General features: G+C 46.0%; 5 protein-coding genes across 6 annotated transcripts in view; 3 read left to right on the forward strand and 2 right to left on the reverse strand.

The window, feature by feature from the left end:
• LOC137561059 (fibroblast growth factor receptor 1-like) overlaps nucleotides 1-8880 on the forward strand; it is an 87328-nt gene extending 78448 nt beyond the window's left edge. The window contains exon 6 of the mRNA XM_068272286.1: nucleotides 8640-8880. Coding sequence (XP_068128387.1) covers nucleotides 8640-8848 — 209 coding nt within the window. The 3' untranslated portion in view covers nucleotides 8849-8880. The remainder of the gene's footprint in view (nucleotides 1-8639) is intronic.
• Nucleotides 8881-20395: 11515 nt separating this feature from the next.
• On the forward strand, nucleotides 20396-26310 carry LOC137562189 (nodal homolog 2-A-like). The gene is made up of 3 exons (XM_068273521.1): nucleotides 20396-20666; nucleotides 23885-24606; nucleotides 26123-26310. Exons 1-3 carry the CDS (start codon nucleotides 20396-20398, stop codon nucleotides 26273-26275), a joined length of 1146 nt encoding a protein of 381 aa, XP_068129622.1. The 3' UTR covers nucleotides 26276-26310.
• A 23837-nt stretch (nucleotides 26311-50147) lies between these two features.
• LOC137562858 (zinc finger protein 271-like) lies at nucleotides 50148-69711 on the reverse strand. Of its 2 annotated transcripts, none has more exons than XM_068274625.1 (4): nucleotides 69664-69711; nucleotides 63871-63953; nucleotides 60248-60338; nucleotides 50148-53094 (listed from the first exon to the last, which is right to left on the reverse strand). In XM_068274625.1, the coding sequence occupies exons 2-4, from the start codon at nucleotides 63934-63936 to the stop codon at nucleotides 51506-51508; spliced, it is 1746 nt and encodes a 581-aa protein (XP_068130726.1). In that variant the 5' UTR covers nucleotides 63937-63953; nucleotides 69664-69711; the 3' UTR covers nucleotides 50148-51505. The 2 variants fall into 2 exon arrangements, with proteins under 2 accessions (XP_068130726.1, XP_068130727.1); XM_068274626.1 differs by lacking the exon at nucleotides 69664-69711 and adding an exon at nucleotides 69577-69621.
• A 246-nt stretch (nucleotides 69712-69957) lies between these two features.
• Nucleotides 69958-81848, forward strand: LOC137562859 (zinc finger protein 436-like). Its single transcript, XM_068274627.1, has 5 exons — nucleotides 69958-70150; nucleotides 72395-72469; nucleotides 74601-74727; nucleotides 77321-77398; nucleotides 80523-81848. Exons 2-5 carry the CDS (start codon nucleotides 72395-72397, stop codon nucleotides 81794-81796), a joined length of 1554 nt encoding a protein of 517 aa, XP_068130728.1. The 5' UTR covers nucleotides 69958-70150; the 3' UTR covers nucleotides 81797-81848.
• Nucleotides 81849-85835: 3987 nt separating this feature from the next.
• On the reverse strand, nucleotides 85836-203544 carry LOC137562860 (RING finger protein 112-like). Its single transcript, XM_068274628.1, has 14 exons — nucleotides 203493-203544; nucleotides 175375-175432; nucleotides 166539-166710; nucleotides 164308-164493; nucleotides 163059-163196; nucleotides 156554-156658; nucleotides 152909-152959; nucleotides 143701-143769; nucleotides 138871-138957; nucleotides 123241-123358; nucleotides 119181-119317; nucleotides 114480-114530; nucleotides 109950-110042; nucleotides 85836-92712 (listed from the first exon to the last, which is right to left on the reverse strand). Coding segments are annotated over exons 2-14 (1656 nt in total). The 5' UTR covers nucleotides 175377-175432; nucleotides 203493-203544; the 3' UTR covers nucleotides 85836-92265.
• Between the last annotated feature and the right edge of the window lie 59962 nt (nucleotides 203545-263506).

The raw sequence follows: 263506 nt of genomic DNA on the forward strand, positions 1-263506 counted from the left end.
GTACAAATGGGGAGTGATGACGCTTGTCCACAAGCCAATCTGTGCCTTGAGAAAGCCCCTAGGCGGGGCGAAACGTCGGTAGGCGTGGCTTAACATGACGCGCAGCTCTACACCACCGCTACACATGAATGCAGAGCGCTGGGTAGGAATTGTTGGTCCAGATCCTTCACTTCCTCTCTGTATCTGGGCACAACAGGAAGTTATACAGGGGGGTCCAGAAACAGAGTGAGACCCTTTTAAATGCAAAACGTAACCTCTGTCTCATTAATGCTGAACTAATATTTAACAGAAAAGTAGTAATAAAAAGAGGGAGTGCATAGGGATGGGCACTGTGGTATTATCATGGTTTTCTTGGCACAAGAGTGTGCAAGACCCTACAGCGGCATCCACACCTGGAGACCTCTGGCATACTCCCCTGAGTAAACGGATATACTGGAAAATACCCCGGGAGATGGCGAACCCCTCCCTCCCGGTAAAGGCTGCGGATGTGAAGGCTCAGCAGGTGCAACTCTAAGCATAGGAGTCACTCGGACAGCCCATATGGAACTATAAGGAATGTGGTGGTAAGATCATCTGTTGGAAAAAGAAAAAAGTATTGCCTGCAAGTTTTCTTAAAGCGGACATTACCCTATTTTGGGTCCAAGCTGAGAAGTATATACAGAGCGGATAAAGACTGCATAGAAACTTTGAGGCTTGTTGAAGGGAAATTGCCCCTATGGATAGAGGAGGGAAAGTTGCATACCACAGTGTGGGGTGTACGTTTAAGGTGGTGGGCAACCCATAAGCTATTTTGGCAGTGGTGTGGGCGGTTTGCATAGGCTTTTGCCGGGCGATCGCAACACATAGTAACTGCTAAAGCTTTTAGTATTTATTGAGCGCGCTAAGCCAAAAAAGGCGATTTTTAATTGTTTTTAAAATAGTGATGTAATACCCTGCTATGCAATATTAAAGTGGTCTAATTTTGTATGTGCAAAGGAGACAGTTGTGAGATTTTTGCTTTTTGCTACTTCTTAATAGTACATCACAATCTAGCTCCCACTAAATAGGGGGGTTTGCACTATAAATGCAAATGATGGCTCTCCATAGGCTTTTTTAAAGGAATACTATCGATTCACATATTTTTTTCAATTGACACAGGAATTGTTTGGGAAGTGCTGCTAAGTACTGGTGTATACATTTTAGTAGCAACTTCTTTGTTTACTGTTAGCAAAATACATTCAAACTTTGCTGACTGAGCCATGTGGAAAGGGGAAATTCCCCTCACACTTTATCAGTTAACTCTATGTGTAACTCTATGTGTGACAGAGAGAGACAGGACACAGGAGCTACAGCTGTTGGGAGCTCTGTATCTGACTGAAGTGTCTGAAGGGAGCAGAGGAAATGTAACTAATGGTCACAGATTTTTCATACTGTTTTTGCTTTCAGAGTTTGATATGTTTGATATTTGCTTTCTGTAGTCTGATATGCAACTCTGGCTGTGCATTGAAGCAGACACCCCTTCTGCAATTGATTTGTCCCAATATAGCTAAATCGTACCCTCAATAAATTACAGCTTTTGCCTCTGATATTTAACATGAAAAGTAGGACAATGTTTACACAGCTACTTAGACATTATTTGCACACTGTCATTTTAGAACACTTGGGTATCGATAGTATTCCTTTAAGTAACTTAGAATTATGCAGTATACTGTGTACCTCAGACCCTCCCCACCATCCCCTTCTAGAAACTCCTAACCCCAGGCATTTAACTGTTTTGCCTACCCATGGAAACAGGTTTGTGTGTCACCATGGGTGTAAATCACTAACTTTCTGATGTGCCTCTGACAGCAGGAACAGAAGGTGATTTCTCCAGTAGTGTTGGGCCGAACGGTTCGCCTGCGAACGGTTCCATGCGAACTTCCGTGGTTCGCGTTCGCATCCCGCAGGCGAACGTTTGCGGAAGTTCGGTTCGCCCCATAATGCACCATGGAGGGTCAACTTTGACCCTCTACATCACAGTCAGCAGGCCCAGTGTAGCCAATTAGGCTACACTAGCCCCTGGAGCCACTCCCCCCCCTAATAAAAGGCAGGCAGCGGCGGCCATTACGGTCACTCGTGTGCCACTGCCTGCATTAGTGAGAGTAGGGCGAGCTGCTGCACTGTCTCTCATAGGGAAAGATTAGTTAGGCTTAGCTTGTTCCTAGCTGCATACCTGTTCTGTGAACCCACCACTGCATACCTGTTCTGTGAACCCACCACTGCATACCTGTTCTGTGAACCCACCACTGCATACCTGTTCTGTGAACCCACCACTGCATACCTGTTCTGTGAACCCACCACTGCATACCTGTTCTGTGAACCCACCACTGCATACCTGTTCAGTGAACCCACCACTGCATACCTGTTCAGTGAACCCACCACTGCATACCTGTTCAGTGAACCCACCACTGCATACCTGTTCAGTGAACCCACCACTGCATACCTGTTCTGTTCAGTGAACCTGCCACTGCATACCTGTTCTGTTCAGTGAACCCGCCACTGTATACCTGTTCTGTTCAGTGAACCCGCCACTGTATACCTGTTCTGTTCAGTGAACCCGCCACTGTATACCTGTTCTGTTCAGTGAACCCGCCACTGCATACCTGTTCTGTTCAGTGAACCCGCCACTGTATACCTGTTCAGTGAACCCACCACTGCATACCTGTTCTGTTCAGTGAACCTGCCACTGCATACCTGTTCTGTTCAGTGAACCCGCCACTGTATACCTGTTCTGTTCAGTGAACCCGCCACTGTATACCTGTTCTGTTCAGTGAACCCGCCACTGTATACCTGTTCTGTTCAGTGAACCCGCCACTGTATACCTGTTCTGTTCAGTGAACCCGCCACTGTATACCTGTTCTGTTCAGTGAACCCGCCACTGCATACCTGTTCTGTTCAGAGAACCCGCCACTGTATACCTGTTCTGTTCAGTGAACCCGCCACTGTATACCTGTTCTGTTCAGTGAACCCGCCACTGTATACCTGTTCTGTTCAGTGAACCCGCCACTGTATACCTGTTCTGTTCAGTGAACCCGCCACTGCATACCTGTTCTGTTCAGAGAACCCGCCACTGTATACCTGTTCAGTGAACCCACCACTGCATACCTGTTCTGTTCAGTGAACCTGCCACTGCATACCTGTTCTGTTCAGTGAACCCGCCACTGTATACCTGTTCTGTTCAGTGAACAGTTTGGTGTGTCAGTGTGAATTTACCTTAATTACACTACCTGATTGATGTATACACATGCAAGATGTTTTAAAGCACTTTAGGCCTGTCATTTAGCATTCAATGTGATTTCTGCCCTTAAAACGCTGCTTTGCGTCAAATCCAGATTTTTCCCGGGGACTTTTGGCATGTATCCTACTCCGCCATGCCCCCCTCCAGGTGTTAGACCCCTTGAAACATCTTTTCCATCACTTTTGTGGCCAGCATAATTTTTTTTTTCCAAAGTTCGCCTCCCCATTGAAGTCTATTGCGGTTCGCGAACTTTTCCGCGAACCGAACGTTCCACGGAAGTTCGCGAACCCGGTTCAGGAACCTAAAATCGAAGGTTCGGCCCAACTCTATTCTCCAGTAGTGGTATAGATAAAGAACTGTGTTAATAGGAGTTATAAACTTTACCCACTTTGTCAGAAATTAAAAAAAATATATTCTAATATTCTATGTTTCCATAATGTTGAAAATCTCAAGACAATTATACGTATGGGAAGAATTGTCTAGACACATCCATTTTGGCTTTCCTCCTTATCCTTTGCTCTGTGTATCAGTCACCTGGCTCACAGACTGACAGACATTATAACTGTGTGTGGTTATACATGATGAACTGTGAGGAGACATTATCTGATTGTGCCCCTAGACCTAGTATGTTGTTGTTCCACTTTCATGTGCAGCAGCGCCCCTCCCATTCCATGTGTAGCCCCCTCTTCCATGTGTTTCACCCATATACTCAGTGGCGTAGCTACAGATCTCTGGGCCCCCATGAGGAATCTGGATGTGGGCACCTCACACGCGCCAACACCCACCCCTCACACCAATTTACTAGCAACTGAGGGAGTTGAAGCACTATTCACTGTTTGTGTGCATTAGTGCTGTGCTCTACGTGTAGCTACTAATAAGCAGCTACTTATAATCAAAAATTAAATTAGGCTACCGTTTTTGCTCTGCACCCACCACCGCCACCCTCCGATATGGTAGGACATCTATCTTTTGCAGTAATATTGACTGTGTCATCTTAGCACAAGTTGTTTGCTTATGACTAATGCACCTGCCTATGAATACAAGGAATTCACATACTGTGATTCACATACTGTGATTCACATCACGTTTGAAATTCAAATAAATACAAATCAACTGCAGTGCCTGATGGAACTTGTTTCTTCTCTTCAATGATCCATGTTATATACATCTGTCAATAGCATCATGAGCACACAGTTTTCCTAATCAAGGTGGTGTCTGGATGTTTGATACCTCCCGCCTCTAGTGACAGGACTGCATATCTTATAGTGCCGGTAGAACTTACACTCTCCGAATTGATCAAAAATTAAATTAGACAGTGCTGCCCACGGCAGAGGAGGAGGGGTTAACTTACATTTGCAGCCATCTTAGCTACGGTGACCATACGACCCGCTTTACCCGGGACGCTGTGCTAGTTCATTCCCCGCAGCCCCGGAGGCGGAGCCCTGTACTGGAGACTATTTGTGTCTCCAGTACAGGGCTCCGCCTCCGGACGCCATCTTGCCGTAGCCCCGCTCTGCCTGTGAGAGGAGAGCGGGAGACTGAAGGAGGATCGTCCGGAGGAGCTGCACACACACCAGAGGCCGGCTGTGTGAGGGGACTTCTGTCAGGTGAGTACATGCTTTTTTTTTTTCCAGGTGAAATGTGCCCCCATTGCGTTTTTGTGCTGACATGTTTGCCCCCATTGCGTTTTTGTGCTGACATGGTTGCCCCCATTGCGTTTTTGTGCTGACATGTTTGCCCCCATTGCGTTTATTTTGTGCTGACATGTTTGCCCCCATTGCATTTATTTTGTGCTGACATGTTTGCCCCCATTGCGTTTATTTTGTGCTGACATGTTTGCCCCCATTGCGTTCATTTTGTGCTGACATGTTTGCCCCATTGCGTTTATTTTGTGCTGACATGTTTGCCCGCAATGCGTTTATTTTGTACTGACATGTTTGCCCGCAATGCGTTTATTTTGTACTGACATGTTTGCCCGCAATGCGTTTATTTTGTACTGACATGTTTGCCCGCAATGCGTTTATTTTGTGCTGACATGTTGCCCGCATTGCGTTTATTTTGTGCTGACATGTTTGCCCCCATTGCGTTCATTTTGTGCTGAAATGTTGCCCGCAATGCGTTTATTTTGTGCTGACATGTTTGCCCCTATTGCGTTCATTTTGTGCTGATATATTGCCCGCAATGCGTTTATTTTGTGCTGAATTAAATGTTGCCCGCAATGCGTTTATTTTGTGCTGACATATTGCCTGCGTAAACACTGCTTTCTTATGCCTCGCTGTTACATCATTAGGTTAGCTCCGCCCATAGAATGTCATGGCCACGCCCATTTTCAGCGCGGCGCAGGCACCACGTTAGTTGGCGCAGCAGTCCCCCATTTTTTGGCGCGCAGCCCCCCCGTTCAACTCCACGTTTCATGTCACTTCTCTGCTTCCTCCTTTAACTCAGAAGTAGGAAGCATGGGAGTGATGTGGAACGCAAGGCGAGTGCAGCGGTTAAGGCAGCAGCACGGGTAAGTTAACGCCCCCTCTGCCGCGGGCTGTGCTGTCTAATTTAAATTTCTATTACGAATAGCTACCTACTCGTTGTTACATGTAGTGCACAATACTAGTGTGTGTTTTGGGCTATTATCTGTGCGGTGGGGGTAGCAATAATCCCAAACCCACAAACAGTGAATAGTGGTTCTATTCCCTGGGGCCCCTGTAACAGGCGTAGGGCACGCAGTTGAAGCAGTCACTTGCGACCAGGCCTGTGTGCTGGAGGGGCCCATGTGTGTTCCAGACGGCTGTGGCGGGTACTTACACTCACGAGGTGGCAGCATGCCAGAGTTATGTTGTACCTGGAACACACACAGGCCCTTACAGCTCATGGGACTAGTCGTGACTGCAGCCCTCACCCCTGTTGCAGGGGCCTTAGCGAGTAGAAACACTACTAGTGTGTGCGTGTGTGCGCGTGGCGTGCGGCGTGTGTGCGTGTGTATGTTTGTGTGGTTGGGGCTATCATCTGTGTGGTGGGGTTGGCAGAGAAACAGTTCACAAACAGTAGGTGAGAGTCAGGCAGCAACTCACAGAAGGATTGTCTGTTTCTCTCTACACAAGTCAGTCCACAGCACTGGAGGGGGCAGGCGAGCCAGAGAGACCACACTGACAGCAGGCCAGGGGCAGGCTAAGAAATCCACCTCGTCTAATCCACCACCCTGCAGGCCAGGTATATCACATGGGCGGCATGCACTGACTATCTCTGGCTGCGCTGTGGCTCACTTGAGGAAGAGGGGAGTGGCAGGACAGCCAAAGACGATTGCAGTGCCAACTGGAGGGGGTGGCGAAGATAAGTGACACGGCCTTGGAGGAGGACAGTAACGTGGCCGCGGAGAAGAGCAGTGACGTGGCCAAGGCGCAATCGGATGCCTGGCGTGAGTACCTGCCAGCAGCCTGGAACACGCATGGCCCAGGCCCCTCCCACCTGCAGGACTGGTCTCCAGTGAAACCTCTGCAACCGCGGGTCCTACACCCCTGCCTGTACTGTAGCCCTGTCTTTCATTAACAGCTCCCTTGGGCATCAGTTTCCCATTTTCAGCCTCCTCTTTCATTCGCAGCAACCCCTCTTTCATTTTCAGGTACCCCTTAGGCTGCAGCTGCCCATGGCCCTGGCCTTTGTGGCCGTTCCAGAAATTCAGCCATGGAGATGGCTGTGATCCTCCAGCAATATGCCAGTGAGCTTGACAAAGGAAATGAGTCCTGAATCACCATGCGTCACTCTACACCAGCATACATATTTATGAAAGCTCCATAATTCTTTTTGTGGACTTTTTAGCACCATATCAAACTTTGTAATGAATCCTTGATGTTAGATGGTACTGGTCATGTTGGAAGACGTTGGCCACAGGTGTCGAACTCCAGTCCTCGAAGGCCATATATATATGCCAGTGTTTACGGATGGATAAGATGGCGATGCACCTTTGTAAAAACACAGAAACAGCAGGAGCCGAAAATGGTGCAGTATGTCACAGCAAAGTTAATATATTGGATAAAATTGGGTATTCTTAGGTGTTACTAGGTGTGACCTCTTTCTGAAAGGATAATAACTGGAGCCAGGTGCATGCAGGCAAGCTGAGGACCAGGTGCCCTCCAATGAAGGGTAGAAGCATAAGAGGATAAGAGGTGCCCAATGAACAATAAACTGCATTAAAAACAGCTACAAATGAAAATGGGAAGAGGTGGCATACTTCTATTCTTGTCATCGATGGTGACACGTTTTGTGGGTCTCTGTCCACTCCCTGAGGTTAATAAGTGGCAACTATCAATAAAGCCAAAGCTACGAGTGCCAGTGTTTAGGATGGACTGAGAAATGTGTTCTACTTGGTGAATCACACCTTTCCTGAATCAGTCCCATCAGTTATTTTGAGCTGTGCCAAAATAGTGTGAGGTCCTCGGCCCTTGAGGACTGGTGTTCGAAATCCCTGATGTATGCAGTAGCCCATAGTCCCATGGGAAGACCCAACACATCCTAACTATAAAAAAAAACATTGGTGCATCTTTTCTTATGAATCTTTACTTACAAGGCCCGCATCTGTACCTCCAGGCATTGGATATATATACAAATTGTATGTATGTATGTATATATATATATATATATATATATATATATATATATATATACACACAAAATAAACATAAAAGGCGCCCTCCATTGAGCAGTAAATTTCAATAAATAAAGACACCTATACTTATGAAGACTTGCAAATCTCTACTAGATGCATGAACATGCCCTGGGCAATCTCTCTCTAGCTCACTGGTGTAGAAATCAAATACAAAGTGGGCTGAAATTGAACACTGGGACCAAGTTTTGGGCCAATCTCAATGTCTAGTGGCCACTTTCCACCCTTATATAGTTCCCTGGTGTCTAATGGCCCCTGTCCCTCCGCTATACCGTTCCTGGGTGTCTAATGCCAGTTCCCTGCTGTCTAGTGGTCCTCCCTCCAATATACAGTCACCTGGTGTCTAGTGGTCCTCCCTCCCCTATAGTTTTTTTTTATAGCGAACGTCCACTTACTGATAGAAGCCCCCATTCTACAAAAAAAAACCTGTATAGCCTTTGGAGCTGAACTTGCAGCCTCAATAATCTCTGTCCAGTGGTGACCCCAGTTACAGGAACTCTTGGAACACTGGAGGTTATCTTTTTGCTTTATATCCTTTGTTATATTTTGGGGCTCTTTTCATTATCAGCATTTTTATGTCTAACACATTTTGGACTAATCTTTGAGAATACAGAATGATAAGTTAGCGTTCTGTGCTTATCTGTCAAATTTTAAAATGGAAGACAATACATTTTTGTGGTTACATTATATTTATTTAATTTTTTTTTCCATCATTATAATGTGATTCAGGAAAAGATGTGATGTATCAAATGCCGAAAGCCCAATGTGACCTCCAGGAAGAAGATGCACTGCAAGTTCCAGGAAGCTTTGAACGCATGCGCCAGGAAATCTGTGAACTAAAGCAAAAGTTGAATGATTTGGAGAACAAGTATAAGAACTGCCAGAATGCTATGGAGTCGCATGATTCCCAGACTTCCAAAGCAAGCAGCCTTCACTGATCAAGTTGTAAATTAAAAAAATGTCAATGTTTTGTTTTTTTCATAACTATGTTTATTTTTATGTTTTCAGAGTTATCTAGCATACATATTCAGCATATGAAATGTAATATTTGTATTATTTTCTAATATTTTGTTTGCAGTATAGCAAGAATAAGGGCTCTTTGACACTTACCACGTTGCGTTGCATTGGCCTCTCCTACCGCACCTTGCCGCAGTGGCCATTAAAGCCAGTGGTATATGACACACTTCCTGCAGTGCAATGGAAGTGCTACAGCTGACGCAGAAGCTGCAAGGCAATTAATATCAATGGTAACGTGCGGTGCGATATTCAGATGATGTACTCCCTGCCCAGCGTTGTGCACGTGACTGAAGAGTGCGACTTTTTAAAAAGCAAGTTGCCTCTAATTTCCCTGTCAATGCAATCTGCCGCTTATATTCTAAAGTGTGAGTAATGGTGCCAGGGCTGAGGCAGAGGCGAGAGAGGCTCCAGCCTCAGGGCGCAGTGTAGGAGGGGGCGCACAACTCACTCAGCTATCATTCCCCTATTGTGTTTGAAGCAGAGAGAAATAGGAAAAGGGGATACATGGCAGTGACTGCAAGCCAGATAACTAGAGATTAAGGTGTTTGGGGCCCTGGGGCTCCTCTTAGTCTAATAGCCATCAGTGTGTGAAGGCTGTGGTGGGAGGGATGGAGGGGTGCACTTTGGTGTCTCAGCCTTGGGTGCTGGAGGACCTTGTCCCGGCTCTGAATGGTGCAGTGCGATGGGTTGCGGTAGCCTTATTTGCCGTGTGCAAATTGCACTGCAGCTATGTAAAAGGACCCTAAATGGAGTCAGAGTCGATGATTTTTGGATCCACTCCATAGCTCTGCGAGGACCGTGGAGTCGGAACTGGAGCAACTTTGTGTATCTGGAGTCAGTCAGAGTTGAAGGTTTCAAAAACTTGGAGTTGGATGATTTTTGTACCGACTCCACAGCCCTGAGACTTATATTCCTTTTCCTCATATGTTTTTCAGACAGATATTGATCATTTACCTCTTGAACAGTGACATATTAGGCAACATTTAGCAAAAATCTTGTCTAATTTCAATCTCACAGCTGCAGCCTGTAGCTTTTTACTGCCCCATGCAGTAAGAAGTGATCCAAAACCTTTATTGCATGCTCCTTCTGCCCTCCCACCACATCCAGAGCCGGGTTTAGGACAAGGCCATCCTAGGCCATGGCCTAGGGCACCACAGGAGCAAGGGCACCAAAGCAGCAGGCTAAACTGGTGCAGCATTTGCAAGCTTGCAAATGCTGCAATGCAGGGAGATCAGGCGAGCACCTGACCGCGGTACTCTGCTGCTAGCCGCCACCTTGCTCTCTGTGCACATTTGTATTGTGGCCAGCGGCTATGGACTTGGGCAGCATTGGAGCCGGAAAGGAAGAGGAAGATTCTGCACAGGAGATGAGTGGAGAAATGAGTAACACTGATGGCTTGTGGTGTGAAGGTGAGCTGGCTACCTATACTGAAAGGGGGGTGGGAAATGGAGGGATTAAGGGAGCCATTTGGCTACCTATACTGAAGGAAAGGAGTGAGGGGGACAGGGGTCATCTGGCTACCTATACTGAAGGGGGGGGGGAGGTGGCTGGTGACAGTGGCATTGGGTGGTAAAGAGTACAAATCCGGCCCTGCCCACATTACTGTCAAGAAAGCCTCAGGATCGCTCGCGCAAACATATTATCTTTCTAATCTACCTTCAATCGTAATATCGGATCAAAAATATCATCTCAATAGATTTTCATGACATTTAAACGGTTAAAGGGAACTTAGGGCTTGATCCATTAATGTGAGGGAGCGCTCATTAAACAGAAGAGCAGCTGCTATGCACACCTTTCATAGCAGCTCTCGCTGTAAGGAGCGTGCCTTCCTTAGTTACGCACATTGCTTACATAGCAACCAGCGTAACTTTAAAGAGGAAGTGTCACGAAAATCTTAAAATTTAAAACACATAGAAATAAGAAGTACATTTCTCCCAGAGTAAAATGAGCCATAAATTACTTTTCTCCTATGTTACTGTCACTTACAGTAGGTAGTAGAAATCTGACATTACCGACAGGTTTTAGCTAAGTCCATCTCTTTATGGAAGATTCTCAGCATGGCCTTTATTCTTTATAAAGACATTCCTTGAAAAAGATTTATACAAATATGCTGGCCAGCCTCCCTGCTCACCGTACACTTCTTTGGCAGTTGGATGGAGCAGCTGCCATTCACTAAGTGCTTTTAAAAATAAAGAAAACCCTGAGAACCCCCTCATGAGAAGATAGGCTAGTCCAAAATCTGTCGGTAATGTCAGATTTCTACTACTTGCTGTAAGTGACAGCAACATAGGAGAAAAGTAATTTATGGCTCATTTTACTCTGGAAGAAACTTACTTCTTATTTGCATATGTTTACATGCATTTTAAATTTCAACATTTTCGTGACAGAGGTCCTTTAAATGCGTGTGGTCCTGTGAAATATCGGGACCACGATACTTCACTAGCGGATGCTACTATGTTAATTAACATAGTGGTGGCCGCAAGTGAAGCATTGCGATTGCGATACTTCACAGGACCATAGCGTTGCTATGTAAGCAGTGTGCATAACTAAGGAGGGCAGAAGAACGGCCTCTATGCTCGTTTTACATAGTGCGCATAATGGCCACTCTTCTGTTTAACGAGCGCTCTATGTTATTAGGCTGCGCTGCTTTAACAGCACAGCTTAAAGTGACCCAGAGATGAAAAAAAACAAAAGATTTGATACTTACCCAGGGCTTCCTCCAGTCCAGCCCCATAAGCTCACCTGAGTCCCGTGCCATCCTCCCGCGGTCTGCCGCTCAGCCACGATCAGCCCCGGTAACAGCTCAGTCGCGTCCAGTCTGGGTCTTATGTGCATGCATGAACCTCCCACACATGCGCAGAAGACCCAGACTGGACGTGACAGCTGTGACCGGGGATGATCGCGACCGGCATACGATCGATGAACGGCATACCGCGGGGGATGACAAAGGACTCAGACGAGCTTATGGGGCTACAGGAAGCCCCAGGTAAGTATCAAATCTTTCATTTTTTTCATCTCTGGAACACTGTAATGAATCAAGCCCAAAAAAATCTGATCTTATGACAATGTAGAATTATGTATAATGGTTTATGTATTAGAATTATAGGTACCCATAAGCTCATCTATTTTCTCATTGGATTCCCTGCAGAATTGATTTATCTGCTGGGAATCAATTCCCACAAAATGTCCAGTCTATCAAATTTTTATTTATTTTTACCAAAATTGGGCCTAATGTTCAAAAAAATTCCACACAAGTGTTCTCTAACCTCTTTTTCACTTTGTTTATTTAACTTTATTTCTCTCCTAGCAAGAGAAATGTACTATGTACTTTAGTACTTAATGAGGTGAGAATGAGTCATTCCAGGTCAATTAATTATGGGTCTCTTTTGTTTACTGGGTGCTAAAAGGGTATTGTGCAAACAAGGTGAGATAAGGAGTCCAGACATTTAGGCTTCTACACAAGTCCAACAACACCACAATCCACATAACCTGATGAAGCACATGACCTGTATGTCCACATGCCTAGACGCCTAAACAACCAACTCAATTATCATACTGCACACGCAAGAGGAATGACGGATTACACATTCAAAACAATTACAAGTCTTGTACACAGTCACCAACTGCATGATATCGGACCAACATAAATCCGACAGTTGGATTAGGGAAACCACCTGTTATCAGTTGCTCATCAAGGCACGCGTACACGTGCCGTATTATCGTCCAAAAGACTAAACTCAGATGATAATCAGGCTGCAGATTGGTACGTGTGTACTTAGCTTGACAAAAGTTGAACCCTTCAGGGCTATAGCCACACATGATAAAGACTTAACAGGAATCTTATTATTGTACTCTGAGATTTCAGCAGATGTGATCCCACATTATTGATTGGTATAAAGGTATTACGGTATGTGATAACTTTCTATCGTGTCTGTTTGTTTTTGCTTATTCTGCTTTGAAATTTAATAAAAATGATAATCAATTAAAAAAAAAATCACCTCTTTAGGCCTTTATCTCACCTAATGCTGGGGATACACGGTACGTTTCTGTACCGTGTATCGACCAGCTGATCCGGCCAGCTGATAATATTCAGCTGGCCCGATCAAGCCGATTGACCCCCGCCCGCTCGATTGCCGCCTGCGGACAATGGCAGGGAATCGAGCGCTGATAAGGAAGCGCCGGCGGGGGCGAGCGGTAATCGATCCGCGCGGACGAGCGGGGACGCGGCTGGGGTCGATCCGGCGGCTAATCGAGCCGCCGGTCGACCCGTGTATCCCCGGCTTAAGATATTAAACTTGTGCCCAACCACCACCATACCAGCTTGTACACAGCTGCCTCCTCCTATTGTTCTACCCCTTATGCTGGGCATACACAGCGCGATAGTTGCTATCAATCGAGCCGCTGATGGCTCGATTGCTAATATTCAACCTGTCCGATTCCGTGCTCGATCCCCGCGGGCGGACAATGGAAGAAACGAGCGGCTGATAAGGAGCTGCCCTCGGGGACGAGCAGGAATCGATCCACGCGCCCACGCGGACGAATGGGGACGCGTCGTCATCAAGCGCAGAATTGCACCGTGTATGCCCAGCATTAGGGCCTTTACACACTGCTCCATTTGCACTGTGTTTCGCATACATTTTTTAAATTTCAAGGTCTTTTGAAAAATCATGAAAACCATGATGACCTGTACACACTGGTGCAATGCATTTTTTAAAAAACGCAACCGCATTGACTGCATCGCTTTTTAAATGCTGCATTTGAAAAAATGCAATGCATGCGATTTTGATTGCGTTTTTTAGGTAAACAATCAGGAAACCAGGAGTAGATAGTCTCAGCAAAATCGCAAGCACACAAAAATCGCATTAGAAATTTAATTAAAAAACGCAATTGCATCACACTGCTTTTCCAATTTTCAATGTGTACAGGCCCCTAACCCTTTAGACTGTAACTGTCCGTGTTGTATACTGTATTGTACAGCGCACTATATAAAACCAAAATAATATTAATATGCTATGTTTGGGTGTCCATGTGTCACCTCCACTAGCCAAGCTGCATGTGTGCTTGTTTCTTAACAGTCTGTACAATGTTACAACTGACCTTGTTGTTGGTGCTGCAGCATGTACAAAATAATTTCTCATCATTCGCAGATGGAAAATGTTTGTTGGGAAACATTAACCACTTAAGGACCAGGGTTTTTTCTAACGATCGGTGCTGCGTGGGCTCTACAGCCCGCAGCACCGATCAGGATTGTGGCCGGGCGATCAGACTTCCCCCCTTTTTTCCCCACTAGGGGGATGTCCTGCTGGGGGGGTCTGATCGCCGCCGGCTATTACGGAGTAGCGGGGGGGAGGGGGCTCCTCAAAGCCCCCCTCCGCAGCCATTTCCGCCCTCCCTCCGCTTACCTCCCTCTCCCTCTTCAGCAGTAATGCGCAGGACGGAAGTCCGTCCTGCGCCTGATAGGATAGGCTTCTGCCTATCAGATGCCGGCGATCCCTGGCCAATCAGAGGCCGGGGATCGCCGATCTACGTCACGGCGCTGCTGTGCAGCAGCGCCGTGTGATGTAAACAGCGGGGATTTCTTCCCCGCATGTTTACATTATGCGTGCGAGCCGCGATCGGCGGCTCGCACACTGTTCACGGAGACAGTCTCCGTGAACTAGCATGAATAGGCCGCTCCATGCTATACCACTAACGACCCGCCGACGCCTATCGGCGTTAGGCGGTCATTAAGTGGTTAATACAGAATGACTTCAATCTACTGTGCATACTCACTGTAGCTTCACTTATGCATACCTCCCAACTTTTTGAGATGAGAAAGAGGGACACTTAAGCCACGCCCCTGTCACACCCAAGATCACGCCCCCGTCACACCCCTAGTCAGTCACACATACCATAAAGATTTCATAAGAAAAATTTTGTTTTATAATTCAAACCACACTGGTCCTTTCTATCTTGGTTCATTTTTCTTCATATTAACATTTTAAAATTAGCAATGTATCAATCGGTAAATCAAACACATTTTTAGCAGAGAAATATATATATATTTACATAGAAAGAAGGACAAAGTCCTGAAACTGAAATAGGGACAAATTAGGAAGAAAGAGGGACAGGGCTCCCAAAGAGGGACTGTCGGCAGTTATGCTTATGTTCAACATCTGGACTAATCCATTGTTGGGCAGCAAACCTGGAGAATCCTATATACCATTTCTCTAATGCTAGGTACACATCATACAATTTTCTGGCAGATTTGCCTGTCAGATCGACTATTTCCAACATGTCCGATCTAATTTACGATCGATTTTCCATGAAGCGAGTGTAAAATCAGATCGGACATGTTGGAAATAGTTGATCTGGCAGGTAAATCTGCCAGAAAATTAATCATGTGTACCTAGCATGAATCTGTATTGTTAAAATCACACAAAAGTAAACATACCAGTGCGTTAGGGGATATCGCCTATTACCCTCTGTCACAATTTCGCCGCTCCTCGCCGCATTAAAAGTGGTTAAAAACAGTTTTAAAAAGTTTGTTTATAAACAAACAAAATGGCCACCAAAACAGGGAGTAGGTTGATGTACAGTATGTCCACACATAGAAAATACATCCATACACAAGCAGGCTGTATACACCCTTCCTTTTGAATCTCAAGAGATCATTTGTGTGTTTCTTTTCCCCTGTTCTCATGCACTGAAGTTTCAGGCTGCTTGTTTCTTCCTGCAAACAGCTTTGCCCTTGTCTGTAATTCTTCAGTATGTGAAAGCCCAGCCAGCTCAGAGGACGATTTATCCAGCTTGTAAAAGATAAGAGAGAAGAGAGAAGCTGCTCTAATCCTAAATAACACACAGGCAGTGTGCACAGAGGGGCCTGGAAGGAGGAGTTTATAGCAGAACCACAACACTGAAGAACTTGGCAGCCTTCCAGACACAGGCTGACAAGTCTGACAAGAGAGAGATAAGTTGATGTATTACAGAGATGGTGATAGTAGAACGTGCTGCAGTAAGCCAGAACACATTAGAATAGCTTTTTGAACTTGTAGGATGATAAAAAACAGGATGCAATTTTTGTTACGGAGTCTCTTTAAAGTCAGAAACACCTGATCTGCTGCATGCTTGTTTAGGGGCTATGGCTAATAGTATTAGAGGCAGAGTATCAGCAGGGCTGCCAGGCAACTGGTATTGCTTAAAAGTAAATAAACATGGCAGCCTCCATATACCTCTCTCTTCAGTTGTCCTTTAAAGCCTAAATATGGTTAAGGACTTTTTTTGAATTTTAACTTTTACTGGTAGATCAACTTTCATCAAAATCAGATTCTGCTTGGAAGAACGCCAAGTGGTGGTGTGCAGCAGATCATAGCTTATTATTCTTTATATTTCTTTAGCAATATGTTATTTCAACAGATAAAACAAGGTTATTTTTATTGGGGGGGGGGGGGGGGGTGCTACTTCCTCCTTAAGAAGCTAGGCAGGGAAATAAATGGAAGAGGAAGAATATAGTATAGATAAAAAGAACTCTCAGCATCCAACTCTTTGGCACTGTTTGGCACTAGGGTCAGTGCTTCTAAAGTATGTGATAACTACAAACCATAACAGCAGAAAAAGTTTTACAAGTTGTTAATGCAGCATTAGCATCTTTATCACTTAATACACTCAAACAAACACAAACACAGAACATTTATATCGCGCTTTTCTCCTAGCGGACTCCAGGCGCCAAAGCACTCAGACCAGTTGCTGTTGAAATTTGATTTTTATGGTGACAATACCGCTTTAAAGAGACTCTGTAACGACAAAAAGATCCCCTGGGGGGTACTCACCTCGGGTGGGGGAAGCCTCAGGATCCTAATGAGGCTTCCCACGCCGTCCTCTGTCCCACGGAGGTCTCGCTGCAGCCCTCCGAACAGCCGGCGACTGTGCCGACTGTTCAATTCAATATTTACCTTTGCAGGCTCCAGCGGGGGCGCTGTGGCTGCTTTCGCTCCGAAGGAGGCGGAAATACCCGATCTCAGTCGGGTCCGCTCTACTGCGCAGGCGCCGGAGACTTGCGCCTGCGCAGTAGAGCGGACCCGACTGAGATCGGGTATTTCCGCCTCCTTCGGAGCGAAAGCAGCCAGAGCGCCTGCGCAGGAGCCTGCAAAGGTAAATATTACGTCACCGCTGTACGGAGGGCTACAGCGAGACCCCCGAGGGACGGCAGACGGCGTGGGAAGCCTCATTAGGATCCTGAGGCTTCCCCCATCCGAGGTGAGTACCCCCCAGGGGACGTTTTAACGTTACAGTTCCTCTTTAAGGTTCATACACACTTTGGATTTTTCCAAGCGACCAGTCGTTTGGACGTTTGAACGTCCGGTCGTTTGGATGTCAAATCGGGCGTCTGTACGGTCGGTCGTTCTCCTGATAGGGCTGGATTCGAACGATCATCCAAGTGGATCATTCAAAACCAGTCTTATCAGGTGAACGACCGACCGTACACACGCCCGATTTGACGTCCAAACCACCGGATGTTCAAATGTCCAAACGACCGGTCGTTTGGAAAATCCGACGTGTGTATGCACCTTTAGTCCTGATAGCCCAATCTCCTCTGCAGTCTTCACTCTATGTGGCGAGTCTCCACTCAGCGAAGGGATGACAATTACGCTGTCCCAGCACTCGGTTAAACCCAAGTCTTTAATTGCGGAAGGTATCAAGACTTAGGCAGAGAAGGTAAAAGAACCACAGAAGTACCACACTAGACACACACAGGCAGGAAGATATAACAGTCCGGGTCAGCAACAGGTGATCAGAATATCAAGGTACAGAATGTCAAAATGTTAGGCAACCCAGTATCAATCTAGGGGTCATACATGATAGATCAGATAATTATGGCACAAAAGGATAAGGCAATCTCAGGTCAGGTTCAGTTCCAAAGGTCAAAGGCAGCAATCCAATAAACAAGGTCAAAAGGCAAAGTAAGGTCGTACGCAGATAATCTACAATATTCACATACAGCAGAGTAGCACAAGGTAGCTATTGCTATCAAGGGGCAAAGGCACAATGAACACAGTAGTCTTATATAGGCAGACAGCATCATAGAACCATAAATCCCTGCATCTAATTGGCTGCTACAATGTGATTTAATCTATGCCTACAGCACTCCTTTTTGGTCACCAATAGCACCGTCTGAGTCCATAGGAAGAGGGAAGAGCTGCGGGCCCGATTCTAGAGACACTGTGACCCTTGTACACAGGTGAACATGTACAGCTCTTAGGAACATTGCGACGGCCCGACTCAGAAGCTGGCTGCACGGGCCGGCTCACGGAAGATGCGGATTCACTGTGGGCTCAAGCGGAAGGTAGGTTTCTCACATTCCTTGTTAAAGAAAATCTGAGGTGAGAGACATATGGAGGCTGACATATTTATTTCCTTTTAAACAATGCACATTGCCTGGTTACAAGGCAGAATTTATACATATGTGATATGTGACATGATGAGATACACATGTGTATGTACAGTGCCAAGCACACAAATAACTAGCCTGTGTTCCTTTTTTCCTTTCTCTGCCTGAAAGAGTTAAACATCAGGTATGCAAGTGACAGTTTCTGTCCGGTTCGGGACCGGATCGGACTGGGTCAGACTATAGCATAACCCTCACTGATCAATAATTACAGCCATAAAATACTTTCCTCTCAGTAAATGGCTTCTGAGAGCAGGAAAGAGATAAAAAGGTTCAATAATTCACAGATTTGAGCTCTAGCATACTTCAGTGAAAGTGTCATTGGGCATAGACAATACGACAGTAAGTACTTAAAAACTAGATTTAAATATAAAATAAAACTGTGGGATATCTAAAAAAAAAGTCATTTTTAGGAGAAGGAGGATAGATACAATTGTTTTTCTCATCAGTTTATTTTCACCTGGATGTCCTTTAAAAAGAAACAAATATGGCAGCCTTCATACATCTCTCACCTCGGGTTCCTTTTAAAGCCTAAAAAAAAAAAAAAAAGATTGGGGTGAACAGAAAGCATTGAGTTATAGTAAAATTCTTCCTACACAATAACCTTCATCCTCTTGTTTCCACCAGCCACAATTCTTTTCAAAAGTATACTGTATGCATTTTTACATTATACAGTAAAGTACATGGTATGGAATATTTTTCTATAAATGTTTTTTGTATTGTGGAACGAATCATCAAAGTTTCCATTAATTCTTATAGGGAAATTGTATTTGATATAAGAGTGGTTTGGATTACAAGCATTTTTGAATGCAAAAAATCATGCTTGCAAACCACCAAGGATCCGCTGTATGCTTAAAGGAATCATCAGGCAAATTTACAAAAATCTGCTTTACTCACCTGGGGCTTTCTCCAGCCCCTTGCAGCCGACTGACCCACGCTGTCTCCGCCGCTGCCCGGCTGTCGCCGCACGGTGCAGAGGACGACTGCAAGGTCGCCCTTACTGCGCCTGCGTCAAGCGCCGCTGTCAATCATGGCCACATTGTCCGTGGCTTACTGCGCAGGCGCAGAACTGCGCGGCTTACTGCACAGGCCACTGTCGCCACATGGTGCAGAGAATGACCGCGAGGTTGCCCTTACTGCGCCTGCGTCAAGCGCCGCTGTCAATCATGGCCAAATTGTCCACAGCTTACTGCGCAGGTGCAGAACTGCTGCGCCTGCGCAGTAAGCCGTGGACAACGTGGTCGTGATTGACAGCGGCGCTTGGCGCAGGTGCAGTAAGGGGGACTTCGCAGTCATCCTCTGCACCATGTGGCGACAGTGGGGCAGTGGCGGAGAGATGAGGTGACAGCATGGGACAGTCGGCTGCAAGGGGCTGGAGAAAGCCTCAGGTGAGTATAGCAGATTTTTGTAAAGGTTCGTCTGATGATTCCTTTAAAGGGAACTTGAGGTGAGAGAGATATGGAGACTGACATGTTTGTTTCCTTTTAAAAAATGCAAATTGCCTGGCTGTCCTTTTGATCCTCTGCCTTTAAGCCATAGACCCTGAACAAGCATGTACAGAAGATCAGTCTATGACAAATCTGACAAGATTAGCTGCATGCTTGTTTCAGGTGTGTGATTTAGACCCTACTGACCAGAAAGATCAGCAGGACAGCCAGGCAACTGGTATTGTTTAAAATTAAATAAACATGGAAGTCTCCATAGGTCTCACACCTTGGGTCCCTTTTAAGGTTCAACTCCCTGACTGAAAGAGAGTTCTCTACAACAATCTTAATTATTTAAGTGGATCATTATAACTAAGCTGATAACTATCTACTTATCTGTAGCATTCTATTAACACACAGTATAAACTTGAAAGTCTTGACACCTGCCACTGGCCACTGACAGCCTTTGATGTTTGTTCTTCATAGGAGTGAGGAACAAAGGTGTGAACATGGCTTCTATTCATCCAGGTATATAAATATGAGAGGTTCCAGAGTTGGAGATCCAGTAAGGAATCACTCCAGAGACTGAACATAACTAGAGACAGCAGATCTGAACAGACATGGCCCTTCTCCTCTACCTCACAATCTTCTCCATGGTTCAGGGACTCTTCACCTTGCAAGGCAACCACAACAGAGTCGCCCCACAATCTAATTTTAGATTGAAGAATTCTGCACGTCTTCATAAGGAAACATACAGCCAGAGTAGGAAGTACTCACCATTCATGATGCAGCTCTACCAGACCCTCACCATGGGAAATGGGACCTCTCCGTCCAGTCTTGAGGGTTCTGTTCTCCAGGATTCTGACACCATCTTGAGCCTAAGCGCCAAACGTAAGTTTCTATCTCTTAACGGTATATGGTCTTATATAGTGATTGGTTTTATTTTTGCTATTATGGGCTAGTGCACACCAAAATCGCTACTGCACCCGCGATTTGTGATAGTGATTTTATGAAGCGATTTCAGGGCGGTTTTTGAATGAATGAGCATTTTTGTTCATTCATTCAAGCTGAATCGCTCCAAAAAATGCTACATGCAGCGTGTTTGAGATTTTTAAAAAATCACAACGCTGCTGTGGGAACACCCTCACAGGATTACATTAGCCAAGTGCTTTTCAAAGCGCTGAAAAGCTCTCAGAAGTGCTCTTGGTGTGCACCAGCCCTATGTCTGAGATTCACAAAAATATGTAGTTGTAAGCATTGATCTTCTGCAGCGTTTTACAGAGATAATAGTCATACCATTGACTGCCTCTCAAGAGCTCACAATCTAATGACTATCATAGTCGCAAAAATGCAAAAAGGGCGCAGTGTGGAGCCAAAAAACGGCTCAGCCCTGCTATTGCTATTTTCCAGGCTGTGTAGATTACTATTCTCTCTTCACCTGTCAGCTATTGGTCGCGGCTGAATTACAGTGTTTTTTCAGAATTTGGGCTCCGTCTTTTGCAGCCGCCCGAATTACCCTCAGAGAAACACTATATGCGCTTTGAGTCCTATGGGAGAAAAGCGCTTTACAAAAGTTATTGGCCTCAATTCACTAAGCTTATCTCCTGTCTTTAATAACGTTTGTAGAGTTGTTACCATGGTGATAAGGCATGTAGTATTCAGGAAACATTTTACCTCAGACAAACCTAAAGTTTGGAGGTAACTTAACTACAGAGGAGGTAACTTAAGGAATGAAGAGATAAGATAACTCTCTCACTGTGTGGAGGTAAGTTTTCTCTTGCCTTATTATCTCCAGCATGATCTTAGTGAATTGAGGCCAATGTATTATTATTATTTGTATAGCTGTAATTCACATTGCGGTCTATGGCGGCACACAAATGTTTGCCTGTCTTGACCATAGTCATAGTCTAATGTCTCTATCATTTTCAAGAAACAATTTTAGAGGGCAAACATGTAACCTCTATTAAGAACCGAGGGTTGTTTGATCAGCGAGGAATCTTTTAGATTTTTTTATTGTACAAAAAAAAACCACAGCTGGCCAACTATAAAAACAAGACAAAGAAATGTTACTCGTCATGTTATAGTTGTCAAAATGATACTACTGATGCAAAGATTCTATGTTTAGCCACTTCAGGATTCAGCGTACGCTTAACTACGCCCCTGAATCCTGAAGTGTATTGCATGGAAACGGCCGCTCGTACAAGCGGCCGTTCCATGTCAGTTCACGGAGCGTGTCTCCGTGAACACCCTGCGAGCCGCTGATCGCGGCTCGCAGGGTAAATGTAAACACACAGGGAAGATCTTCCCCGGTGTTTACATATATACGGCGCTGCTGCGCAACAGCGCCGTAGAGGAGATCGTCGATCCCCGGCCTCTGATTGGCCGGGGACCGCCGGCAGCTGATAGGCTGAAGCCTATCCTATCCGGCGCAGGACGGAATTCCGTCCTGCGCCGCTCACAGAGGGAGAGAGAGGGAGGGAAAGGGAAGGAGGCCAGGAAGCACTGCGGAGGGGGGCTTTGAAGAGCCCCCCCCGCAAGCGCAAGCAGCCAGCGGCGATCAGACCCCCCCAGCAGGACATCCCCCTAGTGGGGAAAAAAGGGGGGAAGTCTGATCGCCCTGGCTGCTAGCTGATCGGTGCTGCGGGCTGGAGAGCCCACGCAGCACCGATCAGCAAAACCACCCCCTGGCACAGAAGTGGTTAAAATTGTGATCAGGGTTAAGTTATATAATCTTTGTGTGCATTTATCACCCTTTTATTGGCCCACATAAAGATTAGCCTTGACCACCGTTTATCCCTGGAGTGAGTATATTTACAGTATATAGTTTGATTTCCAGCTGTAGATTTTGCATTGATAGCTTTACTACTGTTCAATTAAATCTTTATACTGGAATGAAAGAAATAAAATAAGGAATATTTTTTTCTTGTTTTCTGTATTTTTTGCAGTGAGGGATTCCCCTTATTGTCATGTGCTTTTCAGAGACTTAAAGGTCCTTGGCTGAAATATACTGTATATATTACTTAAGTTATATGAATGGTCCATGAACTATAACACTGACTAAAACTTTGCATGTTTTATACTTCAAACCATTTGAGCTGCGGTGTACAAACTTTTTTAAATTCTTTTTTGTGGCTTTGCTCCTGCTAAAGCCAGACTATAACTTACAGAGCCAATACCAGTTGCCTGGCAGTCCTGCTGATTTCTTTGGCTGCATTATTGTTTGAATGACATACCTAAAACAAAAGGCAGCTAATCCAGTCAGACTTCAGTCAGAAACACCTGATCTGCATGTTTGTTCAGGATCTATGGCTAAGAGGATTAGAGGCAGAGAATCAGCAGGACAGCCAGGCAATCGGCATTGTTTAAAAGACAATAAATATGTCACTCAAGATATACCTTTCACTTCAGGTGTACTTTAATATTTATACTCTAACCAGAAAGATAATTACATACAGACTAGCCGAACAGTATGCAACATTTTCTTAAAGGAAACCTGAGATGTAAGAATATCAAAGTTTTATACATACCTGGGGCTTCCGCCAGCCCCCTCCGCACCGATCGCTCCCACCACGCTCCCGCTCTCAGTACTACTGGGCTTGTGAAATGCTCTGTATAACGCACCCAGCTGCGGGAGTGAGACGGGGTGTCCGCGGGGGCGCCAACTGCCCCTGACTGGCCAAGCCAACAGGGCTTCAATATGGCAAACGAAGAGGCGGAGGGATCAATTGGTGCGGAGGGGGCTGAAGAAAGACCCAGGTATGTATAAAACTTTTATATCCTTACATCTCAGATACACTTTAAGCAAAGAAAGATAATATAATATTTTTGACCAGTTATGGTAAGTATTTAAATGACACTGGACCATATGCAATTAACGTTTTCTCCTGAGTCTATTCCTAGATGATATTTTCACAACAACAATCAAATGCCTTTTAAACCACCAGCAAGCAAGAAAATACTTAAAATAATTTTGACAGTACTTTTTCGCCTACTTTTTGATTACTTTGGACTTAATGTCCATGTACTTAACATTTTATATCCAAACATTAAAAATTGTAATTGACAAATGTTGTGGTTTTAACGTTAAACTATTCTGACCTCTCCTCCAGGATGCAAGGAAATGGGCAGTCATCGGGCGCTCTACTTTGATATGTCCTCGTTCTCCAACATAAATGACGTCCCTTTGGCCGAGCTACGGATCAACTTTCTTCCTTCCGAGAATTACCAAAATGTAACCCTGGAGATCTACCACTATAAAGAAGGTCACCATCAGATTCTACTGGGATCCTTCTCCACTCATTCCGCTAACACATTGGAAAGTGCCTGGAGAGTCTTCAACCTCACTAAAATGCTGAATTCCTACCTGAATCTCCAACGCTCTACAATTCCTCAAGGCTTCCAAGAAGTCCAAGACACACCACACAGGAGCTATGGGAGGAACTGTAGAGATATACCTACTGACAGGGTCACTTTAGTAGTGTTCACTAAAGACAATCCAGCTTCTAAAATTAATGGATACCCAAACCTCATCCAAACAGTGGAATCTTCTAAGCATGTGACAATGCCAAGTCTAAGCAACGGGAATGGTATTAAGAAGAGAAGGAGTCTCAGGGATGTACCAAACAGCCTTGTAATGAACGCCTTAACCCCCAGAGCCATTGAAACCGGCAGACCGCTGTGCCAAAGGGTTGATATGCATGTGGACTTTGAAAAGTATGGATGGAATGACATCATTATCTACCCCAAGAAATTTAACGCCTACAGATGTGCGGGATCTTGTCCTATTCCTCTAAATGAGATGTTTAAACCAACCAACCACGCCTATATCAGGGTAAGTTTCACTTTTACTTTTGAGTTCCAATTCAGTTAAAATGGCAGTATTCAGGGTCGGACTGGGACACTGGGGGCCCACCAAAGAAATTTCAACCTGGGGCCCACACATCCCATGATTGCGGTGAAAAAAGGGCGTGACCATGCACCGGAAGGTGGGCGTGGTCATGATGTATTATGGACAGGGCCAAATGTACATGATCTTAGCAGCATTGTAATTCAGAGACACTGCTGTCCAGCAAAACTTTGCATAGAGTCCCCTCCTTCAATATAAAGTAATGTCCTACTTTGCAGAGGTTGTGCCCGCAGAGGTTGTAGAGGTTGCGACCACATCGGGGCCCTTGGGCCAAAGGGGCCCCGAAGGGCCCTCCCTTAACTACAATATTACCTCTCTATTGGTCCTTTGCTCATAATAATCACTTCTATAGATGCTTGTGGTAATCATTAACAAGCTATTTCCCATCCCCTTCTTGCACCTCTGACATTGTAGTTGCCATTGGCAGGTTTTGGTGCGTCGTATCAATAGTTATGTATAGAGTGCCTGGGGGGCCCCATTGTAAAATTTGCATCGAGGCCTACAGCTCCTTAGCTACGCCACTGCCCCTCAGCATGAGTGATTACAGCACTGAGAAGAGAATTTTTGTGCTGCAGGCAGCAATTGGAGCTCTGTCAGACAAGGAGAGGGGAGGCCCACCAGAGACCTGGAGGGGGGCCCACCGAGGGAAAAAAACTGTACTACTGTGGCCCAGTCCGACCCTGGCAGTATTAACCAAATGTGGGCATTTATGCTTTATTGAAATTACTCCTAAGACTGGAATTTGGGGCAAATATAACATGCCTAATATATAATTTATATTTTTTATTTTATGAAATTTGAGGAGGGGGGGGGGGGGGTTGACAAGATTTGGTTATGGAGCCAATGGATTTGCAGATTTGTCAGGCTTATTCTCAGCAAATGTTTATGCCTTCTTCAGGTGAACCTAGAATCTTAAGGAGTAAGACTTACGAGTATGACTAATAACTTGTAATGGTAGTTTTACATATCTGCATTAGTGAATTAATTAATGAAGGAAAGTGCAGTTCTCACCTAAAGAGAATACAAAGTGGAAGGTAAAAAAAATATACTTACCTACAAAGAGGCTTCCTGTGTCCTCCTTAAGACCACTACCGCTGCCTAGGACCCACTGTAAGATTGCAACCGCGCTCCTCTTTGTGCACGACCGTGGCCTGCTGTACTTGCGCGAGTATGGCTGTGCCTGCACAGTAGCATGGAGCTGCTCATGGACGAGGGGCTGTGGCTTACTGCACAGGCGTGGTCATACTCCCACAGACGCAGTACAGTGCATATAGCAATAGTGGGGGCGAGGAGGACACGGGAATCCAGAGGCTTCCCTTTTTGTAGGTAAGTATGTATTTTTTTGGTCTCAATCTGCCTTAGGTACTCTTTAAAATCAGAAAATTCTTGGTTAACCAATTTAATGTTTGCATGAAAATGAATATCTCTTCTTGTTTTACAGAGCTTGCTCAACTTCTTCAATGCAGAAAGAGTAGAGTGTCCATTGTGTGCCCCGGTGAAGATGAGACCCATGTCGATGCTGATGTATGAAGAGGGGAAAGTGGTCTTTAAAAACCATGAAGATATGATTATAGAGGAATGTGGATGTCAGTGAGGAACTATGCTCAATGCATAGAGACAATGTCATCAATGGTATTCACATTATAAAGGCCCTCTGCAGTATTTGGTGACAAGTAGACTAAGCTCACCATAGCATACCATAGAATGGAGAGTCTGAGAAAACCAACAAGGCACTTATTTCCTGTTTATTGTGAACAGTATACTGCAATGGACTGAACAGTATAATGTCATGGACTGAACAGTATAATGTTATGGGCTGGACAGTATACTGCCATGGACTGGACAGTATAATGTCATGGACTGGACAGTATAATATTATGAACTGGACTGGACAGTATAATGTCATGGACTGAACAGTATAATGTTATGGGCTGGACAGTATACTGCCATGGACTGGACAGTATAATGCCATGGATGGGACAGTATAATGTCATGGACTGCACAGTATAATGTGATGAACTGGACAGTATAATATTATGAACTGGACAGTACAGTATGTCATTAACTGGACAGTATAATGTCATGGACTGGAAAGTATAATGCCAAGGACTGGACAGTATAATGCCATGGACTGGACAGTATAATGTCATGGACTGGACAGTATAATGTCATGAACTGGACAGTATACTGTCATGAACTGGACAGTATAATGTCATGGACTGAACAGTATAATGTGATGGACTAGACAGTATAATGTCATGAACTGGACAGTATAATGCCATGGACTGGACAGTATAATGTCATGAACTGGACAGTATAATGTCATGGACTGAACAGTATAATGTCATGGACTGAACACTATAATGTCATGAACTGCACAGTATAATGTCATGGACTGGACAGTATAATGTCATGGACTGGACAGTATGTCATGGACTGGGTATAAATTTGTCTTAAAGTTACAAGTCAAAGAAGACGTGTTTTTACTATGTTAAAAGGGACTTTACAATGTATTTAATTATGTTGCATTATTTTATTTTAATTTATTGTATGTTTAATATTAAATAAAATGTAATACTGGTATTAACATCTTTTTTTGTGTTTCTTGACAATTTTTTTTTTGAACACATCTTGGCAATAAGTATTACAAATGTTTCATTTGCTGTATTTATAAAAGTGTCAGAAAAGTGTAAATATGATTTTTTTTTTTTTACTCAGTGTTTGCCAATGATATCTCCATATTTATAAAAAGGTAATTACAACTTCTTTTCTCCAAGGTGAAATGTTCACATTTTTCCAATAAGGCCCCATTCACATCTAAAATTGCAAAACACTAGCGATTACCGCTAGCGTTTTGCGGGAGGGATTATTCCGCGATTAACGCGAAAAAAATCACTGGACACTGTAGCATTTTGGGAGCGATCTCGATTAGCGGTTCTATAAATGCTAATCGCGATCGCTCCGGAATCGCCGCCAAAACACAGCATGTAACACGTTTGCGGTTAACGCTATCCGCAAAACACCGACGCTCGCGGCAGTGAGAACACTGCCATAGGATTACATGGGCTAGCGGTTTTTAAAAACCGCTATCGGTTTGCAGTGAATGGGAATCGCGCAATTCCCGCTCAAGTGTGAACGAGCCCTAAAACACCCTTTAAGCCGCCGGCAAGAAAGAAAATATTCAGAATAATTTTAACAGTACTTTTTCACCTACATTTTGGTACTTTTTTAATTGTAGATTGCTGAAAAGTTCTTTTAATCAAAAGGTGAAAAATGATCTCCAAGGAGAAAACTTTGTTAGTTTTATTAGTTTTACAAATATGTTTATAAAAAATGTCCTCACATTTATAAATAGACTCCCTATAAAAACACAAATCAGGATTACAATACTCTTGACCTACCTGGTGTTCAGTTTCTGCTGGATTTCTGTGCAAACAGTGATCCAATTAATTTTCATAACCTTTCTTCCTGTAACTTACCAATATGTGTCTAGCAAGGGTCTAGTTTACATTTTGAATATAATAAAAGCTTGAAACACAAAATCAAATTAAAACAAAATTTCAAAAATACCCCCTCCGCGCCCCCCCCCCCCCCCCCCAGTAATATATAGCGGCTCAGTATAGGTAGCCAAGTATAGGTGCCTCCAATATACTGTAAGTATCCAGGTATAGGTGCCCTGAGTAAAGATAGCTAGGTATAGGTACTCCCAGTAAAGATAGCTAGGTAGAAACTTGGCTGTACAGCCTTGGCTCTGCAATGCTGTCTGAGGCATCCGGTGCCAATCCCTGCTGGGAAACACGCCTCATACCTTTGTACAAGAATTTAGTTGTGGGTCTCTTTTGTTTAGTAGGTGCTAGAAGGATAAACAAGGTAAACTAAAGATAAGTAGTCCAGACTCAGAACAATAGTTTAGCACCTCAGGCCTTTATTCACACGTGCTATCAACACCTCTGCCACCTCTGACACCCATCGTAACCTAGAAATAAAAAACACACATATATATAAGTAGATAAATACTAGTTCTACTTACATAACAGATGTATTGCACTGTCCATGTTATGATTCCTGTGAATTGCATAAAGGAAAAGCAGAGAATCATATTCTAGACAGTTTCCATATTGGTTACCTTTGACCTCCTGACATAATTTCCTCCCTCACTCTATTTTCTCCTCTTGCTAACTGTGTATTTGTTACCGGTGCCGCCCTCCTCCCAGAGTCTTCAGACACTCCCACTGAGGTCTATACTAGGAAGTGCACTGTCTTATGTTATTAGAAGGAATATATTAAAAAGACCCCCCCCCCCCAGCATGCAACTGTTTGGCAATGGCAATTAAAGGGCCACACCTCCTAAGGTATGTGATAACTCCAAATCATAACAGCAGAAAATGTTTTGAATGCAGCATTAGCATCTTTATCATTTAATAATACATTCAGACCAGTTGCTGTTGAAATTGTATTTTTATGGTGACAATCCCGCTTTCAAAGCACCACCATATTAATATATTCTCTACTTTTGTTGTCATTTATGTTATCATAAAGTATATATATCTATTTAGCTTGCAGCTAGCTATTACATTTCAAAACTGACCAAAGCTCATGTTGTTTGTATAGCCTGGAATCTGTACTCCATTTGTAGAAGAACACAGACTGCCTAGAATTTAGAAACGTTCCATCTGCCATGTGATCAGCTGCAAAAATGTAAAGGGGGCCATACATCTTGGCGGCCTATCGACCATCCAATTCGATAATTATTATCGAATCAGGTGAAAATTGGTGCAACCAAGAGCATGCCCGATCAACAATGTGACCAATTTCAGGCTGGAATTGGTTACATTTATTATTAAGTATTTATATAGCGCCAACATCTTCCGCAGTGATGTACAGAGTATATTGTTTTTTTTTACTTAACTGTTCCTCAGAGGAGCTCACAATCTAATCCCTACCATATATGTCTATGTATGTATGGTGCAGTGTATGTATAGTAGTCTAGGGCCAACTTAGGGAGAAGCCAGTTAACTTTCCTGTACAGTTTTGGGATGTGGGAGGAAATCCGAGTACCCGGAGGAAACCCACACAGACACGGGGAGAACATACAAACTCCTTGCAGATGTTGACTTGGCTGGGATTTGAACCTGGGAGCCAGCGCTGTAAGGGGAGAGCGCTAACCACTACGCCACCGTGCTGCAAGATGTCAGGTCATAATGGTCCACCAAGAGTGCGACAGTAATGGCAGCGATATCGGGCAGGCGATGAACGTGACTTCTGGTGCTGTCCGACCAGTGTAAAATATTACCCACCCCAGTGCAGTATACTTTACCTGTCCGCATGGGCGTCCGCACATATGGCAAAACCGGGCATCTGCCCGAGCCTGGCCGCCCGCTGCCCCCCCCTGGCCGCGTGCCCGTGCAGCCAGCAGGAGGGGAACACGCAGAGAAGAGAGAGAGCGCTATGGGCACAGTGGGGAAGGGCGGACGTCTCCCCCCCCTTCCCTCACCTTAGGGGTCTCTCTCTCCCTCGCTGTCCCCTCCGGAATGAAGTGTGCAGCGGCTGGCAGCGGTGGGCGGAACTTACCTCCTCTCGCTCCTGCGCCGGAAGTTCTGGTGCCGCACTCTGGTCTGGATCAGGCCAGAGTAGCGGCTAATCCATCCGGCGCGTGCGACGAGAGGAGGTAAGTTCCGCCCACCGCTGCCAGCCGCTGCACACTTCATTCCGGACTCCGGAGGGGAGAGCGAGAGAGGGAGGGAGAGCCCCCTAAGGTGAGTGCCCATAGCTCTCCCTCTTCTCTCCGCTGCTCCCCTCCTCCTGCACACATGGCCACTTTTTCTGGGGACATATCCCCCTGGCTACATATACCGGGACATATACCCCTGCCTACATATACTGGGACATATACCCCTGCCTACATATACTGGGACATATACCCCTGCCTACATATACTGTCTGGGACATATACCCCTGCCTACATATACTGTCTGGGACATATACCCCTGCCTACATATACTGTCTGGGACATATACCCCTGCCTACATATACTGGGACATATACCCCTGCCTACATATACCCCTGCCTACATATACTGTCTGGGACATATACCCCTGCCTACATATACTGTCTGGGACATATACCCCTGCCTACATATACTGTCTGGGACATATACCCCTGCCTACATATACTGTCTGGGACATATACCCCTGCCTACATATACTGTCTGGGACATATACCCCTGCCTACATATACCCCTGCCTACATATACTGTCTGGGACATATACCCCTGCCTACATATACTGGGACATATACCCCTGCCTACATATACTGGGACATATACCCCTGCCTACATATACTGGGACATATACACCTGCCTACATATACTGGGACATATACCCCTTGCCTACATATACTGGGACATATACCCCTGCCTACATATACTGGGACATATACCCCCGCCTACATATACTGGGACATATACCCCTGGCTACATATACTGGGACATATACCCCTGCCTACATATACTGGGACATATCCCCCTGGCTACATATACTGGGACATATACCCCCTGCCTACATATACTGGGACATATACCCTTGCCTACATATACTGGGCACATATACCCCTGGCTACCTGTTCTGGGGACATCTCTACCCCTGGCTACCAGTTCTGGGGACATCTATACCGCTGGCCACCTATTCTGGGGACACCTATAGACCTGGGGCTACCTATTTTTGGGGAACCACTGCTGTCAGATTGAGTGTATTTTGGGGAACTGCTGCCAGGTGAGAGGTGTCTACATATTAAGGGGGCATTCTGCCTATTTATGTGAAAAGCTGTCTATTTATGTGCCTCATGACTGCTGAATTTGTCTTGTTGCGGGCCTCATGGTTACTGACTTTGTCTTGTTGGGGGCCTCATGATTTGTTGGGGGCCTCAAGATTGCTGAATTTGTCTTGTTGGGGGCCTCATGATTGCTGAATTTGTCTTGTTGGGGGCCTCATGATTGCTGAATTTGTCTTGTTGGGGGCCTCATGATTGCTGAGTTGGTCATGTTGGGGGCCTCATGATTGCTGAATTTGTCTTGATGGGGGGGCCTCATGATTGCTGAATTTGTCTTGTTGGGGGTCACATGATTGCTAACTGCGAGACTATGGAAAAAGCTGAATCATCATCATATGAGACAATAGCATTAAACCTACTTTTTCTGCTTTTTAAAACAGAAAATGAAACTGGGAGGTTCTAAAAAAAATGAATAATTTTTTTCAGGAGTACGATGGATGAAATTGTTTATCTTCACAGTTTATTTTCAACTTAATTTTCCATAATGTTCATGTATGAGTTAAAACGTTTGTATTTAGTTTAAATTGCTGTTGGCACTTTGTGATAGTAAAGTGACTTTGCAGTTTGGACACTCGACCTCCAAAAGGTTCGCCACCACTGTCCTAATCTAATGTCCCACCATTGCTTAGTTCATGTAAACTTGTCTCCACCCACGACCACACCCACATTCTGGTTCATGACCACACCCATTTTTCGGCGCGGCGCGCTACGCGCGCCGTATGACGTAGCTCCACACCAGCCCAAATTTTTAACTCCCCACTTTTTGCCCCCCCCCTGGAAAATTTTCTGCGGACGCCCATGCCTGTCCGTGTCCGCCACTGCCTTCGGTCTCCAATCTGCATACACGCACCTCACGTGGTTGCAGGAGTAACGTGGGCACGTGAGTGATGTCACACACATTTGGCATATTAACAGACCAATGAGAATCCTCCAGATTTCCATTGGTGTTTCTAGCATGTACGGGAGCTTATAATGCTACATATATTTAATTATTTTGACTCATAATTTTTAATACAATGCATCATTTTGACTCGTAATCGAATTTTAATCAAAAATGCGATTCCATTCAAAATAGCAATTACAGTTGAATTGAAAGCGCACAAAGTCATAAACAAAACCACAAGTCGAAACACGGCCTTAACAGCATCACTATATACCACTATAATGATCCCTCTAATGTAAAGGTGGCCATACAGTTTGCAGCAGATTTGACCATTAGATAGATTTCTGGCAGATGCCTGTCAAGTCGAATCTGACAGGAATCTATCTGATGTGTGTCACACACTAGGAACAGATTTCCAATAGATTTCAGAATGAAATCTATTGTAAATCGATCTAAATGCTTTATTGGACCATTAGATCTATTGCAACTCTATGGGCCATCGATCTGCTGCCAGCAGCAGATCGACCTAGATTTTCCATCCTAGATAGATCAAAATTGGCCGCAAATCGATCTATAGATTTGATAGAATCGATTTCCGATCGATTGCTGAAATCGACCAGTGTATGGGCCCCTTTACTTTATTTAGTGCCACATCCACATTAAAGCAAATGTTTAAATTCTCCTTCCCGATGCCCACACACAGTTCAATACTTATTAAAGTGGGATAAAATTCTGTCACAATATTCAACAAAAATGTGTTTTCCAACTTCTTATTATCCATAAAGTTACCATATTTGCTTTTGTGCACAAGTAATATTGTCTGTTTACAAATCACAAGTTCCCAAAGTACCATTTATCTGCTCTGAAATCTGACATTGCATTTTATTGCATAGCTGCTGTATTTATACATTAAAATCTATCAAGTGATCATTTCTCAGCTGTCTCTGCTTTTACTATGTGTGACAGCTCAGTTGCAGCATGCTGCTAAAGGCCCATACACACGTCGGATTTTTGCGAACGACCCGTCGTTTGAACGTTCCGTCGTTCAGTCGTTCGCACGTCAAATCCGACGTGTGTACAGACTATCGTTCGGGTGATAAGACTGGTTTCCATCCAGCAATCCGCCGGGCGGATTGCTGGAAACCAGTCTTATCACGCGAACGATAGTCCGTACACACGTCTGATTCCGCGTGCGAACGACTGAATGATGGGACGTTCAAACGACCCGTCGTTCAGAAAAATCCGATGTGTGTATGGGCCTTAAAGAGAACCCGAGGTAGGTTTGAAGAATGTTATCTGCATACAGAGGCTGGATCTGCCTATACAGCCCAGCCTCTGTTGCTATCCCAAACCCCACTAAGGTCCCCCTGCACTCTGCAATCCCTCATAAATCACAGCCATGCTGTGAGGCTGTGTTTACATCTGTAGTGTCAGTCTCAGCTGCTCCCCCGCCTCCTGCATAGCTCCAGTCCCTGCCCTCGTCCCTTCCCTCCAATCAGCAGGGAGGGAAGGGATGCAGGCGGGGACTGGAGTTCTGCAGGAGGCGGGGAGAGCAGCAGACTGACACTATAGAGATAAACACAGCCAGCTCTGACAAGCTGTTTGTCAGCAGCGTGGCTGTGATTTATGAGGGATTGCAGAGTGCAGGGGGACCTTAGGGGGGTTTGGGATAGCAACAGAGGCTGGGCTGTATAGGCAGATCCAGCCTCTGTATGCAGATAATATTCTTCAAACCCACCTCGGGTTCTCTTTAATGCTTATATTCCTTTGTGAGCTACAATTAGTAAACAACAGATAAGAAGCCGCCCATTGATAAAAGGAAGGGCTGTGTTAACTGTTTAAATGCTGTTCTGCTACCATTTTTTTTTTGTAGTAATGGGGTTTTATGGTATAAATAATCATTTACAGCAGAGAAGACATGCCGAGTTTCATACCACTTTAACAATTTCAGATGTTCAGTTTTGAGTCTGATGCTTAATTTATTGTGAATGAGAATTAGCATGGTTAAATGCATACAAATTATTATTATTTAGTATTTATACAGCGCCGACATCTTCCGCAGCACTGTACAGAGTATATATAGTCTTGTCACTAACTGTCCCTCAGAGGAGCTCACAATCTAGTCCTTACCATAGTCATATGTATGTATTATGTAGTGTATGCATTGTAGACTAGGGCTAATTTCGGGGGGGGGGGAAGCCAATTAACTTATCTGTATGTTTTTGGGATGTTGGAGGAAACCGGAGTGGCCGGAGGAAACCTGCGCAGACACAGGGAGAACATATAAACTCCTTGCAGATGTTCACCTGGGTGGGATTCGAACCGGGGATCCAGCTCTGCAAGGCAAGAGTGCTAACCACTACGCCACCGTGCTGCCCAAATGCAAACAAACACACAAACATGTGGCCTTACACTAGTCTGTAGGCTTTTCACAGACACAGAAATTACAGTATATACTCGTGTATAAGCAGAATTTTTGAGCACAAAAAGCGCTCCTTCAGCTCTGCCCCCTGCCTCTTGATTGGAGGCATGCTCCTTCCCTCCCTCTCCTCCATCTTGATTGAAGGAGTGCTCCTCCTCCGGCCTGAATAAAACTAATGCTCTCCAGCGCCGCTGCACACCAATACACATTTCGTTCCTCACTTAGCCAATCATGCGGATGCTGCCGGGGGAACAGATGCAGAGGAACTCGCGGCGGCTGATTGTCTATAAGGCAGACATCTGAACCTCACCAGGCACAGGCTAGCTGCAATGCCCCATCACCACTCTGCTGACTGGTCTCTCCCAAGAGGCAAGGGGCAGAGCTGAAAGTGGACCTGAACTCTTGCACAGGACAAAAGGAAAACGGAGAAAAATGCACGCTGTATGTATTTAGAAAGTTTAGTCTGCCTAATGCCTATTCTATGGAAACAGCGCTCAACAACCCACATATTAATACACAAGATTCCACATTTAAAAAGTCCACAACACCCTCAATAGGTGTGATCCACAGGTATCCAGTATACAGTTCATAGCAGTAATGATATATTCTCACCGGATTAGGCCAACCACTAACGAATAGCAATCGCGTTTTTGGACCATGCCAGCACACGAACTCCTCCACTGATTTAGGACTCCTCAGATGTGTGTATACATGTCATATGAAAGAGAGACACAGCAATAGTGTGATACCGTTTACAGAGCATACACTATCCAGCACCACCAGTGCTCCCACTCCACTCACGGGTCACCCTAAAGTGCCTCCACCAGCTATGCACTCAAGCCTCTCACCAGATAATATGGCCGACCCTTCACAGACCAGCAGCTCTAGCTTGTTGTGATGACTTTCTCTTGTGTCAGCAAAGAAATGATCTAGGGCTCAAACAGGTGTACCATAGCGTAATTCCATTTAATAAAATATATTAAAAAGAGCAAGTGCCCTTACAAACATCCAGTTAAAATGCGCATATAAAAAAATCCTCGAGGTGATCCAGCGTCTGACCGGCTCCTACAGCTTTCGTCACTTGGACTCATCAGGAGCTCCTGATGAGTCCAAGTGACGAAACTAGTCGGGCGGCGCTGTAGGAGCCGGTCAGACGCTGGATCACCTCGAGGATTGTTTTATATGCGCATTTTAACTGGATGTTTGTAAGGGCACTTGCTCTTTTTAATATATTTTATTAAATGGAATTACGCTATGGTACACCTGTTTGAGCCCTAGATCATTTCTTTGCTGACACAAGAGAAAGTCATCACAACAAGCTAGAGCTGCTGGTCTGTGAAGGGTCGGCCATATTATCTGGTGAGAGGCTTGAGTGCATAGCTGGTGGAGGCACTTTAGGGTGACCCGTAAGTGGAGTGGGAGCACTGGTGGTGCTGGATAGTGTATGCTCTGCAAACGGTATCACACTATTGCTGTGTCTCTCTTTCATATGACATGTATACACACATCTGAGGAGTCCTATATCAGTGGAGGAGTTCGTGTGCTGGCATGGTCCAAAAACGCGATTGCTAATCGTTAGTGGTTGGCCTATTGTTCCGGTGAGAATATATCATTACTGCTATGAACTGTATATGAAGAATTATTGATTGGACTATTAACTGGATACCTGTGGATCACACCTATTGAGGGTGTTGTGGACTTTTTTAAATGTGGAATCTTGTGTATTAATATGTGGGTTGTTGAGCGCTGTTTCCATAGAATAGGAATTTTGTACGTAGTGTGACACACACAATTGAAAAATAGCGATCCGACCAGACAGAGATTTATTAATATTTAGAATATCTATTGAGGAGCGCACTGATCAAATATAGAATTTTTAGTCTGCCTAATGCCCCTTCATTTATCTAATCACAAGTTGTAATTTGATCTCTCCGCTGTGTCAGCTGACTGCAATGGCAAATAAACTCATTTGAAAGCACAGGATGTTAATAATTTGTCTGCTTCCATGAAAGCAGGAAGAAGAAGCCCTGCAGATTTATTGCATAGTTTGTATCAGCTGTAACAAAGAAATGTTTTTCTTTAAAGTGTACCAGGGACGAAGCACCCTCATGTATTTTACTATATATATATCAGTGGGAACATTAGAGAAAACACGTACTAATCGATGGGGATTTGAGTTTCAGAAACCAAATTTCATTTGTAGTTAAATCTTCCTTCTTTCATCTGAAGAACATTGCAAAGATTAAACATCTGATTCCCCCAGAGGATCTTCCAACCCTAGTTCACGCCTTCATCACATCACGGCTGGACTACTGCAATGCCCTTTATGCTGGCCTCCCCAAAAAGGACCTGCGTCGCCTGCAATTAGTGCAGAATGCTGCTGCCAGATTGCTAACAAACCAGCCTTGCCACTGTCATATTACACCGATCCTTCGCTCACTGCACTGGCTACCAGTAGAATGGAGAAAACTCTTCAAGATTGGACTGCTGACATTCAAATCCCTGCACAATCTGGGCCCTGGATACATGAAGGACTTGCTGAAGCTGCACCACACCTCTCACAACCTCAGATCAGCAAGTTCTATAAACTTGGTCACTCCCAGAGTGCACCTCAAAAAATCTGGAGATAGAGCCTTCTGTCATGCTGCCCCTACTCTTTGGAACTCCCTGCCACACCCAGTAAAGACAGCACCATCCCTGGAGCTATTCAAATCCAGACTGAAAAGTCACCTGTTTAGCCTGGCATTTCCGGACTTATAAAATTCTTCCTCTGTACCACGATAGTCTGAGCCATGCTTATGCGCTTTGAGCCCTTTGGGAGAAAAGCGCTCTACAAATGTTATTTGTTGTTGTTGTAGTACTACCCTGCTCTCTGTTTCCTCCTTCACTGCTCAGTCTGCTTGTTATCAGCTCTGATAAAATCCCTGACTCAACATTCAGTCTGACTGCTCAGGAATCATTATAGTTGAGTCTGTCTTCTCTGATGTCTTTTCAAGCCCAAGCCTGCCACCTTCTGACTCTGCTTTCCTGTTCTGTATATTTGCAGCATCACAGAGAGTTGTTATGAGATGAGAGGAGCTGCTAATGTTAGGCCCAGTGCACACCAAAAACCTTTAGCAGATCCGCAAAACGCTAGAGGTTTTTGAAGCAGATTTCAGAGCGATTCTAGGCATGTATAGAGAGGTTTTCTAAACATGCCTAGCGTTGTTTGCAGCGTTTTTGTGTAGCAGATTTCAAATATTGTTACAGTAAAGCTGTTACTGAACAGCTTCTGTAACAAAAACGCCTGCAAAACAGCTCTGATCTAGCGTTTTTCAGAGTAGTTTTCTACTTTCCTATACTTTAACATTGAGGCAGAAACGCCTCAGAAATCTAAAAACTGCTGCAACCCCCAGTTTGCGTTTGTGGAAAATACAAACCGCTCTGGTGTGCACCAGCCCATTCACTTTCATTAGCCAAGCGGTTTTCCCCCTGCAAGCGTTTTAAAAAAACGCTTCAGAACCGCTCTGGTGTGCACCAGCCCTAAGAGTATATTGAAAAATGTTTGTTATCAATATATATTCGTTAGTCATAAGAGGATTTTAGAAATGGTGATTTCATTTTGCACACAGCCCACTAAATAATATGATTTTCTGATGAACTGTGTTTTGCATGGAGTTTTAGTAAAAACAAACAAACAAAAAACAGCACTCCAGAGTGGCAAAAATACTAGGTATAGTATTTATTTTGTAAAATCTATACTATGTGTTTACGGGATATGTTTATTTTGTGCCAAAGTGTTCATCTCTGGTTTCCTTTAACCTCTTGAGGACCGCAGTGTTAAACGCCCCTAAAGACCAGGCCATTTTTTACCTAATTGACCACTGCAGCTTTAAGTGATCCCCCCCCCCCCCCCCTTTTCTTCCCATCAACAGAGCTTCCTGCTGGTGTGGTCTGATCCCCTCCACAGTGTTTATTTATTTTTTATTTTTTTACACAAATACTTACATTGTTTTTTTATTAATACATTTTGCTCGTTTTACTTTTTTTTCTTATTTCTAAAACCCCTCCCTCCTCCCAGCCGGCCAACCCTGGCGATCGGCTGTCATAGGCTTCAGCCTATGAGAGTCGTTCGCTCTCCTGTGTCCCAGGGGGACAGCTGTGTCACACGGCTGTCCCCAGTATAGCACTGCTGCAGATCGCAGCGCTGTACTTAGTCAAAAGAAGGCGGTTTCGCCGTCTACCAGTCTCCGGAGCGGCTCGGAGACTGAAGGTGGGGCGGAGCTCCGCCCCTTTAAGCAGGAGATGCGCGCACAGCCTGCGCGCGGTCTCTTGCAGTAGCCGGCCCCAGGACTTGACGCCAATTGGCGTTAGGCGGTCCTGGGGCTGCTGCCGCGGTCACGCCCATTGGCGTGATGCGGTCATTAGGTAGTTAAAGCGGGAGGATTCGCCATACTATGCCAGGGAAAAAAACACATATATAAGTACATAAATACTTGATCTGCTTACATAACATGTATTGTACTGTCCACGTTTTGATTTCAGTGAATTTTATATAGTAAATGAAGAGAATTCTGTTCCTGGTGGGGGCCATGTCTTTTGCCCACAGTTTGAGGCTAAATCCTGATGTCATTTCTTCCCTTAACTTTTTTTTCTCTTCTCCAATCGCTGGGCCACCTCAGCCTTGCTTGTAAACTCAAGTGAGCAGAGGATAATGTTTCAGCTAGACAGCAGTCTGCTCATCCAATCAGTGAGAAGCAGGAAGGTGGGAGGGTCATTGGCAATGGCACAGAAAAGAGCCTGGGGGGCTGAGAAAAATATAATAACAGCAGAGAGATTCCTGAATAGATTGGAGAGCTTGTACTTGCAGAGAAAGATTGACAGCATTTTAACCTCCTTGGCGGTAAAGGGGTAAGCCTCGCAGGAGGTTTTCTCAGGCCCTGCTGGGCCGATTTCCGTAATTTTTTTTTTTTGCTGGACGCAGCTAGCACTTTGCTAGCTGCGCCAGCACACCGATCGCCGCCGCCCCGCGCTCGATCGCCGCTATCCGCGCCGCCGTAGAGCCCCCCCCCCTAGACCCCTGCGCTGCCTGGCCTATCAGCGCCAGGCAGCGCTAAGGGGTGGATCGGGACTCCCTTAGACGTCACGACGTCCATGACGTCGGTGACGTCATCCCACCCCGTCGCGTCTTTGAACGGGATTTCCTGATCGCCTATCACCGGAGGCGATCGGTGGGGCTGGGGGGATGCCGCTGAGCAGCGGCTATCATGTAGTGAGCCCTGGGCTCGCTACATGATTTAAAAAAAAAAATAAACACAAAAAAACGGCAGCGCTGCCCCCTGGAGGTTTTTAATATACCGCCAGGGAGGTTAAACACACTGCAGTGTTTAAATAGAATTTGGTTTTGTGGCTGACAATCCCAATTTAACCCCCCTGGCAGTAATCCCAAACTGAGCTTGGGCTGAGATATACTGTATGTGCTAGGAGCGGTAAGCCTGAGCTCAGTTCGGGCTGGCCCAAAACCGCCACACGCATTCTTTTCATGGGTCCTGCGCACGTTCGGCGCTGGCCAGGCATCTCCCCCATGGCCGCCGGGATCCCCTTACCTCCATTTTTTTCTCCAGGCTTTCTCCGGAGTACCCCGGCAGCCAATCAGGATGGCCGAGCGTTTAGCCTGTCTAATTCCTCCTCATTTTCTCTAATCACAAGTTGTAATTTGATCTCTCCCCTGTCACCTGACTGCCATGGCAGATAAGCTCATTTGAAAGCACAGGATGTTAACAATATAGCGATTTGGTTACCAAATGCTCCTGAACTAAGTGTTTCTGCCTTACTGTTACAGATTTTTGCCTGGATTTTGATTACTCTCAGCCTGCCGTCTGCACCGACGTCTGCCTGTATTTTGACTACTCTCTGTCTGCCACCTGCACCGACGTCTGCCTGGATTTTCAGTACTCTTTGCCTGCCGCCTGCATCAATGTCTGCCTGGATTTTTAATTACTTTCTGCCTGCCGCCTGCACCGACCTCTGCTGTCATTTTGACTACTTTCTGCCTGCCGCCTGCACTGATGTCTGCCTGGATTTTGACTACTTTCTGCCTGCCACCTGCACCGACCTCTGCTCGGCCTGCCCTATTTCTACAGTTTCCCAATTTTTCATGAATTTAATTTATTCAACAAATTTGTGTTCTAGTCTTTTATTTATATGCAGAATGTCTATCAGGCTTTTATTCTGACATATTTTGGTGAGTTATGACTTAAGAATGGGAGGCCTACAATTCTTGAAAACAAATGTACTGCTTTAGACTCATAATTCCAGACAGAATTGCAATGCCAGGGAGGTTAAAGGTTATTATGCAGTTGCTTATCTTTTAGAGCTAAGATGCAGTACTGAGTTAAGGTCCGCTGCAGCTTCTGAATGGCTGGATTCAGCAATACGTAATATGTCAGCGCTGTGTAATATGTTGGCGCTTTATAAATACCATAAATAAATAATTTAAATAAATACAAATAATTTATCCATCCATCACAGTGAATGCTCATTGGCTGGGCAATGTACGTAGGCTGGACAACTGTACTGTGTGAGCACGGAGGCTCAGGCTGTCCTGTGTACAATGTCATTTTATTGGCATTTACTTTGATTATTGAAACCTCGTAGCCACTGCATTTCCTACCCTTGGCTTATTCACAAGTCAATCACTTTTTACTGATATCTGGGGGAAACGTGGATACCTTGGCTTATAGGCAGTGATGATCACCGGATGAAATCCGAATAGGTTTTATTCGGATTTCATCCAGGTAATTAAAGCACCTGTGTGGGTGGGCAAGGGGGAGGTTGAAGGAGGAAGTGTTTGTAGTCACGTGACGCGCTTGGAACGCAGCGTGGGAGACACAGTGGGACGGATTAACGAAGATGCCTGCTGGGTAAGTCCACCTGCATTAATTACCTAGATGAAATCCGAATAAAACCTATTCGGATTTCATTCGGTGATCATCACTGCTTATAGGTGGGTCGGCCTATACATGAGTATATACGGTAAGCAGATTGCTCACTTATAAATAGGGACGATTTGTCATCACATTGCCACTTCATTATAAATAGGTAAAACAAAATTACGCCTGTATTATAGTAAAAACTCCTGAGGAGTTTTAGACTTTCCAGTTTAAAATACTGCAGCATGTGTGTACTTGGCAGTATGTTTTCATATTCTAAATCTAACTGGTGACAATCTTTGGCCAGTGTAGCAACCTTTATGATGAAGTACACCTTTTGGGCAGCATGGTGGGTAAGTGACTGGCATTCACTTCTTAAAGTAGCAGGATCTCAGGTTAGAGCTCTGGTATGCAGGTATACGCAAAAAGTTTGTATATTTTCCTTGTGTTTCCTTGCATCTCAAAAATATTCTGGTATATTAACCCAAAAACAGTATGTAGACTATGGCATGGATTATATTATGAGCTCCTCTGAGGAACAATTAGTTAAATTAGAATCAAATTTAATTGCCAAGTATGAAGGGTTCATGGAATTGTCGTTGGCAGACAGGCTCAGAAATAGTGCAAGTTGACAGTGCTGGAGTAAAGTGCAGCACACAGGAGTAACTATACAGGAGTACATTACATACATACACACATGGGAAGGCTATTGGGTTTGGGCGACAGCGGGGTCCGAGTTGAGAAGCTTCATGGCTTGGGGGAAGAAAGAGTTTTGTCTGGAGGTCCTGGAGATTAGCATGTAGTGGCAGCGCTAGGGAAGAAGATTGAAGTAAAGGTTGCCGGGTGTGAGGGTGTGTATAAGCAGACAGAGGCGCCAAAAGGATAATATATTCTAAAACGTTCAAAATGAGAGGAAGCAGAGGTGGACTTACCTCCTCCAAGCAGACACACGAGTGTTGTGTATATTCAACACAACAAAAATTTATTTATATACTCCAGAAAGTGCAACACGTTTCGCGGGCATCTCCCGCTTCATCAGGCAATAGAAACGGAGCATAAAACTCAAATAGGTCTGGTGCAAAGCTCAGCGCCTCTCTGCTGTTTGTGAGTATAAATAGATACTTACTTGTCATATCCACATACCAGTACATAATACACTATATTGGGCTCTCGGTGTCTGTATTCTGGGTGGGTTGGGGTCTTTCACTATCCTGATGGCCCTGGAAAGCAGTCTGGAGGAAAGGAGGGGGGAGTCCAGATGATCCTCCCTAGATTTTACTTGTTGCTCACGGAGGCACTCATGTACTATACGATGATGGAGGAGCAGATAACTGACTACACAGTAGCAATGTAGGAGCTTGTCAAGAGGTCTAGCGAAATGCCAATCTTTTTCAGTTGTAGCAGGAAAACCAGCCTTTGTTGGGGTTTTTTATTCCTGGATTTTCGTGGCTTTCTCTGCACACCTTAGGTCCCTGAAAATGGTGGTGCTCAGCAAGCGGGCATTGGGTACCCTGGCGACCTCTTTGCCTTTCATGAGGTCCGGGAGGGTTTTTCCTGAAGTCAATTGTCAGTTCCGTGGTTTTTGCCATGTTGAAGATGAGCTTGTTGGTCTTGAACCATGTTGTTGGTCTTGCACCTCTCCCCTTAGATTGTAAGCCTTTGGCAGCCCCACCCCCTTGTGTATCCTACTTAATCATGTGCCCTCATTATTGCACACCTTTCCAATGTACAGACTTGGACTTGAATTACTGGGTCTCTGAGACAAGCTCCCAAAAAATTCCATGATCATGTGTCTTGTTCTGTTTTCCTTGTATGACCTTGTGCTACATTTCTGTCTGACATACCTTGTTGCATTCTACGTAACCCTATTTATTGTCCAGCGCTGCATAATATGTTGGCATTTGACAATTCAATAAATAATAATAATGTTAAATTAATTGTTTAGTGTATTCAGTGTATTTTTGAACTCAAATTGCCTAATCTCCATGCTCCCGTTCAGTGACTGACTAAGCATTACCTTGTACTCATACTGTGCTGTGTGATCTGGTCTTTCTTGTATTCCTGTACTGTCATATTGCTGTATGTCACCCCTAAATATTGTCTGTAACCTAAACTAATGTGCAGCGCTGCGTAATATGTTGGCGCTTTATAAATACAATAAACAAATATTTAGAAAATGTCAGCACTATGTAAATTCATCATAATAATATGGCAGCTTATAACTGTAAGATGAGTAGGAAGTTTAGACTGGAGACTATAACTGAAGGAACATTTTTGGAAGGATTTTAGTAGATATTATTGCAGCAAAGTACCTCTATATGTGCATAGCATATGGGAAGCTATGAACATGCCTATGCAACAGCTGAAAGACGCAGTGATTGACAGGCACATCTGGCGTGCAACAGTACATATGGTCTGCAAGAGTCGGATTTGACTAAACAAATAAGGAAGATGACCTCCATATGCAGATACTGGCAATATGTTTACCTTACTGTAAATAGCCTTAGAATATTTGAAATATATTATTTTTTAAAACTAGTTCCTGCTATGGGTGCATGGGCCCTGCTGCAACTGGAGAACTGCTAGTTTGAAAACTTTTCAGGAACTCTCCCTATGGTCCAATATGCTCCAAGTAAGGGTCACTACCTAATAGCAGATAACTTCATTAATCTAGACCAGATTTACAAAATGTATGCCCTCCAATGATCGTCAGTTCAGCGATAACTTCATAAATCACACCCTGACATAGATCTTCCAACAAAAGTAAACTATGCATCATTTCATGTTTATTTGACATACAAACAATATAAATTTAACTTCCTAAATTAATGTCACATAACATGATAAACAGACAATCAATTATCATAGACATTTTAGAAGAAGATGGAGACATATACACATCCTTCTGTGACCATTTCTACTTTTACCTTCATACATAGCCTGTTCTGAAATGGCAATGGAAGGGAAAGGGTCAGCACCAGAGCATACAACACACCTCTGAGGGAACCAGGTGCAGCAGACTGTGCCTCCAGAACACTAGACATCAATATAGTATCTGAGGTAAAAAACTCCAGGCACCACACCAAATGCCTTGAAAAGCGCAATGTCACCTTTAATACATCCTCAGTATACAAAACAGGCAGGGAATTGTAGCCTAACAGCCATTTCGCGGGCTATATTTGCTTCGTCAGAGGCTCTGACAAAGCGGGTATAACCCGCGAAACGGCTGTTAGCCTACACTTCCCTGCCTGTCTGTTTTGTATACTGAGGATGTATTAAAGGTGATATTGAACTTTTCAAGCCTTTTGGTCTGGTGCCCGGATTCTTTTCCCTCGGATACTACCTGATCTGATATGTCAGTTAAACTATTTATTTGCCCATGGTATTGTTTCTTGTACTACCAGGGGCTGAGGCAGGGAACACACTTGTCTTTCAGTTTTCTGTGTGCGTTTTTCTGCGTACGTTTTCGGCACACCAAGTGTGTTTTGCACGTTTTTTTCACAGCAGCTAATGTAATTGATACATAAAGCCCCGTCTACACGGGGAGATGTTGGGGAGATGTTGTGGCGATCGGCGGCCTGTTGCGCGTCCCCGCGCGTGCCCGCTCGTGCGCCGCATTCGATTCCCCGCTCGTCCCCGCCGGCGCCGCTTATCTCCCGCACGATTCCCTGCCATTGTCCCCTCGCGGGGATCAAGCAGGGAATCGGCGGTGCGGAGATCCGTCCTGTCGGATCTTATCAATCGAGCCGCATCAGCGGCTCGATTGATAAGGAGCATCGCGGCCGCATCTACGCGTGTAGATGCGGCTTAAAACTGACAAAATGTGCAGAATCATGATGCAGAATGTCAGTTTTTTTTTCTGCATGCGAAGTTTACATTAAGTGTGGACTAGCCCATTGATTAACATGAGTTGTCAGTTTTTTATGTGCAGAAAATGAGTACGAAAACAGTCAAATGTGTTCCCTGCCTGAACAAAAGAAATTCAGTTATTTTTCTAGCGAAAAGGGTTATAAATGTAGAATAACACTGTTAATAAACAAGAGGATTGTTTTTACAGCAAACACTGATTTTTTTTTTTTTTTGGTTTACAGAATGGCATACAATTTTTAGAGTTCATAGCATTGGAGTTTATCAAAACTAATTTGGTTGGGTGGCATAACTTCAAGTAGCCAAATCACTAATGCTGGTTACACGTGATGCAATTTACCGTCCATTCGACGTGTAATCTGACAGGAAGTTGCCTCGTCTGTACATGTCCAAACTGCTCCTGATCAATAACAGGATCGATTTTCCTGTGATCAGGCTTGGTGGAAATAATTGTCCGATTCCAGTTCATCGGACCGGAAATTGCATCGTGTGTAACCAGCATAACAGGAAGGTTTGCTTAGTGCTCCCTCTAAAGATTAGATAGGTCCATAGAGAACATTACTTATTTGTCACTCACTGTGGCTGGATAGCGTGCTGGTTAAGGGCTCTGCCTCTGACACAGGAGAGCAGGGATCAAATCTCAACCTTGGACAAGACTCCTTAGCACTGCTACCACCTATAGAGTGCGCCGTAGTGGCTGCAGCTCTGACGCTTTGAGTCAACCAGGAGAAAAGCGTGATATAAATGTTCTGTGTCATCAAGTTTCAGGACTGTCTTTTTGCAATGTTAGAGGCTTCTTTACTGCAGCAATAAAGCAGCATTCTCTTCTGCTCCCACAGTGTTACGGTGTAAACCTCTCAAAATCTGGATTTCAGTTGAAAGTCAGTATGTGTGCAATGCGTGAGCTACCTAAATGTTCTAGCACTCTCCAGCAAGCCCAGACACATCGGGGCAAAGTGACTGGACTGTGCAGAACAGCAGCACACTGATGAGTCATCACTGTGGTGTCTTTGGTAAGGAGTAAAAGTAAGGACACCTGAAGTGAGATGTGCTTTAACTTTGCATACTGAATAACATACAACCACTTTACTCTAAGCTCATAGTACAGAGGTTCATACAGAATGATGTTTCTTCATTATTGCCCAATTCAAAGTTTAACAATCATATCAGGTGACTGTGTAATGTCTGTACAGCTGTAACTCTACCAGTCCTGCCAATCCTGCTTACGGTAATCAGCAGATTGCACTTTTACTTCCACTTCAAGAAAACTCTGGAATTCTGAGATAACACAGTTTCCCTCATAACATCTCTAGTGCTGAAATAAATCTGTCATTCTGCTAAGCAATCTTTTAGTTAGGTTTTTTTGTAAAGGAAATGTATGGGGACTTACTAAACTTGCAATAATTACTCTGCAACGGTCTAACACAGCATGGCGGCCGCAGGGTGGCTTCCTTGTTCCTCCGTCACGCAATGTGGCGTCATCTCACGAGAGGCGAGATTTGCAGGGAACAAGCAATCGCTCAAGCGTGCGTTTTCTGCAGTAAACACGGGGGGGCCGCCGCAATCAGCCTGCAATTGGAGCTGCCAAGCTGTTATTATCATTTAAAGGAAACCCGAGGCGAAAATAAACTAATGAAGTAAACAATTGTACCTATCTTCTTTCTCTTAAAAATGACTTTAAGATATTCCAAAGTTTAAATCTACTTTTTAAAGGATACCCGAACTGACAATTGACATGATGAGATAGACAAGTGTATGTACAGTGCCTAGCACACAACTAACTATGCTGTGTTCCTTTTTTTCTTTCTCTGCCTGAAAAAGTTAAATATCAGGTATGTAAGTGGCTGACTCAGTCCTGACTCAGACAAAAAGTGACTACAGTGTGACCCTCACTGATTAAAAAAAAAAAATTCCAACTATAAAACACTTTTTATCTCTTTCTTGCTCTCAGAAGCCATTTTCTGATAGGAAAGTGTTTTATTGTTGGAATTTCTTATCAGTGAGGGTCACACTGTAGTCACTTCCTGTCTGAGTCAGCCACTTACATACCTGATATTTAACTCTTTCAGGCAGAGAAAGAAAAAAAGAACACAGCAGTTATTTGTGTGCTAGGCACTGTACATAAACATGTCTGTCTCATCATTTCATCTCGGGTATCCTTTAACCACCTGAGCGGTCTGGACGAGCTCAGCTCGTCCAACACCGCCGGAGGCTGCCGCTCAGGCCCTGCTGGGCCGATTTTAATGAAATAAAAAGCAGCACACGCAGCCGGCACTTTGCCAGCCGCGTGTGCTACCTGATCGCCGCCGCAGCGCGGCGAAAGAGGGTCCCCCCAGCCACCCGAGCCCAGCGTAGCCGGAACACATAGTTCTGGCCAGCGCTAAGGGCTGGATCGGAGGCGGCTGACGTCAGGACGTCGGCTGACGTCCATGACGTCACTCCGCTCGTCGCCATGGCGACGAGGTAAGCGAAACACGGAAGGCCGCTCATTGCGGCCTTCCGTGTTACTTCTGGCCGCCGGAGGCGATCAGAAGAACGCATCCGGAGCGCCCTCTAGTGGGCTTTCATGCAGCCAACTTTCAGTTGGCTGCATGGAATAGGTTTTTTTTTATTTAAAAAAAACCCTCCCGCAGCCGCCTTGGCGATCTTATCAGAACGCCAAGGTGGTTAAAATGCTAAAAAACATGTGTACGTCGCTGCGAACTAGCGCAGCGCTGTGCAAAGAACTGCCTTGTCACTTAAAGGGAACCTGAAGCGAGTAAAATTATTTAAAATAAACACATGACGTAGCTGCAAATTAATATTACATACTAACCTCACTGTCAGTTCCTCTCAGAAGCTCACCATTTTCTTCTTACAGTGATCCCTTCCAGTTCTGACAATATTTTGTCAGAACTGAATTATACCAGTTGCTGTCAGTTATAGATCAGCAGCTGTCAGTTACAACTGAATGTGCAAGGTAATGTCCATGTTTCCCTATGGCTCAAGTGGGTGATATTACAGTTTAACAGTGTGCTGACCAAGAAGCTGTTATGGGGTAATGGCCATTTTTAAAATGGAGGACGGAGAATTCCATTGATCAGAGTGGACAAATGGGACGCAGGAGAGGAGAAGGAGATTGAGGAGTAGACTACTCAGGAGGTAAGTATGACCTGTGTATGGTTATTTTGACGTTTTATTTTCAGTTCAGGTTCTCTTTAACTGTCCCTCCGAGCGGTTAATAATCTAATCCCTTTCATAGACATATGCCTATGTATGTAATGTGTAGTGTATGTAACACGGTCTAGGGCTAATTTAGGGGGGGAGGGAGAAGTGAAGGAGGTAAAATTCATTTTGGTGCTTGGTATGACCGAGCAATAAACCGTTAAAAGTTGCTAAAAGTGCTAAATTGTAAAAAATGACCTAGTCAATGGGGGGTATAAACCTCTGGTCCTAAAGTGGTTAAAATAGGTACAGAGAAAGCCACTCTGTGCTATAAGGACATCAATGTGTAATTTCTATATAATGGTCCTTGAGCAGAGCTGTAAGATTATTCTTATTGTTTACAGCCTGAACTGTTCCCGGCTCCCCCTGCTGTCTGCATGCAGCATGTTAGAAATATCAATAGATAATGTTTTTCCAATTAAAAAAAATTTAAATGTACTTTCAATATGAACTATAATACATATTTAGTAAATACTGCATACATATCCTACAGTGGATGGATAGTGTAATGGTTAAAATAAATGGGAACTGATATAAAAAAAAATAAAAATAAAAAAAAAGGTGCGGGAAGGCTCTATAGGACCCAGAGCTTTCCCTCTCCTAAGGTAAGTATCTGGTTTATTTTTTTTTTTATATTAATTCCTATTGATATTATGCAGCGGCTGTTGGAGAGATACGTAGAGGGCGCACTTCTCTTACGCCAGACTGGCTCAGACTGACGTCAGTGACGGGTCCCGGTTTCAGTGCTGCAGACATCGAAGGACGGCGGCGTGGGAGTGATCCATGCGGATGGGGCTGGAGGAAGCCCCAGGTATGTATAAATCTTTTTCTTTGTCTGAGCTCTGGTACACTTTAAAGAGACTCTGTAACATCAAAAACATCCCCTGGGGGGTACTCACCTCGGGTGGGGGAAGCCTCCGGATCCTAATGAGGCTTCCCACGCCGTCCTCGGTCCCACGGGGGTCTCGCTGCAGCCCTCCGGACAGCCGGTGACAGACCCGATTGTCCAATTCAATATTTACCTTTGCTGGCTCCAGCGGGGGCGCTGTGGCTGCTTTCAGCTCCGAACTACACGGAAATACCCGATCTCAGTCGGGTCCGCTCTACTGCGCAGGCGCCGGAAACTTGCGCCTGCGCAGTAGAGCAGACCCGACGGCGATCGGGTATTTCCGCCTACTTCGGAGCGCCTGCGCAGGAGCCGGGAAGGTAAATAATGACGTCATCTTGTACGGAGGGCCGCAGTGAGACCCCTGAGGGACGGAGGTCGGCGTGGGAAGCCTCATTAGGATCCTGAGGCTTCCCCCACCCGAGGTGAGTACCCCCCAGGGGACGTTTTGACGTTACAGGTTCTCTTTAAATCCTCTTCGAATTTCATTTTTTCGCTGTAATAGGACTTTTCTTTTAGATAAATAATAATTACTTGCTTTCCATATTAAACCTGTAAACCCCCTACTAGACAGAACTATATATAGCAGCATATCAATTCATATAAAAATAGACATTAACACCAATAAACTGCATAATACTTAATATCAACATAATACTTCGGTCTGCCACACTACTTCGGTCTGGATACACACTAAGAGAGGTTTGGCGCTTCCCAGTGTAAAAAGGACTGAACAGTCGCATTTGTGTGAGGAGAAAAGATGGATGCCACTTCACCATGACGTCTGTGGTGGATAATCCATGAATGCAGCAAAAACGACAAATCACAGAAGAGAACATTAATACATGGAGCGTGAGTGATCTGTGGTTCACACGTCCAGAGGCCTCATTCTCACTTCCATGCTGCCGACAACCAACTATGGTATCTTGTAGAGCAGAGTTCCCCAACCCTATCCTCGAGGCCGACCAACAGTGCATGTCATGCAGAAAACCACAAACCTGCACAGGTGACGTAATTAGTGTCTCAGCAGAACTGATTAACTACCTCTGTGGATTTCCACAAAACATGCCCTGTTGGTGGGTCTTGAGGACAGAGTTGGGGAACACTGTAAGGACAACCGGAGTCCCTTGGCACGTAACACACGGTGACCAGAGACCACCACTGAAATGTTTAGCTTCGAGTTCTACCCGATGAAATGTAAGGGGAAAGCTCTATTTATCTCACTGCTGGTCAGTGTGCCCACATTTCCTATTAAATGACAGCAAGTGAAGTCCTGGAAACAAGAAGAGTTGGGGTTCCGGGTTTTCTGTTAGAAGGCAACTGAAGTGAAAACAATTTGGAGGCTGCCATATTTATTTTCTTTTAAACAATACCAGTTGCCTGGCAGCTCTGCTGATCTATTTGGCTGCAGTAGTGTCCGAATCACACCAGAAACAAGCATGCAGCTAAACTGGTCAGATATGACAATAATGTCAGAAACACGTAATCTGCTGCATGCTTGTTCAGGGCTATGGCTAAAAGTATTAGAGGTAGAGGATGAGCAGTGCAGCCAGGCAACTGGTATTGCTTAAAAGGAAATAAATATGACAGCCTCCATACCACTCTCACTTTAGTTGTCCTTTAAGTTTGCACAATATGCAGTATTGATTTGCAAGTTTCTGGTTGTTCTTCAGAAGATTATCTAGTACATATACTGTATTTATGTCAGGGTGGCAAATCCCTAAATTAAAAATGATGACCTCTGCTTTAAAACATTTGTCTCTAGCTTAGTTACGCTATCCTTAATTCACACCTTTACTTCTACTTAATTTTCTATGAAGGACTCAGGCTGTCCAGAGTCCGTCATGATTGCTACCATGGCTGGACACCTGTTCCTCCCTCTGATGGATTCTCTGATGTTTAATGAGAGTGGAGCAGTCAGTAAAGCTCCTCCCACACTCAGTACATGTATAGCGTTTCTCCCCAGTGTGGATTCTTTGGTGTTTCACCAGGGTGGAGCTATCAGTGAAGCACTTTCCACACACTTTGCAGGAGTATGGACGCTCTCCGGTGTGAATTCTTTGGTGTTTGATCAAGGTAGAGTTATCAATGAAGCATTTTCCACAGCAGGTGCATGTGTAGGGCCTTTCCCCAGTGTGGATTCTTTGGTGTTTCACCAGGGTAGAGCTGTCACTGAAACTTTTGCCACATTCTGTGCAGGGGAACGGTTTCTCTCCAGTGTGAAAGCGTTGATGGACCACCAGGTGGGAATTGCACGAGAAGCATTTGCCACATACTAGGCAAGCATAAGGTTTTTCGCCGGTGTGAGTCCTCTGGTGTTTCACCAGGGTGGAACGTGCGGCAAAGTTCCTGCCGCACAAAATGCAGGAAAACGGCTTCTCGCCAGTGTGAGTGCGCTGGTGCTTGACCAGAGATGAGCTGTCAATGAAGCACTTGCCGCACTGAGAACATCCAAATGGCCTTTCACCGGTGTGAGTCCTCTGGTGCTTCACCATGGCCGACTTCTTTGTGTAGCGGTTTCCGCACGTGTGGCACACGAACGGTTTCTCCCCTGTATGAATCCGCTGATGTATCACCAGGGTGGAGCTGTCGGTGAAAGTCTTGCCGCAATCCCGACACATAAACGGCCTCTCACCGGTGTGAGTTCTCTGGTGCACGATGAGGTGTGAGTTGCAGGAATAGGTTTTGCCGCATTCCTTGCAGGCATATGGTTTCTCCCCAGTGTGGCTCCTCCTGTGGACTACGAGGGTGGAGTTCTCGGTGAACCTCTTCCCACAGTCTGTACACTGGAAAGACTTCTCACCACTATGGATCCTCTGGTGTTTGACCAGGTTTGACCGGTCAGTGAAGCTCTTCCCACACTCCAAACAGGTGAAAGATTTTTCTCGGGTGTGTATACGGTAGTGTTTTACCAGATTCGACCGGTCAGTGAAGCTTTTACCACAGACTGTGCAAGAGAATGGCTTTTCTCCAGTGTGGATCCTCTCGTGTTTCACCAAAGAAGGCCGATCGGTGAAACACTTCTCACAATAAGAACAAGCAAAGGGTTTCTCTCCAGCGTGGATTCTCTGGTGGATGACCAGGTGTGAGTTGTAGGAAAAAGCCTTTCCACACACGCCACAGACGTGGGGCTTTCCAACGGTGTGCGTCTTCTGATGCTTCACAAATCGAGCACGATCTGTGAAACTTTTCCCACAGTCGATGCACAGGTAGGTTGTCATCTCCACCACTTTGCTCGTTTTAGTGTCCATGGCGTTGAAGATGCTGTAGCAGTTCTCCACCATTCTCGCATAAGGCACTTCTGAGCGGTCCTGTAAATTGTAGACATACCTTCCTGCTGGTATCTTCTCTATTTCTGTAGGCATTTTGGATGTCGTACAAGGCTCCCCATTTTCAATTATCATCACAAAGCCTGTAGAAAAATAGATAGGCAGCCATTATAGATTTACACTGTACAACATGAAGTGGGGGTTTCACCTTCAGCTGTACGGTATTGGGCAACTTCCCCAGGCTATGGTAGACTCATTACTTCGAAGTCATCTCCAGCAATACCATAGCAGAAAGAGAACGGTTGTCTTCCCTCGGCAACATGCTGCTGTTAGCCACAATCAGCCACCAGGAAGCATCACCTTACAGCTGAAAGCTTAAAGCGGAACTGTAGATTCAAATTAAACACATTGTTTCACTTACCTGGGGCTTCTGCAAGTCCCCAGCAGCTGTCCTGTCCCGTGCCGAGTCTCCACGAGTCTCCGTTCCCCCGCCGCTCCGTTCTGTACCTCGACTTGTAAGTCGATGCCAGCGCAGCCCTGCCAAGCATATCCTTTCTTCGCGTTCCCCTCTGCAATAGCGGGGCACGCGAAGAAAGGATACGCGTGGCCAGAGCCGCGCAGGCGCAGTGGCCCGGCGGCGAAACCGAAAGTAGCTGGCGGTTTTGCCGCATGGAGAACGGAGGCTTGTTGAGGAGTGGCGCGGGACAGAACGGCTGCTGGGGGCTTGGGGAAGCCCCAGGTAAGTGAAACAATGTGTTTAATAGGAATCTACAGTTCCGCTTTAAAAGGACCACTATTGCGAAAAATTTAAAAATCTAAAATACATGTGTACACATACTTGTAAGTAGTACATTTCTCCCAGAGTAAAATGCAATATAAATTACTTTTCTCCTATGTTCCTGTCATTTACAGTAGGCAAAAAGATTTGACAGACCTGAAAGGTTTTGGACTAGTCCATCTCCTCACAGGGATTTCCAGTTATTCTTTACAAAAGCACTCCCCGGAAAAGATCTATGGTTAGATGCCAGCCTGTCTACCTGCTCGGTGCTCGCTTGCACACTACTGTGGCAGTTGGACTGAGCAATTGCTGTTCAGGTGGTGCTCTTGATAATGAAGAAAACCCTGACAATATCTCATGAGGAGATGGACTAGTCCAAAACCTGTCAGATTTTAATAGCTTACTGTAAGAGATAGGCACATAGGAAAAAAATAAATTCACAGTGCATTTTACTTAGGAACAAATGATTATTTCATACATATGTAAACAACAAGTGTCAGCGCCAAGGCAGAAGGCGACCGCAGCCGAGAAGGACAATGTCCAAAAGTTCACACAAGCAATGAATATATAAAGTCAGCGCAGGTATATAGTAATACAGCTTTCGTCATTTTCTGGTATACAGGATCTTCGAACAAAAAGGTAAAGAAGCAAGGCTTACCAGATTCCAACAACCCTCATTATAAGGTTGTAAACGAGTTTGATAGATGGTCCGCAGAACTTTCAAATGGTGTCGTTTCACCAGCGATGTTGCACACCACAGATTCCTCCGGAATATATTAGATATCCTGAGGTCGCAGAGACTCGCCAAAGAGGAGTCGGGGCCCGTGCACTGGGAACCCCGAAAAAGGTTTTCTCCCCTGATGACGCAAGATTGCGAAACCGGTCGGGAAGGCGACAGGCGGCACCATTTTAGTTGAGGTCTTCTATTGACCATTTTATGCGCGCTACTTTTTCGGGGTTCCCAGTGCACGGGCCCCGACTCCTCTTTGGCGAGTACCAACACAGGTAATGATTATCTAGCAAAAATTGAACCCACACATATATGGTACAAATGAATATATACAACTTTATTAGACAATCCAATTAAAAACAGATAAAACTGAATATAAAATCTCCCGATTAAAACCAAGAGTAATTGGTATTCCAGCTAATTGGTATTCCAGCTCAGTCCAATCATATCAGGCATTGGTAGCCTTAACGAGCATTGCAGTCAATTTATTGACTTTTTCTTGCAACCCCATGTAACAGCTTTGTCATCTTATATCAGAGACACAGGAGATTTACTGTGCCGCATTGATAATCTGGAAGTACAGCAGGAAACTCTCCTTGTGACCTGTGATGTGGAATCTTTATATTCTAATATCGACCACACACAGGGTCTTATGGCAGTTAAATATTTTCTTGAGATGGGGAGCACCATGGAACGTGGTCTTCAGGCATTTATATTGGATCTGTTGGATTATGTGATGAGGAACAACTTCTTCTTGTTTGACAGACAGTTTTATCTCCAGAGGAGGGGCGTAGCCATGGGGATCAAGTGTGCCCCATCGGTGGCGAACCTCTTTCTGGGGTGGTGGGAGAGGGAGATTGTGTGGGCGGCGTCGATGGAGCGGTATCACCCCTATATTTTGGGGTGGTATCGCTTCATCGACGACCTGCTCATACTTTGGCATGGACCCAGGGATGACTGTTTGGCATTTTTGGAGGAACTAAATACAAATAATTTGAACATCAAGTTGACACATACCATTTCTGATGAGAGGGTTGACTTTCTGGACGTTAGGATCTATAAAGGTCCAGACTATAGATTACAAACCACTATCTATAGGAAGCCCACTGCGACAAACAGCCTCTTGGAGTATGGATCACACCACACGACAAATCTTAAGAAGAACATTCCGGTTGGGCAGTTCATCAGGCTTAAGAGGAACTGCTCAACAGCTGAAGCCTTTGAGACTGAAAGCCAAGTGTTAAAGAAACGATTCAAGGACCGGGGGTATCCTAGAAAATGTGTGGAGCAGGCTCTCAGGCGAGCCAGAGCAACACCACGTAACAGCCTTCTCTCTGCCAGGCCTAAAAAATGCGATACCCTGACAAGATTGATCACGCAGTATAATACTGCGTGGCCCCACTTGTATGATATACTGGGCAAGCATTGGGGTATCCTTCAGAATGACCCAGTTTTGAGGAATTGTATCACCAATTACCCAAGCATCACAGCCAGGAGAGCTCCCACAATAAAGAACATTGTGAGTAAAAGCCACTTCCGGATGGAGAACTACCAGACCGGTATAAGGGGTAACTACAAATGTGGAAAGTGCTCTATCTGTCCTCTAATGAGAGTCAGTAAGAAATTTTTGAGTAATGTCACTGGACAAGAATTTGACATTAGGCAGTTTATCAACTGCCAGACAAGTGGTGTAATTTATGTACTCCAGTGTCCATGTGGAAAACAGTATGTGGGCCAGACAAAAAATCAACTCAAATCACGGATACAAAAGCACGTGTCCACTGCTAAACTGGCTGAACGGGATAGGGCTGATAATAAAAACTTAACATCAGTAGCAGAACATGCTTTGCTCTTTCATGGTGGTAGTTTGGAGGATTGGACATGTACTGGTATTGAGAGGATTTTTCATAATGAGAGGGGTGGTGATATTGTCTTAAGATTGCTGAGGAGTGAATTAAAGTGGATACATAAATTACGAACCAAACAACCTCGGGGCCTTAATGAAGACACAAATTTTGCGTGTTTTCTAGGAGTTTAATTTATGATCCTATTAACGATATGGCTTTTTTTTGATCTTTCTATTCTAGGTTTTGTGATCTTTGATTTATTGTCGTGGGTGCTTGGCACATTCTTCCAAAAGAGAAGATAGGTAAGTGACATAGGATTTTACATTACCCCCCTTTTTTTCACCCCTATTTTGTACTTTAGGGGAATGGCTTTGTGTGGGGGATTCATCTTTTGGCACAGGCCCTGGTTCTTTTTTCTGGATTTAGGGCCTGCGCAAACGGGTAGATTTTTTGGTCTTTTTCACTGTTCCACTCTTCTCTGTGCATTGATGGGGTTTGGTTTTTTCCATCTCCTGACACACCCCAAGGAGACCCCCTTACAACAATGTTAATTACCCTCTCCCTCCTTTTTCGATCCGATTGAGGTGAGCAATCGGTGACATTTGTGTGTTTTGTTTTTTGTTTTTTGTGTCTGTTCTGATTCCTGACTCCCTCACACTATCTAACCCATTCTGAGGTCCTGATTGGGGTAAGCAATCATGGACATCTGTAGATATGACCTTCTTTCTCCCTTCTGGAACCGTTTTGGTTTTGATTTATCTTTATTCATTTACATGTCATTTGTTTCCTTCCTAGTTTTGTATACGTTTTGGCCTTTTTGGATTTTATATATTTCTAACCACCATGCACTGGATGGGATACAGGATTTTGAACAGATTTTGGATAAAGACGGGATGAAGATTGTAGAATTCCTTTGAAAGATGAAATTCCTGTGTGGTGCTCTTTCTCTTTCAGCCACTAGATGGCAGCATTGTCATGTTTATCTTGTTTATTTACGTATGTGTCGTTCCAGATTATTGTAGTATGAATCATATAATTTTGTGATTACTTGACATATGAATTATGTATTGTACACATATATGGGCAGGTTATATTTACACATTATTTAGCCCTCGGAGCTTCCCTTCTCATAGCGCATGCGTAGTTAAATTATTTTTAGGACCTGGATGCTCACTATCACGTGACCCAGGTCCTTGGTGACACGAGTGGTATGCGCCCATTGGTCTGCATGCCGCTCGGCAGTCACGTGCACGGCCGTGCACGTCATAACGGAGCTCCGTATTTAACTCAGCCAATCCCAGCACTGAGCAGCCTCTTCTGAAGCAGCAGATCAGCTGCGACCGCGTCAGGCGTGTTTCCTCTCCCGGCTTCCAGCCCACACAGCTCCGGTAAGGGCACTCTTTTACACTGGATACACTTGATCTTTTTCTTCCCTCAGGTTTTTTCAGCCGGTTTTGTGACACTCACGGGTTCTGTGTGTGGGGTGATGTGCATGCGCACCCCCAGTTCTCTTATCTGGGGCTGGGTATGCACGCTGCCGCACGCAGGGGACCTTCACTGCACATGTTTGTTTGTGTTTTTGGTTTATATATTCAACACTAGGCACTTTATGGGACACATGTATTTACTTACTAGTCTTTTTGTGATGCTTACAGATATGAATTGTTAGTTGATGGATATCTGATTTTAGTGTATCCCTCTATATGATGCACTTTTTTGCACTCAGCACTTACATGCACTAATGAGTAGTGTCTTTCCGTGAATGTCTATCTACTGTACATTTGTTTCTTATATATTTTTTATAATCAATTGTGCTGAGCTGGAATACCAATTACTCTTGGTTTTAATCGGGAGATTTTATATTCAGTTTTATCTGTTTTTAATTGGATTGTCTAATAAAGTTGTATATATTCATTTGTACCATATATGTGTGGGTTCAATTTTTGCTAGATAATCATTACCTGTGTTGGTACTTTTCTTGAGTATAGTGTTAGTTCTTTTCCAATCAGGTGACTTATTTTGTTGCTGTATATTGGGGTATATAGCCCCTATCGCTCCCTTCTCTTTTTTGTTTCCTCTTTGGCGAGTCTCTGCGACCTCAGGATATCTAATATATTCCGGAGGAATCTGTGGTGTGCAACATCGCTGGTGAAACGACACCATTTGAAAGTTCTGCGGACCATCTATCAAACTCGTTTACAACCTTATAATGTGGGTTGTTGGAATCTGGTAAGCCTTGCTTCTTTACCTTTTTGTTCGAAGATCCTGTATACCAGAAAATGACGAAAGCTGTATTACTATAGACCTGCGCTGACTTTATATATTCATTTCATACATATGCACTTAAAATTATACAAGTTTTCGCAATAGTGGTACTTTAAAACTAAAATGCCTTCAAAGTCTAATTCTAATACGACGTGTCCATCCACCCCTTACCCCAATTAGGAAAAAGATGTGACCAGCAAACCCAATACATCCCGAATACTCGACTACAGAGGTCATGCAGATACTATGCATTCCTTTTAACTGCAATCCAAGTAGATCACAAATACTGCAGCAAGGTGTGGACTGACAACCCTTTTCCCGAATATGCTGGCTTTATAAGTTTAAAGTAAACCTGAAGCGACCCTTCCTGGTCCTCTCTCCTCATTCCAGCCATTTCCTCCCAGTAAAGTTATTTGACCGACAAGATGAATACATCTTTGGCCATCCTGAGGCAGGCTTTGGAAAGACAAGCTGCTCTGTACTGTGCTAGGGCAGATTTGCACGTGCGCAGTACGGAGACATTCTTCTTCAGAAGTACTCAGGGGCTAGAATACTTCTGTCTGTAAACACAGTCGGGTGCAAATATTGAACAGGTGACAGCAATGGAACGACAGGATGGAGAGAGGACCAAGAGGGCTCTATGGGATCCAGAGCTTTCCTCCCACATAGGTAAGTATCTAACTTAAAGCAAAATTCTTCACTTCGTGTTTGCTTTAAATGGACTTAGACTTTTCAAAATATCCTCTTCTTTTCTCTATATCTCTTTTAAAGGCCCAAAAATAAATGTAGTTTTACGCACCTGGTGCTTCTTCCAGCCCCTAGAAGTCATTCGGGTCCCTCGCTGCAGCTTCAGTCCTCTCCAAGGTCCCGCTGGAAGTCTCTAAGGATCGCCAAATCCCCGTTGGGTTGGCATCACCTGCGCATGCGAGCGCTCACGTGTGAACACACTCACGTCATCGGGATCCTTAGAGGCTGCCAGCGGGACCCTGGAGAGGACTAGAGCTGCGGCGAGGGACCCAAATTACTTCTAGGGGCTGTAAGAAGCACCAGGTAAGTAAAACTACTTTTGGCCTCGTTTAAGTCCTTTAAGCTTTGCCTTACATCTGTGCCTTGCCTCTCCTTCTCATTAATGGCCTGAAGACTCCCTCGGATGCTCAGGCCATGGACAATAGGTGCTTTCCCCACGGCCTCTCCTTATTAGATAATAGGTGGATAAGTTGCATCATGTTAAATAATGTTCTTGTACCACAATATTTGTGTAATAATGGATCGCTATTATGTAGTACACATAGGTACTAGAATATAGATCCGCTTATAGTTGTTGTTCCTTCTCGTCATGTTCTCTTTTTCTATCCTATACATATATATGTGTCTGCCAGCACGTATTCCGTAAGGAGTCCTTGGGCAAAACTCTTTATCACTGCCGGGTAACCCTATTGATCGAGCCCTTAGTGGCTGCACCCCTCAAGCATTTGAGTCCAACTGGAGAAAAGCACTAAACAATTGTTGGGAAATATATTACAAAAAAATCCAAAAATGAATAAAATGTTAAAAACTAAAAAGACACAAATTAGTTTTCAGTATGATGGATTGTTTTAGGTGAATACATTGTAAATGCACCATCCCTCTATACACCTGAATGAATACACCCCTCCCAGCGCGTGCCTGCGGTTTACCTTCAGTGGATTCTTCGTCGGACATCGCAGTGTTTAGTTTGCCATTTTCAGACTCTGAAAAAGCGTCATCTTCATAATACATCCCAGGGATCTAAAGAGGAAAGATAGAATGTCTTGGTGGCTGGCTTTTGAGAAAAAGCATTGGGTGGATTGGAAAGCAAGGCACACAGCAAAAATTAGGGGCTAGCTCTCATTTCATAACGGTGGCGTAGTGGTTAGCGCTCTTGCCTTGCAGCGCTGGGTCCCTGGTTCGAATCCCAGCAAGGTCAACATTTGCAAGGAGTTTGTATGTTCTCCCCGTGTCTGCGTGGGTTTCCTCCAGGTACTCTGGTTTCCTCCCACATCCCAAAAACATACTTCCCCCTAAAAATTGGCCCTAGACTACAATACAGGCACTACACAATACATACATAGACATAGTACTATGGTAGGGATTAGATTGTGAGCCCTTCAGAGGGACAGTTAAGTGACAAGACAATATATACTCTGTACAGCGCTGCGGACTATGTCAGCGCTATATAAATACTAAATAATAATGATAATAACTAGCGCTGCAAATGCAGCTGAGACAGCTGATCTCAAAGGACAACGGAAGCGACAGAGGTATGGAGGCTGTCATATTTATTTCCTTTTAAGCAATACCAGTTGTCTGGCTATCTGGATTCACTGCCTCTAATACATTTAGCCATTGACCCTGAACAAGCATGCAGCAGATCAGGTGTTTTTGACAGTCAGGTATGACAAGATTAGCTGCATGCTTGTTCTGGTGTTATTCAGCCACTACTGCAGCCAAATAGATCAGCAGGGCTGCCAGGAAACTGGTATTGTTTAAAAGGTAATAAATATGGCAGCCTCCATATTCTTCTCACTTTCGTTGTCCTTTAACAAAATTTGCACTGATATTTGCTTCAGGTTATACCTACCACATCTGTCAGGTTTATATTGCAGATGTTATACCATTTTTTTTATTTCTAGGGCCTTTTTCTAGTAGCTGCATTTGGATCAGATTTTAAGATCGCACTCGATTTAAGAGCGCACAAGGAAATCGTAGTGCATAAAATCCGGCCCAGCGTCAGCCCCTTCAGATTAGTGTTGGACTAAATCACTTTGATCATCGCAGACCCCAAGCTCTGCCACGCCACATCAGTTCAATATTCCATTGGCGCATTTGGGTTTGTCACCAGGGGCTCTGTTGCCTGAACTATACCGGCATGGCGTCACCCTATGTGGATCAAAGTGTCCGACACTTTAATCCCCTCCAGCACCACACTGCACTGTCTAATTACGCTGGCATGTGTGCAAAGGGAAGGAGCTACAGAACGCAAGCTGGCACTGGCCCCGTCCCCGAAAATGGGTCGCCACCTTGCTTTAGATCGAGGAGGTAGAGGCCCTTTGGATCCATATTGCTGCAGAAAGTTCTGGAAAGGGTCAAATAGAGTTTATACCTGTGAACTGCAAATCTATCTTCTACACAATTACAAGTAGCTGTGTAATTTAGCCATGTGTAAGGCTCAGTCAGAGCGAGTCAGGCAAAAACGGTGCTGGAAATGTTGGCGCACCAGGAGCCACCATAGGCCATAATGTGAATTACAGCTATAGCGGTGCTCAGTCAGGATCTCAAATTCAGGTCAATGTCAAATTAGTATCAGTTTTACTGAAGATCAGCTGTGAGTTGGCAAGTCTGTCATCCATTCAAATTAAGACTGACGTCTAGTCATCCCTAGTTTCCTATTCCCTTGTATGGCCGTGACATGAACTGAATGCCATCAGTCCAAACAATGTGTAGCAAGCACCTATGGTGGACCGAGGAAAAAGTGAGACGTGCTCTCCACTCCAGTCACCTGTGCACTACAGGTATCTTCACAAATAGCCGTTCCAATGAGTCAGCACCGTCTTCAATAAATAAGCTCTTTTATTAGTATCAAAGTATCATTAAAAATCTGAATGCCACCAGAGCATAGCCTGAAGTTAAAGGGAACCTTAACTGAACGGGGGGTAAAGAGTTTCAATTACCTGGGGCTCTGGAATCCTCCTGCCCTCGCTGTCACTTAGTTTCGTTTTTGACGACTCACCAGTCGGCCGGCCATTTGTATTATTGGGCGCATTCCCTACTGCAATTAGCGCTGTTGTGGACCGCAACGCGTACAAAAATACGAGTTGCCGCATATCTACGCGTGCGGAATGCAGCAACGCGTATTTTTGCGGTCCGCAACAGCGCTAATTGTAGTAGGGAATGCGTCCAATAATACGCATGGCGGCCGGCCGACTGGTGAGTCGTCAAAAACGAAACTAAGTGACAGCGGGGGAACGGAGGATTCCAGAGCGGCTCCAATTGCACAGGACTGCTGCAGGGGGGCTGGTAATAGCCCCAGGTAAGTGAAACTCTTTACCCCCCGTTCAGTTAAGGTTCCCTTTAAAGGACAAGTGAAGTGAGAGGGATATGGAGGCTGCCATATTTATTTCCTTTTAAACAATACCTGTTGCTTGACAGCCCTGCTGGTCTATTTGGCTGCAGTAGTGTCTGAATATCACCAGAAACAAGCATGCAGCCAATCCAGTGAGATGTGACAATAATGTCAGAAACATCTGATCTGCTGCATGATCATTCAGGATCTATGGCTAAAAGTATTAGAGGCAGAAAATCAGCAGGGCAGCCAGGCAACTGGTATTGCTTAAAATGAAATAAATATGGGAGCCTCCATATCCCTTTAGCTTCAGTCGTCCTTTAACCACTTCAGGATCACAGGTTTTCTTCCCTTAAAACCAAAACAACTTTTACATTTCAGCGCTCCTCCCATTCATTCACTGATAACTTTATTGCTACTCATCACATGTGAATGATCTATAGGTTGTTTTTTTCGCCACAAATTAGGCTTTTCAAGGGTGATATTTTATTTTAGTAATAATGTTATTCTCTATGCATTTTAAAAAGAAAAAAGAGAAAAAAATGAAAAGATACACTATTTCTATATTTCCAACCATAAAAAAAAAGCAAGGGAGGCTAGGATTAGATCAGGGTTGATCAGGGTTAATCAGGGTTGATCAGGGGTATATAGTCCTGGTATATTTATTTATAAGTCCTGGTATATTTATAAAATCCTCTAGGTGGCAGTCAGAATACAAGAAAAGAAGATCCAGTTACCTTGTAATCCTCTCAGGAGTGATTACAAGGTAACTGTATCTTCTTAAGTGCTGGCAACATTGTTTGTAAACCTCACAAATGAATGAGCACTGCTATTGGCTTATAGCAGTGCTCATTCATGGTTACAGGCATCTGATTGGTGATGGGAGTAATTACTCCCATTCATCAATCCCACCCAGAGATAAATGAAGCTGGTGCACGCGCATGTGCACGCACGGGGGCGCGTGCACGCGCGCGATCGTGTCCGCACAGCACAATAGCGGCAGGGGCGTTTATCAACGCCCCTGATCCGCTCATTAAGTCAATAGGGGCGTAGTTATGCGTCTGGGAAATCCGAAAGTGGTTAAAGTCTATTTAAACTAGCTGTTCATCTCATGCTGATGTTTTTCTGTTGTGTTTTATGTCATTGTATATACTGTATATTTTGCATCCTCCAACCTGGTCCATGTTCTGTGTACTTTACAAAAGATACACTACTCACCTCGCTATTGTCACCTGAGCGATCAGATGCTGGCTCCTCAGCAGGGCTGGGCTCACTATCTGACATCTTTAACTTGTAAAATGCTGCATAATATAAAAAAAAAAATGAAAGACATCAGACATTTCCATTTAACCACAGGCTTACCCCCGTCCCCCTCCCCCCTCCCCCCCAGTGACCAGGCAATTTTTTTTAAATGTTGGGTTTTAAGTAACAAGTGAATCCCCCCTTTTCTCCCCACCAACACAGCTTTCTGTTGGTGGGCTCTGATTACTCCTGCGATGTGTTTCTTTTTTTTTATTATAAATTTGTCTATTTTTATATATAATTTTTTTCCCCCAGCCCTCCTTCCCTCCGCCAGCCAATGACAGCGAAAGGCTGTCATAGGCATCAGCCTATGAGAGCTGATCGCTCCTGAGCCGCTCCAGGGGACAGCCGAGTGACACAATGCCGTAGATCGCAGCGCTGTACACTGCAAATAGATGGCAGTTTCGCCGTCTAACAGTCTCCTAGCGGTGATAGCCACTGAAAGATGACGGAGCTGAGCTCCGTCATTTAAGCGGGGATGCGCATGCTTTGGCGTGCACGATCTCCTGCAAAACCCCGCCCCCAGTCCCTGCCACCCTCCCGACGCCGATCGGCGTTAGGCGGTCGGGAGGGGGTTAAAGTGTACCTGAGAGGTTTCAAACAGAAGCTTGCTCCAGCCCGATGCAGACCATGGTCTCCCTCGCTGTCCTCCCCAATGTCCTGTAGTAAGCTCCTGTATATTGGCCAGTCACGCTCAGTCGTGCATGCGTGCCCCAGCCTCACGTGCACTCGTATTGTGCTCCTGTAGCCAGGAGTGTTCTGCGCCACAAGATGCTTCCGGCCACGGATGCATGGCAGGGTTGCGCGTGTGGCCAGAACGCGCATGCGCAGTGAAGCACAGGCTGGCTACTTAACTATAGTTCACCACAGGACATCAGAGCAGATGGGGAGGACGGCAAGGGAGCATATGGTCTGCATAGGGCTGACGGAAGTTCCAGGTAAGTATAAATGCTTCTGTTTGAAACCTCTCAGGTTTCCTTTCAAATTCCATGTAAAGCTGTCACATGCAAGCTTTGCTCAAGGTGATAAAGCTATGTCTAGCTGTCAAGCTGGTTTCTAAAACCTTGGAATTTGGCTTTGAGGCAGGGAAAACACTAAGCAGAAACGCTAGCGTTGCGGAAAACGCACTTAATGCAAGTCAATGGGCTGCATGTAAAAATGCATATACTTGCATTTTGCAATGTGGGTTTTTAAAAACGCTGGTTTTGTTGCATATTTTTCAAAAAACGCACATAATGAAAGTCAATAGTGACACAGAGGTATTGCGTTTTAGTTTAATGATGTATTTCCGCTTCCTATTGACTTCCTAGTGATTTGCATAAAATGCAAACGCATTAAAATGCATGCAAAATGCAAGAAATATGCATGTCCGGGGGAACAAATGAAAACGCACATGACAGAAAACGCGACCGTGCACACACTGCCAAGTGTGTTCCCAGCCTGAGGTATAAATTTCATGATAACATAAAACCTCACAAATGGTAAAATAGCGGATTTAGGCTCCCAGTAGAGCATTGTGTTGGAAAATATAATCGCAATTATGCTGTTTTGGTATGTGTGCACATAGACACATAAGCAGTGAGGTGCAACAGCATCCATTGCTATTATTATTTAGTATGTATATAGCGCCCACATCTTCTGCAGCACTGTAGAGAATAAATTGCCTTGTCAGTTAACCTCCCTGCCGTTCTAAAAATGTGCTGCGCACGGCAGGGAGGGTGTTTTTTCGCATTTTTTTTTTTAGCATGTAGCTAGCTACATGCTTCCCCCCTCCCTGCGGCGTCCCCCCGTATGCGCCGATCGCGCGCATATGCCCATCCGGAAATCCCATTCTGAATGGGATTTCCATGAGGGCTTCCCCCGTCGCCATGGCGATGGGCGTGATGACGTCAGACGTCGTGACGTCAGAGGGAGTCCCGATCCACCCCTCAGCGCTGCCTGGCACTGATTGGCCAGGCAGCGCACGGGTCTCGCTGGGGGGGGTCACCCTCTGATGCGGCGGTTAGCGGCGAATCGGCGGCGATCGTAAGTGACACGCTGCTAGCATAGTGCTATCTGCGTGTATAAAAAAAATTATGCAAATCAACCCAGCAGGGCCTGAGGAATCCTCCGCGGCAGGTTACCCCGAGCTGAGCTCGGGATAACCGTCAAGGAGGTTAACGTGGCTCGCAATCTAATTCCTACTAGTCAAATGTCTATATTATGTAGTGTATGTATTGTAGTCTAGGGCGAATTTAGGGGGAAGCCAATTAACCTTTCTGTATGTTTTAGGAGGAAACCCAGGTAGACTTGGGGAGAACATCAGAATCAGAATTTATTTCGCCAAGCACGGTTGGACCGTGCCCGGAATTGGATTTGGCACATAATTTGGCACAGAGATAGTAATACAACAGACAAGATGCTACAGAGTAGTACAACAGAACAAAAGCAATGCAACAGAACAGGAGTAATACAACATATGCAGTAGCGCGATTGCAGGTCTAGCAGGAATAGCAGTGTGTGACAGAAGATAATAGTCCTAGTACAACCAGGCAAGGCGGTACACAAGAGCGGCCGCAGCCGAAGTCAGGTATTAGTCCGTAGGCGGCAGCGGGGTGGGGGGGTCAGTGGAATGGGCAGAGTTCAAGAGTCTAAGGGCTGTGGGGAAAAAAAGTGTTCATGCGCCTGGTAGTCTTAGCAGGGATGGACCGGAACCTCCGGCCTAGTTTGAGACGGCTGAAAAAACTGTGACCAGGGTGAGAGGGGTGGCCCACAATTTTCAGTGCTCTATTACGCAGTCTGGTGTTGTAGATGAGATCTAGAGGGGGGAGGGGTTTTCCAATAATCCTCTCCGCTGAGCTGATGACCCTCTGGAGTTTATATCTGTCGCTGGCGGTGCAGCTAGCGAACCAGACCAGAATGGATGAACAGAGGACCGACTCGATTGTAGCAGAGTAGAAGGACCTCAGAAGTTCATGGGCCATACCAAACTTCTTTAGTTGGCGAAGAAAGAAGAGTCTTTGTTGTGCCTTCCTCTGGGTTGCAGTAGTGTTTGCCCTCCAGGTCAGGTCATCAGAGATGGTTGTACCCAGGAGGCGAACGCTGGGAACCCTAGTGACCTCAGTGCCCTCAATATATATTGGGGGAGGAATACTGGCGTGCTTCCTGAAATCAATGACCATCTCCACTGTTTTGGCAGTGTTAAGAACTAGCCCATTCTCATTGCACCAATTGCAGATTCTGTCTACCTCCTTGCGGTAAGCCTGCTCATCGTTCTCACTAACAAGGCCAACAATTGTGGTGTCGTCCGCAAATTTGATGATTTTGACAGAGTCATCTGTGGATATGCAGTTATTCGTGTATAGAGAAAACAGAAATGGTGACAAGACGCAGCCCTGAGGGGCTCCAATGTTGGTCACTCTGGGTCTGGAGAATATGTTGCCCAGCTTAAACCTGGAACCTGTTCGAGAGGAAGTCTATGATCCAGAGGCCAAGGGTTGGATGGACATTTAGCTCTGTGAGATTGTCATGCAGAATCCGGGGACAGATGGTATTAAAGGCCGAGCTGAAGTCCAGGAGAAGAATTCTAGAGTAAGGCCTGGTGCACACCAAAAACCGCTAGCAGATCCGCAAAATGCTAGCAGATTTTGAAACGCTTTTTCTTATTTTTCTGCAGCGTTTCAGCTAGCGTTTTGCGGTTTTGTGTAGCGGTTTTGGTGTAGTAGATTTCATGTATTGTTACAGTAAAGCTGTTACTGAACAGCTACTGTAACAAAAAACGCCTGGCAAACCGCTCTGAAGTGCCGTTTTTCAGAGCGGTTTGCGTTTTTCCTATACTTAACATTGAGGCAGAAACGCATCCGCAATCCAAAATCTGCTGCAGCCCGGGAGTATGCGTTTCTGCAAAACGCCACCCGCTCTGGTGTGCACCACCCCATTGAAATGCATTACCCTAGCAGATCCGCACCCGCAAGCAGATCGCAAACCGCAGCGGAAACGCTCCGGTGTGCACTAGGCCTACGAGTTCGGCCTGTCGAGGTAGTCAGTGATAAACTCCAGGCCGATGTTAATAGCATCGTCAGTGGACCTGTTTGCCCTGTACGCGAACTGGAGAGGGTCCAGTCGGTCCAGGGTAGCGTTCTTGAGCAGCGCCAGGACCACTCTTTCAAAGGTCTTCATGACCACTGATGTTAGCGCCACGGGCCTGAAGTTGTTTAGGTCAGAAGCCCCGGGCTTTTTCGGGACAGGAATGATGATGGATGCCTTGAAGCAAGTAGGGACTTTCCCTTCGGTTAAGGACCTGGCAAAGATGGAGGTCAGGACGGGGGCCAGCTGACGTGAGCAGGACTTCAGACATGCAGGTGACACACCATCAGGGACCGATGCTTTCCTGGCATTCAAGGAAGACAACATACAAACTCCCTGCAGATAGTGCCCTGGCTGGGATACGAACCAGGAAACCAGTGCTGCAAGATGAGAGCTCTAACCACTATGCCACCATCGCGCCATTGCTATAACGCAATGTATGCAGTGCAGTATCACTTAAGGCCCTTTTCGACTAGAGGCGATTGCGATGCTGAATCGCAAAATCGCAAATCGCTAGTGATTTTAATATCGCTAGGGTTTGCTACACAACATAGGAATCGTGGTCTGCAATTTTCACTACCGCGTTTCTTTTTTACTAAAGCGTAATCGCACCGCGGATCGATTTTTGTCGCGATTCTGCTATGCAGTGCATTGCATAGCAAAATCGCAATCGCTGGGAAAAATTAGGACTTTTCTGAATCCCAAACGCTAGCAATTGCTAGTGGAAAAGGGCCCATAAAGTGTATTTTAACAGTTGCAGTGAAGCATACTTTCTATGTACAGTATGCGTCATAATGCGCCATGCAACTTTTCTCTTCCCTTGCAATCCTGTATTTGCCGCATGTATAGTGAAATGCTCCACAGTGAACCTAGCATTATGACCAATGTTTTTAATTGCTTTTCTTAAGACAGCATTCAAGCCTTGTTCACATTGCGTTCCGATCGCGTTAGCGTTGGGCATTTTTGCAATTCCTGGCGCTTTTTGTTAAAAGCACTTTTCTAAGCGCTTTTCCAGAGCGTTTTTTTAATTCACTCCCTGACGCAAGTCAGGAAGTGAACTCTGACCCGGAAAAGAAAAAATACAATGTATTTATTCATAAAAACTCGAAAGCAATCGCTGCACAAAGCGATTTTGTGAGCGTCTTTCCTATACCTTCCATTGAGGCGGAATCGCCCCGAAAATGGTCCATGCAGCGCTTTTCAGATCAGAAAGCGAACGGAATGCCCCAATCTGAACGAAAGCAAAGGAAAGCATGGTGTAAGGCGCTTTCAGGGCAATTTTGAAAAAAACGCCAGCACTTGAAAAAGCGCCTCTATAGTGAACGAGCCCTCACAGATGATTGAAACATAACTGTTCTGGGAAAGCAGAGAAAGTTATTAGCTATGGCTTCCAGACGTAACAGAAGGGGAAAAAGCATCCATAATCTGCCACTGTCCCTGAAAAATCTGGAATTGGCACCTATACATCTTATACATTCTGCATTCAGGGAAAGTCTGTATTTGTTGTAAGTAAAGTATGGGAATATAATAATGCAATTAACTATGTAGAACAATGACCAGGAGAGACTGGAGCGTTATCTCTCCAAATACCAGACAGCACTGATCAGCCATCACCCTCAACAATCCGCTTTATTTATCCCTTACCTGATCCAGCCCGCTGCCTTTGTGTGCAGAGGGGTGATGGGAGTGGCCGGAAACATGCACTGCAATTGGCTGCTGGCTCGCATGTCGTCACCGTGCAAGTGCTTCTCGCGGGATCCGTAGTCCTTTGCCTGGAGCAGAGATTGAAAATCTGGTCTCTCATTGGCAGGATAGCGCCTGCGCGCCCCTGCAGGACTTCATTTCCCAGCGTGCAACACTGCGAGTAGTACTTGGTAACGCCATATCCGATGAGTTTGGGATTATGGGAGTTGTAGTTGTTTTCCTTGTTCTCTGAACCAGTAAGGTGAAGAATAGACTACACGTCCCAGAAACCTTTGCTGCAGGATGGAATGGGTCTGTAAATGGACTGAAGAGGCTTTGGAGATAGGAGTGACAGGTGATGATGGTCGGATCTAGGATGTGATAAGTGATTGCTCCATCTAGCATAGTCCTCTGCCAGGCCTGTCACAGGAGCAGGTCACAGGAGCAGGTAACAGGAGGCCCAGCACTGAGCATACTGCACTGTTAGTCTTTATTCTAGCCATGCTGTGTTAACATTACAGTCCAGTATTTGGTACAGTTTTTTTAACAACTTAATACAATTTGTAAATAAAATAGTTTTCTGAAACTTATGATTATGCCTTAGTAAATCTGACCCAGTGTATAAGTGTGGAACAGTAATTATGATACAGCAAATATATAAATAAAATTGCTTTACTCAACTTGCCTTGCATGTTCATGTTGTATTTTTACGGAATACCCTCTTGATGACTCAGAACCACTAGAATAGTATAAAGCAGTGCTCCTCAAACTACCCCCCCAACACAAAAGGTATAACTTATAGATGTGGCCCACTGCACCTTTAAATGTCAGCGGCCCACATATAGAATAGCGGTGCTGGCACTGCTCATCCACATACTGTAGAAGCCAGCGAGGAGTCATTCGCTGGCTTCCAATACAATTCTGCATCAGGTGACACTGCTGTTTAATTGGAAGGCAAGTTGTCACCTGGGTATGCTTCACTGTCTGATGCACAAAGACCTTCTTCAGCGCCACATGATTGAATGGCTACTGCTGGGAGTTCTCCTCTTTGCATGATTGGGGGGAATCGATACCTAGATTCAATGTAATGTTTTTCAACATTTTATGTATGTTCCGGCCCCCAAGCAGTCTGAAGTATGTTGAACTGGCCCTTGACCGAAAAAGTTTGGGGATCCCTGGTATTAAGAGTTAAAGAGACCAAAGCATCCTCTTACTAAAAAAGAGATGCTAAATATAATTTTGCCTTCTTATAATGGAAGGCATCTGCAATTAGGCCAGGCGGCCATCTACATTTGCAAATTGCTATCTCAATTGCTTAGCATTTTGTACAGCGATTTCCAACGCTTTTAGAAGCATTTTTTTCTAGTGCTTGGGTTTGCACTGCGGTTAGCAATAGCGATTTGCTAATATTTTGTTTAGGTGCTAAAATCGCTGCAAAATTGCTTTACCACAGTGATTGCAAAGTGGTTTTTCAGCATCCTTATCTTTTGTATGGAATGCAATTGCTTCAAAAATGCTGCAGAACCCACATTTGAGATTTTCCTAATCACAATTGCTCCTGTGGGCTCACCGCAATTGACTTACATTAACCTAGCATTTATGGAATCGCCAGCGACTCCAAAGCAGGGATAAAACCTCTCTACTAAGCCATAGCCCTAATAAAGCTTTGAAGGCAACTGAGCACCTGTAACTGAGAATGTATAAAATGGACCCCCCCCCCATAAGGGAGGCTTGTTAGAGAGTGTGCCATGAAGGTTGGGGCGATTGTCAATACTTACCTACTCCTCTGGTCCCCCATGCATATTGGATCCACCATCTTTCAAGAGAGACCGCAGCTGTGCCACATTTTGAGTTTCCAGCAAAGTTGCGCGTCTGCCACAATGCATGCTGGGAGATGTAGTCCATGAATGTGACCACATCTCCTCGCAAAGTAGTATATATATATATCTGTTTGGAGTACTCATCGTGGCCATAGCAGTATTCAGGGAAAGATTTATGGCAAACTGATCAGTTCCATGGATATTGGTTGCTGCAGTAACTGGAGATTTCACTATTTTTCTAGGACAGCCTCAGCCCTAACTTTCCCACTTCCCACGTTTCGCTATTCCCTGGTCTTACTGTGATGAGGGCTTCTCCAAGCAGTAAGAAGCTTTGCAGTGCTACTCACTTTACTTTCATTTTTTTCCCTAGGCATCAATAAATCTGTATCTTGGAAACTTGTAAATGGTTTGACATGCAGTTTTCACAGGAGATAACCACAGGCTGCATACAGTATTTTTTCATCATAAGACTGCCTTCTCTTGTCTCGTGACAGACTTGAAACTTTTGTCTGCCTTTGGCAAGCATTGCTTCCCATAATCTGACACATGCCTTATTGATTCATGTTAAGTGCAGTTTTGGTGCTAGGTAAGTACAAAGTTGCTTAAAAAAAGTAAAGGTGTGTTGTCAATAGCAACCAGTAGGCAAATCGAGGAATCTGTAGAGTAAAAATGCAGACTGACAGCTAATACTATGAGAAGTTACTTGTAAATCGCTTATGTCCTAAAGGGAATTCCAGCTTTCATTGTAAAATTGTCATTAGCCTAGCTCAGCTAAGAGAGTAAGTGATAGAAAATACTTAGCACCTCCGACTCTCTTTGCAGCGCCTCATGTCAGTAGTTTGTTTGTTTTAATATCACTTTTTATTTTACAGATGCCAGATTTACATTTGCACTGCATCCGACCCCACGCCCAGCTGATGATGCAGACTGACACAGCACTGCAAGAGGTAATAAGCAAAGTCATAAGAACATCTGAGTCAGGGGTGTCAAACTCCGTGAGGGCCCATTCAGACTTGAGCGTTTTGCCGGCGATTTCGGCAAAATGCTATCGCTTTTGAAAGCGCTAGTGTAATAAAAGTCTATGGGCAAAACGCAAACGCGTAGCCTGCACCATTTTCAGGCGATTTCCCGGCCATCACGTTTCAGTGCTATAGAAGCGCTAAACGTGATCGTGGAGAAATCGCTGCACTGTCCAGTGATATTTCCGCGTGAAATCGCGCAAAAATCACTCCGGCAAAACGCTGGCAAACCAGCGTTTTGCGTTTCTAAGGGTGAATGGGCCCTAAGGGGCCAAAATCTACAAACCAAGTCCAAGTTGCGGGCCAAATTGTTTATTAAGATGTAATATTTATTGAACAGTCAAAGTGGCATAACTATAGCGGCCATGGGGGCTTGGATCCCCACTCCTCCCTTTCTGCAGTGGAGCAGTTTAATATTTGCCTGCTCCAGTGCTGCTTCTGGTCTCCTCTAATCTTCTTAAAGGGGAACTTCAGCCTAAACAAACATACTGTCATTAAGTTACATTAGTTATGTTAATTAGAATAGATGGGTAATATAATTTTTTACCCACCCTGTTTTAAAAGAACAGGCAAATGTTTGTGATTCATGGGGGCTGCCATCTTTGTCATGGGGGCAGCCATCTTTTTGGTTGAAAGGAGGTGACAAGGAGCAGGAGACACAGTTCCAACTGTCCTGTGTCCTGATAACCCCTCCCAGCTGCACACGCTATGCTTCAAATGTCAAATTCAAAATGTAAAAAAATAAAATGTGCACCAAAACAGCAGAACGAGAGCAACAACATCAGAAATCCCATCATGCTTTGCACAGCATCAGGGGAAAAAAGCCCGGGCAGTTTTCTTCTGTGCAGCTAAAAATGAGGCTTGGATAAGAGAAACAAAGTTCTGATGCTGTGAAACTGTTAAAGAAACAGCCTTTTTAGTGCTGCTGAGTCGATTTTTAGTCCGGAGGTTCACTTTAACAAACACATGCTCTATGTTGCGTACCTCTGGCTCTTGATGTATGTCATGTGATCGAAGCTGAAGGTATGGAAGTATAGAACATGAAGCTGTCAGGAAGAACGGAAGGGACAAGACGCAGCACTGGAGAGGGGAAATATTGCACAGCTTTACTGCGCTAGTCTTGTAGGTATGCACATTCGTCTGGATATGACAGTGATGTGCTCAGCAATTGGATCACCAATCCAGTCGTATCAAAATGAGGCAGCCAGCACCATCAGTATTTGTAGCTTTTAAATTATTTTATCCAAAACCTTCACATATATACGACAACTTCTTTATCAAGTTGGTAAACGTCTGACAAACAATCACAAAATCAAACAGTTTATATACCTCACCCAACGAGTACTCAGCCAATCAGAAAGCTGTATCTATTGCTCAATCACCGCTGTGTATATAAGCGAACCTGATGGGGAATCACTATGCTAAGCCTGGAACCAATCATAATAGTGCCTACTCACCATGTGACTGGAGAGGAGGAGACACCAAGACTGTTTTATGCAATACCTATGAACAGGGGAACGCCCACGCGTCATATGTTCTGCCCCTCCTCCCGGTCAACTGAACCTGAAGGAAGAACTGAGAGAGGGGTGCATCATCAATGGCAACCAGCCAGAGATGTAAGGCGACCAATTGGCGCGCAGCAAGTGTAACGGTGGAACGATTCGCTGCATGGAGGGAAGGTGTGTAGGCGTGTGTGTATTATACCAGCCACATGGGGAGGGGGGTGATTTGGATCCAAGGAGGAGGCCCCAATGCCAATTTCCATGTGTTTTTGCTGCACCCAGGCTCAAAGTTTCAACCAGAAACACTGTCATCCTCTGGATAGGTCCGCAGTGTACTGTTGTTAATTTACTGTTTACAATTATTCACATTTGAAGCTCTCGGGGGCCATATAAGATGGCAAGGAGGGCAACATTCAGCCCGCAGGCTTTGAGTTTGACACCAGTGATCTAAGTAGTCAAATGATTTGGTATGGTGGATGTTAAAGGGCTGAGCAAGATATAGCTGCTCTAGCTATTGGTCATTGTTATGGCCTTGTGATCAGCTTCCTCTGTTTCAGGTTGCTATTACCTTTGATGATGTGGCTGTGTACTTCTCATTAGAAGAATGGGAGATGTTAGAAGTGGAGCAGAGGATGCTGTACATGGAGGTCATGATGGAGAATTACCACACGCTCCTGTCTCTGGGTAAGGCTTGGCATCTGTTACAATGCTTTCCTACAGCTTTCCTATCTCTGCTCCATAAAGGAAAACCTAATTATAGTGTACACTCACATTTCATAAGAAAATGCTTACCAGATCATATACACTTTAGTGTCCTTACACACTTGGTGTGGGGTTTTGCAATTTGGAACAATCGTACCGCAGCCAAAAAGTCACTCCGCACGTTACAGGCACAGTGCGACCCAAGAAATGAAAAAAAAAATGGAACTTCCTGTGCACTTCTGGGATTACCGTGTATATATGCATATATCTCTTTGTATAAATAACAAGCCCTTGCAGTCAAACTAGACCTTGTGGGAAATGTGTGTGGAATTTACTTCCAGCTTTGTGCAGGTTTCTTAAATGACAACTGTAATGGGAGGGATATGGAGGCTGCCATAAAACGTTGCATTCCCGCAGCAGAATGCTGTATTTAAACACCCCCCCCCCAAATACCTGGGCAAATATCCACGACTTTCAAAGTCGTTGATTTTGCTGCCCAGGGAGGCAGAGCTTAGTGCTGTAGCTCTGCCTCCATTTGTGTCAATCCCCGCGGATCTCCACCTTTCCTCCGCCCATCTCAGTGAAAGAAGACTGAAAGGGGCAGGGAGAGGCAAGGATTGACGCGAGTGGAGGCAGGGCTACAGCACAAAGCTCTACCTCTACAAAGAAGCGCTCCCCGCATTTTGCCCCGCAAATTTGAGGGTTTAATTACCTCGTTCTGCCGTGGGAATTCTGCGTTTTAGATACTGATACTGCTTTACATAAATGGTGAATAAAAAGGTGATTTTTTTTATAAGGCTTCAGACTCTCTTTAAAGAGACACTGAAGCGAAAAAAAAATTATGATATTATGATTTGTATGTGTAGCACAGCTAAGAAAAAAAAAATTAAGATCAGATACATCAGTCTAATTGTTTCCAGTACAGGAAGAGTTGAGAAACTCCAGTTGTTATCTCTATGCAAAAAAGCTATTAAGCTCTCTGACTAACTTGGTCCTGGAGAGGGCTGTTATCTGACTTTTATTATCTCAACTGTAATTGAACTGTTTACTTTTCCTCTGGCAGAGGAGATGTCATTACTTCACAGACTGCTCTGAAAGACTCATTTTGAATGCTGAGTGTTGTGTAATCTGCACATATTATAGGATAATGCAATGTTAGAAAAAACACTATATACCTGAAAATAAAAGTATGAGAATATTTTCTTTGCTGCTAATCTTCTAGTAATTAGTCATAGTACACAACCAATTCATTATATCATATTTTTTTTTCCGCTTCAGTGTCTCTTTAAAGCGGTTTAAAACTCTGACAAAATGTTTAACAAAAATGTGTTTTCCTACTTTTTATAACCCATACAATTATCATATTTGCTTTTGTGCACAAGTATTATTATTCATTTAGACATTATAACTTCCCAAAGTTCAGTTAATTTACTTTGAAAGCAGCTGGTGCATTCTGTTTTAAATGCTGGCAGCAGTTATTTCTGATCTGTGTTTCACTTCAGCACTCATCAGCTGAAGTCCTGCACAGCCAGAGAATGTTTACATAAATGTATCAGTAAAGAAGGTGTACACAAGATAAGATTATAAGCAGTTCCGATGTGGCTTCTCCCTGCAGAAGAAAGAGTCAGCCCTGTGATGTAACCCTTTGAATGCCGTTTTACTAAAAAAAAAAAACATTGTGTTAGTATATTATATGCTGTAAATAATCTTTTAGAGCAAAGAAGAGATTCTGGGTTATATTCCGCTTTAATTAACTAAACAAGGAAGAAAGCTGGCACATCCAAAATCAATCTATTAGTTCCATGTAAAAATATGGCCAACATTTCGGAGCCGCGTAGGGCCCCTTAGTCCAGGCAATATTTGCTCTGAGGCAAAGATCTACAGGAATAAAAAAATAATAAAAGAAGTATAAACAAAAAACAAAACAACCATTTGTAATATCTCAAACCGATAGTAAAGTGTATGTGCTATTTTACCAATCGAAAACAATTCCAGAGTGAGAAAAAAAGGGGGATTCCCTAGTAAAACTAAAAGATACCGCAGCCTTGTCACTAGCAACATATTAAAATCATGCAGATGAAAGCATGCAGACGTCCTAAAATGTAGCTTAAGATCGTGTGACCCTGAAAGCCAGATGCAAGAACCAACCAAACAAGCCCAAGGTGTATAAGCTATGTTCCTCATGTCACATGGCAAAAAAATGACAAAGGCCAAAATGCAATTATGTGCAATCTTAGATTGGAAGCCGTGTCTCAGGCTAAAAGGACAGCGTGCATTACATGTGGGACACAAAGATTCTTTTTGATTCTCTTTAATGAGGATACTGAGAAGTATTTTAAACCAAACCATGTACTGTTGCTATGGTTTCTAGCTAAATCTCTAGACAGATATAAGAGCTTCAGGCTGATATTGAATGAAAAAATAATTTTTTAATGACATTCAGTTTTCGAAATTGCTTATGACATGTAGTTACAACATGCAGTATATTCATTTTTGTAAGGTAACCCTATGTTTACATGTCCCAGTTACTGAAGTGAAATCCTTACTTTTTTTTTTTTTTTTTTTTATAAAACAGGGTTTGTCCATGAATATCCAGAGATCATATCTGGAATTGAAAAGGGACAGGAACCGTATGGAGTCACATGCTGTTCAGGTAAGCATCATAGCCTAGGTGGATTTATTTATTTGAATAAAAGTTTAGGTTCCTCCAGAGCAATAGTCAGTTCTGGTTTTTACTTTTGAAGCAAACCTGAGCTAAAAACGAACGTATAATATAAATGTGCAGTATTAATGGTTCTTTCCTGAAGTCTCATATTCTTATTTTTAGTTTAAGGGCTGTTTTTTTTTTTTTTTTACTGAATTCTAAACTGCAGCCATGACGATATTGTCTAAAATAGCATCTGGCTGACCTTTACAGCCCTGTCGTGTTATCATCAGTGTTTTCTTAGCCAGATTATAGTATTTTGTTTTTTATTCACTTTTCAGGAGAGCCAGGGCTGCATTCACTGCATACATGTCAAACTCCAGCACGGGGGCCAGATCTGGCCCTCAGAGCCATTACATTTGGCCCTCAGGTGGCTTCCCCACTTTGCATTATATTTGGCCCACTCTAGACCAGCAGGGAAGCGATATTGGAGGTAAAGCCCTAGAACACCAGGGAAACAATGTGGGGGAGGGAGGGGGAAAGCTGTAGACACCAGGGAACTGTGTATGTGAGGGTGGGGGCATCTAGACACCAGGGACCTGTATGGGGGAGAAAGGAGGACCACTAGACACTTGGGGATCTGTACAGGGGTTGGAAGGGAGCTATTAGACACCATGGAACTGTAAAAGGGCAAAGGTGGCCTGTAGACATTAAGGTTGGCCCGCAACTAGGTTCCAGTGTTCATTTTCGGTCCACTTTGTATTTGAGTTAGACACACCTGTCTTAAGGTAAATTCATATTGCAAACAGCAATATATATTAAAAAAGCACACATGAAGATCCACAAGATTTGTGGAAGGGATGATCCTCCTCCGCATCTCTTGTCCGTCTTCATGTGTCTGAGTATTACTGTGCTTTTTTAATATCTACTGCTGTTTGCAATATGCAATTTACCTTAAGAGGATCTATTAAAGTATTGGAATATATGGCGTGTGCTTCTGAATTCACTATCTTTGTGCCATGCTAAATATATTCCATTTCAGGGCCAATTCTGACGGGCATCCCGCGGTGCTAGATGGCAGGCCGCGGCACTCATCGTTTAAGCCATGTCCATTCAAGTAAATAGACAGCCGGTACAATTGTTTCCCGTTATTTGCACAAACGCTGTACTTCAATCCCATTTTTTTCCGTCGTTTCAGGTGATCCTAGAAGCAGCATTCAGGATCGCTTAGCGACGTGCCTCTGCGTCCCCTTGTGAGGGTTAAAAGCACTGCATGGCGATAGACGCCGAAAGGTGCCAAATGCTTTTCTGCACGCTTGCAGAAAAGCATTTGGGCGGGACCTAATCTTATCATGTCACATGTCAGTTCAGGTACGCTATAACTCCTATTTGCCAGTCCACGGAAATCTGATTATTGGTAACGGTAAGGGCACTATTTAGTACAGAATTTTCATAGGGATACATTGATAAATGGGGCTCAGTAGCTCTGATTTCATTTTCATTGTTTTCGTACGCGCTAGGTATTTGTGATCACTTTGGGTGACAAGTGTGTATACTGGTTGGTCACCCTATTTCTGCAACCCACTATTAATCACTGCATTTACCTGCATAATATAGATTCACTAAAGACTGTGGATACACCTGGCCGGCCCTGATGCATTCTGGCCCAAGCTCAGCAATTGTAGCCTTACACCACCCTCTACATTTGAGTAGAGTCTGACTTGTAGTCAGGTAGACAGAATAACTGCAGCATTGTAGTTCTTGGCATCCCTACCTCTTTTCTTTTCCAGCCTTCTGACTGTAGCCTAACCTCACTATCAGTGGAGTAGCCATTCTTTGGTAAGGTAGTATGGAGAAACAGAGTAGCTACAGTCAGACTTCTATCGACGGAAGCCCAGTAGAACATTTCAAAACTCTATGCAGCGTTGCCTTCCAAAAACAAGCATTTAGTAAACGTTAAAGAGAACCTGAGACGTTAGAAGATGCAGCATTTATAGTTACCTGGGGCTTCCTCTAGCTCAGTGTACTCCATGGTCTCCCTTGCCGTACTCCAGTGCAGCTCTGTTCTTCTACAGTCTTGCCCGATAATATGTCCAGTTGCTCTGCAGTGCGCACACTCCCCTATTGCTGCACCGGCAACAGGAGCGTGATGGGGGGGCGTGCACGGATGGGACGCACATACGCACTGCAGCGCGACTGACAACGGTTTGGCATATTACTGTGCAAGATTGTAGAAGAACAGAGCTGCCTGGAAGGACAGCAAGGGAGACCATGGAGTACATGGGGCAGAAACAAGCCCCAGGTAACTATACATGCTCCATCTTCTGACGTCTCAGGTACAGCACGGTGGCGTAGTGGTTAGCACTGTTGCTTTGCAGCACTGGGTCCCCCCTGGTTTGAATCGCAGCCAGGGTACTATGTGCACCGGGCACTTCGGTCCCAAAAACATACAGATAAGTTAATTGGCTTCCCCCTAAATTGGCTATAGACTACGATGCATACACTACACAAAACATACATAGACATATGGATATAGTAGGAATTCGATTGTGAGCACCTCTGAGGGACAGTTAAGTAACAAGACAATGGCCTCAATTCACTAAGATCATGCTGGAGATAATAAGGCAAGAGAAAACTTACCTCCACACAGTAAGAGAGTTATCTTATCTCTTCATTCCTTAATTTACCTCCTCTGTAGTTAATTTACCTCCTCTGTAGTTAATTTACCTCCTCTGTAGTTAATTTACCTCCTCTGTAGTTATTTTCACACGCAGTTAATAAACAGCCTGTCTTTAACTGTGGAGTTATTTTAAGGATTGAAGAGTTAACTTAAAGACAGAAGAGTTAACTTTAGGTTTGCCTGAGGTAAAATGTTTCCTGAATACGACATGCCTCATCACCATAATGACCACTCTAGAAACGTTATTAAAGACAGGAGATAAGCTTAGTGAATTGAGGCCATTATACTAATGTACAGTGCTGCAGAAGATATCGGTGCTATATCAATGCTACATTATAATAATACACTTTAATACTGTTTTTGTTAAAGAAGAGACCATAACCTGACCCTTCTAAGCACTATATGAACTTGTAAGATCAGTCAACTTGTTGATTGCTGTTTTGTTTTTTTCAGACTGCCAACCAGTCTTGGTTAAGGAAGAGCAGCTGGATGTTCCTGTGTGTTCAGCAGATCAGCAGACCGACGTGTACACCACATACTGGAAGGTGGAATATGCTGGGTTTAATAATCAGCGCTGCCCATTGCACTGCAGTCCAAAGGAGGAAGATCTTAAAACTGCCATTACACCAAGGAAGGAAGATCTTAAAACTGAGATTACACCTGTGCTTGACCATCCTTTCTGTAATGCCAAGAATAATGTCACATCTACCCATAATGCACCTCTTCAGTCTGAAGCTACACGGAACCACCTTGGGAACGTCCGATCTGAACTTGTGACTGGCTGTAAATCTCATTTCACCGAGAAGCATTACACATGCACTGACTGTGGCAAATGCTTCAACCGAAGCTCACACCTTCTCCGGCACCGGAGAATCCACCTTGGTGACAGACCATATTTTTGTGGCAAGTGCGGTAAAAGCTTTATTGACAGCTCCCAGCTTACTATCCATAACAGGACCCACACAGGAGAGAAGCCGTATACATGTGGTGACTGTGAGAAAAGCTTTATTTGTCGGTTGCACTTGGTTCGGCACCAGCGGTCCCATTCGGGCGAGCGCCCATATGTGTGCAGTGACTGTGGGAAAACCTTTGCTCAGAGTTCCAACCTTCTCACTCACGTGAGGACTCATTCTGGAGAGAAGCCATACTGTTGCACTCAGTGTGGGAGAGGCTTCATACGGCGCTCCCACTTGATACGGCATCAGCGCATCCACACTGGACAGGGGCCCTATGCCTGCAACCAGTGTGAGAAGAGCTTCACAGAGAGTTCAGCACTGCTGAAGCACCAGAGAGCTCACAGTGGGGAGAGGCCTTACTCCTGCAGCCAGTGTGCCAAATCCTTCATGGACAAGTCGGGCTTGGCCAACCACCACAGGACCCACACCGGTGAGAGGCCCTATCCCTGTCAGGACTGTGGAAAAACCTTCTCTCACAGCTCGGCGCTGGTCAAACACATCCGTATACACACGGGAGAAAAGCCCTACTCCTGCCGGGACTGTGGCAGGAGCTTCTCTCAGACTTCAGCTCTGGTGAACCATCGACGTACCCACACAGGAGAGAAGCCGTTTTATTGCAGTGATTGTGGGAAGAATTTCACCCAGATGTCTTCTCTGGTCAAACACCAACGTACCCATTCTGGGGAGAGACCCTACACATGTGGCGAGTGTGGCAAAAGCTTCACCTATAGCTCAGTTCTGGTGAAACATGAAAGGATACACAGGAAATAATCCTCTGTAAATATTGAAAATTGCAAGTAAAAGTTTTGTTTTTTTTACGAAAGCTGTTATTTTCATCAATTTCACACCTTGTACCAAAGAGTATTTTTAGAAAAAAGTAGTTATTATAATCCTTATATTTGTATAGCTTTTTTCTCCTGTTGGACTCAAAACACTCGAGCTGCAGCCAGTGAGACGCGCTCAAGAGGCCTCCCTGCAGTGTTAGGAAGTCTTGCCCAAGGACTTCTTACTGAATAGGTTCTGACCCTCCCCAGGATTCGAACCCTGGACTTCCATGTCAAAAGCAAAGGTCTTAAAGTGAATGGGAACCGCATTTAAAAAAAATTAGACAGATACTTACCCAAGGAGAGGGAAGGCTCTGGGTCCTATAGAGCCTTCCCGCTCCTCTCCTAGTCCCCTCGTTCCAGTGCTGGCTCGCCCGGTAGCAGTATTTGACTAATTTAGTCAAATACTGCTTTACCCGGCCAAAGGAGGCTTCAGAAGTCTTCAGGGAGCCCGAGTGCTCCTGAAGAAGGGCGGCCCTGTACTGCACCTGCGCAAGCACGCTCTCTTGCACGCTCACGCCTGTGCAGTATGGAGCCGCACGTCTTCGGGAGGACACAGCTCCCGAAGACTTCCAAATAACCTTTCGGTGGGGGATTTAAACGGGGGGGGGGAGCCAGCACAGGATAGAGGACACCGAGAGAGGAGACAGAAGGCTCTATATGACCCAGAGCCTGCCCTCTCCTTAGGTAAGTATTTGCTTCATTTTTTTAAAAAAAATGCGGTTCCCATTCACTTTAACCAGTACACTAACCAGCTGCTACTCACTCTCCTGCCAGCCATACAGTATCTCTCAGCTCCCTTTGACTTCTCATGCATTGCTTCCTGCTTGTGTGTATAGACTCTTTACATTTGCATACAAGCTATGATGGACCTAGGTTGGTAGGTGGGAGAAAGGAGCTGATTTATAAAACTTCAGAATTAGTTTCTGCAGCAAATTCATGGGTTTTCCCCCCAGAATCCTCCATTCAGATCAAAGCAGAGTTATTAAACCTAGCTTCCGGCACTCATAGCAAATTCTCAGAGTTCACCATTCACACTGCGTTTAGGAGTTTCTGTGCCTGCAGAATGCTTAAAGCACACCTGAAGTGAGAGGTATATGGAGGCTGACATTTACTTTTCTGCTGAGCCTTTGTCTCCAATACTCTTAAAGGGAACCTAAACTGAGAAGAATATGGATTTTTCCTTTTAAAATAATACCAGTTGCCTGACTCTCCTGCTGATCCTGTGTCTCTAATACTTTTAGCCACAGCCCCTCAACAAGCATGCAGATCAGGTGCTCTGACTGAAGTCAGACTGGATTAGCTGCATGCTTGTTTCAGGTGTGTGATTCAGCCATTACTGCAGCCAAAGTGATCAGCAGGCCTGCCAAGCAACTGGTATTGCTTAAAAAGAAACATCCATATCCCTCACCGTTAAGGTAGCCATCTATCTAGCAATGATGGGCAGATTCAACTAAGAGACAAATCTCTCTCTGTAATTGAATCTGATCAGAGAGAGATCTGTTGGCTGCCCATACACTGCAGGCCGAGTCCCGATCAATTTCATACTGAAATGTTTTGGAATCGGCCTTGTGACGCCGCCTTGCGGGCCGTCGCTGTGACCCTAATGTTCAATGTTACACCTCCGTTACCCAACGTACTATACATTACCTTTCCGTGTCCGTTGCTGGCTTCGGAAACCATCCATACATGCGCTCCATGTAGCTGCGGGAGTAACCTGGGTGCGTGTGTGATGTCACAAAGTTATAATCACCTCCCAGGACCGTTTCCTCTAACTCACTCCCCGCTTTTGCCGCTTAGCCCTGCCCCTTTCAAAGACGTGCTGTGGCACTTCCGTGGCACTCTATCCCATCACATGCCCCACCAGGAACCAGAATCCCCAGGATCACTGCTACACAGTCTGGGCTGCCCTGGGCAACTAATCCGACCACTGCCTAATCCAGCTAATCCCCACCTACAAAAGGCAACTTGAGACCACCAAGCCAGTCCTAAGGACTGTGAAAAGGTGGATTGAAGAGCCATGAAACAGATCTCTCTCTTTAATGTCTCTGTCCTCCGCGCCCCCCTTCCCTCTGTGTAATGATCCCCGGCCCTGATCTGTAAATACTTACTGAGCCACTGGAGCCTCTCTGTCCCACAATCGCACCCCATCTCTGCAGCTGCAGCACCAGTCTTCTCTGTTCTGAACACACCAAGGCGTTACCGTGTCCTGAACACAGAAGACTGGAGCTGCAGTGGCAGACATGGGGTGCGATCGTGGGACAGCGTGGCTCAGTAAGTATTTACAGATCAGGGCCAGTGTTCGCTACACAGAGGGAAGGGGGAGAGAGCGGGGGAGAAAGGCCAGGGATCGCTTCACATATGGGAAGAGGAAGGGAGGGCCAGCGCAGCAGGCAGGGGGGAGAAGAAGCAGGGGTCACTAACAGACGGGGAGAAGGGAGGGGGAATGCAGATGTAGATTCTCTGCTCAGCCGGCTCCCAATCACATAAGGGCTTCTCCAGGACGGCTGAATGCCTTCTGGCACACTGTGGGTAGCGTAGATCGCTGCCCACAGTGTGCTGGCAGGCATCCAGCAGTCTTAGGGGTATCCCTTTTAAAGGAGTCATCAGGCAAGTTAATAGAAAATAAGTGGTACTTACCGGGGGCTTCCTCCAGCCCCAAGCTCCCAGGACGTCCCTCGCCGCAGCTCTGCCCGCAGCCGTTCGCCGCAGATCTGTCCTGGTCCCCGGCGATGACGTCAGAGCGACCTCCAGGTCGCTCTGCAATGCGCCTGCGCGAGCAGCGCTGGCAATCACCGTCACGTGGGCCGGAGCGGACTGCGCAGGCGCAGAACTGCAGTCCGCTCCGGCCCACGTGGCGGTGATTGACAGCCCCGCTCGCGCAGGCGCAGTACAGAGCGACCTGGAGGTCGCTCTGACGTCATCGCCGGGGACCAGGACAGATCTGTGGCGAACGGCTGCGGGCAGAGCTGCGGCGAGGGACGTCCTGGGAGTTTGGGGCTGGAGGAAGCCCCCGGTAAGTACCACTTATTTTCTATTAACTTGCCTGATGACTCCTTTAAGTAAAAAAAAAAAAAGTGGAGCCAGCAGAGCAGAGAACTTAGAAATCTCCCTGGCTGCAAGGACGAGTGTAGCTCGTCCTTACCGCTTTCAGCATTTTTATGCTGGACGAGTCACACTCGTCCTTACCGCTAGGGAGGTTAACTAATTAACCCCTTGTGTCACCTATACTTGACAGGGGCAGTATGCCCCAGAACGAAGGACTTTACAGCCGAATTGTGGAGGATCCAGGAGGTGCAGAAGGACGGCAAGGGAGCAATCAGCCTGGAGGAAGCCCCAGGTATGTAGAATTTTTTTTATATCACCCCGTCTCAGGTTCCTTAAAGGGACATTCATGCCAGGGATAAAAAAATCAGTTTTAGTTACCCGGGGCTTCTACCAGCCCCCTGCAGCCCTCACAGTCACTCACGGAGTCTCCTGTCCTCTGCCGCCAGCTTCTGCACCTGCGCAGGCCTGGCCACGCGTATCCTTCATGTTCCCGTCCTCAATAGCAACTTGCACAGGCGCAGAAAGCTATTGCGGAAAAATGTGTGGCCAGGCCTGTCAGCGAAAACTAGCTGGCGGCGGGGGACCGGAGGCTCCATGAGTGACTGAGGATGCGGGACGGCTAGAGGGGGCTGGTAGAAGCCCCAGGAAAGTAAAACTGATTCATGGTCACCTGTAATGGCTGCCATCTGTAGCAATAGGATGAGATCGCTAGGACGACAGTTCGGGGACTCAACACTGTATAGATCCATCTCTAGGCTGCTGCCTAGCAATATATCTGTACAGCATTAGGGTCCACAAACTCTACGCCATGGCAATCACATCCAGCCGCTACAGACACAAAGACTAGCAATAATGCTACGCTACATGCCCAACTAGTGATGAAATATGGCGTATGTAGTATCATTTTAATTGGGACAAGCCAAATAATATAATGTATATACATTTTTTCAAAATCTCTTTTATTTGCAAATGATCACCATACAATAAAAGTGCAAATTTCTCGCTAACAATAGAGATAAATAACAAACATGGTTCAAACATAGTCAGTTGAGCGATATAAGATACATAATTTACAGTTACAGTATTCAGCAACAAAGAACAAACATTTGAAATCGTTCAGGCTCATCGCCCCCTATATATTTGCCAGCTGGCATTTAGGTATTCCCTATCATACCTCGTACAACCCAGCCTCCCAAGCCTCCCAAGAGATCCCATTGCAACCTCATCAAATACCATTTGCTGCTTCTCCCCTAAAAGAGATCACAGGTCTTATGTTTTGTGGAACTCATCACAATGTAAGGCCTGGAACCCACTAATGTCATTGGCATGACATTCTCAGAAGCATGACCTGGGTACATTATGATCTATAAAATGTAGTGTCATGGGGGTGAGATAGCTTCTGTGAGGAAGGCAGAGAGATACTTCTATATGGGTGTTGTATGGGTCCAAGGATTTTTAAAACCTCCCCAATCCTCCCAGTCTGCCTCAAAGCCCAGCTCCTGCTCCCATGTCTGCATGAAAGGGGTTTTGGTTTCCTGTGTAGGCAGGTTTCGTATGGAATATAGTAAGGATACCAACCCCTTCTGCAGCACGTCCCTAGAGCTTATACTTGCAAATTGAGTGAAAATGGAAGCCTCACGTCCTGTTGAGAGCCACCTTAAAGTGGATCCGAGATGAAAAACGAACCATAACAAGTAACTTGTCTATATATCTTATCTAAAGTTTAGATAGTTTACACAGCAAAGCTAGCTGCAAACAGCTTCAACGGTTTCATGTTTATTGATTCCTGTGATACAATGACAGCGGCCATGTTTTGTTTGTCACATTACACACAGGCAAGCTGCAACTGCATCTCCAGCCCTCAGCTCACTCTCCTCTCCTCCCCTCTGCCTCTGAAATCTCTGGCTAGTAACCTCCTCCTGCCCAGACTGAGCTCCCATAAGCCCTTGCTACTTGGAGTGCCAAGGCACCTTGAGCTGTGGGCGAGGCTTGTTTAGTTTATAGGGAATTAGAGTATTAAAACAAAACAAACAAGAATTTGGCTTGAGGAATGCCCTATAAACTATATGTAAGGAACGCGATTATGCAATGAGTAAAAGTTTATCTCGGATCCACTTTAAGTAGGGGAGTAGCTGCAAAGCTCTGTTTAGATCCAGGCGAAAGATACTGGGATACCAGGTGCTGGTGGGTGAGGACCATTCCAGGGGCGTAGCAATAGCCATAGCAGCTGCTGTGGGGCCTGGAGCAGAGGGGTGCCAGGTGGTACTTGATGTATTCACTAATAACTTTCTTGTATTCCTAGATCCTCTCAGTGCCCATGGACTATATGCAATGTGGATTGCAAGATAATTTACATTGCCAATTAACTCATATCCATAGGGTAGGGCAGGTGGCATAGCTAAAGAGTGCCTAGATTAGAGGGCCCCATGAAAGTTTTGCTATGGGTCCCTATAATCTCTAGCTACGCCACTGGACCTTTCCATCTATGAGCATGTCTTTAAAGGACAAACTGAAAGCAGAGGGATATGGAGGCTGCCATATTTATTTCCTTTTAAGCAATACCAGTTGCCTGGCAGCCCTGCTGATCCTCTGCCTCTAATACCTTTAGCCATAGACCCTGAACAAGCATGCAGCAGATCCAGTGTTTCTGACATTATTGTCACATCTGACAAGATTAGCTGCATGCTTGTTTCTGGTGTAATTCAGGCACTCCTGCAACCAAATACATCAGCAGGGCTGCCTGCTAACTGGTATCGTTTAATAGGAAATCCATATGGCAGCTTCCACATCCTTTTCACTTCAGTTGTCCTTTAACCATTTCACCCCCGAGTCGGTTTTCACCTTATGCATCCGAGCAATTTTCACCTTCCATTCATTCGCCAATAACTTTATCACTAATTATCACAATTAATTGAGCTATATCTTGTTTTTTCCGCCACTAATTAGGCTTTCTTTGGGTGGTACATTTTGCTAAGAATTATTTTTTTCTAAATGCATTTTAACAGGAATATTAAGAAAAAAATGGAAAAAAATTCATTACTCAGTTTTCAGCCATTATAGCTTTAAAATAATACATGCTACCATAATTAAAACCTATGTTTAATTTTTCCCATTTATCCCAGTTATTACACCATTTAAATGATGTCCCTATCACAATGTATGACGCCAATACAGTATTTTATTTGGAAATAAAGGTGCATTTTTTCAGTTTTGCGTCCATCACTATTTGCAAGCTTATAATTTAAAAATTATTAGTAATACACCCTCTTCACACGCATATGAAAAAAGTTCAGACCCTTAGGTAACTATTTGTTTTTTATTGTAATTTTTTTTTCATTAAAAAATTTATTTGGGTAATTTTTGGTGCAGGAGGTAAACAGTTAATTTTAAATGTAATATGTGTTCATTTAATAAAAAAATGTATGCAGATGTAGTTTTACTATTTGGCCACAAGATAGCCACAGTCAAAAAAAAATAAAAATTTTTAGTCCTGAAAGTGAACGCTCTCTCTTCCAGGAAGCATAAGGAGGATGAGAAACTTTTTTTTCTCAGAAAGACAGCAGTCTTTCTATCAGGGACTTAGATCAATGAATGCTAACGGGGGGCAACACGGGAGCGTGCAACAGCAGCCGCCAGGCGGCTAAAATGGTTAAAGAGATCCCAAGGCGGATTTTGTAAATCTTAATAGGACACAGAGGCATGATCCCTGCACAATACCGCCGCCAGTCCCCTCTGGGCTCTGCTGTCCCCCCTGAAAATAGTGCCAGGCTAGCAACTATCTGCTTGTCACTAGCCTTCTGTTAACCTTGTATTTGTCAATCACCATGCGCCTCCCCCATTGCATAGCTCCTGCCTCTGTCCCCGCTAAGCCACTCGGAAGTACTTCCTCTGGTTCTCTTTAAGCATACTGAGCCCAGTTATAGACCACCATTGGAAGGTCAGGCTCTCTAGGCCACTAGGAAAATCTGGGTTGTGTAAGAGCTGCATCAAAAGCAGGGTTTGAGATTAGAGCTTATATTTGAATCGTAATCTATCCCATAAAGTGAGGGTATGATGGATAATAGGGGATATTATTCTGAGATTCTTCTTCCCCTTTTTTGAGGCCCACATAGTTCATTTCCAACTGTATAGAGACATTATACACTAGAATAGAATAACCTTTATTTGCCAAGTACGACAGGTGTCGCACCCGGAATTATTTGTGGTACAACTGGATGGTGGTATCATCTGCAAACTTGATGACCTTAACTGTGTCAGCAGATGAGGTGCAGCTGTTTGTATACAGTGAAAAAAGAATCAGGGATAGTACACATCTTTGCGGGGAATCAGGGATAGTACACATCTTTGCGGGGTGCCTGTGTTGGTGGTTCTAACACTGGAGGAGCAGTTGCTAATTCTAACTAGCTGTGTTCTGTTGGTAAGGAGGTCTTTGATCCAGGCGCAAAGAGTGTGGTCAATACCAAGTTGTAATAGGTTGTCATGCAGGATGTTGGGGCAGATGGTATTGAAAAAGTCTAGGAGGATCTTGGCATAGGCGTGAGGTTTGTCCAGGTGATCTGTGATGTGTTCCAGGCTGATGTTAATGGCGTCCTCTACTGACCGGTTTGCCTTGTAAGCAAACTGGAGAGGATCCATTAAAGTGGCGGTGTGGTGCTTCAGATGAGAAAGAACCAGCCTTTCAAAAGTTTTCATGATAATTAGGGTTAAGGCAACAGGTCTGTAGTCGTTTAGATCCGAGATTCCTGGCTTCTTGGGGACTGGTATAATGTCAGATTTTTTTAAAGCAGGAGGGAATTTTGCCCAGCAGTAGGGATTTGTTGAAGATGGAGGTGAGGACCGGGGCTAGATGGCTCGCACAGGTTTTCAAGCAGGTTGTTCCGTCTTTCCTGGAGTTGAGCTTCTGTAGGTGCTGCAGCACGTTGGCCTCCTGTACTGTTACCAGAGCTAGGGGAGCTTGTTCGTGAGGAGGTGAGGAGATAAAAGGCTCGCTGGGTGTAGTAGACAAGATTACCTGGATCACAGGGGGGGTTGGGCGGGTGCTCAAACCTGCAGGAGAATTTGTTGAGCTCCTCAGCAAGTACGGCGCTTGGAAGTATGTGTTGAGGAGGGGGCTTGAAGCTTGTGGCTGCCCTGAGGCCTTTCCAGACCTCCCGGGCATTATTAGACTGTAGGTTAAGCTCAGTTTGTCAGAGTAGTCACTCTTTGCCAACTTCCGCTCTTGGTTTAGTGTATTCCTGGCCTCCCTGAACTCTTCTGGGGCGCAGAAGAGGCATTATGGCATTCTCTATTCTGACCCAGGTGGGCACCTGAGCCCCTGCATTTACCAGAGGCAATTGGGCCAACTTAAGGCATAGTAGTATTTCAATAAATTAGGCACCGCGAGGTCCCCTGAGCTCTTATGCCGGTACAGTGTCTGGGGATTCGTGGATTTTTATAGGCCCAGATAAAGGAGATTACTTTCTTTTGAAGGGTGAGGAAATTATTTTTGATGAGGGGAATTGGAAGCGCCCTAAAATAGTATGTAAGCCTACGTAGAAGGGTCATTTTGACCACAGAAATGCGTCCCGTTTAGGATAAAGCATAGGCATGTCAAGTGTCTAGGTCCCTTATAAGATCAGGCAGCACACGGGTGTAGTTCCACTTGTACATATCATTGGGATTATTGCAAATGTTAATACCCAGATATCTGAGAAAGTGTGGCTTATATTGAAACCCAAAGTATAGAGCAATTTGTTTTGCTTTGGGGAGGGGGGCTTGGGGGAATTGCAAGTTAGGAGCTTGCAACTTGGGAGTCCTTAAAAGATTGGGGATTGTAGGGTATTGTATGGTCATCAATATGTCATCAGTAAACAAACTGAGTTTAGGGTTCAAATTGCCCACTTCATACCCCCATATATTGGGGTCACGTCTGATATGTGAGGCAAGGGGCTCCATAACCAGTGCAAACAAAGCTGGGGATAAGGGGCAGCCCTGCCTCGTCCCTCTGCTGATGGGTATTGTGTGAAGTTTCAGGGGCACGGATGGGTGTGAATTAAGCTGCTGTATAAGGTTGTTGAAGCTACCGGTGATGCCTATAGCTCTCAGGACTGCAGAGAGAAAGGACCAGGTGATGTTATCAAAGGCTTTTTCTATATCTAAACTCAGTGTCAGTGGGGATTTTTTATGTTTGTTAGCAAGCTGTATAAATAGGAGCGTTCTCCAAATATTTTCAGATGCTTGCCTCTTTTCTGGATAACAATACAAACCCGCCCGGTCCTTATCAACAAGTGCGGGGAGAAATATATTGAGGTGATTCGCACTGCACCACAACGCCAAAAAAAAGCATTCCCAGATAACTGCGTGGTAATGGGATTCATGTATGCTGAGACCTTATTGGTTTAGCGTTACCCTGCGGCAAAATAGAGTAACGCAACATGCGGAAACCACGCTAATGTGAAAGGGGCCTAAGGGGATCCTTCCCAGGCTTGGCAATTAGAGAGATCTTTATTGATTTATAAAGTGCCAGCATCTTCCGTGGCGCTGTACAACAGCTTCTTTGCCTCAAGGAAATTCCGCTGGTGGTGGTCAGTTTTAGTTCCCAACTGCTTCTGAGCTACGGTAAGTGTTTCTGCTGATCTGCCCGTTACCGATTTTTGCCTGGATTTTGACTACTCTACCTGCTGCCTGCACCAACCTCTGCCTGGATTGACTACTCTCTGCCTGCCATTTGTACTGACCTCTGCCTGCCACCTGCACTGACCTCTACCTGGATTTTGACTACTCTCTACCTGCACCGACCTCTGCCTGCCCAGACTTTTGTCAGTTTATTGAGTATGTTCCTCCCACTCCAAAAATATGCACCAACCAGGATGTGTGTGGTATGCTGCAGCAAGACTGATAGCAAAGGGAAAAATTCTTGAAAAAATGTACCAAAGCAGCGCAGCTTAATGTAAGGGAGCAATCGCTATGCACTCCTTACATAGCAGCGCTCGTCACTATGTAAAGAGCTGGATCAACCTTATATCACTACAGTTCAGTCTGTCATAATTATCTCCAAATACTGGGTATTATAAACAAATAAGGAGTGTGAGTATGACCATTTATTTACAGATGATTACAGATGAGATTCAACTCTAACTTTCCATGGAAATTGCCAGTGACTTGAAACATGAGTCAATCAAGCCCGATAGCTGCTGGTTGATTGACCAGTTGCCAGCTAAATAACCAGCAGCTCCTGGGCTTGACTGGCTTTGTTGTAAGTCGTTGTAGATGTGCACGAAAAGCCAGAATGAAATCTTATAGCTACTGAAAGCAGAAATTTGTTTGCAATATCCATTCTTGTTGAAACTGGATAATGCTCAATCAATATCTATATCTACCATTTCACAACTATGGCCTTCCAAATCTCCACACATATCCGGCACCTGCTTGCACAACAGCAGCTGCTCCCCAAAACAACCCCACTGCTGCCTCTGTGTACGTTGGTGCTGCAGGTGCAGCAGCAAACCACCCTGGGAACCATCCTGTGAACCATCCTGCAGACCAACCTGCGGCTGCCGCTGGAGCTGCCACTGGCAGGAGAAGTTGGCATGCCACAGCTGTAACTGCAGTTTTAACAGCAAACGTGAATACTGTATATCCTTTATCCTTTAGAGTCTTTTTCTTTTCTTCACAGAACCTTTCTCCTTCATGTAACAGACACTGCAGCAGCTTCTCTGATGTATTTACGCGCTGCTCATGTCTGTTTAGAAGCAGACACTCCTCATATTCTTCCAGGCACTCGGAGGTCTTTTTCTGAATCTGATCTTTAAGGGTGCTTGGCAATCTCAGCAAAGGCTATTAAAATAAAAGGAGAGAAGCGTTCATTAGCAATAGATTTGCAACAGCCTAATGATGGGAACACACAATGCAATTTTTCCCTCCAATCGAGGTTGAACCGTGTGTACATGTCCAAACTGCCCCTGAACGATAAAGGAATCAATTTTTCAATGATGACTTTGCAAAATCAATTCCTTTTTTGATCGGAAACAGATTGGACATGTTGGAAATAATCGCCTGATTCCTGCTGATTAGCTGGGAAATTGCGTTGGGGGGGGTAAAATTCCACATTCTGCATTTATGCTGGCCATATTATACTACTAGATTAACCACAGATAAAGATAATTACTGATACCCATCTGATATTGATCATTTAACTGGCTTTCTGCAGAAGTGCTAGCTTTATACCGCTCGATGCAGCACCAAGCTATGCGGCCGTTGCCCACACAGTCCCTCTTCTACAGTTCCTATGGGTTCGCCACACACTCTATCGTGATAAGAGCAGCCTTTCCCAATCAATGTTTGATCAACAAAACAATGAAATAAGAAATCAAGAACCTTAAGGTGGCCATACATTAGGCGACTTGGCGACCGATCAACAATCCGATTTGATTATTATAATCAAAATCGGATGAAAATCAGTGCCGCCAAGTGCATACCCAACCGACAATGCGACCAATTTCAGGCTGAAATCGGTCGCATTAGTCAATCGAACATGCTGCAAGATGTCAGGCTGACTTGCTCGATTAGGTGCACAGCAGTAATGGCAAGCGATATCTGGACGAGTGACGAAACCCCGGCGCTGTTCGCACAATGTGCAGCAGTGTGTGTAATGTGTAAATGTACTGCAGTGTGCATTTTTTATACATTACCTGTCCTGTGTTGCGGTGGCTGTCATTTGTTCTACCTCTTTTCAATTATCCGCATACACGCTGTTGTTGCCTAGCACGCCGGCACGTGACCTCACACGCACCACGCCGGCAGCATGTCTGCAGATAACCGAAGAGAGGCAGAAGACGGACAGCCACCGGGACACAGGACAGGTAATGTATAAATGCACATATACATTACATACATACACAACGGCAGGACGGAGGATGCGGCAGGCTCCCCCGAATTTCATGCTGAAATTGATCGGGAATCGGATTGGAGTGTGTGGGCAGCCCACAGATCTCTCTCCAATTAGAGAGAGATTTGTCTCTTGGTCGAATCTGCCCATCATTGCTAGATGTATGGCTACCTTTAGACTCGGCTCCCACCTGTAGTCTCTGTTGCTGATCATGTAGGTCCACCATCGGAGCAGATACTACACTGTCTGCTCCGATGGTCCGCTGTGGTCAAGGTGGATCCCGGGGTTCCTGGAGCTCTAGAGGCAGGCAGACCGAGTTACCGCCTGGAGCGCTGTGAGGGAGGGGAGCGCCGTGGCAACACTGGGACACATCCGCAGCAGGGGGGCCCGACTTCTCCCTCCATTGCTCTCCACATGCCCCTCCCCCTCCATGGCAGAGTAAGCTCAGCCGCTTAAAAGGTGTCTTTAAACAGTACAAGATTGGGGGGCCCCCTTATATGAGATTAACATCCAATGATGGCAAAGGACTCCATAATTTCAAAAACACGCCAGCCACCGTATCAGATTCAGCCATAGCGTGTTTTGACTGTCTTTGGATTAATAGAATATTGGCATTAGCTCACCCAAACTTGAATGTTATCAGTTCTCTTTTCCCGTCCTGGTCTCGCTGAACGGACGGACCTAGCCTCCCTGTGCGGGTTGCGGCTCGTCAGTAGCTGACAGACCACTGGAAAGAGATACGATGGTACGCGCGTGGTGAAGAGCGCAGCTTGAGCTGACAGCTGGCCAAGGCTCCGTCCACCGCGTTTCAAACTGCCCAGGTCACATTATCCACACACAGCACCCTCAGCCAGCATCACATTATCTCCACTCAGCATCACATTATTCCCACCTAGCATCACATTATCTGCACCCAGTACACTCAGCCAGCATCACATTAACCCCCATCCAGCAACCCCCACCAAAAATTAGATCGCAGCTTATTGATATTGAAGTGGAGTTACAGGTATTTTAGTTGAAGGTCAGGCCACCTATATAGAAATTGTGAGCTTCACCTCAGGTTTAGCAATCCCACCAATTCTTATTGCTGAAAGTATTTAGGATAATGCACCTTTTTCATTTATTTTATGATTGTTTTTACTATTTTCCTGTTATACAGTACATATGTAATGTGTCACGGATATCTGAATATTTGGTGTGATGTGTCACAACTTCAAAAATGTTGGGAGCCACTGCATTAATATTTCTCTCAAGCTAGTGCCTCTGCCTGCATTAGTTCTGAGTGATATTTTGCATATGTTGTTTACTTTCTATGGCAGTGGAAAGTACGGCATTTATTTATTATTTGTTGTATTTATAAAGCGCCAACATATTACGCAGCGCTGGACATTAGTTTTGGTTACATACAATATTTAGGGGTGACATACAGCAATATGACAATACAAGAATACAAGAAAAAACAGATCACGCAGCACAGTATGAGTACAAAGTAATGCTTAGTCAGTCACTGGATGGGAGCATGGAGATTAGGCAAGTTAGGTTCACTCAAATGCATAGCATGGGTCATGGGTGCACAGTAATGAAGGTGCATGATCAGATAGGACACAAAAGGAGGAGGACCCTGCCCAAAGGCTTACAATCTAGAGGGAGAGGTAGGGACACGAAAGGTAGGGGACCAGAGTTCAGCTGCGGGTTTAGAGCACTTGTGAGGGGTGGTAGGCCAGAGTGAAAAGGTGAGTTTTGAGGGCCTTCTTGAAGATGTTGAAGGAGGGGGCTGCCCTAATGGGTGGAGGTAGAAAGTTCCATAGTGTTGGAGCAGCTCTTGAGAAGTCCTGGAGGCGTGCATGGGACTGGGTGATGCGGGGGGGGGGCAGTCAAGCGAAGTTCATTCAAGGGGCGAAGTGAGAGGCTAGATGTGTACCTCTGAGTAAGATTGGAAATGTAGGTTGGACAGGTTTTGTGGACAGATTTGTAGGTCAGACACAGTATCTTGAATCTGATTCTGAACTGGATAGGAAGCCAGTGGAGGGATTTACGGAGGGGAGCCGCTGTGGTGGAGCGATGGGAGGAGTGGATAATTCTGGCTGCTGCATTCATGATGGACTGCAGTGGGGCTATTTGGGTCATAGGGAGACCAAACAGAAGGGCATTGCTGTAGTCAAGGAGGGAAATTATGAGAGCATGGATGAGGAGTTTGGTGGTGGAGGTCAGGAAAGGGCGGATCTTGCAGATTTTACAAAGGTGGAAGTTGCAGGACTTTGTGAGGTTTTGGATGTGGGGAGTGAAGGAGAGTGCGGAGTCCAGGGTGACACCCAGACAGCGGGCTTGAGAGGTAGGGCGAATGGTAGTGTGGTTAACAGTGACATCTGGGAGGTTCAGGGATGGCCGGGGTGGGAAGATCATAAATTCCGTTTTTGTCTAGATTTCGTTTCAGGAACCTAGCGGACATCCAGGAGGAGATAAGAAAAAGTGGGGGGAAGGCTGCGCATCCCTAAACACATGCTGCAATTGAATGGTTAATCGCATAGGCATACACCGCCTCTATTAGACTGAAAAATGCATGCCCTGCATCCAAAACAAGTGCTAACATTTATTACACTAGGAGGAACTTTATCTTTTGCATATGATTTGCATCTGAATTGAATGCAAAGTGTGCAGAAAGCCTATTAGAGGTGCTGCACACATGAGCTGGTTGTCATTTCAGATGCAGCCTTTGTGGTATGCGCTGGCGCTCTCCTCGCTGTCCAACAAAATGCAAGTTACACATTTTTATTGCTTAGCTGCTCCCAAGGTTTTAAATTTAGGTTAGGTCACTTGGCCGGAGGTTTGCCTCACCGTGGCGCAAGTGTCTAGTACATTATACTTTGCATGCAAACCATATTGGAAGCTAAAGTTCCTCCTAGTGTAATAAATGTTAGCTCTTGTTTTGGATGCAGGGCATGCATTTTTCAGTCTAATAGAGGCGGTGTATGCCTATGCGGTTAACCATTCAATTGCAGCATGTGTTTAGGGATGCGCAGCCTTCCCCCCACTTTTTCTTAACTCTGCAAGTATATAACTATCAGGTTAGCTGCTCCCAGCCCCTCCTCCTGAGTTTCCTGTTTGCATGATAAGCAGTAGCAGTTTTGCATATGATTTGCATCTGAATTGAATGCAAAGTGTGCAGAAAGCCTATTAGAGGTGCTGCACACATGAGCTGGCTGTCATTTCAGATGCAGCCTTAGTGGTATGCGCTGGCGCTCTCCTCGCTATCCAGCCTCCTTGTATAAAGTGTGCAGCCAATCTGCAAACCCCCCTGCAAACCATACACAGTAAGCAACCGCCATTGACCCGATCAAAGGCGTTGGACTGATCCAACGTCAGCAGGTATTTTCCCCAACCATCAGCCCTGCACTGTTCCAGGACTTCCCGGACAGCTAACAGTGCTGAGAGCGTGCTCCTTCCTACAACAGAGCAGTGCTGATGGCGAGAAAGCACATCTGTCACCTGGGACAACCGCCAGAACAAAATTTTCGCCAGGATCTTCCTGTCGACGTTGAGAAGGCTGATGGGACGCCAATTTTCAATCATCTCAGGATCACGACCTTTTGACAACAGGATTACTGCAGATTGCCTCATGGAGGGCGGTAACTGGCCCCCAGCAAGGCAATCGTTGAACGCACCAGCCAATTGAGGGGCCAGGATGGACACAAAGGCCTTGTAAAACTCAGCCGTCAGTCCATCCGGACCCGAGATCTTTTTAGGTGCGAGGCCACCAATGGCTCTCGCTACTTCATCTGTAGTAATCTCCGTAGTCAAGTCTATGGCAGAAATATCAACATCTTCCAGACCCGGCGTGGAAGCCAAGAAGTTTTCCATCCTCGCCTGGTCAAGTGGCTTCTCCCCAAGCAGATCAGCGTAAAACCCTCTAGCGATGGCTAGAATCTCTGCCCTGGACTTTGCCAGAGATCCTGAGCCATCCCTGAGACCGATGACCGTCTTAAGCGCTGCACTTTGTTTAAAACTCTGGTAAGGGTCAGGCGAGCGGTATTTACCATGATCCCTTTCCAGAGCTAAAGAAGCCAGCCGGTCGTACTGCTGCTGCCTAAGTTGAAGTTTGACCTCAGAGATCTCCCCCGGATCTCCGCCCTCAGAGACGAGAACAGTCAACCTCTCCCTTAGACGCTGGTAAGCTAGATTTCTACCAATACTCCTTCGGAATGCTAGACCCTTGAAAAATCTCACAGCACGTTTTTTTTATTTCCTCCCACCACTCACACCTATTGTCAAAGCAGTCCAGGATGGAAACCTGTGCTTGAAAAAACTCCTCAAAGGATTGTCTCACCTCATCTTCCAGTAGCAGGGACGAATTCATCCTCCAAATACCCCGACCTCTGGGAGGAGCATCCGAAGCATTTAAGCCCTCCGACAGAATAAGGTGATCCGAGAACTCCACCGCCAACAACTTAGGAGTTGAAGTGATGAGGCCCTCTGAAACAAAAAATCTATCTATCAATCTATCTATCCTAGACCTAGCACTACCGCTATAAAAGGTGAACCCCGTGAGATCTGGGGAGTGACGAATGTGCACATCCACCAGATCCGCCTCATCAGCTAATCTTGCTAAATACCTACCATCTACGCCTATCTGAACCTGGGCCCTTGCCCTGTCCTTGGCCCTAGTGACGGTGTTGAAATCACCACCCAGGATCACAGGATAGGCTGAAAAAAGGTATGGCCTGATCTGCATAAGAAGGCGCTTTCTCTCCCCCTTAGACTTGGGGTTGGCATAGATGTTGATTAGCCTGAGATCCTGCCCCCTCATGCAGACGTCCAAGACCAGACACCTTCCAAAAGGAAGAAACACCCCTGGGAGGATTTCTCCTCCGAGGCTGCGGAATAGGAGGATTTGTTGGGGGATCTCCTGGAGCAGGGGTAGGGCCCTTAGTCCCACCACCTCTCCTATCCCCACCAGATCTAGTAGACCTGGTTCGCTGCTCCTTGGGAGGAGAGTCCCCGCCACGAGCAGCATCCCGGACATAAGTTGATGACCTGGGTCCAGATTGCCCTACAAGGGCCATGCTGGCTGGAGGAGGAACCGAGGAAGGGGCAACAGAAGAATGGTCAACAGCACAATCCAATAACTCAAGTAGTGACAAATTAGGATCTGGCACTGGGGCGTCCTGTCCCTCCTCCATACGGGCCAACATGGCCTTCTTGAGATCCGAGGGCATCGTGTTCTAGGAGACCGGGCACGCTGTGTACGGATGTCTGTACTCAAAACAGAAATTGCATTTTATGCGTTTGCACGCGGATGCAGAGTGCCCGAACTCCTGGCACCGACTGCACCTCGGATCTGGGCACCCGCTCGCCAGATGGCCCCGCTTACCACATTGGTTACAGGTCCTGGGCTGACCGGGATAGAAGGTAACCACTTTGTCCCACCCTATAAGGGCAGAACGGGGAATATGGGTGACGACCCCCCTCCTTGATGCGGAGTTTGATCGCCACCTCATATTCCCCCCACCAGATTCCCAGGTCATCCAGGACCCTGTGGGGCGGGGACATGAGGTCTGCGTAGTGCTGAACCCAAGTCATCAAGTCACGCACCGGGATACTCTCGTTTTGAACTACTATGTGTGCCTTCCTCTCTAAGGACTGTCTTGAAAGGGGCACCACAGAGAACCCGTGCCATTGCCCGTTCAGGGACTCCCCCAATCTCTTTTCTAAGAAGGCCTCCATTCCCTGCTGCGAAAGGAAGGACACATCATAGTAGGGCGGTGGATCCCCTGGAGCCAGGATCGCGAATAAATCGGCGGGCCTAAAGCCCAGGTCGAACAAATAACCGATAAACTCCCTTTTTGTGGGAATTGCAGAAGGGTGTTCCCACTTAAGGCGAACAACGTTCCGTCGGCCTGGGTGTAGACCTCCTACTCTGTCTCCAGGGGAGCCAGGACCCTCCTCCCTGAAGCAGTACTTCTAACCGCCCTGGAATATGAGACTGGTTTTGCAAAAGGTTTTCCCCCTGGCTGAGGCTGCCATGGAGTTAAGGGCCCCCGGTCTCGCAGCCGGGCCTAACTCTGGGACACCCCCCCCCCCCCCCCTCGTTACATACTCCAATTCTGGAGGCTCTGCCTCTCCACCCTCAATTGTCTCCACACCCACCTCAACCACCCCACCAGACACCTCCTCAGCCACATTAGAGGTGGAAACAGGGGGAGAAGGGGGCTTGTACCTGGGGGCATCAGGGCTTAACCCAAAAATGGTCGCCATAAAGGTCTGTCTACCTTGAAAATCAAAACATTTAAATTTCTCATCTTCCACCACCATTCTCCTCCCACCTGCCCTAAACTCCAACTGGCGACCACAATCGGGGTCACCCATGCCCACCAGATGCAAGCCTGAGTAATCCCCCCCTGGTTCCACCTCCTGAACTACCGTCTCATTAACATGAGCATCAGTAACAACCAACCGCTTCTTCTCCAAGCGTACAATTAAATCCGCCGTCTGAAACTCTGTGATTAGATCATCCTTAACCACAGGAGGCGGTTCTAAATGCTTTTCCTTTCGTTTTCTCTTTTTCTCCCTTTTCTTTCTCCTTTTCTCCCTCTCCCCCTCACTCAGGTCATTATCAGACTCTGAACATGAAATTAAATTTCTCTCAAACAATACAGCCAGCATTGAATTATTTGGTGACCTGATTAAGCCCCCCTTCTGGACTAAGAGTATTTCACCACCCTCCTCCGCTTGTAAAAGGGACCCTATCAGCTTCTGGACACCATCACTATCCTGATCAGTCTCTTCGACCACAACCTGCTCAACATTATCACTTGTGTCACCAAGCGGTAACCTCACACCTTTGCCAATTTTATTTCTCCCTTTCTCACCTTCCAGGACGATTCCGGATTCCATCACCAGGGAGTCTTGGCCTCCCCCATTGTCGCCATCAGGAAAGAGCTCCTGGGCCAATTGTTCCATCCCATCAACAGGGGGAGTCCAGCACCCAAGGGAGTCTATCCTTTCGTTGTCCGCAGAGTTCCCCTTAAGAAAATCCTCCTCGGACATTTCCAGACTTGCTTGCTCGGTCACCTGTACCTTGTTTGTAAGTTTCCCCTCTTTTGGGGTCTCACAAGATCCTTTGGTATCCTCCTCACTTGTCTCCTTGTTTTCAGGGACAATCGGTAACTCCTCCTGTGCATTTGCATGCACCTCCTTTCCTTTTTCCTTGAAATCCGCCTCTGGTTGCGGAACTCCGCTTGGAGCTTGTTTCTCTGCATCCCCTGCATCCATCTCCGCATCTAGCAATAAAAGGCTTCCCTTGCCTTGACTTTCCGCATTGGCAGGCCGAATTCTGCCTACAGCTGTATTGGTGGTAGTGGAGTTTCCGCCGCCATGCGGATTTTCAGCCACAACACCTCCAGAAGTAAGTCCGCTTACCGCTACATTAATGCCAATGGGGTTTCCGCCTCCATGCGGACTTGCAGCCGCATCAGCCTTAGGAAAAAGTCCGCGTTTGGCCTCATTGACGTCTATGGAAATTCCGACTCCAGGCGGAAAAGCAGCCGCGGACGTCACTTCCGCCCGGCGGACCGGAAGCTGGTTTGGCGTTGTCGGGCTGCCGCTCTGCAAGCCGGCGCCATCTTGAAAAGCCTGCATACGATGCGGGGAGCGTTCCCTGCAACTCTGGGCACACGTCCCCACTCCCAGCTTTACCCAAGAACCCACATCAGCCACTACAAGTGACCCTGATGTGGGAACCAAGGCTCCACCAGGAGAGGGATTCATGCGGGCATCCGGGGAGGCCGCTGCAGCTCCAGCCACACCGCCACCTCCAGGTATTTCAGAGGGGGGCATGCCAGCCACAACCACAGCAACAGCAGCACTTGCACCGCCACCCACCACCTCACTGTGGGCCCCAGTAGCACCCACGCCACCAAAACCCTCAGCAGCAGAGGCAGCAGCACCAGTACCACCAGCACTCACCCAAACACCCGCCGCAGAGCCAGGTACTTGCTTCCCCTCACTCACCAGCGTGTCCTCTTCACTCTGTGTCACATCACCCTCACTTTCCTCCTCCATAGGGTCCTCAGCTGGCTCACCTAGCCCAGGTGGGATCTGTGACTGGAACAGTTCTTCCTTCATCCATGGAGGCCTCTCTGGGGGGGGTGCACTCGTCCTCCACAACGACACAATCTTCCTCTGTGTCGCTATCATCCATGTCAGTCTCAGGTTTGAGCATCTTTTCAAAGCGTTTCTTGTGGCCTAGTTGCTCGGCGAAAGGCCCACCGATTCTTATCAAGTCAGCTAACTTTGCTTTTTGAACTTTGATTTTTCTTTTCAGGTCCAGCAGCTCTTCATCCTGCCACAGGTATTCTGGCTTCCACTTCATCCCATACCTGAACTTGGATCTGGAAAAGCTGTACTTTAGCTGTGCTAGTGTCTCCTCACAGGTTTTTGCAGCTTTCACCCAGGCTATCGCGTTCCTAGCGATGTCCTCTCCAGAGTAGTCCCCTTCATCCCCCAAGTAAGTAGAGGTAGCAGGGGGGTATGAGCTGGCCATGGCTGGAGCGGCCAGTTAGCACAGGACAAGCCCCTGCCCGGCAAGGCCCGGAGCAGGGACTTCAGGTAAAGCTGTATCCCAAAAAAAGGCTTCCAAATTCGGATCTGGACCTGCTGGCTGAAGACCCCTCCTGGAAGTCCAGGAGCTCACACGCACACAACCTCTCCACAGTGCAGGGAAAGTCCTGTCCTGCTAGTCATTTCACCCAGTCTGCTTCCTTAGTAAAATAATTCAAATGATTCGGTTCAAAGATCCGGATCTTTTCAATGATCCGATTCAAATGATCCGAATCCTTAAAAAGATCCGGACTTCCTATCACTATCCTGGAGTGGCTGCTTTCAGAGCTGCATAATGCAGCACAATCTGACGTCCAACTTCAACACCACCATGCATTGCGTTAGGGGCACGTTATGCAACCATAACATCCCCTAAAACACAACGTCTTGGTGGTAAAGTAGCCTAAGAGACATAAAACATGAATACTATAAATGCAACAATTATGATTTGTCAGCAGATGAGTATTGTTCCATATTAGTCATCAGCAAGCACTCTATATTAGCAATAATACCATTTATTGCCCAAATAGTGATGATTGTAATTGGCTAATTGCGTTTTATACAAAATGTTGCATACATTTTTGCAATTACACAATACGTAATTACAAATTGTTCATTCAATTGATTTTGTCTAATGATTCATAATTTCACATGAATTTTTGCGTAACTTCGCATAATTTCATGCCGACTTTGGGGGTGACTAGCAATAACCCCCATTCAAGTTATTGTCACCCGAAAGTGCTACATACGTTAAGAAGATTAGTGGGTACAAGTAGAAAAAAAAATACCTTGTAGTTTTAAAAACATTTTTTTAAAAATGCCAAAAAAAATGTTTTTTTAAACTCAGAAAAATTACAGTTTAAAAACCAATTTTCTTTGCATTTTTAAAATCGATTTCCTAAAAAACGACAAGGTCTTTTTGAAAAATTCTTTTTTTGATTTGTACCCACTATTCTCCTTAACCACTTGCCGACCGCACGCTTATACCGTGCGTCGGCAAAGTGGCAGCTGCAGGACCAGCGACGCAGTACTGCGTCGGCAGCTGCAGGCTGATTAATTAGGAAGCTCGCGCGAGCGGCTGCTTCCTGTCAAATCACGGCGGGGGGCTCCGTGAATAGCCTGCGGGCCGCCGATGGCGGCACGCAGGCTAAATGTAAACACAAGCGGAAATAATCCGCTTTGTTTACATTGTACGGCGCTGCTGCGCAGCAGCGCCGTAAGGCAGATCGGCGATCCCCGGCCAATCAGCGGCCGGGGATCGCCGCCATGTGACAGGGGACGTCCCGTCACTGGCTGCACAGGACGGATAGCGTCCTGTGCAGCCTCGATCGCCAGGGGGGGGGGGGGCAGGTAGGAGAGGGAGGGGGAGGATTTCGCCGCGGAGGGGGGCTTTGAGGTGCCCCCCCCCCGCAACACCCAGGCAGGCAGGAGAGATCAGACCCCCCCTGCACATCATCCCCATAGGGGGGAAAAAGGGGGGCAATCTGATCTCTCTGCCTGCAACCTGATCTGTGCTGGGGGCTGCACAGCCCACCCAGCACAGATCACTCAAAACAGCGCTGGTCCTTAAGGGGCGGTAAAGGGTGGGTCATCAAGTGGTTAATATACAGTGGGTTGCAAAAGTATTCAGCCCCCTTGAAGTTTTCCACATTTTGTCACATTACTGCCACAAACATGAATCAATTTTATTGGAATTCCACGTGAAAGACCAATACAAAGTGGTGTACACATGAGAAGTGGAATGAAAATCATATATGATTCCAAACATTTTTTTACAAATCAATAACTGCAAAGTGGGGTGTGCGTAATTATTCAGCCCCCTGAGTCAATACTTTGTAGAACCACCTTTTGCTGCAATTACAGCTGCCAGTCTTTTAGGGTATGTCTCTACCAGCTTTGCACATCTAGAGACTGAAATCCTTGCCCATCCTTCCTTGCAAAACAGCTCCAGCTCAGTCAGATTAAATGGACAGCGTTTGTGAACAGCAGTTTTCAGATCTTGCCACAGATTCTCGACTGGATTTAGATCTGGACTTTGACTGGGCCATTCTAACACATAGATATGTTTTGTTTTAAACCATTTCATTGTTGCCCTGGCTTTATGTTTAGGATCGTTGTCCTGCTGGAAGGTGAACCTCCGCCCCAGTCTCAAGTCTTTTGCAGACTTCAAAAGGTTTTCTTCAAAGATTGCCCTGTATTTGGCTCCAGCCATCTTCCCATCAACTCTGCCCAGCTTCCCTGTCCCTGCTGAAGAGAAGCACCCCCAGAGCATGATGCTGCCACCACCATATTTGACAGTGGGGATGGTGTGTTCAGAGTGATGTGCAGTGTTAGTTTTCCGTTACACATAGCGTTTTGCATTTTGGCAAAAAAGTTCCATTTTGGTCTCATCCGACCAGAGCACCTTCTTCCACGTTTGCTGTGTCCCCCACATGGCTTGTGGCAAACTGCAAACGGGACTACTTATGCTTTTCTGTTAACAATGCCTTTCTTCTTGCCACTCTTCCATAAGAGCCAACTTTGTGCAGTGCACGCAGGGGCGTCTCTAGCCATTTTGTCACTCCAGGCGAGAAATCCTGTGCTCTCCTTGTTCGGCCTGTAAGTTTAGATGGACAGCCTTGTCTTGGTAGGGTTACAGTTGTGCCATACTCCTTTCATTTCTGAATGATCGCTTGAACAGTGCTCTGTGGGATGTTCAAGGCTTTGGAAAGCTTTTTGTAGCCTAATCCTGCTTTACATTTCTCAATAACTTTATCCCTGACCTGTCTGGTTTGTTCTTTGGACTTCATGGTGTTGTTGCTCCCAAGATTCTCTTAGACAACCTCTGAGGCCATCACAGAGCAGCTGTATTTGTACTGACATTAGATTACACACAGGTGCACTCTATTAAGTCATTAGCACTCATCAGGCAATGTCTATGGGCAACTGACTGCACTCAGACCAAAGGGGGCTGAATAATTACGCACACCCCACTTTGCAGTTATTGATTTGTAAAAAATGTTTGGAATCATGTATGATTTTCATTCCACTTCTTACGTGTACACCACTTTGTATTGGTCTTTCATGTGGAATTCCAATAAAATTGATTCATGTTTGTGGCAGTAATGTGACAAAATGTGGAAAACTTCAAGAGGGCTGAATACTTTTGCAACCCACTGTATGTAGCAATGTTGGTGACAATAGCATGCTTGGGGGCTTTGCTATTAACCAGTAAATTCAGCACAGAATTACACAAAATTACCCGAAATTATAAATGATTAGTACCATACAAAATAAACGGGATACAGATGGGGACATCAAACTTGGAGAAGGACTTAGGAGTACTCATCGACAACAAGTTAAGTAATCGTGTTCAATGCCAAGCCGCTGCAGCTAAAGCAAATAACATTTTGGGATGCATTAAAAGGGAAATAAAAACTTGAGATGCTAGCATTATATTGCCTGTTTAACTCTCTAGTAAGGCCACATCTAGAATATGGAATTCAGTTCTGGGCACCACATTACAGGAAAGATATTGCAGTTTTAGAGCAGGTGCAGAGACGAGCAACAAAATTGATACGAGGGATGGAAGGTCTCACTTACCAAGAAAGGTTAGAAAAACTTTCTTTAGTCTTCTTTACAGTAAGAGTGATTAAGATGTGGAATGCATTGCCACAGGAAGTCGTTATGGCAAATTCTATATCTGTATTTAAAGGGGGCTTAGATGCTTTCCTTGCATTGAAAGACATCAATGGCTATAATTACTAGGTAATGCCCAGTGGTGATCCAGGGATTTTATCTGATTGCCAACTGGAGTCGGGAAGGATTTTTTTCCCTTTTGGGGCTAATTGGACCATGCCTTGTAAGTTTTTTTTGCCTTCCTCTGGATCAACAGGGATATGTGAGAGAGCAGGTTGCTGTTGTACTTTTTTTTTTCTGGCGGAACTCGATGGACGTATGTCTTTTTTCAACCCAAATAACTATGTAACTATTACAATTACATACGAAATTAATTACGATTTTCCTCAAAATGTCACATTATGATGCATAATTGTGAATTACGATACGTAATTATACATACAGTAGGTGTAATTTCTGCTAATCACTATGACCAAGTGAGCTTTTTAACCCCCCTGGCGGTAATCCCGAGCATAGCTCCAGCTAAGGATTAGATGCTAGGAGCGGTAAACCCGAGCTATGTTCAAGCTAGCTAAAACAGCAGCTCCTGCTGCTTACCTGGGTTCCGCGCTGCCCAGCGGGACTCCGAGGGTCCCTTCCCGGCCACTGGGATCCCCATCTCCTCTCTGCTTCCTGGATCCCGATGGCCAATCAGTGGCGGTGCAGTGTGACGTCATCGGGGGGGAGGGGGGGTTGTGGCGGCACTGCAATTAAAGTGGATCCAATCTTTTGCACAGGCAGAAGGCAAACAGAGAAATGCAGCCTGCATGTATATAGAGAGTTTAGCCTGTCTAATCCCTGATCTGGATGCAATCTATTGCACAGAATAGAAGGATAACATAAAGAAATGCGCCCAGTATGTATGTAGAGAGTTTAGCCTTTCTAATTCCTCCTGATTTGTCTCTAATCACAAGTTGTAATTTGATCTCCCCCTGTGTCACATGACTGCCATGGCAGATAAGCTCATTTGAAAGCGCAGGATATTAACAATATAGCCATTTGGTTACCAACTGCTTCTGAACTAAGTGCTTTTGCTGATCTGCCTTACTCTCCATACTCCACATCCGACGGGTCATGCGACGTCCCCTCGACAATGGTCATCAGTGACGCCTCTTCCTGCCGGCGGGTATCCGCGACGTCACTCAACATTACAAGTAGTGATCACGGTACTTTGGAGTTGTCAGGGATCTTGGCAATCTGATCCGCCGTGACCGTCGTTATTGCGGTGCAGCGTTCGCATGGTCGTGCGCCTGTATCCACGTCACGATATCGCGGAAATGACCATTCGGTGCTCAAAAATCGTCGGTTATCGGCAAAATCACGACGTGGGTACATAACATTACTGTTGCCACCTCTACCAACCTCTGCCTTGATTTTGACTACTCTCTGCCTGCCATCTAAGACTGATAGCAAAGGGAAAAAAGTCCAAAAGGACTCACGCTTCTACTGCCCCGATTGTGATGTTGCCCTCTGTGCAATTCCCTGTTTCAAAGTATACCACAAGCGGGAGGTGTATCAGGTATATATGTACACACTGTATAGTGTGGTGCCTTATTTGTACAGTTTCACTATTTCTTTTAATTTATTTAATTACAAATCAAATCAAAGATAGCTTTCTTGGCATGACCAAGCTTCAATACAGGCATTGCCAAAGCAATTTGGGGGGGGGAGTTTACAGTTCATTTATGCTCCTCTCAGTCTGTGTAAGGCTGTGACATAATGTGCAGCCATTGTCACTGTGGATTTATCTTCTCCTAGTAGTATGCAGTGTTTTCTCTCATCCTCTAATGTGTGAAAGTCTGGAAATAGTTCCATCAGTTTCTTAACCTCCTTAGCGGTAACCCCGTGCTACACACGGGGTAGCCGCCGCGGAGGATCACATGGCCCCAGGACTTAAAAAAACAAAGAAACTGGTGCAATACGCTTTAGCTAGCGGTTCGCTAGCTAAGCGTATGCACAAAGTTGCTCCGGTCCCCTGCGATCGCCCGCAGTTACTTCCAGAATACGTACCCCCCAGCGTTCCCACGCAAGCGCAGCGCCCAATCGGCTCCAGGCATCACGATGGCGGCAATCGGGATTGTGCTCTTCGTGGGATCGTGGCGAGGTACGTATAGCCGGCGGCGATCGGCGGGCATGGGGGGGACCGGAGCAACCTAAAGCATACGCTTAGCTAGCAAAATGCTAGCTAAAGCGTCAAAAAAAATTGGGGGTCAAAAAACCTCCCGGCGGACGCAGAGTCAGAAACTGCGTACCGCCAAGGGGGTTAAAGGGGCACTACAGCGACAGCACTACAGCGAAAAACTGTAACATTTTAAATATGTGAAAACATATACAAATAAGAAGTACATTTTTTACAGAGCAAAATGAGCCATAAATTACTTTTCTCCTATGTTGATGTCACTTACAGGAGGCAGTAGAAATCTGACAGAAGTGACAGGTTTTGGACTAGTCCATCTCTTCATAGGGGATTCTCAGCCAGGCTTTTATTCTTTATAAAGATATTCCCTAAAAAGAATTTAAACAATGATGCTGGCCAGCTTCCCTGCTCGCTACACAGTTTTTTGGCAGTTAGACAGATCAACTGCCATTCACTAAGTGCTTTTGAAACTAAATAAATCCCTGAGAATCCCCTATGAAGAGATGGACTAGTCCAAAACCTGTCAGATTTCTACTACCTACTGTCCGTGACAGCAACATAGGAGAAAAGTAATTTATGGCTCATTTTACTGTGGAAAAAAACATACTTCTTATTTGTATATGTTTGCACATATTTAAAATGTTACAATTTTTCGCTGTAGTGCCCCTTTAAAGAAGGTTTCCCTGGTAGCGGTATATTTGGGGCAGTGCAGCAGGAAGTGATTTTCGTCCTCGATTGAATTACTTCAACAATTTTGTGTTTTAGTCTTTTATAATACGCAGGATGTCTACAAGACCTTAATTCTGACATATTTTGATGAGTTATAACTTAAGAATTGGATGCCTAAAATTCTTGAAAAAAATGTGCTGATTTTAGACCCATAAATCCAGAAAGAAATGAACCACCAGGGAGGTTAAACCTTTTATGTTTCTTTGTCATGCCTGAACAAGAAACCTACAGACAACTGAAAGGTTTTTTTATTGTTTTGAATTAAACCATTGTACTATCCTCAATCCAAATCCTTTCACATAGTTAAGGTAGCCATACACTGGTCGATTTGCCATTAGATCGACCAGCTGACAGATCCCTATCTGATCGAATCTGATCAGAGAGGGATCGTATGGCTGCCTTTACTGCAAACAGATTGTGAATCGATTTCAGCCTGAAACCGATCACAATCTGTTGAGCTACTCCTGCCGCCTGTCCCGTCCCCCCGTATACATTACCTGAAGCTGGCTCCCGGGCATCTTCTCCGCGCTGCACGGCTCTGTTCCGGCTCCATCCCGGCGCTTCCTGTGTCACTCCGTGACCAGGAAGTTCAAATAGTCCGAACATTTATATAGCGCTTTTCTCCTGTTGGACTCAAAGCGCTCAAGAGCTGCAGCCACTGGGACGCGCTCAGGAGGCCACCCTGCAGTGTTAGGGAGTCTTCTATTTGAACTTCCTGGTCACGGAGTGACACAGAAAGCGCCGGGATGGAGCCGGGAACAGAGCGGTGCAGCGCGGAGAAGATGCCCGGGAGCCAGCTTCAGGTAATGTATACCTGATCGGATCGGCCGCCGCTAGCGACGCGCTCCCTACCCGCGGGCGATCGAGGGTATTTTCCCGCACGGTGCGATCGACGGACCGTTCCGATTTCGGGAGGAAATCGGATCGGCGGGTGCGTTTACCGCGAACGATTGGCAGCAGATTCGATCCCAGGATCGAATCTGCTGTCGAAACGGCCGCGAATCGGGCCAGTGTATGGCCACCTTTAGAGTTATACCCCCCCTTTCGCTGTCTGAAATGTTTTTATACCTGATTATGTAGAAAATCTTTAAACCTTATTATTATGCTTTTCATCTTCTCATCGGTTCCTTTATTCACTTGTACCCGGAGCTTATCACACAGCTGTGGATACACACAAAAAAAGTAAAGCTGTCATAGTATGCAATGTAAAATGTTGATTTTAAATACAACAATAGTTTGTAATAACCTTAAAGTGACCCTGAACAGACCTAAAAAATGTAATACTGAACTTAGCTAGGGCTTCCTCCAGCCCCCCCCCCGTAGCCCTTGCGCACTTCTTTTATACATGAGCACTCCCTTTAACTGGGCATGTGTGGTTCAGAACTCGGGCATGCCCAGTTCAAAAGCTCTTTTCCATGGCCACAGACACTTCTTGGAGAAGGTTTTGACTGGCGAGCCAATTGAATATTACAAAGGCGAGGAATGGGAGGGGCTCTGAAGGCAATCAACAGCAGCAAAACTTTCGAAAAGCCAGGAATTAAACAAAAAAAAGTTTTACTTTCCTGGGGCTTCTACCAGCCCCCCTGCAGCCGTCCCGTGCCCTCGCAGTCATGGAGCCTCCGGTCCCTCGCTGCCAGCTAGTTTCGTTTTCACTGACAGGCCTGGCCACACAAATTTTTCTTTGCGTTCCCGTCCCGTCGCATCCTGCGACTGTGCAGGTCGCTATTGAGGATGGGAACATGAAGAAGGATAAGCGTGGCCGGGCCTGCGCAGGCGCTGAAAGACCGCCGACTCCCTGTCAGCGAAGACGAAACTAGCTGGCGGTGAGGGACCAGAGGCTCCGTGAGTGACTGCGAGGGCACGGGATGGCTGGAGGGGGCTGTAAAACTGATTTTTTATTGCTGGCTTAAGTGTCCCTTTAAAGTTTTAATTTCTCTTCAGGTGTACTTTAAACGTTTATTACTCAGAAGTACAGAAATCTATAGAACATATATTATCAATATACACGTCACTTTGCACCTGAACATGCAGCTGCTGTGCCTGATTGTTAAGCGGAGCTTTTGGCTTTAGCGGTTTTTGAGTCACACACCTGCAACAAGCCTGTAGCCAGTGGAGTTACGCCAGAGTCAAAGCATCTGATCTGCATTCATATTCTGGGCCAGTGACTTATAGGATTAAGGCTCGTACACACGCCTGATCAAAGGCAACAACGGGTCAGTTGTCACCTCCTGCTGGGCGTGTTTTCAGCAGACAGTACAGCGTGAGTACAGTCTGTCGGTGGACTGATAAGGCTGTTTCTGAGCGATCCGCTCCGCATAGAAATCAGGCAACTGGCATTGTTTATTAACCACCTTAGCGGTATGGACGAGCTCAGCTTGTCCATTACCGCCAGAGGGTGCCGCTCAGGCCCAGCTGGGCCGATTTTGATAAAATAAAAAGCAGCACATGCAGCCGGCACTTTGCCAGCCGCGTGTGCTGCCTGATCGCCGCCGCTCTGCGGCGATCCGCCGCGAGCAGCGGCGAAAGAGGGTCCCCCCAGCCGCCCGAGCCCTGCGCAGCCGGAACAAATAGTTCCGGCCAGCGCTAAGGGCTGGATCGGAGGCGGCCTTTCTTGTTACTTATGCTTGCCGGAGGCGATCAGAAGAACGCCTCCGGAGCGCAACTCTAGTGGGCTTTCATGCAGCCAACTTTCAGTAATTAAAAAAAAAAAAACGCCCGCAGCCGCCCTGGCGATCTCAATAGAACGCCAGGGTGGTTCAAAAATTTAACATTTTAAAAAAATCTCATTCTTATTTGAGGTTCACTTTAATATTTGAGTGGCAAATTGTCTCTCTTTGAAGAGAGAAATAGTAGTTACTGTATAAGAGAGAGTAATAGTAGTGATTACAAAGGAATAGCATAAAAGAGTTAACGATAATTTTGCAATAATGGTGCGTGTGTGTTTTATTGGGTCTTTTTCTCCTGGAGATAAATAAGACCTTCTTTGGGTAATGCTTTTTCAAACAGTATTTAATATATTTGCATTAAAAGCGAAAGAGAGGATAATTGGACAAAAACTATACCTATATTGAAATCTTACAATAAGCAGTACTACTATTGCTAAAATCCTTGAATTGTGTTTTGTTATTTATCCCATTTATAACATGTAAATGATGTTGCTGGTACAATGTATGGTGACAATGAGCTTGATACACTAAGAGCCGGTAATACTGCCACACACAAACAGTGTGCGTGGCAATTATACATGTACCACCACCAGCAGAGTACCTTATGGGGCTGGAGGTAGCCCCGGGTAAGTAAAAAATCTTTGCACACTGAAGTCTCTGGTACACGTTAATGAACCCTCCTGGCTGGCTCATAGTGTTTGCTGTTGGTTTGGTCCCAGAATACCTCCCTGAATACCTGGACTCTAGGTTGATACGTTTGTTGAAATCATAACCCTCTTGGTTGGGGACACCCTAGGCCCCTTCACACTGGTGCATTGCATTACCCTGTTTTGCGAAAGGGTAATACTACACCAAAGTCTGTGGGGCGTTTCAAACCTGGCGCAGCGCGATACGCCGGAAGTGGCCGATTTAAAGCAAAAGCATCAGTGCGTTGTTGGGCAACGTGCGGTGACGTGTGGCGACTGAAGTCGTGTAACTCTAGGGCGACGCAGCTTTTTTACAGGGGTTGTGGCACGCATACGCGGAACTATATATTTTCTATACACTTCCACGCAATTCTAATTTTGGCCACTGGAAGTGAGCGCTAAAGAGCCTCTCTTCCTGCATGGCCTGCAGCCAGAAGCATGCATTGCTGCGGTAATCCCCGAAGGCCATTTTTAGCGCTACAATGCGATCATCGCACCGCAGTACTCTTAGAACGCCGGTTAGAAGCGTGAAACTGGCCTTAGAAGTTCTACTTTTTATTCTGTGGCCTCAGAATAAAAAGTGGTTTGAATAGGGACCAACTTGACAAAAACAGGTAATCAAATATGGGCCAAGGTGTTGCAAAGACCCAGTAGAAGTCCAGACTTCAACTTGATCAAAATGCTGTGGCAGAACCTCAAGAGCGCTGTGAATAAATGCATGCTGGCAAACCTCAATGAATTTAAGCAATTTTGTATCAAACAGTGGGCCCAAACTCTTCCACAATGACATGAGAGACTGATAAAGTCATACAGGAAATGATAACTTAGTTATTGCTACTCAAGGTGTATTGAGTTTAAACTGACACTGTAGAATTTGTTGTGTGTTATTACAGCTGTTATTACTCGCTTCAGACCTCATAGATAGCAGGGGCATGTGTGCCCCTGCTAAACCACCGCTATCCCGCGGCTTAACGGGGGTCCCTGATCCCTGGTTGGGGCAGGGCTAACCGCCGCAGCCCTGCCCCAAGCGCGTCTGTCAGCGCGTATCTCCGCCTCTCCCCCGCCCCTCTCAGTCTTCCTTCACTGAGAGGGACGGGGGAGAGGCGGTGATGCACGGCTGATAGACGCGACTGGAGGCAGGGCTGCAGCCATTAGCCCTGCCTCCAGGAGCGACCAAGTCTGCGACCAAGTGTTGCAGTGGGGGGTTTGGGGGTGAAGGGACCCCCGTTTAGCCACGGGATAGCGGCGGTTTAGCAGGGGCACACATGCCCCTGCTAACTATGAGCTCTGAAGCGAGATTTATTATCGCTTCAGAGTCTCTTTAAAGAGGAACTTCAGCCTAAACAAACATACTGTCATTTAGTTATGTTAATTAAAATAGATAGGTAATATGATCATCTCTTACCCACCCTGTTTTAAAGAACAGGGAAATGTTTGTGATTTTTTTCGGGGGCAGCCATCTTTTTGGTTGAAAGGAGGTGACAGGGAGCATTAAACACAGTTCCAACTGTCCTGTGTCCTGATCACCCCCTCCCAGTTGCTAGGCAATGAGAACAACATCATCAGAAATTCCATCATGCTTTGCACAGCATCAGGGGAAAAATGCCCTGGCAGTTTTCTTTGATGGGGCAGAGCTTAGCTTCTGTGCAGCTAAAAATGAGGCTTGGTTAAGAAAAACAAAGTTCTAATGCTGTGAAACTGTTAAAGACACACCAAGCCTTTTCTGTACTGCTGAGTAGATTTTTAGTCTGGAGGTTCACTTTAAAGCACATCTGAACTGAGAGGGATATGGAAGCTGACATATTTATTTTCCTTTAAACAATGTAAATTGCCTGACTGTCCTGCTGATCATCTGCCTCTAATACAGATTCAGCCATAGACCCTGAACAAGCATGCATATCAGATGTCTCTGAGTGAAGTCTGACTGAATTCGCCACATGCTTGTTTCAGGTGTGTGATTCAGACACTACTGATGCCAAAGAGATCAGCAGGGCTGCCAGGCACCTGGTATTGTTTAAAAGGAAATAAATATCACAGCCTTTATATCCCTCTCACGTCAAGTGTACTTTAAATAATTTTAGACTGTAGGACCACTATCAAAAGATGCAGTTACTTCTCTGCTCAGACTTGTGGCTGAATCACTGATTGATCCTTGACACTATAGGTTGTCATAGACAGTTTCTATTTTCCTTACCCTAAAATGAGTATTTTTTGAAGTATAAAGATGTTAGTTATGCAGTTCTCACCTCTGAAGGCCTGGAGCAGTTTTCTATATTTTTCAAATAATCCACACACATCTGAAAGTGAGAACATTAAAGAACACAAGTGATCACAGATGATTAGTGTTTTTTTTTAAACTATAAAACTAAAAAATATATTCAGCCCAATACCTGACTCCCATCACATAAACCAGGGGTGTCAAACGCAAATATAAAGTGTCTCAAAATTGAACGCTGGGACCAAGTAACGGGCCAACCTCAATGTCTAGTGGCCACCTTCCACCCTTCTAAACTTCCTTGGTGTCTAATGGTCCCCCTCCTCTATACAGTTCCCTGGTGTCTAGTGCTTTCCTCCTCCCTCCTTTATACATTTCCCTGGTGTCTAGTGCATTCCCCCTCCCTCCTTTATACATTTCCCTGGAGGCTAATCCCTCCTCTCTCCCCTATACAGTTCCCTGGTGTGAATTTCCCCCCTTTCCTCACCTATACAATGCCCTGGTGTCTAGTGGCTCTCCTCGCTCCCTATACAGTTACCTGGTGTATAGTGTCCCCACCCTCCCCTATACAGTTCCCTGGTGTCTAGTGGCCCCCTCCATCCCCTATACAATTCCCTGGTGTCTAGTGGTCCTCCCTCCCCTATACAGTTCCCCGGTGTGTAGTGGCCCCCTTTCCTCACCTATACAATTCCCTGGTGTCTAATGGCTCTCCTCACCCCCTATACAGTTCCCTGGTATATAGTTGCCCCCACCCTTCCCTATACAGTTCCTTGGTGTCTATTGGCCCCCTCCCTCCACTATACAGTTCCCTGGTGTCTAGTGGCCCCTCTCCCACCCCTAAACCGTGTGCCCCTCCCCTTAACAGTTCCCAGGTGTCTAGTGCTTTTGCACTGCTTTAGTCTAAAAGTGGGAAAACCACATGTGGTTTCCCTACTTAGACTAAAGCAGTGCAAAAGCTGCAAATTGGCCCAGAGTGTTACATGCATGACGTAATATAAAGTAAAGGGAAAAAAGCTAAAGTCATCTCTGTTATGCTTTCCTGTTCCATGACTGTATTTCGGGCATTCCAAACTGAACATTCATATAAGCGGACAATGGAAGGCCATATAAGGGCTGGTTCAGACGGACGCTTGCGGAGCGTTTACCTCAAGCGTTCGGAACGTCGCGGTAAACTCTCCCATTCAAGTGAATGGGAGCATTTACACCGAGCTTTTACGCGCGTTTGCACGATCGCGGCGTTCGGGTCCCGATTTTCGCGAGCGCTCGAGCTGCCCCTGGGAGCAACATGTAGCTTCCAGGGGGCAGCCAACCGCGACAGCTAATGTCCCCCTAGGGGGAACAAAAAACGCGACCGCATCGAAACGCGACGCGAAGGCTACTGAAAGCCTGACCGCGGAGCCGCCGCAACGCCCCCAAACGCGACGCCACGCAGACATCCGTCTGAACCAGCCCTAAACTCTATGGGCAGCCTGTTTCTGCTCTTCTATAAATAGCCTTATCAAGACTAGCACAGCTCTGACTGTTGAAGCACAATGAAGGTAACAGGATTTCAATGTAGCTGTCACAGCTTGTAGCAGTAATAGAGCTCCAAGTTCTCTGATGGCTTCACAGCTGCCCCCAGTCCCTGAGTTGCAGGCTGGTGGGTTATGGACTAGATCAGTGGTGCCCATTATGCTGGATGCACACCATGCGTTTCTGCGTTCGTTGCGTCCGTCGATACGCATCGATTCGATTATTTCCGACATGTCCGATTCACGTTTCGATGGATTGTTAGGTCGATTTGCCATACTTTATATGGCAATCTACCTAAAAATCATCAAAATGCGTTCGGAAATGCTCGGAAATAATCGAATCTACGCGTATCGACAGACGCATTAGACGCAGAAACGCATGGTGTGTATTCAGCATTAGGTAGATCGCGATCTACTGGTAGATCGCGAAGGCCTTCATGGTACATCCCGACCATTCTGTATATACAAGTGTGCTCCTAAAATTGTACATAGGTAGATCACAATTTTTAAAAGTAGCTCACAAGCCGAAAAAGTGTGGGCACCTCTGGACTAGATGATCAAACCCCACACCAGCTTCCTTTTTCCATAACCTCCCTCTTTACCCAAATAAGCAGTCCTATCGCCTCTCAAATAATGATGGTAATAAGGTTAGCACGGAGATATGTTCATGCTGCATCCACATAACACTATGCGTTGTCTGCTTCTCTCTTCATTCCCTCTCGGCACTGTAATCACTCCTTGAAAAGTTTGACTTTTAGCTAAAGTCAAATTTTTAGACAGGAAGAGGAAGGTGTGCTGGGATGTTCCTTCTTATCGTTCTCCTATTCCCATACCTCCCAACTTTTTGAGATAAGAAAGAGGGACACTTAAGCCACGCCCCTGCCACCCGCCCTGAAGAAGCGTCTGATGACATGAAACGCGTAGGTAGGAGGGGCCACCAAGTCCGTGCATTTGCGCACCTAATCCGCTTGGCCAACCACGCTGACACACCGCTAGCCATGCGGCGTTATCGCAGCCTTGTATGCAGAGACAGTGCGAGTGGCGGCGTGGATATTTAAATGCAGAGGTCCTGGATTAATTCAACAAGGGACTACTACTAGGACTACAATCCTCTCGCTGTGGTCTTATATGGATTAATTGCCAAGTGCACAGCCATGACGATCCAAAGTGACCCTGCTAACACGCAAGTATACTGCTGAACTGCAACTGCTTTACATGAGGGCTTGCTTAGCAGCTTCCCCTTGCTTCTGCCTAATACATTGCCTTTTGGACTGGCTACACGGAGGGATAACGTATCTGCTTCACCAGCCAAATTGGACATGCATGTCTATAATCTTTATCCCTGTTAGAGGGAGGCAGCTGATGGGTGAATGACTAAAAGTGTGTGTGTGCATGAGTAATCGGCTAGTGGTTGCTTTACTGCGGGAACGTTTTGAGTTTGCATGACCGATGCTCCTGCAAGCAAGTTTAGCCATGCTAAGCAGTATCTTGTTGGCCCTGGGTTTTTAAAGGCTGATATTCTTTGCGCAGGAATCTCTTTTAGATGTCATGTCTTGTCTCTTTAATAGGAGCAATACGGAGCTGTCTATATTTGTGCAATAAAGCTGTTACTTTTGGATCAAATTAATAAGTTGTGCATAGACCCTTTACTCCAGACTCTTGTACACTTAAGCAACGCCGACTGCCACACCCCTAGTCACGCATACCCTAAAGATATCATAAGAGAAATATGTTGTTTTTGTAATTCAAACCACACTGGTCCTTTCTATCCTGGTCCATTTTCCTTCATATCAACATTTTAAAATTAGTAATATATCAATTTAAAGAATGGGAATAAAGTTTATAGTCAATTAAACACATTTTTTTTAGTAGAGACAGTGGCATAGCAATAGGGGGTGCAGAGGTAGCGACCGCATCGGACCGCATCGGGGCTCTTGGGCCATAGGGGCCCCGAAGAGTCCACCCTCTATCACAGTATTAGCTTTCTATTGGTCCTGTAATGATAATAATCACTTCCATGGATGCTTTGGATAGTAGTAATCCTTAACACACTGTTCCCCATCCCCTTCTTGCACCTCTGACACTGTGGTTGTCCTTGGCAGGTTTTGGTGCACCGTATCAATTGTTATGTATAGAGTGCTTCGGGGACCCCATGTAAAATTTGCACCGGGACCCATAGCTCCTTAGCTACGCCACTGAGTAGAGAAATCTATATATTTACAGAGGGACAGGGCTCCCAAAGAGGGACTGTCCCTCCAAAAGAGGGACAGTTGGGAGCTCTGTATTCCTTCCTGTTAAGAGGTGTAAATGGTGCGGGAAGAGAAGGAGATGGGAGGGTGATAGGAGGAAACATAACAGCAATCCTGCCTCCTCCTGTCTGAAAATGGGACTTCAGCCAAAAGACAAACTATTCAAGGAGTGATTATGGAGACCAAGGGGAACAGACAACACACAGAGGTATGTGGATGCAACGTGTACATATCTGTGCATATCTTAGGTACACTTGCTTGGGTCATCTCTGCTCTTAAAGAACTCACAAGGCCAAAAAAGAAATGTAATTTTACTTTCCTGGGTCTTCTTTAAGCCCCTGGAAGTCAATTAGGTCTCTTGAAGCAGCTCCAGTCCTCTCTGGGGTTCCAGTGGCAGTCTGCAAGGATATCCGACCCTAGATGGGTCGGCGCCCTCTACGCATGCACGCCCATGTCACTGGGAGCATACTGTGGCAGTACGCTCCCAATAATGTGGGTGTGTTCACGCATGGTACTCCCACGAGCCCGCCCAGAAGACTATGAACCATCCGAGGTCGACGGTCCTTACGGGCAGGCCCCAGAGAGGACCGGAGCTGTTGAGAGGGACCTAAATGACTTCAAGGGGCTGGAAGAAACCCCTGGTAATGTTTTATGGCCTTGAGAGTCTTTTAAAGGGAACCTTACTGAGAGGGATATGGATGTTTCCTTTTTAACAATATAAGTTGCTTGTCAGTCCTGCTGATCACTTTGGTTGCAGCAGTGGCTGAATCACACACCTGAAACAAGCGTGCAGCTAATCCAGTCTGACTTCAGTCAGAGCACCTGATCTGCATGCTCGTTCAGGGGCTGTGGCTAAAAGTATTAGAGACACAAGATCAGCAGGAGAGTCAGGCAACTGGTATTATTTTAAAAGGAAAAATCCATATGCTTCTCAGTTTAAGGGACAGTTTCATAAGCTTTTCTGATACCAACCTTGATCTTAGTAACCATTTGATTGCATGTCATAGTAGAGCTGATCTGAGCATCAGCAGATGGGATGCACTCTTTTGCTCTTGCTACTACAGTTGACAAGTATGTGTACAAACTCCTCTGGAAATCTAAATCCATGTCTGAGAAAACAATTCGAACACAGAATACATTGATTATAAAAAAATAAAGAAATTCTTGCATAGTGTTAATAAATGCACTAAAATATTGGCGACCCAAGCAATACTAGTAGGTTGTCCTGGTCTGTCTAGCAAGTTAAAGGAAATCTGAAGTGAAAATGATATATTACTTAGAGGTGAAGCCTCTATCCCCAGGACATACTGCCAAGGCAGGATTGCTGTGCATGCTGGGACAACTACTACACAGGCTTCCAAAATCGCAAACACAAACAAAATTGCAGAAAAATGTCATGCCTTTGCATTTATGTTTTTGGGCTTGATTAACTAAGCTGTGCTGTTAAAGCAGCGCAGCTTAATGTGCAGGAGCGCGTGCTATGCGTGCCTTACTAAGCAGCGCTCGCTGCCATATAAGGAGCAAGCCTTCCTTAGCTATGCAAGCTGCTTCTGTAGCAACGCGCGTAACTTTAAATGTGGGCGGTCCTGTGAAGTATCACTACCACGATACTTCACTAGCGGCCGCTACTATGTCAATTAACATGTTAATTGACATAGTAGCGGCCGCTAGTGAAGTATCGCATTAACCGTTTGTGTTTGCATTTTGCCTTTTTGGCTTTGCGTTGGTAGCCTGGGAGGGGGCCCCCCCAACAGATACCCCGGAGCAAAAATTGGCATTAAGGGACCTTTTTTTGCAGCTGGTATAGTCAGGGTTTGAAGCCCCAATCGGTCGGAGTTCCACATTCTGGCTACCCCAGCCTGCATGGGGGACAAGGGGTTAAAAAGTTTCAGGAGGGGGGACCCCACATAATTTAAAAAAAAAAAAAAAATTCCCACACTCAAAACATACATTTTTTGGGGGGAAAATAGGAAAAAAATGCCAGGGATCTTCATACAGCCATATTGCGGCTGTATAGCGATCCCTGGCCAAAGCGCTGCGGCTGCGTATGGACCCCCTGGAAACCCCATCAGGAAATGTATTGCTCTTTCTTTTGATACATGTAAAATTACACTACCGTTAGGTACTAAAAGTGACATTTACCGCATTTAAACGTATACTTTTTTCTTTAACTTTAAAATCGATTTTCTCAAAAACTATAAGGTCTTTTTGAAAAATTGTTTTTTCCTCTTATTCCCAATGATCTCCTTAACATATCCTGCAAATTTAGGGTTTCTAGAATTTAAGGTGGATTTGCTATTAACCATTGAAGTCGGCTGGTTTTTAAATGTGTATTTTTTTCTTTTGAAACTTTAAAATCGATTTTCTCAAAAACTATAAGGTCGATTTGAAAAAAAAATGTTTTCCTCTTGTAGCCACTGGGGGCCCCTACAAGCTCTGGGGCCCTGGGGCAGCTGCCTCCTTTGCCTCTATGGTAGCGCCGGCCCTGATTAAAGTAACAGTGAATACTCTGATTTGGTTTCACAGAAATGTTTGCTAAAGGGGGGAGCAAGAATTTTCTCATACCCACCATGAGATCTATTTAGCCTAGAAAGTGCCCTGGTTGTACTGTCCATCTTAAAAGACTCTCGAGGCCAAAAAAGAAATGTAGTTTGACTTACCTGGGGCTTCTTCCAGCTCCTAGAAGCCATTTTGTGTCCGTCTGTACAGCTCCGGTCCTCCTCGGGTTCCTGATGGCAACATTTAAAGATCACCAACCCCCAATGGGTTGGTGCTTTCTGCGCATGCATGGGCAGGTGCCCACCACCCCCTGTGAGTACACGCCCGTCACCGTACTGCGCCGACTATGCCCCCGATGACATGGTTTGCGTGCAGGGCACCGACCCATCAGAGGATTGGTGATCCTTACAGGCTGCCAGCAGGAACCCGGGATGGACCGGAGCCGTGCCAAGGGACTCAAATGACTTCTAGGGGCTGGAAAAAGCCCCAGGTAAGTACAACTACTTTTCCTTTTTGGCCCAGTGAGTCCTTTAGCAAACAGATAAGGAGCAGTCACCCACCAAAGGATCTCTTTAAAGGGACTCTGAGCACCTCTCATGGTCATGCCTTTAAAGAGACTCCGTAACAAAAATTGCATCCTGTTTTTTATCATCCTACAAGTTCCAAAAGCTATTCTAATCTGTTCTGGCTTACTGCAGCACTTTATACTATCACTGTCTCTGTAATAAATCAATGTATCTTTCCCCTGTCAGACTTGTCAGCCTGTGTCTGGAAGGCTGCCAAGTTCTTCAGTGTTGTGGTTCTGCTATGAACTCCCCCTTCCAGGCCCCTCTGTGCACACTGCCTGTGTATTATTTAGGATTAGAGCAGCTTCTCTCTTCTCTCTTATCTTTTACAAGCTGGATAAATCGTCCTCTGAGCTGGCTGGGCTTTCACATACTGAGGAGTTATAGACAAGGGCAAAGCTGTTTGCAGGAAGAAAAGAGCAGCCTGAAACTTCAGTGCATGAGAACAGGGGAAAAAACACACAAATGATCTTTTGAGATTCAAAAGGAATGCTGTATACAGCCTGCTTGTGTATGGATGTATTTTTCTATGTGTGGACATGCTGTACATCAACCTACTTCCTGGTTTGGTGGCCATTTTGTTTGTTTACAAACAAACTTTTTAAAACTGTTTTTAACCACTTTTAATGTGGCGAGGAGCGGCGAAATTGTGTCAGAGGGTAATAGGAGATGTCCACTAACGCACTGGTATGTTTACTTTTGAGCGATTTTAACAATACAGATTCTCTTTAAGACAGACTACTTCCAACAAAGTCGTGCAATGACCCCTCTGGAGGAGCCTCTTGCAATGGCCATGCGTGTCACTTCCTCTTCCTGCTTCATTCAGTGATGCACTTCTCTAACAGAGAAGACAGGGGTGACCTGGAAGTTATAACATAGCCAAGATGGCAGACGCGATTTTTAAATTGAAATCGAACGAAAACTATTTGGTGTAGAACAGCGATTCAGGCATCAAATGAAAGAGGAGAGCACAAGCTACAGAACAGTATGCATCTTTAAGTAATTTGCAGTACTGGTCGGAGTCTTATGGCCCATACTCACGGGCTATGAAAGTGGCCTGTCGCCAGCACACGTGAGCGTGTGCGCGACAGGCCGGCGACAGCTCCTCGCCAGGTCCCTCCGCATACACACGGCGGAGGGACCTGGCAAGTAATGCGGCGGAAGCTGTCGCTGCTGTTCCTCCCCCCACCGGAAGTTGAAGGGATTCCCTGGGTGTTGCTGTCGCTAGTCCGCATACTCACGTGGACTAGCGACAGTTGCGGCGGAGATGCGGCGGCAACTGTCGCCAGGCGATTGACCGCGCCAATCGCCTGGCGACAGCAGCGACGGGCGACAGTTCGGGGTGCACGCCCGTGCAACGGTCCATACTCACGTGTTGCGGCGACATTTGTAGCCCGTGAGTATGGGCCATTAAAGGTATGCCCATGAGATGTGCTCGGAGTCCCTTTAAAGGAAACACCCAAGGTACAAATAAAAATGAGATCTATTTACCCGGAGCTTCCTCCAGCCCCCAGCAACCCATATGTTCCTTGCAGCAGCTCCGGAGTCCTGGGATCCCCTCCGTTTCAGATGCCGACCTTGCCAGGTCGGCATCTACTGCTCCTGCGTGAGTGCCGCTGTCAATCACTCTCATGCGGTCTGGAATGTTCTGTACAGGCACAGAACTACTGCACCTGCGCAGAACACTCCAGACCACGTGAGAGTGATTGACAGCGGAAACGGAGGGGATCCCGGGACTGCAACGAGGGACATATCGGTTGCCAGAGCCTGGAGGAAGCCCCAGGTAAGTAGATCTCTTTTTTGTAGCTCAGATGCTTCCTTTAAAAAGGGTAATATCTTCCTTAAAAACTATGCCCATCTGTGGGTCTCACTTTCTCATTCATTAAAGGGAAAAAAAAAACACTTGTATTCAGTGACCAGTGCAGCAGGAGAGAAAATAGATAAAATAAAATAGAAGTCTTGCTTACCATCTAGGCATCCTGATCCTCCTCCAGCTATAGCATCGCTGGGATGTGGCATCAGCACACACCGGACAGTACCTTCTTCTAGAGCAGCTAAAACTCTGTCCCTGTTCCCTTCAGCCTCCTAGTAATAACACAGGTATAGACCGTACATTATTATTATTACACATTCTGCACAAGATGATTCTCTGTGGAAGAGGGGCTGATTTACTAAGACCGGAGAACAAACGGAGGGTACTGGAGAACAAGGGATACAGCAGGGCAGGACTGGATTTGTTTGCCATTAGGTGGCAACCACCTGCAGCCCTCCCATGGGTTATAAGTATTGTTAATGACTAGTAAATTAGATTTTTCTGCTGCTGCAGTCACATTTAGTACCCACAGCAAGAGCTTATCAAATTAAGGGATTTATTAAAGTGGATTATTGTAAAAAAAAAAAAAAAAAAGATCCTGTATTATAGTAGAGGTGTGTAAACACGCACTACGCTGACAGCGCGTACACACACGCTACTGTCGGCTGAACGTCCACCCAGCGGGAGGGTCTGAAGGACTTGTCGTTGCCGGCCGTAGTGCGTGTGTACGCACCTTGTTTGAAACAATATTATAACTTCTAAGAACAGAAACTTGCTTTAAAAAGTTCCTTAAAGAGAACCAGAACCACCCTCATGTATTTTATTACATTTATCAGTGGGAACATGACAGTAAACACCTACCCTGCTTTTAGTTTTATTCTTCTCAGTCTAATCTATCTGTTATCAACTGTTTATGAGTCTCAGACTCTAAAGGAAGCATTTCATTTGTGAATTTGAGACCCACAGTGTGAATAACTTGTTATCAACTGTGATAAGAATCCACCGACTATTCAGTCGAGGTTTGACCTGGAATCATTATAGCTGAGTCACTCTTCTGTGAAGTCTTTTCAAGCCCAAGCCTTCCCCCTCCTGGCTCAAATTTCATGCTTTACATACTGAGAGCTGTGATGATATGGGAGGGGCTGATGCTGCAGGAAAAATCTCTGTCTAACAGACAAGTGTGGCTGTGTGATCTGTGTGCTCTGTCTGTGCAGCGTGTCATTATTATCTACTGTATGCAGTTTCATTACTATGAGAGACACTTCCTACAGGCAGCCACACAGCATACCAGAATAATAAAGTTGAAAGCCTACAGCAGCCCTTCTTGTCTATAGTCTCATATAGCCTATCCAGCACATCCAGAACACCTCATAACCTGGAACAGAAGGAATATGAGCCGGCAGCCATATTGGATATTTCCTGGAGGAATAATGGATAAAAAGCACTCAAAAAGGCACACCAGAGTGGCGAAATTATCTGGTAGAGCATTTATTCTTTACAAGCTATCAACTGATATGTTTATTTTGTGTGAATCGTTCATCTCTGGTTCCCTTTAAATAATGTTTATTTTCACTTTCCCCTAGAGCCTTATTACATGATTACAGAAGCAAGAACAGTTCTCCTCCCTCTGAGATTTCTCTTTAGTATAATTGAGGATCATGTTTTTTACACAGTTGGCATTACTTTGGAACAAAGGCAGACAAAATAAATATATGGGCAATAAGGAGCTGGGAAACAGGTTTCTATTGGATTTTACACCAGACAGTAATCGTGGGGTTGTGGTCAGCCATGAGAGCAAAAGAAAGTTTCTCTTGCAGCTCTCCCAGCCTGCACAGAATCCTGCCAAATCCTTGAGTGCTCCTGCCTCATCTGTCCTGGCCCGAGTGGATTGCACTCACCCCTGATCACGCTCAACATGACCAACTATGTTCTGAACAAAACGGTTAGACCAGCCAAGAAGCTGATATGCTTCAACCATGAAGGAAGACAATCTGGTGTAAAGTCGCGACCTTGAGCCACGTTTTTCAATCACAGCAGCCCTGGTACCTCTAGGAGTGAGCCCTCATCACTATTAGCAGATTCTGCCTCTGGAGCAAAGCAGCTGCTGAATAATCTTGTCAAAGGCCAGAAATGTCCTTAACCTGGAGTTTAATGGAATAAAAGTCCACATGACTTCTGAGATACAAAGATTGAAAGGAACCCGGGGCATAACTACATTGACCCCCCCCCCCCCCCCTTGCAGAGATCTGACGCTGCCTTCCCTAACCTTCATCACAGGGTGGGAGATAGGCCAGTCCGGTCCTGTACATAATTAACAATAAAGAGTGGTAGTGGGGTGAAGTATTACGCATTACCTGCTCCTGTGACAATACAGGTCTTCTCTACTTCCTATTCAGTTTACAAGTGCCATTGAGCCAGATAATCACCATGCGGCTTACGTTCCAGTCACATCAGAATCAGTTTATTTCGCCAAGCATGACTGGGTCATGCCCGGAATTGGGTTTGACACAAAAAACAGAGAACTCAGCGACACAAAAAAAATAAAGATAAAAAAGCAACACAGAAGGCAACAACAAGGACATTGATAACAACCATGACATCTAGCAACCAAAACAAACCAAAAGTAGGTGGATGACGCATTACAGTAAAAAACACAATAGTGCAAGTAAAATGTACACTAAGATAGGTGTAGCTTAGCAGAGTAGGGCACTAATAGGGACACGGGTGGCAGGGGAAAACAGCAAACACAGCCAGTGGATGACCTATCACCCATATCGTTGGAGCTATATGATCTGACTACTGGCCTGACGGAGGGAACCAGTGAATGGAATTCAAGAGTTTAACGGCAGCAGGGAAGAAGGAGTTCATATGCCTAGCTGTCTTGATGGAAATGGTCTGTAGCCTTCTACCGCATGGGAGCACATTAAAGTAACGGTGGCCTGGGTGTGAGCGGTCGTTTGCGATCCTTTGTGCTCTGGAACGCAGTCTGGAGTTGTAGAGGAGGTCAAGCGAAGGGAGTGGTTTCCCAATGATTCTCTCTGCCGACCTGATGACCATCTGGAGCTTGTATTTGTCCCTGTTTGAGGATCCAGCATACCACACCAGGATAGAGGTGCAGATGACAGATTCTATAGTGGCAGAGTAGAAGCTAGACATAAGCTCCTGTGCCATCCCAAACTTCCTCAGCTGGCGAAGGAAGAAGAGCCTTTGTTGGGCCTTCCTCTGTGTGGTGCTTGTGTGAGTCTTCCAGCGCAGGTCCCTGGTGATCTGGGTTCCAAGGAGGCGGACACTAGATACCTTTTCCACCTCCATGCCTTCAATGAAGATTGGGGGTGGGGTGGGGGCCTGCTTCCTGAAGTCAACAACCATCTCAAAGGTTTTGGCTGTGTTGAGGACCAGCCTGTTTTCCTTGCACCAGTGGCAAATTCTGTCGACTTGTTGACGATAGTCTTGCTCATCATTTTTGGACACTAGACTAATGATGGTGGTGTCGTCAGCGAATTTGACGACCTTGACCGATTTCTGCTGTGGATCTGCAGTTGTTGGTGTAGAGGGAAAACAGGATTGGCGACAGGACACAGTCCTGTGGGGCACCTGTGTTAGTAGACCTTACTTAGGAGGAGAACTTGCCCAGCTTGACTACTTGTGATCTGTCGGTCAGGAAGTCTGTGATCCAGTGGCGTAGGGACGAGTGGACGCCAAGTGCCTCCAGGTTGTTCTGGAGGATGCGAGGGCAGATTGTATTAAATGCTGAGCTGAAGTCGAGCAGGAGGATTCTGGCGTATGAATCAGGCTTATCCAGGTGGTCACTGATGAGCTCTAGGCAGATGTTGATGGCGTCATCAGTGGACCTGTTAGCTCTGTACGTGAACTGGAACGGGTCTAGTTGGGGGAGCGTGGAGTTCTTGAGTTCGGACAGGACTGCCTTTTCTAAGGTCTTCATGATGACCGAGGTGAGGGCCACAGGTCTGTAGTTATTTAGGTCGGATATACCCTGCTTTTTGGGGACAGGGATAATTGTAGACCTTTTGAAGCATTTGGGGACTCTGCCCTCTTGTAGGGACTTTGCATAGATGGAGGAGAGGACGGGGGCTAACTGCTGCGAGCAGGATTTAAGGCATGCTGGTGACACACCATCCGGGCCGGCGGCTTTCCTAGGGTTGAGTGAGGCAAGAAGGCGCCTGACCTCGGTCTCGCTTGCCCTCGGCAGAAGTGGGCTGGGATCTGACCCAGCATCTGTGGGGGGGGAGGCGCGGGGTATTGGGGGCCCCGCTGGTTCTGGCTGGTTCTTGAACCTGCAGTAGAAGGCACTGAGCTCTTCGGCTAGCTTGATGCTGGGTGTGGCGTGCTGAGGGGGGGGCTTATAATTGGTGGCAGTCTTGAGCCCCTTCCAAACGGCTCGTGGATCGTTTGAGCTAAGATTGTGCCTCAGCTTCTCGGAGTATTCTTTCTTGGCTGCCCTGAGTTCCCTGTTGAGGTTGTTCCTCGCTGCCCTGTACTCGTCCAGGTTGCCCGACTTGTGTGCCGTTTCCTTTCGTCTCCGCAGTTGCCGTAGTTTGTTGGAGAACCACGGCTTATTGTTTGGGTAGTCCTTGAAAGTCTTGGTTGGGATGCAGGAGTCCTCACAGAATGCGATATATGAGGCGACGTTGTCGGCCCACTCATCCAGGTCTGGTGCTTCCAGCGCCCCCCAGTCGGTGCTGTCAAAGCAGGCCTGAAGTTGGCGCTTCGCCTCGCTTGACCACACTTTAGTTGATCTCAGGACTGGTTTCGCTGTCTCCAGTTTCCGTTTGTAGGTTGGGATCAGGAGGATGAGGCTGTGGTCCGAGGAGCCAAGAGCTGCGAGCGGGACTGCTTTGTATGCGTTTTTCAGGACCGTGTAGCAGTGGTCCAGAGTGTTCAGATTTCTAGTAGGGCAGTCAACATGCTGATGATAGCGCTGGAGCTCTTGGCGGAGGTTGGCCTTGTTGAAGTCGCCCATGACAATGAACAGCGCGTCCGGAAGGGACGCACTGTTCATTTTCATGGGTGACATGGGACTGAAGTTGCATGGTGATTGGCTGGCTAACTGGCAGGGTTGCTCAGCAGGACCCCGAATGCGAAGTTTCCCCGAAAAATTCGGGTGTTTTTTAGGTTTGCCGCATGCGAACCCGAACCCGAATGCTGCGATTCCAAGCCGAACCCGAATACGAAGCATGCCGAATGCGTGCGCTGGAATTCGGCCGGATGGAGCTGTGGGTTAGGTTTCGGCTTCGGGATTCGGGGATGACGTGATTGGGCCAATCAGAAGTCCTCCTGCCGAGGAGCTGGCAACCCTAGCAACCAATCAGAGGAGGGGAGCCTGGCGCTCCCCTCCTCTATATAAGGCGGCGGCCATGTTGCGGAGCCACGCACTTGTGTGACTGCTGCTGGTACTGAGAGATTCTCCAGTGCTGTGCTGTGTCTGAGCAAGTGCTTTTCACTGCTAAACCTAGCGTTTTGCTTCCTAAACACCTCCTAAACACATTTATTGTTGTCTTATATAGTTAGCTAGTATTTTGATTGTTTTTAGCCTTAGCCTACTACTAGCTTAGGTACATTAGGGATTCTAGTTAGTTGTGTACTAGTAGTACTAGTTTAGTTAATTATTACTGCTGTAGTCTGTTACTTTATTAGTTTCAGTACTGTGTTAGTTAGTTACTGACTGTGAGTGACAGGTCACCACCAGCATCCATTGTGAGTGACCTGACCTGTGACTGTCTGTCACCTCACCTGCCCGAGCCTATTGATTGATTGCGTCTGACCGTGTGTGACCGTTTGTAATTGTCACCGATTGTCTGCCACACGACTTACTTGTAGCGTAGTACGCTAGGTGTTTCTTAGTTACCTGCGTGCATACTACTAGTGTCTACTACTATACTACTAGTCTACTAGTCTAGACTAGTACCCGTTCACTAATTTTTTTTTCAATTTTACTGTGTGATTTTATTATCATCTGTAGTGTGTTTAATAAATAAGAGTTACTTACAACACATACAGGCCACCACACCAGCATCCGTAGTGAGTGCCTGTGACTGTCTGTCACCTCACCTGCCCGAGCCTATTGATTGATTGGTTTGAGACACTATAGAATAAAATCATTTTACAATTGTAACACAACTTGGAATATCTATTTACTCATGTGTCCATGTAAAAAGTATTATGTTGGAATGACTACTCGTGCATTTAAGGCACGTTTCTTGGAGCATATGTGTGATATTGTTAGTGGGGAACGTAGATCCTCAATCGCAGAACATTTTCAGGAGGAACACAATGGATCGATAACGGGTTTACGTGGATTGGTGATTGACAATCTTCCTCCCTCTTTTCGTACTACTCGCACTGAAAAGGTGCTTCTACAAAAAGAGGCAATGTGGATGCATCGCCTGGGATCCATTTTCCCTGATGGTCTAAATATTGACTTCTCCCTTAAATGGTTTTTGTGACCAGGTTGGTAGTGCCCCCCCCCCCCCTCCCTCCCTTCCTTCTTTCCCTGCCCCACCTCCCGTCTTTTCTATCCCCCCCTTCTTTCCTTGGGCTCCCCTCCCTGGTCCTTTATGGGCAGTCATTGTGCTAGATATGGGCCCCCTTTAATTTATGCACGTCATGGTTGTATTGCTCTGATGCTCTAGCGCATAGCAAGGGGTCCGCACCTTAGGTGAGCGGTGGTCTGATGTGCGTGTGGACAGTGCGGTATTGAGACTCTTTTACCTTAGTGTGGGGGTTTCTGAACTTTAACTGTCTGCTAGGCAACAGATGTGACTTTCCGCATCCCCCTTTAACCTAATAGATCTGGATTAGCACGGCCTTCCGTGTCTCGAATCACAGCATTGCTGCATCTGAGGAGGTGGGGTCAGAAAGATCCTTTAAGAAGGCGGCCCACTCCTCTAAGCCCCGCCCTGATGAAGCTTGGTGATACCAAGCGAAACTAGTCGGCGATTGGTTGCTGCCACCCAGCCCACCGGCCTCTGATCCACTAGGCGGTGACGCGTTGAGAACTCCGAGAGAAAGCGTGGAGGTTGGCGTTCTGTGCCGGAGCAGTCTGTTCACTCTGAGAGGACCCTGCGCAAAGCGCAAGTGACACCTGCGTTGGTGTATATCCCGGTGACAGCGAAGGACAGGAGCGGCCAACCATATGCGCTAGACGCACACACGCAAACCGGGTCTGCAGCGCCTATAGACCTCACGCCGGACCACACTCCTAGCCGGGGGCCCCCATTGGATTACAGCAATTACAGCCTGCCTGAGCGGCTGGAGCAAGATAGCCAGGTGAAGTGCACCAGCTCTGATGGACTTATGGAGTTCGTGAGTATGAAGTGCAAGGTTACTAGGCGCGTTGGCAGTTCTGAATGAGACTTTCCTGCGTCTGTTCGGGCAATGCTGAACGGCCCTGCTGATGCTTGCTGTTTCTATGCGGCTTCCCCCATTTTTGCTTTTTGCCACTGCTCAAGGCTTCATTGATGGACATCCTTTGCTGCTTATGGGGTACCCCAGCGTATTGGGTTGTGTGAGTGGGGATGTGTGCCGGTGTGGATTGTGTGGCAGCTATGGTTTTTAAATGACAACAGCGCTGTTGCTCTTTTAGCTCAGTTGTCTATGTATAATTGGTCTCGCTTCATGTACAGTCAATAGAGGTTTTCTAATTTTGCATACACCCAGTGGCGGCTCCAGGAAATTTTTTTAGGGGGTGCTATGCAGGTGCTGGACCAATTTCCAGGGGAGCTGACGACCTGCGGCGCGCGAAGCGCGCTGCGCCAAAAATGGGCGTGGCTACAACCTGCGGCGCGCGAAGCGCGCCGCGGCGAAAAAATGGGCGTGGTCATGACTGGATGAGGGCGGGGCTAACTGTAATTTAAAGTGAACCCAGGGTGAGAGTGATATGGTGGCTGCCATATTTATTTCCTTTTAAACAATACTAGTTGCCTGGCAGCCCTGCTGATCTATTTGGCTGTAGTAGTGAACTGAATTACACCAGAAACAAGCCATGCAGCTAATCTTGTCAGTTCTGACAATATTGTCAGAAACCCCTGACCTGCTGCATGCTTGTTCAGGGTCTATGGTTGAAAGAATAAGAGGCAGAGGACCAGCACGGCAGCCAGGCAACTGGTATTGCTTAAAGGGAGATAAATATGGCAGCCTCAATATTATTCTCACCTCGGGTTCCCTTTAAAAGTGCAACGCAAAGACAGAGGGCCCAAGTTTTGGTGACCCTTTTCCCAGAAAATTCACATAATTGTGCAGGTTTTCTCAAGAAAATACACGTAATGTGAGCAGATTTTAACAAAAAACACGTCCAATGACCCCAATATGCACAATCGTTATCAGATATGACCCCAATATGCACAATCGTTATCAGATATGGCCCCAATATGCACAATCGTTATCAGATATGGCCCCAATATGCACAATCGTTATCAGATATGGCCCCAATATGCACAATCGTTATCAGATATGGCCCCAATATGCACAATCGTTATCAGATATGGCCCCAATATGCACAATCGTTATCAGATATGGCCCCAATATGCACAATCGTTATCAGATATGGCCCCAATATGCACAATCGTTATCAGATATGGCCCCAATATGCACAATCGTTATCAGATATGGCCCCAATATGCACAATCGTTATCAGATATGGCCCCAATATGCACAATCGTTATCAGATATGGCCCCAATATGCACAATCGTTATCAGATATGGCCCCAATATGCACAATCGTTATCAGATATGGCCCCAATATGCACAATCGTTATCAGATATGGCCCCAATATGCACAATCGTTATCAGATATGGCCCCAATATGCACAATCGTTATCAGATATGGCCCCAATATGCACAATCGTTATCAGATATGGCCCCAATATGCACAATCGTTATCAGATATGGCCCCAATATGCACAATCGTTATCAGATATGGCCCCAATATGCACAATCGTTATCAGATATGGCCCCAATATGCACAATCGTTATCAGATATGGTCCCAATATGCACAATCGGTAGCAGATATGGTCCCAATATGCACAATCGGTAGCAGATATGGTCCCAATATGCACAATCGGTAGCAGATATGGTCCCAATATGCACAATCGGTAGCAGATATGGTCCCAATATGCACAATCGGTAGCAGATATGGTCCCAATATGCACAATCGGTAGCAGATATGGTCCCAATATGCACAATCGGTGGCAGATATGGTCCCAATATGCACAATCGGTAGCAGATATGGTCCCAATATGCACAATCGGTGGCAGATATGGTCCCAATATGCACAATCGGTGGCAGATATGGTCCCAATATGCACAATCGGTAGCAGATATGGCCCCAATATGCACAATCGGTAGCAGATATGACCCCAATATGCACAATCCGTAGCAGAAATGACCCCAATATGCACAATCGGTAGCAGATATGACCCCAATATGCACAATCGGTAGCAGATATGACCCCAATATGCACAATCGGTAGCAGATATGACCCCAATATGCACAATCGGTAGCAGATATGACCCCAATATGCACAATCGGTAGCAGATATGACCCCAATATGCACAATCGGTAGCAGAAATGACCCCAATATGCACAATCGGTAGCAGAAATGACCCCAATATGCACAATCGGTAGCAGAAATGACCCCAATATGCACAATCGGTAGCAGATATCGCCCCAATATGCACAATCCGTAGCAGATATGACCCCAATATGCACAATCCGTAGCAGATATGACCCCAATATGCACAATCCGTAGCAGATATGACCCCAATATGCACAATCCGCATCACCTGAAAAAGAAAAGAAAAACCCATTTACTCACCTACAGCCAGAAGACCTTCTTTCCCGACCTCCTGTCCCGAGTCCCGACCTCATTGTGGCGCGCAGCGCCCGCGCGCCCACGATCCTCTTCCTTCCCGACGTCACCACGAGACTTCCTGCCTGCATGCAGAGAGCAGGGCTACGGGAAAATGGCCGCCCGAAGTCTGCAGAACAGGGCTCCGGGCGGCCATCTTACCGTAGCCCTGCCTGCTGCTCCGTGCTGCCGGTGTGTGAACTGACTTGGCGTCTTTTAGACGCCTGAAGTCAGTTCACTCCAGGGGGTGCTTTGGGGGTGCTTGGACAATTCTAGGGGGTGCTCGAGCACCCCCAAGCACCCCCCTGGCGCCGCCCCTGCATACACCGGTGTGTCCCTAGGAGCCCTTTGTTTGCAAGGATTTTTGTTGATACAAATAAGGCTCAGGACATTGATCCAAACTCGGATAGGTGATGTTCTTTAATTATCTATGTTCCCAAATTTTCCTTTCCCTGTTCCCCGTTAAGCTATTGATTGATTGCGTCTGACCGTGTGTGACCGTTATTAATTGTCACCGATTGTCTGCCGCACGACTTACTTGTAGCGTAGTACGCTAGGTGTTTCTTAGTTACCTGCGTGCGTGCGTGCGTGCGTGCATACTTCTAGTGTCTACTACTATACTACTAGTCTACTAGTCTAGACTAGTACCCGTTCACTAATTTTTTTTTAAATTTTACTGTGTGATTTTATTATCATCTGTAGTGTGTGTAATAAATAAGAGTTACTTACAACACATACAGGCCACCACACCAGCATCCGTTGTGAGTGACCTGTGACTGTCTGTCACCTCACCTGCCCGAGCCTATTGATTGATTGCGTCTGACCGTGTGTGACCGTTATTAATTGTCACCGATTGTCTGCCGCACGACTTACTTGTAGCCTATTACGCGTAGTTACCTGCGTGCGTGCATACTACTAGTGTCTACTACTGTACTACTAGTCACCACCAAGTCACCACACCAACACAGACTTTATTAAAGTTTACACCCTTTCCCACCCTCTTCTACTTATTTTTTTTTTACTGTATTTGTATAGTGCACTATGACTGGCAGAGGTAGAGGGCGAGGCACCACCAGGAGAGGAAGCGCCATTGCAGGAGCCACTGCCAGCAGCAGCAGGTCTGGGACTGGTGCGCCGCCAGCCACTGACCACAGGGAGGAGGGAGCAGAGGCGCAACAGCAGCGTGTTGCGCCCGTCTTTGAGACGGGTCGTCGCCCACGGCCCATTGGGGAGAGTCAGGTGCAGGCTGTGGTGGAAATGATGGCGGGGCAGGAAGCCACCTTTTCCAGCCAGGCCTCCAGCAGCAGCGAGACTAGTGCCACCAGCACTCCTGTCCGCAGCAGGCCTCCACCAGCGCTTGAGGCCATGGTCACGGTGACCCCATCGACCATCAGCAGTGGAGACTTGCTCCACGTCCCTTGCTTGGCCCACATCCTGAGCCTGGTGGTGCAAAAGTTCATGCGCACCTACCTGGGGATGGAGGAGCTGGTAGAAGCGGCGCGGAAAATTGTGCGCACTTTCTGCCGCTCAGCAGCTGCCGCAGCAAAACTGGCAGACATCCAGCAGCAGGAGGGCCTGCCACGACACCGCCTTATCATAGATGTGCCAACTCGCTGGAATTTCACCCTGGCGATGTTGGAGCGGCTGGTTGAGCAGAGGAGGGCTGTCAACCGGTACATCTATGATGCCACTGTCGCTGGCACCGGCAGCAGAAGCAGCACCACACTCCAGCTCCTCACCAACGCGCAATGGGGGCAGATGCAGCAGGTCTGCTTGGTGTTGGCACCCTTCCTGCAGGGAACCAACCTGGTGAGTGAACAACGGGCATCCCTCTGCCAGTGGGTGCCCTTTGTTTGTCTGCTGGACAGGGCACTTGGCGATTTGGTGGATTTGGGAGAGGAGGCCCTGAAGCAGCTGGAACAGCAGCCGCCTGTGCAGTCCACTGCTCCGCAGGTATTTGAGTCCCTGGAGGAGGAGGAGGAGGAGTTGGAGGTGCTGGACGTTGCTGCTGGGGGGGAACATCGGAGCGCAGCAGCAGTGGTGCGAGGGTGGAGAGAGGAAGAAGAGTCTCAGGGGCAAGAGGAGGAGGACGCTGACCCTGATGTCTCTGTTAGACGGTCCACCCTGTTCCCCATGGCAGCGCACATGCTGCGCTGCCTGCGCACAGACCCCAGGGTCAAGCGGATGCAAGCGAGGGAGGACGCCTGCATCAGCATGATCCTGGACCCACGGCTGAGGGGGAGGTGGGATCAGTTTCTGCCTGCCAGAGACCGTGAGCAGCGAGCAAGGGAGTTGCAGGAGAGTCTTGTTCGGCAACTGGAGGAAGCCTTCCCCCCGCCTTCCACTCCCTCTGTCCCTAGCCAGCAGCACATCAGCAGGTGCCTGCGGCCAGCAGCAGCATCAGGCGCCCAGGAGACCTTCTGTCATTGACGCAGGCGTTCTACATGAAGGTACAGCAGCCGAGAGAGGAGGTGCGGGCAGCAGCCACCTTCGGTGAGAGTCACAGCCAGCACATGATCCGGATGGTGGCCGACTACATGGGGTCCTTCAGTGGGCTTGACACCGGCAGCGTGGACCCCATGGAGTACTGGGTGGAGCGCTTGCACATCTGGAGGGAGCTTGCGCAGTACGCCCTGGAGGTATTGTCTTGCCCCCCTTCCAGCGTGCTGTCTGAGAGGTGCTTCAGTGCGGCCGGTGGCGTAGTCACCGAGAAGCGCTCTCGTCTGTCCACAGAGGGCGTGGACAGACTGACATTTTTGAAGATTAACCAGGCCTGGATAGAAGGCACGTTCCTGGCACCTGTTGTCGGCGAAAGGAGGACATGAGGTGCCTGCCTGGGAATTACAATACATTGCCTGCTGCCTGCCATACGTGACGACTCCTCCTCCTGCTGGCCTGCTGCATTGATTTACCTATGAATTTATTTATGTATTTATTTATTTATTGTATTTCTACCGGACTCCTGCTGCTGCTGCTGGCCTGCTGCATTGATTTACCTATGAATTTATTTATCTATTTATTTATTTATTGTATTTCTACCGGAGTCCTGCTGCTGCTGCTGGCCTGCTGCATTGATTTACCTATGAATTTATTTATCTATTTATTTATTTATTGTATTTCTACCGGACTCCTCCTGCTGCTGCTGGCCTGCTGCATTGATTTACCCATCAATTTATTTATGTATTTATTGTATTTCTAAAGCGGCAACATATTACACTATGCTCATTTTCATCCTGCTGCTGTCAGTGGTCCCACCGCCCACACAATGCATTGCCTGCTGCCAGTGCCACACGTCACTCCACCTCCTCCTGCTGCTGTTGTATTTATCCTGCTGCTGTCAGTGGTCCCACCGCCAGGGTCCATACTATGCATTGCCTGCTGTCAGTGCCACACATCACTCCACCTCCTCCTGCTGCTGTTGTATTTATCCTGCTGCTGTCAGAGTTCCCACCACCAGGGTCCACACTATGCATTGCCTGCTGTCAGTGCCACACGTCACTCCTCCTCCTGCTGCTGTTGTATTTATCCTGCTGCTGTCAGTGGTCCCACAGCCAGGGTCCACACTATGCATTGCCTGCTGTCAGTGCCACACGTCACTCCACCTCCTCCTACTGCTGCTGTTGTATTTATCCTGCTGCTGTCAGTGGTCCCACCGCCAGGGTCCACACTATGCATTGCCTGCTGCCAGTGCCACACGTCACTCCACCTCCTCCTGCTGCTGTTGTATTTATAATGCTGCTGTCAGTGGTCCCACCACCAGGGTCCACACTATGCATTGCCTGCTGTCAGTGCCACACGTCACTCCTCCTCCTACTGCTGCTGTTGTATTTATCCTGCTGCTGTCAGTGGTCCCACCGCCAGGGTCCACACTATGCATTGCCTGCTGTCAGTGCCACACGTCACTCCACCTCCTCCTACTGCTGCTGTTGTATTTATCCTGCTGCTGTCAGTGGTCCCACCGCCAGGGTCCACACTATGCATTGCCTGCTGTCAGTGCCACACGTCACTCCACCTCCTCCTACTGCTGCTGTTGTATTTATCCTGCTGCTGTCAGTGGTCCCACCGCCAGGGTCCACACTATGCATTGCCTGCTGCCAGTGCCACACGTCACTCCACCTCCTCCTGCTGCTGTTGTATTTATAATGCTGCTGTCAGTGGTCCCACCGCCAGGGTCCACACTATGCACTGCCTGCTGTCAGTGCCACACGTCACTCCACCTCCTCCTGCTGCTGTTGTATTTATCCTGCTGCTGTCAGTGGTCCCACCGCCAGGGTCCACACTATGCATTGCCTGCTGTCAGTGCCACACGTCACTCCACCTCCTCCTACTGCTGCTGTTGTATTTATCCTGCTGCTGTCAGTGGTCCCACCGCCAGAGTCCACACTATGCATTGCCTGCTGTCAGTGCCACACGTCACTCCACCTCCTCCTGCTGTTGTATTTATCCTACTGCTGTCAGAGGTCCCACCGCCAGGGTCCACACTATGCATTGCCTGCTGTCAGTGCCACACGTCACTCCTCCTCCTCCTGCTGCTGTTGTATTTATCCTGCTGCTGTCAGTGGTCCCACCACCAGGGTCCACACTATGCATTGCTGCTGCCAGTGCCACACGTCACTCCACCTCCTCCTGCTGCTGCTGTTGTATTTATCCTACTGCTGTCAGAGGTCCCACCGCCAGGGTCCACACTATGCATTGCCTCCTGTCAGTGCCACACGTCACTCCACCTCCTCCTACTGCTGCTGTTGTATTTATCCTGCTGCTATCAGTGGTCCCACGCCAGAGTCCACACTATGCATTGCCTGCTGTCAGTGCCACACGTCACTCCACCTCCTCCTGCTGCTGCTGTTGTATTTATCCTACTGCTGTCAGAGGTCCCACCGCCAGGGTCCACACTATGCATTGCCTGCTGTTAGTGCCACACGTCCCTCCTCCTCCTCCTGCTGCTGTTGCATTTATCCTGCTGCTGTCAGTGGTCCCACCACCAGGGTCCACACTATGCATTGCCTGTTGTCAGTGCCACACGTCACTCCTCCTCCTACTGCTGCTGTTGTATTTATCCTGCTGCTGTCAGTGGTCCCACACTATGCATTGCCTGCTGTCAGTGCCACACGTCACTCCACCTCCTCCTACTGCTGCTGTTGTATTTATCCTGCTGCTGTCAGTGGTCCCACCGCCAGGGTCCACACTATGCATTGCCTGCTGTCAGTGCCACACGTCACTCCACCTCCTCCTACTGCTGCTGTTGTATTTATCCTGCTGCTGTCAGTGGTCCCACCGCCAGGGTCCACACTATGCATTGCCTGCTGCCAGTGCCACACGTCACGTTTTCAGTTTTGTTTTTTTAAGTACACCTATTTCAATGTGAATTCACTTTAAAAAAACACACAAAAAAACCCAGAATTCACGAATACGAATTTTTAACGAATTTTTAGGCGTAACCTCGAACCGAATATGAACTCGAACCGAATTTCGTGGTCGAAGGCGAATTCGAATGTCATGCGGACCCGAATTCAAATGTACCCGAACCGAATTTTGGTACATCTGAGCATGCCTGCTAACTGGAACTTGCAAACTGAGGAAGAAGTGGAGGGGACCTGTATCACGCCAGGAGCAGGTAATGTATAACAGTCCACTGCTCTGCATTAACTATGTACAGGACCGCCTCTCCCAGCTCCCGCTCCCCCTGGGGTGGTAGTGCTATTGTTATGCCCTAGCATGCAACATTTCACGCTATGAAAGGAGGCCTACGGGCCAAGCAAATCCCATATCATTTATGTACCTTCTGAGGCATTGACCTGAACGGGAAAATCAAGGCCTGCGCATATCAGATGCCAGTGCGTCAGCTGAGATGATGACATTTTTACTTGGTTTCTTATTTAATGTGCACATTTTTTAATAAACAGAGATACCATTACAGACCTGTATTTTTTCTCTAATATGGGCTTTACCGACTTCTGGTGTATATCCTTCTGGGTTTTGCCAATCTCTGATCAATACATCAAAGTACTGAAAAAAATAACAAAAATGCATGAGAAGACGTTTAAGAAATTTGCAGCAAAGCTTTCATAACGTGTGCAATACAGCTAGGCCAGGGTAAAAGAGAGAGCTAGTATGGTTGAGGTGAGCTACCGTGAAAAGTCAATATGGAACAGTTCTCCAATCACAGAAACATCTACAACTTAAAGCATTCTACGTGGCTTAATAGTGTGGGCATTTTATTACTATAACCTATCTGAAACCCAGCAGTTTGAAATTGCACTGTCCACCCAATCACATTAGCGTAATTTCCCTATGGACTTTCACAATTTCACGTTGGCTCACCTCAACCATACTAGTGCCTAAAAGAGAGGACTGGTTAAAATGGGCGTAATGAAAATTATAAATAGAAATATCAGAAGAATATGGAGGATTTTGGAGGATTATGGAGGATTTTTCTTTATATTTGTGTGAACAAATTACATTTTGACTATAGCAAATATATGTGCTTTTGACCTTAATGGAAACCTGTAAAGAGTTAAACTTCTACCAGACCCCTGCAGATGTCCTGTGCCTGCACCATCACAGAATGACCCTCCGGTCCCCCGCCGAAGCTCAGTTTCGGTTTCGCAGTCAGCAGGCCACTTGTACTGCGCCTGCGCAGGACGCTTCCAGCAACAGGAGTGTGAGCGTGGATGCGCACGGCCAGGGCCGCGCAGGCCGTTGTAAGTCGGCAAAACTGAAACTGAGCCGGAAGATCGTTTTGTCCTGGCGTGGGCACAGGACAGTAGACGCTCCAGGTAAGTTCAACTCTTTTTTTTATTAATTAATTACAGGTTTCCTTTAACCCTTGAGGCTGGTTTTACACTATAAACCAGCGTTGACAATGCGGTGCTTCACGCCCGACGCACCATCAAAAATAGCCTTCAGGAAACACCGCGCTATTGCGGCTTCGGGTATGGGGAATCGTGTTTAAATTCGCTTCTGCGCATGCGTGCCGCAAAGTCGCATCAGTACATTTTTAAGAAACCATTCATTGCCATAGACTAACATGACTTCTGGGCCGACCCAGATCGCCGCAAGTAAATGCAGAAACCGCGCAGTAGTTTTGGACCCGCGTCGGGGATGCACCGAAAATGTCACTTCCGTCACGCTGTGCCGTAGCATCGCAGCATGAAAGTCTCCATAGACTTTCACTGCACGACGGTGGGGTGCGGTAAAAATACTGCACCGTGTGTGATAGGGCACTGAAGAAGTCACAAACGCAGGCCTTGCTTCCACAGGGGCGAGCAGTGGAGCACTGGTCCTGGGCTCCCCCAATTCTGTGCTGTTCTCCCTCTAAGGGCGGGGTTGGTGACAATGGGCCTTGGGCGGTAAAAGGCCCAAACCCGGCCCTGTTGGTTGGTAATCCAGCGCTGGGACAAATGCATTGTTTTCTTCTCTTACCTGCCCCACCAGAAACCCACCTCTTGTACACAACCCCTTTGTTACTCCACCCCACCCCTTTCTCTTTTAGGTAGTCTCAATAGTAAATACATACCTGCTTTTCTGTACATTTATTTTTTAGGCACGGTGTGTGATTGTTTGTGTTTTTCACGCACATTCTTTCAGAGTAGCTAATGAAAATGTGCATGTGCTGTGTGAATTGAAGCTGTAATATATTATATTCTCTCATGCATACAAAACATGAATGCGATTTTTAAATTTTTAAACAAGATTACGTATCTCCATTAATTTTTTATTGTGCATGCAGCAATTGCATTTACAGTGGGTTGCAAAAGTATTCGGCCCCCTTGAAGTTTTCCACATTTTGTCACATTACTGCCACAAACATGCATCAATTTTATTGGAATTCCACATGAAAGACCAATACAAAGTGGTGTACACGTGAGAAGTGGATGGAAAATCATACATCATTGAAAACATTTTTTACAAATAAATAACTGCAAAGTGTGGTGTGCATAATTATTCGGCCCCCTGAGTCAATCCTTTGTAGAACCACCTTTTGCTGCAATTACAGATGCCAGTCTTTTAGGGTAAGTCTCTACCAGCTTTGCACATCTAGAGGCTGAAATCATTGCCCATTTTTCTTTGCAAAACAGCTCCAGCTCAGTCAGATTAGATGGACAGCGTTTGTGAACAGCAGTTTTCAGATCTTGCCACAGATTCTCGATTGGATTTAGATCTGGACTTTGACTGGGCCATTCTAACACATAGATATGTTTTGTTTTAAACCATTCCATTGTTGCCCTGGCTTTATGTTTAGGGTCATTGTCCTGCTGGAAGGTGAACCTCCGCCCCAGTCTCAAGTCTTTTGCAGTCTCCAAGAGGTTTTTCTCCAAGTTTGCCCTGTATTTGGCTCCATCCATCCTCCCATCAACTCTGACCAGCTTCCCTGTCCCTGCTGAAGAGATGCACCCCCCAAGCATGATGCTGCCACCACCATATTTGACAGTGGGGATGGTGTGTTCAGATTGATGTGCAGTGTTAGTTTTCTGCCACGCATAGCGTTTTGCATTTTGGCCAAAAAGTTCCATTTTGGTCTCATCTGACCAGAGCACCTTCTTACACAAGGTTGCTGTGTCCCCCACATGGCTTGCGGCAAACTGCAAACAGGACTTCTTATGCTTAAAGAGACACTGAAGCGGAAAAAAATATATGATATAATGAATTGGTTGTGTACTATGAATAATTACTAGAAGTTTAGCAGCAATGAAAATATTCTCATATTTTTATTTTCAGGTATATAGTGTTTTTTCTAACATTGCATCATTCTCTAATATGTGCAGATTACACAACACTCAGCATTCAAAATGATTCTTTCAGAGCAGTCTATGAACTAATGACCTCTCCTCTGGCAGAGAAAAAGTAATTAGTTCACTTACAGTTGAGATAATAAAAGTCAGATAACAGCCCTCTCCACGACTTTGAAAGTTGTAGAGATTAATGGCTTTTTTGCATAGAGATAACAACTAGAGTTTCTTAACTCTTCCTGTACTGGAAACAATTAGACTGATATATCTGATCTTAATGTTTTATTTCTTAGCTGTACTACACATACAAATCATAATATCATCATTTTTTTTTCACTTCAGTGTCTCTTTAACAATGGCTTTCTTCTTGCCACTCTTCCATTAAGGCCAACTTTGTACAGTGTATGACTAATAGTTGTCCTATGGACAGAGTCTCCCACCTGAGCTGTAGATCTCTGCAGCTCGTCCAGAGTCACCATGGGCCTCTTGACTGCATTTCTGATCAGCGCTCTCCTTGTTCGGCCTGTGAGTGTAGGTGGATGGCCTTCTCTTGGTAGGTTTACAGTTGTGCCATACTCCTTTCATTTCTGAATGATCGCTTGAACAGTGCTCCGTGGGATGTTTAAGGCTTTGAAAATTTTTTTGTAGCCTAAGCCCGCTTTAAATTTCTCAATAACTTGATCCCTGACCTGTCTTGTGTGTACTTTGGACTTCACAGTGTTGTTGCTCCGAATATTCTCTTAGACAACCTCTGAGGCCCTCACAGAGCAGCTGTATTTGTACTGACATTAGATTACACACAGGTGCACTCTATTTAGTCATTAGCACTCATCAGGCAATGTCTATAGGCAACTGACTGCACTCAGATCAAAGGGGGCCGAATAATTATGCACACACCACTTTGCAGTTATTTATTTGTAAAAAATGTTTGGAATCATGTATGATTTTTGTTCCACTTCTCACGTGTACACCACTTTGTGTTGGTCTTTTACGTGGAATTCCAATAAAATGGATTCATGTTTGTGGCAGTAATATGACAAAATGTGGAAAACTTCAAGGGGGCCGAATACTTTTGCAACCCACTGTATGCAAATTCACACGCAATTTTGTAGAAGTTTAAATGCTCCCTTAACCTCCTTGCCGGTCTAATTAATCCGGCAAGGAGGCAGCGCAGAACTTTTTTTTGTTTTTTATTTTCTTAAATCATGTAGCGAGCCCAGGGCTCGCTACATGATAGCCGCTGAGCAGCGGCATCCCCCCACCCACTCCGATCGCCTTCGGTGATCAGAGTAAGCAGGAAATCCCGTTCAGAACGGGATTTCCTGCAGGGCTTCCCCGGTCGCCAGGGGTCTGGGGCGGGGGGGCGGCTTCGGCACGACGGGTAGCGGCGAATCGGCGGTGAGGAAAAAGGACACCCAAGGTAAAAAGAAACTAATAAAATAAATTATTGTATCTATCTTCCTTCTCCTAAAATGACTTAAGATATTCCACAGTTTTATTTTATGTTTAAATCTACTTTTTAAGTTTTAACAGTTTTATTGTTTTTGCTCAAAGACACATCCATTGAAATATGCCAGAGCTAAAATCTATGAACTATTGGCCCTTTTTATCTCTTTCCTGCTCTCGGAAGCCATTTTCTGCTAGGAAAGTGTGTTATAGTTGGAATTTCTTATCAGTGAGGGTCACACTGAAGTCACTTCCTGTCTGAGTCACGACTGAATCAGCCACTTACATACCTGATATTTAACTCTTTCAGGCAGAGAAAGAATAATAGGAACACAGCATAGTTACTTGTGTGCTAGACACTGTACATACCCATGTCTATCTCATCATGTCACATGTCACCTCGGGCATCCTTTAATGCACTCTGCTTGGCTATAGTGTGTACAACACTTGTGTCCTAAAATGTCATCCTAATCATCAAGCAATGGCCAATATGCATTGTGTGTGTAAAGAGGTCAGGCATTTAAAGACAAACTGTAATCATTTACAATAAATGAAAACATGAATTAGAGCTTACCTTTAGTGCATAGAATTGTTTATTTTCTAAATTATTTTCCGGATCAATTTCCGTTGGGTTACAGTAAATCTGAGGGGAAAAAAAAGAAATTCATATGTATCTATCAGTCTATCTGTCGGAGTATGCACTCTTGGTCCTGTCATCTGCTCTGATTATTGATAGGACATCCAGGCCAGATAATCCAATACTGTGGGACCACCCTGTAAATACAGTAAAAATTCAAAATCGCACATAGTGCTTTAGACCGTATATAAAAGAGGAGTACTGTGGGACAACCCTATAAATATAAATGAAAATTCACAACATTGCACTTGAGATGGTATATAAAAAGGAATGGACTATTGTGAACAGCGGTGGGCCGAAATTTCACATCGAATTTCGCATTTATGCATCGTAATTGTAATGCGAAATTTCAGGGAAAGTCGTAATTAATTTTGTATGTAATAGTAACATTTCATAATTTCGTGTAATTTTCGCCCAATTTCACAAAATTTTGTGCTAACTTTAGGGGTTAATAGCCCCCACACATGCTATTACTACAAAAATTGCTACATATGTTAAGAAGAATATTGGGTACAAGTAAATTAAAAAGATTTTTTGAAAAAGACCTTGTGGTTTTTGAGAAAATCGATTTTAAATATGCAAAGAAAAATGTTTTTTAAACTGTCAATTTTTATTTTTTTTTGAAAAAACATTTTTTCTTTGCATTATTAAAATCTATTTTCTCAAAAACTACAAGGTCTTTTTGGAAAATTATATTTTTGGCTTGTACCCACTATGCTTCTTAACATATGTAATTTTGGTGTCACTACCATGTATGGAGGCTTTGCTATTCATTGCCGTCGGCAAAAAATTACGCAAACAATTTGCAAAATTGTAGGCAAAATGACGAATCACTATTACAAATTAGCAGGAGAGTCAGGCAACTGGTATTGCAGCTCTTTCTAAAAAAAAAATAGCATATTGTGATAAAGTTCATTATTTTCTGTAATGTACCGATAAACATTAGACTTTCATATATTTTAGATTCATTACACATAACTGAAGTAGTTCAAGCCTTTTATAGTTTTAATATTGATGATTTTGGCATACAGCTCATGAAAACCCAAAATTCCTATCTCAAAAAATTAGCATATCATGAAAAGGTTCTCTAAACGAGCTATTAACCTAATCATCTGAATCAACTAATTAACTCTAAACATCTGCAAAAGATTCCTGAGGCTTTTAAAAACTCCCAGCCTGAGGGCGCATGCGCGGAGCGTCATGGGACGGATGTAACTTCCCTGTCCTCCGCACTCGAGCGGCGAGAAGCTACTAAATTAGACTGGAAATTAGACCACGCCAGAGTAGCAATTAACCTTCCCAGCTACGTGATATGCCCGGGAGTAAGCGGAACAAGAAAGGCGACAAATCAGCAAAGAATTCGCCGGATAAATCCTCCAGAAAGTCTAAGGCTCGGGAGACACTGAAAGACAAGATGGCGGAGGAAGAGGCCGCACGAAGTGCGTCATCCACCCCAGAGCGGCAAGCTCCTCACAGCCCAACTTCCAGCCAAGCTTCTGAGGTATCCCCAGCATCCCATACTTCGTTAGAACGAATGGTTGAAGAGATAAAAAGAGTTTTCCGGGCAGAACTGAGGGAAGCGGTTAAGGACTTTACCCAACAACTGCACGACCTAGGCACCAGGGTGGGAGACTTGGAGCGACAGACGGACTCCATTACGGACACCCTTGCAACAGATAAAACCAGGATGGACGATCAATCCACTAAACTAGAGGCCATGGAATATAAACTAGAAGATATGGAGAATCGCCACAGAAGAGCCAACATACGCATACGGGGCCTCCCGGAGTCGGTTGAGGACCTTAAACCAACAGCTCTTAATCTTTTTAGTGCTCTTTTGCCTCAGATTGATCAATCCGATCTACGTATAGTCAGGATACACCGAGCCCTGACCAGGCCTAGGAATCCGGACCTACCCAGAGACGTTGTACTCAAGCTACAACATGAGGAGGTACGTGACATGTTGCTAGAGGCCTCTAGAAACTTAACAGCCCTCCCAGGTGTCCCGGTCTCGGTGAAACTGTTCGCTGACCTTGCACCTACAACTATTCTACGTCGAAGGGCGATGAGACCGATCACTCTGTCCCTCATTAAGGCCTCAATTCGCTATAAATGGGGATTTCCTTTCTCCCTCTCCTTTCAACATAACGGCCAGACCTACACATCACGTTCCCCAGAAGAAGCAAGGCGCCAGCTGGAGCAAGCAGGTATATCACTCGAACCGATGACTCTTCCCCCGCTAACTCAGAGGTCGCCTAGGCCTTCTAGAATCTGGAACGAGGTCGCTCCGCGCCGCTCCCCTCGGCCAGACAACTCTTTGCCTCCACCCTAGTTCTCCCAGGCATAGAATCCATTTGCCGGGTGATACCATACACTAAAAAATAAAAATCCAGGAACTCCAGTTAGGGAGCTGGGTGAGAGACCGGGGAGTCAGCAATCTACAACGCTGATCGCAGGTAAAGATCTCTTTGCATACTTATGACAATTAATGCCTAATCTGGATTTGCTTCGGAATAGACTTTGGTCTCCCAAGGATTTGACTATACACCTAAGCAAGAATACCTACTCCCTTGCCCGATAGGGTCACTTCATCACTTTTCCCATCTTGTGATTTTGACTTTAATGATGCTAGAAGTTTATGGCTTGGCACTACAACTTAAACACTCTAAGGGCTTATGGCTTTTCAGAAATGCCTCAGGAATTGCTCCATTTCCATCACTTAAAAAATAGCACCTAAATGCACCGATGGTGCTAGGACATATTGACTTTTCATTGTATAGAATAATGACTTAGATGGGGATCGGCCTGGTGGGGGGGCCGGGATGAGCAGGGAAGGCGCTGTGAACAATATAATTCGGCGCCTCCGGGCTCCTCCTATCTTCCCCACACTTCACTGATCGTAGCCTGTTCTCCCTGGACTCTTCCTAGTGAACTCGGATTTTCTATGGCTCCCCCATGTTAGGGAGCTATTTTGATGGCAAGTACCCGGCCAACTGAATATCAATCCTTTTCACAGCTAGCGGGAAGTTCACACGTCCTGACCTCTATTAGTGAATAATTTGCACAGTAACCAGTTATGTTTAAGGCACTATGTTTGCTTCTCGCCGTTTGAGATATTTCATGTTGTCCTCACTAGATGAGCTACCCTGTAGGTCTAATATTATGGCCGGCAGCGTACCTCATCTCACAGAGGTTACTCACCTCATTAGGAGTATGTTTACTCCTATGTTTTAGTTATTTGTTTTGTTATGTTAATGTTCCACAACCACTCTATCACTTGGCTGCGCAGGAGATCTATCCTCAAACTTTTATAATACTTTATAACATTGTTTCCAGAGGCACTCCAATAATCTACCTGATATGACCACATTTAATATAATATCACACAACGCTAAAGGTCTCAATTCCCCAGTTAAAAGAAAAAAAGCCTTTCTGGACTACACCTAATGCAATCCTGATATTATTTGTATCCAGGAAACCCATTTCACTAAAACTTCGGCCCCCAAATATTTCCACAAAAATTTCCATCGCTACTTTGTCTCTTCTGCAGCCAAAAAGCATAGAGGAGTTGTAACGCTAATACACAATTCTTTACCACTGAGAATAGATGAGACCATTGAAGATGAGGAGGGTAGATTTCACATTATAATAGGCTATATCCAAGATGTTCCAATCTGCCTTATAAACTTGTATGCTCCTCCTGAAGCCCCTCTTCCAGCAATTAAACTAGTATTATCACATATCTCTAACATGGATAAAATCCAGATACTGTGGGCAGGGGACTTCAATATAACACCCAATCCTTCCCTAGACAAGTCGGGCACTGCCCTCACATCGAGACAGCGCATGTTAGCACGCCAACTTACCTCTATCCTGCATACCCACCGACTAGTTGATACTTGGCGAGAGCATAACCCGCATAGCAAAAGCTATACGTACTTTTCAGCAGCCCACAAAACATACTCTCGCATAGACTTAATTTTATTTTCGGCGGACCTCATTCAGAATCTCCTATGCTCTAGGCATAAAGTCTCAGCATGGTCTGACCATGATATTGTTAGCACAACAGCAAAGGCACTATCAACACCCCAAGTACGTTCAGCATGGAGACTGAACGAGAGTCTCCTGACTAATCCGACAACATGTCTCGATGTGGAAGAGCAGTTGCTAGACTATTTCAGACTGAATGATACGCACCACATTAACCCAAGCACACTTTGGATGGCCCATAAGCCTACCATTAGAGGGTTTCTAATAAAAACAGCCTCCGCGCATAAAAAATCTAAGTCAGAACAACAGCTTAATCTTGAGAATAAGCGTTATCGCTTAAAACTGGCCCATGCAGCAAATCCCTCTCTATTCTTATATAAGCAAATTCTTGATACAACGGCCCAAGTTAATGTGCTATTATCAGCCAAAACAGAGAAAGCATTACGTTGGACTAAATCCAAAATTTATACCCAATATAATAAGCCTAACACTTGGCTGGCCAAAAAACTCAGAGCTGCCCAAAACCTAAATAAAATTTTCCAAATTAAGTCAAAGAAGGGAACTGTCACTTCAGACCCTATTAAAATCTATAACGAATTCCTTAAATACTACCAAGATCTGTATTCTAATTCGACATTAAACCCTGACATCTCCCCTGTCCATGCTTTTCTAAGCACGGTACACACACCCCATCTTTGGCCACATAAAGCAACTACTCTTAACTTACCAATTTCAGAAACTGAAATAATCATAGCTATAAAAAAGCTGAAGAATGGGAAAGCTCCGGGCCCTGACGACTATACAGCATTATACTATAAAAAATTAAAAAAAGTCCTTACCCCATACTTAAGCCGATTCTTCAACACCATACTCAATGGTAAAATCCCTCCCCCAGAATTCTTACAGTCCACTATTACAGTCATCCCTAAACCCAAGAGAGACCATTTGGAGGTTAAGAATTATCGTCCGATTTCTTTACTAAATCTTGACTATAAAATTTTTTCCTCCATCTTGGTCTCTCGACTTAATAAGGTACTCCCTGCCCTGATCCACCGAGATCAGGTCGGATTTATACCCAACCGACAGGCTCCAGATAACGTGCGTAAAGTTATTGATCTTCTTTATCACGCTAATTCCAGAGATCAACCAGTGGCCCTAGTGTCACTCGACATGGAAAAAGCATTTGACACCATAAGCTGGCCCTACATGTTGGCCTCATTAGAGAAAGCGGGAATTAGAGGAAATTTCCTTCAGGCTATTACTGGTCTCTATTCACTCCCATCCGCCACCCTTAAACTCCCGACACCTGAGCATACCCCTATTACAATACAAAGAGGGACAAGACAGGGTTGCCCATTATCCCCGGCCCTATTTGCCTTGGTAATAGAGCCCCTTGCCGAAGCCTTAAGAAATAACCCTGATGTCACTGGCATTTCTGTTGCAAATAAACAATATAAAGCGAGCCTATTCGCAGATGATTTGCTGCTTACACTTACGTCTCCACACGTCAGCATTCCCAATGCACTGCAAATAGTAAAGAATTTTGGTCGTATTTCTGGTCTCAAATTAAATATAAGCAAAACAGAAGTACTCTTCTCAAATTTAGACAAAATACAATTCCAACATTTAGCTAATTCTCTTGGATTAGCTCTGCAGACAAAATATATAACCTATCTAGGCATTAAAATTCCTGCAGATCCCTCACATTTATTCCAAATTAATATAACCCCAATGATTAACACCCTGAAGCAGGACTTAATCAAGTGGAACTCCCCTTTAATATCCTGGACAGGCAGGATACATGCGGTCCGTATGACATTGCTGCCTAAGATGCTGTATCTTTTCAGGTCACTCCCAATACCAGTTACCCAAAAATCGTTATCCGAACTCCAGAGGCTAATCTTTAAATTCGTCTGGGCTAACAAGCGTAGTAGAATTTCCCAAAAAATAATGTTCTGGAACAGGGACAGAGGGGGGTTAGGCCTCCCCGATTTATTTAATTACTATCGTGCAGCAAGGATAGCCCAACTTGCCCCAGCATTTGCAAAATTCAACCCCCCACTGTGGGTACAAATTGAAAATGATCTTCTGACTCCCTCTAGCCTGCCCTCCCTCATCTGGTGAACTGATACAAAAATTTCAACCCTCAAAACTATTTCTCCAGTAGCTTATCATTCTCTCTCTTTGTGGTATAGAATAAGGTTTATCAAGAGACTCCAATCTAAACTCTCTCCTCTCATGCAGATATTCAACAACTCAGCTTTTCCTCCCGGGATGGACCCGCTAGCTTTCCAATGGTGGAAAAACAATAACTATACAATACTACGGCAATATTTACTGAAAGATAATCTTCCTAGTTGGGAGCACTTTAGTAACACTATTAGATTTCCTCCAACCGAATTTTTTAGGGCCCTCCAGATATACCACTTCATCAGGTCCATCCCAGGACTTGCCAAAGGGCCTGGTGCTGTCACCCAGTATGAAAGATGGTGTGAACATTTCCCACTGACAGGGGGCCTCATATCATATTTATATTCTGTACTATCCCAACCCCTAGATCCGTACAAGATAAGGCCAATGATTCAATGGGAAGCTGACTTCAACACCACTAAGACTATTTCCCAATGGTCTAAATGCTGTCTGTCTATTAACAAGGGAAGTAGTTACTATTCTCACATAGAAACAAGCTTGAAAGTCCTACATAGAACACACATCACCCCACTTGCAATGCATGGAATTGACAGCAGCAGGCCCAAAACATGCTTTAGGAACTGTGGCCGAGAAGGTAACCATTCACATATTTGGTGGTTTTGTCCAAAGGTTAAAACTTACTGGGCATCAATTACCTCCCTGATAAGCTCAACACTCGAAGTAGACCTAGCACCGGACCCTTTCATGCTTCTGTTAGGTGATAAACCCAAGGGTTGGAAATATCCAATGCATAGGTTGGCTCAACATCTAGCTAAGGCGGCCAAACTCCACATAGCTAGAATGTGGCAAAAGCCCACACTCTCTGTCGAAATGACCATTACTATAATTAACGACATCCTCACCTCGGAAAGATTAATTGCCATAGTCAACGACACACTGCACGTATTCACTAAAACTTGGCAGCCTTGGCTGGACTACATAGATAACCCGGGATTCCGCACCCTGGTTTTAAACCCCTAACCTACAGACGCATAAGTAGATCTCTAACAAACAGTGGAAACTATGGGAATGTGTACTGCATATCTCCTGTGCTGCCAATGTGCCATATTGTTTTATATTTCTGTGGAACTATGTTTTTGTAATTCTTTAACATACAATGTTATACCCTCACCCCATGTTGGGGAACTGATGGAAAAGCTTGTTCTGTGTTAATGAGCATATTGTTCAATAAAAACCTTTTGAAACTAAAAACTCCCAGCCTGGTTCATTACTCAAAACCGCAATCATGGGTAAGACTGCCAACCTGACTGCTGTCCAGAAGGCCATCATTGACACACCCCCAAGCAAGAGGGTAAGACACAGAAAGAAATTTCTGAACGAATAGGCTGTTCCCAGAGTGCTGTATCAAGGCACCTCAGTGGGAAGTCTGTGGGAAGGAAAAAGTGTGGCAGAAAACGCTGCACAACGAGAAGAGGTGACCGGACCCTGAGGAAGATTGTGTAGAAGGACCGATTCCAGACCTTGGGGGACCTGCGGAAGCAGTGGACTGAGTCTGGAGTAGAAACATCCAGAGCCACCATATACAGGCGTGTGCAGGAAATGGGCTACAGGTGCAGCATTCCCCAGGTCAAGCCACTTTTGAACCAGAAACAGTGGCAGAAGCGCCTGACCTGGGCTACTGAGAAGCAGCACTGGAATGTTGCTCAGTGGTCCAAAGTACTTTTTTCGTATGAAAGCAACTTTTGCATGTCATTCGGAAATCAAGGTGCCAGAGTCTGGAGGAAGACTGGGGAGAAGGAAATGCCAAAATGCCTAAAGTCCAGTGTCAAGTACCCACAGTCAGTGATGGTCTGGGGTGCCATGTCAGCTGCTGGTGTTGGTCCACGGTGTTTTATCAAGGGTAGGGTCAATGCAGCTAGCTATCAGGAGATTTTGGAGCACTTCATGCTTCCATCTGCTAAAAAGCTTTATGGAGATGAAGATTTCGCTTTTCAGCACGACCTGGCACCTCCTCAAGTGCCAAAACCACTGGTAAATGGTTTACTGACCATGGTATTACTGTGCTCAATTGGCCTGCCACCTCTCTTGACCTGAACCCCATAGAGAATCTGTGGGATATTGTGAAGAGAAAGTTGAGAGACGCAAGACCCAACACTCTGGATGAGCTTAAGGCCGCTATCGAAGCATCCTGGGCCTCCATAACACCTGAGCAGTGCCACAGGCTGATTGCCTCCATGCATGAAATATGCTAATTTTTTGAGATAGGAATTTTGGGTTTTCATGAGCTTTATGCCAAAATCATCAATATTAAAACAATAAAAGGCTTGAACTACTTCAGTTGTGTGTATTTGAATCTAAAATATATGAAAGTCTAATGTTTATCAGTACATTACAGAAAATAATGAACTTTATCACAATATGCTAATTTTTTGAGAAGGACCTGTATTTTAAAAGGGAAAAAACATATCCTTCTCAGTTTAGATTCCCTTTAAGCCTTACTTCTTTAAACAATCAGAGGAGACGAGTTGATTGAGAACTATTCTATTTCTTGCATTTTGGTAATTTTAAGTAGGTGAATTTTTGAGGCAGGGAACACACTTGACTGTTTTCGTGTGCGTTTTCTGCACAGAAAAACTAACAACTCATGATAATCAATGGGCTAGTTCACACTTAATATTTTTTTCACACGCAGAAAAAAAAACTGACATTCTGCATGATGACTCTGCATATTTTGTCAGGTTTCTCTATCAATTACATTAGCTGCTGGGAAAAACGCACGCATTTTCCTGCATAGGATCACACTTATAGTGTGCAGAAAAAGTATGCAGAAAAGCGCGCACAGAAAACTGAAAGACAAGTGTGTTCCCTGCCTGAGAGTTAGCGAACCCCTAATTTCCTGACTATTGATTGATCTGGAGCACAGTCTCTACCCTCTACTTTCTTTTGTGCACATCTTTATAGGCATTTGAATCTGCATTTGGTATATTCATTCATTCCCTCTTACCTGAAGATAATCTATAGCTGTCTCTTTCATACTGGAATTCAGATTGTATACCTAAAACATGAAAAAACAAAATTATTATTTTTATTGTTATTTATAAAGCACCAACATCTTCCGCAGAGCTTTACAGTGTATAAAGTCTTATTACTAACTGTCCCTCAGAGGAGCTCACATTCTAATCCCTACCAAAGTCATATGTCCATTGTAGTTGTGGGCCAAATTAAGGGGAAGCCAATTAACTTATCTATATGTTTTTGGCATGTGGGAGGAAACCGGAGTCCGGAGGAAACCCGAACAGACACAGAGAGAACATACAGGGCTTGTTTCCACTGTTGCGACGCGATTTCGGCCGCATTCCGACGCTTGTAAAAACGCATGCGGATGCGTTTCCACATGCGTTTTTACCCGCGATTTCGCGTGCGATTTCGCATGGCAGGGTGCCATGCGAAATTAACCATGACACTGCCAGGGCAAAATAAAATTGGAAAAGGTGCGAAATCGCACGCGAAATCGCGGGTAAAAACGCATGTAAAAACCGCATGCGTTTTTACTATTAAATACATTAGCGGCGATTCGCACGGATTCCCGACGCAGGCGAAATCGTTGGCTCTTTTGTGCGTTTTTTTACCGCTGAAAAAAACGCACATCACCAACGCTACAGTGGAAACAGGCCCACCCACTTGCATACCATGTGCGAATCTGCATGCGTTGGATGCATGCAGATTCGCGATAGTGGAAACGAGCCCACAAACTCCGTGCAGATAGTGCCTAGCAAGATGAGAATTCTATCCACTACACCATTGTTTTATAGTACAACGTGAACATACCTGGAGTAATGAAGCTCTGTGATATACATCAGACTGTAATTTAAAGTTATCAAACAGATAAATGTTTGTTAAAGTGGGATAACATTCAACAAAAATGTGTTTATCTACATTTCATTACCCATTCAGTTATCATATTTTCTTTTATGCTCAAGTAATATTGTCTGTTTACAAATTACAAGTTCCTAAAGTACAATTTATCTGCTCTGAAAGCTGCCATTGTATTTTATTGCCTAGCTGCTGTATTTATATATTAACATCTATCTAGTGATCATTTCTCAGCTCTCTCTGCTTCTGGGCTGAGTACAGTTCCATTTCAGCACACACTGCTGGCTGTATACTAATTGTAGCAACAGAGGAATGTAAACAAAAGATAATGTTATCACCTCTTTGTATGCGGCCAGAAGGCTTACCACTTAACGAGAAATTAAATTAAACAACCGCCACTCGAAAAACTGTCTGCCAAAATATTTATTAGTAGAAAATCATGTGAAAAACCATCCCCCTAAAAAAGGCGAACCCTTTAAAAACAAGACGTGGGTTTAGCACACGAGGAGTACTCCTGGACACATACACACATGCCACCTTACAATACACCTCCACACGCAGATCTGGATCGGCCGATCCCAGTCTCATGCGCGTGTGTAACCTAACTAGGAAGTGCATTAAACTTTAAGGACAGTCTCAGCAGGACTCTTCACTTTAAATGAAGCTACCTCAACGGGCTCCTTAAGTTGACCAAGTAATCAGTCACTGCATAATATCCATAGTGCAATAGTATAAGCATTCCATACAGCTTGCCTGCTCAGATGGCGTGCTCCCTCCTATGAAGCAACAGCGTGATCCACAGTTCTTTGAGCACTCAAAGCTCTCCAAGTGGAACATAGGAGTGGGTACCTTACTTTCACCTAGATCCAGGCAGTCCGCCGCGGCGTCCTGCGCCCAGCAGGTACCTGCAGTCGACAAGGGCTCTCCGTCTGCCAGCTAATGCGCTGTTAGGAGATACGGCATGTAGCGGTCCCAGCTACTCCTCCGGCCCAACGTCTCCAAGCCCCGCCCACATACGTTACGCCCACTCACGTGGGCTTCATCAGTGTGAGAATCGCATTATATTTGTCATTCAATCCTGGCGTCACAGACCCTACTCCACAAATATACGCTTGCTTAGCTGAGCTTCAGGAGTGTATGAATAATAATTGGCTAAAACTTAATGCTGACAAAACTGAGGTTCTTGTTATCGAGGGTCAGGGCTCAACAGCAAAGCAGCCCCAGTCTCAACCAGCACCGCTAAGGATAGGGAGCTCAGACCTGAACAATTCAGACTGTGTGCGCAGCCTGGGAGTACTGATTGATGGGAAATTAAGCTTGAGGAATCAAATCTCAGCTGTTGTGAAACATTCCTTCTTTCATCTAAGGAATATTGCAAGGATTAAACACCTAATTCCTTCAGAGGATCTTCCAACCCTAGTTCATGCCTTCGTCACATCAAGGTTAGACTACTGCAATGTCCTCTACACAGGCCTTCATAAGAAAGACCTACGCCGCCTGCAATTAGTACAGAATGCCGCCGCAAGGCTGTTAACGAGCCAACCTTGCCATTGCCACATAACACCAACCCTGTGCTCACTCCACTGGCTACCGATAAAATGGAGAATTCTGTTTAAGATTGGCTTACTGACATTCAAATCCTTGCACAATCTGGGTCCTGGATACCTGAAGGACTTGTTGCAACTGCATCACACCCCCCACAATCTTAGATCAAAAGGACGTAACACCTTGGTCACCCCCAGAGTCCACCTCAAAACCTTTGGAGACAGAGCCTTTTGTCATGCTGCCCCTACACTTTGGAACTCCCTGCCTCACCCAATCAGGACAGCTCCATCCCTGGAAGCATTTAAGTCTAAACTGAAAACCTACCTCTTCAGTCTGGCATTCATGAACATCTGACTATCTCCTCTGTAACACAACCCAGCCTGCAACCTTGTATTAATCTGAGACACAACTATGCGCTTTGAGTCCTATGGGAGAAAAGCGCTTTACAAATGTTATTGTATTGTATTGAATTGTATGATGACTTTCTGAGACAGTTGCCACCAGGACACAAAATTAGGTAAATTCCAAACTTTGCAGGAACAAGAGCTGGGCAATAATCTTCTAATGGGGAAACCTGTTTTAGCTGTAATCACCGTAAAAATGATTCCTGTATTTTTAATTATATTTCCTTATTGTCTATTTCTGGGGACAGGACGTGCTCTGGGATAAAAAATAAAGGCAAGTATTTTCACTTGAGACACAGACATATGAAAACCTGATAGAGATTATAGTATAATAAACAAAACGTTATAACTGGGAAACAATTTTAAACAGTAATACATTAGTGAACATGAAAATGCCCTTTAGGGCCCTTTTCCACCAGCGCGTTTGCGCTGGCTGAATCGCAAAACCGCAAACCGCTAGCGATTTTACAATCGCTACGGTTTGCTTTTTAACATAGGAATCGCGGTAGGTCATTTCCACTACCGCGATTCGCTTTTGTCGGGGACGCGAACGCGCGGCGGAGCGATAATTGCCGCGATTTTGCTATGCAGTGCATAGCATAGCAAAATCGCGGCCGCAAACGTCGGGGGAATCGCCGGTTTTGCGATTCAGCAATCGCTAGCGTTCAGCGTGAACGCTAGCGATTGCAGGTGGAAAAGGGCCCTTTTAGTAAAGAAATTGTTACAATGTCTATATAAGTGCTATGGGGGGAAAAGGGCAAACATTCTTGTGTCAGTATCAGAGGACCTTCCCACATTCCCTTCCTGCTTCCCTATTGGTTACTTACAAGGTGGGAACTGATCAGCATGGTTAATACAGACAGCTTTGCACTGACATCTGGGTGACTTGATGTAGTTGTTGTGCCTTCTGTGTCCAGGAGATATACTGCCATCTGGAGGGAACAAGATTTAGTACCTGTTAGCTGCATCAGAAACATTTCTGCTGAGATTTCTCATTGGTCAAGTCTATGCAGCAATGGGAAAGCCCAACAAGAATTCAAAGATCTTTTTACAGGGTTCCCTTTTAGTTAATCTTTGCAGCTGTTTGCAGGAAGATGGGAGCCCCAGAAAAACATCTTTAACCATTTCCCCACTAAAGGTTATTTTCCCTTAAAAACCAGAGCAATTTCCACATTTCACGATCCTCCCATTAATTCAGCAATAACTTTATCACTACTTAACACACCTAAATTATATTTTTTGTGTGGACGGGGGTGGGGGGGGGGGGAGTTGGGTGCGGAGCAAACTAGGCTTTCTTTGGGTGGTTCTTTTCGCTAAGAATTATTTATTTTATACGCATATTGAAGGGTATAAAAAGTAGAAAAAAATGAAAGAAAAAAATCGTTGTTTCTCAGTTTTCAGCCCATATCGTTTGAAAATAAAAAGTGCTACTGTAGATAAAATCCACACATTTTATTTGCCAACTTGTCCTGGTTACTACATTTAAATTATGTTCCTTGTACAATGCATGGCGGCAATATTTTTTTGGGAAATAAAGGTGTATTCATTTCATGTTTTTGGTTTATTCATTGTACTCTATCAATAATTACAGGCCCTTATTTCTAAAAATAACAGTGATCCACCCTCATGGCATACATATTTAAAAAGTCAACTCCCTAAAGTAACAATGTATGTATTCTTTTTTACATTTGGCACTTTTGGTATATGAAATTTAAAAAAAATGTTATTGCTTTTGATTCCGTTTGTCACTAAAAAGAATTCACAAGACATTGGCTTCAACCCTAAAATCTATTCTACCACTTACCATGGTTAAAGTGTTACCACATATGTCTCATTTGATAGCTAGCTAGGCATTTAGCAATCCATTAACACTGAACTTTGTATGTGGCTTTCTAGAAGCCAATTTTTTGCACTAAGTATTTTGGCACAATTCTTTCATTTAGGAGCCCCAGGAGAGTCTGGACATCAGAACAAGGCCACAAGTGTCACCATAATGAATAGAGAACATCCAGGGCTATTCAAATATAGACAGTTTGTAAGGTTCAGACTCTAGTAGTTTTCCTGATATTTTTCCAAGGTTAGTCATAATTTTGAAGATTACTTTTTTTTTTAATGATAGAGTTTGTCCCCACCTTTTTTATGTGACTTGGATCCAAGCTGCAAGGTGCATCAAAACCTACATCTACAACAATCCATTATTCTCAAGGTGCACCTATGGCTTTTTTTGCTGTCCATTTTCTTTTTTAAGTTAGAAGCAGTAAAGTGTTGTACCGTGTTAGCCATGAGTAAAAGCAAGAAGTTTTGAATCAGGATGATACCATTTATTGGCTAACTTAGAGATGGATAAACTGTTTATCCATCTCTAAGTTAGCCAATAAATGGTATCATCCTGATTCAAAACTTCTTGCTTTTTTAAGTTACAGTGCCATTCTTTGTTTGCATAGCCATACTACTGCAGGGACCCTCTAAACATATTCTCTAAGACATTGTCAAATATGTTCTAGTCCCATGCTACTGTATGAGCACAACTATACCGTACAGGTGGTAGTATGGCCTATGCCTGCTCAGTAGCAGGAAGCCACTTGCACACTTTATGCTACTGCACAGGTGCAGGCCATTCTTGCGCCAGTGCAGAGTACGACAGGTGCTTGTACATGGACGGGAGCGTGACTATGAAAAAGAGGGTCTTAGCAAGCAGTGGTAGTGTGGAGAAGGATTGAAGAAGCCTTTGGTTCATCCAGAGACTTCCATTTACTGAGATAAGTATCTAAATTGTATCTCCTCTTCCCCCTCCACGGGTTTGCTTCAAGGTTGGGACCACACATGTTTTTTTTTCAGTAGTGATGTGCTCGTTTGTTCGAAACGATGTGATTTTTCTAATCACATCGTTTTGAACAGGCAGACTGATAAGGCTGTTTCTGAACGATCCGCGCAGACAGACTGTACACTCGCTGGACTGTCGCTGGAACGCCCGCCCAGCGGGAGGGTCTGACGGACCCGTCGTTCCATAATTTCAAGCGTGTGTACGAGCCTTAACATAGACTGCCAGCAAGTGCCGGAGGTCTATATAGGTGACGTGCATGTTAAAATGCACACTGCATACGCAAAATCATCCTCGGAAAACCATACCCAGTTTATATGATGTAAGTGTAGTCCCAGCATAAGAATGATCACTGTTTCAGGCTATAAAAGCAATAATTCACAAAAAAAACAGGCACTGATGCAGAGCCACACAACCAAGTACACAAATGAATTTTTTTCTTTTAAAGCTTACAGTTGTCCTTTAACCACTTAAGCCCAACTGGACGAACATTCTCGTCCAGTTGGGCTGTGCGCGCTCCCGCGGGGTCTCCCATGCGCGCAGGGCCGGTTCAAGTAACAATTGGGCCCTAGGGCAAAATTAGCCTGGGGGCCCCCCAACAGACAACCCCCGACTAAAAAGCATCATTAGAGGCCCTTTGTTGTAGCCACATTTCCCTCCTGGGCCCCTGAGCTGGCTGCTGACCCTCCCCCAATCACCGCACAACTTAACAGACTCTGCAGAGTCCCTGGGGAGCAACAGTTAAAATGGGGAGGGACACCTTGGGGGCCCCTACAGGCTCTGGGGCCCTGGGGCGACTGCCCATTTTTTCCGATGGTAGCTCCGGACCTGCATGCACGCTCCCACCGCTGGCCGTTAGAAAAGGGATTATAGATCGCTTTCATTGATCGAAGCCCCCCCCCCCCCCCCGCAGAAAAACCGACAGCGTCTCATCAGACGCTGCGGTTTTTGTGAGTTCAAAAAGTTCCCCGTCTTCCCCATTCTTCTTCGCTCGCTCCCAGGACTTTTTCACTGTAGCCATCTTGTGGCCAAATAGTAAAACTACATCCACATCCACTTTTTATTAAATAAAAACATTTTTAACATTTAAAATGAGCTGTTTTTACTCCCACACCAAAAATTACCCACACACAATTTTTAATAAAAAAAAAATTACAATAATAATAATAATAATAATAATAATAATAAAAAACATAAATAGTTACCTAAGGGTCTGAACTTTTTAAATATGCATGTCAAAGGAGTATATTAATATATTTTTTTAAATTATGGGTTGTAAATAGTGATGGACGCAAATTGAAAAAATGCACCTGTATTTCCAAATAAAATATCGGCGCCATACATTGTGATAGGGACATAATTTAAATGGTGTAATAAGCGGGACAAATGGGCAAATAAAATACATGGGTTTTAATTATGGTAGCATGTATTAATTTCAAACTATAATGGCCAAAAACTGAGAAATAATATATTTTTTTCCATTTCTTTCTTAATCTTCCTGTTAAAATGGATTTAGAATAAATTAATTCTCAGCAAAATGTATCATTCAAAGAAAGCCTAATTGGTGGCAGAAAAAAAAAAGCTATAAACCAATTCATTGTGATGAGTAGTGATAAAGTTATTGGCAAATGAATGGGAGGTGAAAGTTGCTCAGATGCAAAAAAATAAACAACCCTTCGGGCTTAAGTGGTTAAATGGTACCTGAATTTACATGTGATATGATGAGATAAACATGGGTACATATAGTATCAATCGTAGTTAGTTTGCCTGTGTTCCCTATTTTTATTTTTTTGTGTCATTGCAAAATTTAATAGATCAGTGATTTATGTATGCAAATGCGGCAGTCTAACTGCAGTGGAATATAGCCATGGCTCTCCTCAGGGGCGTAGCAATAGGCCCTGCAGCGCCTGCGCCCGCGGGGGGGGCCGTTTTTTGGGGGCTGGGGGTGGCAGCATGAGAGGAAAGCCTTGCCCACAGTCGGCGGGGAGAGGGGAAGTTCCCCCCTCTCCCTCACCTCGGGGCTCTCCCCTCTGCGCCCCCCTCCAGCAGGTGAATGTGTGTGGGCAGCGGGCAGCAGCGGGATACATACCTTCTTCCTTGCGTTCCATCGCCGCCTTCTCGCTCTAGCGGCTGACGTCACTTCCGGAAGCGGAAGTGACGTCAGCCGCTAGAGCGAGAAGGCGGCGATGGAACGCAAGGAAGAAGGTATGTATCCCACCGCCGCTGACGTCACTGCAGGGGGATTTTCAGGTGTCTGCTGCCCATATTACGATTTTCTGGTCACTGCTACCCACATTGTGATTTTCAGGTGTCTGCTGCCCACATTATGATTTTCAGGTGTCTGCTGCCCACATTAGGATTTTCTGGTCACTGCTGCCCACATTGCGATTTTCAGGTGTCTGCTGCCCACATTACGATTTTCTGGTCACTGCTACCCACATTGTGATTTTCAGGTGTCTGCTGCCCACATTATGATTTTCAGGTGTCTGCTGCCCACATTGCGATTTTCTGGTGTCTGCTGCCCATATTACGATTTTCTGGTCACTGCTACCCACATTGTGATTTTCAGGTGTCTGCTGCCCACATTACGATTTTCTGGTGTCTGCTGCCCATATAACGATTTTCTGGTGTCTGCTGCCCACATTACGATTTTCTGGTGTCTGCTGCCCACATTGCGATTTTCAGGTGTCTGCTGCCCACATTACGATTTTCTGGTCACTGCTGCCTACATTGCGATTTTCAGGTGTCTGCTGCCCACATTGCGATTTTCTGGTGTCTGCTGCCCACATTACGATTTTCAGGTGTCTGCTGCCCACATTATGATTTTCTGGTGTCTGCTGCCCACATTGCGATTTTCTGGTGTCTGCTGCCCACATTACGATTTTCAGGTGTCTGCTGCCCACATTATGATTTTCTGGTGTCTGCTGCCCACATTGCGATTTTCTGGTGTCTGCTGCCCACATTACGATTTTCTGGTGTCTGCTGCCCACATTGCGATTTTCAGGTGTCTGCTGCCCACATTGCGATTTTCTGGTCACTGCTGCCCACATTGCGATTTTCAGGTGTCTGCTGCCCACATTGTAATTTTCAGGTGTCTGCTGCCCACATTACGATTTTCTGGTCACTGCTGCCCACATTGCGATTTTCAGGTGTCTGCTGCCCACATTACGATTTTCAGGTGTCTGCTGCCCACATTACGATTTTCAGGTGTCTGCTGCCCACATTACGATTTTCAGGTGTCTACTGCCCACATTATGATTTTCTGGTGTCTGCTGCCCACATTGCGATTTTCTGGTGTCTGCTGCCCACATTACGATTTTCTGGTGTCTGCTGCCCACATTGCGATTTTCAGGTGTCTGCTGCCCACATTACGATTTTCTGGTCACTGCTGCCCACATTGCGATTTTCAGGTGTCTGCTGCCCACATTACGATTTTCAGGTGTCTGCTGCCCACATTAGGATTTTCTGGTGTATGCTGCCCACATTAGGATTTTCTGGTGACTGCTGCCCACATTGCGATTTTCTGGTGACTGTTGCCCACATTGCGATTTTCTGGTGACTGCTGCCCACATTGCGATTTTCTGGTGACTGCTGCCCACATAAGGATTTTCTGGTGACTGCTGCCCACATAAGGATTTTCTGGTGACTGCTGCCCACATTAGGATTTTCTGGTGTGTGCTGCCCACATTATGATATTCTGGTGACTGCTGCCCACATTAGGATTTTCTAGTGACTGCTGCCCACATTACGATATTCTGGTGAACGCTGCCCACATTACAATTGTCTGGTGAATGCTGTCCACGTTACAATTTTCTGGTGACTGCTGCTCACGTTACGATTTTCTGGTGACTGGTGCCCACATTACGATTTTCTGGTGAACTCTGCCCACATTATGATTTTCTGGTGAACTCTGCCCACATTATGATTTTCTGGTGAACGCTGCCCACATTACGATTGTCTGGTGAATGCTGTCCACGTTACAATTTTCTGGTGACTGGTGCCCACATTACGATTTTCTGGTGAACTCTGCCCACATTATGATTTTCTAAAGGCACACATTACGATTTTCTGGTGAACTCTGCCTTCTGCCCACATTACGATTTTCTGGCCCACATTACGATTGTCTGGTAAAATGCTGCCCACTTTACAATTAATTTACAGTGAAACGCTGCCCCATTACGATTATTTGGCACCTATGGGGGGGGGGCCCCATCCAAATATTCGCAGGGGGGCCCAGTGATTTCTAGTTACGCCCCTGGCTCTCCTGAAAAGCAAACAGGAAACGAACACTTGCTGAACTAACAAGCCTGATAACAAGAGATTGCTGAAAAGCTAAAGCCTAATTATTTATTTTTGTTGGGAGCTGAATGAGCTTTTACATCACACTGACATGGCTGCTGTCGCATGTGAACATTTCTAAGTTAAAATCTAATTCCTTAGATAGAAAATAACAGTGTAAGACTCCAGAAAAGTTCTAATAGGATACATGATGTAAGTTGTGTATCACTTGCCTTCTTTCCATCTTTATTCAGAATGAAGGGCCTACTCCAAATCCAGATTCCTTTTGTAGCTTTATCAGGGTTGTATCCCCATGGAAAACCGTTTAGTGGATCATTTTCTTGCCCCAAAGTCCATCTACTTTCCCTTTCCTGTTAACATAAGTAAAATATTTTCAGTGCTATTCATGTGCCAAGGGGATAGTTACTACTTCTCTAATCCTTTATTATTATTATTATTTAGTATTTATATAGCGCCGACATCTTACGCAGCGCTGTACAGAGAATATAGTCTTGTAACACTAACTGTCCCTCAGAGGAGCTCACAATCTAATCCCTACCATAATCGTATGTCTATGTATGTATCATGTAGTGTATTTATTGTAGTCTAGCGCCAATTTAGGGGGAAGCAAATTAACTTATCTGTATGTTTTGGGACATGGGAGGAAACCGGAGTGCCCAGAGGAAACCCATGCAGAGAACATACAAACTCCTTGCAGATGTTGACCTGGCTGGGATTTGAACCGGGGACCCAGCGCTGCAAGGCGAGAGCGCTAATCACTACGCCACCGTGCTTCACATAATTAAAATAACAATTAAAATAAAATTCCACTTTTGTTGAAAAATAAGTAGTCCTTTCAGGTCACCATTACTAACAGAGCACCTGAGTGCTCTGAGGAAGCCGATAGACCGGCGAATTGCGATAGCTAAGGTAGGGTACACGTGGGAGGTGTCCTTTGGTGGTCCTTCTGTTAGATTTTCTACGCCGTTCTGCGCAGACTGGCTATTTATGAGGTGTAAGATTATCATTAAGTATTGTGCAGTGTGTTTATATTTATCATATGATGGGGCTGTCCCAATTTTTGTGTGATGATCACTGCAGCCATCACTTGGAGTACAATCCATCCCAAATAAAAAATCCTAACCTCAGTAAAAACCACCATTGCTGTCCTCTGAGTTGATGCAGAGTGATGCAAATTAAGTATGCAAATGTATACAGCTTGAAAATGCACCAGTTGAATCCCCCTAAGAGATTGCTGGAACAGGTAATTTATATATTTTGGGTGGGTGTTTCCCTACTTCCTGCAGGCCCCAAACATCATGTGACCTGTCCTAGCTGACCAATGAGAGAGCAGTCGAATATTTCCACCCTCTCAGTGAAAAACATATCCGTAACTGGTGGCTGGGAGTGGTGGGTCATTTCTGAAGTTTCAGGTATGGACCTCTAGGATATAAACCTAAGTCAAACATTTGTCAGTCTCACCAGACTCCGAAGGACTCTCATCAGATAATTAATCAAGAAAGATTTTCCTGAATGCCTCTCTCCCACCACGCTGATCACATAGGAAGGGTAGTTTTTACAATCTTTATACTCCAAGAAGCACCTCTCCAGCACCGTCTCCTGGAGGTATAACTGTCCATTTCTATCTACAGATACCAGCTGAAGGCACTGCACAAGAAAACAACAGAAAAGAAAAGAAGTTACAATCAGCAAAGTGAAAAAGTGGCGATTAAAAAGCACACTTCATGGAATTTGTTGTCAATCATTTGACCTTATGCATAAATATATATAGAAGGAGAACTGTGAGTTACTTATAGCTACTGCAGCCTCACTCACACTGTTAGTGAACCAAATAAAACAGAAACACTCTTTACTTTTTTCTTTGGGCAAGTGACAAGAGAAAACAACATGTTCAAGTTACATTTTCATTTGTGATTGATCCCCCCCACCCCTGAGTTGTTACTGAAAAAAATCTGGATTGAGTGATGATCATCCATGGCCATTTGTTGCCTTTTTTAGTGCCCTAGGCAAAGAACAACACCCACTGTCACCCCCTCACCCTTGCTGCAAAAGTCTCATACACACATGCAGCTGTTCCACCCAACTATCATCTAAACTTGTTCTGTTGGAGGATAGTTGAGCGTGTGTACGCTGACGTCCAACTGATAACAGGCGATTTTGCCCAATCCAACAGGAGGATCAACCTGCCCAGCTATCGCGCAGGTTGGCCACATGTGTACAAGTAGTATGAACAGCTTGTTGTTTTTGAATGCGGACGCAGTATTTATATATGTAAATTAGTGGGTTGTTTAGTTGATCAGCACATGTGTATGTACTTGTCATGTAAACAACAAGTTGTGCGTCTGATCATGTTGTGCAGTTGGTTGTGCATTAAGTATGAGCCTTAAAGAGACACTGAAGCGAGAATAATTCTTGCTTCAGAGCTCATAGTTAGCAGGGACACGTGTGCCCTTGCTAAAACGCCGCTATCCCGCAGCTAAACGGGGGTCCCTTCACCCCCCCCCCCCCCCGCAAAATCAACGACTAAATTGGTCGTAGATTTTGCTGCTCCTAGAGGCAGGGCCACCGGCTGCAGCCCTGCCTCTCAGCGCGTCTATCAGCGGCGCATCGTGAAGGAAGACTGAGAGGGGCGGAGATACGCGCTGACAGACGTGCGTGGGGCAGGGCTGCGGCGGTTAGCCCTGCCTCAATCAGGAAGAGATCCCCGGCTGCACGGAGGGGATTTTGGGGATCAGGGACCCCCGTTAAGCCGCGGGATAGCGGCGTTTTAGCAGGGGCACACATGCCCCTGCTAACTATGAGCTCTGAAGCGAGATTTATTATAGCGAGATTTATTGAAGCGAGATTTTATTATAAGACATGACACAGTTTTAATGTGAGTTCCTAATTATACCAAGCTGAATACTAGGATACAGAGTTGTTGAAATAAATCAACAAATAATATATGTATAACAGACATTGCTAATCAAGCCTTGTTGTTACGCTGATACAGGGCTGGCTGGATGAAAGGCATAAGAGCCCTCTCCAGTCTCCAGCAGGCAGTACTGACTGATTTGCCTATGCCAGCTTTACAGTTACTGAGACCTTTCTGTTTACCAATTGTCTCTAATCCAGCATTCTTTCTATCCCCCACCCCCTTCCTTTTAAAAACCTCCCTGGCGTTCTGGATGAGCTAGGCTCGTCCAGAGACGCCAGAGGTCACCGCTCAGGCCCCGCTGGGCCGAATTGAATAATTTTTTTTTAAACATGCAGCAAGCATTGTGCTTGCTGCGTGTCCTACCTGATCGCCGCCAGTCGCCGCCGATCTGCCGCCACCCGCCGCGATACAGGGCCCCCCCAGCCGAGACCCCATGCGCTGGCTGGCCAATCAGTGCCAGGCAGCACTGAGGTGTGGATCGGGTCTCCCTGTGACGTCACGACGAGGGAAGCCCTCAAGGAAATTCCGTTCAGAACGGTATTTCCGGACGGGTCATTGCGCCGGCGGCGATCAGAGGGCAGGGAGGGACGCCGCAGGGAGGGGGGATTCATGGAGCTAGGCTAGCTACATGATAAAAAAAAAATGTGCAAAAAACGTTCCCGCGGCCGCAAGAACGCCAGGCAGCTTAACTGCTATTCCCTCTCCTTTCTTGTAGCTGTCACAAGTAATCTGGAAAAATTGTATTGCATTTAACATATTCATTTGTGGTTCTGACCTGGTTGTTGTAGCATTCTGGGCAGTGATCTTGAGATGAGCCAGGGACACTGCGATACTCTGAGATGCACTTCCAGCAGAAGACATGTCCACACTCCATATAGATAGAACTCTGTACTCTTCCATTACAAAGGGTGCAGATACCACTGGTTGCATGTCCAGTTGGCTGATGCATGTATTAAGCAAAAAAAAAAAAAAAAAAAAGAACAATCCAAATAAAATTTATGAAGATAAATATTGTTATAATATGATTAATGTATTGTAAAATATTACAGTTTTCTCTAACACTTTGTAAAGTTGCCTATTTATTTACTTGTGTCAGTATTTCCACAGTCGACAAGGAGAGTGTGGTTACAAGAAAAAGAAAGAACACCCTTTTTCAAAGCACAATACAAAAACAAAAAAATCATCCAAATGAACAACATATGACATATTACATTTTAAAGCAAACCTGTGACTTTGCTAAACGCAGGAAACAGGAGGGGGAAGCCTCTGAATATAAAAGAGATTTCCCCCTGTCCTTCTCAGCCAGGCTGATCCAGCGATAAGACCCCTGTAGTGCGGGGCACTGTAGCTGCACAATAGATTGGACCCTCAACCTGGGCTCTGCATTTTCTGCCGTAGCCCTAGCGGGTCCATGCTAGTGCGCATGCGTGAGTCATTGACAAGTATGGCCTTTTGGGTGTCCCAGTTCTGGAACAGGTCTGCTGAGAGGAAGAGGACGAGGGAAGACTCTTTAGAATCCAGAGGCATCCATCACGATCCATCACGAGGTGAGAACTCTGTATGGACACTTAAAAGAGGAACTGTAACCAAGGATTGAACTTCATCCCAGTCAGTAGCGGATACCTCCTTTCCCAGGAGAAATCTTTACCTTTTCTCGAATACATCAATAGGGGGGTTTGTATGGCTGATATGGTGGTGAAACCCCTCCCACAATGTGATGTCAGAACCTAGGTCCTAACAGTTTCCTGTCTGTGAGCCTTGTTGCATTGTGGAACATAATGGCTATTTGCAATTGCCAAGCAAACAGCATCACCCTCTGTGCATATGAATATCTATAAAAACAACTTTAGCCTATCGCATTGTTAGGGGGTGTGGTTATAGATACTGGCAGTTAGCGCTGTCTAGTTTTTTTTCATATCTGCCAGTAGAAAAGATGTGAACAAATTACATAGCGAATACCAATCATTTCTTAAAGGGAAGGTTCAGGGAGGGTGGACAAAAAATAAAAATCAAATTCCACTTACCTGGGGCTTCCTCCAGCCCGTGGCAGGCAGGAGGTGCCCTCGCCGCCGCTCCGCAGGCTCCCAGTGGTCTCCGGTGGCGCGCCCGACCTGGCCAGGCCAGCTGCCAGGTCGAGCTCTTCTGCGCTCCAAGGCCCGGAACTTCTGCGTCCCACGCCGGCGCTCTGACGTCATCGGACGTCCTCCGTGCTCTACTGCGCATGCGCAGTAGTTCTGCGCATGCACAGTAGAGCCCGGAGGACGTCCGATGACGTCAGAGCGCCGGCGTGGGACGCAGAAGTTCCGGGCCTTGGAGCGCAGAAGAGCCCGACCTGGCAGCCGGCCTGGCCAGGTCGGGCGCGCCACCGGAGACCACCGGGAGCCTGCGGAGCGGCGGCGAGGGCACCTCCTGCCTGCCACGGGCTGGAGGAAGCCCCAGGTAAGTGGAATTTGATTTTTATTTTTTACCCACCCTCCCTGAACCTTCCCTTTAATCTCTCTTCTATTTTTTAACTTCTTACTTTGCAATGTATTGATTTATTTTTTTCCCCTTTTTTGAACATGCCTTTTTTAATTACAGATTAGGATGCTCCCCGATTTTGATTTGATCCGTTTTCCTGGATTTTCCTGTAGCTCACATTTCCAGTGCAGGCTTCTTCTACACCTTTTTGGCTCCAGACAGTTGAACAGATTTCTTATGGCTACGAGTATGGCCATGGATGAGCATATCTATACTGGGCATGCACATGCAAAGTTCGCACATGCCCAGTAGAATGAAGCGCTTGTGCATGGAGGAAAAAGGAGCTGTACATAAACTAATACCTGCAGACCTCAATGGAGCAAAAAAATATGTTGCAAAGAAGAATAGATAGATATAAGAGACTGCTCTCGGGAATACCAGCTTAACCTCCTCAGCGGTAAGCCTGAGCTAAGCTCAGGCTAAGCCGCCACGGTGGATTTCTCAGCCCCTGGTGGGACGATTTGCACGCTTTTTGATTTGTTACACGCAGCTAGCACTTTGCTAGCTGCGTGTACAAGCCGATCGCCGCCGCTCCACACCGATTCTCTGCTACCTGCAGCGTTAGAGGGCCCCCCCGAGACCCCGTGTGCAGCCTGGCCAATCAGTGCCAGGCAGCGCTGAGGGGTGGATCAGGACTCCCTCCAACGCCATGACGTGGATGACGTCATCCCGATCGTCGCCATGGCGATGGGGAAGCCAAACAGGAAATTCCGTTCTGAACGGGATTTCCTGTTCGCTCTGATCGCCAGAGACTATCGGAAGGGGTGGGGGGCGCTAGGCTAGCTACATGATTTTTGAAAAAAATGTAAGTGCTGCGCCGACATCCTGGCTGTTTTAATAGACCGCCAGGGAGGTTAATGACTCGGCATCATACTATCTAAATGATCTTGATAGGATCTCAGAACCAAACTACATTCCTACCTAGCAAGATGTTCTGCGGACATGGGTCAAAACAATGGGTATTGTGGAGACGCATTTTACATTCAAAGACCTTTATTTTATAATGTTTGATGTTGGAGGACAGAGGTCAGAAAGGAAGAAGTAGATTCACACAGAAAATTATTACTTCAAGACATTTGTGCAAACATAAACAAATAAGAACTATGTTTTTTCCAGAGTAAAATGAGCCATAAATTACTTTTCTCCTATGTTGCTGTCCGTTACAGTAGGCAGTAGAAATCTGACAGAAGTGAAAGGTTTTGGACTTCTTAGTAAGGCTTTTATTCTTTATAAATATATTCAATAAAAAGGATTTAAACAATGATACTGGCCAGCCTCCCTGCTCGGTACACAGTTTTTTGGCAGTTGGACAGAGCAACTGCCATTCACTAAGTGCATTTGAAAATAAATAAATCCCTAAGAATACCCTATGAAGAGATGAACTAGTCCAAAACCTGTCGCTTCTGTCAGATTTCTACTACCTACTGTAAGTGACAGCAACATCGGAGAAAAGTAATTTATGGCTCATTTTACTCTGGAAAAATGTACTTCTTATTTGTATATGTTTGCACATATTTAAAATTTTACAATTTTTCACCATAGTGTCCCTTTAAATTGAAAGCATATTCCAACCTGCATAAAAAATGGGCACATTGTTGCAATGCCTAGAAATGGAAAGCAATTATGACTCACTGAAACAAACATGAAACTGATTATAGGGCCTATATGACTGAAGCCGGTCATTTAGTCTTGATATGCACCAATGTTAAATTTTATAATTACCAGCTAATTTTGATGCCTGAGGCACTGGTAGCAATAGTTATAAGCGGGAGTGCACAGTAACATCTGGCAGCAGCGGTGACTGTCGGTAGTTGCGGTGGATTTCAGCTACTGTGTATCTGAACTCTGGGGTAGAAGCCTGCAGCGGAATGGGTCCCCGCGGGTAACCCGAAATGCGGCTCGGGTACCCGAATTGATTTAAGCTGCGGGTGCAGGATGGGTGCGGGTAGCGAGTTGCGGGTGCGGGTAGGGTTGCGGGTAGCGGTCTGCGGGTAGTGAAAGCAAGCATGTAAACCTTCTTTAGCTTTGGTTTGTGTATAAAAATAGGTTTTATTAACTTTACAGCTCCCCAATGTTACTTTAAATGTGCACTTTAGAAGAAAATGTAAAAAAGCGGGTCGTGGGTAGCGGGTCAGGTAGCGGGCCTGCGGGTCCCGGGTCAGGTGTGGGTAGCGGTTCTGCGGGTGCGGGTCGGGTGTGGGTTGGGTTGCGGGTATCAAATTCACCAGAAAGCGGGTCACGGGTCGAGTGCGGGTAGCGGGGTGCGGGTGCGGGTCGGGTGCGGGTATGAAAAAGTGAACCCGCGCAGGCCTCTACTCTGGGGTAGTGATGAGCAGAAATTTCGCAAAATTGTAATTTCGCATTGTAATTTGCAATAACGATGCAAAATCGTAACACAAAATTTTGGGTAAAATTATAATGAATTATTTTTGTAAACATAATCAGGTACCGTAATTTTTGCGTAATTTCATGCTGACTTTAGCGGTTAATAGCAAAGTCCCCATACAAGCTACCGTCACCAACATTGCTATGTATGTTAAAGGGAACCCGAAGTGAGTGTGATATGAAGGCTGCCATATTTATTTCCTTGTAAACAATGGATGTTGCCTGGCAGCCTTGTTGATCTTCTGGCATAAAAAGTGTCCAAGTCAAAACCCTGGAAAAAGCACATGGCTAATGCAGTAAAACCCTAGTCAGCTGAGTCCGAGTACCTGATCTGCTGCATGCTTGTTCAGGGTCTGTGGTTAAAAGTATTTGAGACACAGGATCTGTAGGACTGCCAGGCAACTGGTATTGCTGGAAAGAAAATAAATATGGCAGCCTCCATATCGCTCTTACCTCGGGTTCACTTTAACCTCCCTGGAATTATTATTATTTTTGGATTTTAGGGTCTGAAAATTTTTTACACTCTTTAAAGAGACTCAGAGATGTGTCAAGTGGCCGTTTTTTTACTTACGTGGGGATTCCTTCAGCCCCATAAGCACGGATGTGTCCTCCTCCTGAGTGCCTCCATTAAGCCACAATCTTCTCCGGTATTCGGCTCAGTGACCGTAGCGGGGGGGGGGGGGCTTGACAACACTCAGTCAGACTGAGCCCTACTGAGCCGAGTATCGGGGATTGATTGTGGCTTAATGGAGGATTCCGTGAGGACCGCGGGAGGAGGGAGACACAGCCATGCTTATGGCGCTGGAGAAAGCCCCAGGTAAGTAAAAAAAAACACAACTTGACTCATCTCCGAGTCTCTTCAAGACGCTAAAAATTATATTGCTTGATAGATCTGCAGCAGCCCTGCACTTTACACACCTTCCATGGATCCAGCTCGGGGTTACCGCTCTGAGCTGCAGATTTCCGTCCCGAGCCTGTCAGGGTTACCGCTAAGCAGGGCGATATTGGAAACAAGGCAAAGAAAGCAAATCAATTCAAAAAATGCAAAGGAAAAATAGTTTTTTAACTGTCATTTTTCTGAGTTTAAAAACCATTTTTCCTTTGCATCTTTAAAATCGATTTTCTCAAAAACTACAAGGTCTTTTTGAAGTATTGTTTTGCCATATTCCCACCCTACCCATGTGTAGCAATTTTGGTGATGATAGCTTGTATGGCGGGTGTGTTATTGACCATTAAAGTCGGCACAAAGTTATGAATGGATTACACAAAATCAGTTGAATGTTCATATTGCAATTACGTATGGCCATAAATGTGAAAATTTACACAAAATTGTACAAAATCGTAATTAGCAGGTTACGATCATCACTATCAGGGAGCGGCAGCGGTTAGCATTAGGAGCACCGGAGATCAGCTGCTGTGTAACTGAATCCAGTTTAGCAGCAGAGACACCAGATAGCGGCAGTGTCTGCGTTGTCACCGGAGATGTGGGCTGCACAGATACAGTGCAGCCATTTAGGAATTTTATACAACTACAGGGAGTCTGGAGGGAGTGGTACGAGCAGTGGTTTCATCCTGGAAATAATGTGCATGTCTATATATCTCTTCAGATAAAAAGTCAGAAAACAGGTAGCAAGGCCAGCTTGATCCTTAGCCGCAAAGCTATGTCACCGTCACTAATTTATGCTCCTGTACTTTTCACTAGTTTGATAGCAACTTAGCACTGCTGCACTTGGCTGTGTACCCCTGGCAAAGCCCACATCCCCTTTTTTTTGGGTGGGGGGGAGGGGACATGTTGGGTTTTGTTGTGAGGGTGGCGATGTGTGTTCTTTTAATGTACATAGTTAAGTTAAGAAGTTAGGAGGGCTAGGACCTCCGTACAAAGCTAGACAGTGGGTTGGGCACGATACACGCCGATCCATTTTGGCGCTACCCATATAAAAATTGGCTATAAAGGTTTACCATAATAGCTGTATATTGGCTATAAAGGTAAATTTGAGCATGTTGTATTGCAGGTGGGCCTGGCACTCACTATTTTATTGGGCAAGTCCGGCACCAAAATTTACCAATTTTTATATGGGCACCTATGGTGGCACCCAAGGGAGTCTATAGAGTTACCTGTGGGGGGAGGGGTTAAGGTTAGGCACCCACCAGGGGGGGTGGGGTTAGGCACCACCAGGGCAGATTGGTTAGTGCTAGGCATCAAGCGGGTGGGTTCTGTGTCAGAATAGGATTAGGTTATGACATAGTAAAATATTAGTAAAATTACAGATATTTTACCATTGTGGATAATAGAATATCAGTAAAACTTACAATTTCCAATTACTGTTATTTCGCAACCATTTTTACTTGCATGTGCCCAGACAGTACTTATCCTTGTTATTTCTAGTTTTTTTCAATAGTTACCAATTCTATAGAGCACAGGTGTCAAACACAATGCAGCCTTCCTTGCCACGTTAGCTTGACCCAGGGTGCAGCAATAACTCATGGGACACACCCCCACCCCCCTTCAGTAAAATTAGTATCAGGGTCCCTCCTTGGATCCAAACACTGCCCAACCCCCCTTCCTCCTGTAATTGGTTGGAGACACACACACACACACACACACACACACACACACACACACACAGATAAATGTTGTCAAGAAAGAACAACTATCAAAGTTTGTGTTTTCTCCTGGACCCCTTTTATAACCAGGAGCAACTTAATAATGAATGGTAATTGTAGTAAAACTAATTCAGTTGGCGTAGGACAATGGCAGAGTCCATCCTCACAGGGGACAGCGTTGTGCTGAGGTCTGTTTGTAGCAGAAACTAAATAATATTCTAATATTGTACTGCAGATCACACTAAGCTGCCTGTCCGGTGTCCTCTGAACAGCTTACTCTATGCCATTGGAGGTGGGAAGATAACTGATTGAATCTAGGCGGGGTTAAGTACAAAGGCCCATATGCAATTAACTTTTTCTCCTGGGTTTTCTCCTAGGAGATAATTTTTCATCTTCAATTTACACTAACTTTATAGAAATCTGCAATTGTAAAAGTACCAAAAACTAGGTGAAAAAAACTATCAAAACTATTTTAAGTATTTTCTTGCTTGCTGATGATTTATAGGCAATTTATTTACAAGTTTAAAAATATCACCTAGGAGAAAACTCAGGAGAAAAAGTTAATTACATGTGGGCCCATAGTGTGTTGCAAGAAGCCTCACATTTCCACAGGAGGCTGCCGTGAGTAGACAGACAATGGCCTCAATTTATAAATCATTACCACATATGGTAATGCAGAAAACAGCTGACTTTACCGAGAAATTAGCAAAATGTAATTTCATAAAGGCTGTTACCGCATGAAAAACTGAAGTTATCGAGTAGTGAGGTAAATTACCGACTTAGGCGGTAAATAGCTTAACACATGTCAGTAAATATCAATTCGTAAAGACTACAACATGCGGTAAAGCCAAGAAATGTTACCGTCACCTCTGGTGTGGTGCGTGGACAGTGTGCGAACCAGCCGTGACAAGCAGAAGCAGAGACAGCTATGACTGACAGGAGCAGAGACCCAATAGAAACAGCCCCGTCTCCTGCAAGTCACGCTGATCGGATTCTGATAGGTCGTGATGTCTTCTCCTGCTGGTCCAGCTTTTCTACCCCCCAGGCAGTGAAAAGAGAGAACGGAACAAAAGCGGCTTCCCATGCGGCCGTTCGGCTGTTTAAACATCTAGATTCCTGTTTGAACATGTGGAGGAACCAGTGGGGAAATCACCTAAGCATAGCATGTCTAATGTCTCCTGGAAGTTCTAAGCTGTGCCAATAAAATAAAATGTTAAGAAAGACTAATGGAGACTAATGGCCAGATTCAGAACGAGCAGAGGAAGTATAACAAAAATGTACAGATAAAGGGATGTCGGGATGCCTCTTACTATTGTAATGCTGTCTCTGAACAGAGACCGGCATGTAACAACACAGACAACTCCACACTTCTGCTGTTACCGCACGGGTCTTTATCAATGGGCTTCAGTAAATTACTGAACTTCTACCGCACCTGTGAACATTTTTATGGATTAGCACACAAAAGTCTAAAATACAGAATGCGGTATTTTAATGTGCAGATTTTTTTATCGCACAGCCTTTTATGAATCAAGGCTATTGTGTGCTTTGAAGTCAGGTTCACAGCAGTGCTCAGATTGGGATAAAAGAAGAAACATGTAAGAGAAGGGATAACATATGCCTGTCTCCTCACTGCAGCCTCCTGCAACACATAATTTACTTGTACTGTCCCTGCCTATATTTATACAGACAGTTATCCTTCCACATCCAAAGGCATAGTGTAAAAGTGGTTTATTGGGCACCGGACCGGTACCTCAGCAAATCTGCAGTACAATGCAAAGAGAAAGCGCTCCTCACACTCTTGTTGCCATGGCCACTTGGCTTTCTGCCAGCAGTGGAGGGGAAATATTATAGACTTTGCTACACACACAGGCCTCTGCACATAACTGTGTCCTCTGGAGCATGTCCGACGCCGACTGGAGTTTCATGGGATGCCATTTGTATGGTACAGCAGAGGAACACTGGATAAAAAAAAAATGATTCAATATAATTACCATTCATTACTAAGTCGCTCCACTTTAGAAAAAAGGGTTCAGGAAAAAACACAAACTTTGATAGTTGTCCTTTAAGTAGACTAACCCTTCAAAAATAGAGCAAAGATACTTATCTCTTCAGTGTCCGAGCCTCCAAACGGATGAAGGAACCTAAATCTGTTGTCTGTACCTAGAAGGGAATGGAGAAATTCAACAAATCAGGAGAAAGAAATATCATTGTGCATCATAGCAGGAACTGACAAATAACCTTGAGTCACATATGCTGATTTATACTACATTAGGCAACTTTACATTGCTGGAAACAACCTAATGTAAGGACAGCTGACCTGGGAGGGATATGGAGGCTGCCATATTTGTTTCCTTTTAAACAATGCACATTGCCTGGCTGTCCTGCTGATCCCCTGCCTCTACTAATTTTAGTCATAGACTCTGTCTGAACAAGCATGCAGATCAGATGTTTGACTCAAGTTTGACTGCATTTGCCGCATGCTTGTTTCAGGTGTGTGATTCAGACACTACTAATGCATGAAAGATCAGCAGGATGCCAGGCAACTGGTATTGTTTAAAAGGAAATAAATACACCTACCATGTCCCTCTTAGTTCATTTGTCCTTTAAAGTGTACATTAATTCTTGCACAGGTCATAAGGAAAACAGACAGAAATGCACCCTGTGTGTTTTTAGAGAGAATAACCTGTCTAATTCCCCCTCATCTTCAAGTAATTATAAGTGTAATTTCATCTCAGTAGTGTCAGCACAGAAATTCAGCAGTCCTAACAGACACAGCTAATATGTAAACACAGAATGTTAACCCTTTTTCTGCTTCCATGAAAGCAGGAAGTAGTTATACTGCAGATTTATTGCAAGAGTTCTGTAAGTTGTAACAAAGAAATGTTTTTTTTTTCAAAGGTTATTATACAGGTGCTTATCTTTTAGAGCAGAGTGGAGTTCAAGTCCATGTTTTAGATTCAATAGGGCTGGAGGGCTGGAAGCAATCAAGCTAGCTGTGCATAGTTCGATTTGACCATTTTAACTTAGATCATTGGTTGATTCAATGAAGAAGGAGGAAGTTGCTTTTTCACATGGATGTCTTTTGTAGTATACTGACAAATTCAAATTTGTAGAACTAAGACAATTCAGGATTGGGAAGCACCTTCAAAATAAGAGTTTCTGTGTGAATAAAAAATGTGTAACATTGCACTGGAGTCTGATGAGTAAACTTCAGTAAGCCTGCAATATCCAGAGCATAAAATGCAGCTAATTACTCCACCTTACTGAAGCCTTCATTCAGGCAAGTGTCATTATGTTAATATATGTCCTGGCTCTGCTACCATAGTACAGGAAGCTGGCCAAGATTGGGTTCTATTCATCTCTAAGGAATTCAGGAATATAGGCCACCACCCTCCTCCCCCTCCTCACTTGCCTTTTAAGTAATCCAGCCCTGGTTTTCAGTAAGCAGGGCTGAAATCAACATAAAAAACAGAATAAAAGAAGAAAGAGGAAAATAGAGGACAAAATTACAGATTTAAAGAAGTGAAGGCTAAAGAAGAAATGACAGAAGAGGAAAGTGTGCAGAAGAACCCTCACCCCTTATTACCAGACATCTCACCAGGTCAAGGGGTGTCTGAAGAGCTCCATTCTACCAGCAGTTGGCAGAGTGTTTGCACTGACCCTGGCATGGCCGGACTTGATGCAAAGCGATAAAGGCCATGGCCTAGGGCATCAGGAAGCAAGGGGCGGGGCAGCAGGCCGGCACTCTCAGGCAGTTAAACTCCCAAACATGTAAACCACAGCAGTCACGACCGTTCCGTGGTCATCCTGCTTCCACAGGAGTGACAGTGGAGCACAAGACAGGGAGAGCACAGCACAAGACAGGGGGAGCACAGGACGGGGGCAGCATGGGAGGGGGGAACACAGCACTGGATGTAGCTGGGTAATTACTGGGCAATTTGTTTTTCAGTTAAGTGTCCCTTTAAAGAAGGAGGCAAATTGGTAGAACTTACACAAATACTTAGAAACTATATCTCAACACTGAAATGGATAAATCAATGTACAAGAAGTGGACAGAATCTCAGGAATACTAACCTAAGGAAATGCACTTCCACTCTGGATCCTCCAGAGGTTTCCCACTCCTTCCTTTAGTCCCCCGTTGCCAAGTGTGGACCTCCCAAAGCAATCCCAAGCTGCTTCAAACACGAGCATTGCCATACTGTGCTCGCATGAGTACATCCATGCCAGCTCAGTAAGCCAGAGCCGCTTGTGGTAATGCGTAGGTGCAACCGTGCTGACGCTATTGAGGAATGGCCACGCTCGTGCATGAAGAGAAGCGCAGTTGAGATGTGCGGTAGGGTCCTGGACAGTGGCAGAAGATCGGAGGGCAGCGTGAGAAGCCTCCTCCAGAGGCAATTACTGGTTTAATGCGTAAAAATGTATGCATTGAACCAGTAACGCGTAAAAATGTATGTGTTAATGTTCCTGCACTCGCGGGGATGCGTAAAAATGTACGCATTGCGGCCCACAGACCTCCAAGGTCGGCAAGCTGCCAGCGGGGGACTGGAGCAGCAGTGAGTGACTACGAGGGCACAGGATGGCTGCATGGGGCGGGTAGAAGCCCCAGGTAAGTGAAACTCATTTTTTTATTTTGCTTGAACCTTCCCTTTAAGGCTAGGTTCATAGTGCAGATGCGTGTTGCGTTGCTACACAACGCAGATAAAACGCAACACAAAGTAGCAAGTAATGCGGTTGCAGTGGCATGCGATGTAACAGAGGCATAAGAATAAAAATGGCATCATAGGTGTGCATCATTTGTGTCACACATTTGAGAGTACAAAGCCCCGCCTTTTTAAAAACAGATGTGCGCGTGTGCAATGGCTATAACAAGCACAAACATTTATACATGGAAACATTACCATAGACTAACATTGAACGCGTCAACGCATATATTTACATAAACGCAGAGCAGGATCTGCATTGTTTCTACGCACCCTGTCAAAGCGCATCACACCGCATGCACTGTGAACGTCGCATTTACTTTTCATTGCTGTGCGTTATTCTCAGTTAAAAAAAGCTCTGTTATGACACAACGTAACTGAGCACTGTAAACGTAGCCTAAACAATGCCCGCTCCACAGTAACCATTTTAGGCTAGGTTCACAGTGGTCAGCTGTATAACGCACGTTATAATGAGTGTGAACTACAATGGAGACTCGCCATAGACTTTAATACAAAGCCTGCTTACAAGCGAGTTAGAATAACAAGATCAGTTACAATGCAGTAGTGTGAACAGGCCCATAGAAATGTATAGGCAGCGAGTTGCCATGCAAAATTATTCTGCAATACAACTTAGCACTGTGAACGTGAGCTCTGGTTAAAAAGGGCACAGGATATAAACAACATTAACGTTATCGTTTAGTAAAATGGGCACCAGGATATGACGTAAAATATTGTTTATAATCCTGATATTCCACAATTCCCCACTGTAACGTCTATTTTTATGTTTACTAAAATGAGAACCAGTAAAAGTGATGAAATATCGTTTAATTTACCGATATTGTACTGCTTTATTCATATAGTAAAATATATTTAACTAGCAGAGATCGATATGGCTGTATGAGGTAGGGCTTGGACCAGTACAACAGAGTAACCAAGCAGCTCAGGGTGACCCAATCTACTAAGAAAGTATAGGAGGGTAAAAGAGACCAAAAAGTCCTCCTACTAAAAAAAAGCAAAGCTTGGTGTAATTTTCCTTCTTAAAGCCAATGGGTACCGCTAATGAAAAAAAAAAAGGCAGATACCCACCTAAGGAGAGGGAAGGCTCGGTCCTAATGAGCCTTCCCTCTCCTCTCCCCGTGCCCTTGGTGCTGCGCTGGCTCCCCCGTTCGCATCCGCCACCGCAGGGACTTCAGAGGTCTTCGGGAGCACTCGGGCTTCCGAAGACAGGCCGCTCCATACTACGTACGCGCGAGCGCGTCATAGATGGCGCGTGCGCATGCGTAGTATGGAGCGGCCGCGTCCTCGGGAGCCCGAGTGTTCCCGAAGGCTTCCAAAAGCTCCCTTCGGCATGCGGAAGTGGCAGTATTTGACCGAACTGCGCGATCCTGCGCGGGACCAGCCACCGGGAGAGGAGAGGGAAGGCTCATTAGGACCGAGCCTTCCCTCTCCTTAGTTGAGTATCTGACTTTTTCTTTTTTAAACCGGTAAACATTCACTTTAAAACAGAAGCAAATCTGCAATAATTCAGCTATAGGTGAACATTTGTGGTTACCCACAGTGCACTGCTACTGAATATGCAAATTATCCCTCTTTGCCCTTGGTTTGATATGACACTACTTCTTCTTCTTGCTTGGACCAGCCCTGGGGGCAGGGCGCTACTTCTTCTTGCTTGAAGGTTGAGGCACTCAGCCTATTAGATAGATAGATAGATAGATAGATAGATAGATAGATAGATAGATAGATAGATAGATAGATAGATAGATAGATAGATAGATAGATTTGCAATAATTCAGGTTAGAGTGAGCCTGAGATGTCTCCCAGTGCATCACTGCTGAATATATGCAAATTAACTATTGTTGCCCTTAGAAGCTAAACACACCTCCAGAACCGCTGGAATGCAATGATGTGTCAGCTTGCTAATTTGTACAGAGCTATAATAATCCAACATGCACACAGACTGTTTCAGACTGTTTCAGATTGTTTGATCCTCATCAGTGCATGGCATGGATTAATTTGGCTCTATGGAGTGGGGCTTGTAACACCAAGAGGTACAGACTAACCAGCAAGCTCATGGTGACCCAGAACTCATTGGAGTGTGTAAGGGACTACAATGGTCCTAAAAGCCCCTTTACTAAAATGCTATGGAAAACAAAAGTTTGCTTTCTTAAAACAGAAAGAATTTGCAATAATTCAGGTTGGAGTGAGCTCTGAGATGTCTCCCAGTGCATCGCTGCTGAATATATGCAAATTAACCATTGTTACCCTTAGACGCTAAACACACCTCCAGAACCGCTGGAATGCAGTGTTTAGCTTCTTCTTGCTTGGACCGGCCCTGGGGGCTGGGTAATACTTCTTCTTCTTGCTTGAAGGTTGAGGCACTTAGCCTATTATATATATAGATACTTACTGATATTTTACTATAACCTAACCTTTCCCTACTCTCACACAGAACTCTACCCTGGTGGTGCCTAACCTTACCCCCCCCCCCCCCCCCCAATGGTGCCTAACTTAAGACCTTTCTGGTTGTGCTTGACCCTTAGACCCTCTGGTGGTGCCTGACCCTAAGATTCCTCTGGTGGTGCCTGACCCTAAGACCCCTCTGGTAGTGCCTAACCCTAAGGCCCACCCCCCACTCCAGAGGGCGCCTAACCTTATTAACCCTTTATGTTTCTGTAATATAAATTAGTAAATGATTATGATTGTTTAATGTTTTCATTTATTTATTTTTTTAAATGATAATTGAGGAGTTAAAATAAACTTTTTTACATACAGTATATACGTTTAACACCCCTGGCGGTATGATTATTTCCAGATTTTAGGGTCTTTTTGAAATGTTTCAAACCCTAAAATCAGGAAAAATCATGCCACCAGAATGCCTGCAGCAGCCGCTACGCTCACTCACCTCCCTGGGCTCCAGCGCTCCTCCCTCCTCTGGGTGGCACTCTGTGGTGAGATCGATGATTGCGATCTCACCAGAGTGATTCAAAGCCTTGGAGGACAGGAAGGGGAACGGCTACCGACGTCTGGATCCCCCAGGAGGTGAGTAACGCTATACTCTGCATTGAGCTCCCGGCGGCTAGCCCAAGCGTAGCTCAAGTAAGTTTGTTGAAAAACGATAATGTGTAACATCGGTGAGAAAAGTGGAAGCTGCTTGTTGTGATGCAAATAGTTGAAATGTAAACGATTTTTTCAGAGAAAACAACAGTTTTAACAACGATTATTTGTTAAATAAACGGTTACTATAATCTATATATTTGGTATAGAAATAAAAGATAACGAGCAATATATTTGTTTTATATTTTTATGGTGTCCTTTTACAAACGATATAATTGTTTTATTCCAACACGGCACCCTTTTTATACACCTAGGCCTAGCGCACACTGAGCGGTTTTGGTAGCGTTTTTAGGGACGCTTGCGGCTGAGGAAACGCTCGGGTAATGTATTTCAATGGGCTGGTGCACACCAGAGCGGTAGGCGTTTTGCAGAAACGCATACTCCCGGGCTGCAGCATTTTTTGGATTTCGGAGGCGTTTCTGCCTCCAATGTTAAGTATAGGAAAAACGCAAAACGCTTGATAAAGCGCCTGATCAGAGCGGTTTTCCAGGCATTTTTGTTACAGTAGCTGTTCAGTAACAACTTTACTGTAACAATATCTGTAATCTGCTACACAACAAAAGCTACACAAAACCGCAAAACGCTTCATAATAATAAGAACAAACGCTTCAAAAATCGCTAGGTGACCTTTTTAATAGGTGCCATTATTTCGGTTACCACTGTGAACTAGCCCTAAGACTAGAAACAAATTGAAGTAACTAAGTTTTCCCCTCTTATTTAGTGTTATATTGTTAGGCTATATTGTTTTATTGTTTATTTGTTAGGTTGTCTTTGTTTTTTTTGGGGGGGGGGGGGTTTGTTGGGTTTTTTTTTGGGGGGGGGGGCATTTTTCTTTAAGCCTTTAATGCACTATTTTGACTTTCTTAAAGAGACACTGAGGTGAAAAAAATAATATTATGATTTGTATGTGTAGTACAGCTAAGAAATAAAACATTAAGATCAGAGACACAAGTCTAATTGTTTCCAGTACAGGAAGAGTTAAGAAACTCCAGTTGTTATCTCTTTGCAAAAAAAAAAAGCCATTAAGCTCTACCACTTTCAACGTTGTGGAGAGGGCTGTTTTCTGACTTTTAGTATCTCAACTGTTAGTTAACTATTTACTTTTTCTCTGCCAGAGGAGAGGTTATTAGTTCACAGACTGCTCTGAAAGAATCATTTTGAATGCTGAGTGTTGTGTAATCTGCACATATTAGAGAATGATGCAATGTTAGAAAAAACTATACAGGGAGTGCAGAATTATTAGGCAAGTTGTATTTTTGAGGAAGAATTTTATTATTGAACAACAACCATGTTCTCAATGAACCCAAAAAACTCATTAATATCAAAGCTGAATATTTTTGAAAGTAGTTTTTAGTTTGTTTTTAGTTATTAGCTATTTTAGGGGGATATCTGTGTGTGCAGGTGACTATTACTGTGCATAATTATTAGGCAACTTAACAAAAAACAAATATATACCCATTTCAATTATTTATTTTTACCAGTGAAACCAATATAACATCTCAACATTCACACATATACATTTCTGACATTCAAAAAAATAAATAAATAAATAATCAGTGACCAATATAGCCACCTTTCTTTGCAAGGACACTCAAAAGCCTGCCATTCATGGATTCTGTCAGTGTTTTGGTCTGTTCACCATCAACATTGCGTGCAGCAGCAACCACAGCCTCCCAGACACTGTTCAGAGAGGTGTACTGTTTTCCCTCCTTGTAAATCTCACATTTTATGATGGACCACAGATTCTCAATGGGGTTCAGATAAGGTGAACAAGGAGGCCATGTCATGTCAGTTTTTCTTCTTTTATACCCTTTCTTGCCAGCCACGCTGTGGAGTACTTGGACGCGTGTGATGGAGCATTGTCCTGCATGAAAATCATGTTTTTCTTGAAGGATGCAGACTTCTTCCTGTACCACTGCTTGAAGAAGGTGTCTTCCACAAACTGGCAGTAGGACTGAGAGTTGAGCTGGACTCCATCCTCAACCTGAAAAGGCCCCACAAGCTCATCTTTGATGATACCAGCCCAAACCAGTACTCCACCTCCACCTTGCTGGCATCTGAGTCGGACTGGAGCTCTCTGCCCTTTACCAATCCAGCCACGGGCCCATCCATCTGGCCCATCAAGACTCACTCTCATTTCATCAGTCCATAAAACCTTAGAAAAATCAGTGTTGAGATATTTCTTGGCCCAGTCTTGACGTTTCAGCTTGTGTGTCTTGTTCAGTGGTGGTCGTCTTTCAGCCTTTCTTGCATTGGCCATGTCTCTGAGTATTGCACACCTTGTGCTTTTGGGCACTCCAGTGATGTTGCAGCTCTGAAATATGGCCAAACTGGTGGCAAGTGGCATCTTGGCAGCTGCACGCTTGACTTTTCTCAGTTCATGGGCAGTTATTTTGCGCCTTGGTTTTTCCACACGCTTCTTGCGACCCTGTTGACTATTTTGAATGAAACGCTTGATTGTTCGATGATCACGCTTCAGAAGCTTTGCAATTTTAAGAGTGCTGCATCCCTCTGCAAGATATCTTACTATTTTTGACTTTTCTGAGCCTGTCAAGTCCTTCTTTTGACCCATTTTGCCAAAGGAAAGGAAGTTGCCTAATAATTATGCACACCTGATATAGGGTGTTGATGTCATTAGACCACACCCCTTTTAATTACAGAGATGCACATCACCTAATATGCTTAATTGGTAGTAGGCTTTCGAGCCTATACAGCTTGGAGTAAGACAACATGCATAAAGAGGATGATGTGGTCAAACTACTCATTTGCCTAAAAAAATTTGCACTCCCTGTATACCTGAAAATAAAAATATGAGAATATTTTCTTTGCTGCTAATCTTCTAGTAATTATTCATAGTAAACAAACAATTCATTATATCATATATTTTTTTACGCTTCATTGTCTCTTTAAGTAAATGATATAAAGTTTAAAGTGTACCCGAGCTGAAGTTCGGGTACAAAATCGGATACTTGCCTAAAGAGAGGGGAGCCTCAGGATCCTATTATGGCTTCCCTCCCTGTTGTGTTGTCCCCCGTTGCTGAACCCGGCCCCCAGCGCCTCCCGAAGATTAGAACCAAGGCATTTTTGCTAATCCTATCGGGGCCACGCGGCTCCTCTTCTGCATTCATGGCCACGCAGGAGACGTTTCAGCCTGCCCACGCAAATGCAGCCGTATGGAGCTGTGAGCTCCGTGCTATTGCGCATGCATGGTCAGGCTCGAGCTTCTAATGCATGGCCATGAATGCAGAAAAGGAGCCACTTGGCCACGATGTGTAGGGGGCTGTGCTCAGAAACAGCAGGCTCCCGACAACCGAGGGGAGTCTCAATAGGATCCTCAGGCTTCCCTCTCTTCATGGTTCCATTGATGAAGAATGGTCGCACTATCTTTGTACCCCATATACCACACCGTCATCTGAAGGCAATTGTCTATGGCTATGCTGTGAAGATACAAGATGTGCCGCACCTGAACTACAAATACTGGAAGCCTGTGCTAGCATTTCTCCTGCGGTGGTGCTATCAGTGTGTGAAGAGTGGGAGAAGAGGGTTGCATTGACAATCCAAAACAACGGGCAGCACATTGAACACATTTTATAAGTGGTCAGAAACGTGTAATAACTCATGAAAGAATAAAGTTATGTTAAAACCAAGCACACAATTGTTTTTCTTCTAAAAGTCTCAATAAGTTTGATGTGTCACATGACCCTCTTCCTATTGAAAAAACAAAAGTTGGATTCAAAATGGCCGTCTTCAAAATGGCCGCCATGGTCACCACCCATCTTGAAAAGTCCCCCCCCCCCCCCCCCTCACATATACTAATGTGCCACAAACAGGAAGTTAATAACCATTCCCATTTTATTAAGGTGTATCCATATAAATGGCCCACCCTGTATATATTTATAGTATTTGATCAGCCTCTGGGTTCTACGATAGAAATATTGTTTTGCAGCATGCAAAGGGTTAAACAAAGCCTGCATTATTATGAGCTCACACTTTTTTTTCCATTTTTTCATCAATAATAAAAACTGGTGCCAGAGTCAATAATGCTACTGTCTGTGACCTGCATTCCCCATTCTCCCACCATCATCGCTCATGCAAAGAATGCAAGCTAGTCTATGCTATTTATTTATCGATTACAGACCACTTAATCTTTAGGGGCGGTTCACAAAGGCTTCTGTTGGCGTCTTGCTTAGCGAATGTAACTGAGCAGAAAAGAGATTGGCATCCGTTCCTAATGTTCAGTTCTAATGTTCAGTTGTCGCATCACGTTTTGACCCCCCCTAGGGAGACACCGAAGTGCTCAACTGGCCCCCACTACATGCAACATCCAGGAGAACACGATGAGGCCTAGTGCAGTATTTACATGAATGACACAAAAAGAAAATACCGTTGATTAAAGGCGTTCTCATTCATTTGCATGGACAGCGATAGAACGATGAATGCTGTAACTGCCACATTTAATGCCCATAGGAACCGGCCCTTTTAAAAAGGGTATGTTTCTTTACATAACATTTTCTTTTTATGAAAGATAAGTGCTGACTAAGGGAAAATGAAAAGGGGACATTGGAAATGACGGTTAGTTAAGGAAGGAAAAGGGGTATGCTATCTACTGTAATACATGCATCCTGCTCAACACACACGCACGCACGCACACACGCGCGCGCACGCACGCACGCACGCACACACACACACACACACACGTACACACACACACACTCTGAATTGAGTTGTGAGGTGGGAAGACTACTATTTTAGTCTTGTCCTTATTTAGTTTCAGCGCTTTGAGTCCTATGGGAGAAAAGCGCTATAGAAATGGTATTGTATTGTATTGTATTGTATTGAATCTATTGAGCCCAGGACAGGTCCCTTACCACTTCACAGCTTCTGTACAGCATATCTACTCCCCTTTAGACTTCATTTAAACGCCCAGGGGAGTTAATATAGGTACCCCCGCTGCCACCACCGCTGTCCGCGCTCCCACTCACTTGTGCGCTCGTTCACGTTGCCGTCTGCTCGCCAGGAGATCAATGAATGACAAAACAATTCCCATTCATTAATCAAAGTCCCCATAGCAATAATCGGCGGCTTCTATGAGAAGCTGCACAATCATTCTGATAAGTAAAAGTTTCCCATCCTCAGTACACTTCTTGTAAGTGTACATATTTTGCTTACAGGACCCATAAAAAAAATAGTAAAACTACACCTAAAAGCATTTTTTTAATTAAAAAACCTATTTTTACATTTTAATTAACCCCTTACCTCCCACACTCCCCAATAGGTACCAACATTTGTTTTTTGTAAAAAATAAAAAAAAATGTACAATTAAAACAAAATACATAAATAGTTTTCTTAAGGACTGAACTTTTTTAATATGTATGTCAAGAGGGTATATTACTGTAACTTTATAAATGATGGGCTTGTTATTAGTGATGGACGCAAAACTGAAAAAAATGCATCTTTATTTCCAAATAAAATATTGGTGCCAGACATTGTGATAGGGACATAATTTAAACGGTGTAGTAACCGGTACAAATGGGCAAATAAATTACGTGTATTTTAATGACGGTAGCATGCATTATTTAAAAACTATAATGGCTGAAAACTGAAAAATAAGGAATTTTTTTCCAATTTTTTTCTTATTTTCCCATTAAAAAATATTTAGAATAAAATAATTCAGGGCATAATGTACCACACAAAGAAAACCTAATTAGTGACGAAAAAAACCAAGATAAAGTTCATTTCATTGCGATAAGTAAAGATAAAGTTATTGCCAAATGAATGGGAGGAGAGCTGAAAGGTGAAAATTGCTCGGATGCTGAAGGGGTAAAACCCCTCAGTTGTGAAGTGGTATCATATCCACTGAGTTGCCCCAAAAAATAGAGATGCCCCTTATTTGAAAGTAAACCAGTGCAACAGTGACATAGAGTGACGTAACAGCACAAAGTTGCTCATGTAAGCAGGCACTCAGCTTCGGACGATGTAGTTATTGTGGAAGTTAATGTCAAAATGACTCTGAACGAAGGATGACCATCAGTGCAAGAAGAGCTGGTGCTAGCATCTTTGAACTGACTACTAGAATTTTCTCACCCAACAGTATCTTGGCTGATTAGAGAGAGGCAATTGAGAAAAAAAAACCTTCAAGGGATAAGAACTATTCTGGTCGAAAAAGGCTGGTGAATAAGAGGTTAAAGTCGAGTAGCAGCATAGACCGCAGCAACAGAAGGAGTACAACATGACAAATTACAGCTGAATTCAATGTAGGTGCATCACAAAGCGGTCTCAAATTGGTTTGAGGAACATCAGAGTTTAACCTGCTTCCATGGCCAGCTTAGTCCCCTGACTTCAATCTTATTGAGCATTTGTGGGATGAAGTCGAAAGAAAATTTCAAAGCTTGGAATTGCCACCATCCAATCTGACCCAACTTCGAGCAGCCATTATGTCAGTATGGGCCAACATTCCTCAGCAACGGTATTAGTATCTTGTTGAGTCCATGCCAAGACGAATATCGGCTGTAATCAGAAACCAGAATAGCGCCAGCAGGTTCAAGTGCAAACAGGCCAATGCCTGTGCTTTATTAGCTAGTTGCTCAGCATAAAATAAACACAACATTGCATTTTGTTATTCCCTTTAAAATGAATACAAAATAAAGAAAGCCTAGTTTGTCCCACAAAAAACAAGATATAGATCATTTAGGTGTGATAAGTGCACTAAAGCTGGGCCCCCTGTGCATGGACTGCTCCCCTCTAGTTACGCCCCAGGCAGTATGTCTGTATATTAACTCCTTCCCGACCACCTAACGCCGATAGGCGGCAGGAAAGTGGCTCCCCCAGGACTGTCTGACGCCGAATGGTGTCAAGTTCTGGGGGAGGAGATTAGCAGGGATCAGGGGTGCAGCTAAGGTTTTTGTGGCCCCAAGCGGACTGTAGCAAGAGGCCCTAAATGGGTGTGGTTATCCCGCATAAGTGGGCGTGGCCATGACATGTGGGTGGAGCAGGAGGGCGGATTGGGGCGGGGCTGTTTGCGGGGAAAAAATGGATGTGGGGGTGATTGAGGCGCGCGTAGCGCGCCGAAAGATGGGCGCGGCCATGACATTGTATGGGCGAAGCTTAACCGTAGCACAGCAAATATAGCCAACTATGACCATTAAATAATAAATGCAGCAACAGTTACCCCAGACACCAGAAAATAAAAACGCAATTTGGGCCACATTTCAGCAGAAATCAAACGCAATTAGGGCACATTTTCAGCAGAAATCAAACGCAATTAGGGCACAGTTCAGCAGAAATCAAACGCAATTAGGGCCACATTTTCAGCAGATAGCAAACGCAATTAGGGCACAGTTCAGCAGAAATCAATTGCAATTAGGGCACAGTTCAGCAGAAATCAAACGCAATTAGGGCCACATTTTCAGCAGATATCAAACGCAATTAGGGCACAGTTCAGCAGATATCAATCGCAATTAGGGCCACATTTTCAGCAGATATCAAACGCAATTAGGGCACAGTTCAGCAGAAATCAATCGCAATTAGGGCCACATTTTCAGCAGATATCAAACGCAATTAGGGCACAGTTCAGCAGAAATCAATCGCAATTAGGGCCACATTTTCAGCAGATATCAAACGCATTTAGGGCACAGTTCAGCAGAAATCAATCGCAATTAGGGCCACATTTTCAGCAGATATCAAACGCAATTAGGGCCACATTTTCAGCAGATATCAAACGCAATTAGGGCACAGTTCAGCAGAAATCAATCGCAATTAGGGCCACATTTTCAGCAGATATCAAACGCAATTAGGGCCACATTTTCAGCAGATATCAAACGCAATTAGGGCACAGTTCAGCAGAAATCAATCGCAATTAGGGCTGCAAAAAGAAAAGAATTTACTCACCTGGCAGGCTGGCACTGGCAGAAGTCTTCTCTCCCCGTCTCCTCTCCCGGCCGGCTCCTCAGGCGCGCAGTTCCCACAGATCTCCCTCCCTGGCTTCCTCCTCCAATCTCCCACGCTGATTTATGCAGGGCTACGGGAAGATGGCCACCCGAAGCCCTGTACTGGAGACATAGTCTCCAGAGCAGGGCTTCGGCGGCGGCCATCTTCCCGTAGCCCTGCTCTGCCAGTGCCAGCCCCGCGGGGCTGCGGGGAAAAAGTGACGTCACGCCGACGTCACGGAGCCGCCGAGGCCCCTAAGACCTTGAGGCCCCAAGCGACCGCTTGGTTCGCTTTATGCCTCGCGGCGCCCCTGGCAGGGATCGCGTGCGCATCCCCGCTTGAGTGACGGTGCTCCACTCCGTCAATCCGTCAACAGTCTGACAGCGGCGATCATGGCTGGCAGACTGAAAAGAAACAGACGTTTCTTTTCGTTGTACAGCCATGCAATCTAGTACAGAGCTGTACCGGGGACAGCCCTGTCACTTGGCTGTCCCCTGGATGGGCTCAACATGCGATCCCTATGAGCGGCAATCCCCCTGATTGGTTCTCTGGGGGTGGGGGTGGGTGGGGGGAGAGGGAATAAATAAATAAAAAAAATACTTTAAATAAACCCGATAAGATAAATAATACCTGCAGCAGCGATCATAGCCCACCAACAGAAACCTCTGTTGGTGGGCAGAAAAGGAGCCAAGATTCATTTGTGTGCTAAGTTCAGGACCACCCTAGACTTTTTGCCGCCTTAGGCAAACTTAGCCGTGGGTCGGGGGGCCGCCGAGCTGGAGGGGTAGCGGGCAGGAAGGGGGTATTGGGCCTGCGGTGGGGAGGGGGGTCGGACCCCCCCCCCGTCTCCCTCGCCTGGGTCCCCCGATCTGCGCTTCCCCTCTAGCTTTAAATTGTTACGTAGCTGCCGATAGTAAGAGGGACGGGCGGGGATCACTCACCTCTTACGCGTTCCACTGACGTCACTTCCTGCAACACCGCCCACTGTATTGTAAGTGAGCGGCATTGCAGGAAGTGACATCAGTGGAGCGCACGCTGGAACCGGAAGAGGTGAGTGATCCCCGCCCGTTCCTCTTACTATCGGCAGCTACGTAACAATTTAAAGCTGGAGGGGAAGCGCAGATCTGGGGACCAAGGCGAGGGAGGGGGGGGGTCTGACCCCCCTCCCCACCGCTAGGCCTAATACCCCCTTCCTGCCCGCCACCCCTCCAGCTTGGCAGCCGGCCCCCCGCACCCACGGACGGGCGGTTGCCGCCCCCCAAGAAGTGCCACCTGAGGCAAAAGTTTCACCCGCCTCATGAGCGGGCCGGCCCTGGCTAAGTTGTATAAGTTGTATAACTCTGCAGCACACTGTTAAAGCTGAAGAGCACTGAATTGTAAAAAATAGCCTGGTCATTAAGGGGGTTTAAGCCTGTGGTTAATGCTGTCACCAACTTTGTTTTGTTGTAGGCTAACAACTCTCACTGCAGACACTGTTCCACCAGTGGATATTAACAACTACACAAGATTTACAATCTGCTCACCAAAGTGTAACGATTGTGGAATTCTCTCCGTGGTCAGCGCACAGGATGCGCGCTGACACTGCGGAAGTCCTCCACAAGCGTATAATTTGAGAGAACCCAGCAAAAGGTGCAACGCACCTGTAGAGGAAGATTACTGTCGGCAGATGGAGCTGTGGAGTGCAAAGGAACAGATCCTCTGCCCTGCCACAGACGCCAGACGGGAATTGTACGACGGGAAGAAACGCAGGGCAAGATAGCCCCAAAGAGAGAGAGTAAAGCGACAGAGTGTATGTGTGTCCACCAATCTAGTCGCCACCCAGCGACGATGAACACACAACCATGAAGATCAGGTGAGAAGGCAATCGCAAGAGATGGCGATTGTTAACAGCGACACAAGACTGAATAAGCACAGAGGAGGATTGTATGTATGTCCACCAATCTAGTCGTCAACCTGCGACGGTGGACACACAACAGAGGAAACCAAGTGAGAACGCAATCGCAAGGGAAGCGATTGCGAAGGAGAATGAGCACAGGGACAGAATGTATGTGTGTGCACCAATATAGTCGCCAACCCGCGACGGTGCACACACAACAGCAGATACGAAGTAGGAACGCAATCTCGAGAGAGGCGATTGCCAGAGGTGACACAAGGCTAAAGCAAGACAGAGCACGGGAGTAGCAAAGGCACAGCAAATTATACAATGAGAAGATAAGGAAAATAACAAACGCTAACTAAACGCGAACACCGCACTCATTCGCAACAGCGAACGTGTTTACAGCGCGATCTCCGCATGTTAAGCACAACAGAGATGAGCACGCCTAACTAACCCCCAACAGACAAACACGGAACAGAGGACGCGAGAGCTTGCTTAACGGTTACCTCACCGAGCCTCCAGCAAGCGTTCGTATCAGACAAGACAGATAAACGAAAACAGGAATAAGTGAGAGATATGATCCACCGCTCTTCCGCCAGAGCGAGTGCGATCTAAATAGGGAAACAGAGTTAGCAGGATCTACTGCTCTTTCCGCCAGAGCGAGTGCGATCCAAGTAAAGCAACAGAGCTAGCAGGATCCACTGTTCTTTCCGCGAGAGCGAGTGCGATCCAAGTAAAGCAACAGAGCTGAAACAGAAGGGGCTACCAGTAGCAACCGCTGTACTGGTTAGCACCCACAGACAGACAGGACGATTTCCTATCGACCACCGTTGGCGACAGGACAATCACAGCAGAGAGGCAACATAGACAAAACAGATAAGCAGGCTAACTGCACTAGAGGAGCTGCCTAGTGCAGTCCCCAGAATTACTCATAGATAGATACTGTAGATTACTTATAGATACCTATAACAATCCAACAGGGAAGGCTGACACTCCAGGAGTGTGTTTACAAACCGTTATGACCAGCAAAGCCTTCTGGTCAGCAGCAGGCTTTTATAGTGCCAGCCCTCAACCAAGACAGCTGGGCAATTTGCATGTATGAAAATCCCTCAGCAAAGCAACTCTGAAAGTTGCAATATGAAGCCAGGTCTCTTTTCCAGAGACCTGCATCTCTCAGACATAAGGAATGGTCAAACAGCTGGCTGCCTGTGCAGCCAGCTGAGCGGATCATTACACAAAGCCAGAGGCTGTCCCAATAGTGGCTTAATATAAAACCCTTTTTATTTGGAAAAGTTAAAAGTAATACACTAACTCTGAATTCTTAAAATATACACTTTATATAAAAACACTTATTTGTTCTGGCCTCAATGCTCTCAACGGTCTGTTTGAGTCCGTCTCCTAGGTGATGGGTTGTTCCACTAGGTAGAAAGAAATAATAGGACTACAGTTGACTGTAATTATCTACGCAGGGCAAACAAGATGAGAGGGAACCTAGTACAACTGGCAAGAGTAACCAGTCAGAACTGGCATTTTACAGCCAAACACACGTCTGATATTTCTGAATGACTTGTCGTTCAAAATGGTCATTTGAATGATAGTTGGACGTGTGTACGTTCGATCGTTAGTCTGATAGCAGTAGTTTTGACTGATCTGCTCGGCAGATCTGTGGACTAACTGGCGTTCAAACGACAGTTAGGTCCATACGCGTGTACAAACGACTTGTTGTTTGAAAGTCTATTATTTTAACACTAATACACATTCATACAACAAGTCGTTAGATCAGTTTTTTGATCTAGTCCATTATGCTATCAAGTCCATTGATCTTTCAAACGACATTAATATTAGCTGTAATTAGCATTTCAAACGTTTTGTCGTCTGTGTGTGCAAGGAGTCTGAACGACTTTTTGTTTGAATGACAAAGCGACAATCGGCATAAAATCAGACGTGTGTACGTACCTTTAGACTAGAGCAACTTTTAAACAAGTTTTCCTTATACCTGTTTTACTAAATTTTCCAAGTTGGTCAAGTATACCCTATTGTGAGTAACATCATCTCAAGTACCCCTTAATACATATTTCTAAAGCCCCATCTACACCATACAATTTTTTGTCCAATTCGATTCAATCCGACATGTCTGATCAAGATTCGATTCAATTTGCCATTGTTTTGCAATGGCAAATTGAATCGAATCCCGATCGAACAAGTCAGATTGAATCGAATCAATGAATCGAATTGAATCGGACAAAAAATTGTATGGTGTAGATGAGCTTTAGGACTAATCCACCCATTCAGACAAGCCTATAATTTGCTAAAGGCAGCATTGGAAGCTCACTGTCTCATCTGCTATCCCCTGTGTCTCCTTTCCTAATGTCTCCAGCCTACTACCCTCTACATTGTAAGCTTGCAAGGGCAGAGACCTCCTCCTATTGTCTCTTATTCTGCTGTAATTTATCATATGAACTTGCACCAGTATTGGTGATGTCTCAAACCGCACATGTGCTATGTCTGTACCTGTATTGCTGGACGGGCCGGTGAAAAATGGCGCCCGACAAAAGATGGCGCCAGATACCGAACAATAAAGTTTTAAAACGATGAATATCGTTTTTTCCTCTGATTTATATTTCGTTCCTTCAATTTGTTTTAGAGTTATAAAACGGTAATTTTCGATTTATATAAATTTAAAACCCGCCTTTATACGATATTATTAAACTTTTTTTTTTGTAGCGTTAAGCCTTAAGGCTGCTTTCACCGGGAAATGTTACAGGCGCACGTTAGTGCAGCCTGTAACGCAGCCCACCGCACAGTAATTGAAAAATCAATGGGCTGTTCACAGAGTGCCCACGTTGCGTTACATTGTAACGCAGCACCTTTAACTAAAGTTCTGCATGCTGTGCGTTCTACGCGGCTAAGCCGCGTTAGACTATTTGCACATGCTCAGTCATGTTGGGAAGGAGGGGAGAGCGGCCAGGCACATGGCTAATTAATCACTTAAAGCGAACCTTAAGTCAACTAAAAAAAATGAGATGAACTCACCTGGGGCTTCCCTCAGCCCCCAGCAGCCGATCGGTGCCCTCGCAGCTCCGCTCCGATGTCGCCGGCGAGCACTTCCGGTTTGGCCGTCACCGGCCGACAGGCATGAGAACGAGGAGGCCGCAATAGCAGCATAGGGGGCGATATACAGGCTGGGAACGCGAACAATCACTCGCGTTCCCATGCCTGTCGGCCGGTGACGGCGAAACCAGAAGTCGTCGCCGGCGGGTCCTGGGACATCGGAGCGGAGCTGCGAGGGCACCGATCGTCTGCTGGGGGCTGAGGGAAGCCCCAGGTGAGTTCATCTCATTTTTTTTAGTTGACTTAAGGTTCGCTTTAAGCTCTCAGGCGTTTTCACTTTATGCATCCGAGCAATGTTCACCTCCCATTCATTAGCCTATAACTTTATCAATACTTATCACAATGAACTGATCTATATCTTGTTTTTTCCGCCACCAATTAGGCTTTCTTTGGGGGGTACATTTTGCTAAGAGCTACCTTACTGTAAATGCATTTTAACAGTAAGAATAAGAAAAAAAAATGAAAAAATTCATTATTTGTCAGTTTTCGGCCATTATAGTTTTAAAATAATACATGCCTCCATAATTAAAACCTACGTATTGTATTTGCCCATTTGTCACGGTTATTTCACCGTTTAAATTATGTCCCTATCACAATGTATCGCGACAATATTTTATTTGGAAATAAAGGTGCATTTTTTCCGTTTTGCATCCTTCACTATTTACAAGCTTATAAAAAAAAATAGAGAGAAATATTTCATCTTTACATAGATATTTAAAAAGTTTTGACCCTTAGGCCCCGTTCACACTTGCGTTTTGCCATGCAAACGGACCGGATCCTGATCGGATCAGGACCTGATCAGGATCGGAACCGTACGGTCCGTTTGCATCAGGCATGCATCAGGCTGCCATCCGGATCCGTGGGCAAAAAATAGCGAAATTTAAATAAAAAAATGTTGGGGTCAGCAGAAGGTGCACCTAGTGCACCTGTAGAATCAGGTTCCTCCTCTGTAGGCCTCACCTCCACCTCCGACATTCTGCCAAACAGCTCCAGCACGTCTGTCACTGCTGCTCCACTCCAGACATGCTTGGCCCATGTGTCCCCATCCAAAATGGCCGCTTGGATACACATAGGAAGTGGGGTAGAACGTCAGGTGTTTGTAGGCAGTGTGTTCTGTGCCTTCCACTTCCCATTGGTTTCTGTGTTCCGGATGGTGCTGTCAGGCTCAGGTCCGGCTCCAGTCCGGCTGCGTGGGCCGGAGAACCGGACCCAAAAAATAGCGCATGTTGGAAAAGTGTCCGGAGTCCGGATCCGGTCCGGCTCCGTACTGTACGGAACGGACACGTGTGAACGTCCGCATAGCCTTTGCATTGCTATGCGGAACGTACGTTCCGTTTGTACAGTATACAGTCCGGATCCAGCGCGGCGAATCCGGACAGGGAACGCTAATGTGAACCGGGCCTTAGGTAAATATTTATGTGTTTTTTGGTTTTTTTTATAGTAATGTTTTTGTTTTTTTTTATTAAACATTTTATGAGGGCATTTTTGGGAGGGTGGGATATAAATAGTGTTTTATTTGGGGAAATATTGAGTTTGTTTACATGACGTCACTCTAAGCGTACAATGTACGCTTAGAGGGACATAGCTTCAGAAAAAGCGTAGCTTCCAAAAGAAGCTGTCGCTTTTTCAGCGGGGGAGAGGAATCAGTGACCGGGCACCATAGCCCGATACATTGATTCCTGGACTACCGAATCCGCGGCCGGGAGTGCGCGTGCACACGTTTTTATACGTCAAGGAGGACAAAGTGATTAATATGCACTGCACTTTGTGACGTGCAGTGTTTATTTCCTGGAGCGGCCGCTCTGTGCGGCGATTGGCTGGCGGGACTACGTGATGCCGCATGTGTCCAAGAGTACGCATCACGGCATCACGGACGCCAGAGTGAGCTGCACAACGCGGCTCGCTCTGACGTCCACATCAAACACCACCAGGCGTTGCGTTAGGGGCACGTTATGCGACCATAACGTCCCCTAAAACGCAACGTCCTCGTGTGTAAGTATCCTTGATCGATATTGTTATTTTTTTTTTTAGTTTTTCAAAACGCTAATTTTCTTTCTATATATTTACTTTCCAGCCCAAACAAAAATAACAAACGAAAAATATAATTCACGATATTTTAAATGAAACATAAACGCTAAATTTCGTTTTAAACGGCGGCTGCATTTTTTAACATTCAAAAACGATAAATATCGTGCAATAATGATTCCCTATTAGGCGCCATTTTTTAAAAACTATGTCTGGCGCCATTTTTCACTGGACGCTTGCTGGATGTCCCGATTTTACAGAGTTTTGAACCTCTCATGTATCTATGTGCCCCACTTTTTGGTTTGTACTATGTACAGCGCTACAAAAGATGTTGGCGCTATATAAATAGAAATTCACAATCACAATTTTGTTTCAGTGGTTTTCAAATATTCACGGTAGGGTAGTGGCACTCTCGTCTGAGTTTGTATGTTCTCCCCGTGTCTGTGTGGGTTTCCTCTCGGCACTCCAGTTACCTCCCACATCCCAAAAACATACAGATAAGTTAATTGGCTTCCCCCTAAAATTGTCCTTTGAATATGATGGGCAAATGACTACGGTAGGGAGTAGAATGTGAACTCCTCTGAGGGACAGTTAGTGACAAGACAATATATTCTGTAAAGCGTTGCGGAAGATGTCATTACTATATAAATACTAAAATACATATTCAGTTGTTCCTATGTATGAATGGTCATTTTTAAACCTAAAACTATGGGCTTAACCACTTGAGGACCTAGGGCTTTCTACCCCTTAAGGACCGGCCACTTTTTTTCCATTCAGACCACTGCAGCTTTCACGGTTTATTGCTCGCTCATACAACCTACCACCTAAATGAATTTTGGCTCCTTTTCTTGTCACTAATAAAGCTTTCTTTTGATGCTATTTGATTGCTCCTGCGATTTTTACTTTTTATTATATTCATCAAAAAAGACATGAATTTTGGCAAAAAAATGATTTTTTTAACTTTCTGTGCTGACATTTTTCAAATAAAGTAAAATTTCTGTATACATGCAGCGCGAAAAATGTGGACAAACATGTTTTTGATAAAAAAAAACCCATTCAGTGTATATTTATTGGTTTGGGTAAAAGTTATAGCGTTTACAAACTATGGTGCCAAAAGTGAATTTTCCCATTTTCAAGCATCTCTGACTTTTCTGACCCCCTGTCATGTTTCATGAGGGGCTAGAATTCCAGGATAGTATAAATACCCCCCAAATGACCCCATTTTGGAAAGAAGACATCCCAAAGTATTCACTGAGAGGCATAGTGAGTTCATAGAAGATATTATTTTTTGTCACAAGTAAGCGGAAAATGACACTTTGTGAGAAAAAAAAAAAAAAAAAAAGTTTCCATTTCTTCTAACTTGCGACAAAAAAAAAATGAAATCTGCCACGGACTCACCATGCCCCTCTCTGAATACCTTGAAGGGTCTACTTTCCAAAATGGGATCATTTGTGGGGTGTGTTTACTGTCCTGACATTTTGGGGGGTGCTAAATTGTAAGCACCCCTGTAAAGCCTAAAGGTGCTCATTGGACTTTGGACCCCTTAGCGCAGTTAGGCTGCAAAAAAGTGCCACACATGTGGTATTGCCGTACTCAGGAGAAGTAGTATAATGTGTTTTGGGGTGTATTTTTACACATACCCATGCTGGGTGGGAGAAATATCTCTGTAAATGACAATTTGTTAATTTTTTTTACACACAATTGTCCATTTACAGAGATATTTCTCCCACTCAGCATGGGTATGTGTAAAAATACACCACAAAACACATTATACTACTTCTCCTGAGTACGGCGATACCACATGTGTGGCACTTTTTTGCACCCTAACTGCGCTAAAGGGCCCAAAGTCCAATGAGTACCTTTAGGATTTCACAGGTCATTTTGAGAAATTTCGTTTCAAGACTACTCCTCACGGTTTAGGGCCCCTAAAATGCCAGGGCAGTATAGGAACCCCACAAATGACCCCATTTTAGAAAGAAGACACCCCAAGGTATTCCGTTAGTAGTATGGCGAGTTCATAGAAGATTTTATTTTTTGTCACAAGTTAGCGGAAAATGACACTTTGTGAAAAAACACAATTAAAATCAATTTCCGCTAACTTTTGACAAAAAATAAAATCTTCTATGAACTCACCATACTCCTAACGGAATACCTTGGGGTGTCTTCTTTCTAAAATGGGGTCATTTGTGGGGTTCCTATACTGCCCTGGCATTTTAGGGGCCCTAAACCGTGAGGAGTAGTCTTGAAACGAAATTTCTCAAAATGACCTGTGAAATCCTAAAGGTACTCATTGGACTTTGGGCCCTTTAGCGCAGTTAGGGTGCAAAAAAGTGCCACACATGTGGTATCGCCATACTCGGGAGAAGTAGTACAATGTGTTTTGGGGTGTATTTTTACACATACCCATGCTGGGTGGGAGAAATACCTCTGTAAATGGACAATTGTGTGTAAAAAAATCAAAAGATTGTCATTTACAGAGGTATTTCTCCCACCCAGCATGGGTATGTGTAAAAATACACCCCAAAACACATTGTACTACTTCTCCCGAGTACGGCGATACCACATGTGTGGCACTTTTTTGCACCCTAACTGCACTAAGGGGCCCAAAGTCCAATGAGTACCTTTAGGATTTCACAGGTCATTTTTGTTTCAAGACTACTCCTCACGGTTTAGGGCCCCTAAAATGCCAGGGCAGTATAGGAACCCCACTAATGACCCCATTTTAGAAAGAAGACACCCCAAGGTATTCCGTTAGGAGTATGGTGAGTTCATAGAAGATTTTATTTTTTTGTCACAAGTTAGCGGAAATTGATTTTAATAGTTTTTTTTCACAAAGTGTCATTTTCCGCTAACTTGTGACAAAAAATAAAATCTTCTATGAACTCACCATACTCCGTACGGAATACCTTTGGGTGTCTTCTTTCTAGAATGGGGTCATTTGTGGGGTTCCTATACTGCCCTGGCATTTTAGGGGCCCTAAACCGTGAGGAGTAGTCTTGAAACCAAATGTCGCAAAATGACCTGTGAAATCCTAAATTGGACTTTGGGCCCCTTAGCGTACTTAGGGTGTAAAAAAGTGCCACACATGTGGTACCGCTGTACTCAGGAGAAGTAGTATAATGCGTTTTGGGGTGTATTTTTACACATACCCATGCTAAGTGGGAGAAATATCTCTGTAAATGACAATTGTTTGATTTTTTTACACACAATTGTCCATTTACATAGAAATTTCTCCCACCCAGCATGGGTATGTGTAAAAATACACCCCAAAACACATTATACTACTTTTCCTGAGTACGGCGGTACCACATGTGTGACACTTTTTTGCAGCCTAGGTGCGCTAAGGGGCCCAACGTCCTATTCACAGGTCATTTTGAAGCATTTGTTTTCTAGACTACTCCTCGCGGTTTAGGGCCCCTAAAATGCCAGGGCAGTATAGGAACCCCACAAGTGACCCCATTTTAGAAAGAAGACACCCCAAGGTATTCCGTTAGGTGTATGGCGAGTTCATAGAAGATTTTATTTTTTGTCACAAGTTAGTGAAAAATGACACTTTGTGAAAAAAAACCAATAAAAATTAATTTCCGCTAACTTTTGACAAAAAATTAAATCTTCTATGAACTCGTCATACACCTAACATAATACCTTGGGGTGTCTTTTTTTTCTAAAATGGGGTCACTTGTGGGGTTCCTATACCGCCCTGGCATTTTACAGGCCCAAAACCGTGAGTAGTCTGGAAACCAAATGTCTCAAAATGACTGTTCAGGGGTATAAGCATCTGCAAATTTTGATGACAGGTGGTCTATGAGGGGGCGAATTTTGTGGAACCGGTCATAAGCAGGGTGGCCTTTTAGATGACAGGTTGTATTGGGCCTGATCTGATGGATAGGAGTGCTAGGGGGGTGACAGGAGGTGATTGATGGGTGTCTCAGGGGGTGGTTAGAGGGGAAAATAGATGCAATCCATGCACTGGGGAGGTGATCGGAAGGGGGTCTGAGGGTTTGGCCGAGTGATCAGGAGCCCACACGGGGCAAATTGGGGCCTGATCTGATGGGTAGGTGTGCTAGGGGGTGACAGGAGGTGATTGATGGGTGTCTCAAGGTGTGATTAGAGGGGGGAATGGATGCAAGCAATGCACTGGCGAGGTGATCAGGGCTGGGGTCTGAGGGCATTCTGAGGGTGTGGGCGGGTGATTGAGTGCCCTAGGGGCAGATAGGGGTCTAATCTGATAGGTAGCAGTGACAGGGGGTGATTGATGGGTAATTAGTGGGTGTTTAGGGTAGAGAATAGATGGAAACACTGCGCTTGGGTGGTGATCTGATGTCGGATCTGCGGGCGATCTATTGGTGTGGGTGGGTGATCAGTTTGCCCGCAAGGGGCAGGTTAGGGGCTGATTGATGGGTGGCAGTGACAGCGGGTGATTGATGGGTGGCAGTGACAGGGGGTGATTGATGGGTGGCAGTGACAGGGGGTGATTGATGGGTGATTGATAGGTGATTGACAGGTAATCAGTGGGTTATTACAGGGGAGAACAGATGTAAATATTGCACTGGCGAATTGATAAGGGGGGTCTGAGGGCAATCTGAGCGTGTAGGCGGTCGATTGGGTGCCCGCAAGGGGCAGATTAGGGTCTGATCTGATAGGTAACAGTGACAGGTGGTGATAGGGAGTGATTGATGGGTGATTGATGGGTAATTAGTGGGTGTTTAGAGGAGAGAATAGATGGAAACACTGCGCTTGGGTGGTGATCTGATGTCGGATCTGCGGGCGATCTATTGGTGTGGGTGATCAGATTGCCCGCAAGGGGCAGGTTAGGGGCTGATTGTTGGGTGGCAGTGACAGGGGGTGATTGATGGGTGATAGGTGATTGGCAGGTGATTGACAGGTGATCAGTGGGTTATTACAGGGAAGGACAGATGTAATTAATGCACTGGCGAATTGATAAGGGGGGGGGGGGGGGGGGGTCTGAGGGCAATCTGAGCGTGTGGGCGGGTGATTGGGTGCCCGCAAGGGGCAGATTAGGGTCTGATCTGATAGGTAACAGTGACAGGTGGTGATAGGGGGTGATTGATGGGTAATTAGTGGGTGTTTAGAGAAGATAACAGATGTAAACGATACATTTGGGAGGTAATCTGACGGCGGGTTTGCGGGCGATCTAATGGTGTGGGTGGGTGATCAGATTGCCCGCAAGGGGCAGGTTAGGGGCTGATTGATGGGTGGCAGTGACAGGGGGTGACAGGGGGTGATTGATGGGTGATAGGTGATTGGCAGGTGATTGACAGGTGATCAGTGGGTTATTACAGGGAAGAACAGATGTAATTAATGCACTGGTGAATTGATAAGGGGGGGTCAGAGGGCAATCTGAGCGTGTGGGCGGGTGATTGGGTGCCCGCAAGGGGCAGATTAGGGTCTGATCTGATAGGTAAAAGTGACAAGTGGTGATAGGGGGTGATTGATGGGTGATTGATGGGTAATTAGTGGGTGTTTAGAGGAGAGAATAGATGTAAACAATGGATTTGGGAGGTGATCTGATGTCGGATCTGTGGGCGATCTATTGGTGTGGGTGGGTGATCAGATTGCCCGCAAGGGGCAGGTTAGGGGCTGATTGATGGGTGGCAGTGTCAGGGGGTGATTGACGGGTGATTGATGGGTGATTGACGGGTGATTGACAGGTGATTGACAGGTGATTGACAGGTGATCAGGGGGATAGATGCATACAGTAAACAGGGGGGGGTGGTCTGGGGGGGGGTCTGGGGAGAATCTGAGGGGTGGGGGGTGATCAGGAGGGGGCAGGGAGCAGGGGGGGGGATAAAAAAAAAAATAGCGTTGACAGATAGTGACAGGGAGTGATTGATGGGTGATTAGGGGGGTGATTGGGTGCAAACAGGGGTCTGGGGGGTGGGCAGGGGGGGGTCTGATGGGTGCTGTGGGCGATCTGGGGCAGGGGGGGGAGAAATCAGTGTGCTTGGGTGCAGACTAGGGTGGCTGCAGCCTGCCCTGGTGGTCCCTCGGACACTGGGACCACCAGGGCAGGAGGCAGCCTGTATAATACACTTTGTAAACATTACAAAGTGTATTATACACTTTGTATGCGGCGATCGCGGGGTTAACATCCCGCCGGCGCTTCCGTATAGCCGGCGGGATGTTGCGGCGAGCGAGCGGTGACAGGCGCCGGCGGAGGATCGCGTCACGGATGACGCGATCGCTCCGCCCATGCCCTTAAATGGACCGCCGCCTCTGTGGGTGAGGCCGTCCTGCAGGGCTCCACTTCCCCGCCGCCCCTGTGTAGTGGGCGGTCGGGAAGTGGTTAATTCACAAAGCGGTGCTGTTAGCACACTTGTGAAAAGCCCTTTAGCACGCCTAAACATACTTTGCGCGCACTAATTAGCTAAGTTTCACGTTCGGGCACAAAGTTTAGCAAGTAAAACGCAGCACCGGGTGCATCCATTGCGCCGTTTTGGGCGCATCGCGCACCGGGCAGCACTAAACTTGTGCTAAACTTAGCGCGCGAACTGATTTAGCTTGGTGCGTGCTAACTACTTAGCACCCTAGTTAGTCTTTAGGCGTGTTAACTAGGTTAGCACCGCTTTGTGAATCAGGCCCCATCTATCATAGATTGACTTAAACAAGTTCAAGTACTCCCTGGACCCTACTATGAACTCCCTGGGGTACATGCAGCATGTGGTGAGAGCCGATGTTATAAGAGAGGGAAGGGGAGGAAGGAAAATGGTGTTCGTGGAGGTGGGGGTGGGTGGTTGTTATAATAAACCTGAACCTAAACCTGAAAGAATAAACAGATGCATACGTAGGTAGAGGGAAGCCTCTGCATCTCGTAGAGGCTTCCTGTGTCATCCTAGCGCCGCTGCCCAGGACCCCCTGGAAGCTCCCTCTATGTTTGTTTTTTTATGTACGAGCGCAGCCTACTGTGCCCGTGTGAATACAGCCATGCTCATGCATGAACAGCTCCAGCTTACTGCGCAGGTGCAGCCATACTCACACAGGCGCAGTACAGCCGCCATAACATATAACTGACAATGTCTTGTTGGCCATGTTCCAGGGGTACAAGCTCATGAACAGTGGGGGCGAGGAGGACATGGGAAGCCTATTGGACTATCCTGAGGCTTCACTCTAGCTGGGTAAGTGTCTCATAAGTATCTGTTTTTTTTCTTGCAGGTTTCCCCTCCAGTACACGTTAAGAAGGAGAAGGTAAAGCCAAGAAATGGAGAGAGAGTGACCAAAGGGAAGGAAGGAAAACGGCAACAAATAAGCCAAATAAGATAATCAAATAACAGAAGTCACCAAAAACGAATGATATCAGGACATCTGTTTAACCGACACAAGCAATCTAAACACACATTATGCAATCATCATCGCTAAATTTCTCCTCCCAAGGCGAGAAAATAAAATCTAAACTGACATTCTCTCAGTACCAGCCTCCATAGAGAGAAACCATCCTGTGCTTTCCTACCTTTTCTTTCTCTATAACCCCAGCCAGATGTCCAGTCTGTATTCCAGTCCTCTCTTCCACACTGATTCAGGTTGCTATGTGTCTCAGGGATTTTATTGTCTCAATGGGCACAGCCTCTCAGACGTGGTTCTGGGGAATAGAAACTGAAACTAAAAAGGTCACTTGTCTATTTATAGTTGCTTTAATTAAGAACACTGGGCGAGTAAGTTTTGGTTTATTGTGCTCATCATCAGTTCAACTTGTAAGGAATGTTCACTCTTATTTTTGTCTAAACTTGAGGTTGTTAAATGAACCACTTCAGCTCGCAGATTGTTTTCACCTTATGGACGAGAGGGATTTTCACATTTCAGCACTTCTCCCTTTTATTCCCCAATAACTTTATCACTACGTATCACAAAGAAATGAGGTATACCTTGGTTTTTTTTGGCCACTAATTAGGCTTTCTTAGGGGGAACATTATGCTAAGTATTGTTTTATTCTAAATGCATTTTAATGGGAATAATAAGCAGGAAATTGAAAAAAAACATTATTTCTCAGTTCTCAGCCACTATAGTTTTAACCACTTTACCCCCCGCGGTATGGATATCTCTGTCCCTTTTTCCATCCTTATAAAACCAAGGGACGGAGAAGTCCGTACCTCCCGCGCTACCGCCGCTGTCCGCCCTACCGCCGCCCGTGTACGCCACCGCCTGCTCGCACAGAGATCAATGAACGGGAAAATGGGGTCCATTAGCGCCGCACTCCTGTGTCCCCCTGCGGAATGAAAAATGATGGTCACTGGGAATCGCCAATGAGTCAACAAATGCTTTTTTGCACGTTTGCAGAAAAGCATTTGGATGAGACACTGGGCAGGTGATTGAGACATCTACCTGAACCAGCCCTAAAGGTCCATACACACACTAGTCTGGACCCTGAGTGGTGCACCATAACGACTGCCATGGCAGGGGTGGTCATTATGGTCAGACCAGCGTGATTACATCAGGCGCACAACGATTGCATGAATATGCAGCATGTTAGATTTTCCCAATGCTGAGCACAGCACAATAGCATTGTTCTCACTACTCCACCACCAGAAACTTCTCCATTACACACGCTCATCGTTTCTCCGCTCCCCCCTGCATAGCAAAAGATTCATCGTGCGCAAAGGCTGATGACACTTCTGTACAGTGTTGTTAGTGCACTGTCGCCTTTGACTGTTGACCCCTTTGTTGCGATGCGTGGGGGACGAAGGGAGGACAAGCGCATCTGACTTAGCGACTTCCAGCGGGTGGGGAGGTGCCAAGAATAATGCCGTTGGGTCATGCTTAGGCATAGCTAAAGGTCCGACATGCCAGATCTTTAGGCATCATCATTGGGCCACAGTAGACACTCTGGTCTGCTGCACAACTCTTAGCCTTGGTGGTCATTATAGTGCGTCACGGCCGAGTTCAGACCAGTGTGGCAATAAGTGTCATTCTCTGTACAATAAAAAGTATGGCATTAGATTCCAGAAGTTTTCTGTAATGCTCCTGTAATTTTCTGTAATATGTGCGTACTGCCAGTGGGAGGTGCACATACACCATTATAACTTTTTCCTGGCCAGTTTTTAGCGTGGATTAATCTAACTCATCTATACAGTTTGTAGCGAGTTTTTTAACGAGTCAGCCTCGTCCTTACGACCAGGGAGGCTACAAATGCCCCCATATGTTTGATAAATATGTTGTATCTATCACCTATATGCAGATGACACCCCAGATCTACTTCCATACCACAGATCTCTCCACCACCACCACCACCACCACCACCACCACCACAGAGAAGGTGGAAGGAGATAGGAGGCACCCTGGAGTACTCTGGCTGCAAAGTGTGCATCCGTAGGGTATATAATAGTAACATCTCTATATATCCTTATAATAGGATATACTGTATAGTATATTAATAATAAAATAATATAGCATAGTATGGATACAGAGGCGGCAAAAGGATAAAATAATTTAAAAAGTTTAAAGCATGAGGAGACAGTGGTGGACTTACCTCCTCCAAGCAGACACAAAAATTGCCAATGTGTTTGTCAAATACAACAAGTTTATTTACATACTCCGGGGTCCTGGAGTAAGTAAATAAACTTGTTGTCCACCACAGCCTCCATGTTTTAAACTTTTTAGATTATTTTATCCTTTTGGCACCTCTGTATCCATACTATGATATATTAAGTCCACCCCTGGTAGAGGGGTGTTACCCCCCTTTTTTCCTCATCTACAGAAAGCGATTTCTTAATCCTGAGTGGGGTCAGGCATAATCTCCCCACCTGCCTAGGGATGCTCATTCGGATTCCGCGGAAATGCACTTTCCGAAATTCCGATCGGAAATTGCATTTCCGCATCGGAATGCGGAAATCGGTAATGCAAGTGCGTTAAATCGCGGAAATTCTGCCCGACTTTAACATTGATTTTCTCAAAAACTATAAGGTCTTTTTGAAAACTTTTTTTTGCATCTTGTTCACAAGATTCAGTTTAATAACCCCTAAAAATGTGGTGTTTCTAGGACTTAAGGGGGCTTTGCTATTAACCGCTAAAGTCGGCGGATTTTTACTGTAATGTAAAATACAGAAAATCTGCATCTGCCTATTTTCTGCATTTACATCACAGGAAAAATCCGCCGACTTTAATGGTTAATAGCAAAGCCACCGTACGTCCTAGAAACACCAAATTTTCAGGGTTTATTAAACCGAATCTTCTAAACAAGATGCAAAAAAAAGTTTTCAAAAAGACCTTATAGTTTTTGAGAAAATCGATGTTTAAGTCGGGCGGAATTTCCGCGATTTCTGGCGGAAATTCCGCATTGGAATGCGGAAATTGGTAGCGGAAAGCGGAATCGGTATTTGGCAATGGCGGAATGCGGAATTACCGTGGAATCGGAAATTGGCATTTCCGACCATCCCTACTTGACCTGCCTATACAGTGCTTGCTTTTGAGGTAACCCTGCTTTGTGAGTATAGTTTATTAATCTATCATACTTCATTTCAACTACCAGTACATACTACACTATATTTGGCTCTTGGTGTCCCTACTCTGTGTAATAATAAAATAATGGTCCTACCTTAAACAGTAGTCCCTCAAATGCTTGATCTTTTTGTGATGGATAAAACTGATGCTCTACAGTATTGCACAAAGTGAAAAATATGAAAAAATTCTTCAAGCGCTGGAAATCCTTCATCAAAATAATATTCTCTTGCAGCAAAATATACAAACTAATGGAATCCTTCAAATAAACCTCGTGGTATTGCACTGAGCAACGTCTAGGATCACTTGGAAATACCTTCCTAAGTGAACCTCACAGAGGTTACTTCCATCTTCATGCCATATTTTTACTTATTTATTGTTTGCCTTTTTCTTTCTCGAAACCCTTATGCTGGGCATACACAGCTCCTTTTTGCTGTTCAATCGTTTCGCCGCTCGATTCTGCAGTTGATTCTCATATCTTCAGCTCGTTTTTCGTATCTTTTTCAATTCACTGCTATTCTAAATCGAGAGGCGAAACAATCGTGCGGGAGATCGGACATGTCAGAAATTATCTATTGAGCCATCTAAATTGCTCAAAAACTAGCTGTGTATGCCCAGCATTAGAGCACAAGTTTCAAACTCCAGGCCTGGAGGGCCAGATTCATGCCAGTATTTAGGATGGACTGAGAAAGAGAGGAATGTGTTCTACCTGATGGACCACACCTTTCCTGATTCAGACCCATCAATTAACTTGAGCTGTGTCAAAACTGTGTGAGGACCTTGGCCCTTGAAGGACCGGTTTGACATCCCCGCCTTAGAGAGAAAGCTAAGACCTAGGTTAGAGGGAGGGGGAGGGAGTTCAAGAGAGTTAAATAGTGTTGTTTTAAAGTAGAAATTGTATTTTTTTTCTCCTGTTCTGGCTATAATATTGTGTTAAGCAAGAAGGTCTGCTTCCATAGCAACCTACTGACCATTTGGTTCCTTGTTATACTACAATATTACTGCACACCCATGCTAATGAGTGGTAATGAAACCTGACTGAGTGCTCAGAACTTTACTTTTGTTTGTATCATTTTAAAAATGAAAAATGTAATAAAATATATATTAAAAAAAACAGTAGTCCCTCAGTTTTGCGCAAAAAGAAACTTTTATTGGGCACTTTAAAGTTTCTTTTTACGCAAAACTCAGGGACTACTGTTTATGGTAGGACTATTCTTTCATTATTTAAGGATATATAGAGCTGTTGCTATTATATACGCCACGGGCGCACACTTTGCTGCTAGAGTACTCGAGGGCGCTTCCTCCTTCCTTCTATGTACTTTCCCCTGATTAGGGGTCACCACCTCTGTAGGTGTTTAATTTCAAGCAGCTGCGACCACCACTACACCGAGTGGGGACGGTACTTCCCCACATGCTTTTTTGAGTGGTTGCCTCATGTGCAACCCAGCCTTGTTGTGAGTATATTTGTCTTTTTAGCTACACATCTATATGATCAACCTATGATATTACACCAGAATGGGCTACCGGTATCCTCCCGTCCCTTCTTCTATCCTCCTAACTCTCAACCATAGAGAAGGTATCCTCCTGCCTCTGAGTCACCTCATCTTGGACTACTGCAATACTCACCTATCAGGCCTACCTCAGAACAGCATTGCCCCCCTACTACAATCTATCATGAATACAGCAGCCTGACTAATCTACTTCTCCCATCCCACTGTTGTGTCTCCACGACTCCCCTATGCAAATTCCTTCACTGGCTTCCAATCCACTTCAGAATCAGTTTCAAGATCCTATGTTTGGCCTACAAATCTATACACAAGTTATGCCCAACCTAAATCTCTGACCCGGTCAGCAGATACACACCTGGTCCCCCAATTCGCTCCTCCCAACAACCTCCTCCTAACCACCCCACTCATCTCGCACTCCCATGCACCATTACTTGACTTCAATAGAGCTGCCCCCATCCTGTGGAACTCTCCCACTGCCCATCAGGCTTGCCCCCTCCTTCAACAAGCCCTCAAAACTCACCTCTTCGAGGAGATCTACTCCACCTCACTGCTGCCCTAACTCTCTCTGCCGAAAATGTCTCGATCCAGCCCTCCTCCTCCTTTTGTGTCACCAACCCCTTCCTCTAGATCATGCATGTCAAACTCCGGCCCGCGGGCCAAATCTGGCCCTCAGACAGTGGCGGCGCCACGCTGGGGCTTACCCAGGCTTCAGCCCCAGCTGGCAACTCATTAGCCCCCCTCAAAGCCCCCCCGCCACCGCAAGTGTCCGCTCCGACCCGACCTCGGCTCGTCATGCAGTCTGCACTGCAGTGGAGCCGAGCCTGGCTGCCTGGGGCTGGGAGGACTGGAGTCTGGAGGGCGAGGGCTTGGGCTGGCACCACCCACCCCAGCGAATCAGCGCGATCAGTCCCACTCCCATCACACGGACTCCCACCCACCTACCCTGGCTAGCGACATGTCTCTGCTTCCACCCTGGGACGGGCGCAGGCTGAGCTCAGCCTCAGTCACGCACAGCGGCCTGCCCCAGGGGGAGGTACGTGGTGGTGGTGATGTCACGCCGCGTCTAGCGGCATTATAAAATGTGTCACGGTCGTCCGGCGTGATGTCACGTGACGCCCGCCGCCGCCGCGCAGCCAGTTGCCGCCGAGTCCGACATCATGAGAGTGAAAGTGTCTGCGTCACTCTCCACTCTCTCTGCGGCACGCCAGGCCAGTCACGCAGTGTCAGTGTGACACACACCCCCACCCAGGCCAGGCACCGACCCACACGGATGGTCGGACAGTCAGACAGCGCACGGCCCGGGACTGGAGGCTCAGGCTGGACTCTGGAGGAGGCTGGAGCTGACAGGACAGCGAGCAGGACTTGGAAGTCGGAACTCCGACAAGGTGGGTGCGGTGGCTGTCCTCTCCAGCCAGCCAGTCGTCAACTGCCAAATTGTTTTTCTGCCCCAGCTGCCCTGGGGCCTCCCCATCCCACCACCACCAGCCAGGCCTGAGGCCTTCCCACCAGGCCTGAGCTGCCCTCCCTGGGGCCCCCCATCCCACCACCACCAGCCAGGCCTGAGGTGCCCTGGGCCCCCCATCCCACCACCACCAGCCAGGCCTGAGGCCTTCCCACCAGGCCTGAGCTGCCCTGGAACCCCTGATCCCACCACCACCAGCCAGGCCTGAGCTGCCCTGGGGCCCCCCATCCGACCACCACCAGGCAGCCAGGCCTGAGCTGCCCTGGCCTGGGCCCCCCATCCGACCACCAGCCAGGCCTGAGCTGCCCTGGGGCCCCCCCATCCGACCACCAGCCAGGCCTGAGCTGCCCTGGGCCCCCCCATCCGACCACCAGCCAGGCCTGAGCTGCCCTGGGGCCCCCCACTCCCACCAGCCAGTCCTGAGCTGCCCTAGGGCCCCCCATCCCACCAACACCAGCCAGGCCTGAGCTGCCCTGGGGCCCCCCATCCCACCACCAGCCAGGCCTGAGCTGCCCTGGGGCCCCCCATCCGACCACCACCAGCCAGGCCTTAGCTGCCCTGGGGCCCCCAGCCTCCCACCACCAGCCAGCCCTTAGCTGCCCTGGGGCCCCCAGCCTCCCACCACTAGCCAGGCCTTAGCTGCCCTGGGGCCCCCTGCCACCCACCACCAGCCAGGCCTTAGCTGCCCTGGGGCCCCCCAGCCTACCACCGCAACAGCCAGGCCTTAGCTGCCCTCGGGCCCCCCAACCTACCACTGCACCAGCCACACCTTAGCTGCCCTGGGGCCCCCAAGCCTACCACCACACCAGCCAGGCCTGAGCTGCCCTCCTGAGCCTAGCCCCAGCACACCCACCACCAGCCAGGCCTTAGCTGCCCTGGGGCCCCCAAGCCTACCACCACACCAGCCAGGCCTGAGCTGCCCTCCTGAGCCTAGCCCCAGCACACCCACCACCAGCCAGGCCTTAGCTGCCCTTGGGCCCCCAGCCTCCCACCACCAGCCAGGCCTTAGCTGCCCTGGGGCCCCCAGCCTACCACCACCAGCCAGGCCTTAGCTGCCCTGGGGCCCCCAGCCCACCACCACCAGCCAGGTCTCAGGCCTCCAGCCCACCATTAGCCAGGCCTGAGGTGCCCTGGGGCCCCCAGCCCACCATCACTAGCCTGACTACATATACTGGGGACAGCTATACGCCTGGCTACATATACTGGGGACACTGGCTGTCTGTCATTATGTGCATTAACTGGTGAAACGCTGTCTCTCATTACATGCATTTACTCGGGAAATGCTGTCTGTCATTATGTGCATTAACTGGTGAAAAGCTGTCTCTTATGTTCATTTAATGGGGAAACTCTGTCTGTCATTACGTACATTAACTGGCGAAAAGCTGTCTCTTATGTGCATTTACTGCAGAAACGCTGTCTGTCATTACGTGCATTTACTGGTGAAAAGCTGTCTGTCATTACGTGCATTTACTGGTGAAAAGCTGTCTCTTATGTGCATTTACTGGTGAAAGGCTGGCTGTCATTACGTGCGTTAGCTGGTGAAAAGCTGTCTCTTATGTGCATTTACTGGTGAAAAGCTGTCTCTTATGGGCATTAACTGGTGAAAAGCTGTCCCTTATGTGCATTTACTGCGGAAACGCAGTCTGTCATTATGTGCATTAACTGGTGAAAAGCTGTCTCTTATGTGCATTTACTGCGGAAACGCAGTCTATCATTATGTGAATTAACTGGTGAAAAGCTGTCTCTTATGTGCATTTAATGGGGAAACTGTCTGTCATTACATGCATTAACTGGTGAAAAGCTGTCTCTTATGGGCATTAACTGGTGAAAGGCTGTCTGTCATTATGTGCATTAACTGGTGAAAAGCTGTCCCTTATGTGCATTTAATGGGGAAACTGTCTGTCATTACATGCATTAACTGGTGAAAAGCAGGCTCTTATGTGCATTTACTGCAGAAATGCAGTCTGTCATTATGTGCATTAACTGGTGAAAAGCTGTCTCTTATGTGCGTTTAATGGGGAAACGCTGTCTGTCATTACGTGCATTAACTGCTGAAAAGCTGATTCTTATGTGCATTTACTGGTGAAAGGCTACCTGTCATTATGTGCGTTTACTTCATTTTTTTTTCCATGTAACTACGTTAGCAGGTACAACTACATTACAGTTAGCCCCGCCCACATGACATCATGACCACGCCCAATTTTTCACCGCAGTTCCCCCCCCAAGCCCGGCCTGCCAGCCCTCGTGCCCCCTTTGAGCCCCCCCAAAAATCTGAAGCTGGAGCCGCCACTGCCCTCAGAGCTATTAAAATTGGCCCACAAGTGCTTTACCCACTTTGCATTATGTTTGGCCCACTCTACACCACCAGGGAGGCTGTATTGGAGATGAAGCCCTAGAACACCAGGGAAGCCATATGGGGAGGTAGGGGGAAAGCACTAAACATCAGGAAACTGTACAGGGGTTGGAGGGGGGCATTTGACACCTGGGAACTTTATAAGGGAGGGAGGACCACTAGGCACCAGGGAACTGTATAGGGGAGGAAGGATGGCCTCTTGGGAACTTTATAAGGGAGGAAGGTGGCCAGTAGACATTGAGGTTGGCTCGTGACTAGGTTCCAGTGTTCAATTTCGGCCCACGTTGTATTTGAGTTTGACACCCCTGCTCTAGATTGTAATCCTTTGGCAGGGAAATCTCTCCTTGAGTATCATACTTGATTGTGCACTCTACCCAGATTAATGTGGACTATATGTTAGCGGTGCTGGATAATATGGGGCTGGATACCAATATTAAATCATGGATCCATCTTCTTTATACTAATCCCTCAGCCAGAGTTAGGGTCAATAACACATTATCTGAACCTTTTGCTCTGAGAAATGGCACTTGCCAGGGGTGCCCCCTTTCGCTTATCCTCTTTATATTGACACTGGAACTTTTTCTTAATATGATTCGCATGAATACGAACATACATAGGGTAACCATAGGTTTGAAATAGTGGCTTTCACAAATGACCTATTGACGAAAAGGTGTACAGAGGCGCCAACAGAGTAAAAAAATGCTAAAACATTTAAAATGTTCGGGTGGCGGCGGTGGACCTGCCCCTCGGAAACAGACACGATGCTGTTGCTTTATAATCCAGAAAAATTTATTCACATACTCCTAAACATGGAGTATCACAGCTTTAGGTCCAATATCAGCTTGGCACCTCTCACAGAGGTGCCAAGCTGATATTGGACCTAAAGCTGTGATACTCCGTTTTGTTGATTGCCTGATGAAGCGGGATTGTGCCCGTGAAACGCGTAGCAGTATTGTTTAGGAGTATGTGAATAAATTTTTCTGGATTATAAAGCAACAGCATCGTGTCTGTTTCCGAGGGGCAGGTCCACCGCCACCACCCGAACATTTTAAATGTTTTAGCATTTTTTACTCTGTTGGCGCCTCTGTACACCTTTTCGTCAAGCTTATCCACCCCAGGTGGAAGGGTGGTTCACCCTATTTTCTCCTATCTACAGAGAGCGACATCTTAGTTCTGAGTAGGGACAGGCTTAATCTCCCTACCTGCCTATACAGTGGTTGCCTTAGCGGTAACCCGTGTTTGTAAGTATAATACTTGCATTTCATGTACCATCCCTGATTCAATACATACTACACTATATTGGGCTCTCGGTTTTCTGCTTTATCTACAAATGACCTATTGTTTTTTATAACACAGCCTCTCATTTCCTTCCTAGGCTACTTGTCAATGCTCTTTCTCCTTCCAATGGGACACTGAAACAATAGCCTACCTTGAGGTCCGTTTACCCGCAAACCTAGATGACCTTTTCAGGCTTAATTTTGCACCTTTACTTAAAGGGAAGGTTCAAGCAAAATAAAAAAATGAGTTTCACTTACCTGGGGCTTCTACCAGCCCCATGCAGCCATCCTGTGCCCTCGAAGTCACTCACTGCTGCTCCAGTCCCCTGCTGGCAGCTTGCCGACCTCGGAGGTCGGCGGGCCGCATTGCGTACATTTTTACACATTCCCGCTAGTGCAGGAACATTAACACATACATTTTTACGCATTACTGGTTCAATGCGTAAAAATGTACGCATTGAACCAGTAATGTGTAAAAATGTATGTGTTAATGTTCCTGCACTAGCAGGAATGCGTAAAAATGTACGCAATGCGGACCGCCAACCTCTGAGGTCGGCAAGCTGCCAGCGGGGGACTGGAGCAGCAGTGAGTGACTACGAGGGCACAGGATGGCTGCATGGGGCTGGTAGAAGCCCCAGGTAAGTGAAACTCATTTTTTTTATTTTGCTTGGACCTTCCCTTTAAGAATTTTGACAAGCTCCTTGGGGATTGGGGAAACTTGAAATCATTGTCTTGGTTTGGCAGAATTGCGGCTACCAAAAGGTCATTACTTCCCCAATTTCTTTACATAAGCCAGACCGTTCACATTCAGCCGTCTTCACACTTCTTTAGAGATTTACACAAATAAACTCTTTGTTTGGAGCAAGAAAAAGTCTTGAATAAAAGTCGACATACTAAAAAGGAGGAAAGCAGACGGTGGAATTGGCCTGCCTGACTTTGCCTTGGGTATTGGGTAGCCTTGGAGAGTGGATTTGTAGACTGCCATTTAACAGACCTTTCCTGGACAGGCTAGGCAGGAAACCACTCCCTTATCTCAGCCTCTATAGGGGCCCTATGTCATTCATCCAAACATCTTGCTCTCTCTTACTTAATCGGTCCGATGACACCTTTACTACGTAATGTTCTGTTTTCCCCAGGCCAAAGTAAGGGTTTCTTAAAGAAAATCTGTAACAAAAAAAACCTCCCCCAGGGGTACTACTACTCACCTCGGGTGGGGGAAGCCTCTGGATCCTATTGAGGCTTCCTTCATCCTCCTCGGTCCCACGGTGGCGGCGAAATTCCTCCCGGAGCAACGGCGATGTAAATATTTACCTTTTGGCTCCAGCGCAGGTGCAGTATCCGCTCCTTCCCACGGAGATAGGCGGAAATAGCCGATCTCCGTCGGGCCGCTCTACTACGCAGGCGCAAGTCTCCTGCACCTGCGCAGTAGAGCGGACCCAACGGAGATCAGCTATTTCCACCTATCTCCGTCAGAAGAGCCGAAACAGCGCCCCCGCTGGAGCCTGGAAATATTGGCTGTCGGATCTGTCGGACCGGCTTTGAAGAACTGCAGCGAGACCCCCGTGGGACAGAGGAGGACGGGGGAAGCCTCATTAGGATCCGGAGGCTTCCCCCTCCAGAAGTGAGTACCCCCCAGGGGACGTTTTTCTTGTTACAGTGTCTCTTTAAAGGGATGGATTTCTTGGATCTATGACTTACTCAATGGTTATGATGACTCTGCCTTACTATTGTTCCAAGAGGAAAGGCACAGGGCCCTGGGAAGGGTGAAATACCCTCTTTTCCTTCTATAGAGAGCGACTTCTTAGCCCTGAGTGGGGACAGGCCTAATCTCCCCACCTGCTCATTCAGTGGTTGCCTAAAGGGTAACCCAGGTTTGTAAGTATATTACTTACGTTTCACCATTACCTCAAGTTCCTAAACATACTGCACTATATTGGGCTCTCGGTCTCCTTTTGTTTATTCCTTCTAAGAAACCATTGTTTGATTGTGGGAAGCACCGTACTTTTCCACAGTTATTATGTTTAAATCTACTTTTTAAGTTTTAACAGTTTTATTGTTTTTGCTCAATGACACATTTATTGAAGTATGCCAGAGCTAAAATCTATGAACTATTGATCCTTTGTATCTCTTGCCTGCTCTCTGAGAGCAGGCAAGAGATACAAAGGATCAATAGTTCATAGATGTGGAAAAGTACGGTGCTTCCCAAAATCAAACAATGGTTTCTTAGGCTTGAGAAGGTCGAAGAGATTGAGGAATTAATTTTGATCACTAACGGTAGGGTGGAGGTGATCTCTCGTGTGGGGGCTGTATGGTATGATTTCCAGGATTTCTCAAAATCTAAACAGTTAATGGGCCTTTAGATTTAATTTACTGAATGCTGTGAATGTACCCTGTTAGAAGCAAAGACCACTTATGACTTGAATTATGATGGTCTCGGGCTGTGAGCTTGGATGGTAGAGGGGAGGGAGTGGCACGGAGGTCGTACAAGTAGCTCTCACTGAATAATTGCTTTATCTGGCATATTAGTTTCTAGTGACACCCTTAGGTGTCTATTTAGCAGATGTTACATTGTTACTTAGATTCTTTTGCTGTTACGCTCTGAGAACTTTTATTGAGCTTAATTTTATGATCTGATGGATACTGAGGCTCTTAAATGTCCATATGCTCATGGTTAGATATTTGACTCAAATTACTCTGGTGCATTTGCTGTTTAAGATTTCTTTCATAAAAATGTATTGAAACAAAAAGTATGCTTCATGGTCACTGGTAAAGTGGGATGACTGTTAGGACCGGTTCACACAGGCTTCTAGTGGCGTCAAATTCGGGGGCTTGTGCTGGCTTTCTGCAGCTTCCCATCGTGATCTGCGTTTTTTGTCCCCCCATGGTGGCCTGGAACAGCGGGTACAATCGGACCTGTGTATGTAGGTCAGGGGTCACTGAGCTTACCAATCCAATTTGAGTTCCAATAATTCGTTCTAAAGGTTTTGGAATCAATAAAATGACAACAGTGCCCAAATGTATGCACCTGCCTAATTTTATTTACACAATTATTGCGCACTTTCTGTAAATCCAATAAACTTAATTTCACTTCTCAAATATCACTCTGTGTGTCTCCTATATGATCTATTTAACTGACATTTTTTATCGTAACAACCAATGATTTATGCAGGAAAATCATAACGATTAACAAGGCTGTCCAAACGCATCCCACTGTATATGTTAGTGTAGATACAAGATGATTTAGCACTAGATCCCAGATCTGCAGCCCAGTTTAAATCCCCCCCCCCTTTTTCTAAGTGAGTACTCTCTCTCTCCAGCTGTGAGATACAGAACCACACAACACTCAAGTTGATGGAAAAGCATCTGAAGTCTTTATTTACAAACAAAACTTAAAGCCAGATTGAACTGGAGTGAACATGTGAGTTAATTTTTAACAATAGGACAGACAGAAAATACAATAGTTGTGTTTTACTATAAACATTCTGAGAGAGGTTAGAGGTAGAATTGGTTACATGTGTTAATTTTCAATACAATGCATGAAAAGGTCTTCAGATCTTTGTTAAATTGGCTTTTATGGTAATACACCAAGTGGTTATGCAAATACAGGTTTGTATCCTGTCTGGCAGGGATGCCTTGAACCAATTTATTTCCTTCTAAAGTGTTAATGTAATTAACCTGTAAAGCACAAGAATGTGTTTCTGACTAGTTGGAGACAAAATGCCATTTTAAAGTGCTGTATATATTTTAAAATCAGGGTGATTCAAGCAGATCAATAAAAACCTTTCAGATAGGTATGTCAGTATTTATATGAGATTTAAAGTCATTGATTGCCGGAGGTTCCGGCTTTTACCAGGTGAGTGTTATTGCTCTCCTTGTATAAAATAATAACAGTTTGGAAAGAAATAGTTATGTTCAGTAAGTCAGTGTGGTATCTCCAAAACAATTAAAGAGACTCTGAAGCGAGAATAAATCTCGCTTCAGAGCTCATAGTTAGCAGGGGCATGTGTGCCCCTGCTAAAACGCCGCTATCCCGCGGCTAAACGAGGGTCCCTGACCCCCCGAAATCCCCTCCGAGCAGCAGGGGATCTCTTCCTGGTTGAGGCAGGGCTAACTGCCGCAGCCCTGCCCCACGCGCGTCTGTCAGCGCGTATCTCAGCCTCTCCCCCGCCCCTCTAAGTCTTCCTTCACTGAGAGGGGCGGGGGAGAGGCGGCGATGCACCGCTGATAGACGCGACTAGAGGCAGGGCTGCAGCCGTTAGCCCTGCCTCTAGGAGCAGCAAAATCTACGACCAATTTTGTCGTTGATAGAGATGAGCGTAATGACTTAATTACGATTTCGCAAAATTTTGCGTAATTAGTGTAATTATGATTATGGCCGTAAGTACATAATCGTAATGAAGAAGGATTTCGCGAAATTCCGCGTAAGCGTAATTTTCGCATTACAGTGGGTATCGCGAAATTACGTTTGCCTTGCATGCAACCGTTTGTAAGCGTAGTTACATAACGTAATTTCACGATAGTTCATATTACTGTAAGCGTTAATTTTCGCGCCGTTTTCGCGTTACGGTGGGTATCGCGAAATTACGTTTGCCTTGCATGCAAATGTTTGTAAGCGTACACCCTTGAACTGCGCATGCTTAGTTTTTACATTATTTAACGCGAAAAAGCGTTTATATGCGAAAATTTGTTAGCGTTCGTCTGACTACCGCTGATTCGCTTCTGATTGGCTAATGCGAACAAGTTACATAGTTACATAGTTATTTTGGTTGAAAAAAGACATATGTCCATCGAGTTCAACCAGTACAAAGTACATCTCCAGCCCGTCCCCCACATACCCCTGTTGATACAGAGGAAGGCGAAAAAAAAAACCCCACAAGGCATTAGTGTTGGGCGAACAGTGTTCGCCACTGTTCGGGTTCTGCAGAACATCACCCTGTTCGGGTGATGTTCGAGTTTGGCCACATGGCCGAACTAAGAGCGCATGGCCGAACGTTCCCCGAACGTTCGGCTAGCGCTGTGATTGGCTGAACGGGTCACGTGGTTCGGGCCCAAACGCGCTCTGATTGGCCGAACGGTCACGTGGTTCGGGTAAATAAATACCCGAACCACGTCATATCTCCGCCATTTGTCTGTGGGTTTAGCTTTGGGTAGGCAGGCAGGGTAGTTCGCTCTCCAGCCACGCTAGCCAGGGTCCCCCCCAGTCATTGTGTGTTGCTGCTGGGAACAGTAGTACACCGCTCGCTCAGCCACACTATATATAGCATTGTTTACTGCCACTGTGTACCTCGCTCAGCCACGCTATATATAGCATTGTGTTTTCTGACACTCTGTGTACACGGCTCAGCCTGACTATATAGCATTGTGTGTACTGCCACTGTGCACCTCGCTCAGCCACGCTATATATAGCATTGTGTTTACTGCCACTCTGTGTACACGGCTCAGCCAGACTATATAGCATTGTGTGTACTGCCACTGTGTACCTCGCTCAGCCACGCTATATATAGCATTGTGTTTACTGCCACTCTGTGTACACGGCTCAGCCAGACTATATAGCATTGTGTGTACTGCCACTGTGCACCTCGCTCAGCCACGCTATATATAGCATTGTGTTTACTGCCACTCTGTGTACACGGCTCAGCCAGACTATATAGCATTGTGTGTACTGCCACTCTGTGTACACGGCTCAGCCAGACTATATAGCATTGTGTGTACTGCCACTCTGTGTACACCGCTCAGCCAGACTATATAGCATTGTGTGTACTGCCACTCTGTGTACACGGCTCAGCCTGACTATATAGCATTGTGTGTACTGCCACTGTGCACCTCGCTCAGCCACGCTATATATAGCATTGTGTTTACTGCCACTCTGTGTACACCGCTCAGCCAGACTATATAGCATTGTGTGTACTGCCACTCTGTGTACACGGCTCAGCCAGACTATATAGCATTGTGTGTACTGCCACTCTGTGTACACCGCTCAGCCAGACTATATAGCATTGTGTGTACTGCCACTCTGTGTACACGGCTCAGCCTGACTATATAGCATTGTGTGTACTGCCACTGTGCACCTCGCTCAGCCACGCTATATATAGCATTGTGTTTACTGCCACTCTGTGTACACCGCTCAGCCAGACTATATACCATTGTTTACTGACACTCTGTGTACACCGCTCAGCCAGACTATATACCATTGTTTACTGACACTCTGTGTACACGGCTCAGCCTGACTATATAGCATTGTGTGTACTGCCACTGTGCACCTCGCTCAGCCACGCTATATATAGCATTGTGTTTTCTGACACTCTGTGTACACGGCTTAGCCTGACTATATAGCATTGTGTGTACTGCCACTGTGCACCTCGCTCAGCCACGCTATATATAGCATTGTGTTTACTGCCACTCTGTGTACACGGCTCAGCCAGACTATATAGCATTGTGTGTACTGCCACTCTGTGTACACGGCTCAGCCAGACTATATAGCATTGTGTGTACTGCCACTCTGTGTACACCGCTCAGCCAGACTATATAGCATTGTGTGTACTGCCACTCTGTGTACACGGCTCAGCCTGACTATATAGCATTGTGTGTACTGCCACTGTGCACCTCGCTCAGCCACGCTATATATAGCATTGTGTTTACTGCCACTCTGTGTACACCGCTCAGCCAGACTATATAGCATTGTGTGTACTGCCACTCTGTGTACACGGCTCAGCCAGACTATATAGCATTGTGTGTACTGCCACTCTGTGTACACCGCTCAGCCAGACTATATAGCATTGTGTGTACTGCCACTCTGTGTACACGGCTCAGCCTGACTATATAGCATTGTGTGTACTGCCACTGTGCACCTCGCTCAGCCACGCTATATATAGCATTGTGTTTACTGCCACTCTGTGTACACCGCTCAGCCAGACTATATACCATTGTTTACTGACACTCTGTGTACACCGCTCAGCCAGACTATATACCATTGTTTACTGACACTCTGTGTACACGGCTCAGCCTGACTATATAGCATTGTGTGTACTGCCACTGTGCACCTCGCTCAGCCACGCTATATATAGCATTGTGTTTTCTGACACTCTGTGTACACGGCTTAGCCTGACTATATAGCATTGTGTGTACTGCCACTGTGCACCTCGCTCAGCCACGCTATATATAGCATTGTGTTTACTGCCACTCTGTGTACACGGCTCAGCCTGACTATATAGCATTGTGTGTACTGCCACTCTGTGTACACCGCTCAGCCAGACTATATAGCATTGTGTGTACTGCCACTCTGTGTACACGGCTCAGCCAGACTATATAGCATTGTGTTTACTTCCACACTGTGTCTGCTGGGCCTGGGAACAGTAGTACACCGCTCACCCGCCACTGTATAGCATTGTGCTCTGTGTCGCTGCTGGGAATAGTGGTACACCGCTCACCCGCCACTGTATAGCATTGTGCTCTGTGTCGCTGCTGGGAATAGTGGTACTGTATAGCATTTCTGTACTGCCACTGTACTGCTGCCAGTCAGCGTGTACTGTAAGGATAAGTGAAATGAGGAAGAAATCCGGTGAAAGAGGAAGGGGCAAGGGAAGAGGTGTTTCCCCTGACGGTTCACGTTCAGGCCACAGGGGAGCACCCAAGAAAACCCACTCAATACCGCCCATGTTGTCCAGGACAACAACCCTCACAGATCCGAAAGAACAGGACCAGATAATTACTTGGATGACCTCTCAAGCGTCCAGCAGTGGGTTAAGCAGCACCAGCACATCACGCACGAGGTCCGAGTCCTCAGCCAGTTACAAGGAGCCAGTGGGCACAAAGCTGACACAACCGGCAGCGACACCACGCACACAACTGCCAGATAACCAGTCCGATGAATTACCTCAGGACACAATGGGGTATTCGCAGGAGCTATTCCCAGCCCAACAAACTTCCACCTTTCAAAGGTCAATGGAGGAACAGCCAGAAATGTTGTGCCCGGATTCACAACCATTAACTGTGGGAAATGCACCGCGCACTGAAATACAAGGCGAGTCCGAGGAGGACTCGGAAACCCAAATCCCAGAGCAAGTTGGGCAGGAGGGGTTGCAATTGCAGGAGGTCGGCCGACAAGATCTGGAAGACGACGTTGGAGTGAGCTGCGCAGAGGTTGTTCTGGGGAGCTCTACTCCACGGCGGCGGCCCCCCACAATGACATATGACGAGTTTGAGGAGATGGAAGAGGAGGGTATGGACAATGTGGACAGAGACCCAGATTTTGTTTGTGAACGAGAACATCGCCGTCGTAGCAGCAGCACAGATGAGTCTGTTGAAGAACCCACTGCTGCACGAGTTCGCCTTGTACCACAAGGTAGGCGGCGCGCAATTTCAGGCACCACAAGCGTGGAAGTTCAAGTGAGAGGCAAAAGAGGAGCAAACAGAAATCGCCAGCAAGGCAGGTGCTCCAAAGTCTGGGCTTTCTTTGAAGACTGCACTGAGGATGTTACCATGGCGATTTGCAAGGTGTGCAAGACCCGCCTGAGCAGGGGGAAAAGTATTAACAACCTCTCCACCACCAGCATGAGCCGCCACATGCTATCCAAACATCCCACTCTGTGCGCAAACTCGGCAGGACAGGGTACCAGCAACACTGCCTCCCTTGGGTTCACCAGACTCACCACCAGACCCGCCTCAGCAGCAGCGGTAGCCCAGCCATTGCGTGGTTCACAACATTCACAAACATCAGACGACGCTGACACTGTCACTTTCCGGAGTAGTGCTCTTGAGGTCTCCCAGTGTTCATCAAACACAACAACCAACAGCCCTTCTGTGTGCAGCGCTACGGTTCAGTTGTCTGTGCCGGAGATGTTTGAGCGCAAGAGGAAATTGCCAGCAAATGACCCCCGGGCCGTGGCAGTAACAGCCAGCATAGCCAAGCTTCTGGCCTGCGAAATGCTGCCATATCGAGTGGTGGAGACAAACAGCTTCAAGGGCATGATGTCAGTGGCCATCCCACGTTACGTGGTTCCCAGCCGCTACCACTTTGCGCGCTCTGCAGTGCCTGAGTTGCATGAGCACGTGGTCAGCAAAATAACCCGAAGCTTGAAGAATGCCGTTGCCTGCAAGGTTCACCTCACCACTGACACCTGGACGAGTGCGTTCGGCCAGGGTCGATACATCTCCCTTACCGCGCACTGGGTGAACCTTGTGGAGCCTGGCAGCGATTCCTCACCTGCTACGGCGCGGGTGTTGCCCACGCCGCAAACAGCTGCACCGCCGTCCCTCCCACTGGATAACAACAGCAGCACCTACCTCTCTGACTCCTTCTCCTCCAACGCATCTCAAAGCTGTACCTCATCCGGAAACGCTAACCCAGCAGCAGTAGGATCGTGGAAGCAGTGCAGCACAGCTGTTGGCATGCGTCAGCAAGCGTTGCTGAAGCTGATCTGCCTTGGGGATAAGCAGCACACAGGGGAGGAAATTTGGAAGGGAATAAAGGAACAGACGGATTTGTGGCTGGCACCGCTGGACCTGAAACCGGGCATGGTTGTGTGTGATAATGGGAGTAATCTCATTCACGCTTTAAGGTTGGCTAAGCTGACACACATCCCTTGCCTGGCGCACGTGATGAACCTAGTAGTTCAGCGGTTCCTGAGGACATACCCAGGCGTGGCCAATCTTCTGTTGAAGGTGCGTCGAGTGGCCAAACATTGTAGAAATTCCAGTACTGCTTCGGGGGCACTCGCCAAGATGCAGGAGCGCTTCAATCTCCCCCACCATCGCTTGCTGTGTGATGTCCCTACGCGCTGGAATTCTACGCTGCACATGCTAGCACGCTTTTGCGAGCAGAAGAGTGCAGTGGTCCAGTACATGACGGCGCAGTACCGAGGCGCATCCGGACAGCTGCCAAGCTTCTGTGGATCCGATTGGGCCAACATGTTGGACCTCTGCCAAGTCCTCCAAAATTTTGAGCAATCCACGTTGCTTGTGAGCAGTGACAACTCTTCAGTCAGCATTACCATACCACTGCTGTGTTTACTGAAGAGGTCAATGTTGAAAATCAAGGAAACAGCTGTCATGATGCAACTGGGGGAATCTGAAGGAGAAAACGATCAGCGTGATGGTACCAACATCAGGCCATCCGCCTCAGGGAACGCTGGCCCCAGCAGCTATGACGAAGAAGAGGAGGAGGAACAGCTGGAGTTGGAGCAGGAATTTCCTGCCACCACTGACGAGGGCCAGAGCGGTGCACGTTGGACTTCCACAATTCAGCGCGAATGGTCAGCAGAAGCAGACCAGGAGGAAGGTGACGACTATGATGCATCACAACAACTATCACAACGCTCACAAGAGGATGATGAGGATTCTGGTAGGACTCTGGCACACATGGCTCAATTCATGCTAGACTGCATTGAACGCGACCCACGCATTGTGCGCATTCTGCACAACACCAATTACTGGGTTTATACCCTTCTGGATCCACGGTACAAACACAATGTTCCAAAACTGCTTGAAGAAAGAGTCAGACAGGTCAAAATGGAAGAATACCAGCAGGCCCTTGTGGAGACTTTAGAGAGGAGATTGACATCCTCCCCCTCCTCTAGCCAGTTGTACGCCGACAGACTGGCTTCCACAAACCCAGGACGACCAGGAGGGCAGCAAACAACGCAAGCCGCAGCTAGTGCCCAAAAGGGAATGGTATCGGCAGTGTCCTTGAAGTGGGAAAATTTTCTGACACCCATGCAGCAGCAGCCCACTGAACAGGAAGCGTGCAGATCCACCTCCAACACCGATCGCCTGGAGAAGATGGTCAAGGACTACATGTCAGATGACGTAGCTGTGTCGAACAATCCATCTGCACCCTTCAACTATTGGGTATCGAAGCTAGACACCTGGCACGAACTGGCAATGTACGCAATAGAGGTGCTGGCTTGCCCGGCAGCCAGCGTTATGTCGGAACGCTGTTTCAGTGCTGCCGGAGGCATCGTCACAGATCGGCGTATCCGCCTCTCCACAGAAAATGCAGACCGTCTGACTCAAATTAAAATGAATCAATCCTGGATTGGAAATGACTACGCAACACTCCAGGACCCCAACCAAGTAACATGACCAATGAACATCTGGGATGGTGTAGCGTTTCCGGTCCCTGTTTATTGAACCTCTCGTCTGTATTACATTTATGACTGCATGGCGGCAAAAAGCATTGCTGCTATATCCGCACGCTTTTTGTCCTCATGCAAGGCCTGGGTTGTTGTGTCTCAAAAAGCATGGCCTTCTCCTCCTGCGCCTGCTCCTGTTCCATCACGTGTGCTGCTGCTGCTGCTGGGTTAGCGTTGCCGGTCCCTCCCTGTTTATGGAACCTCTTATCTTTATTACATTTATGACTGCATGGCGGTACAAAGCATGCTATCCGCATGCTTCTTGTCCTCATGCAAGGCCTGGGTTGTTGTGTCTCACAAAGCGTGGCCTTCTCCTCCTGCGCCTCCTCCTGTTCCATCACGTCTGCTGCTGCTGGGTTAGCGTTGCCGCGTGGTCCCTGTTTATTGAACCACTTATCTTTATTACATTTATGACTGCATGGCGGTACAAAGCATGCTATCCGCATGCTTCTTGTCCTCATGCAAGGCCTGGGTTGTTGTGTCTCACAAAGCGTGGCCTTCTCCTCCTGCGCCTCCTCCTGTTCCATCACGTCTGCTGCTGCTGGGTTAGCGTTGCCGCGTGGTCCCTGTTTATTGAACCACTTATCTTTATTACATTTATGACTGCATGGCGGTACAAAGCATGCTATCCGCACGCTTCTTGTCCTCATGCAAGGCCTGGGTTGTTGTGTCTCACAAAGCGTGGCCTTCTCCTCCTGCGCCTCCTCCTGTTCCATCACGTCTGCTGCTGCTGGGTTAGCGTTGCCGCGTGGTCCCTGTTTATTGAACCACTTATCTTTATTACATTTATGACTGCATGGCGGTACAAAGCATGCTATCCGCATGCTTCTTGTCCTCATGCAAGGCCTGGGTTGTTGTGTCTCACAAAGCGTGGCCTTCTCCTCCTGCGCCTCCTCCTGTTCCATCACGTCTGCTGCTGCTGGTGCTGGGTTAGCGTTACCGGTCCCTTTTCGTGGAACCTCTTCTCTGTATTACATTTATGACTGCATGGCGAAAAAAAGCATGTTACCTGTGCAAAGAAACATGACATTTTCCACATTTAAAAGACAGTTTTTCCTTTGAAACTTTAGAATCAATTTTCTCAAAAACTATAAGCTCTTTTTCAAATATTTTTTTTTCCTCTTGTACCCACTCCCAAGGTGCACATACCCTGCTAATTTGGGGTATGTAGCATGTAAGGAAGCTTTACAAAGCACGAAAGTTCGGGTCCCCATTGACTTCCATTATGTTCGGAGTTCGGCGCAAACACCCGAACATCGCGGCGATGTTCGGCGAACGTTCTCGAACCCGAACATCTAGGTGTTCGCCCAACACTACAAGGCATGGTCCAATTAGCCCCAAAAGGGAAAAATTCCTTCCTGACTCCAGATGGCAATCAGATAAAATCCCTGGATCAACATCATTAGGCATAACCTAGTAATTGTAGCCATGGATGTCTTTCAACGCAAGGAAAGCATCTAAGCCCCCTTTAAATGCAGGTATAGAGTTTGCCATAACGACTTCCTGTGGCAATGCATTCCACATCTTAATCACTCTTACTGTAAAGAACCCTTTCCTAAATAAATGGCTAAAACGTTTTTCCTCCATGCGCATCTCATGTCCTCTAGTCCTTTGAGAAGGCCTAGGGACAAAAAGCTCATCCGCCAAGCTATTATATTGCCCTCTGATGTATTTATACATGTTAATTAGATCTCCTCTAAGGCGTCTTTTCTCTAGACTAAATAAACCCAGTTTATCTAACCTTTCTTGGTAAGCGAGACCTTCCATCCCACGTATCAATTTTGTAGCTCGTCTCTGTGCCTGCTCTAAAACTGCAATATCTTTTTTGTAATGTGGTGCCCAGAACTGAATTCCATATTCCAGATGTGGCTTTACTAGAGAGTTAAACAGGGGCAATATTATGCTAGCATCTCGAGTTTTTATTTCCCTTTTAATGCATCCCAAAATTGTGTTCGCTTTAGCTGCAGCGGCTTGGCATTGAGTACGATTATTTAACTTGTTGTCGATGAGTACTCCTAAGTCCTTCTCCAAGTTTGATGTTCCCAACTGTATCCCATTTATTTTGTATGGTGCTAGACCATTGGTACGACCAAAATGCATGACTTTACATTTGTCAACATTGAATTTCATCTGCCATGTATGTGCCCATATAGCCATCCTATCCAGATCCTGTTGCAATATGACACTACACACGTGCCCCTGCTAACTATGAGCTCTGAAGCGAGAATTATTCTCGCTTCAGTGTCTCTTTAAGGAGTATAGCTTCAGGTGTATTTGTGGGCCTACCACTTCTACTAGTAAATCATGGATCTGAGACAAAAATGGAAGGATTTTCCGACATTCCCAAAAAATGTGGAAGAATCCTGCTCCACCTGCACCACACCAACATATATCAGGAACACTCTGTTTCATGTTAGAAAGCCTGTGAGGGATATAATAAGATCTATATAACTATTTTGACGCACTTCGTTTATGCCGAGGCGCAATTGGAACTTTCAAGAAATCTGCTACTTCTCCTTCCCAATCCTTTACTGATAAATTTGGTAAATCTTTCCTCCAGGTCTCAAGTTGCAAAATTCGACTGTCAAGTGGGAGATTAGGATACTATAAAGTTGCTATGTGATTCCCGTAAGACCCGTCATTAATTGTTCTACCTGGCTAGAGTATAATGATACTGGCTTAGAATGAAATTGGGCTCCGAAGGCGTGGCGGAGTTGGAGGTATCTAAAATACATGGCGTTAGGGAGGGAGTACTGGGCTTTGAGTGTATTAAAAGGAAGTAGGTCATGTTGTTCCACGATATCTCTTAGTTTGTATATACCTCTAGGTGCCCAAACTGAGGGATCAGGAATGGTAAGAAATTCTTTGAGATTGGCATTGTTCCAGAGAGGAGTATGCGGGAACCATTCACCATCTTTTAACAAATATTGATGTACTATTTCCCACATTTTTGCAGTGGTCTTCATCGGGCCTGTCAGGGAGGGAATTGCCTTAGGACCTCTATAAGGAAGGGCTGAGAAAGCCATATAGGAAGGAACCTATAATGGAGGCTTCCAATGTTGTGGCAGGATTGTAATCTGATTGTGCAAACCACCAGTATACTGCATGTTGTACTGCTGCCCAGTAGTAAAACTTGAAGTTTGGCAAGGCAATTCCCCCGTCTATATGAAGCTGTAGGCTAGATAAAGCAATATGGGGAGTTGCCGAGCCCCAGAGAAAAGATACCAGGAGTTTTTTCAATGCTGTGAAGAAGTATAAAGGGATCAAAACCGGAGTTAAAAGCTGCTTAAAGAGAGTCTGAAGCCAGATAAAAAATGGCTTTTAAGCTTATATTCAGCAGGGGCATGTTTGCCCCTGCTAAAACGCAGCTATCCCGCGGCATATTGAGGGGTCTTTACCCCCCAAATTCCCCCCTGCAAAATCAACGACAAACTTGGTCGCGGATTTTGCTGCCCGGTGCGCTTCCGCGTGAGGCAGGGCTATGGGCTGCAGCCCTGCCTCACATGCGCCTGTCAGCGGCGGATCTCCGCCTCTCCCCCGCCCCTCTCAGCGAAGGCAGACTGAGAGGGGCAGGGGAGAGGCGGAGATCTGCCGCTGATAGACGCATGTGAGGCAGGGCTGCAGTTCATAGCGCTGCCTCACACGGAAGCGCACCCTGGAGGTAGCAGGGGGGATTTGGGGGGTAAAGACCCCTCGTTATGCCGTGGGATAGCAGCAGTTTAGCAGGGGAATATAAGCTAAAAATCCATTTTTATTCTGGCTTGAGACTCTCTTTAAGCAATGTTTCAACATAAACTGGAATGTCCACGCCTTCACTGTCTTCAGGGAGGGCTAGTATGCGGATGTTGCAGCGTCTATTCCGATCCTCTGCATCCACAGCTCTGGTAGTCAGGGCCCGCACCTGTTTTTGCAGGGTAGGAAATCACATGTGCTCATGTGTGGTGTCTTCAATGGCGGAGATTCTGCCTTCCATTTCTCTGACTCGCCCCTTAGTCTTGGAAAGTTCCTCTGTGAGGATACCAAAGCAGGCGTCTATATAATCAATTTTTACTATCAGGGAGGTCTGGCATTGCTTAATTGCCGCCATAAGATCTGCTATGCTAGGCTGGGGAGGGTCATCGTCAATCTGCGCCATGTCCTGTTCCCGCTGTCTGTCACTCCTACCTCTATTCCCAGTTCTTTGCGACACCGGTGTCATTAATGAGTGCTCCGGGGATCGGGATCTGTCCCTTCTGTCTCTGCCATTTCTCCCTTTGGATGGCAGGTCAGCGTAGGAGTAGGGGGAGAAGCGATCTGAGCGCTTCTTGCGCCACGTGGGACGTGCGGCCATTGGATTTCTTGTGCTTGAGCAGTCTACTCCGTGGGGGTCCTCCAGCGGTGGGGAAATCCAGTCGTCCAGAATGATGTGTGCTTGCTTCCCCAAGTGAGGTGAGCAGCTTTACCTCTGAAAGGCAGGTGCAAAGCAGCGGAATCAGGAGGATATCAGCAGCCAGGTAGCGGAGCAACTAAGAGCACGTCTGCTCAAGGCGCCATTCAAGCCACGCCCCATAAGGACCTATTTTAGAAAAAAAGGTGTTTACATATATATTTGGGGCTCTAACTATTTTTAGGCAATTTTTTAACTTTTGAATGTCACCTCCTCCTTAAAATGGAACCTTAACTGAAGGGGAGAAAAAGAGTTACACTTACCTGGGGCTTCTACTGGCCCCCTGCAGACGTCCTGTGCCCACGCCGGCACAAACCAATTATCCACTCCCCTGCAGCAAGCCAGTTTAGTTTCAGGTGACTGCACAGTTGGTGGGCAACTGCGCCTGCGTGGCCGTTTCTTGTTCACGCTTCCATCAACGTCGCCATCCTGCGCAGTACTAGATTTCTTGCATTGCGCACGTGCAGGTTGACGGCGGCAGCATGAATCAGAATGCGCGCAGCCAGGCCCGCGCAGGTGCATTGGCCCCAGACTGTCCAAAACCTAAAATAGCTCGCTGCAGGGGACCGGAGGATTGGTTTGTCCCAGCACGGGCACAGGACGTCTCTACGGGTCTAGAAGAAGCTCCAGGTAAGTGTAACTCTTCTTCTCTCTCCAGTTAAGGTTCCCTTTAATGTACACGTTTTGTGGTAACACATGCAGTGCGTTATGATGCTGCACGCTGTTATACTGCTCCCCCCACACTCTGAACATCGCCTAGGTGGAGCACTGCGGGAAGCTGCGATCAAATGGATCTGACACAACACAACGCACCATTGTGAACGTAGCCTTCATTATTGTTACTAAACATGAGTTTCATTCGTCACACACCTTAAACTGGCTAATGCAACGTTAAGGCCCCGTTTACACTTAATCAGTTGGTATGCCTTTTTTTCCTTCTCCATAGCAATACATTGTGAAAAAGATTTCAGTTAAAACGCGTTAAAGAGGAACTCCAGTGAAAATAATGTAATAAAAAAAGTGCTTCATTTTTACAATAATTATGTATAAATGATTTTAGTCAGTGTTTGCCCGTTGTAAAATCTTTTAAATCCCTGATTTCCATTCTGCCATTTATTACATGGTGACATTTTTACTGTTGGCAGGCGATGTAGCTGCTACATGTTTTTTTGGCAGTTGGAAACAGCTGTAAACAGCTATTTCCCACAATGCAACAAGGTTCACAGACAGGAAACTGCCAAGAGTACGTACTTTTCTTGTTTCTTGTGGGAGTGGTTTCACCACAATATCAGTCATACAGCGCCCCCTGATGGTCTGTTTGTGAAAATGAATAGATTTCTCATGTAAAAAGGGGTATCAGCTACTGATTGGGATAAAGTTAAATTCTTGGTCGGAGTTTCTCTTTAAAGAGAACCTGAACTGAAAATAAAAAGTCAAAATAACCATACCCATGTCATACTTACCTCCTTTGTTGTCTACTCCTCAATCTCTATCTCCTCTCCTGCATTCTGTTTCTCCACCGTGATCAATGAAATTTTCCATCCTCCATTTTAAAAATGTCCATTACCCTCTCACTGCTTCCTGGTCAGCACACTGTTAAACTGTAATATTGCCTACTTGAGCCATAGGGAAATATGGACATTACCTTGTACATTCAGTTGTAACTGACAGCAGCTGATATATAACTAACAACTGGTATATTTCAGTTCTGAAAAAATATTGTCAGAACTGGGAGGGATCACTGTAACAAGAAAAATGGTGAGCTTCTGAGAGGAACTGACGGTGAGGTAAGTATGTAATATTCATTTGCAGCTACATCATGTGTTTATTTTAAATAATTTTACTCGCTTCAGGTTTCCTTTAAGTGTGAAAGGTGCCATAGGATAACATGGGTATTACTTTGAAAATCCGTTGTACTTTCAGTTATAACTGAGAGCAACCGATTAAATGTAAACGGTGCCGAACAGTTACAGAAATCTGATCAGTTGCAGAAGGGTGAAAACAAAAACAAGACACCACACAAAGGCTACCTTCGGGCTCTCCTTGCTGCGCTCGTGGAGCCGCCATCTTGCTGCTTGCACTTTGCTCCTCTATCTTTGGCAGTGCTGGCAGCTGCTGACCCTACAAAGATAAATCCATAAATGTAGCAGAAAGTAAGTATACAGTGGGTTGCAAAAGTATTCGGCCCCCTTGAAGTTTTCCACATTTTGTCACATTACTGCCACAAACATGACTCAATTTCATTGGAATTCCACGTGAAAGACCAATACAAAGTGGTGTACATGTTAGAAGTGGATCGAAAATCATACATGATTCCAAACATTTTTTTTACAAATAAATAACTGCAAAGTGGGGTGTGCGTAATTATTCGGCCCCCTGAGTCAATACTTTGTAGAACCACCTTTTGTGCAATTACAGCTGCCAGTCTTTTAAGGTATATCACTACCAGCTTTGCACATCTAGAGACTGAAATCCTTGCCCATTCTTCCTTGCAAAACAGCTCCAGCTCAGTCAGATTAGATGGACAGCGTTTGTGAACAGCAGTTTTCAGATCTTGACACAGATTCTCGATTGGATTTAGATCTGGACTTTGACTGGGCCATTCTAACACATAGATATGTTTTGTTTTAAACCATTCCATTGTTGCCCTGGCTTTATGTTTAGGGTCATTGTCCTGCTGGAAGGTGAACCTCCGCCCCAGTCTCAAATCGTTTGCAGTCTCCAAGAGGTTTTCTTCCAAGATTGCCCTGTATTTGGCTCCATCCATCTTCCCATCAACTCTGACCAGCTTCCCTGTCCCTGCTGATGAGAAGCACCCCCAGAGCATGATGCTGCCACCACCATATTTGACAGTGGGGATGGTGTGTTCAGAGTGATGTGCAGTGTTAGTTTTCCGCCACACATAGGGCCATATGCAATTCACCTTTTCTCCTGAGTTTTCTCAGATAATTTTTCATCTTTGATTTATAACAACTTTTTAGGATGTTGCAATGGAAAAAGAACCTAAAAGTAGTTGAAAAAGTACTATAAAAATTAATTTGAGTATTTGTTTGTTTGTTGTTGGTTTAACCTCCTTGCCGGTCTAAAAAATCCGGCAAGGAGGCAGCGCCGCACTTTTTTTTTTTTTTTTTTAAATCATGTAGCGAGCCCAGGGCTCGCTACATGATAGCCGCTAAGCGGCGGCATCCCCCCACCCACTCCGATCGCCTTCGGCGATCAGAGTATGCAGAGAATCCCGTTGAGAACGGGATTTCCTGCAGGGCTTCCCCGGTCGCCATGGCGACCGGGCGGGATGACGTCACCGACGTCATAGACGTCGTGACGTCAGAGGGAACTCCGATCCGCCCCTTAGCGCTGCCTGGCACTGATTGGCCAGGCTGCGCAGGGGTCTGGGGCGGCTCGGCGCGGCGGGTAGCGGCGAATCGGCGGCGATCGCGACCTACACGCAGCTAGCAAAGTGCTAGCTGCGTGTAGGGTAAAAAAATTATGCAAATCGGCCCAGCGGAGCCTGAGATATCCTCCTGCGCAGGTTACCCCGAGCTGAGCTCGGGATAACCGGCAAGGAGGTTAAAGGGCATTTTATTGACAAGTTTGAAAATTTTACCTAGGAGAAAACTCAGGTGAAAAAGTGAATTGCATATGGGCCATAGCGTTTTGCATTTTGGCCAAAAAGTTCCATTTTGGTCTCATCTGACCAGAGCACCTTCTTCCACATGGTTGCTGTGTCCCCCACATGGCTTGTGGCAAACTGCAAACGGGACTTCTTATGCTTTCTGTTAAAAATGCCTTTCTTCTTGCCGCTCTTCCATAAAGGCCAACTTTGTACAGTGCATGACTAATAGTTGTCCTATGGACAGAGTCTCCCACCTGAGCTGTAGATATCTGCAGCTCGTCCAGAGTCATCATGGGCCTCTTGACTGCATTTCTGATCAGCACTCTACTTGTTCGGCCTGTGAATTTAGGTGGACGGCCTTGTCTTGGTAGGTTTACAGTTGTGCCATACTCCTTCCATTTCTGAATGATTGCTTGAACAGTGCTCCGTGGGATCTTCAAGGCTTTGGAAATCTTTTTGTAGCCTAAGCCTGCTTTACATTTCTCAATAACTTGATCCCTGACCTGTCTGGTGTGTTCTTTGGACTTCACGGTGTTGTTGCTCCCAATATTCTCTTAGACAACCTCTGAGGCCCTCACAGAGCAGCTGTATTTGTACTGACAGAGTACACACAGGTGCACTCTATTTAGTCATTAGCACTCATCAGGCAATGTCTATGGGCAACTGACTGCACTCAGATCAAAGTAGGCCGAATAATTATGCACACACCACTTTGCAGTTATTTATTTGTAAAAAAATGTTTGGAATCATGTATGATTTTCGTTCCACTTCTCATGTGTACACCACTTTGTATTGGTCTTTCATGTGGAATTCCAATAAAATTGATTCATGTTTGTGGCAGTAATATGACAAAATGTGGAAAACTTCAAGGGGGCCAAATACTTTTGCAACCCACTGTAATCCAGCTTGACTATTAACCACCCTGGCGTTCTATTGAGATCGCCAGGGCGGCTGCGGGAGGGTTTTTTTTTTAATTAAAAAAAACCTATTTCATGCAGCCAACTGAAAGTTGGCTGCATGAAAGCCCACTAGAGGGCGCTCCGGAGGCGTTCTTCTGATCGCCTCCGTCAAGCAGAAGTAACAAGGAAGGCTGCAATGAGCAGCCTTCCTTGTTTGGCTTTCCTCGTCGCCATGGCGACGAGCGGAGTGACGTCATGGACGTCAGCCGACGTCCTGACGTCAGCCGCCTCCGATCCAGCCCTTAGCGCTTGCCGGAACTATTTGTTCCGGCTGCGCAGGGCTCGGGCGGCTGGGGGGACCCTCTTTTGCCGCTGCTCGCGGCGGATCGCCGCAGAGCGGCGGCGATCAGGCAGCACACGTGGCTGGAAAAGTGCCGGCTGCGTGTGCTGCTTTTTATTTTATCAAAATCGGCCCAGCAGGGCCTGAGCGGCACCCTCTGGCGGTAATGGACGAGCTGAGCTCGTCCATACCGCTAAGGTGGTTAAGACAGCAAGAGTATATTCCAGCTCAGCTTTCCATGATCTAATTTCTGCCCCGAAATTGGTCGCAGTCGATTGAGCATGCTGCAAGATGTTGGGCCGACTTGCTCGATCGGGTGCACGGCAGAACAGCGTGCAATTTCGCGATGATCGCCGATCACGACGAAACCCCCCGCGCTGTCCCCCTAATGATAAATGTCGTCCCCCACAACCCCGTTGCAAGGTATACATTACCTTTCTGCTCCCTCCGCTTGTCCCTGCAGGCTCCAGGTGCATTCCCCAGTGCATACATGCGTGTCCCCACATGGTTTCCTAGTAAGGGGGGTGCATATGATGTCAGAAGTCATACACTGGGCCCCGTTACTAGGCAACCACGTGGCATGTGTGTATGCCGAGTAGCGTGCACCCTAAGCCTGCGGGACTAGCAGATTTGGTGAAAAGGTAATGTATACAGTGCACCTGGGCACCGGGGGGACATTATCAGAGGGGATGGCGTCGGGGTCGGCGATGCAGACGTATGCGACGCACAAGGCCGATTGCCAAGAGATTTCATCCTGAAATGGATTGGGAATCGGCCTGTGGTGTGCAGGCAGCTGACAGATCTCTCTCATCAGATTCGATAAAAGAGAGATTTGTCTCTTGGTCGAATCTGCCCTTACATCGCCAACCAGTGGCGTAACAATAGGGCCTGCAAGCTCCTCAATTGCAGGGGGCCCTGGTTGAGGGGATCATGTGGGGGGCCCAGGTGGAGGGGCCGCCTACCCCTGTTGATTAACACAGAAGCGGGCATCTGTAAGTAACTTGCCTGAGGCTGTGCAGCTCGCTGTGTACCAGCAGCAGGGCGGGGGGTGGGCACTAGGACTCAGGCCTGGTGCACACCAAAACCCGCTAGCAGATCCGCAAAATGCTAGCAGATTTTGAAATGCTTTTTCTTCTTTTTCTGTAGCGTTTCAGCTAGCGTTTTGCGGTTTTGTGTAGCAGTTTTGGTGTAGTAGATTTCATATATTGTTACAGTAAAGCTGTTACTGAACAGCTTCTGTAACAAAAACGCCGGCAACAGGCGTTTTTCAGAGCGGTTTGCGTTTTTCCTATACTTAACATTGAGGCAGAAACGCATCAGCAATCCAAAAAATGCCTCGCCCCGGGAAGATTCGTTTCTGCAAAACGCCTCCCACTCTGGTGTGCACCACCCCATTTAGATACATTGACCAAGCGGATCCGCAGCCGCAAGCGGCTGCAGAAACGCTGAAAAAGCCGCTCGGTGTGCACCAGCCCATAGTGTACATTCAGTCCTGCAGACTTCCACAGTCTTTTCTTAATTCACTGCCCCACCCCTAATGCACTTGGACTTGGTGGTCCCATCCTGTGAAGGAAGAAGACCACCAGCGTATCCCAGCATGCCTGCCTCTCTGTGCCTGAGCTGAGAGGGAAGACAGATACAGAGGGCTCACGCAGGCTGCCTGTAGAAGGAGAAATGCTTCCTGGATTATTGTGTATGTGTGTGAGTATATTACTTTGGTATTTGTTCTGTTTTTAATCTGCCTGTGCCTTTCATAATGGTGTGTGTGCGTGTGTGTGTGTGTGTGTAGGGGGGGGGGGGGGGAAGAGGGGGGAGTTGTAGTGTGGTGTGTGTGTGGGGGGGTGAAGTGTGGTGTGTGTGGGGGGGTGAAGTGGTGTGTGTGTGTGTAGGGGGGGGGGTAGTAGTGTTGTTTTGTGTGTGTGTGTGTGTGTGGGGGGGGGGTAGTGTGGTGTGTGTGTGAGAGTGTTTGTTGTGTGTGTGTGTGTGTGGGGGGGGGGGGGGTAGTGTGGTGTGTGTGAGAGTGTTTTTTGTGTGTGTAGGGAGGGGGGTTTGTAGTGTGGTGCGGGGGGTGTAGTGTGGTGTGTGTGTAGGGGGAGTAGTAGTGTTTGTGTGTGTGTGTGTGTGGGGGGGGGGGGGGGTAGTGTGGTGTGTGTACAGTGTGTGTGTGTGTGTGTGAGTGGTGTGTGCGTGAGTGGTGTGTGTGTGTGTGGTGTGTGTGGGGTGTGTGGTGTGTGTGTGTGTGTAGGAGCAATTGTCAGGCAGGGCTAGGGGTGCTCTATGTAAACACGGGATACTTTACTTTACCTAAGTACACTTTAATGGTGGCTGCAGCCACTACATGCAATGTGTATACAGATTTGCTCATCCTTATCGCTCCTTCCTCATACCCCTGCCCCCTCCGTTTGAATGAGCCACCCAAGTTGTGCACTACCGCACATGCGCAGGCCCGGTGGCAAGCCTCTTTGACAGCATCCCCATGGCTGGGAACACTCTCCACATGTCTTTACAAGCCTTGTACATGCACATGTGCAAAATGCTCACAGCCATAGATGCGTAGTAGTTAATGAGGCGTGCCATCAGCCCTGCGCACGCTCAGTATGCGACTCACACAAACTAACAGGGTCTTTTTCATACAAACGAAGGGGGTTGGCGGTTAATGGGAGGAGTGGTAAGGATCAGGATATCTGCACACACGCAGGTAGCCACCATTTTAGCTGGACACTTAGGCTCTGGTATATTTTAAAGTGTACCTGTAAAAGATTCATAGATTTATACTTACCTGGGGCTTCCTCCAGCCCCCTGTAGTCTGTCTGCTTGATCATTATCCTCCTGGGCCACTCCGTTTTCTAGCAGTAAATTACCAGACTAGCCCAGTCGCACTCCACTGCGCATGCGTGGTCCCGGCTGTGTATGTCCCTAGATTGTGCTCCCACTGCCAAAAGTAATCTGCACATGCGCAGTCCGCTAAGCCTGTAATTGCGCTTATACAGGGTGATCATGGGTGCATGTGTATGCAGAACTGTGCAAGCACAGTGGAGTGCAACTGGGCTGGATCATGGACTCCACTGCAGGAGGGTGGCAATCAAGCAGATGGACTACATGGGGTTGGAGGAAGCCCCAGGTAAGTATAAATCTATATGCTTATTTTATCTGTTTTCCTTTAACCATTTCACCCACAAAAGGTTTTTACCTTAACGGACCAGAGCAATTTTCACCTGTCAATGCTCTTCCCTTTCATTTGCCAATAAGTTTTTCAATACTTATCACAACAAAATGTTTTTTTCCCCCACAGATTAGGCTTTTTGGGGGTGATATTTGTTTTCAGTAATTACTTTACTTTCTATGCATTTTAAAGGGAAAAACAAGTAAAAAAAAATTAAAACATACACAATTTCTCCAATTCCATCCCCTATAGTTTTAAAATAAACAATGCTACCATACATAAAACCCACACGTTTTATCTGCCTATTTGTCCTGGTTATCGCAAGGTTTGAATTATGTCCCTAGTACAAAGTACAGTGACAATATATTATTTGGAAATAAAGGTGTATTTTTGTTGTTGTGGTTTTTGTTTTCTCAATGAACACTACCAATGATTATAAGCCGTTATTAGCAAAATAAGAGTAAATACACCCTCATGGAATACATATTTAAAAAAACTGAGGCCCTAATGTAACTGTTTATGCATTCTCTTTTCAATTCTGTCACTTTTTGGGTTTTATTTTGGTACAAAGTATATGAAAATAACAACTTTATTGCTTCTCATTCAGTTTGCTGCTAAAAAAAATGTCAAATGTCATAGGCCTCAGATCTCGAACACCCTAAATTCTATTCTTTTGCTTGTCACGATTAAAATGATACCCTATATACATAATGAGATAGCTTTTTGGCCATGCGATACACACTTAACCATAAGCAGCACCAATTGATTTTTCAAGACCATTTTTTGTACCAAAAGAAAATTTTCCAACTTTCCCACCAATATAAAGCAGATTTGATCACTGTGATCGAATCTGCTGTGATATCGTTGCTCAAATGCTGACCGAACGATTGATTTCCGTCCGAAATCGATCTTTCCTAACGATCTGTCCGTGCGGAAGATTTCGCTCGATCGCAGCATTCGAACGACCGACGACCAACGCTAGTGGCAATACGTTACCTGATCCGTCCGGCGTGTATCCCCGCTGTCACCGCTACTCCTTCTCCACTGGGCTCCAGCAGGCTTCACTTCTTCCTGTCCCAACAGGAAGTTTAAACAGTAGAGTGCCCTCTACTGTTTAAACTTCTACAGTGAAGGTGGAGCCCAGAGCGGAGAAGAGACAGTGTAGACCAGGGGGACTCGTGCCGGCCAAATCAGGTAATGTATGAGGGGGGGGGGGGGGGGCAGAACGGCAGTTTCACAGATGGTGAATCGATTTCATGCTGAAATCAATTCACAATCTGTTTGCAGTAAAGGCAGCCATACGATCTGTCTCTGTTCAGATTCGATCAGAGAAGGATCTATCTGTTGGTCGATCTGATGGCAAATCGACCAGTGTATAGCCACACTTAGAAAAGCCCATGGAGTGTCTGAACAGTCAAGAAAAGCCATGAAATGTCACCATTCTGAAAACTAGAGACCCAGGCCTACTCAAATATACAATTTGTGCTAAAATTGTACCATAACTTTGAAGAGTGTATTTTTATTTTTTATTTTTTTCGTTTGTTCAGTTTGGCACAAAAAAAATGCAAATGACTTAGGCCTCAGCTCTCAAACACCCCAAATTGTATTCTCTCGCTTGTCACGGTTAAAATGATACCCTATATACACAATCAGATAGCTTTTTGGCCACACAATACACTGTTAATCATGAGCAGCACCAACTGATTTTTCAAGGCCATTTTTTGCACCAAAAGTAATATAGTCACTCTTTCTTAGCAAAGCCCATGGAGTGTCTGAACAGTCAAGAAAAGGCATAAGGGCCTGTTCACAATTATAATCGCAAAACGCCATCGATTACCGCCGGCGTTCTGCGGGAGTGATTTTCCCGCGATTAACGCGGAAAAATCACTGGACACTGCGGCGGTTTTGGAGCGATCGCGATTAGCGTGCCTTGCACGTTAATCACGATTGCTAATTGCGGAACGCTCGTCGCCGGCAAACCGCTGCATGCAGCACGGTTGCGGTCATCGCTAACCGCAACCGCGGCAATGAGAACACCGCCACTCGCTACATTGTGTAGCAGTTTTTGTAAAACCGCTAGCGGTTTGCCGTGAGCGAGAATCGCGCGATTCCCGCTCAGGTGAGAACGGGCCCTAAATGTCACCTTTCTGAAAACTAGAGACCCAAGCCTACTTAAATATACATATTTTTTTAACATTTGTACTTATGCGGTTTTGCTGCAATTGTACCATAACTTTGAAAATTGTATTTTTTTTTTCAGGTTTTTTTCACATTGACACAAAAAAATAATTAAATTACATAGGCCTCATCTCTCAAACACCCCAAATTCTATTCTCTCACTTGTCATGGCTAAAATCATAACCTATATACACAATAAGTTAGGTTTTTGGGCACATGGCAGATTGTACACTACCAGTAGCACTAAAGGCACTTTTTTTTCACCAAATGTAACAATGTAATTCTTTCTTATCAATGACCCTGGAATGACAGAACATTTGTAACATTTAATGTTAATATTCTGAAAACTAGAATGGGATCATTCCCCGGGAGCGTTCTATGCATGCACAGTACGATATTTTCCTCTACTGCGCATGTGCAATACACTCACGGAGGCGGGAGCATGATCGAGGACCCGCAGCCAGGGCCATGCAGGCGCAGACACCGGCGAGTGGCTCTGTTGCTGGAATTGAAACTAAGCCACTGCGGGGATCAGAGGATCGCTCCAGGATGTCGCAGGTACATTTTGGCTGCAGGGGGCTGGTAAAAGCCCCAGGTAAGTAAAACTATTTTTAATGTTTAGTTAAGGTTCCCTTTAGACAGGGAACACACTAGACACGTTTGTGCGTGTTTTGCCAAGGACGGCAAAATGTGCACGATTCTACAGTGCACACGCACCTGCTTCAGCACGTGCACGCTCCCGAATGTGCTCTTTAAGGCAGGGAAAACACTTGTAGGGCCGTTTGTCCTGCGATTCCCGGGGCTCCCGGTTAATGTTTAATGCAAACGTTTTGCGTTTTTCCACGCACTGTCAAATTGCACAACTTTCTACTTTTTTCCCGCACGACGTGCACATTCGCATAATGTACATGCCGTCAGAAATGTGGAAACGTTCCCGGAAAAACGTACACGTTAAGCGTGAACGCAAAAGCTGATGGAGACCCGGGAACCACAGGGGAAAACGACCCTGCAAGCCCTGCCTTAAAGGACTACTGAGGCCAAATTTAGAAAAAAAAAAAATGAAAAAAGTTAGATACCTGCATCAGTTTGGAAGGCACAGAGGGTGCTGTCCGCGCCATCAGTGCCGTTCCGCCGGGTCCCCGCCGCTCAATAGCCCCCCGAACGGCTCCCGACCGCACGGCCCGGGTCGGGCTCTCCTGCCTGCAGAAAGATGGCCGCCGGAGCTGGCCGCGGCTGCGCAGTCCGCATAGCCGCGAGTGCGGCTGCGCAGCTCTAAGGCCAACCCCCCCGATCCACGCTACAGGAAACAGCCTGTTACGTGGATCGGGGGTTTGGCCCTAGAGCTGCACAGCCGCAATCGCGGCTATGCGGACTGCGCAGCCGCGGCCAGCTTCGGCGGCCATCATTGTACAGTCAGAAGCGGTGCGTGCGGGAGCCGTTCGGGGGGGGGGGCTATTGAGCGGCTGGGACCGCTCAATAGATGCAGGTATCTAACTTTTTTTCCTTTTTCCTTTTTTATAAATTAGGCCTCGGAAGTCCTATCTGTCCCTCACCGCAGTTCTGCCTCCTTTGCAGATGCCGACCTCGTCAGGTCGGTATCCTTTGCGCCTGTGTGAGCGCTTGCCTACAAGCATTTGGCCGTGAGGCTCGTGATCATGTTCACGTGGCCTGGAGCATATTGCCCAGGCACAGGAGTACTGCGCCTGTGCAGAATGCTCCAGGCCACGTGAGCGAGCGCAGGCGCAGAAGATGCTGACCTGGTAAGGTCAGCATCTGCATCTGAGGGGATCCCGGGACGCTAGAGCTGCAGCAAGGGACAGATAGATTGAAAGAAGCCCCAGGTTGTCACTTTTAAAGTGCACATTAGTGTGCGCGGGCAGTGTTGCTCGGATACCCCCCAATCATGAATTCAAGTAAATCCGGCCACGGCAGAATAGAAATCTGGATATGTAGTATCCGTGATTATGGATTTGACTTTAACATTAATAGCAAAGCCCCATACATGCTACAATCACCAAAAGTGCATGGATTATAAAGGTGATTAGTGACTTACAACTTACATTTTTTTTTTTTTTAAAAAGGCCTAGACCTATAGTTTTTGAGAAAAAAACAGCGGTAGTGCAGAGAGAATAGAAGGGAAGTCCATGGCCTGGAACAATGAGTAGGTGAGTCTGTGTGCGCTGCCTTTATTCCTCCCCGTTGCACTCTCTAATGCTGCTGGGCAGAGAGGGGATAGAGAGGGGATACCAAGGGGGGAAGTGGGGTGTAAGAGAGGAAATGACATCAGGATAAGCTTCAGCCTGTGGTATCTAAGATGGCCACTACCATGAACATAATTCTCTTTATTTACCATTTAAAATTCACTGAAATCAAAATGAGGACAGTGCAATACATCTGGTATGTAAGTAGAGCAAGTACAGTGCTGCCCATAATTATTCATACCCCTGGCAAATTTTGATATAAAGTTACTTTTATTCAACCATTGTTTGAAGGGAAATTACAAAGATGTTTCCCAAAAGATAAAGACGACAATGTACAAGAGGCATTATTGTGGGGGAAAAAAAAAAACATTTCTCAGCTTTTATTAACATTTGAACAAAAATGTCCAGTCCAAAATTATTCGTACCCTTCTCATTAATCAATACAAAAGCCTTAATTGTTGGCTATTACAGCAATCAAACACTTCCTATAATTGTAGACCAGCTTTTTGTATGTCTCCACAGGTATTTTTGCCCATTTATCTTTAGCAATGAGCTCCAAATCTTTCAGGTTGGAGGGTCTTCCTGCCATCACCCTGATCTTTAGCTCCCTCCACAGAGTCTTAATTGGATTCAAGTCAGGACTCTGGCTGGGCCACTCCAAGACGTTAATGTTGTTGTCTGCTAAACAGGAGGAGGAGACGAACCGCTGGGAAGCAGCAAGATGGCGCCCGAGAGCTGAAGTGTCTGCCGTGTTCGGTGTTAGCGAGCGGCCGGCGGAGAGGATACGTGGGTGGAGGGAAAGGAGCGGCTGTGTGGAATCTCTTCCTGTTGTTTCCCAGGCGGTACAGAGAGGAGAAGCGGCCAGGACTCCGCCTAGCACGGCGGCCAGCAGACACCGTCCTCCACGGTGCTTTTAGTCATCGGCACCCGCCATGAACTCCATTCACTTCACCACTTTTGCTGTGTGTTTTGGATCATTGCCATGCTGAAAAGTCCACTGGTGCCCAAGGCCATGCTTCTCTGCAGAATCCCTTATGTTCTCGTTAAAAATCCTCATGTATTGCTCTTTTTTCATGGTGCCATTTACTGGTTTACTCTGCCCACCTGTTTTACTGTCCCACCGCCACGTGGGCCGGAGCGGACTGTGCAGGCCTACTGCGCCTGCGCAGTAGAGATGCTCATTCAGATTCCCCGGAAATGCTATTTCCGAAATTCCGATCGGAAATTGCATTTCCGCATCGGAATGCGAAAATCGGTAATGCAAGTGCCGTAGGCGGATTTCCGCCGGAAATCGCGGAAATTTCCGCCGGCAATCGCGGAAATTCCGCCCCGACTTTAACATCGATTTTCTCAAAAACTATAAGGTCTTTTTGAAAACTTTTTTTGCATCTTGTTCACAAGATCCAGTTTAATAACCCCTGAAAATTTGGTGTTTCTAGGACTTACGGGGGCTTTGCAATTAACCGCTAAAGTCGGTGGATTTTTACTGTAATGTAAAATGCAGAAAATCTGCATCTGCCTGTCCTACAAACACCAAATTTTTAGGGTTTATTAAACAGAATCTTGTAAACAAGATGCAAAAAAAAGTTTTCAAAAAGACCTTATAGTTTTTGAGAAAATCGATGTTAAAGTCGGGCGGAATTTCCGCGATTGCCGGCGGAAATTCCGCATTGTAATGCGGAAATTGGTAGCGGAAAGCGGAATCGGTACATGACGGAATGCGGATTTACCGCGGAATCGAAAATTGGCATTCCGACCATCCCTACTGCGCAGTCCGCCCTGGCCCACGTGGCGGTGATTGGCTCACGCAGGCGCAGTACAGGACGACCTGGAGGTCGGCCTGATGTCATCGCTGGGGACCGGGACGGAGCTGCGGCGAACGGCTGCGGGGAGAGCTGCGGCGAGGGACATGCTGGGATCTTGGGGCTGGAGGAAGCCCCCAGTAAGTAGCATTTATTTTATTAAATTTTCCCTGATAACTCCTTTAAGTCAAAATTTGACAGGGGTATGAATTATTGCATCCATCTGAAAATGGCGCCTGTGAATAATGGCGCACAGTGTTGCCGCTAATCAGTTTGCCGCTTATCGCTATTTAACGTTAAAGCCTTATTGTTATTTAGCGTTAAAGCCTTATCGTTATTTAGCGTTAACACACAGAACCCTCTCTGTACCTATCCCTAACCCCTAAACCCCCCCCCCCCCCCCCGGTGGTGCCTAACCCTAACCACTTCCCTGGTGGTGCCTAACCCTAACCACCCCCCTGGTGGTGTATATTGTACTGTAACTATTCCTAACCCTACTCTCACACAGAACCCTCCCTGTACCTAACCCTAACCACCCCCTTGGTGGTGCCTAACCCTAAGACCCCCTGGTGGTGCCTAACCCCAGTGGTGCTCACCGCCAGGTCGTGATCACGCTTACGCGTGGATTCACGACCATTTTGATGCATTCCGCCTCGGACACGCTAAGCCGTGAATAGATTTTCAACCACGAAAATCTACTTCGGCTTCGCGTGAATGCGGACAGAAATCCGCATTCACGCTCGTGAAACCCGGTGCTGAAGTCGTGGTTTGCGGAAATGCGTCAAACTATGCGGAAGTGACACATTGCAGGCCAATCAGAGTGCCCCAGCCAGGCCCTAGCAACCAATCACAGGAGGGGAGCTATGCCCTCCCCTCCTGAATATAAAGAGGCGGCCATGATGGAAAAGCTCTGTCCTTGCTAGACTGTGGTGCTGAGAGGATTATCTCCAGGCCATTGTTGTTTGAGCAAGTGCATTTATTGTGTTAAAAACAAAGCGTTGTTTTTGCTAACACTGCTCTTATACTGTACACAGTTAGCTAGTCAGTGAGTGATTGCTGTAGTTAGTTGTAGTCAGTGTAGTGTAGTGGGAGTGTGGGAGTCTAGTGATTATTTAACTGTGTGTAGTGCAGGCAGGTTCAGTGCTGCAGTGTAGTCAGTGTAGTGGGAGTGGGGATTATCTGTGTGTAGTGCAGGCAGGCAGGTTAGTGCAGCTGCAGTGTTCACTTGCATATTCCAGTGACAGTTATACACTTGTACTATTTGCAGGCAGCCAGTCACACTGCCGGCGCCGCCACTCTCTGCCAGCGCTGTTCATTCATTCTGTCAGTGACCTTGTGCCGTGCCCAGTGCTCGCTCGCTGGCATATGAGCATCTCATTACACAGTGTGACATCCTTGTGTGCCCACTGCATCCTTCAGTGACCTAGTTGTATATCCAGTGCCCACTGCTGTGCCCACTGCATCCTTCAGTGACCTAGTTGTATATCCAGTGCCCACTGCTGTGCCCACTGCATCCTTCAGTGACCTTGTACTGTGCCCACTGCATCCTTCAGTGACCTAGTTGTATATCCAGTGCCCACTGCTGTGCCTACTGCATCCTTCAGTGACCTTGTACTGTGCCCACTGCATCCTTCAGTGACCTAGTTGTATATCCAGTGCCCACTGCATCCTTCAGTGACCTTGTACTGTGCCCACTGCATCCTTCAGTGACCTAGTTGTATATCCAGTGCCCACTGCATCCTTCAGTGACCTTGTACTGTGCCCACTGCATCCTTCAGTGACCTAGCTGTATATCCAGTGCCCACTGCTGTGCCCACTGCATCCTTCAGTGACCTTGTACTGTGCCCACTGCATCCTTCAGTGACCTAGTTGTATATCCAGTGCCCACTGCTGTGCCCACTGCATCCTTCAGTGACCTTGTACTGTGCCCACTGCATCCTTCAGTGACCTAGTTGTATATCCAGTGCCCACTGCATCCTTCAGTGACCTTGTACTGTGCCCACTGCATCCTTCAGTGACCTAGTTGTATATCCAGTGCCCACTGCATCCTTCAGTGACCTTGTACTGTGCCCACTGCATCCTTCAGTGACCTAGTTGTATATCCAGTGCCCACTGCATCCTTCAGTGACCTTGTACTGTGCCCACTGCATCCTTCAGTGACCTAGCTGTATATCCAGTGCCCACTGCTGTGCCCACTGCATCCTTCAGTGACCTTGTACTGTGCCCACTGCATCCTTCAGTGACCTAGTTGTATATCCAGTGCCCACTGCTGTGTCCACTGCATCCTTCAGTGACCTTGTACTGTGCCCACTGCATCCTTCAGTGACCTAGTTGTATATCCAGTGCCCACTGCATCCTTCAGTGACCTTGTACTGTGCCCACTGCATCCTTCAGTGACCTAGTTGTATATCCAGTGCCCACTGCATCCTTCAGTGACCTTGTGCTGTGCCCACTGCATCCTTCAGTGACCTCGTTGTATATCCAGTGCCCACTGCTGTGCCCACTGCATCCTTCAGTGACCTTGTACTGTGCCCACTGCATCCTTCAGTGACCTTGTACTGTGCCCACTGCATCCTTCAGTGACCTAGTTGTATATCCAGTGCCCACTGCATCCTTCAGTGACCTTGTACTGTGCCCACTGCATCCTTCAGTGACCTAGTTGTATATCCAGTGCCCACTGCATCCTTCAGTGACCTTGTGCTGTGCCCACTGCATCCTTCAGTGCCGTTGTACTGTGCCTGGTGCATCCTTCAGTGACCTTGTACTGTGCCCACTGCATCCAGTGATTCATTACTAGCAACATGTCTGGCAGGGTTTCGCGGGGTGAGAGGAAAGGGAGTTCAATTGCCTCAGCCACTTCTGGGACTGCTCCATGTCCAGGGAGAGGACGCCCAGCTGTACGTGGTCGTGATGCAGCAGAAAGGGGGGCAGCAAAGCCTGGGCCGAGTCAGCGGACGCCATTGTCCAAATATTTTAAAGTTTCTGGTCCCCGTGTGGTGGTTGAGCAAATGGAACCTGACGTACTCATGGACATCATGACTTCCTCCCAGACCTCTACTGTGAGCACCACTCCAAGCAGCAGCAGCAGCCAACGTCCCACGCTTGTTGTGACATCCACCCCAGCACCCACTGGTCAGCAGCCCTCCCAGGATGACAGCGTTCTGTCCCTCAGTCCGGCTTCTGGGAACCTGCTGATGCAAGAAGCTCAGGACTTACTGGGGACTGATGTGGCAGAGATTGAGATCGGGCCACAATCACAAGCATTGTTGAGTTCTGGTGATGAAGAAGAGGGGTCTGTGTCTGGGGATGTAGGGACAGAAGAGGAGGCGGGGGAGTCAGAGGAAGAGCTGGATTATGATGATGCTGCTGATGATGACGACGTTGTGGACCCTAACTATGTGCAGCCTGCTGAGTCCGTGGAAGAATGGTCAGAGGCAGAGCAGGATGACGAGTCACCTCGGCCTAGGCAAGGATATCGCCATATGTCAGGCAGGGGCATCGGCAGCAGTGGGTGTGGAGGAAGTAGACAGGACACTGCTTCAGCCGGCACCACCACCATGCAACCCCCGGCAACTACTACCACACATTGTTCCGCTGCACCCTCTGCTAGTGGGGGCCGCAGTAAATTAAAGTCACCAGTGTGGGATTGCTTTGAGGAATGTACTGATGACAAAAGGTATGCGGTGTGCAGGTTATGCAGCAAAAGATTGAGCCGTGGGAAAAGTCTGAGCAAGATGGGTACCTCATCCCTCCAGGGCCACCTGAGAAGCCGCCACTGCCGCGAGTATGCGGACTTTAAAGGGAACCTAAACTGAGAGGGATATGGATGTTTCCTTGTAATTAATACCAGTTGCCTGGCAGTCCTGATCCCTTTGGCTGAAGAAGCGGCTTAATCACACACCTGAAACAAGCATGCAGCTAATCCAGTCTGACTTCAGTCAGAGCACCTGATCTGCATGCTTGTTGAGGGGCTGTGGCTGAAAGTATTGGAAACACAGGATCAGCAGGAGTGCCAGGCAACTGGAATTACTTTAAAAGGAAAAATCCACATCCTGCTCAGTTTAGGTTCCCTTTAAGAGGAAGCAGGCACTGCTGGCAGGGGTTCCTGAGAGCAGAAGGCCCACCAGCGCAGCAGCATCATCCCTCCCTCAGGGTCGTGAATCCCCCACAGCAGCAGCAGTAGTAGCACGCAAGCGCTCTTCCACCTCGGCTACTCAGGACATAGACATTGAGGCTGGCAGCCAGTGTTCGTCTCTCTCCTCTGTCTCCCCTGCATCCCAGCATCGTCAGACCCTGCTGAGCGACACCTTTCAGGGTCTGACCAAGCCTCTGCCTCCAAGCCACAGGCGGATCCGCAAACTAAATGGCTTGCTGGCCCGGGCCATGGCATCACAGCTGCTTCCCTACTCCCTGGTGCAGGAGGGGAGCGCCATGCGGACGCTGCTCCAATTTGGCATCCCCGAGTGGCAAGTCCCCAGTCGCCACTATTTCAGCAGGAGCGCGATCCCAGCACTCCACAAGTTTGCGGTGGAAAACGTGGCCCGTTCCCTGGACTACTCTGTGGGCAAGCGGGTCCACGTGACCATGGACTCGTGGAGTAGCAGATTTGGGACAGGTCGCTACCTGTCCTTTACGGCCCACTGGGTGACACTGATGGAAGGGAGGGAGGACAAGAGCGCATCAGCCCAGCTAGTGGTGCCACCACGCGGGATCAGGGGGGATGCAGAAGGGTCCTGTCACGACACTCCCTCTGCACCCGGAAAGCAAGCCCGCCTCGGCAGCAGCAGCGCCAAGCCTCGGCACTGCCAAGCCCTTTTAAAATTGGTGACCCTGGGGAAGGAGAGGCTTACGGCCACCAACGTCCTGGCCGCCCTCAGGAAGCAGGAGCAGAGGTGGCTGACCCCCAGAGGCCTGGAAGTGGGGTATGTGGCAGCCAATAACGGGGCCAACCTGGTGGCAGCAGTGCAGCAGGGAAACCTCCAGCACATCCCCTGCTTGGCCCACGTGCTCAATCTTGTGGTGCAGCGCTTCTTGCGCACCTACCAGGGGATGAGCGAGCTGCTGCAGGATGCCCGGGCGGTGGTACGCTTTTTCAGCCTGTCAGCCACTGCCTCTGCACTCTTGTCCACCTTACAGCAGTAGTATGGAAGGCCACAACACCGGATGATCATCGACATGCCAGTTCGCTGGAATTCGACTCTGGCCATGTTGGAGCGGCTGTGTCAGCACAGGCTGGCTCTTAGGACCTACATGCTAGACCCAAGTGTCCCCAGCAACCAGCAAGTCCCCATGATTACTGCCACTCAGTGGACACTGATGCAGCAAGTATGCCTGGTGCTGAGTCCCTTCCTGGAGGCAACCAAGATGGTCAATGAGGAGCATGCCTCTGTGTGCCAGTGGGTGCCCTTGGTTTGTCTACTGGAGTAGGCAATGGACAATTTAATTGAGCGTGGGGATGAAGCCCTGAGGCAGTTGGAAGAACAGGAGCAGATGGCAGCACAGTCCAGCTCAGAGGAGGGCTCACAGCAGGTAGTGGAAGAGTTGGAGGTCCCTAACCTGAATTAGGAGGAGGAGCAGCAGAGTGCAGCAGGCGTTGTACGTGGATGGCGGTTTGAGGAGGACAACGACATGGCACAGGAAGAGGACAGGCATGCGTTATGGGACAATGGCGAGGACGAGGAAGATCTTGCTGGCAGGGCCCACTTGTTTCCCATGGCTGTGCACATGTTGCGCTGCCTTCGCAGGGACCCCCAGGTGATCCAGATGCGTTCAAGGGAGGACATCTGGATTACCTTGATTCTTGATCCCCGTCTGAAGGGGAAGCTGGGAGACTTAATGACGCCATCCACCACCGAGCAACGCACAAGGGAGTTGAAGGAGGCCCTTGTGCGCAGACTACTGGAAGCATTCCCCCAGCCTTCCACCCCCACTGTAACTGCTCTGCCAAGCCAGCAAGAGGTGCCTGCCATTGCCACTAGCAGCACAACAACAACCACCAGCAGCAGCAGCAGCAGCAACTGGCGCCCCGGAGACCTGAAGAGCCTAAGCAAGAGCCTGTATGCAGTGCAGCAGCCCAGAACAGAGGTGCCCGCCACAGCATCCACCACCAACCAGCACAAGCAACGACTGACCACCATGGTGTCTGACTATATGGGGTCATCCAGCGGGCTCAATGACACCGACAGCCCCGTGGACCCCTTGGAGTACTGGGTCAAGAGACTGGACATCTGGAGCGAGCTTTCCCAGTACGCCCTGGAACTCCTATCCTGCCCTCCTTCCAGTGTCCTCTCAGAGAGATGCTTTAGTGCGGCCGGTGGCGTGGTCACAGAGAAGCGCTCTCGGCTCTCCCACGCCTCTGTGGACAAACTCGCCTTCCTGAAAATCAACCAGGCTTGGGTGGAAGGTGAGTTCCTGGCCCCTATTGTCGGACACAGGGGGACATGAAGTGGCTGCTGCATGTGCTGTTCTTAACTATGCCTGCCTTTATAAAGACAGTTACTACCTGCCTAGTGCCTACCTTGGTTAATTTTTTGGTGTTATGGTACTACTACCAGTAAGTTGCCATGGTCCTCCTGAGCTGCTGAACTGACCGCCCGCTTTGTCCTCCTGACTCAGTCGCTACTACACTCTGCGTTCACACTGCCCGGGTCACTGGGTGCATTTAATTTTTTGGCCAGCACTATGACGCTGTGCTACTACTACTACCACCAGTATGTTGCCATGGTCCTTCTGTGCTGCTGAACTGACCGCCCGCATTGTCCTCCTCCTCCTGACTCAGTCGCTTCCACCAATGTACTCTGTCTGCGTTCACACTGCCCGGGTCACCGGGTGCATTTAATTTTTTGGCCAGCACTTTGACGCGGTGCTGCTACTACTACCACCAGTATGTTGCCATGGTCCTTCTGTGCTGCTGCTGCTGAACTGACCGCCCGCATTGTCCTCCTCCTCCTGACTCAGTCGCTTCCACCAATGTACTCTGTCTGCGTTATCACTGCCCGGGTCACCGGGTGCATTTAATTTTTTGGCCAGCACTATGACGCTGTGCTGTTACTACTACCACCAGTATGTTGCCATGGTCCTTCTGTGCTGCTGCTGCTGCTGCACGCCCGCTTTGTCCTCCTCCTGACTCATTCGCTACCACAGTACCACCAATGCACTCTGTCTGCGTTATCACTGCCCGGGTCACCGGGTGCATTTAATTTTTTGGCCAGCACTATGACGCTGTGCTGCTACTACTACCACCAGTATGTTGCCATGGTCCTTCTGTGCTGCTGCTGCTGCTGCACGCCCGCTTTGTCCTCCTCCTGACTCATTCGCTACCACGGTACCACCAATGCACTCTGTCTGCGTTATCACTGCCCGGGTCACCGGGTGCATTTAATTTTTTGGCCAGCACTATGACGCTGTGCTGCTACTACTACCACCAGTATGTTGCCATGGTCCTTCTGTGCTGCTGCTGCTGAACTGACCGCCCGCATTGTCCTCCTCCTCCTGACTCAGTCGCTTCCACCAATGTATTCTGTCTGCGTTATCACTGCCCGGGTCACCGGGTGCATTTAATTTTTTGGCCAGCACTATGACGCTGTGCTGCTACTACTACCACCAGTATGTTGCCATGGTCCTTCTGTGCTGCTGCTGAACTGACCGCCCGCATTGTCCTCCTCCTCCTGACTCAGTCGCTTCCACCAATGTATTCTGTCTGCGTTCACACTGCCCGGGTCACCGGGTGCATTTAATTTTTTGGCCAGCACTATGACGCTGTGCTGCTACTACTACCACCAGTATGTTGCCGTGGTCCTTCTGTGCTGCTGAACTGACTGCCCGCATAGTCCTTCTCCTGACTCAGTCGCTACCACCACTGCACTCTGCGTTCACACTGCCCGTGTCCACTGACAACTCTGCTGCGATGTCATTGCTAATTGCTGCAAAAAAAACAAAAATAAAATTACAAAAACCTCTCTTGGGCCTTTTTGGCGTCAGCCACTCATCCTCCTGCAGCGGTACCTTCGCCGCCAAGTGCCATTGGAACTCGCCTTCACCTCTTTGACTGCTTAACGCGTATATCCCTTTTTAAAACCACTTATTACCAATTAATAGCCCCATTTAAAGTGTTGATTTCACTTTAAAATCCATTTTCTCTAGAAAAAAAATTTTGGGGGAATTTTTTATGTTGAAGTTATGTTGCCCCTTATCACCTCGATAATCCATGCAATTTGGGGGATTGTAGCATGTATGGGGGCTTTATTATTAACGTTAAAAGAAAATCCGCCTCCGGGCGGGAATCCACACGTGATTACGCCATTCACGGCAGAAAATCCGCGTGGTTGCGTGGACGCGGACGAAAATCCGCATGCGGCGGGGCCGAATGCGGATTTTTTTTTGCAACCACGCGGATTGCCGAATTCGTGGATGAGGCACATCCGAGCATCCCTGCCTAACCCTAAGCCCCCCCCCAGTGGTGCCTAACCCTAACCTTGACAGCGTTACATTAAACCCATTCAACGTTTTGCAGTTAAATAACGTCTGCAGTTTGGCTTACGTAGGGCGCTATTGAGAAATAACGTTAGTGTGTGCTACTATTGATAAATAACGTTAGTGTGTGCCACTATTGATAAATAACGTTAGTGTGTGCCGTTTTTCTTCTTTTTTCCCTGTGCGCCATTATTATGCAGCACTAACGATAAATAGCGATAAGCGTATCTTTTTAATGCGGCGCCATTTTTATGCATAGGCGATGTGCGCCATTATTCACTGATCCCTGAATTATTATGGGCAGCACTGTAATTATCTACTTAAAGTACACTTTTTTTTTCCTGGCATAGTATAGCTAACTTTTCTTTAAAAACTGGGGTCTACATTATTTGAGGAAGGATATGGAGGCAGACATATCTATTTTTCTTTAAGAAATACAAGTTGCCTGGCAGTCCTGCTGAACAAGCATGCAGATCAGATGCTTCTGACTGAAGTCTGACTAGAATAGCTGCATGCTTGTTTCAGGTGTGTAATTAAGACCACGGTCGGGACAAGTTTCCCCAGCACCAGAGCCCGAGACTCCAAATTGCGTCCCCCCCCCCCCCCCTTACGTGGCGCGCTCAGTACACAGACATATAGTGTGTATGTATGTATGTATGTATATAGATATATATATATATATATATATACACACACACACACAGTACACATGCACATACAGTACACACACAGGTCACACAGAGTACATACAGTACACACATACAGTAGACATACACATACAGCACACACACACAGGTCACACAGAGTACATACAGTACACACAAGAGTACACACATACAATACTCTCATTCATTCTCTCTCTATCTACTCCAATCCCCCCTCCATACCTACTTCATGAAGGCATGCATGTGAAAGCAGCTGGGTCCTCCTCTCCTTCTGTCAGTGGTGGTCTTGGCGTTCATAGTGCTAGCAGGCACTGTCCCTTCCCCCGTCCAGTCCAGGCACAGCTCACACTTGCAGAAAGTCTTCAGGCAACTCTGCAGGAAGCCGGGGCCACTTCCATTAGAGCAAAAGCCGGCTTCCTGCTGTTGCCTAGTTACATGATGCCACAGCTGTGTTGGTCATCTCTGTAATGACAGCACGGGTATTATGGAGCAGTGGGGCGAGCTACACAGGCAGGGGACACCGGGGAGATTAGCTCAGTGCGGTGTGCAGAACCAGCAGCAGGCGAGTGGCACTGGGCACAAAGCAATATGTGCCAGGCGGGTGGCGAGGAGAGTTCAAAGGAATGCGCCCTCAAGTGGCTGCTCTCATAGGCTGCAGCCAGCCTGTCCAGCCTCTGCCCGGCCCTGATTAAGACACTACTGCAGCTAAACAGATTCAGCACAGCTGCCAGGCAACTGGTATGGTTTAAAAGGAAATAACTATGGCAGCCTCCATATCCTTAATCAATTACAAGGATATGTATAAGCAAGGGAAAAAAATAACAGGAAACTTTAACTTTTCTTTTAATATTTCAAAGGGACTCCCAATACTTGATGTAATTATAGCCTCCATATCCCTCTCACTTCAGATGTCCTTTAAAGGAAACCCAAGGTGAGAGTGACATGGAGGCTGCAACATTTATTTCCTTTTAAAACATACCAGTCAGACCCGGATTTACATCACTGGAGCTTATAGGCACAGATGTCCTGGCACCATAGACTTTGCACTCCATAAACCTACAAACCCCTGCTGAACTGAACTGCAAGTAAGCTGGCTGGCGCAGCTGTCACCTCTTCCTTACTTCCCCTGCCCGTTATCGGTAGCTACAGGTGTTTCTTAGCATTAGGCAGCCATAATGTACCCTCAGTATTAAGTAGTTAGAGGTGCCCCTAACTGAAGGGAGGTCACCTCAGTGGAATGCCGAGAGCAGTGTGAGTAACCTCTCATTTACACTCTGCTCAGGACTCTACATAGGGAAGGAGGGAGGAAAGCGCTCTTAGAGGGGAGTAAGACACCTTTCCATCATCAGGCGCCTGCAGGCACATGCCTACAATGCCTTACGGCCCTGATACCTGTTGTATGACAGTCCTGTTGATATTCTGTCATTAGTAGTGTCTGAGTCACAACAATGAAACAAGCATGCAGCTAATCTAGTCAGACGAGTCAGAAAACCTGATCTGCTGCAAGCTTGTTCAGGGTCTATGTCGAAAAAGATTGGAGAGACATCAGGGGGACAGCCAGAAACTTGCATTGTTTTAAAGGAGATAAATATGGCAGCCCCCATATCCCTCTCAGCTCAGGTTCCCCTTAAAGTGGACCTGAACTCAGACCTCCTCTCTGCTCTAAAAGATGCACAACAGCACAATAACCTTTAACCTTCCTGGCGGTAACCCCGAACATAGTTCGGGGTAAGCCGCGCAGGAGGTTTTCTCAGGCCCTGCTGAGAAAACCTCCTGCTCGATCGCCGCTATCCGCCCCGCCGCAGAGCCCCCCCCCCCCAGCGCTTTGAACGGGATTTCCTGATCGCCTATCGCCGGAAGCGATCGGAGGGGCTGGGTGGATGCCGCTGAGCAGCAGCTATCATGTAGCGAGCCCTAGGCTCGATACATGATTTAAAAAAAAAAATAGCAAAAAAACGGCAGCGCTGCCCCCTGGCGGTTTTTAATATACCGCCAGGGAGGTTAAAGAAAACCTGAACTGAAAATAAAAAGTCAAAATAACCATACACCGGTCATACTTACCTCCCGTGTAGTCTACTCCTCAATCTCTTTCTTCTCTCCTGCATCCCATTTGTCCACTGTGATCGATGGAATTCTCCGTCCTCCATTTTAAAAATGGCCATTACCCCCTAACAGCGTCCTGGTCAGCACACTGTTAAACTGTAATATCGCCCACTTAGCCATAGTGAAACATGGACATTACCTTGTACATTCAGTTGTAACTGACAACTGCTGATATATAACTGACAGCAACTGGTATATTTCAGTTCTGACAAAATATTGTCAGAACTGGAAGGGATCACTGTAAGTAGAAAATGGTGAGCTGAGAGGAACTGACAGTGAGGTAAGTATGTAATATTAATTTGCAGCTACGTCATGTGTTTATTTTAAATAATTTTCCATGCTTCAGGTTCCCTTTAAACAAAAAAAATGTATTTGTCACAGCTGATACAAATCCTAGAATAAATCTGCGCAGTAACTACTTCCTGATCCATGGATGCAGACATATTGTTTACAGCCTGGGCTTTCAGATGGGCTTATCTGCCATAGGCAGTCATGTGACACAGGGAAGGATCAAATTACAATTTGAGATTAGACACAAATAAGGGGGAATTAGAGAAATGCACCCTGTATGTATTCAGAGAGTTTAGGCTATGTTTTCCTTCTGCCCTGTGCAAGAGGAAAACCGAGAAATATTGTTCACACTTTAACGTATGTGTGTACAATGTGTGTCTTTTTGTAATAAATGCATTAACTTCATTGAAACGGATGACCTATTTGATAAAAATTACGGCCTGGAACTCACTAGCAGTACGTTACTAAGCCATTTGTAAGTGTTTGTGATTTGAAAAGCTCTTGCTAATATAATGCTATGGGTGTGATCCCACTGGAATCCTCCATAATAAAACCAGTGTCCCTGCATAGCACTGTCCCTTTGTAGCTGGGTCCGTGCGTTTTGTTACTGCGCAGCACAGACCCGGACAGCAGTTGGGACTGGAGGACGGGGCCAGTGAGGCCGAGCGGTGGGTGCGCGCGCATGCAAAGTTTAAAAAAACAGACCTAGAGCCCGTTTTTAAACGGGCTTGGGTCTACTAGTGATTTTATAAAAATCACAGTTTACGAAGAGTAACAGAATCTGGGCACCAGCCACTAAAATCCAAATCGTCACCTTTACTTCATCCTCAAATGTCAAGACAAAGTTGCATACATTTTCCTAAAAGCAGGAGACCCTGCTTCGTCAGAGGCAAAATTTATACACTAATTACATGAATGCATCAACAACACACACATACAACCTAGATTAAAGGGTCGTCGAGGAAGCACCATAACTTGCTCGTTCAAACCAGCTAGAGGCCTCTGTCCACAGACATTGATCTTTGTTGCCCCCTCTACATGGAGGACCCACCACTTTAAAGCAGATCCAAGATGAAAAAGTAACTAAAGGAAGAAACTTGTCTACGGTATATATCTTATCTAAAGTGTAGATGGTTTTCACAGTAAATACAACTGCAAACAGCTTCAACAGTAAATTATTATTTTTTCCTGTGATACAATGAGAGCGGCCATGTTTTGCTTGTCATCACACACACACAGCCAAAGCTGCTCTGTATCTCCTGAGCCTGTGAGCTCCACTCCCCTCCCCACCCCCTTGCATCTGAAATCACTGTGTCATTGGCCCCATTCAGTATAGCGAGTATAGTTGCCCCCCAGTATAGATCGTATAGCTGGCCCCAGTATAGTTTCCCTAGTCAGTATAGCTTGTATAGTTTCCCCAGTATATCTAGAATTGTTGCCCCAGCCAGTATATGTATGCGCGTATCTCTCCTGCACCCCACTCAGACTGCATGTCAGAGCGACCGGCTGCGCCGCTATGACAGGACAACGGGTCGCCAATCAGCGCGCATACAGGCAGTCTTCCTTTATACACCCTGATAGGCTACCCGCTATCCTGTCATAGCAGTGCAGCCGGTCGCTCTGACATGCAGTCTGAGTAGCAGCGCCCCCCTCACACTGACAGAGGCTTCCTGCCTCCGCTCCAGCCCCTGGCACTGTGCACCTCCACCAATCAGCGTGCAGTGGGGCCGGCAAATGAAAATAAGACGTGCCTCCTAGTCAGGCTCAGCTCCCATGATTAATTGCGGCATGGGACTGAGCGCCAAGGCGTTGGAAGAGTTGGGGGTGGGGCTCCTATAGTTTATTAACCTATATTTATAATAAAATAAGCATTTGGTGGGAAGAATGCCCTAGAAACTATATGTAAGGGGCACAAAAATGAAATCAGCAAAAGTTTGTCTCGGACCCACTTTAAGGCCACAAAATCCGAGTCAGTCTTGATTGCTCATGTGAGAGGCACATTTAGGCAATCCAGACTGTCTCCAATTTTGTGGCCTTAACCTCCTGAGCGGTATGTCCGACACTGTCGGGCATACCGCTTGCTAGCCTTAGGAGTCCCCCATGATTAATTTATTAGCTCAAATGGCTGCAAAATGTTTAGCTAACACTAGGCTAGCTAGGATAGGTAGCCAGCACCTTCCCATCCCCCCATCCAGCCGCTTATACATTACCCAGCCTGATTCCAGCGATCAATGCAGCCTCCCCGCACAGCTACGGTATTCTCTATGGGGAGGATCGTGACTGCACATGTAGCAAAACCTCGTGAGCGGCGTAACGCTCAGGAGGTTAAAGTGGTGGGTCCTCCGCATAGAGGGGGCAACAGAGATCAATGTCTGCATAAAGAGTAGGCAAAACTAATTTTGCGGACCGAGGCCAGTGGCAGGCTTGGTCTGAATGAGCAAATAAGTTAGTGCTTCCTCGACAAGCATTGATTTCGGTTGTACCCTCTTTCCCTGAAAATAAGACCTAGATGGGATTTTGAGCATGCTTGAAATATAAGCCCTACCCCGAAAATACAGTGGAGGAAATAATTATTTGACCCCTCACTGATTTTGTAAGTTTGTCCAATGACAAAGAAATAAAAAGTCTCAGAACAGTATCATTTCAATGGTAGGTTTATTTTAACAGTGGCAGATAGCACATCAAGAGGAAAATCGAAAAAATAACCTTAAATAAAAGATAGCAACTGATTTGCATTTCATTGAGTGAAATAAGTTTTTGAACCCTCTAACAATAAAATACTTAATACTTAGTGGAAAAACCCTTGTTTGCAAGCACAGAGGTCAAACGTTTCTTGTAATTGATGACCAAGTTTGCACACATTTTAGGAGGAATGTTGGTCCACTCCTCTTTGCAGATCATCTCTAAATCCCTAATGTTTCGAGGCTGTCTCTGTGCAACTCTGAGCTTGAGCTCCCTCCATAGGTTTTCTATTGGATTAAGGTCCGGAGACTGACTAGGCCACTCCATGACCTTAATGTGCTTCTTCTTGAGCCACTCCTTTGTTGCCTTTGCTGTATGTTTTGGGTCATTGTCGTGCTGGAACACCCATCCACGACCCATTTTCAGTTTCCTGACAGAGGGAAGGAGGTTGTCGTTCAGGATTTCACGATACATGGCTCCGTCCATTTTCCCGTTAATGCGATTAAGTTGTCCTGTGCCCTTAGCAGAAAAACACCCCCAAAGCAAAATGTTTCCACCCCCATGCTTGTTTTGGGGGTCATAGGCAGCATTTTTCTTCCTCCAAACACAGCGAGTTGAGTTAATGCCAAAGAGCTCTATTTTGGTCTCATCAGACCACAGCACCTTCTCCCAGTCACTCACAGAATCATTCAGGTGTTCATTGGCAAACTTCAGACGGGCCTGCACATGTGCCTTCTTGAGCAGGGGGACCTTGTGAGCCCTGCAGGATTTTAATCCATTGCGGTGTAATGTGTTTCCAATGGTTTTATTGGTGACTGTGGTCCCTGCTAATTTGAGGTCATTCACTAACTCCTCCCGTGTAGTTCTAGGATGCTTTTTCACCTTTCTCAGAACCATTGACACCCCACGAGGTGAAATCTTGCGTGGAGCCCCAGAGTGAGGTCGATTGATGGTCATTTTGTGCTCCTTCCATTTTCGAACAATCGCACCAACAGTTGTCACCTTCTCTCCCAGCTTCTTGCTAATGGTTTTGAAGCCCATTCCAGCCTTGTGCAGGTCTACAATTTTGTCTCTGACATCCTTGGACAGCTCTTTGGTCTTTCCCATGTTGGAGAGTTTGGAGTCTGCTTGATTGATTGGTTCTGTGGACAGGTGTCTTTTATACAGGTGACTAGTTAAGACAGGTGTCCTTAATGAGGGTGACTAATTGAGTAGAAGTGTTTCGAACTCTTAATGGTTGGTAGGGGTTCAAAAACTTATTTCACTCAATGAAATGCAAATCAGTTGCTATCTTTTATTTAAGGTTATTTTTTCGATTTTCCTTTTGATGTGCTATCTGCCACTGTTAAAATAAACCTACCATTGAAATAATACTGTTCTGAGACTTTTCATTTCTTTGTCATTGGACAAACTTACAAAATCAGTGAGGGGTCAAATAATTATTTCCTCCACTGTAAGCCCTAGCGAAAGTTAAAGAGGAGGACAAGGCAGCAAGCAAGCGGGAACACAGTGTTGTAGTGCTGATCGGGCACTGGTCCTGTCATCCCAGCACACAGCAAGGTTATCAGCTGTACACAGGGATGACAGGGCAGGTGCCTGAGTGATCAGTACAGATGCATACCTTCCGATCCAGGGACAACTCAGTACAACGGAACAGGAAATGTTCTGCTGAGAGACACTTCCTGTTAGAAATGTAAGACATCCCCTGCAAATAAGCCCTAGCACATCTTTTGGAGCAAAAATTAATATGACACCGTCTTATTTTCGGGGAAAGACGGTATGTGTATGCTGTTGATGCACAGAGTTTTGGGTTAGGAATGTTCTGGTACTTTCTCTGGTCTCTTTTTCCAATTCCTGGTCTCCTACTCCCCTCTTTCCCTCCCTTTCTCATTCAGGCCATTTCATGTCCTTTGTCTTTCACGTGCAACAGGTAGACTGGAGAAACACCACTCATGAAAATGGCAGTGTGCCACGATCCCTGGCCGTGTCTCAGGGGGCATACATTAACACAAAAGACAGATGGATTAGCACCACTTCAGCTTCAGTAATCAGCGATGGGCTTCCGAATAGAAATCCATTCAAATTTGGAATTAAAATGAGGCTTAAAGGGGAACTTCAGCCTAAACAAACATGCTGTCATTAAATTACATTAGTTATGTTAATTAAAATAAATAGGTAATATAATCTCTTACCCACCCTGTTTTAAAAGAACAGGCAAATGTTTGTGATTTCATGGGGGCAGCCATATTTTTGGTTGAAAGGATGCGACAGGGAGCATGAGACACAGTTCCAACTGTCCTGTGTCCTGATCACCCCTCCCAGCTGTGCGCACTAGGCTTCAAATTAAAAAAATAATAATACAAAAACATTTGCGCCAAAACAGCAGGAGAACAACATTAGAAATCCCATCATGGTTTGCATCAGGGAAAAAATGCCTGGGCAGTTTTCTTCTGTGCAGATAAAAATGAGGCTTAGGTAAGAAAGGTTTTCAGTGCTGCTGAGTAGAGTTTTAGTCTGGAGGTCAACTTTAACGCAGGTGTGCACGTGGGAGACAGGGGGTTACTTACCAGAAGTCCGTCGGCTTCTACGCGTCTCAATGCACTCCCACGCGACCTATGGGATGCGTTGCATGACTCACTACTGCACTTCCTCCTTCTGGCTTGAAGGAGGAAGTGTGCGAATGGATTGAGACACATAGAAGCCGGCAGACTCCCGTGCTCACACCTGCATTAATTAAGCCTCATTTTAATTCCAAATTCAAATGGCTTTCTACTTGGAAGCTTGTTGCCGCACGCTCCTCAGTCTATCGAATCTGTGGACACATATCTCACATAGCGTTATACTGTTTGAATTCAATCACAGTCAGCGTTCTGTACAATCCTCTCTAGTGTTAATCCAACACTCCATGCAGTGATTAGGTGACCACTCTGTGCACACAAATCCCCGACACACTGAATATTGTAGCAGCTCACCAGATGCTGCCCACCGTTAGTTACTGGTGGTATTCATGCTTTTTCTCTCAAACAGATGGTTCAGCAGCCTCAATTCCATAAAACCAGGGCTGTGGAGTCAGTACAAAAATCCACCGACTCCTCAGTTTATAATTCCACTGACCCCGACTCCAACGCCTCTAATTTGTATATTACAATCTTGTTGATTAAAGTATGTAACATGAAAATTGTCTAACTGCCAACGCTTAGGAATTTTAAAAGACAACTGAAGTGAGAAGGATATGTAGACTGCCATATTTATTCCCTTTAGTCAGACTAAAACTAGTCCTTGGTAAGAGTACTTGTAGAAAGTACAGACAGGAACAAAGAACATCTATCAGGCCCTAGGCAATGTAACTGTGGGTACATGTAAGAATGATGTGCAGGTACTCTGCAGGAGAATGAGGAGATTCTACCTCTATTACACATTCTTCTTGCACAATTTTGTGTAGGTGCAGAATGCTCCTGGATGTAGGAGCGGCACGTGGCCAGACTGCACTGACTGGCTGAATTACTGGGACTTATAGCAGAAGATCCAGGTGGCGGAGGAGGACAGCGAGGGACTGATTAGCCTGAAGGGGGCTGGAAGAAGCCCCAGGTATGTATAAAACTTTTCTTTTCATCTGTCTCAGGTACCCTTTAATTTATAGTCACCAAACCAATTTTTAACAACATATCAAATTATTTGCTTTCATGAGCAAACAGAGTGCTTATATATTTGCATAAATCAGCATCAGTGCAGAATTATTTCCATCTCATTGACCATCTCTATTAGTGACACAGCTACACATCAGGCTTTATTCTTACAGCATAGATGTTATTTAGTATATATATGAGATTCCTGTGTACACATCATATATACAGTCACAATCAGATATGTATATCTGACTTTAAAAATACGGGGACTGCTTTATTGAAGCAGCACAAGTAACTAATTTTGATTTATTTCATTTTTGTGTACTAGGCAGAGCTATTACTGTATACATAAATTATTTATGACGACTATTATCTGAGAAATAGAACATTTTATCACATTTTCTATTTTAATTACAGTTTAAATTCATGAGGAGTCAGAGTCGGTGCATTTTTTCCCCCAACTCCGACTCCAGGCACCCAAAATTGCTCTGACTCCGACTCCACAGCCCTGTATAAAACAATCAATTTAATATTCCAACGATGAAAGAAAAACCATAAATCATAGCGTAATATGTCAGTACAATCCAGCCAAAGCCTGCTGCCAAAGCTGCACTTACAGATTCCTGTGCTTGTCACTAGCGTATCTTAGTATTCCCGTTGAAGTCGCTCCCTCCAGCGAGTGTTATGTGGCGCGTCCCGCCCTCCTCTTGTCCGTCGGCTAAGGACTTTAGATTTCTGCTCGCTATACCGGCCGGGCTTAGTGGCGCGATGATGTCAGACGTTAGACTCTTTGCTCCGCCTTATGCATTTCGTCCTCCTATCCGGACTCATCAGGGGCTTCAGTTGCATTTGTGTGTGTGTGTGTGTGTATATATATATAATTATATGCCACACACACACACCTCAGCAGAAATGAGTACACCCCACTGCATCTGTCAGAAAGCCTTTAGTTTCCTTTCAGTATCAACATTTTCTATGAGATACTGTACTACAAAATACTCTCACAAATGTGGGTCATTGATTGTAAACAGGATTTGTAAATCTCCTTTTAAGCAATACCAGTTGCCTGCCAGCCCTGTTAACCTATTTGTCTGCTGTAGTGTTTGAATAACACCAGAAACAAGCATGCAGCTAATCTTTTCATATCTGACAATAATGTCAGAAAAAACGGATCTGCTGCAGAGTTTTTCAGGGTCTAGGGCTAAAAGTATTAGAGGCAGAGGAACAGCAGGACAGCCAGGTATTGTATACAAATAAGTAAATATGGCAGTCTACATATCCCTCTTACTACAGTTGTCCTTTAAGACTACAAAATTCTAATGAACAGGCAAGCCTAATGATTCATTTAAGAGGTGTCCAGCAGACAGGCGACTATAAAAGGGCATTACTTAAAGAAAAGCCCCTCCCATTTTATGCTGTCAGTAATGGCTCCACATGGAAGAAAAATGTCAAAAAAAAATTAGAGAAAGGAAATCAGTACTTTACAGAAAGAAGGCGAGGGCTACAAAATGATCAGCAAAGCTTTATATATCAGTCAAAATACTGCAGCAAAAGTGATCCAAAATTTAAAGAAAACCTGAACTGAAAATGTAAAGTCAAAATAAACATACACAATTCATACTTCCTCCCGTGCAGCCTACTCCTCAATCTCTTTCTCCTCTCCTGTGTCCTGTTTGTCCACTGTGATCAAGGGAAATCTCTGTCCTCCATTTTGAAAATGGCTATTACCCCATAACAGCTTTCTGGTCAGCACACTGTTAAACTGTAACATAGCCCACTTGAGCCATAGGAAACCATGGACATTACTGGGCACATCAGTTGTCCTCTCAGCTATAACTGACAGCAACTGATCTATTTCAGTTCTGACAAAATGTTGTCAGAACTGGAAGGGATCTTTGTCAGAAGAAAATGGTTTGCTTCTGAGAGGAACTGATGGCAAGGTAACTATGTAATGTTCATCTGAAGTTACCTCATGTGTTTATTTTAAATAATTATTCTCAGTTCAGTGAAACCATTTTACAGAGACATCCAGGCAGTCCACAGGCGTTAACATCTCGACAGGAGCATATGCTGATGAGAAGGGTTAAAGAAAATCACCATGCAAGTTCACTGCAGTTAGCTAAAGCAGTAGAAAGCCAAACTGGAGTGACCGTTTCCTGTGACACCAAACGGCGCACAGAGGAAGAGGAGAGCCTCTCCTAAAGCCGATACACACAAAAAGCACGCCTAGAATTTGCTAGAGCCCATGCTGAAAAAGATGAAGACTACTAGAACTCTATACTCTGGAGTGATGAGAAAAAGATCACTGTTTTTGGAACTAATGGTTTCAAAACTGTATGGCATCGTAAAGGTGAGGATTTCAAAGAAAAATGCATGGTGCCTACAGTGAAACATGACGGTGGCAGTGTCCTTATGTGGGGCTGCATGAATGCTGCTGGTGTTGGGGAGCTGCATTTCATTGATGGTATCATGAATTCAACAATGTACTGCTCTATACTGAAGAAGATGCTGCCATCACTTCATGCACTTGGTCGCTGTGTACTTTTCTAACACGACAATGATCCAAAACACACATCTAAAGTTACTGCTGAATTTCTGAAGAAGAACTGAGTGAAGGTGATTGAATGGCCACATATGTCTCCTCATCTGAACCCAATCGAACATCTGTGGGGAATTCTGAAGCGACGAGTTGAGCATCACTCGCCATCCAGCATCCATGCTCTAAAAAAGGTTAATCTTGAAAGAACGGAAAAAGACAGATGTTGCAATGTCGCCAACTTGTTAATTCCATGCCTAGAAGACTTGGTGCGGTCCTTAAAGCGGATCGGAGAGAAAAAACTAAC

Source organism: Hyperolius riggenbachi, chromosome 3 (assembly GCF_040937935.1).
Source record: "Hyperolius riggenbachi isolate aHypRig1 chromosome 3, aHypRig1.pri, whole genome shotgun sequence".
NCBI lineage: Eukaryota > Metazoa > Chordata > Amphibia > Anura > Hyperoliidae > Hyperolius > Hyperolius riggenbachi.

Coding starts and splice junctions, on each gene's coding strand:
- LOC137562860 (XM_068274628.1), bottom strand. Junction 164,494..166,538: donor CAGAATGCTACAACAACCAG/GTCAGAACCACA, acceptor TTTCTTGTGCAG/TGCCTTCAGCTGGTATCTGT. Junction 114,531..119,180: donor AAATGGTTACTAAGATCAAG/GTTGGTATCAGA, acceptor TCTCACTTTCAG/ATGTGTGTGGATTATTTGAA.
- LOC137562858 (XM_068274625.1), bottom strand. CDS start 63,936: ATGTCAGATAGTGAGCCCAGCCCTGCTGAGGAGCCAGCATCTGATCGC. Junction 60,339..63,870: donor GCTCAGGTGACAATAGCGAG/GTGAGTAGTGTA, acceptor TTTCCTCTTTAG/ATCCCTGGGATGTATTATGA. Junction 53,095..60,247: donor CGACGAAGAATCCACTGAAG/GTAAACCGCAGG, acceptor ATTTTTCTACAG/GCTTTGTGATGATAATTGAA.
- LOC137562859 (XM_068274627.1), top strand. CDS start 72,395: ATGCCAGATTTACATTTGCACTGCATCCGACCCCACGCCCAGCTGATG. Junction 72,470..74,600: donor CTGACACAGCACTGCAAGAG/GTAATAAGCAAA, acceptor CCTCTGTTTCAG/GTTGCTATTACCTTTGATGA. Junction 74,728..77,320: donor CCACACGCTCCTGTCTCTGG/GTAAGGCTTGGC, acceptor TTTATAAAACAG/GGTTTGTCCATGAATATCCA.
- LOC137562189 (XM_068273521.1), top strand. CDS start 20,396: ATGGCCCTTCTCCTCTACCTCACAATCTTCTCCATGGTTCAGGGACTC. Junction 20,667..23,884: donor CTTGAGCCTAAGCGCCAAAC/GTAAGTTTCTAT, acceptor CCTCTCCTCCAG/GATGCAAGGAAATGGGCAGT. Junction 24,607..26,122: donor CCAACCACGCCTATATCAGG/GTAAGTTTCACT, acceptor CTTGTTTTACAG/AGCTTGCTCAACTTCTTCAA.